This window comes from Silurus meridionalis, chromosome 5 (assembly GCF_014805685.1).
Source record: "Silurus meridionalis isolate SWU-2019-XX chromosome 5, ASM1480568v1, whole genome shotgun sequence".
Classification (NCBI taxonomy): domain Eukaryota; kingdom Metazoa; phylum Chordata; class Actinopteri; order Siluriformes; family Siluridae; genus Silurus; species Silurus meridionalis.
In genome coordinates this window covers 15,267,446-15,509,337 of record NC_060888.1, presented here as the reverse complement: position 1 = coordinate 15,509,337, position 241,892 = coordinate 15,267,446, and the positions used below count along the sequence as shown (strand labels likewise).

The window sequence follows — 241,892 nt, the reverse complement described above, 5'->3', positions numbered from 1 at the left end:
CCATTTGATTTTTAATCATAAATATAATAATATATTATGTCATTCATGCAATGGTATGCAAAATCATGATCCTACTAAACAGCTACATCAATTAGGGTTCAATATTCGGCAATCATATATTTATTTATCAATCATTGGACACTTATTTGAAAGCTGGCAGCCTGCACATTTCTTACCTTCACCACCTTCTACCATATGAATCAATTTTCTGTTCCAATCTCAATACAGTATACTGAAAAATCAAAATACCGAATAGGCACCAATGAGAGGCTGCATTTTTATGATGTCATCATGGAGACTTCTTCCAAAGTATTTTACAATATTTAAAAACTGCAAAAAGTATTTTGATACAAAATAAAAACCTATTTTCATCAACCCTATCAAACACAAATGACAAAATCCTTTTTTATATTTGAAATACATGTATCATAATTACTGCCAATCCCTGAACAAAATATCATAACCACTGAACTACTGCAGCTGCTTTTAAAGGATGTTTTTGAGAAACTAGTATTGAAAATAACATTGGGGAGGTCAGTGGAAGCATTCGGTTTAAAAGGCTTAGATAATAATCTTAAACTAAAACCTCTTAATTCTCTGAAAAAAGCTAAACAAATCTAGAAGTGGTCAAGCAGGTAAAGAGCATGTGGAAATGTTATACATTAATTGTACTTCACCACAGCACAGACAGGCTTTGTGTACAACCAATTGAACTAGCCCTACGGCTTATATTGTATACAGATGGTTGACATATTAAAAGGAAAAGAAATTAGGTGTTGAGCCACAAGCTGCCAGGAGAAATCCAATGCACTTTGTATAAATTATATATGTCTCTGGATCTGCAATGGAGGCATGCTTTCAAAATACATTTTTTGGTGCTCACCTTTGTTGTTTTGATAATTGTGATAAGAAACACCAAAGTGTTTTAGAATTGTTTCTTAATATTAAGACCTGGTAAGTGTGACAGCCATAGCATATGATTTCCATTTACATCATATTCATATACATCAAACTATTCAGTCAGACTGTGGATGGGAGAATTAATCAGATGGCCTTTAATGATTTACAAATCCCCAAATGTAGAAAATGAAAGACATTTAACTTTTTCACTCTTACAATTGGAAAACATTGAAACATTAAAATCCCAGAACACTTTACAATTTAACCTTCTTATTTAAATTTCTTGTGTGTTTGTGTTAAATGACAAAATAGTCAGGGCATAGACAGTGTGATGCATCCACCATTAAGTCTAATTATTCATATTACTAGTCTATATGCCATAAATACCCATTATATATATACCCATATATATATATATATATATATATATATATATATATATATATATATATAAAAATAAAAGGGTATTATCTCTTCTCAAGGGTCAATACAATAGAAATAAACTTACTATATATGTTATAGTCAATGTGCAGCTATAGATTTACTGTCCTCTGGAAATAACTCAACATACAGCTGTTATTGTCAAAATAACTGTCAACAAAAGTGAGTACGTTGTAAGTGAACATGTCAAAACTGTGGCAAAAGTGTTAGTATTTTGTGTGAGCACCACTGTTATCTAGCACTGCCTTAATCCTCCTGGGCCTGGAATTCACCAAAGCTGCACAGGTTGTTGCTGGGATCCTTTTCCACTCCTCCATAATGACATCACAGAGCTGCTGATGTTACACACATGCCACTTCTCCACCTTCCAATTGAGGATGCCCCACAGGTGCTCAATAGGGTTTAGGTCGGGAGACATACTTAGCGACTTCATCACCTTCAGCAAGTCAGTGGTCAAAATTTTGGCCTCAAAATTGTAACTGCTCTAATACTAATAATATAATTATATAATATAACTAATAATAATAATGTATGGTCCTGTCAAACAAAAACATGAATAGGACATGTGGCTTTGCCTGTGTATATAAAAGTATTTTGCCCAGCACTTTCTAGCAACATAAGTTTTTTTTCCCCCAGTTACCACAAAGTTGGAGGTATACAATTGTGTTGGATGTCTTTGGAAGTGGTAGCATTAAATCTTTGCTTCATTTTAACCAGGAGACCCAAACCTGTTCTAGCATGACAATGAACCTGTACATAACACAAGCTCCATGAAGATATGCTTTACATTGTTTGGAGTCAAAGATCTTGAGTAGCCTGCTACAGAGTTCTGACCCTAACTCTATTGAAAACCTTGTGATGAAACTGAACACTGACTGCACCCCAGGCCTCCGCACCCTACATCACTACCTGGCTTTACTAATACCACTGTAGCTAAATAAACAAATCTCCACCACACTTCAAAATCTAGTGGAATATTTTCCCTGAAGAGTGGAGGTTATTATAATCGTAAATGGAGACTAAATGTGGAATTTATGTTTAAAAAGCACTCAAACTTTAGCGTCATATAATGTCCATATAATGTATTTCAAAAAGGAGGGAAGCCATTGAAGAAAATCCATTTCATAAATTCGAAACCTGCAATAACCTTTAATCTGTTTTGTTAATTCCAAAAACTGATTGTGATTATATTAATAATTACAAAAGTTAATTGAGATCACTAATTTGAGGGATTGTGCCAACAACAATCTTGGACAGACACATGACCAACCCCTAAACACACACTGCCTAGTTGTATTGAATATTCTGAGTTTGTGCCTCTTCAAGGACTCACAGAAACAAGGCAAGGAAAGGATTTCATTTTGACACCCTGCTCCCAAGTGGATTAAAAACCGTGCCAACAAAATGACTCCGAGAACACAACAGAGCTGTTTTCCCCTTTTCATCGCCTACCTATACACAATGAAAATCAAAAGTCTACACACCCTGTATAAAATAGCAGGTTTCTGTTTCATCAAACTAAAATAAATCATGTCAGAACGTTTCCCACCCTAATATAAAACAACTGTATACAAATTAAATGAAAATCATTGGGAATATTTTAGAAAGAGGAAAATGTGATCAAATATAAACCTCCTGATCAATATCTTTCTCTAAGTGACATAGTATGCAGCTCTGTAGGCTCTCTGGACAGCATGGTTTCAGCGTTTAGATAAATCAAACAAACAAACAAAAAAAAAAAAGAAAGAAAAGGAAATTCTACAGAAACAGCTGATCTTTATTTGGGGGTTAATAAATAAAAAATTGCATTCATGACATTTGTTAAATTTTCATTTTGCTGATTGTTGTGATAACGTTTTATCTATTTTGGATTAATCACATAAATCTAATATATATATATATATATATATATATATATATATATATATATATATATATATATATATATATATATTTTTTTTTTTACACACACAATTTTTTGTAAAGAGCTGTCCTGATACAGTGGAAGTAAATACATCTCTTCAGTTAAAAATTCATCAATAAAATCTCAGATTTTATTGTTAAAGAAAAAAGAATCAGATGCACTGTAACATAAAATAAAATGGAAAAAAAAAAAAAAAAAAATCACCATTCCCATTCACCCAAAGAAATAAAAAAAAAAAAAATAAAAGGGGGTGTGTGTACCATTTCCCACAGCGTGTTCACAGTATTATAATTATTAGACATCTTTATTTGTCTTTTCCTAGACCAGGCATCAATTTAATTATACTAACCTTAGTATTATTTGCATACCAAAATCTACTGTTGTAGTCCGTCAGTCATAAATAATATATCTTAACACAAGTAAAATTAATGGTCCATAGTAGTTACCTCCTTTGAAAGAGACAGGGTTAGAAAGGAAGGGAGGGAAGGAAGAAGGGGGGGGGGGGGACACTCATTTAAACATGGCAGCACAGCAGGTCATGTGGCAATGGAAAGGTATGGGAGATGGGATTAGGGCCCCTTGTGAAACAGAAAGATGGCTTCTCCCTGTTTTCTGCGTGCCTCCTGACTACAGTGTATCTTTAAGACATTAAAACAAACGTATCAGCTGAGGGGAAAAATGAAAATAAAAATGAAATAACGAGTTGGCACAGTCCTTAGACTTCAAAGTAGTAACCACGTTGAGATGCAGATTTGTACAGCATACTACATGTGCACAGAAAAGAAAAAAAAAAAAAAAAAAGACGGAAAAACGGTTTATACGCCCATTTCAACCGAGGAGCTTACTGATGCAGAGAAAGAAAAAGACGGCAAACCAGGCAAGGGGAAGCCCTTTGTGATGCTAGTCTCAGTGAAAGTTCTCGAGCTTGCGTAACCTCAGAGGATTGGACTGCAATGCCTGAGGAGTTGGGGTAGGAGCTTCGGGCTCAGGTGAGCTGAAGAGCACCCTGCCTCGGTGGTTAAACAGGTAGAAAGACGGGTGGTTTCTCAACGTGTTGAACGTTCTGAATAGAGAGAAAGAGGACGGGGTTTATGCTGAACACCACATTTCAGATGCTGTCTTACAAGGTAGTGATAAAAAAACCCAAAACAAATAAAACTGAAAAATAATAGTGCACTTTACTTACTTGTGTTTAAGCTCTGAAGATGCGTCCATGTCTTTAAACTCGCCCGAGATGTGGACTATTCCACAACATGTAACCACAAACGCTAACAATGTCTGTAATACTATCTGTAAGCACAAAACATATATATTATTAAACATGAAATTTAATATTTTTACCAATTTTATACTTGTCCCGTTTTTATCCTATGGATTCTAATGCAAACTCCAAAACATGGAGCAAAAACTTACATCTATTGGAAGGGTTTCATTCTCTTTTTCTGTCAGACGCATGTAGGATCGATCTGGAAAAACATTGCAAGCAAATTTACATGATTGTAATACTTATGATTTAAATTACATTTCTATCCAACAAGAATATATTACAAAAACTACAAATAATAATCGATAATGAAATTTTGTCGTCAACGAATGCCGTTATCGATTAGTTGGGCTGCTCAAGTTACAGGTTTGCGTTACGGTAAGATAACAGCTGCCCGCGAAAATGGTGGACAGTACAGGCTCAACCGGCAGCAGGGAAAAAAAGTGTGCGTCTCAACTCATCTAAGGCATGGGACCATTTTATATTAAAATGGCAATGGAAAGAAAACACACTGGCGTCACAGATGAAAGTGAAACATCAACGGTGAGCTAAAACTGTATAATTCTCAGTATATAAAAATGATATAGAAGAATGAAGTGTTATTGTGTAAAATGTTTGTTTGGTAAATTCGGGACAGTCGCACTGGATCTGTTCTGTCGTGACTCGTACTTTTAAACAGTTATAATAAGCAATACATCCAATTGTTTAATTTGATTAATTGTAAATAATAATAAGAACAACAATTAATACAGTAATCCCCTGATAAACTGTGATAAATGGACGCCACCCCAAAAATGCTATTTTATGTATACAGTGCTGTATTAACATTTTACTTCATTTTATAATTAATAATTATATTACTATTTATTAATTTCATTATTTAAACATAAAACTCCATAAAAACAATTCCCTATAAGTTTGTTGGCTCATCGTGCTGTCCGCTAGAGACCGGGAAAGTCAACCAAACAAATTAGTTATGTTAACCTTAGTAAACCTTTCTGCCACGCTATAAAGCAAAACCAGAGGCTTTTGGCTGATGTACTTTATACTATTTTTATTGTGTCCTTTATTCGCCAACATAATCTGTGTAAAATCTAATCAGAGACCGATGCAGTGCTTCAGAACTGTATTGACCTGATATTTAGTACTGCTAGTGGCAGTTGTTGTCAAATCTACGATCTAAATGCTGACTGCAGCATCAGGAACAGTCAGGAACTGTACCTACATAAACACCTGTGAATCTTAGACATCGCACTTGTATTACATTACTGCATAAAACAGGTTATTTGATCACTTTTTTCCAGAAATTGCAAGTTTTACTAGACAGCTTTCTGCAGAAAAGATTCACGTGCAAGTCGTTCTCAGGCACACAAAAGATACACTGCCTTTTCAAAAACCTTAAAGCTGTTTATTCATGAAGTAAAGCTATTGGGTTTTTGATTAAATTTTTTTTTTATTACACGTTCTTTTATTCTTTGGTGTTGTAGCTTAGTCCAGCATGTATAGCAATGTACGAGAAATTGGTTTTTATACAGTTTTCACTGCACAACAGCACAGACGAGAACATTTCTTAGTTCACACGGTCATATGATGAGTGTTATGGGGTGTAAATATTTGTGTGTGATTCATTCTCAGGCTTTTTAAAAACCTAAAAGCTCTGAGAAGCCCAAGTGGATTCACAAATCCCCAGTGGTTTACACAGCAAATGCTTTGATGTATTTTATTTTGCACGCTTGTGAAAAACCCATTATCACTAGTTATAGCCATTATTGCTTTCCCATTATTAGTGTACATGCAGTATACTTGGCTGTTATGACAAGATAGATAGATAGATAGATAGATAGATAGATAGATAGATAGATAGATAGATAGATAGATAGATAGATAGAATAGAATAGAATAGAATAGAATAGAATAGAATAGAATTTAGTGCTATGCCAGCTACTGAGACCTGAGATCTTCATGGTAAGAACAGTTTATAAGAACAAAAATACCATAAAATCACAAAGAAATAAATATAGCACAAGACAATTTTACAATATTAATAGAAATGTCTGTTTTATAAAATGAGGGGCTTTTGTGCTTATAACAATTATGAGTTCAATATCTTAAATCTGTACCCTGCTGGTTAATGAATATTTTTGGAAAGATGGCTGCCTCGGTGTGGCGCTCTGCAGTTGCTTTACTGTTTTTGTTATTTTGTCCAGTCTTTTGTCTTTTATATATAGTCTTTTTTTTTTTTTTACCAGGGACGAACTGCTGAACATTTGTCAGAACACACCACACCATCTTTTACCGACTATTTGGACATTTTGCTGGACATTGTAGTTAGCCGAGCAGTTTCGCACTTCAAGCGTTTTAAAGACACAAACGAGGAAAGCGAGCTGGTGCATTGGTCAGGCTTTAAAACCACGCTGCCTAGTATCTATCTGGCGAAGCTCCATTTTGGAGACAACTTACAAAATTCTAACAGCCCTGTACACCAACATCTGCACCTCTACAGACCCTCTGTCAAGCTCCTGAAGTTTGCAGACGACACTACAGTCATCATTAACGATGGTGATGAGTCTGCATTCAGAAGCGAAGTTCAGCAGCAGGCTGTCTGGTGCGGTCATAACAACCTGAAGCGCAATACGCTCAAAACAGTGGAGATGATATTGGATTTCAGGAGAAACCCCCCTGCACTCCCCCAGTCACCATCATAAACAGCACTGTGGCAGTAGTGGAGTCATTCGGGTTTCCTGTGCACCATCTCTCAGAGCCTGAAGTGGGACAATCAAATCGACCCAACAGACGATTGGTGAAGGAAGATCAACCTGCCACAGGAGCTGCTCAAACAGTTTTACTCAGCCATCATCCTGTCTGTCCTTGCACTTTAAAAACCATCTGGTTTGGCTCAGCTACACAATCAGATATCAGAAAACTACAGAGGACTACAGCTAAAAGGATTATTGGTGCTTCCCTGCCCCTCTACAGGAACTGTACACACCCAGAGAGAGAGAAAAAGGGCTCAGAAAACCACCCCGGATCCCTCACATCCAAGCCATATGTTTGTTTTTTTCTTACTTTTGCCATCTGGCCGACGCTACAGAGCACCAAGCACCAAGACTGCCAGGCACAGGAGAAGTTTCTTCCCTCCGGCAATCTACCTCATGAACACTTAAATGCTCTCCCCGCTGTGCAATAAAATTTAAACATATGTGAAATACCACTTTTACCAATCTAACGCTGTACTTTTTGTTCAATAATTGCTCTTTTACTTCAATTTTACTTTAGAAAATGTACAACTGGAAGTTTTTTATCACCAAAACAAATTCCTTGTAAGTGCAAACATACTTGGCACTAAAGCTCTTTCTGATTCTGAAACAGTTTAGTGCATGTGTGTCAAACTCAAGGCCCGCGGGCTAAATGTGGCCGGCCACGTTATTTTTTTAGCTGAAAAGGTCTGATTATCTTATAATATATAAGTCAAGCGGGCGCATTGACCATAAACTGCATTTCCCATAATGCATGCCGATCATGTTACACGTGAAGTGACGGCATCCCACCACTAGATTGCAGTGTTTCCACATCAGTGCCATTTTCCAAATTAAGAAATACAATGATCCCAAAATGTCCAGGAAGAGAAAAATTGATGCAGATGAGAGGTTGTTTCAAGAAAGATGGGAAGGCGAATATATGTTTGTGCTTCAAGGAGAAAAACCGGTATGTAAAGTGTACAATCTACGTCGGCATTTTACCACCAAACACGGAGCTAAAAGAACGCCAAAGTAAGCCTTCAAGAAAAACAAAAAATGGTGAAAGAATTAAAAGGAAAATTGCGTTTGTTTATGCAGACAAACGTTCACTGTAATCAAACCATCCCTCATTAGTTAGCTGTATCCCCTTGCAAACAATTTTGAACAAAGTTAATGTCATAACTTGTTATTTATCCTTATTCACTTGGATAGTTTGATCGTTGATTGATGGAGCAATGTGGGGTTCATAAGCTGTTGAGCGGATTTGTTAGAACAGAGCAACAAGCAAACATTTAACATTTATGCAAATATATATGTAATATTTGTAAGTTGAATAATACAAATCCAGAGTTATTTAACATTAAGGAGTAGTTGCATTGATTTTACATTATATTTAGCTACATTTATATTGCCTCAAAGTTACATCTGGCCCTTTGAGGGAAACCATAATGCTGATGTGGCCCTCGGTGAAAAAGAGTTTGACACCCCTTTAGTGGATCCCTGCATTAGTGGATCCCTGCATTAGTGGATCCCTGCTTTAGTGGATCCCTGCTTTAGTGGATCCCTGCTTTAGTGGATCCCTGCTTTAGTGGATCCCTGCTTTAGTGGATCCCTGCTTTAGTGGATCTCCGGGTGCAACAAGGAGCATCCGATGCTTTATAGACATATCAGACGGATTAGTATCGGCTGCGGTGTTGATTTAAGCTGGATTTAAGCTTTAACACTGTAAAATGATCCGGCTCACAAACTGCTTAAGTTTGACACGAGGAGCTGCAACTTACAACCTGAGACCAATCATTTACAGACATTTCACTAACATGATCCAGATCCATTAGTCAGCAAGCCTGGAACATCCTGCCAAGTACTTGTTTTTAATATTAGTTTTTTATTATTATTATTACAATTACAACTTGTAACAATTGTAACAATTAATATTACTATTACACGGGTCCTGGTACACCTTTTATATAGTTATTTAGAATCCCAGGTGTATATCCGCAATCACGTTTTGCCTCGTTAATGCACCTTAATGTTCATTTCACAGAATCCCACCTGACTACACGATTGTGAAACTAGCCTTAATATTATTTTTACACCAGGTTGCTTGTACTTTGTTTGTATATCTGTGAACTAGCAGCTGTAACATTTTCGCTTTTGGATGAATATATTAATCTTTATGAATCTATTGATCTATTAGCAGCTCGATGGCCACTGAACCGAAGCGGCTGAACGCCGTTAATCTGCTTCATTTCCATTGAGCGCAGCCGCTAGCTGTCATGCTAACTCTCCGACTAGCTTGATCGGGCCATTCTCTAGCATGTGCTTGAAGGAAAAAAAAAAGATCTATCGTGTTAAATTTCGTTTAGTTTCTCTAGAGAACTCGTTTTTTACTCACGCTGCGCCGCGGAAAAAGCTGCATGAGCCAAGGCGAAGAGTCCTAAACCAACAACACCTTTCCAAAAGGACGAAGCCATTTTCCATGTAAGCGCAGAGAACCGCTTTCCGTCGGCTACGGCAAGTACGCAGCGTGAAGCCGGCTTCAAAAACTACTTCCGGTCACCACTTCTGGTTTGTATCCGGTATGAAACAACAAGGGGGGCAATAAAATAGATTCGCAGCGCTTCGTAGAGGGGAGGAACTGCGAGTCAGTGCGGGATAGATTTAATACAGGAAAATATATAAAGTTAGATGTTTGGTTTCACACATTTCTGCTTTTCCCGTTCTGTGACGCCACTTAAAAGGGGGCGGAGTCAGTGCAGGAATCAGGAACAATCTGTATATTATATAGTGAGCAGTCATCCAACCTGTAAGGTTTTAACCTGAAAGCGATGCCAACATGCGCTCTCCGCGGAAACACTTCGCTACTAAAGGAGCGTGGGGGAAACTGCCCTTGTGCTTTTTGGCGATTCTGTCAGTTTGTATGTGTCTCTGCCGAGCAGAATACAGTTCGATGGAAAACATCGTGACTGAGAAAAAGGCTGAAGAAAGCCATCGACAGGACAGTGCCGACCTGCTAATTTTCATCCTACTCCTCACCCTCACCATCCTCACAATATGGCTCTTCAAACACCGCAGATTCAGGTTTTTACACGAGACTGGCCTGGCGATGATCTATGGTGAGAGCAAGCAACATGTCTATCTGATCGCCTTCTGCAACCTTCAGATTCGAGCTCAGATCAAACAGCTTGGCTAAACACTGAGCCCAAATGCTGCTCTGTCAATTATTGTGCTGCAGACGAACCCAGGTTATGTGTTTATGTAGGCTTTATAATGACAGCTGGTAATAAACTGGTTATCATGTAACGAAAGGGCTCGATCTGATCCAGTACACTGCAGGCCACATATGTAAAACGCTAGTTGGCTAGTTTGTTTTTCTGCCAAACAATTAGCTTTGTAAATTTTTGTTTCCGTTCTTGACATTGCAAACCAAAGCAGGATTAGTTAAAAATCTTCTGCCCTTTTACTGTAACTGGAGCTTTCTAGCTGTGGGAAAACATTTATGAGAACCAGGAGCTAAGTCTCTTGTCCACATAAGACATACAGTTTACATGCTGCTTATGATTGTGTGCAGGTTTAATACTGGAATACAAAATAGCATCATGTTTATAAATGACCATTAATAATTTTAACAGTGAATACCTAAAGTACAGAATACTAATTAAAAATCATTTAAAAAGCAGTTTAAAGCTGCTCATAAATCTGAATCCGTGATCTGTTCAGGACAGCGGACAGTGCCGGGTTCTGAAACATCATACCCTGTCCGATCAAATCTGTCACCTCTTTCGTAATACATCATTGTTCTCTCACTTGTTTTGTGTCACTAGGATTGCTGGTTGGGGTTGTGCTGCGTTACGGGATCCACGTGCCCCGTGACATCAACAATGTCACGATGAGTTGCCATGTCAATGCCAGTCCACCCACGTTGCTGGTTAACGTAAGTGGCAAGTTCTACGAGTACACACTGAAGGGCCAGATCAGCGCCAACGAGGTCAAAGATGTCCAGGACAACGAGATGCTTAGGAAGGTAAATCGTGGGCAGGTTGTAGCCTTCTCATGACATAATATTTCCAGTGCAGATTTGTTCCTTGAAATTATTTCCAGTTTCATAACATTGTATAGTGTTAGATGTTTGCTTTTTTCAGGTGCTTTCATAGCTATGGAACTGTCACTAAAAAGCTGGTACACTTTTAGAGAAAAATTTCAGACAGAGTTCACTGCATGACTAGGGTCTCCCAGTATTTCTTAATAGCAAAAGCATTTTACCGTAGACTACATATGATCACTGTCTGAAAATGAGCATCAATGATCATCCTTCATTCATTCATTCATTCAGATTTTGTACATTGTACATGTGAACCCTGCAATATTTTAGTATTAAGAAAGTGCTGCATAATAGTAGAAAGGAGTGAACAAGAAACATTTATCACAAAGAGAATTATTTTGGATTCATCAGATCATTTGACACTTTTAATAGGAATTTAAAAGAATAATACAACTGTAAGCTTTTCTTGTAAATTAGAATATCATATGACTCAACTGCGGGTTAGAAACAAAAGCCACTGTTTATATTTCCACTTGTGCACTTACTGTTCCCAATGCTTTAGGTAATTGATCTGGTTCTATGGTTCTATGTTTAGGTGACTGCACATTATTATGTTTGTCCTGGTAAAGATCCATAGTTGCACAGAGGCATTGTCTCTTCATTGTATCAAATAATTTTTTTTTATTTTTAATTACTCGTTTTATATTTTAGAATTGTGAATTTGTTACAGAGCACATGCCAGAAAATGCGCATTATTTTAACTCTGCTGCAGATGTAAACATACGTATAACACGCACAATTTTGAGGTAATGTGTTTATAATAGCATAATCATATTACAGGTTTATCACTGCATCATAACTCTTTCTGTTACAGGTGACCTTTGACCCAGAGGTGTTTTTTAACATTCTGCTGCCTCCAATCATATTTCATGCGGGATACAGCTTAAAGCGGGTATGATATCTTTTTTAATATTGCATAGAAAAAAATGTGGATATAAGAATTAGCATTTTTTAATACTTCAATATAAATGTCAGTTATTTAAACCCAGGCTAAATAGGTCCTTGACAATGTGTCATGAATTATTATTATTATTATTATTATTATTATTATTATTATTATTATTATTATTGCCTGTGTTTCAGAGACATTTTTTCAGGAACATGGGCTCCATTTTGGCCTATGCCTTTGTTGGAACTGTGGTGTCCTGCTTCATCATTGGGTCAGTGTGCTTCATGAATTTTTCAGTATCTTTTCTGCAGTGGCTCTTTTTGGTGTCTGAAGTCATGAACACGGGTTAAAACTAATGGTACTGCCTTTCCAGCTCACTGATGTATGGCTGTGTGACGCTTATGAAGTATACTGGCCAGCTGGCAGGAGACTTCTTCTTCACTGACTGCCTGTTCTTTGGTGCCATCGTTTCAGCCACAGATCCAGGTGTGTCTTTAAAGATTTCCACTGCCAAATTGGAATTTGGTTCATGAGGCTTGGAGGTGTTCCCTAAAAATAAATCTATAATAGTAGGAGTGGTATAATCGTAGATATAATATCTGTACATGCATTAGTATAGATGATGCAAAAACAACATTTCTATTTTGCATGTGATCTTTGTGCTGGTCCGGGACATAATGAAACTATAATGTGAGATCTTTTATCTATTTATATTGTGAGTTTTTCATACAAGGTAATGTCTGATTGATGTAAAACATGCTTAGGTATGATGTGCTATAGCTATAAATCTCAATATAAAGACTAAAGTTTGTATTTTGTATTCTGTAAACTTTGCATTCTAGTGACCGTCCTGGCCATTTTCAACGATTTACAGGTGGATGTCGACCTCTATGCTCTGTTGTTTGGAGAGAGCGTGTTAAATGATGCTGTTGCTGTGGTGCTTTCCTCGTAAGTCCCATTTCCTACCAAAATTCATATATATATTATATAGTAGTCAAAATTTGATTATGGTGTGGGAGGAATTGTGCAGTCATGATTTTAGTCCACTTCAAGAAACTGTTCTGACTGTTCACCTTTTTGTTGTAATGAATGTATTTCCATTGTAATGCTTGTGGATCTCACAGTGATGATGCCACCATTCACAGTTTACTAAGCATAAAATTGCGGTAAATCGTATGCCATGGCCATATCATGTAATCATATCATTTCATATAAATCATATGCTATATCAGTCCGGTTGAAAATTGCTATGGAATTCTTGGCAGACATTGTTGACTATCATCATTAAAAACTCCAGTTGAAAGAGAATATAATTTTTGGTAGACGATCTTTCATCCCTATAGTACAATTACAGGGACATGTGTAATACCATATGAACATTTAAACTCCTCTATTGTCTTCTGATGGCCCAGAATGTTAGTAAGACATTTTTTGTCCTGTTTCTATTTAAATTGTGCACGTTTTAAATGCATATCCAAATTGTGTCAGGTTTGTAATAACACAATTTTAGTTGTTTTGTTGTTTGATCTCAAAAGTAAATGATATTAGTTATAATGTAAATGGTAAGCATCTATACAAGTAACTAAATTAAAAGGGATTTAATAGCTGACCAGTGTAGGCTGATAAATGATATATGTTTGCCAAAACCACTTGCTGTATAAACTCAATGTGGGCTAAACAAAAGATTAGATCTTATTTGCATTACACAATAAATAGTCAGCAGAAACACTGTCAAAGAAACCAGAATGAGGTATGAAGCAAAACAATGTCTCTATGCTCTTATTTAATGCTAGCACACACAGTTGTATTTATTATTTTTATGCACTTTTAGGTAAATTAATAAAAATGTCTAGACAGGCAGCAATAAAGAAAATGACCTGAATTATAAAACTCAGCCTAAATTAGATTAGTTTTTCTTGTGGTCTGTGTGAGCATTGGAGTGGAGAAGCAACCTATTGATTTTCCACCTTGTATAAGTGTGTAACCCAACAGTCTGCTGGAGTATGTCAAGTAAAACGGTTGGGATTTATAGACGTAGGATTTGACCTACAGATAACACTGGGAACCAGCCCAAGCACACCATTTAATATTTAAAGGTGGTCACGTTAAAATGATGTAATTGAAAGACAAACATCATGGAGAGACTGGAACACATATTCGGTATCAGTAGTGGATTGTCCACAGGGATATGGAGCCGGTATTAAAGTGTTTTATATATATATATATTAAGCCAATTAACAAAGTATAATTTTTTATTAAGTCATTAATAACAACTTTATAAATCATTAATTGAAATAATTTAATCTAAGGATTTATTAATGACCAAAGATTTTAAATTTGTTCACCTATGTAGTTGTGAATTCAGCAGCTAGCGAAATGTAGCTAATATAATTATTATTACACAGAGCAGTTACCAGGGTTGTCAAATGTGAATAGACTGGAACAAGGTGCAAAGCTCAAGTTAATCATATTACAAATGCTCATCTAGCTTGGTTTCATATTAGGCAATTTTTTAAAATAAGTTTGTGTAATTTCCACTCAGGCTGTTATATCTACATCTCTGTTATATCTACAATCTAAAAGCAATAGATCCTACTTTAGACTTGCTAAATAATATGTAACTCTCAGCATACACTTCTGCTTGCAGTTCTACAATGCTGAGCATGTTCCATTTTATTGTACTGTAGTTTATCACTAACCAAAAGCTCAACATGGTGTGGAATGTTCCTAACTCTTGTGTTTTTTTTTTTCCTGCTGGACTCGTGTCCTCAACTCAGAATTTTCCTTTATTACCGCCGACACAGTGGGGTGGGCCAGCACTGCTCTGGAGGTGTGGCTCAGTGCATAGAGGGCGGTAACCACGAGCAAAGATCACCCCAAAATGGGTGTGATACACAAGTAGCTTTGATTCTGCAGTTAGTTTATTTTCTTGCGTGTGCATTGCCTGGTGTAATCCAGAGTATGCAGAGCGAATGACCCACAGTCCAACCTCACATTAGATCCCATTTTACACAACGTGGTATAATTTCATTTTTCATTCCATATATTCATACCTATTATTCACAAACTTATACTGAAGTAATGTTTTGAGTTTTATTATTATAACGTTGCTGTCATGTGACATGTGACACGCGAGTCTGTGATCAGGAGTGGTGTAGGCACTTTTGCATGACTAATTAGTGGGATATTGAGGCTGGAGTGTGGGGATTTGCTGGCTGGATGAAAGGTTTGTTGTATTAGGGTTTGACCCCCAGCTGCTATCATCTAGAAAAGTGTAGCGATCCCTTTAACCTTTAAGTTGCTTAGAGCTTTCTGCCTCTGAACTACAGGGAAACAATTATACTGTATTTCCACTTAGGAAACAAAAGTAGGCTGAAGTAAAAAGTAGGCAAAGATAGACAATATGTCTTGTTTTTGTATTTTTATATATATATTGTAATAAATAAATAAAAAGTAATGAACAACCAGTCACACATGAAGAGCCACTGTAGAAGTTTGTTTACTGTGTGATTTCTATAACATCAACAGAAGATTGATTTGGCTGGTAGGTGTTGAGCTAGTCGTTTTGCATCCCTGAAAACAAATATCCTGGTTTATGGTAATAGTTAGTATGGTCCAGTATATTGGGTAGTTAAGGCATGGTGTGCTGTGCCTCCTCCTCTTCATTTTCTCTGATCTTTGTGCTTTCCATAGAGACAACACAACATTACCATTGTTTGTGTTGTGTTCGGTTTACTTTTTCTGTGTACTTGAATATTCCTTTTCTTTTTTATGGCTTCAGAGAACAGTCAGAGTGTTAGGATTTGTGTTCTAATCTTCATTTGTCTCTCTGTTTAGGTCTATTGTTGCATATCAGCCCCAGGGAGACAACAGTCATACATTTGAAGCAATGGCCATGCTAAAGTCGTTTGGTGTCTTTCTGGGTGTCTTCAGTGGTTCCTTTGCTCTTGGAGTGGCTACTGGTATAATGACTGCCTTGATATCCTTCAGATTTTAAACAATTTGTGTAAAGATATTATGCTAAGGCGTACATGTATACTTATTGCTCGATATAATAGCATGCATGATTTTGCAATTGCAGGCAAATTTTGTGGCTTGCTGGAAGTTCCCATGAAAGTGTCCATGATTCAGTTTAGCCAGATAATGTAACGCAACCTAACAGGCATCAGATAGCAGTTTCTAGGTAGCTGGCTTTGTTATCCAGCTTGCTCTTTGTTTTCAATATGGTGTCCAACAAGAATAGATACAGGTCATTATCATATTATGAACATTGTCAGCTATGTTAAATAGTTATTATAGGTTTTTTATTTGTATATCTCAGGACTCACTGCCTAAATAGAATGTGTATTGTATAAAGCCAAGTAAGGCTCCTTAACTCTTTCTCACGTTACCAAATTTACCAAGTTGCGGGATTTTCCACTGCTAGAAACGGCCCTCTTCTTCCTCATGTCCTGGAGCACATTCCTGTTGGCTGAGGCATGTGGCTTTACAGGTGACTTGCTTTAATTCCAACAGTAATTCTGCTTGTCTTAGTATTTAAAATGTGGTTGAATTGTAATGTGGTTTATTGTTTGTTGTATGCGTAGGTGTGGTAGCGGTTCTTTTCTGTGGAATTACCCAGGCTCATTACACCTATAACAACCTCTCCCCAGAGTCACAGGACCGGACCAAGCAAGTAAGACCCATCATTAACTTAAATGTCCAGACATGCAAATGCCATTGAGTAGCATTTATTGGGCAACATGTTAACAGTGAACAGTCAGTTGACATTTGAAGTTGATGTGTTGGGAAAAGGAAGAATGGTCAAGTGGAAGGATCTGACAAGGGCCTGACTGTGATGTTAAGACCACTAGGTAAGAATCTCTAAAGTATCAGGTTTTGTGGAGTGTTCTGGTATGCAGTGGATAATGGCTACCAAAAGTGGTCAAAGGAAGAAAAACTGGTTAAGGGTCAAAGGTCCCCGAGGCCCACTGATGCGCGTAGGAAGCAAAGGTTAACTAATCTAGTCTAATTTCACAGAAGGTGTTTCACAGAAAATGCAGGTGTTTGTGGATTTATGGATGATGTGTGTATTTAAAATGAGCTGCCTTCTTATTAAAAATTTGCTGCATTTCCTAAACTCCAATTTTTTAAATTGTCTTTTTATTGTCTTTTTTTATCATTATTAAATGTAAACAATATTTTGCTTTGGTTTCTTATTTTTAGTTATTTGAGCTGCTAAATTTCCTGGCTGAGAACTTCATCTTTTCCTACATGGGCCTGACCCTGTTCACCTTCCAGAACCATGTCTTCAACCCAATTTTCATCGTGGGAGCATTTGTATCCTGTAATGCTACCGAGATAAAGAAAAATATGACTTTAATCTTCTAGTTAGTGATTTATTGAATTCATGTAAGTATGTGGGTAGTGCATGTTTGTGTGCGCATGAAGATGCTGATCAAGGCCTGATTTAATTCATCATCAAATCAGGTTTTCTGAAATCACACAAAATTGTCTTCAAAAGAATGAGATTGTCAGTGCTCAAGTTTAAATCTGAGGTTGACTTCATTTTGGATCATTCAACTGGGGAAGTGGCTAGTAACCAACTACTGAGTGTATTGTTTGTTCTGTTTTCTGTGTGTGTGTGTGTGTGTGTGTGTGTGTGTGTGTGTGTGTGTGTGTGTGTGTGTGTGTGACTTCTCTTATTGAAACATGGGAAATAACCTTTGCTTAGGGTTTTTTGGTTCCTTAATGACTTTAATGTTTCAGTTGGCCATTTTCTTGGGCCGTGCAGCTAATATTTACCCGCTCTCCTTCCTGCTCAACTTGGGCCGCAGGAACAAAATAGGTTCCAACTTACAGCACATGATGATGTTTGCAGGTTTGTTGATTGAGTGAAATTGTACTTAAGTAAAAATGAAATTGAATTAATGTTTTTAAATAAGCCTTTTGTAATCGAATAACTGTGAAGCCCATCTGTTGCTTTGGGACAGTGCATCAGGTTGTTCAATTATTAAGGGGGTAAAACAATATCGAATGCTTTCTCAATAAGGTTTTTACTTTTTTTTCTTGCTCAGGTCTCAGAGGGGCCATGACTTTTGCCCTTTCTATCAGAGACACAGCCACATACGCACAACAGATGATGTTCTCCACCACACTGCTGGTGGTTTTCCTCACTGTTTGGGTATGCGGAGGAGGCACCACTCAGATGTTGTCTTTCCAGCGCATCCGGTCAGTCCTGCATATTTACACACCTGCCTTTTTTGTGTACAACCCGAATTCCGGAAAAGTTGGGATGCTATATAAAATGTAAATAAAAACAGAATGCTATAGTTTGCAAACCATCAAATTGGCCGTCAAATTTAAATTACCTTATTTTGTCTTTAAAATGTTTTCTATGTTTTACTGTGAATACATTAAGGGTTTATGAGTTTTGTCAAATCTTTGCATTTCTTTTTTATTTCCATTTTACACAGTGTCCTAACTTTTTTGGAATTGTATCTAGTCCACATATTCAGAGACATTTTTAATTATGTTTTCAGCTCTGCTTATTTATTGGTTTTGTGGTCACTGATACGGTAGATGTAATGCAATGCCTATACTCCTTTTCAGAACCAAACAACCCCTAACCAATACCGCTTTATAAGTTATATCTAAAAATGTATAATGGCAGCAAGAGAATCTGGATGTTTGGGTCATTGACTATAATGTTATAAAGTTCCTACTGTAGGAGTAATATGAACTGTTTGTTCATTTTGATTTTTGTTGTAACAGTGTTGGAGTGGACTCGGACCAGGACAATTCGGTAAATGCTTTTGTTTTTACTTATCCTGAAGACTTGTATGGGATTTAATGCACTATAATGTATATTAACCCTATCTCTGTAGATTGGCCCCCTTGACGGATTGGAGAGGAGGAGCACCAAACAGGAGAGTGCTTGGTTGTTTAGAATTTGGTACAACTTTGACCACAAGTATCCTTTGTGCCATGACTCTAAAGCGGATGGTATTGAAGAATAATAATAATAAAAAAATCAGATTTTATATCTAGAACTATGTTTGCTTTTATGCAATATATTCTGTTATTGTAGTGTTTATTATAATACAAAGGCTTAAATCTGTTTGTCTTATGATATTTTTTTTTATGACCTAAACTCTGATATTCTTTAGTGTCATTAATCTGCCGTTATTGTTTTTATGCACACTATTCCTTGACCACCTCTCCCACAGCTATCTTAAACCCATTCTGACTCACAGCGGGCCTCCACTCACAGCCACCCTGCCATCCTGCTGTGGTCCACTGGCCCGATGCCTCACCAGCCCACAGGCGTGTGAGGTCAGCCTCATACACAACTGATTATTTTTAATGACCTCCCTCTGAAAGAAAAGCGTTAGCTTTTTTTTGTGGCATTTTCATTAACATTTTTGTGGTAGTTAATTTCATTTTTAATTCTAGAGTTTTAACAAGAGAATGTATAATACAAGTAAAAGAGACAACGCTAAAATTTATTATTTCGTCTGTAATCCCAGCATCACTGGGAGGTAATGAAAATAAAGCATAGATTGTGGGTAAAAACATCAGGAACATAGATGTCAACATTGATGTTTAGGACATTTAGACACATATTTAGAGTGGCAAGTTGATACAGTAAGCAGCTTGGACGCCTCACAGCTCCAGGGTCCCTGGTTCAATTCTGAGCTCTGTGTCTTTTTGTGTAAAGCTGCTGTGTAGAGTCTCTGGTTTCTTTCACCCTTCACAAAAATATACCAGTAGGTTCCCTTGGTTTGACTGTGTGTGTGTGTGTGTGGGTGTGTCTGCCCAGTGCTTTGCAATGGCCTGGCTTCCCATCTACACACACTTCAGACTTCTATTATGTCATAAAAAATTTGAAATGATTTGTGAATATTACCTTTTAAGGAGAATTGTTTTGAACGGTGAGAAGTTGGTCTTCCATCTACACACACTCCCTGAGCCATCTCTAGAAACATTAAAACATCTTATTGATTGGTGAATATTACCTTCAAAGGAACAATTTATTGTACCGTACTTTTGCTATTTACTCTAAAGTCGTGCCGTCAATTTGAATGACTGCACTTCACGTTTTGTTTGGAGTTAAGTATGTAGCCATGAAAGCACTTGTCAGATCCAAAATAACTGCACTCTTACATACTTCACTGATTGCTTCATCTTCTCCATGCAGAACGAGGGCCAGCTGAAGGACGATGATTCAGACCTTATCCTGAACGACGGGGACATCAGCCTGACTTATGGGGACATCGCGGTTAGCACTGATGCGACAGGCGCACACATGATCAGCATTCCGGCCGGTGCAGCGGGCGTCTACTCTGATGAGGCTCTGGACCGAGAGTTGACCTTTGGCGACCACGAGCTGGTGATTCGAGGCACGCGCCTTGTGCTACCCATGGATGATTCAGAGCCGCCTCTACGCCACCGGGAGATTTGAGCTGCATGTAAATTAAATCTTGAAGGAAGTCAAAGGCTTTCCTGCCCCTCTTTCCATCACCAACACAGTCTGGAGCGATCTCTCTCTCTCTCTCTCTCTCTCTCTCTCTCTCTCTCTCTCTCTCTATCACTACCACTATCTTCTTTCTGAAGTAGCTGGTTTGATGTCTCTACCTCATTCGTCGTTTTGTTTTTGCTTCTCTAAACACGACTTGTGAAACCATGTCAGTTCTTGCCATCCATTTTTTTTGCCATTTTTGTCCGCACAGCTTGACTGTTAAACATTATGGCATCTTCAGGCAGTGTGACATTGTCTGTCTCAGAGGGTTAGAGTGAGAAGCGATAGAGCAGTGCTTTCTTGTCTGCATAATAAGGTGTGAAATAGCTGTCCATGCAAATTCTTGCTTCCTGTTGGTGTGTGAGACATAGTTCAAAAAGTGTATTCAGGCTTGGGCAGTGGAAAAAAAATGCTCTTAGACTTTCAAACCGCCTTCTTTATCTGAACATCAGATCAGAGGCATGGTACCCTGATGGCTCAGTGTTTGTTATGTGGTTGCAATCAAGTGCCTGTCGAATGTAATTTTGACCTATTCTTGGAGCAAAACAACACTGCCATCCACTAGAGGGAGGCCTTGTATCTTAATACTGAACTTTGTGCTGTCAGCTTCAATTTGGCAACATGAGGGACTTGCTGTAGTTTTGACTGGCTGCTGAGGGATGTCTGTACAATCAGAAGGCCCAGAGCTCACCTACTGACCTTAGACTGTGACTCCGGCGGTCTTACTTCAAAGAACAGAAACATGTATATGGTGTAAAGTGTTCTTTCAGTGGGATTCATGGTACAAAATCTGAGGCTATGTCTTTCTGATTTGTTTGCATTTCACAGTCACAAAAGATCAATATTAATTTTACCTGCTCTACTACTGAAATGTCATGTTTAACAGTGAATGACAAATGATGTGTCATCTGTATTACTAATATCAACCAAATAATAGATAAAAAAAAAGAGGATTTTTACCAGTGCTAGTGCAGACCTGTTAAGGTCTAAAGAAGAACATTTCACAGCATTGTGTTAGATTTTTTTTGTAGGCCTTTTGATGTACTAACCTTTGCATGAGGTGTGCTATGTGGAGATGCATCTTTGTGGGTTTTTTTGCGCCATTTTGCATTTTTATAGCGAATTGAAACATCGTCGTCCAGGTTGGCGTGTTATGTCACTGCAGCACAAATTATTTATGTTTTTTTTTTCCTAAGTTTAGAGAGAGTATGGATGAAGGAGAATTTTAAGCATGATATTAAAGGGCTGAATGAACAGGTATTAATACTGTTTTAATATAGTTCTTTTGGTGGGGAAAAAAGTCTAGAGGAAATCGACCATTTCCTGTTTGAGTGAAATGTTAGGGTGTGGTGCAGCGATGAGATGAACAACGGCACTGATGGTGTGTGAGCGCAACTGCGTGTTTGTTGCAGTTGTACTAAATTGTATGTATGTATGAGATGGATAAAAAAATGTCTTGATTTTTAATACACTGTCTATTAAAAAGGATATGAATTCAGTTTAAAAAGGTGTGAACAACCCATTAAGAGATTTTTGTGTTGCATTTATGTATCTTAAGAGTGTGTGTGTGTGTGTGTGTGTGTGTGTGTGTGTGTGTGTGAATGCTCAAAAAAACAAGCTGACTTTCTAGAAGGGTGGTGGTTGCCTTTAATGGAATGCACTCATAATGCAATGGGTCTTCTGAATGAAACAGTAAAATAAGACACTGTATGTGTTAGAATGTTGCTGTAGATCTAGGCCCTTGATGAAAAAAGCAAGAGAGGAGATGATGCAGAGAATGAGTGATGGGCGTCTAAAAGAAGAGTGAACAAGCTTTCAGTATAGCGTTATCTCCTGCTGTGCAGGATATTTTCCCAGAGGGCAATGTAGCATTCCTGTAGGCCTGCCTCTAGATAACATGGCCCACAGAAACAGAGTGTTTATATTTGCATGGTTACCAAATGAAGGAATTCAGTATGCTTGCAGTCTTCGCACTTTGTTTAGCTTTTTATGTCTTGAAGTATCAAATTATTTTATTGTCTGATGGTAAATGATTTTTAGGTTAAAATGGCATAAAGATGAACAGACCTGCTGTTAGACTGAGATCAGCTTTGCTCATTTGTCACGTGAAGAGAGGATTTTAGCAGATACGCTTTTCTCCGTATGTTACCTTAATATCTAAGAGTAGCAGTCTAGCAATGTCATAAATATATCATACATTTATGAGCAAGAATAATTGCAAACTTGCAGCCAGTGTCTTTACTTGAACCAGTGTACTCTTTTGATTGGCCATTCGCCTGTGAGGTTTAAAAAAAAACCCAATTGAGCTCAAAATGTTATTACTTAAAATGAGCAAGATTTGTTTTGTATGTTGTTCCTGAAATGTGTTGTAACTTCCCTAAAGACTTAATTGATGAATAAAAGCCACCTAGTTACTGTTGTCATTTCTGTTGATGGAAAATATTTCTTTAAGTAAAGTGTATTTCCTCTCCATGTCTGTTACATATTTTTGATCTTGAGTTTCTTGAGCAATGAGGGATCAGGTTCTGCTTATTACAGAGTGGTAAGTCTGTGTTTAGCTCTACTGTTCTTCTGCTGCTTGTCCAGGATAACGTATAATCAGCTTCGTTGTCCATGGCCACTCAAACACTTTTATATGAGTGATCGCTTGTCCTAATTGTTTGACCTATAACAGAAAGAAGCAGATCAACTTGCAGATTTGCCTATGTTGTGTTTTTACTGATGCTAGTCACATCATGTGCAGTCTCTGTTATTACATGTCGCAGGTACTGACTGTTTACATATGTGTAAATACGATCATCTGTTCATGTGCGTGCAATGATCAATAAATAGAAGCCTGTGATTTCAACTAAGTCTGCTTCCTTTTATTGGCTTTGGTCTGACCCGAATAGTTAATTGTGACTAGCAGAAAACGCTGCCTGGATGATTCATGCATGATCTCAACAGACTCCTTTAAGCCAATCTGATCTAAACTAAAAGCTGTTCTGTGAATGTTCTGGCAATATTCATCAAACCTCCCTACTTGAAATCATTTAGGACAAAATCACAAGCCTCAAGTGCATACTTGCACCCAATAATGAGAGACTCATATTTTTCAGTGTGATTTGGCGCTTTTCCTGAAGGGGATGTATTGGAAACTTTTTGTCATGAGCAGTGTTCTAGCATGCACTTAATGTTCACTGATGTGTATGTGTAGACTCCTTTGTGTCTGAAAAGGAGATTCACTCCACAGCTGGAGAATAGAGCTCTCCAAAACAAGAGAAGCTGACTCAACCCAGCTGGGTATAACTAGTCCTCAGCAAGAGATCAGGTAATGGGCTCCTTATATGGTCCGAAATATCCACAGGAATGTGTCTTGTTATAGACGGTGTACATGAGTTTGATTTCCTGAAACATACAGTACAGACCAAAAGTTTGGACACACCTTCTCATTCAAAGAGATTTCTTTATTTTCATGACTATGAAAATTGTAGAGTCACACTGAAGGCATCAAGGGCTATTTGACCAAGAAGGAGAGTGATGGGGTGCTGCGCCAGATGACCTGGCCTCCACGGTCATCGGACCTGAACCCAATCGAGATGGCTTAGGGGTGAGCTGGACCGCAGAGTGAAGGCAAAAGGGCCAACAAGTGCCAAGCATCTCTCGGGGAATTCCTTCAAGACTGTTGGAAGACCATTTCAGGTGACTACCTCTTGAAGCTCATCAAGAGAATGCCAAGAGTGTGCAAATCAGTAATCAAAGCAAAAGGTGGCTACTTTTAACCTAGAATATGACATTTTTCAGTTGTTTCACACTTTTTTGTTATGTATATAATTCCATATATAATTCCACATGTGTTAATTCATAGTTTTGATGCCTTCAGTGTGAATCTACAATTTTCATAGTCATGAAAATAAAGAAAACTCTTTGAATGAGAAGGTGTGTCCAAACTTTTGGTCTGTACTGTATATATATATATATATATATATATATATATATATATATATATATATATATATATATATATATATTTATATATATATATAAAAAAAAAACATTCTGGGAAGTGTTAGTGTATTCATTTCAGGATTTTGGTTAAAAAAAAAAAATCATTATTCAAATAAAAATATTCAAGAATGACATTATCTGAACATTAATTTTAGATGTTTTTTTTAAGAGCAAGTACAATGGTTTGGTGAAGCAGTTACTGTAGTCCTTGTATCAGCTGTAACATAGATATCGTTTTGTTTGTTATGTAGATTTTTTTTTATATCCTTGTCTTTGACCCTTTATTTTGTCAAATTATAATTCTCATTTTAAAATACTGCAATATTAAATGAAACTCGTTTCTTGAAGGTTAAAGAACGCTAGTACTCAAAAAATCCATCTGATTTGTCACTATTTATCAGTGTAGAGTTTAGCATACTGTATATGTTTCTTCACTTGTCTCAACTATTAGGGTGGTAACAGTGTTTATAGAAAATCTTGGCTGTGTCACAAATAAGAAAATTACTTCAGCCAAGCTTGTCTGATTGGAGTGTGCCTGCCTATGAAGTCAGTAAGTAAGAAAGACAGTATAATATCCAACATAGAAATGAGAGCCAACATAATTTCCAAACTGATTTTGGGCTTCTGGAGAGGGATTTGACTCAATGCTACCCAAAGTGAGCTACAATAACTCCTGGTCAAATCCAGTAATGTTTATATCAGTCCACATGTTTGCAAAGTACTTGAATGAGTCAGAGTTTCTACAAACACTTTTAGTTACCCTACAATAGATATAAAAAATCTACACTCTCTAGTTAAAATGACGGGTCTTTGTAAATAAAACAAAAAAGATGAATCATGCTGGAATTCATTATATACTCAATGTGAAATGACAGCGTATAAAAATTGAGAAACAATCTGAATCCTTTTATGGGAAAAATAAAAAAAAAGTACAATAATTTAGTAGCATAAATGTGCACAAACATACACTATATGACAAAAGTATCGGGACACCTGCTTTTTCAAGCCATATGTGGTTCTTCCCCAAATTGTTACCACAAAGCTGGAGGCACACATTTGTATAAGATGTCTTTGGATGTGGGATAATAAAATGTTATGCTCACTTGAAGGGGTCTCCATGAAGATATGGTTTGGAGAGGAAAATCTTGTGTGGCCTGCTATAGAGCTCTGATCTCAACCCTACTAAAGATATTTGGGATAAACTGGAATGCTGACTGCACCCCAGGCCTCCTCATCCTACATCAGTACCTGACTTTTCTAACTGCCTTGTGGCTAATGAACACAAATGTCCACAAGCACACTACATATCTATTGGAATTTGGCAATGGTATCTTGATTTGACAGTCTTTTTAAAAAAAAACCCAAAACAAAACAAAAAGTAAATATACAGCTCTAATCTTTAATTCATTTAATTCAAACATAATACAACTAGATCAGACAAATTCTTGCTTTTATGAATTCATTGGACATCTGTATTTGCATGTGGATTTAAATTTGTCAAACCATGTACAGATATGTGTAAAACTCTCACAAAACAGTCCTTAGAAAAACACAATTTGGATTATTTTCCATCTCCCAGTAATCCTGGACCTGGCATTAAGGACAACATGGACTCAGATTCTGAAGCACAATACAATCCATATTCCAAAAAAGTTGGGAGAAATTTAAATAAATACAAAATGCAATAATTTGCTAATCTTATTAAACCCATATTCTATTAACAATAGAACATAAAAACATAAAATTTAAACTGAGAAAATGAACTATTCTGAGAAAAAACAATTAATTTCTAATTTGATGGCTGCAACGTCTCAAACAAGTTGGGACAGAGGCAACAGAAGGCTAGAAAAGTAAGTGTTACTAAAAGAAACAGCTGGAGGAACATTTTGTAAATAATTAAGTTAATTGGTAACAGGTCAGTAACAGTAAAAAAAGAGAGCGGCAGAGGCTCACCATTCCGTGTATACATATTGTAAAACAATTACTGAATAATGTTCCTCAACATCAACATTCCTTTCCCAAAACTCCAGCAACTGGTCTCCTTAATTCCCAGATATATACAGACTGTTGTTAAAAGAAGATGGGATGCTATACAGTGGTAAACATGGCCCTGTTCCAACTTTTTAGTTTTTCCTTAAAAATGTAAATTTTTTCAGTTTAAACATTTTATATATTTTGTATATTCTATTGTGAATAAAATATGGGCCATTGAGATTTGCAAATCATAGCATTCTGTTTGGAACTTTTTGGAATTGTGGTTGTAAGTAGGAGTACATCATAAGACACACACACACACACACACACACACACACATTTTCACAATCACAGGGTCAAGTTACATCTACCTACTGCAATGTTTTTGGAAGGTGTTTGAAAATATTTAAAATACAATTTTTACATTTCCAAATATTTGGAAGAACATATCTAATAAACATGTAATAAAAATGTTTTTCTTCTCTTTTCTATTCATTGCATTGCTTCTTGAAAAGGTTTTTTCTTTTTTCCAAAGAGTCTGGCGTGTTTCATTAAACCTCAGCACCTGTGACATGTTATCTATGTAGTTTCCTATTTCAAAACAGAATTGCAAGAATCTCTACAAACAAATGTGATGTGGCTGCATTTGAATTAATATTAAAAATGTATTTAGTTGTGTAAATGTTTGTTAAATTAGAATATGTTTATTAATCTTAAGAGACAGAAGGGTGCATAAAGGGTGTAACCTTGTAGAAAAATCCCATTGAAAGTGAGGCATTTGTTACAGACTGCTCTAATGTCAATAGATTATCTCATTTCGCAACTGAAGAACTATGAGGATGGATTTGGACTGCAATATAAACAGTTTATTACAATGGCTTAGGACTGATGTTTGCATGAACAGTTTTGCATTATGAGGATCCATTACTGAACTTCACACCTCAACAGTGATTGAAATACAATATACAATCTAATAAATGGACATTATGGATGCCACTGACTTGCTCATTAGGGATAAACTTATAAATGTAAATGTTAGAGCCTCTTTATCTATGCAAAGCTGCTTTGAGAGAGAAAACGTCGGTTGTTAAAGGTTCTCTACAAATAAAATAGAATAGAATTGAATTAATTGCTGCAGTCTCCTAACACATTTTCCCGTTAACGCTTTGCTGAAAAACTACTTAAAGCATTTCTGCTTTAAATGACCGGAGCTATGCGGCTTTTCTCCCCTGCTGAGGTAGAGGTTGTAAATTCCTGGTTGAAGTCGGTGTTAGTGTGAACATAGCGCTTGGATCTCATCCCGGATTTTGTTTTTTTTTTTCCCTCACCGCGCACGAGCCTTTTAAGCGCTGCGCGAGACCCAAACCGTTAGAGCGCGCGCAGGCTGAACATCAGCAGCAACCTTGAGAGAAAACCGCTGTCTCATTTACATACAGGCTTACATTTGGGTAAGTTTTAAATATTAAAATTATATTATTTCTTTTTTTTATTCAGTGACCGACTGTTACATCCTAAGTGTCTAAAGGAGCGATACAGAAGGTCTTTTCTCCCTGCTGCTATTATACTTTACACTCAGAGCTGCTCCCAGTGATCCAGTCACCAAAATACACACAGTTATTACTGTTTAACTGCAATAATAACAATAACAACGTTTTTTAAGCAACACATGTGCAATAACAATCATTTCAAACCGTGCAATATTACCTGTGTGCAATAGGTCTGATAGCTTAAATAGTTACTCTGATCTCTTTTTTCTTCTTTTGTATTTATACTTTGTGTTGTGTATATACTATATACTGTATTATGTCTCTATTACTTTATATATTTGCACATTTCTTTTTCTTTGGCTGCTGTAACTGATACATTTCCCCACTGTGGGACGAATAAAGGTATATCTTATCTTATCTTATCTTATTATATATTATATCTTCATGTAATCTTATTATATCTTATTATATCTTCATGTAATAGTGGTTTAAGGCCTTAACCCGAAATCTTCATTCACCACAAACCAAATAGGAATGTAGCTATGAATCCGGAAATTTTGTTCTGTACCCTAACCCAAAAATATTGTTTAAGACTTCAACAGTTCATTGAAATGCAGATAAGAACAGAGAGGTAAAAAAAAACAAAAAACAAAAAAAACCCCTATATGTGTGTGTGTGTGTGTGTGTGTGTGTAAGAAAGCGCTCTCTACTGTCAATAAAATTCCCTCAGAGACGGTAATATTATCAATGCTAATGTCTCACACTGAGGTTTTTTCTCACATATTTCAAAAATTCATAAATACTTTTTTTCCTTTTACAGTGATATAAACTAATTTGGTATAAAAAAAACCCGAACCATTACTAACCCAATTTTAAAAGTTTACTTTAAATAAATACCTGTTTTTAATAGCACGAGGATTGTCTCCACTCAGTTCAAGAATAACCTGATGATTAAATGTTTTACTAAATAAAATAAAATCAAATTAAACAAAAGTAAAGTAACAAAAGAGTTATTTTGGACTTGATATGACTTTTTTATTGTGAGGTCTTTGTTTTTCCAGGTAGAAAGATATGTATAATTTATGTTTATAATTTAATCCCAAATGCATCAGTGAATACAGTAATTTTATATTACATATTCATTTCATAATATTCATGTTTTTTTTAGATTAAACCTGACTCACACTGATTTACGGGCAAGACCTGCCCCAGGTATTTAGACCTCATTAAGACTCATACAAATGTACTTCAGCTCAGCAAAATCCATGAGCTTATTCCTCTCCAGCAATCTCACACACCTGGAAGTTGGGCCAATAAAGTGACATCATGTCGCTTGGCGCAACCATTAGCTCCTTCTACTCTTTTCCTCCCAGTGGGAATTCTTTTTTTTTTTCATGTCAGTCTTTTTTAGTCATTTTATACTTCCTCAGAATCTCTGATCTTTTTGCTTTGTGCCTGCAGAGCACATAACATTAGAGCAACATCATCCTGGCAAAAGATAGTATGAGGTTAAGTGGTTCATCCATAAAAGGTTTGTACAGAGAGCACTGTTTGTACTCCTGGCTTAAGGATTCGAGAAACTTTTTGGAACACAATTTGTGCAATTAGTCACCAAAGCAGCTTCCAGCAGCTGGAATGCTTCATTCCCCAGTCTTGTTTCTCTGCCCTCCACTAGGGGGAACCTGTGAGACTATAACGTTAGCGTCTTCCCTTAGCGCTGGAGGTCCTAATTAGGTAATGTGGAGCCGCGGAGACATGTACTGAAGCATTCTGTCCACTGGGGGGCACACTTGTGTCCCTTAACCTCTGAATTTCTTATCCATTATTAATTTTTATCTCCAGCTGTCTGGATGTGAGCCATATGAATGTCCAATAGCGATAATACTAAACAGTTCTGTTTAATATTAAATAACTATTAGCTTATGTAGCTTATATGTAGCTTTATGTTGTTTTATGTAGCATTAGGGTTCTGGAGGAACGTTGTTTTATTTTACTGTGTACTGCGTCAGCTATATATGGTTGAAATGACAATAAAGGCTTCTTGACTTGACTTGACTTGAACTGCATTGTGTACATTCAGCTCACCACAAAGGAATGAGGGAGGATGAAACAAATTCTAAGGACCTAAGCAAAGCTGAAAAAGATACATAGATATAAACTAAATATACTCACAAATAAATAGAGAGGAAAACGTACCTAAGTGTTGTATGGGTTTCTATTTTACAAACGTGAAACTTTTAAGCAGGTGATCTGGATAGGGCTTTTTACATTTTGTAAAAATATTAAGTATTTATTATGTGTTAGAGTAAAATAATAGAAAAAAAGTATGCATATGAATCATTTTCTCAGGAAAATCAAAAGCCCATCACACCACCAGCAGGATTCACTTTGTTGACCTGCAACTGGTTTTGGATTTGTTTCTCAGAAAATGGGTGATATTACAGAATTGGACTCAGAACTGAGTTGAAAAAATAATGCTGTGCTCACCTGTGTGTTGATTTCTTGGAAATATCTTTTAGAAATGTATTCCTGAGAAAATGTATGTAATGTTGCTAATTAAGAGCTGACTATTCCAAGAAAGCATACATGTTGCGTGTGTACTTGGTAGTGGGAATTTATAGGGATTATTTGTTCATAACATGAAGTAGATGTGAATGGTAAACTGGAAAGCTAGAGCTCCCTAGTGAGAGCTAAGGCTTAGTGCAGGCACGTTTAAAATGCTGCTTACCCAGACTGGCCCAAGTTTCCTGTCTCTCTGTGTGCTCTCACTTCACATTCTTACAGTATACAGTACAGAAGTGTACAGTATGAATCTACATATAAATATGAGCCATCATTAGCCACAAGTAGAATCGTTGTTTTTAGAGATGGATCAGGATAATTTAGGCATACAGGACAAACCTGAGCTCAATTTGGAGTCTGGTTGTACTAACAACCTGTGTCTAGACGTCAACAAGCATGTCATCAGATGGTTTAAACTAGTTGGGGACTGGGGAGGGGCTTGTAAAAAGCATTTGCTATTACTGAGCTCATGAATGTTGTACAGTTGGTCTCATAAATTGTTTAAATCACTTCTAAACCAGATCTGTGTCGCATTTGTGCACATTTTTAAAAGTAACATTTGCTTTAGTTCCTGTATTGGGTGACTGTGCTGTTGTGACACTGTGGCCGGGGCTCTATAGCGGATGTAGTGTTAGACTTACCCTTAATCCTTAGTTCCATATGCCCCAGAAATGATATGTAAATAAGTGTACAATTGTGCCTGTAATGGGATGACAACCCAACAGTTTTCTGGGATAGACCCCTAAGATTCCTTATGACTCTACATAAGCAAAGAGATATAGATGATGTCTCTTTTTTGTCTCTTTGTGAGCTTGGAGAGCTCCGCTGTTCATTTTAGATTTTCAGATAAAAACTTGCCCCTAATAGTAAAGAAAAATATCTTGCAGTTTTTGTTAGAACTTCCCTTTGGAAAGGAGCTTTGTGGTGTTGGGTCTTGTTTAAATCCTAGGTATATTTTTGTGCATATGAACAGCTTCCTGAAACAGTACTCTCCGCTCCACTGGATGTTTCTCAGTTCCTTAAGATCTCACACACCTAAACTGTGAGATTACCCCCCTCCCGATGATCCTATCTGATACTTGTCTCACATATGTTGACCTTCATAATCGGCGTTTATGAACGGGCTGCAGACGGTCCACCCGGATCAAGAGCAGTGCCTGTTTCTGTGTGGAGGGGGTAAGATAACAGATGAGTGAGGCGTTGTTTATGGGTTGTGCCAGTGGGAGTACGCAGAGCTATTTCAGGCCTTCAGAAGGGATGGTCTCAGCAGAGGACAGGTGGGATGGCAGAGAAAGCTTTCCATCTCTATTGTATAATATAATCACAGCTGCATTTCCAACAAATGACTCATTCTGGCCAATGTCAACATTCCAACTTTTCAGAAATGTTATTTATGGCGACTATTTAAAAACACATACATTAACCATGTCACTATATGTCATATAATCAAATGTCTGAGCAGTTATTGGTTTGAAAAGTAAAGACATCTTATTGAAATGGAAACAAATTAACAAACAAATGTAAAAAATGTGTTACACGTGTGGAAAATCCACAAACGCATCATACAAAAATAAAAAATAAATAAGTAAATGTTATTTATATATATATATATATATATATATATATATATATATATATATATATATATATATATATATATATATATATATATAATAGGCCACTTTAATAGGTTTAATCCAAAACTCAGTCATTTAAAATCATGTTGCACTATTATTAATGTTAATTTGAATCTATTAAGAGTTTTAATATACATATGAAGGATAGTTAAGAAATGAAGAAATCTTTTGTCTCCAACAGAAACAGCATTTAAGAAAGAGCACCAAATTAGTTACACTCCAACATGTCTGAACCTTCAACCCACTGAAACATACTCATGTTTCTTCTCTTTAATACCAAAACAATTTTTGTAGAAAAAGTGCAGGAATGTCTACTAAAATTCAATGTTGACATACATTGTCATTATAAATTGTTGCACTGAAAGTCAGCAAAAAAAAATTTTATATATATATATATATATATATATATATATATATATATATATATATATATATATATATATATATAAAGTAAATGCGAATAGTTATGCTCAGGTTTAAGTTAAGTGATGGAAGCCGTTATAGTCACAATACTATAAATAAACAGGCAACTAAAGGTAACATCACTAATCATGAAAGGATGAGACATGATCTAACAATCTGATACATACATTATAAAAGGCTAATGGCCAGTAAGGTACAACAAATCCACTTGATCCAAACACAGACACAAATACGTGAAACCTGATGTTTGATAAATTATAAACACAAATGCATTATGTAAACACAGTAAGAAAGCTGTATATATACAGTTCCCTTCTGAACCTTAAGCCTTTCGCAAACAGATGATCCACTAATCCATTTAAGTACACAAATACCAAGCATGCAAATGTTAAGAGATGCTTCTTGGTATCTAAATCCCTGTTGCTTAAAATCTCTCTCTGTATTAATGAAAGGAATTCATTCTCTACCTGCCTTATCTCCTTTGGCATACCCTAACATGGTTAGAACATGTAGTGGTTTAAATATGATAAAGCATGGGGCAGCTTTGGCCAGAGTGTGTTTTGGGGGTGGTTTGAAGTTGGGGTTATGCAAACACAGAGTGTGGTATTGGTGCTAACTGGGTGTGGGTGTGGTTTTTACAGGGTATATATAACGGTGAGGGTACTTTTTATTTATTCTCTACATTGACTTCATTGTTCCAAGATCTTCTTTCTTCCACCAGAGAACAACCATGACGTTCTACAGGCACTCAGGTAATAAAAAAAAAAAGTGGGATATGGATTTTTTGGATTGGTGCTTGTTCTTTCCACACCTAAATTCTGGGATGAATCGCCCTGTGTGCTATAACCTGCTGGATGATCAATTTATCAGTATTATGGTTGTGCTGTAGGATTTGGAAAATGTGTTCCACTGATGAGTTTTTTTTTTTTTAATCGTATGCTTTACATACAAATCTCATGTAACACTAATTTAATGTTTATTCAGGTGTGGAGGATAATTTTGGCAAAGGCTTTTGTGTGACCTTCGGTTTATTGTTAGGTCATAAATATTTACACAACTGTGGTTTCAACTGTATAACTGAATTGTTCTTTATGAAAGCAAACTAAGAAAATCATTCATGACTGAATCTTATGTGCTATGGATTATTGTCATAAACTTTACAGCAGGAGATTTCTAGTCTCTGCTTTAGATACAGTAGGGTTTTTTTAATTTGTCTATCATTGCTGCCTATTCCTCAGTGACTCAGTTGAATCAAATGTAGACCTTTACAGATGAGCCATGTTTTTCCCACTGGGACAAAACTGGTATTTTATTAAACCCTTTGGCAGAACACACCAATAGTGCTCAGGTCACATGGAGGAGGATCAGATTCCAACTCTACAGTACAATACATTATTTCTTGTTATGTCTGGCGAGTGAAGAACCATTCCAAGGAATCTACAATGCTTTAAAGTTTAGTTACAACATATTTACAAGTAATATTCAAGCTCAAAGATGGAACTAAACCCATACATTATATGTACAGAAGCAGAGATAGCCACATATCTGTTCTGTGAATGGACACCAATGTTTTTGAACCCTCGTGAAAATATTACAGTAAAAAATATGAAGGTTTAACTATTGGATTTAATATAATTATGAACCTTTTCAAGTATCAATGTTAATGAAAATAAAGTATTTCCTGTGTTGATAAAGCCCTGATTATGTTGAACTGATTTCTTCAGTACTTGTAATACGTATATTATATATATCACCATCAGTTATGTTAACTCATTGAACTGGAGGAAAGAAAACACTAAGACTGCTGCCAGGACCATTCTACTGGGACAAAGTAATCTGTCCTTTAAAAAGCACTCCCTTGTCAATAGCCAGGATATTTAGCTCCGTCACTATTAAGTGAATGTGTAAAAGCTAGTTGGAACTTATAATTGTGGCCAGTTGGATAGCTGTCCTTTCATACATATCCCTCAGATGTTTGGTATGTGGTTGCTGGGCTGTGCATGATCACAGCCAACAGTGAGGGAGAACGGATTAGCCTGAGACCATTCATCATCCCATTCTCATCTTTCATACATGGCTTTAATGGAACATCTGAGTCACCACCACGGATATACAGCTGCAATGTCATTGTATTTTCTTTCATAGGTTAAAATAAAGCTTCTGACCTTTGGTGCTGTTATCACCACTAAACTAATCAATCTTAAAAAAACAACAACAAACAACTACTCCTGCATTGTTAGACTTTATAAATACTATAAATACTGTATATCGTCTAACCCTGGTTAGATCTGCTTGTGTATATTCTTTATCTGCACTATACTGCCAAGTGTTCACATTCACAAGGCTCATAAAGACAGAATACTGTCTGATCAAAATGTAACTTTCTCCCGTCACTACAGGCCCAAGAAGCTATCTCAGCTCCATCATGACTGAGCGCTTCAACTGCTTCTACTGCAGAGACGACCTGCATGGCAAGAAGTACATCCAAAAGGACGAGAAGCACGTGTGCGTGCGCTGCTTTGACAAGCTGTGCGCCAACACCTGTGCAGAATGCCGTCGACCCATAGGAGCTGATTCTAAGGTGGATTTCTTGTTTTGTACCAGAGAGAGATATACCCTGAGAAAATATCATGTTCATCACCAATTCCCTTATTACAATATACTACAGTTTAATACATAATGAAGTATGCTGTAAGTGTAAATATTATACAGCGTGTTTAGCGTAAGGAGCCGACGTCTATATAAGGAGGCATTCTCATTCTTTTTATCCCTTCCTTTTTAAGGAGCTGACCCACAAGAACCGCCACTGGCATGAGGACTGCTTCCGTTGTGCCAAGTGCTACAAGCCGCTGGCCAACGAGCCTTTTGCAGCTAAAGATGATGGCAAGATCATGTGCGGGAAGTGTGGCGCTCGCGAGGACTCGCCCCGTTGCCAGGGCTGCTTCAAAGTCATCATGCCTGGTGTGTGATTCCACTCATTCAAACCGGTGTCTGTTATTACACATTATACAGCACTTCACCACTGTTTCTCTTCAGGGTCTCAAAACGTGGAGTACAAACATAAAGTGTGGCACGAGGAGTGCTTCATCTGCTTCGAGTGCAAGCAGCCGATCCGTTCTCAGAGTTTCCTGACCAAGGGGGACGAATTTTACTGCGGCACATGCCACGAGAAGAAGTTCGCCAAGAACTGTGCCCGCTGCAAGGAGGTGACTGCTGCGAGTGCAGTCTAACACAGATTCCCTCTAGTGCAGAGAATATTCTGTAGAACCGAAGAGACGAAATAGCCATTATGCTATATTTTATGATCCTAGGTCAGATTTCTGTTTTAATGTCCGATTTCAGTATTAAAAATATGCTTTTGTGTCAAATATTTTCCAGCCCATCACCTCTGGTGGAATCAATTATCAGGATAAACCGTGGCACTCTGAATGCTTTGTGTGCCACACCTGCAAGAAGCCACTGGGTGGCGCTCGCTTCACTGCTCACGAGGATGACTTCTACTGTGTGGACTGCTACAAGACCTCTGTGGCCAAGAAGTGCTCTGGATGCCAAAATCCTATCACCGGTAAATATGACATGTAGTGACATAATTAAATGTATTGTCAGTTTTCAAAAAGCACGCATGTTGATGTGCACAGCGGACACTCACAGAGCAACATCATTTAATAAATCATTGACGACTAATAGGTTGAAAAAATTGATCATCTCCTGTTTGACACCCGCAGGATTTGGCAGAGGGACTAATGTGGTGAACTACGAGAACCACACTTGGCATGAGTACTGCTTTAACTGTAAGAAGTGCTCTCTGTCCCTGGCCCACAAGCGCTTCGTCATGCAGGAAGAGAACATCTACTGCCCCGACTGTGCCAAAAAGCTGTGAGACTGAAGTTGCTCTTTTCAGATTACATTTAAAGAAAGATTGACACATTATACCGGTGGTAATCGATTCATTATCAGTGTTTTTTTGCTCTTTAAATGGTGAAACAATAAGCAAACAAACTAATCAAACAAAGAAAAAGTACTGACTTGCAAATGTTTTAGTGATGAGATACAAGTAGCAATAGTGAGTGGTGTGTAATTACTGCAGACACATTTATAGTCACAATAAATACGCATTTAAACGTTTATATTGTTATCATAACTTCACAGCTAAACATGAGTCTCTGGTGAGCGTTAATGCTAAGCAATTATTTCATGTTAATATTTCATTTTCACGATGTTAATTCAGGCTTTACTGGAAGATTTCTCGTCATCGAACTTTAAAGGAAAATGTATTTTGTCTGTTTTAGCGCAACACCTGAGTATTGTGAGTTTTTTTGGATTTATGACGTGTGTGACACACATTTAACATGAATCTTTTGGCATGCAACAATGTTAGTATATACTTTATTCATGGCATTTCGGGTGAAGTGACATTGAATCTGAACAATAAATTTCAAGCTTCGTCTAAAGCCTTCATTTATGCATCATGAAAGCACAAGTATATTACAGTAGGTATGGGCAACTTTACATCAAAAACTGACTTCTTTTATCTAACAAAACTTTTATTTAAACAGTTTGATATATTTTCCAGTACAGTTTGGGAAATTTCACAAGTAGAATTAGAACTTTTCTATTTCAAGATACAGAAAATTGCATACTATTTAGGGCACTGGTCAAGTAAAATGATTGTCATGGCCAGCGAAAGCACATCATGAAACATTGAGTTATTAATATATGAAAATAAATATGTCTCACTCTATTCCTAAGGCACCGTTCTATCTTTCAGCCATGGTGAGCACTCCAAGCTAGAGAACAGCTCCAAAACACTCAAAAGGTTTACAGGGTCCTGGGACAAAAACAAACAACAACAAAAAAAAGCAGCAGCAACAGTACTGGTGTGACCCTGTCCAAGTGACCATGGTAGCATCCTGCAAAAGCAGCACACGTGAAAAATACACATAATGACTGCATGCGTTTGAAAACAGCCACCGCAAGACTACAAGTGCTTTGGGTGTTTAGCATCTTTTTTGTACACCACGTGGTAGGGAGCGACTGCTGAAAGGCTCAAATGAAAGAAGTGTTCTGCAGCACATCTCTCCCTTATTGGTACAGGCTTATGGGTTTGTTTTCATGCCTGAGTGTTTGCCGAGTGTCACCACTGGAATTACGGACAGTGTTCGGGTCCTCAATCTAAAGTTGTAAACTATGGAGTCTTTTAGAAAAATGCCAATGAATTTTCAAGCTGTGGCAACAACAACAACAACAAAAAAAAAAACGACACCTTTCATTTAAGTGATCCATGTCTATATTGGAAAGAGTGTTATGAGAGGAATGATGCTAGTTAGTTTATTAGTGAATGACTACGATTTTAAATAGTCAAATGCCCAATGCTCATTGGCCTTAGTTACTGCGGTGTAAACTAGTGTATTAAAAAAAGCCCAAGCAGTCCTGAAATAGACTATGAACCCATAACCATCAACGCGACACTTAAAGCACTTGAGCTTCAAGCTTGCAACGACTGACAACAGTGCGAGTAAACAGACAGAAACTCAAACGATATGAATTCTTTTAGCTAGCAGTCCTCCGAACCTTTCTTCTGTATCCACCACCCCTGATTCCAGCATTTTTGACTTCTAAACAAAGTCCACGTGTTTCGTTTCTATGCATTTACATCAAGACGATCATTATCAAATCAAGAGTAGAGGAATGATCAATCGTTTTTATTTTCTACAACATGACTTGCACACAACCTCCTGCAACGTTCAAAATTCCTCCTCCATTCATTCCCCAGAAAACAACGAACAAAACCAGGCTTTTTGATGTTCCAGATCAGATGCTGTTATGTAGCAGCAGTACAGATGTGCGCCAGAGAGAAACCAACCAAATTACACTTCCCTTCCACATCCTACATCCCCCAAGTCATAGAATAACAGTCGAATACTGATCCATGTTCATAATACTTACACAAGTACGAATATCGTTTTAAATATTATCTTAATATGTGAGATCGATTTTACAAAACATAAAACTGGCTGAGCCACTGGATTAATGATTTAAAAAGAGTGAGAGCAAGAGAAATAAAAATGGTGGTCTCCAAAACCTGACAGAGCTCCGACCCTGAGGGAACGTGGGGTTTAACAGAACACTAGCAATTATTCAAGCGTTGAAAACAGAACAGAGAATCCCCTCTGTCTAACATCCTACAGGGAACAACATGCACCTAAACAGAGTTTACAGTAATATTCGTATGTGCTGCAACGGCATGTTCGCATGTAATGTAGAAATTCACGCTAACGTTCCATCGTTTTAGTATACTCTTAAATTAGACTCTATGTGAATGCCTAACTGTGTTTACATTTACGTAATATGTAGAAGAAAATGTAAGCTTAAGGCAATAGCCACAGCCACAAACCTGAAATTTACAAGGTTAAAACTTCATTCAAGTTACATATGTTTTTTTTTTCTTTTTGCTTAAGAACCTTCATCTTTTAAAGACTAAAGCAATTTGAAAAGATTTCAGCTGTCTGACATTTAGCACTTTTACCAGTTCCTATTTTCGTCAACTTAATGTATGAAATATCTTGACCAAGATTTGCTAGAGGACAATAAGCAGCTTAATGGCCAGAGAGATCACATTAGTTTGGGAAGAAGCAGAAAATGCAGGTAAGGCGCCCCATGCATCAGTGTAACTTTAAAGAATCCGTGCTAAGGCTCGTGCTCCCTCTCTATCACTCATATATACATATATATATAAAGAGAGAGTGAGAGAGAGAGAGAGAGAGAGAGAGAGAGAAAGAGAGAGAGAGGAGTATCTTGGTATTTCGGATTCATGAGGATCTTGAAAAGCTTTCAAATAGTTGAGCACTACTCAGTTCACGAACATTTTAAACCAGTGTGAGACCGCTGGAGGTTTTTCCTCCTCCGACCTCAACAGCGTTAATTCACATTAATTGCTCTTTTCTGCTTCAATCCACTGACTAACTGGGATCACATGTAACACCTAATCAAAATAAAATGGAATACAAATGTGAAAAAAAGAAAGATAATACAGAAAGCAACAAGTCATAAAAGAAGTCAGAAGAATAAATTACTCAAGATTTAACATAAAAAAAAAGATCAATACATAAATATTGGTGAGAGGAAAAAACAAAACAAAGATAACTGACTAGATGCCATCAATGAAAAAGAAAGACAGGAAAACAGAAAATAAAGCATAATGGAAGATTATGTTTCCCTGAAGCATTTTTCTTTTGAAGAAAACAAAACAAAACAAAACAAAACAAAAAAAGTATATTCAACTTTTCTTGATGGAGGTGCAGACGTCGAGGTCCTGTGTGATTCACTTTCTCTGGCTGTTCAGGTGAAACTCGACGAGGCAAACATCATGCAGTGCAATTAGCAACCATCCATGGGTGAAGATGTCAAATCAAATCTCTGAGGAAAGATGTGTAAAAATACAAAAAAAAAAAAAAAGAAACAAACAAACAAAAAAAAAAAAACAGAGAAAAGGGAGAAACAGGACCAGGAGGAAAAGAAAGAGCAATTCAGTTTAATGTAAATATCTTTAACTGGAAGGTAAGAAATAACTTATTGGAAATATCCTCAAAGTTATACAGTGGGAGAAATAATTATTTAACCCCCTGCTGAATTTGTACATTTACCCACTTACAAAGAAATGAATAAATTGGGTTTGTGGGAGTCAGAATTCTTGCTAATTTGGTACGGGATCGAATACTCATTTCATTTGACCAAATACAAATAAATGTATAACCTTTATTTAATTATTTTTTAAATATTTTGTCTCTGTATTCTGTTAAAATAAATCTATTATAAAAATTCTAAACCAGAAGTGTCCAATACGTCGATCGCGATCTACCGGTAGATCACATGACAAAAAAAAAAAAAAAAAATCTATATTTATTTTTAAACTATAATTTATTTATAGTAGGTAGATCGCTTTGACTTGGTCATTTTATAAGTAGCTCGCATGCTGAAAAAGTGTGTGCACCCCTGTTCTAGACTTGTCTTCCTTTCTTTGTAAGGGGGTAAACTCACAAAATCAGCAGGGGATCAAATAATTCTTTTCCCCACTGTAACGAGGCACATAAGATACAGGAACTCTATTAAACATTAAAGTTCCTCACCGGACAGGGCTTCAATGGGCTGAGCAGGGTGGAGGGAGTTCACAGGGGCCGACTTGTCATCAAAAGCCACTCTGGGTCCTTCAGGTGCCACACCACACTCTATTAGACCCTGATTACAGGTTTCGGGCTCCATGAGTGGCCGGCCTTTAGTGTGAACCCCGAGATCAATGAACTCTTCAAAGCTCCAGGACCCTGCTTTCCCATTCATTCCCATGTTACAGTCCTGATTCACAAATTCAGAGCCCTCCACCAGATGTGTCTTTGTATAAGAGTTACTAGAGGGAACAGAAATGATTTTTTTACTGATAAATTAAGTGACTGAGTTCAGCTATTTTAAACAGAAAAGGGTTTAAAAGCTTGCTATAAAATGAGTTCAGAGTTCACCATTAGTTATATCATCCTAAAAGCTACATTTGATTAAACAAACAATCAGGAGAGATTCAGCTCAGCCAGATATTGTCTGGAAAATTCTGGTGAAATCATGTTTTTGAGAATCTTAAAGAGGAAGTTGGGCACAGCGTGCTGCTGCAGTCAGAACATATTATTCCTAAACTATAAAATAAAATTAAAAAAGTGTGTGACAATGTATATACAGTGGTATGAAAAGGTGTCCTGAGTTTTTAATTTTTTTGCATGTTTCACACTTCAGATCATCAAACGGATTTTTTGGTAAACAGCAGAATTCATGGTTCCATTTATCACAGCAGGTCTTCCAGGTCCCGAAGCAGCAAAACAGCCCCAGACCATCACACTACCACCACCATATTTTACTGTTGGTATGGTGATCTTTTTCTGAAATGGGGTGTTACTTTTATGCCAGACGTAATGGGACACACACCTTTCAAAAAGTTCAACTTTTGTCTCGTCGGTCCACAGAGTATTTTCCCAAAAGTTTTGGGGATAATCAAGATGTTTTCTGGCAAAACTGAGACGAGCCTTTATGTTCTTTTTGCTCAGCAGCGGTTTTCGTCTTGGAACTCTGCCATGCAGACCATTTTTGCCCAGTCTCTTTCTTATGGTATAAAATGAACACTGATCTTAACAAAGGCAAGTGAGGCCTGCAGTTCTTTGGATGTTGTTGTGGGGTCTTTTGTGACCTCTTGAATGAGTCGTCGCTGTGCTCTTGGGGTCATTTTGGTCGGCCGGCCAATCCTGGGAAGGGTCTCCACTGTTCCATGTTTTTGCTATTTGTAAATGATTGCTCTCACTGTGGTTTGCTGGAGTCCCAAAGCTTTAAAAATACTTTATAACCCTTTCCAGACTGATAGATCTCAATTACTTTCTTTCTCATTTGTTTCTAAATTTCTTTGGATCTCGATATGATATCTAGCTTTTGAGGATCTTCTGGTCTACGTCACTTTGTCAGGCAGGTCCTATTTGAGAGATTTCTTGATAGCGAACTGGTGTGGCAGTAATCAGGCCTGGGTGTGGTTAGAGAAATTGAACTCTGGTCTGATAAACCTAAATTTTAACAGGGGGACAGACACTTTTTCCACACAGGGCCATGTAGTTTTGGATTTTGTTTTTACCTCGATAATAAAAACCTTCATTTAAAAACTGCATGTTGTGTTCACTTTTACTAATATTTAAATTAGTATGATGATCTGAAACATTAAAGTGTGACATGCAAAATCAGGAAGGGGCAAACACATTCACACCACTATATATAACTAATTACAGATATGTATGATGAGTGTAAATGCATGGTATTACAAAGACAGTTGAAAGGAACAGATATAAACAGGGTCTAAGATTCAAGGTAATCTACAAATTGTAAAATAATGAGAATGTATTTCTCTCAGGTGAGGGACAGACACTTTATGTACCTGATGGCTGTGGGCTGTGCTGCACTGAGGCCATTGTTGTTTTCTTTGTCGTCCACTTTGGCCTGTTCATTCATATTGTCAAGAGTCTCGTCTGACTTAAGCTGAGCTTCTTCTGAAGACATGGCTCGCTCCTGAATGTCTGATTGGTTGACGAACTCTGTCTCTTGCTCTGACGCCACAAATTGGTCCTCTGTAATCACAAAGATGTGTGAATACTACAAAGCAGACAAAACTTATGTAAATCATCCTAAAGTGCAGATTAGAGGGAAGAAAAGCGTACCCGTGGTTTCACAGTTTAGCTCGTCATTAACCTCGTCACCATTCTCATCTGGAATGCCTTCCTCATCGTTACCCTGCAGAAATGGAGACCCACAAGCCAAACATGTCAAAAGCTACAGCTATATTGTGACATAATCCGAACGCAATACCAGACGATTAGCAGACCAGTAATAGACAATTTTGCAGAATTTGCAATTCCTTTTTTTCAATATTGCCCAGAATATCCTTCCATATACAACAGCCCTAAATCTAAGCAATACATTAATTAAAAAAAAAAAAAAAAAAAAAAACCATAAGGAGACTTGCCTTGAAATCATTTTGGTCCATTTTTCTGGTTCTTTTCATAATTTCCTCGATTCTCTATAAAAGCAAACAGATACATCAACACATTTAAAAAAAAAAAACAAAATCTATTTATGTAACAAATGTAAAAAAACCCAACACAAAACAAAAATCTTTATGAACAATGGAAAAAAAATCTGTCAAAGTGGGGAAGTATAGTTCAACGGTTATTGATCGGAAAGTCAGGGAATTTATGCCCCAGTAGCGCCTAGCTGCCACTGTTGGGCCCTTGAACAAGGCCCTTGAACCTCTGTGCTCCAGGGGTGCTGTTTCATGGATTACTCTGCACTCTGATAGCTTCCTAATATGCTGGGATATGCGAAGAAAGATTTTCACTCCATTGAAATGTACATGTGACAAATAAATGCATCTGCATCTAAATATTTAGGCCTTTCAATGACGCTAAATAATTTATGCCTCCATTTGTATTCGGTAATGTGTTCAGACAGGGACTTCATGGTCTGCTCTGGTTTATCTGTATATTGTGTGTGCACTTTCTTAAGCTGGACAAAAACATAAAATGACAGGTACCACATGGTATGACTTTGACACACATTGCCATCATTTCCCTGTGAACTTTTTCAAGATTCTTTTGCATTAGTGCTTGTGTATAGAGTTTAGCACCAGACTGATAACCAATTTCTGATAGTTTCTTAATTCTAAAATACTCACTGGTGAACTACTGTTGCAGCTTCAGTTAACAATCCTGGCATCCTCAGCAAAATCACATTTAGTGGCATACCAGACTTTTAAATGTGAGGTCTGCCACATGCCAGGGTAGCTAGCATGCTCAGCGTCAGGCCAATAAACTGTGATCTACTTTAGTGGATGTATTTCATTTGGTCAAAAATGCAATGTATTGCTTGATGAAGAACAGACAAGCCAGCTGTACAAAACTGCTCTTTCTACTCATTAGGGAATTAAATCCAACCAATCCAATCCAATCCAATCTCTCTCTCTCTCTCTCTCTCTCTCTCTCTCTCTCTCTCTCTCTCTCTCTCTCTGGGGAACACTCAAGGCATCAGCGAGGATTAAAAAAAAAAAAAAAAAAGTAGGACCTGTAGTTTAAATATTTGTTCTTGGAAGGCAAACTGTTTAATTAGGGTCATTTTGTACCATACTGGCATTTCTGCACAGTCAGTGCAAGGAAAGCCTGCACCATCCGCTCTTCTGAAATGATCACTGCACCAGTCCTGAACCAGGGACTTTTTCATCAAACATATATAAATAGCAAGGTGTTGTGTGACTGCTTTGTGTTGGCTCACAAAAAAGTTTCACATTCAAAGTTCACCTTGGTCTGATTCTAGTTTCTTTTAATATCACTTACATTTTTCCCATCAGGAAACTGGATTTTATATTGGAGCGGATCTTAACTGAAGAACAACTGGCTATGAGGAAAATCAGCAGATAGAGGGGCTGCTGTTTAGATCTTCTTAGACTTTGCATTTTAAATATGGCAGCCATTGTAAATTTCTGTACAAAACAGTTTTGCAAACAATTTCTGAATCATGTTTAAAATGATGCACACTAGCATATAAGGGAAGCGCAAAACTCGTGTCTGATTCGGCATTTTTTTTTCCTCAAATGATCATTTCAGTTTTTACTAAATAACATGCCATTAGTGAATGAGGAGAAACTCCACGTTAAAGACAAAAATGATATTGGGAAATGCAGACATCAATCGCTTTTGCATTTCTGTGATCTCTGCACATGCAGAAGGCTTTTACATTGCTTCAAAATACATTTCACTTCTAGCTCGATCATTAGCTGTTATGTTCATCTTCATCAGGCAATAACACTGCTGACCACTTCACACTAGGCAGTTGGACAGAGAGAGCGTTTACAAGTTCACCTTCTTCCTCTCCATGCGCTCCTGCTGGTTCTGCTGCATGATGCGCTCTCTCTCCTGTCGCTGCTTCTCTGCTTCTTCCAGAGCCTTTGCTTCTGCCTCCTCTCGCTGCAATTTTTGCAACACAAAAATCAATAAAAAAATCACACAACGGTTACATCCATCAGTCTCGGTTATGTGTGTGATGCTTATACTGTTTCTTGCCTCTTTCTGTAACTCAGTTCGTTTCTGCTGTTCTTCCAGCTCCAGTCTCTCTCTTTCCTCTTCTGCCTTCTGAGCCTGCTCCTCCTCTTCCCTCTTTCTCTCCTCTGCCCGAACCTTCTCCTCCTCCAAACGTCTCACTCTCTCCTCCTCAGCCAGACGTTCTTCCTCTTCTTTTCTTACCCTGAAATGGCAGAACACTGTTTAAATCTGATCTTACTGTTACAGGAAATGAAAAACAGGACATGTTCTAAAATTTGCAGCAAGGTCACTTCATATAAATGTGTCTGTAATTACACATCACACAAACTTAATTTAACTAACATTTCAATCCACACTATCTCCTAGAATTCACACTCTCAGTAAAACACAACCTTATCCACTTTCTTCAAAGAAACATTTAGATAATCATTTGTACAAGAAGCCAATTTTTATAAACAGAATATTCAGACTTATTTGTTTATAAATGTAATCATTATTTTCAGTTAGAATGACAAAATTGCAAAACATTTTTGATAATAATATTAATAATAAAAAGTTATTATGTATAAATATAACTAAATTACTGTTTGGGTTTATTTTTTGCTGCTCTCTTGTTGTTATAACCAAGACAGTCTGCATTGGAAATTAAAACCATAGAACATTTTTACTCTTATGCAATACATAATTGTCTTATTTGTCCATATTTGTAACTACTGAAACAAAAGAAAACAATCCTGCACAAAAGTTCAAAAAGAATTACAGCATATGAACAAAAGTATTGGGACGCCTGACTTTTCCAGCCATATGTGGTTCTTTCCAAATCTGCGACCAGAAAGTCGGAGGCACACAAATGTTTAGAACGTTTTTGGAGGTGGTAAAAAAGTCCCCTCATGTGAACTAGGAGACCCAAACCTCTAAAAAGCAGTCTCCTCATCCACACTACGTGTGTGCTCACCTCTCCTCTTCCTCTCTCTGTAGTCTGAGCTGTTCCTCTCTCTCTTTCTGTTCACGAGCCAGACGCCTGTTCTCTGCCAGGATCTTAGCAGCTTCAGCAGCAGAGTTAGTGCCGGCCGTAGTTTTCAGACTAGGATCTAAAAAGAAAAAAAAAAAAAGGGTCACAGTCAATCAGTGCCTTTAACAAACAAATATGCACAGATGTTTGTCCAGTAACAGATAATGCTTTATAACACACTATAAAACTGGCATGATATGTATATGACAGCCTGAAATTAAACAGGAGCTTCCAGGCATGCAGACTAATGGCTCCAGAAGAGGGCGCAGTAAGTCAGTACAACTGTGTGTTGACTACAGTAATGCACTTATGGGTAATTGTACCAAATACGTGCAAAACATAAAATACATAGGGAAAAGGGTGAAATATCTACTGGACTATACATTTACTTTATTGGACCCTACCATCTTTGGGCTTGGTGCTGGAAACTGGGCTTGAAGTGCTCATATCTTGAGGCTGTGTTGTTAGAGCAGTCATTGGAGATGTGTCTTTGGGTTTGGACTCTCTCTTTCTCAGAATAGGAGGACCTGTTGGGGTGAGGGCAGGTTTCTGGATAGGTGGTGGTTTGGAAGTAGGCTGAGGTGATGGAGGCCTCTGCTTCACTCCACTGGGTGAGGGCGGCCGATTACGAGGACTGTGCCTGGAAGAGATGCACACAGTTGAAAACCCTCAAAAAAATGGAAATGAGAGTAAGATGAGTGAGGAAATGTGATGTAGATCTCTTACTTGGCTGCTCCAGGTGATGGCGTTCTCGTGGGTCCACCAATAGGGCCTGGGGAGGGAGAACGATGGCGACTGGGAACTGTGGAAGGTGAAGGAGGACGTTTTGCAGCCGGTGAAGTCTTGTCCTTTTCAGCTTTCTGCACGCACATACAAACAGTACGTACAAACACGTAAGCACATAGAAAGAGATAAATGTTTTTCAGCTTTTGTCACTGATTTCAGAAGGTTGACGGTTTCTACGAGTGATCCAATTTTTATTATTTGCAATGTGTTCTTTACGTACGTTTTCTTCATTCTTCACTACCTTCATTACATATTCTTTACTTTAGTAGATTTTAATGCTGTTAATGTAAAGCACATTGAGACGTGTTAAGATAGAAAGTTCATAATCCCAAAGTAAATCCAATAACTACATGAACAAAACATTGCTAACTTTACATTTTATACTAAAATAGTGTAGTATAATATAATATATGTATAATAACAGCAACAACGATTGATCATATTCAACAACTCAGTCTGTTACCGCAACAAACAGCTGACAATGTCAAGGTGAATGCACCAGGCCTCTGAAAGTCCATCTATTTATATTACACAAGTCATAGTTGCCAAAATCAGAGCAGGGTTCCTCAAATGGCAGTAGGACAAAGGCAGAGGGTGTCTGGATAAGTAAAATGTCAATTTCTAACCAAACTAATTTTTAACCTAATAAAATACTTATTTTAAATTGTGGCTATGTGTTATTTAGAATATATAATGAAGAGGAAAGTACTGCGTGTATCAGTGCGAGTGGTTTGGCAGACCGAATGAATGAATATATTAAGTTTTAAAGAGCATTGCACAATTCCAATTTCAGAGTCTGATGCATACAATGTCTAATGACTCACTTTTCTGGTAATTTGTTGAAGAATAAAACAGTTCAGCGCTAACCATTATGGCTAGTTTTTAATATTTTTAATTTAATATATTTAGTAACAAGGCTAAAATCCTCTAAACATTATAGGTTGAAATGTCCAAAAGATAAAATGTCAGCAATGATTTTATTACCATGGTTCATGCAGTAAAAAAAAAAATATACTAGATTTGGAAGGAGAATTTAAACCAGGGCCTGAGGTGACAAACCCTACTTTGCATCTGAATAATGATCCTTGCTTTGTGCATTGATGGCATTCTAGCTCAGAAAATGGCCAGGCCACAGAACATCTCACTGTCATTTGCAGCAACTGCTATTGCTTATTTTGGTGAATGGTTTAACCAAAAATTTATTATTCAACATTTTTTTAAACACACTTTGTTTTTGATCACCTACTACAGTTTTAATCTCCCCGTAAACGGCTAACAAACAAGCATAGTGGCGCTCAAACAGTATCTGATTCTGTTTGCTCTACCTGACAGAGAATACTTTTTAATCAGATCTAGTTTGAGATAAAGGACTGATACTGGACAAGTCTGCTTTGCAAAACAAATCAAAAGGATGTATGCTTCTAAACCAGATACACCAACGTAAGCGTATTATTTCATTGTACTGTTATTACAGGCAGAGAAAGATAGAGAAGAGATTAATAATCTGACATATTTGATGCCCTCATTATATTATTCTTGTTTAACACATGAGGTGATGGGGGCTGAGGAATTAATCTTCCCTTACAGCCACAAAGTGAAGGTTTTTAAGCATCTTTAAAACCTATTAGGCGTATTACCTACGAAGTAAATAATGATTTTGAATAAGCTCACCTGAGCAATGTTTGAAATGGAGTCGGAAGAGGCAGAGGTAGAGCTGAGGCTGGTTTTTTGGCGGTCGGTGCTGCGACTCCGCAGGGGGCCACGAGGGGAGGGCTGCAGTGGTGTGGATGACACTGATCGAGGACACAGGTGAGACTCTGATAAAGGACATGGTCAGTGGAGTATGAACGGGTGGAGCCGGGAAAGGGACCAGAAGCAGGCCAGTGGATGAAGCACAAGCAGGAGGAGTAAAGAAGAAAGAGAGAAGAGGATGGGGATGATAAGAGCACAAAACAGTTTGCTATGTGTTAGATCTATACTGACTGATGGAAAGTTCGCCACTAATTCAGGAGCAAGCAATGATTGGCTTGGGTGGGCGAGGCTGGTGGGAGACTTTTGAAAGACTGAGACAGACACTGACACACACCCGCACAATTAGATTTTTATATATGCTTATACACAGACACACAGGTAACAAGACAAAGAGAAATGGTTGGGGATAGGTGCACTCGCATCCCAACACAATCACCAGTGAAAAGCAGTTCTTAAGCAGAATACACACTGGACACTTGATGCACCAAAGCAAGACCTTCAGCCTTGAACAATGAACAGCCCTCATATAGCCGAGCAAAAACACACACACACCCAAGCAGACACACAAGTAACAAAATAAAAATAATAATTCTGTCTGACTCAGTATTATTGTGAAACTGTCTAAAGATCTAAAGATATTTCTGCAGAGAACCGACGTTTATTTGGAACTTAAGACACTTTCACGTACAATAAAGCATTGTTCTATTTTCTTCTGGGTGCATTCACATACGATGCAATGACCTAAGAATGAAATAGTACCAGTACCAGGAACCTTTTCATACAAAATTGGAGCGAATGCAATTACTCATACTAAACACATATACATGTAAAAAGTATATGTACACATTTACTCTATATAGAAAATATAAACTTATGTACATACTGACACATGAATGCATTTATTTATGCATGTATGTACACGTCAGTCACACACACTACAGCATATATTTTTTTTAGAGGAATGATTTGCTTTTAAATTTTCCAACACTAGTCACTAACCAGCTGGATTTGCTCCAACAGGGGTGAACTGAGTACAGGTTAATCCTCATTTGGATAATCAACCGGGGTTATAAAGAAAGAAAACACTTGACGATAATTGAGCCATAAGCTGCTGCTGATTCATATTGTGCTTGTCTACTTCAAGGGACAGCGTCACAGTCTTCAAATTCTACTTAGATTATATAAATCACCGGGGTGAGAAGAATAGACACTATTTCAGTCCCTATCAACCTAAACAATTATTAAAAAATGAAGATTAGCAACAGTAAACCATACATTTGAGGCTTGTTCAAGGCTCAGTTGAATGGTGAAAATTAAAATGCTTTTCATAAAATGCAGCAATATTTGGGCAAATAAACAAAAGTGAAAAATCAGATTTTTTTTTACAGCAGCCATTTATACAACCACTTAATTATTTATTCAGCATTCTGAGCTCAGATCATTCCATGTGATTTCTACAGTCTCGGCAAAGGTTTAATTAGCTTTATTTGACATAATTACTGTCTCAATTGAAAGAAAGTATTTATGAGCACACGTTCACACTAACATGCTTCCTGGTTTTGTATCTGTTTACTAAAGTGAAATCTGAAACCAAACCCAATGGTAGACAAACCAAAAGCATACATTTTTTCTGATTCAGACAGGTGTGCTCTTATAACACAAATCATTTTGTGCTGATCTCACAATTTTCTTGACTGTTCACCGACTCTCATAGACATGATAAGCTTAAGTGGAAGTATTCAAGCATGCTTGATCACTGCACGTTGTCATGCGCCACAGAACACCAGAGCATAAATCATCACCAACACTACAGTCATCAGTCTCTACATAAATAGGTCCGCTTCACTCTTTCTAGATATACTCTAGGTTACCTGTCTCATCCGCTCCATTTGCTGAAAGGGCTGCTGCACTCTTGCTCCTAGCTAGAGAGGCCTGGGTGGGGGTGAGGAGACGACTGAGGACACTGCTGTCCAAGGGACTGGCCAACGGGCGATGGGCTGCACACGCAGCATGGCAACACCAAAAATATAATAATAAAATAAAAAAAAAAAACAGAAAACAAGAGAGATAGAAATGTTGAAGGATAAACACATAGTGGTGTTGGAAAGGTGAGGACAAAAGGATAGGGAAAAATAAAAATGCTTAGATTACAAAATAATAAGACACCAACATGACACCAATAAATATTGCTCTTAAGTCACCAGGTGGTGATGACTGAAGTCAGTCATGCTACTGCAGTGATATTAGTGGAATATTAGCTATGAATGATAAAAGGGAAGGTAAAACAAAAGTGCATGTGGATCCAGCATTCAGGGTAGAAATCAAATGAAAGGGAGCAAGAGCTCATTAAGAGACAGACATAAGGCAAATGTGTTCATGTTTAGGATTTCAGCCTTCTTTGGCACAGTGTTAAGGGAGGTACAGTTCTGTCTGGCTGAAGTGTTTTGAATTGTACTCTGGTTTTACTAAAAGGATGCAGGTTATCAGTGAGCAACTGATAATTTGGCTGTAGGATACAGACTTTTTAATAGGATTGCACTGATACACAGTCTCTCTGTCTATCTCACTCACACTCACACACGGACACAAAGTATATTCTGGAAGAGAAAACAATGATCGTTCACACAAAAAACATTGTTAGTAAACAAAGCTGCCATTCTCGGTCCGGAGCTTAGGGAAAGGACGTTTCAAAAGTTGACCTCAGCATGCACAGCACATAACAGCAGCATACATAAGCCTTGTATATGAATAGCATTGTTGACAAAAACTGCAGAAAGAGAATAGCAATGGCTTTTGCTGGTACCAGAAGAAGACAAGAGAGTGTGAAGTCTGGCTTCAAATGTCCACCAAGAAATAATCTTTAAACACTTTAACTTACTCAGAGAATTAAAAACCATGTTAAGATGGACATAAAGAATAAAACCTCGTGCTGCAATGCTGCAATTTATAATATGGTTAGTAAAACATCATGCTACAAATGTCACATGAGCACGGCAGGCAGCTCAATACAGCATTTGCACTTTGTTATTAAAGGGATGCACAAAGAAGCACATAAAACTCTCATGATTAGACAAAGCACCTGATTCAACCTGTGTGGGTTTCTCTGGTTTACCAGTGGGAGGAGCTCTATTCCCCACACGGGAAAGGGAGGAGCTCCGTTTCTTCAGGACAGGGCCTAAAGACAATCATCACCGACAAAGTTAAATCCTAGTATGTAAAACAGCTTTCAAGCATTTGACTCTCATTTCTTTTCGATTTTTTTCCCAAAGGATGCATGCAGCGATATTAAAGTAAGGGTTAAAAAAAAAAAAAGTTTTTCATTACTATAAAAAAGGTTTGAATAAGACTAATAAAATACCAGCTGTTTTATTTACATGTAAAAAATTTCTTTTGATATGTATAACCATGAGGTAGCCGGATGGCCATAGCAGAATTTAAAACGAGTAGACAAGCACATCTTACATATCAAATAAAATCTCAGGTTCTGTTGTCCACTAGTTAATTATGAATAAAACATTAAAAACATTTAAATTAGCTTGTCCTGGGTGCTCAGGCTTTTGCATCATCCTTCCATATTTCACAACTTGTGACAGTGCTGTTTAAATCACCATGGATTATTATGTGGTTGTTTATTTATTAACCGATTCATTTTTTTTTTTAATACACATTTTATGCAGATCTTTAGACAATCCTTCTGACTCTTATTTATCTTTTGCAAAACTGCCTCTAGAAAGGGAAGAGGGGGAAAATCTGCACCTGTCTGTTCCACCTGAGGCTGCTTATGTGCTTCTTTAGAAACCCGAGGGACAGTGCTAGGCAACCGGTTCAAAGAAGAACTCCTCCGCTTTGCACCTACAAGACAAAGAGATCTCACAACCTCATTCAGAGATTAAGAAGAGATTACTTTATGATGTCAACGCTTTGAAGGTTCCAAGAGCCCATATTTGGTTATTCCCTACAGAGTGTACATTTAAATATATAAAAAAAAAAAGAAAAGGGGAAAATGTTGCTGGAGCAGTAGATTTTAAACAAATCTGTAAGCTTCTTCCTAATAAATAAAATATAAGCACAAAAATACATTTTATATTGTACATGATTTCACTTATCATATAACCTGGTAGTCATGCTTTATGATTTCAGGAAACACATTCTATAACCCATCCCAGGGTAAAAAGGGTGTAGTCTTCTTAAGGGAAGAAAAAAATCAAGATGAATCCAAACAAATAGTGCTAGCGGTGAAATCAGGTGAGTCAATACTGAATGATCCCTCATTCCGATCCCATAAAGGAAAGCTGCAGAGAAGAACAGCACTACCATAGGTATTGTTAGTGCAGCCTTTCTGTCGTGGTGAAACTAAAAATAGTTATTCAAATCCCATGACAACTCTATTTACACACAAAAACAACCCTAAAAGGTAAGACCATCAAGCAAGAAATCAAATAAAAACACATACATGCCTTTCCCTGGTGATTATTACACATAGATTTGTTAATTACATTAACAAAGATCACATCAATAGACGAATTTTGATTTTGAGACATGCAAGAATGACACTTCCTGCATGAAGGGAGAGAGGAGGTAAAAAACGTGTGTATGTGTGTGTGTGTGTTGGGGGTGTGGGAGTTATATAAGCAAGGGAAAACTTACTTTTGTCAGGAGAATTAAGGAGGGCTGCAGATGAGGAAAGGCGCTTGCTGATAGCAGGGTCTGCAGACTGTTTGAGGTTTGTAGTAGAGGAGGAACGCTTGTCTACTGGGTCAACAAACAGAGAGACCACGGCAACAAATTAGGGGAATTAAGACAACACAGGATCTTATAGGTGTGACAAGTCTAAATTAAGGAGGATCCTAAAAAAAAAAAGGTGGGGGAAAAAACTAAAGCAACTTTAATTCTTATACTAATGGAAACAAACACAGGGTTTTAGAATACTTGAAATGTATGAATTCCAAATGACCATAGGATAAACACATTTCAGAGAATTTCCCAAGATCACTAACGCTCTCATAGCCGGAAGAACATCACCTAATAAAGTCAGAAAGTTGCAGAAAGATGCATTATGTTCATAGCATGAAAGTTACAAGCCAAACAAAGGCATTCCAGTCTAGCAGGCAATTAGCAGTGAATGAGTCCCAATCTAAGAGCAAAGACACATTCTTAAACCCTGAACTATACATGGCTATTTTTTTTTTAAGTGCATACACAAAACATTGTGACATTGTGGGTGTCCCATTTCAGTGAATAAGTCAGGAAAAAAAGAGTGAGAGAGATAAAAGGAAGCACCACATGTAAACTTCCTTGTTGTGAAAACAAAAGCAGGTCAGTGATGAATGCATGAGTGAGAAGGAGTGAGAGAACAGAGCCGGTTCGTGCTGAGCTGTGCCACTAGGGGCAAGCAAGCAAGCATTGACCACCTTGGGTTGTGTGGCTTCTGGGAGGCTTGGAGATCGGAGAGGCTGGGGAGATTACTATAGTGACTGGGGAAGAGGTGGGACCACTGTCACTCTCACCTGTGGGAGGGGCATGGATAAACACATCGCTAAGGGTGATTCATACACTCTCTCCACAGGAATGGAGAGTAGGAAAAACACAGCTGAGATCATTAGGGAGTTACCTGTTCTCTAACAAACTTACATAAGCTAATGTAAACCAACAGAAAAATAACGTTTAAAAAACAAAAGAATAAACACACACACACACGCCGCTGCCGCAGGTGGTTCTAGTGTTATATATGCAAAATTTAACCAACAATGACTTGCAAGTATTTCATTGCCTGCACCAGCAATTTCACTGTTTGAAGAGCTTGTCATACTCAGACTAATATTCCAAAGCAAAGCTGTTGACACCATACAACAAATATTTGCACCTGCAAAATATTATTTTATTTATTTATTTTTCATTTTATGTATGTGATTCTGCCCAGAATATATGCTCTAGTGCTAGAAATCATCATTTTTGGGAAACAAATAAAGGAGGAAATTTCTATTTCAGTTCTCATACCATTTCTGTTGTCTGAATCTGTCAGGCCACTCCAGGACCATCTCTTCTGCCTCTGCTCCACTTTCTGACTGCGCTCTATTGTGCGCCGCATCACTGCCTCATAGTGCTCCTATACAGAAAAATATTACACAGTACAAGCATATACTATCAAGGAAAGAACAAAGCTTTCTTTCAACCTTTTTTTTAACTCACAATTCTTACTATTATATGTGATATAACAATTAGCATGAAAGAAAAAGTTTACCTTCTCTTCCTCCAGCTTTTGTTTCCTCTTCTCCTCTACAGCAGCTCTTCTTTGCTCCTCTTTCCTGCGCTGCTCCTCCAGCTTTCTTTGTCTCTCCTCCATCTGTCTCTCGACCTGAAGCTTGGCTTTATGCTCCCGCTCTAGAATCTGAGACCCGCGCACTGCTGTGTTGATCGCACAGATCATTTTTGCTTGTTAGCACAGTGTATGTTTCTGCACATTCTAACAAAACAAACAAAACACCCATGGCTTACCTTGCTGCTTCTCTTGCTCATCTCTCCTTTCTTTGGCTACTCGAAGCTTATCATCAACTCTAAGAACTGCTCCATCAATCACTATAGGGAATGCAAACATACTTCATGGCCCGGATGTCATGCAGTACACTTTACTCTAATTAACATTGCTCTTCTTTAGAAAGACACTCGGCTAACAGCAATGATGTCAGACCGTTAATCCAAATCACATGCTCGCACATGTGACTGATATTTTAGATTGAATTAAAAGCTCAAGCAACCTCATGCAGCATTTACACACCAGGCATAAGGCCTGTCAGCAAAGTGCAATAATAGCGTTACTCTTAATAAATGCATTTATTGCAACACCTCATGGTTTAAACTCAGAACCAGACAGTAATATCACTATAAAAATAGTATTTACAGTCAACTACCGATAATTTACGGTTCGTAACTCGCGGCTCTGAAAATTTGCGGGTTCTCATTTGGAACCTAACGAACAGCAAGTTGCGGATTATCTTTACATTTGTACGGAAATACGCAGCGGGACCGGATGTTCAGGAACGTTAGGAATAACATATTAAACTATGTATTTGGTCAAATACTTTTCACTATTTGGTGTATAAAGTGATGTAGGGGCAGCGGGGTTCAACCAAAATTCGCGGATTTTCAGAACGTAACACCCCCCACAAAACCTTATGGTCCATTTAAGATCAAATCCACTGCTTAAACACAGGCTTCAACAGAATTATAAAACATAGGGGGAAAAACTAAATTGTAAAGCATGGGGGACATTTTACCTTTTGTAATAAGCAGTTTACATGGTCAATATATGAGATTGTGTGATTAATATCATTGAGTTGCTTTCTTCGTTTTACACATTTAGAAATTCTAATCAATCAATCTATAATATGGTGTACATGGGTTGGAGTGGAAGATCATGAGTGGCATGCTGTATCTGAACACATTTGAATGAAGTAGAATGCTGACTGCACACCAGGCCAAAATCTAGACGAATATCTTGCAAATGGAGACCAAATGTGTAATGTGGGGGAAAAAGCACATACAAATCTTACTGCTGTTTTACTTACCATATGTAAATAGCTGTGATGAGAGAAACAATACCACATGGGGACATTATCATTTTAGCAAATACCTGGTTTAGCATGGCTCTTGGTAGCGCTGGCTGTAATTGGTGCCGTGTTGTTCCCGGCAAGGCTCCGTCGCTCTTCAGCCTGCGCTTGGGCAACTGCAGCTGCATGGGACACAAGAGACAAAAGTAACAAAAACAATAAAGAACAGCTCCCCGATATAAAAAAAATAAAATCATAAGAATATAAGCAAAGTTTGTCTAATGCATAACTGCTTTCATGCAACACAACAAGAGGAATTCTGTTGTTGTGGAATTAACCACAAAAAGCAAATGATATAACAACTGTAGTCAGATTACAAATTGTGAAGCATTGAAGAAAAAAAAAAACTATTAACAGTACGTAGGTGTGTACACAATACATGTACGGAACATGAATAGAAAATTAACTATTTTCTTGTTTAAATATGTAGCCTCGGTCATGGAACAATGCAGTGAATCTTTGAGAGGAAAAAGAGGAAAGAAGGGCGTGATCAAAGTTCTTTTTAACCTGAATGTGTGTCAGTAAGAAAGGTACGCTATGTAGAGTGAAACAAGTCATTTGAATAGTTTAAAAAAAGAAAACATGGAACCTGGAATATAATAAATGTTTATAATGAAATATTCTTGATCTTGTTGATAGCAGTCCAACTTTGCTGTCATCAAGAGATCTTTTCCTGCTCACCATTTTTTAACCAACATTCAATATCATTGTAATGATCCAAATACAATCTAGATACACTACATACACAAACATTTGTGGACACCTTTCCATAAGATTCTTATGTGCTTTATAACTCTCCCATTTTACATTTAGTGCCCAGTCGCTGTTATATAATAACCTCCACTCTTCCGGGAAGATGTTCCACTAGATGGAATGGTATGGAAATTTGTACTCAACCACACGGTTGTTAGTAAAGTAAAGGCACTAAAGATCCTCCACCCCAAACCATATAAACAATATCTTCATGGAGCTCACCTTCTAAAAAGAGCACAGTCATGATGGAGTAGGTTTTTGTCTCCTAGCACAAGAGAAGAGTAAATGTAATGCTACCACATCCAAAGACATCCTATGCAATTGTGGTAACAGTTGGTAAAGAACCACAATTGACTGTTGCTATCGAGTCTTTTAGTAATCGAGTATACTAACGATATTTCCAACAATTAATCAAGAAATCGGATAAGAAGTACTTTTTCTTGATCCAAAACTTTGGAAACTTTGTCATTTTCTTTGGCCTGAATCCTATAGAAGCCTGTTTTCGCCACACACACACAAAAAGGTTTGCCTAAATGCGACTTGTTCCTCTCAAATTTCCGAGTTTATTTTCTCATAATTCTGACTTTGTTTTTTCGCAAACATCCAACATTTCTGGTGTGTCCACCGGTAACCGTGTTGTCAGCCTGAAGTTTGAAGCTGTTGGTGTATGAATGAGGCTCCTCTGCTTCATCTGACTTGTTCAGTCTCCTTCAGAGCTAATTGTTAGTTCTCTCCAGGGATCAGAGGCTTAGTTTAATAACATGCAATTCTACAGATTGAAGCCGATTTCATTTTCAAGTGTAAAGCGTACAGAGGAGTGACGCTGCCTGAAAAATCAAAAAAGCATTGATTGCGAGGATTTTTTTTTTTCCATTCTGCAGCGTGTTTTTCTATCCATATAGGTCAAATCCTTTGGATGATTTTTTTGGATTTAAATTACTCGAGGAACTGTTTCAGCCCTGTATACGACTAATAAATTCTAGTCTCAGTACTTTTGTCCGTATAATGCATCTGACCCTGCTGCACTGTGCTAGGGGTTAAAGGAAGGTATTGTTTTCTCAGCTTTGTGATTCGTGATGAAACTACGAATAAACTGAAGAAAGAATGTCTGATACTGATTTATAATGTTCAGTACACAGGCTCTAAATCCTGGAAACTCAAACAGTGCACATATTAAGCTAAAAAAAAAAAAGTAGGGTTTAAGAGGTTCTAACAACGTGGTTTTAGAGCACAATATTGACACATGAAGTTAGCATTATTATTTGATTGTTTTTGACCTGTAAACAAAACCCACACATCTTAAATGTCAATTTGTAGAATTAATGGGGAAAAATGTACCAATTAATTTCCACTAAAAAAAATAAATAAACTGAAGCTTCATAATTTCATAGCACACTAATCATTAGACACCATCTGGTTTTGGGGCGGTTCTCACTTATATTGCTGAGTAGCAAACTGAGCATTAATTTCCAACACAGCAAAAAAATGTAAAAAGGGAAATGGCCAGACCGGAAGTTTGTTTAACAAAAAACCCCAAAACGAACAAAGCGAGGCGATCAGCAATGAACAAAAGCACCTATAGCGGAAGGAGCCGGTAGAAGACACAGTAGAGGAAAACAACACAGTGTAATTTATTACACCAAACTATCAATTCACAAGCAATACCTGTGAAACTTCTACATTAGAAACACAATTTTGTTAAGTGAGCATTTGGGCAGAAAATGATGCGCTACTGACAGATTTAAATCGATGTACTAGAGTATGATGTACATTTAATCCGAAAAAGTTGAAAAAGTTTATTTGTTTAACAGACTAAATGTATACTTTATAGCAAGACTGAAAGAGTGCAACAAAGAGTTGGAAAAGACCTCAGATGACACAGATGGCTATAATAATAAAACTGCAAAAGATACAATCTCTACAATCTTTTTAACAATGCACACAGACGCACATGCACACAGACATATGCACAAACCTTGAGTTCTCCAAAAACTTGATCCCTGTGTCAGATCTGATCCTGAATCGAGTGTATGCAAAATTCACACAACGATTTCAGTTTCAATTTCAACTTCAGCGTATCTGTGTAAATAAACTCACGTCTGGACAGAGCGTGTGCAAAATCGGGCTATTTATATAATAATAATAATAATAATAATAATAATAATAATAATAATAATAATGAGTATTTATATAAATCACATCATTAATAATTAAAGTATGGATATAGAGAAGTATAAGTAATAATAAAAATCTACAGTAAATTTAATAACATTAATGATCCCTTTTTTCAAACACAGGGATGCTTGCACTAAAAATAATAGATAATAGAATTTGGTCTTACAGTATTTTATCTAAATCTATTCCAGCAAAAATCATTCTTTCCTTAACTGTTTATTTGCTTATATTATGCCACTGGTCAAATTTTGAACGCTAACAACCTAAACCATCTTTTTATCTTCTGAGGTGAACTTTAGAAAAAGGAAATGCCACAAGCCTGCCTTATACCGAAGACTGCCCAAAATGATGTCCCTTAGATGTATGCCATTTCTTTCTTTCTTTCTTTTTTTTTTATGGTTAGCAAGTAGCCTGCAAGCTACCTGTGTGTCCAAACTGAGGTAAAAGGAGCTATTTCAAGAGCACTTCAGAGCCACAAAGAAGCCGAATCTGCTCAGTATGCAAAAGGACATTGAGTCACCTTCTGCCACTGTGAACTACACAACATGCAGCATGCAAATACACAGCTGCCAAACAATGAACACTAGCTAAGCGATTGAGGCCATCTTACTGAGGCAAATCTCCGGAGCAGAAACAACACAAAGCATCAAACTAAGGAGAAAAACTAATTTCAGTCAAGCAAGTGCTATGTATACAGACACCATATGTCTGTCCTTTCTATTACAGTAAATTTAAGACTACACCTCTGAAGAAATTAGGCATTTGTGCATCAGTATTTCGGGTGCAGAAAATCCACACCACCATCTATTCTCACTGATTGGCAGCATAACAAAAGGTGTACATTAGAATAGGGCTAAAACAATTCCTCAAGTAATTTGAATATATATTATATACACACAAAAAAATTGAGGCAAATGCTACCTTTAGTCCATTTAACTACACACAGAGCACTGTGTTTCCCCACAGACCAGTATTACTGATGCACCACCAGCTAAACTAGGGACCGCTCTGGGTTCTCATTTATTTACGTGGCATACGCACAAAACTGAGCTAATAACATGCGTACGCCATTTTTACACAAAGGTTGTGTAAATAGTGGCGCACGTTTTTAGTCTCGTTTTGGGAGCATGCCACGTTTATAAAGGAGACCCCAGGACAGGTAAACACAGAAGACGCTGCAGAATGAAGAACGTAGGAACGGAGAGAAAACAGCGAGGGGCGAGGGGAAGATTCAGGCCAAAGAACACAACAGTAAGTTTCCAAAGTTTGGGATCATTTCAAACCAAAACAAAGAGAACACTGTACAGTGCATTTAACTTTTTTAAAGTAGTCTGAAAATTATGTTTATATTTTTATTTATGATATTTTATTTATATTTCTGTATTTGCATTTTAATGTAATATGGCAACTGAATGCACTAAAAGGGTTTAGTTTTCACAGATTACAATTTCAGCAACAAATTACTTTTCATTTTAAGAGACCAGTCTCATTTTCATGTTTATTTAACATTGCTCTTTAATGAAGAAAAAATACTTCCAATAACTCAATTCATTGATGGACTAATCCGGAAAAAAACTTGATTACTAAAATAATCAATAGCTGCAGTCCTAAATTAGAATGTCACAAATTTAAATATATTATATATGTTATAACTGCAAGGTACATAATACCTATATATAAAATTAAAAAATACATAACTAAACAAATAAATAGAAAAGGTGTGCAACTTGCATTAATAATAATATTCTTTTAAGTTCAAGCCCAGCTAAACTACACAGTATTCAAGTAAATCTAAAACCAAACACAAAACAAGTGCAACTTGGTGAAGCTGCCTTTAATATCTGGATCTTCATGAAGGCTCCCGTAAGGTTCTGTCCTGCTCCCGCTAATATGTTATTATCTCCTGCCCACAATGTTTTAAGTTTTGTCCCGCTCCCACCTGCAGGTAAAATGTATTAGTAGGTTTATTTTCAATGCCCTGACTTCTTCTTCCTACTACTGTTTTTTTTTTTACTTGCTTCCCTTTTGAATATAAATAAAAAAGAAACAGAACAAACAACCATGTTTCATTTTATTTGAGTAAAGGATGAACACGGAACTTTTCAGAACATAGAACATCGACTGAAACGATATATTATTTAAAAAAAAAAAAAAAAAAACAGGCCACGGTTTTGTTGTGGTGTTTCTTTCTTTAATAATGGAGTAATATCTATAGCACTCAGCGATTCTCCTCTCTCTTGCCCTTCAGACATTGTGCCTTGGTGTGTTCTAGTAGTTACCGAGCATGAACCACGAGTTCGCTTTCGACCTTGTGCCTGTAACTTGCTTTATTTTATTCTTTTTTTAAAGACCATTTTGCACGAGTACAGTGAATAATTAATTTTCCCACAACCCGCACACACACACACACACGAGTATTTTATCACCTGCACCCGCATTCACCCATCAAATCTTTCCCGCACCCCACTCGTTTGCGCCGGGTCCCGCAGGAGTGCAGGTCTCTACTCTCAATGTCTATCCTATCCACCTTCTCCGCCACCCTTAGTAACAAATACAGCTGTGCCCTCACCAGCGCAACAGTGAAAAGAGACACCTCTCTAACAGGGTAGCACCCTGCCTCGTTCTGAACGTTGTTTAGGCGACATATTGCGGTATAATAAAAATTCATATCATGAGAGAAATAAACACCGATATTCGGTATGAACCGGTATACCGCCAGCACTAACTCAAGATCTTCCACTTAAACCCATGTAAACCATATTGTTATGGGGCCTGGGCACAGGGGCACTTTCATTCTGGAACAGGTTTGGGTCTCCTAGTTCTAGTGAAGGGAAAATGTAATGCTACCGCATCCCAGACATCCTGTACAATTGTGTGCACCTCCAAATTTGTGGTAACAATGTGGAGAAGAATCACATGTGGCCGGAAAAGTCATGTGTCCCAATACCTCTGTGCATATAGTGTAGCTCCCTGGAGCTCTAGATGCTTTTGAATTCTGCTTAAATACACATTGCTGTATTCACAAGCTACTATGTTAAAGTATAAGCCTGTGAATCACAACATGTTTAGGAGAAGCTTGTCTTTTTTTAATCTGCTGTATCTTTGATTAGAGAAAAGCTGTTATTGAGAGTTAGGGTTTACTTCATTTTTTAAATGTTTATTACACCAGTATGTACAGTATCTCACTCTATAATATAAAGTCAGTCGCATTGTTTAATACACAGATGTATCAAAATAAGGGCCTCATATAGGAACGCTCAAGTATATAAAATCACACTTGCACACGCAGAACTTTTCTCAAACGAGAATCTCTTTGCTCATGAGTCAGTCATTTTATATGGAATGCAAATTGTGTGATGCAAATAAAAAAACCTAAACATTTGCTTTCACGTATGGTAAACAGGTGGCAGTTAATACTATTACTGCTGCTGGCCGTATCAGTACGTCTGCTCCCACTGAAAATAAATGATTTGCGTTTTAATTAATCACTGCATCTTCACATGCATCAAGAGTGAGTCATAGACAGATGTGGCAAAAAGAATCTGTTAATTTTCCAAAATAAAACATTGTTCAGAATCAGATAATAAATAAAATGGAAATAATGTAAGTTATGTATTCTTTCTGTGCGGCCCGGTACCAATTGACCCACGGACTGATGTCGAACTGCTCTAAGGTACAGCTGACATTCATTTGATTAAAGTAACAAGCCATGTTACTATACTACTTAATTGTATTTACCAGCAAACTAAATTCATTTAGTCAGAGAAAACTTTATGAACAGTCATGGAAAAACACTACAGCCCTCTGTATTCCTCCACACTGGGAGGAACACCAGGCAGTGAAAGTCAGCTCACAGCTAGTCAATGGGCTCCAGTTACGGAAAGCGGACGGCCTGAGTACGAGCTAGGGCAGCAGGAAGTGCTTTATTGCTGATGTCAATAATGCAGGCCTTCACAACGGGCATTACTGCGATTTCCCATCTCGCCTTCTCTCGGTTTCATTCACTCATATTCATGATCTCACTGCAGGTAACAAGAGAGACATGACAGCATTAAACCGAGTCTTATTCTCAAGTACCGGCATTATGGCTATCAGTTAGGAATCCTTTTTGAATGCAAAACAATGTTCACAGTGCCTTTAGTACAGTAAAATAAACATAATACAAATATTCAAATATTAGAATCATAATATAAATGTGTACAATACAACTACATTTTCACACTGATGGTATTAATGCTGGACCTTTTACTAACAAAACACATTAGTTCCCAGTGTGGTTATTTATAAACTGAATTTAAGTTGAAATGCTTTCAAGTTACCAGCTAAACAGGCTGATGTTATTTGTCACATACACATTCATACAGAGTACGCCATGCAGTGAAACGCTTTATGACTGTCCAACATTTAAACATGAAAAATAGATATAGAATATAAGCACAAAAAATCAAGTCAATAAATAAAAAAGTGTAAAGTATAAGAAAAAAAAGATATATACACATGAATTGTAAGATACTGTAATATAAAATAATAAAAAAGAAAGAATTATATATATTTAATATTTGATATATATATTAAATATTCAAAGATTCAGCTGTTACGCTTCAGGGATCTCTGTGAACCACCAGACCCTACTCTGAGAACCAGAAATATAAACTACATAGACTACACCATATTATCCAGTATCTACAATGTTAAGGTGCATCATTTATTATAGTTGTAAACTTTATCAATGTTTAAAAAAACAGCAGTACAAATAAGATCTGTATTTCCCTGAATGATCAACAAACCCTTTAATCAGGACTCGTTGTCTTTTTAAAAGCATCAAAGATTTAAAATTTGTTTGAAATTTAAATCGTTTGCAAATGTAGGCTGCAGAGAAAACACACATTATATATAATATTTCACTCAGACATTTAAACCCAGATAATTTAAACCCAGATAGCCTATATGTGAAATTTTGCAAGAGCTTATAGGTTTTAAACAGAAAAGCACTGCCATTACCGATAAATATTGCATCATCTGACATCATATATCACATGCCTCTGGTACAATCCAATAAAACCCCAGCAGAAAAAGCAGGACATCAGCATTATGTTGGAATCTTCCTGTATCTGTGTGTAAAAGTGCATCACCTTCACTACCCTAAAAGCTATTCACTCTGATAACGGTACCTAACCTAGGAAATGGAGTACCGTTTCAGTATTGAGTGTGAAAAAAAAGAAGAGCCTACAGTACTGTATTTTCACTAAACAATTTATGTATACAGATAGTATGGTTTTAGGTTGTGTTACAAAACATTCTATAAACAAGGTGCGATAAACCTTAATCCAAAGGATAAATGCTCATATAAATAGTGCAGTCATATAGCCATCACTGAGTTTTGGTTTTTGCCCAACAGCCTCTGACTATACGAAGAGGTACAGGTAACATTTCCTCCAAAGCAGGCCATACACTCCATTCATGTCTGTGGTATTTTAGTTTAGAAGCCATTCTGGGGCAGTCTCTCTAGTCCTCAAATTCACCTTTCTGGTTCTGAGTAAATGCTTACAGGCAGATATATCATTCAATCTCTACAAGGTCAGATGATCTCTTGCATCATCTGCTTAGGTTACCCCCTCTCCACTTTTAGCTTCTCATTTTCTGGGATGGCAAAAGGTGCCTGCAGTGAGATGTTGTATTCAGTTTGGCAAGACAAAAGTAGGCCTCTTTGCCAATGCCAAATGAACCCACTGCCAACTCTGGTTCTCAATGATGCAGTGGGCTAGCACTCTGGGTCAGGACATACTAGCTCACAATTGGCCTTACTGTTTACTTTAGGCATTTCTTCCTGCACTGCTCATTATTCCCACATTGCTCAGAATTCAGCATTCAGGCCACAGAGTCTTATTTGTGGCCTGTGAGACATGGTTGCCCCCGAGACTCTAATCAGTGTACTGTGCACCTGCGCAAAACCAGACTACAAAATGGTGTCTTAATCCCATAATAAAGCAAAAGATTACATCAATTTCCAAGTCATTTACTGACTTTCTACCATTTGTTTCTTCTCTAATGTTTATATTTCTGCTGCAATTTAAAAGGCTTGGTACAGTTATTAAAAGATTCATTTAGACAGCGAGTACATCATAATCCTCAAGAGCAATTTCACAACCAAGCCTTTTCCTATACAAACAAGTCTCTTTATTCAAGCCGCACAAGGTTTGATGACTTAATTGCTACACTGTGATGATCTGTTTAGTATTCAGCAATGTTTAATATTTTCCTTGAGATTTGATCGGGATTGGCAAAAAACTTGCGCATACTGGTGCAGGTTTCGCAGATTTTGAAAAGATGTTTACATAACCTAATTCTGAATGACCGTGTGACAATAGTGTCATGCTCAAAACACAAATTGGTATTGAACATCCACCACAACATGGTGCTGTGTGTTTATGCCGTTTAATGCTATCGTGATCTTTATGGCCAAAGAAGGGATATTTAGATATTCATAACGGTGCAGTTTGGGGTGTTACACAGTGACGTTCAGTTCTGACTAGTCAGTGCTACTCAAAGCTTTCAATGAACCCATGTCTGAAGTATTCTGTAACTTGTGTATGCGTTCGTTCACTTTCAGTGACCGCTTTATGGACATGCCAGGACCAAGAACACTCGGCATGAGACGAGAACACATTCTTAATGATACGGAAGTCCAGCACAGGGGTGCAGGACTCCCACAAACACACACATCCAAACAATTGAACATAACCACTCCAGCATGTTTTAAAAGATGGAAAGTAATCTACATAAATACAGAGTAACCTGATCTCAGAATTAGATCCCAGGATCCCATCCACCTCAACCACGGTTACAGTTATAAGAGCGCTTCCTATAAATAATGAGACGCATTTATTTTCAGACAGTAAATCATTTATTGTATCGTGCATCACGATATTATTCTGATAAAGTTATCGATCATCATTATCATTGGTACCGTGATAACCCTACTCTCGACAGAGGCGATCAATCGTGTTAAAAAGGTTAGATTACAGATTCAATAAACAATCGAACAATTACAAAACCAGTCAAAGGGAATTTAATACCACGAGTCTCTAATAGTAAATAAGCTCGCCGGTGGAGTATGCAGAATAGCTCTAGATAAGCTAGGCTAGTTAGCAAACTTACCCACAGTTATAAACCAACATTACAGCAAATACCATGAACAGGTTAAATATATTTACGAAGGGGAAATGCACCTGGATTATATTTCTCTGTGGTTATTCAGCACGTTGTCGAGTTGTTTTTTTGACCCTGGAGCTAATTTGGCTAGTCAGCTAAAACAGTCACAAGATGACAGGAGCATCCTTAGCTACGTGTCCCAGAGAGGCGCCAGACAAGCAAACTAGAGATATAGATAAAGACAGAGGGAGATCTTTGTCAACTAAAGCAACCGAACACAGTTCACTTATAACACTAATAATATTTTGTAACCCTTTTTTTTTTATCCATATATAGATATATACGTACACAAATAAGCAAACATAAGAAACTATACAAATATGGACCAAACTACTTAGCGGAACAGTTAGCTGCTACATCCATAATGTGTTGGGAAAAAACTAGACAGTTACGCAAAATAATAGCACCTTTTGAAACTCTGCTAAATTCGCTTTTTTATATAAAATTAACGATAGTTGAACAATTACCGGTTATCATGCTCACACTTCAATCTCAAAACCCGCTAAACCGCAGCCTGTCTGTATAAAAGTGACCGACTTTCAGCTCGAACTGCTTCACAACAATTTAACCTTTTGTTACAGAAGTCTGTTTTTTTTTTTTTTTTACATCTGCAATGAGCGAACTGTCCAAAAACTGAGGTAAAGGATGAATTCTTACCCATTTGCGCTCGCAATCCTTTCAGAGACGTTGCGCCTTCCGCCATTTTTACCGAAGTTTTTCCTTCTCTATTTTTTTTTCTCCTCCTGCTACATTCATTAGCTTGCAGCGCGCGCTTTGCCGGGCACGCGCACATGACGACAACAGAGCGCTACAGCGCCATCTATAACATAACAATAAAACATTACAATAGTGTCTTCCTCAGTCAAATTAGTTCATTACGAAAGAAAAGAAAAAACATGGCTTATTTGGTCTACTTCATAATATTAGGAAATATTTGTAAATGTAACCATAACACTAACCCTAAATTCAGTCTTGTGCAGCGGGATAAAAAAAAATACAAGGTTCCATGTATTCTGTAGAGTTCACATGACAGAATATGGAATTTGAGTGGAGCTGCGTAGTGGTGGACCACTCCTGTAAAGAAAACACTGTGCTCTTGGCAGTCCATCTTTACATTTGTTGAACACTATGTCTCCTTTCTATTATCTCCCGAGACTTAGCGTGCATGTCTGCTCATTCATTTTTCAGTTTGGTCTCAGTTACCCTGAATAATCTAGGGCAGAAGTGTCCAATCTTCTTCCTATAAAAGGGCTCTGACTGAGGGCCGTGGGCCAAAAGTAAATGTTGCATGGAAGTAGATGTTTTTACCACTATACAATGAAAAAGCTGATGCATTTGTTCATGTATGTTAAATAAAAAGTCACTTACTTATATTCTTTACCTTTAATTTACATTTGTTTTACATAAAACAAATACAAATAAAGGTTTGTGTCAAAAGGTTTGTGTCTTTCTTTTTCCCCTTTCCTTGTATATGGCATGGGTGTAGCTTGTAGTTTGGGCATTTCTAATCAAGGGACAACCCTGTTACTTAACACTGAAGCATTTGTTATTGGAAGTGGTGGTGTCAGGTGGATGGTCATGTCATATGTTAGCTGAAATATTATGAGAAATTAGCCTAAAGTTTCATTCATTGTTAAGATTTGATATTGCCCCTTTAGCTTGTTTGATAAATATCACATGTAACAGGTAAAGTGTACAAGTGCCAGGTTCACTCATGGTAGGTGCAGACTTATATAGATGTCTACTGCTTTTGACTTACAAAGACTTACATATCGTCTCCTGCATTTGTAACTCTGGAGCAGTAGTTAAGTGATATAAGTAATTTTAGGCACAGTTTATTCCAAACCAAATATACACCAAAGAGTAAAACAAAATAATATAGACTTCCTTATTATTGTAGTTCAGTGTGTAGATTATTTCTTTCCACTCCCATTGTGAACCATTAAAACCATGAAAATAAAAGAAAGTACAATCATAGTACTAAACAACCAATATCAGATACCATGGAGTTTTCTCCTTTACCTCTGGCTGGGTATGGCCTTATATTAAAGTAGCATTGCCTAAAAATACAGTTAAGATCCTTAGAAATTATGTAGTGGTACCAAAACATGTGATTCCATGTGTGCTTTGTGCACAGCAAAGTAAAATGTATTAAATCATGTACAGTAAGCATGCAAGCATTGTGTTTCTTCATGGAAAGCGGCAATAACAATATTAAAAGAAACAGAAGTAAACTGGATTTGAAAACTGAGAGAACTGGTTCTGTCATTACAGACTAAAGTAATAGTAATCTCAATGCTGTTCAGACTGGAATGTTAATTGCTATAATTATTCGTCTTCAACCCAAGTTCAGCCCCTAGAGCTGCTAGGACACAAACCAACCCAATGCCCAACCCACAGTCAAACTGAATACATTCTAATTTATCATCAGTTTGCTGAAAGTACACAGATAAATATAGTGATGCAACATCTGGTCCAGAGTGTGGAATAGACACAAACTAAATACCACATAAATAACTGCTAAAATGTTTTTAAAGTAATGGCAATGGGAAGACCAGCCACATCTGGAGAACTAAAAAACAAAAATGATTTTGTAAGTCCGGAAGACATGTAACAATTTAATTAAAAAGATTACTTTTGTGGCCAATTTTGCACTAATCATTCAACCTTTGACACGTTCCAGTTCTAGCTTAAGCAAAAAGTTCAAAGAAAACAAAACAAAAAAATATAAAGACACTTTTTGCACGACACCTGATTTGGTCTTTAGCTAAGATTTTCTATCAGAGTGTACTCATCAATGTGACAAACGATACAAATTTGGCTGAAAATATGATAGATAGCCTAATGTTAGGCAGCTTCATATAGTTCTTGGTTACTACAGTAGTTTGCAAAACTCATGAGATTTGTAAATAATAGTATTAGACACTTTGAAATAATCAATTATACTTTTAATTTAAAAACAGGGATTAATAACAAAACAGCAGTAATAAATGTGTAATTAAATAAACGATAGGTTTAAACAAAAAATGTATATTCATTTAACCCGTTCCGGTGTTATAGCATGTTTGGTTTTTTCAAGCTATGCCATATAATCTATGCAATTTCATTTTCTTGCTCACTCTGCAACAAAAAATGAGAGTGTGAAATAAATGGCATACGTGGAATAATATTTTGACATATTTTAATCACAGTAGTGTAGGACTTTGATAGACTGTGATACATGACATATTGTTCTTCTAATTTCTACTACCCAAGCATTAAAAATATTGATTCATGACATTACTTGTTAGTCTGCTTGATTTTGAATTATTGAGAACTAAATTCATGTCCTTCAGTACAAACGGAAAAATACAGTGACTCAAAGAACAGATTATAAATATAACTTTTATAATAGTGATTTTTTATTTCTCTTTACTACACCAAAATAAATAAATAAATAAATTAAAAATCTCACCCCTTATCTATGCCTCACAGAGCTCGAGGGGTTCTTGGACCGGACATTGAGAACCATGGTTACAAACTACCAATTTCAATTTACAACCAAACAGAGAGACAGCCTTATATGAAGGTCTATCTATGTACGCTTGACTGATTCAAGGCTGTAAGGAAAAAACTTTAATTAGATTTGTTTGTGTAGAACCCCAGCACATTAGCTCTAAGCACCAACCAGGTAAACACAGGCTGTGAAAATGTTTGCGGAACATCAACGTTGCATTTTAGATTCACAAATTCTGCGACCTTTCTATTTTACCACCATGTCATTTTACCTCCTTTTAGATAATTACATCTATGTCTTTACCTAGTGAGCCATAAGCATTTAAATCCAAATGGAATAAACATGCAAAGCATCCATTTTTAAGAATACAAAGTGCCTTTTCAGGAGTACACAGTCTGTTTTCCAGTTTTCTTTTGCTTATCTTTTACTATAACCTTTGGCAAGGTGTGCCTTGTCTTATACATGAGTTGTCAATGGCACCACGCAATGTTCCTAGAATGACTTGCTAAGTGGAAGCGTTCAATGTGTAAACATTTGCATTTCATAGCCACCTTTTATCGTTTAAAAAAACACATGGCTTAGGTTGGAGTCATGTCTACTGTAACTTGACATTAAATTTGTAGCCGTAGTTTATACAGCTTTTTTTATGATAACTCATATCAATTTGTTGATACGCATTATTAAGTTCATTGCTTGTTCTGTGTTTAATGATTAACTGTTGAAGAGAGTGGGAGTGGCTGTAAAGGAACAGCACAGTAACTTACAGTGCTTTCACGTTAGACATGAAAACGCATGGCCTGAGTTAAGTGTTCAAGGGTCGCTACTTTGCACGGGATGGTTTATTATTACACTTGGACATTTTTCATGTTATGCAGAGATGTCATAACCCTGTAAGTAATAATATTCTTCTTAATATTAGGTATAAACTAATACATTAATAAGAGCATGTGAAATAACGAAAATGTCACTGCCATATCTATTTGGTCAGAATGTTTAGGAAGAAATATCCTGTTTCATAAGATCACAACCATGGGTGAAAGTAGGAAATGGCTGGCTTTTATGGTTTGTGTATGGACATTTGGGAGCTATTACTTATGCTCAGGTAAAGTTGATCAGTAACAAATAATGTATAATGTTTGTCAAAATATTTTGAAAGTAATATATTAAATACATTTTTGCCCGGATTTTGTATTGGGCCACTTGCATGTGCATGTAAGAAATAATTAATAACAGCAATTAATTATAAAACGAAAGTAAATGTTTAATTGTAATGATACATATTGATATATACAACTTTATTGTCATTGCATAGTACAGGTACACAGCAACGTTTTTCTTTACATAAGTAATTTCTTAAATCCCATGCAAATCCTAATCCATATTGTTTTGATATTTCAGTTTTTGCCAATCCCAGCCTATGGGGAAAGAAGGTGGACTTTGTTGGTGTGGGTTCATGTCACTGGGAGCTGAATAAAACGTTCTCTATGCCGCCTTTAAAGGAACTAAGCGTGTGTGTTGACCTCATGCGATGGATTCCCAGCGCATCCTGGACTGCTTTTGTGTACAATAAGCCAGGAGGACACAAAATCGAACTTGGTTTGGCTGGAACAGGGGGCAATTTAAAAGCCTGGCTTTTTGGAGAGGAATGGATGATTGCACATTTCTTGCCCCTTCTAAGCTGGCACACAGTTTGCCTGACATGGTCAAATCACAATAGAACATTCCAGATGATTATTAATGGCACAGTTTATTTAAATGTGCAAGTAAACGAATCAATGCCCAGTAGCCTGGCTCCGAGTGGCACTCTGACTTTGGGGGCGTCTCACAGAATTATTGGTGGAGTTATGGTTTTTGAAACGGGCACAAATTACATTGGGGAAATGACCCTGTTCCGTATGTGGGGATTGGTTCTGACATCACAACAGCTTACTGATTTGAAGTGTATTAGTGGAAACGTTGTAACCTGGAGCATGAATAACTGGGAATATCACAGTTGCCCACCAGAAACCGACCACAAGCTGAAGTGTGGTGAGACAAACCTACAGATATTAAATGTTGATTATAAATGAATGATTTTTATATAAATAAATGATTTTAAATTAGTTGACACAATACATGACAAGGACTTTAGAACTAGGGCTTTATGAATCTGTCAAAAAAAAAAATTGTATAATTCTGTCAGATTTAGAAGGATCATAAAACTCCAATAGTGCAGTGAATACAAATTTACTGATAGTAACGTTTGCACCAACACTGCTTGTGAAAATCTGTGGTATAATTATGAAGTTATAAATCTTGTTATTTCAGAGTGTCCAAAGTATATGATAAATATGAAAGTATTCCTTACACAAAAGATCAATTACAATTTAAATGGCAGTATGATCAAGGAAATCACAGAACAGTGGGTAAGCAATAAAACAGATCAACATTATTTTAATCAAATAGCAGCGTAATAAACCATGCAATTTATTAAATGGGATGTCATTAAACCTTTTTCTTTTTTTTCCTTTCCAGCTGCAGAGCATTTTCCCTCAGAATGTTTCTCTGAATTATGTGTTGATATCACATCTACGGTAATTTTTCGCATAATGTCTTATGTATAAGGTCAAGTGTATTATTGTCATTTGATTCTAATTATGTTTTAACAATAATTTATTTGTCTATACTTTGTTTTGAATCATTCTTATTCTTAATGATATTAGTTTTATTTAATTGTCATGCCTCAGTTGACAAAGCTATAATGAAAGCATTTAATAACGATATGTACCTGGAATACTTTCTGTTTAAAATCAGCCAAACACAGGGCAAAGAGACACGACTCAGTGAAAAAAACAATACTGAAATCCAGGTAAGGGAAAACGAATGGACAGATAATGACATACTATTACAAAGATTAGAAAATGTTGAGCATATACTGTGCTAATAAACATTTTGCACCTTTGCAGGAGGGTAATATTGTGTTATATAAAACAGAATGGTAAAGTGAATACATTTATTACTATACTGTACATACACACAGCTGAATCAATAAATTATCTATCATACTTAATATATGTTTTTTTCATCACACATTGAAAGGTTCAGCAGCCTGGTATATGTGACAGTAAATCCTGCAGGTGCTGTAGATGAGACTCAGGCTCTGCTGTGGAAACTGTTAGCACCCACCTACATCCACAGTGATCACATCATCCTACAGACTGATCTGGCTTCTATGTACATCCATCCTCGAGGTATGTTTGTGAATGAGTTTGTATCAATCAGTATTGTTTCTATGCACAAAAAAAGCATTGTTTTTAATCATAGATGTCTTGCTCATCCTATTCCAGTAACAAACTCTGAAGGCTCCATGAACTCTACAGAATCAGGTTAGAGTAATGTAACTACTTTTAATACCAATTGGAATACCATTTTGTTGCAAACAAAAGTGCTGAACAAATGGTGTTGTGTGCAATACGATTCAAAATGATCATTTAGCTGACCCTGCAAGATCAAGTTAACATAGAGCTCAGCAATGGAATATACCCAATCTAATCATCATGATCTTACTATTTGAAGGTCTCTCTAGGGTTAACTCTTTAAAGTTAAACAAGCAACTATCGAGTATAATATTAAAATAAACAGTTGGCACTGGGAAGTAAAAAAAGTCATCTCTTGTTGGTGAAAATAAAATCTTGGGTGATTTTGATTGAAACTGAAAGTGACACCATAAAGTTTACATTTAAACAAACACCAATATAGATGCAGTATGTGTTTTTTTTATTTTTTATATATATATAATTGATAGTCTTTTATCATGATTGACTGACTCATGTTTCAAGTCGCTGAATATTACTCCACAGTATTTTTGGTTTGTTAATTATAACTTATGCGGCAAATCATGTTTGTCAGTTATGTTTAACTCCTACACCTCATAAAAAGGAAACTACTCTTTATTATTGTTATTATTATTATTATTATTATTATTATTATTATTATAATTATTATTTATTTTATTTATTTATTTATTTTGTATTAATTTTAAATTTATTTTTTTATTTCTGTATCTCCTCTAGGTTTTATAGACACTTTTTATAGAGTTCATATGAACCTTACAATGAATGGTGTTGTGTGGGACCCAGCTGAAACCATTCTACTCTGGGTAAACTTCACACACACACACACACACACACACACACACACACACACAAAACAAAACAAACAAACAAACAAACAAACAAACAAACAAACAAAAACAAACAAATGGATACCTCTAAAAATATTTGTTTGTCCTTAGCTCCAGCAAACATTAGGAGGAAGCCACAAAATGAAAACTTTCAATTTCAAGCTAACCAGTATTCCTAAGTAAGTGTATAGATTGTATTTTCAGTGTATTTTGCTGCCTGAATCATTTTACCTGATTATAATTACTGTACTGATGCTGTAAACCACCTCTTATGTCAGTGTATGTGTGTTTCCTTTCCTTCCTTTCTTCTTGCAAACAGAAAAAATGGAATGAGTAAATATTTGCCATACTTCAGGTACTGCATTTAGATATCAATGAACTAATGAACTTCATCATTGTGCAGATCACTTTGTGCAGCTGTCATTGAATTAAACCATTTATTTGTGTCACATGTATATAGGTATAGTTGCACCTTCCAGGTCCAGGCCTCTTCTTCAGTGAATGTCACTGAAAATGGATTAATTATTTTTGACCTCTTAACAAAAGGATTTGCCAATAGTTCTCTCACAATTAATGTCCCAACTGATGAGATCAGCATTTTACACATAGGTATGCCATACACACTACCAACAAACACTGTACATGCTACAAAATACTGTATATATAGTGTATCTAGTGTACAGGTATACATGGGTCATACATGGCCTTGCTTTACTTGGCAAGATGGCCCATTTGGTGTTCTGCATTTTTAGTATATAGTTGATGCAGTAGATAAGACTTTATTGTAAAAAATCATCTAAATTATTTTAACATGAAAGAAAAACTTCAGTAATAAATAAGCAAACAAACCAACATAAATAATACAAATATAATACAAATAAAAAGATTTAAAAAGTAAACATACAGACATACACAGACGGACAAGCTTTTAATAAACATGGTCTCGGATCTTCTTCTTCTTCTTCTTCTTCTTATTTTTATTATTATTATGATTATGATTATGATTATTATGATATTATTATTATTATTATTATTATTATTATTATTATTATTATTGTTATTATTATTATTATTATAATTATTTAATAGATGCCATAATAACCTTCTGAACATAGTTTAGATCAACTGTAGTATCTCTTGATCATGTTGTTTCCCTTTTGAATCAGAGGAGAGGAGACCGAAAGCAAGGCACCCACACACACACACACACACACACACACACACACACACACACACACACCACACATACATATATATGTGTTAAATGTTATCTTCTGTTTATTGCCTTTCTCTCTTTTCTTCCTTTCTTTCAGAGCCTGGGTTCTGTCCAGAGGAAACCACTTTAACAGTTTATGGCCATTACATATGGTCCTCCACTCCAGCGCAGGACATCTGTGAGATGAAGTGTGAGAAGGGACATGATGTTGCTGTTAGACTTTGGTATGAAGTTTACAACTTTACTATGTTTGTGTCACACCACCGTTTATCATCTGTTTTTCTACTACAAGATAATAACATAAAAATTAAAAGATTAATTATATTTAATGTTTGGCTTTGTGCGTCACAGGGCACACACAATCACTACGTAAAGTACACAATTTTTTGCTTGTTGGATATATATATTTTTTTACAAGCTTATGACAAGCAATTTACCTTAAAGCTAAAATTATCTTTTAAGATACTGCATGCAAATTCAAACATATCTCACATATTAATCCTTGGACAGTTGATGATAACAATGAAAAATGTAATAACTAAGGCACAACTCATTTATTTTATGGAGCCCGTGTTCAGTATATAATGACGACAATGTTAGCTTTGGGTTTGTTTGCTTCTGGGCTGTCTTGAATCCTGGGGAAAAATATGTTCTGAGAAAAAAAAAAAAAAGTCCCTAGTTGACCCTGTGTTTTTTTTATAAATGACAAGACCGTGTAAAGTATTTTAAAAGAATGTACATTTTTAAATAAACATTTTTGGCCCACAGTAAACTAGATGACAGTACAAATGCAGCAAAATGGGATTCACCAGACTTGTCCAAATGTGAGAAAGTTCTGACTGACATTAATGACTTAGAAAATGTCACAGTTACAGAAAGTAAGTGCTTTATATATTTCTATATCTATTCAAATTATTAATTATATTTACTTTTTTTGGATACTGTTGTTGCCTTTGGCATAATAATTCCACAAATAAATCAATAAATTATTATCTAGTTTTATATTTACAATTCACAGAGCTACAGTCTCACAATTCATTAGGAACATGTCAATAAATTAAACACATGCTTTCTGAGAGAAAAGTTTTTTTGTTTTGTTTTTTGCTAGGAAATAGATTAAAAGTTTTTCCTCCTGTCATCTTGAGCCTATAAATCTGGCTCGAATGATCTGCTTCTGTATTTTCTATCTACCAGACAATTCAGCTGAAATTGTTGCTATGATTGAGAATTTGCTGCAGAACCAGACAGATTTGAGTACATCTGAGATGAACACTGTGTTGCAAAAACTGTCTGATGTCACACATGTTGGTACCATGAACACTCAGCTGGCCAACAACATTATAAGCGTGGTGTCAGATCTCTTTGTTTGCACACCTTTTCTTGCTGAAGCCACAAATGAGTAAGTAAAGCAACTCTTAGTGTTGCATGTAAACTTGTTTAATGAGACATTTAAATTAAGTAAAATATTTGAAATATCTGCATTTTTACTGTCATTAACCATCATTTACTGCACCAGTTTGATTTGGATTGTGTCACAGTTCCAGCAAGTGAACAAAACCTATGCACTGTTTCTTAATTCTTTCAATGCTACATTTTTAGTTTTCTGTCTTCCTTTTTTTCCTCTGTGGTTTAGAATTCTCTCAATTACTGACCAAGTTGGAAACAGGGTGGATTTCTCTGGAGACTATCATAACACCACAGTTCCATCACTGGCACTGCAGCTAATCAATCAAGATCCATTGCTTTTTCAAGGACTCACATTTGGAGTGTCCTCTTTTCAGACAGGACATTCTCCTGAGGTAAGACTTACAAATCACCATTTAAACCATTGCTGAAACACTGACACAAAACAAGTGGGTTTATTCTAAGAAGATGGAAGCATGATTAGAGAAGGTATACAGTAACTGAACTGAGCAACAGCAACAGAACAGCTATTGTCTCCTCTCTCTTGCAGATATTTCTTACCCAGTCCTTTGTTGAGCAGTCTGACAGTGGCACTGTGGCATCAATATCTGTACCTGTTGCCCTGGAGACGTTCTTCCCCCAGAGTATCAGAAGTCGTGTTCAGTTTCATTTTTATGGCAGTGAAAATCTATTTCAGGTAACAGCCACCTCCACAATTTACACATACCAATATCAAATTCCCCCTTGTTGTCTTATCTAGGTTGATTGTATGTTTTTGAAATACACTATATTTTATTCTTTAAAAAATATAATAAACTACAATGGTTCTTGATGTCATAGAAATGATACTAAATATCTCTAGGTAAGTAAAGAACTAAGGATTTGCTGAAACAAACCTTAAATGTCGATTACAAAAAGAGTAAAGTTTGAAATTTCAGAGGAGAGCACACATTCCTTGCTAGGAAAGTAGACGTGCTTTAACACTTTTTAATAGCATTTGCATTTAACAAGTCTAGGTGCACTATATTGCCAAAAGTATTGGGTCACCTGGTCATAAGTATGGTATGTGATTTTTGAGCATTGCATTCCACATTTAGTCTGAGTTTGCTCTTATAATTTCCTTTCTTCTTCTGGAAAGCTGTTCCACTAGATGGTTTGCTTATGGATATTTGTGTTCATCAGCCACAAGCATATTACAAAAGGCAGGTACTGGTGTAGATGAGGTGAGGAGGCCTGGGGTTCAGTCAGCGTTCCAACTGATCCCAAAGGTGTTCAGTAGGATTGTGATTAGAGCTCTATAGCAGGCCACTCAAGATCTTCCTCTCCAAAGCATGTAAACCAGATCTACAAGGAGCTCACTTTGTGTACAGGGCCATTGGGTTTCTAAGTTCAAGTGAATGCAAAATTTTATTATAGCGTAGTTCCAATACTTTTGTCAATATAGTTTATGTGTGTGTGCTGTTTTTCCACAAACTCAGTTTCCATACAAGGAGTTGTTTTCCTTAGAGACTGAAATGGGTGTTGAAGCATCTTTTGAATTTATAAAGAAAGATAAAGCAAGGTGGAAAATAATACGTTTCAACAATTGTCATTTCACTTGTCACTGGGACATTTTTCGAAAACATATAAGGTATATAGTAGCCCTTAAAATTTTACTTTGTCCCTTAAATGGTTAAAGCTGGGTTTACTTACATACTGTAGATAAAAGATACACACCCAAAAGTACAATGTGCCCCTGTGACAAAAGTATATGGATTTAATCTTGATTATCCCATGTGTAGGACCATAATAGTAGCCTGGTGATGAATTCCTATGTGATTTCTGCTAGTGTAACTAACACTAGTGTGACTGCCTTGAGGGACCCAATTGTAATCACTCTCCTTCATCTACAGCCCAAAGAGGTCTGTAACAGCATACAGCTGCTAAGTACAAGTGTAATAAATATGGTGGTAAATTTTGTGATATTTAATCTTAGTCAGAAATGTACTCTTTCCTTTCTTGTAGGACCATGAAACAGTTCAATGTGTCTACTGGAACTTAGAAATGAACTGTAAGTCAGTAGGTCAATAAGTCAATAAGTAATCTATCTATCTATCTATCTATCTATCTATCTATCTATCTATCTATCTATCTATCTATCTATCTATCTATCTATCTATCTATCTATCTATCTATCTGTTTTTCTCGTGATGCATCTGTTTGTGTGACAGATGGAAAAGGAGGTTGGGATGATAGTGGATGCCAGGTTAAATATAGCAATGCCACTCATACATCATGCCACTGTTTTCACCTCACACACTTTGGAGTGCTGTTGGTAAGTTCACATTGTGTATATTTGAATATATGCAAAATGTATAGAATAACATTTCTTAACACTTATTTTATACTATACCTTTCTTTCAGGATATATCCAAAACCCCCATAAACCCCAAAGATGACATGATTCTCACAATCATTACGTACCTGGGCTGTGGCTTGTCTTCGATCTTTCTAGGCATCACTTTGCTGACTTATATGGCCTTCGAGTGAGTTACATAACATTAATGGCTTCTTAGCATCCTGTGAAAGACTGGCAGTGTCATAATTTCTGAACCTGCATTTTTTACTTGTTCAACAGGAAGCTGCGGCGAGATTACCCATCAAAGATCCTTATCAACCTTTCAGGGGCCTTGCTTGGGCTCAACATGCTTTTTCTCGTTAATTCCTGGCTTGCTTCATTTAACAACTATAATCTTTGTATTGCTTTGGCTGCCATTCTTCACTACTTCTTTCTGGCCACATTTACTTGGATGGGATTAGAGGCGATCAACATGTACCTGGCATTTGTGAAAGTCTTTAATGTCTATGTCCCATCCTACATCCTTAAATTTTGTGCTCTTGGATGGGGTGAGACATTTTTGTTTAAAATATATATATAGTTTTCTGATCAATTGAATCAAAGAAAAGCAAAGTTGTGAAAGTTTTTGTGGAAGTGAAAGATTTTAGATATACAGTAATCCCCCTCTTTACCGCGGTTTCTGATCTCGCGCCCCCGGTTGATCGCGGAATTGCATTTCCCACATAACTAATTTGTTTAGGTGATTTTCCCGGTCTCTTGTGGATAGCACGATAGACCAAAAAAATTATAGGGAATTGTTTTGATAAAGTTTTAGGTTCAAATTATGAAATGTATTAATAAAAATATAATTATTAATTATAAAATGAAGTAAAATGTTAATACAGTGCAGTTTTGGAACATAACCAACGTAATAAACGGGGATTACTGTATAACAAAATAGGTAGCAGTGTTTAAAAACACACCCAAGTGTTTTGGGTTGTTATTTCTTAAAAATCTCTGATTCAAATCATTATTAATCCTCAGTAATAAATATAATATTAAAAACAGGATCACCTTGCATGATGCTATTCTACATTTCCCTGGGCCCATTAGTGTTGGTGTGATGGTAAAGCTGTTTGACAGCCACAGAGCAGGCAATAGAGATGAGAAACAGGGCACTGTAATTTAAGATGAATAAACTGTTCACCAAATGATGCTATCAGGGTGCTGCTAATTTTCAAACCATTCTTTGCAGGTTTACCTTTGATAATTGTCAGTGTGGTGCTTGCAGTGGATAAAGACTGCTATGGTAGCACACATTCTCTAACACCGGTTGAAGATTTCTCATCTTTGTAAGTGTTTTAAGCTCTATACTGTACAATCCAGATTCAGATCAACCTGTATAAAAGTTCTTTATACAGGTTGATCTGAATCTGGATTCCTTCCTGTTGTGTTTCACAGCTGCTGGTTACAGAATGACATAGCATTCTATCTGACAGTGGTGTCATTTGTGGTGCTGATCCTGATCTGCAACATTTGCGTGTTCATTGTGGTACTGGTGCAGATACGAGGCATGCAGCTCAGTGCAGCTGCAGGCCACTGCAGTAGAATGCTGCATGAAATGCGGGTGGTTGTCAGTCTCACTTTTCTTCTGGGTTTCACATGGATGCTGGCTTTCTTTACCTGGGGCCCAATGCGAGTCATTTTTCTTTATCTCTTCTCAATCCTCAATACTCTTCAAGGTAAGAAAGTAGCTGGAGTGACATAAAAAGGAATAAACTATAGTAAATAATAGAAAATTTATTTAGAAAACTCCTCCTGTGAATGTAGGACTTTTTTAGTTTGTGTTAATGTCAAGTTTCTAAAGGTTCTGTCTTTGTATGATTTCTGACATATTTACTGCTTTGCACCCAGACTCTAAACTCATAAGCAAACTGTGCTGCAAACTTGTTAAATCATGAGACTTGACATGTATTGCTCAGTATTATAGCAGAGACAACAATAAAATACCATCATGTGCGCATCAGTCGTACCTTATCAAAAATCTACTAAACTATCTGTCATCTTTGTGTATGCTTCAGGCTTTTTTATATTTCTGTTCCACTGCCTCATGAAAGAAAATGTGCGTAAGCAATGGAGAATTCACCTCTGCTGTGGAAGATTTAAACTCAGTGGCCACTCAGGTTGGTATTTAAGCTGAAGAACTTGTGTTCACATTCAGTGTCATGTTGCATGACAATTTAACTAAAAAACTTTTTACATTTTATCCTCAGATTGGAGTGGTTCAGGGACACTGGGTGGGAAAGCTAAGGGTGTAAAATTGGCTCACACTCAATCTGAAACCACAAGTGAACGCAAAATTTCCAGCAGCAGCCAGAAAGATGAAAACTAGAGACAAGAGACAGCATCATTTACTGCTCCGTGTCTTGGATGCTGCACGATGCAATTTGATCCAATATGTTTCTATTTCTATAATATATGTAATCCTGTTATTAAAACTGTTAATGCAATTTCTTTACCCTCACTTTTATAATGCAGTTTTTTTGCATCAACCTGTGAAATGCTTGCAATGTAATTATTCAATTAGAGTTTTTCTCAGTTGCTTTGGAGCATTTCTCGAATCATCCTTAATATTTGCAAACCAGTAAATGCATTCTTAAAACAATTTGTACAAAGAGCACAACACATTGGATTTCTTGCAAAAGCCGGTACTTTTCTCGAAATCTCTCAAAAGTATTTTTGTCAATGAACTTGTCATTCCCATCAGAATAAAAAGCCCCTTTGATATTTTTCACAAAAATCATCAAAATGTTTAGTCATGTTGGCAGTATGACGGTGCACAGTTTCAGGACTTCCTGCTGTATGGTATATATGAATTTCAGCAGCACAAATTCATTTATTTGAATGCATAATTGATTTCTATTTATTGCAGGATTCACACTTTACATTTTACACTTCACACTGTAGTGTTCGTTCATTTCTTAGTTGTTCATCCATTTTCAGAAATTGTAATTCTTTTGTTCACGAGATTCACCTTTGACCTGTTTTAGAGAACTAGTTGATTATTGGTTGATCTGATGCCATACACTCGCCTTCATTAGTGACAATCTAGATTTATCTGCCCAACTTATTAATTCAAGAAACATTTACACAAAATATATCAATTTTAGATGACAGATGATGACAACTGGTTTAACCATTTTGCATTCAATGACTAATACAATGAACTGATGCCGAGATGTTTCGGGGGTTCAGACTATTCAGGTGAAACCAGTATAATATATTATGATCAACATGACATAAACAACTGATACAACAGCAGACAATTGTACACAATAAATTAAATAGATGTACTAAAGCATTCACAATTACAAGACACAATAAATGTTGTTATGATGAGCTAAAATGACTAAATGATGTGGAGGTTGAACAAGGAGTTTCGAGAATTTCATTTCTGACCTGAGAAACGCTCCAGAGCACCTGAGAAAAACTGTAATTATTTCTTAAGTAGAGAAGAGTAGACAAAATGCACATAGCTAGATAAATTTGTGCGTACTCTACACCGCTTACTACAAGTCATGGGCCAGTAGACACGTGCCGCTTAAATAAAATGCATGCTCAAATACATAGCTAAACAATTACTCTGTAACTGGCACTATTAATGAGTATAAACCGAAAACACACATTCAGAGAGCAATACTAGTTTTTTATTCTCAGTGCTGTAGACACAGGGCTAAATTTTATAACTTTTTTAACAATTTCAAACTATTTATAGTTTTTGCAACGTATTTTAGTTTTTGTATTTATAATGCAGGATGCTGATGCTTCAGTGAAGAGGGTCCTTATCAATGCACAAATTGTTTATGCCTGGCAGCAAGCATTTAAAGACCAACTAATAACAGCACATTAAACGTATTTCAACATGCAGGCTATAGGAATACTGCTAACTATTCACCATGTAACATCTCAAATGTCACACTATACAGCAAAGAAAAAAGCAAACAGTAGACATGGTCAAAGAGTTTCTCTAAAAATAAAGAAGTGAGTATCAGAAAGACAGATAGACAAACAACTGACTGAATACTCTTTTTTTTCTAAAACATTTGGTACAAGCACCAGGAAAAGTCTTCAGGAGGCACTAGGCTGTAAATTACTTTATGGTGTAAATGTTTGAGATAAGTCTTCAAGCGCCCCCTTCTGGTATGTCTCTATAAATGCATTAGTAAAATTACTGCATCAGATGGAGGGAGATACAAGATAAAATGAAGGCCCTGTTGGTTTCTTCGACAGTCATCGTGGCAGCTAGAACCACACAAATGGTTCAGTGTTAAAAAACTCTTGCAGCTTTAATAGAACCACAGTCTTTTCCTATCTGTGCGTGATTTAAAAAAAAACATGGTGGAATCTAAGCAACTTAAACGCTTTCTTGAAATAACTGACGTTTTGTGTGCTACGCATATCGGTTGTGAATAAACACTATCGATCTGTGACAATAGACCCGAAACGTACATAACTCCACATTCCATTAATGACTTTAATTATCAGCACATTCTCTGACTCTCATTGACAATCATTGTATAAATGTTCCAGCAACATTCAGCAAATCAATTTATAATATATAGATCTGCACCAGAAAGAAACAACTGACTCAGTATTGTATGTCATGTTTTAGGAATCAGTTGACAAAATGCTCATCTAAAACATCATACCAACACTAAAAAGCAGTTAAATGGGTGTTTTGATATCCCCTTATATTCACAGAAGATCTTCTTGCTCAGAGTGTGACATTTTTTTTGTGGAAATTCAGTGGTCCATCTGGTAATAAGTATGTAATTCTGTTTCAGATACCTACCCTTATTTACTCTATATTTAACAACATTATGCCAACATTAAGACATTAAGATTTTGTAGAGGTCCTAATCCCATTCAAATATCCGAATATTCACTTAAATAATTTATTGAGTAAAAAAATATTCAGGGTATTTAGTAAAACAGAACACATTAGGTTCAGATTTTTATTTATATTATTTATAGGCCATCCTTTTTTTTTTTTTTTAAGTTAATGAGATTTGGCTAGAATTCATTCAATGTGTTCTAATTTGTTCAAATGACCTGGAAAGTACACTGACAAATATCAGACCTTGTGTTGTGATTTTCACACCCTGGACAAAAATTTTCAGAACGTGTAAAAAAAAAAAAAAAAAAAATATGCAGTTGAATAGGAATGTTTAGAATTAGCACAGCATCACAACTCCATAAGATCTACTCTTGATTCCATTTTACTTGTGGGGGGAAAAATCTGGAAAAGTAAAATGATTAATAAGACAAGTTCATTTGTAGTTGTGCTAAAGTCATTGCTTTTCTAAGAAGTGCGTTTTTTTTTTCACTTCTGCGTCAGTGTGGTTTGACCAGTTCAGGCACATTCTGCTTATTCTGGAGGAACTGCAGGAAGAACACACCTGAACCGGGCATCATTAAATAAAGACACTAACACAGGTAGAACCCCTTGTCTAATAGCTAAAGAAAAAAATACAGTTTCTTCACCAAAGGAAAGGATTCTTTGTCATTCCAGTTATTTACCAGATGTCTAGATGAAAACCAGCTGTAGACTTTGAGGACGCTCATTGTTTATTTATTAGTTTGGACATACTTGACATCTACTTCAGGTAAGTAAGAAAGCATTACAGAAAAACACAGGAGTTTCAATCTTTCCACATCTTACTGAAATATTATTTAAAGTATTTTTAGTAGTAAGTTATTAAATGTTAAAAGCAGGGACAGTTCATAAAAGCAGACTGTTTGCAGATTTTTTATTTGTATTTTTTTTTTATCAAAGATGCATTCAAAAGTGAAAAAAAAAACCCCAATCAAGTAAACTCTTTTTAAACGCTTCAAAGAGGTAAATTTCCAGTAGAAAATGTGGTGTATTTGACTATTCAATAAGTTTTTATTTTTGTAATCCCCCATGTGTGCTCATGCTACGGGAAAAACAGCATTTTATTTTTAAGACATGCCAAATATTTCCTTCTTGAGATTTTATTTCCACACAAAGTTTCATTTTTATTGCTGAGTTAAAAGTGGGAATAAATAATAAAAAAAATTTTGTTGTGTTGATGGATATCAAAGAATAAATGTCAGATCTTTAAGATAAATGTTAAATTATTTAAAATATTTCAGCTTCTTTAACTATTATGACCGAAAAAGGCATGCTTTCTTTCACAGTTGCAAACAGAACATTATTTTAAACCAGCAAACAAAATATTACTGTTTTATCCAAAGGACTTTGAAAACATTGAATGTTTTTAATCATATAATTCACTTTTAACATAACGTACTTTGACGAAATGTGTAGATTAACACACACTGTATTCTCCATAATCTCAGTAATGGAGCACCAACCAGGGAGTCCAGTGGCTGGGAAGGCAGAGGAACGATCAGGAAGTCTACTCCTTACCTACTTCCAGGGAGATATTAATAGCATGGTAGATGCACATTTTTCACGTGCCTTAGAAAACATCACCAAACCAAAGGGAGACATCACTAAAAACAAGAAACCTCGCAAATCGTTCAAACCCGGTAACATATTTCTTTATGTTAAAATATCTTAATACCTTGTAATCAATGACAATAAGGCAATACATATCGACATGTAAAGAGTGAAGTATTTCTATTTGGATGTGTTGTAGAGCAGCCAAATACAAGTAACTGGGACATGCAATCGCATCTGTGCTTTGAAAACACAGATTCTTCAGGACGGGTTGAGTTTGGCAGACACGAAGGGCTGCAGACAAACCCGCGTCTGCCACTTAACACTCCTGTGGAGAGCTCCAGTGTTTGGCTCGGTGGTCCACGGCAGGCCACGAGTCTGGTGTTGCCTCCCATGGTGTATCCCTCTGCTGCGTCTGCTGAGGGCTTGGCAGTGGCAGACCATCAGTACAATTCTCTATTAAGTCTGCTGCACAGTGAGCGGCCAGACCTGGGCTCCGTCATGGTATCCTCCTCCAAACAGGAGCTCATGCAAGGCTGGGCCCGGCATCCGGGATATGGAGAGCAGATGACTCCAGATCACAGCCTTGACTCTGGTACTTGAATTTTTGCACTAGCATGCACATTATGACACTTTTGGGGTATCTTAGTTATAAAGAAACTCAGGTTTACCTCCAGCTTCCATGTGATAATAGGTTGATCTACATAGTGTTCCAAAAGGCTCTATACATAGTGATATGGAACTTATTAGACATCCTGTACATGATTGACATTTCTTTATACACACACCCATCCTTCCCATAAATGATGAACATCATCATCTAGTGTTATGCACATCATTTATTCCAAATGCATTCCTATTAAAGATATTTTTGCTGTATCTTATTTAGATTCTACCATGGTCTAATTTTGTCAAAGACGTTATTAAAGTCTTTGGGGAAAAAAAAGAATTTAAAAAAGACAATAATTAGATTGACTGAAATCCTGTTTATTTGTTCAGTATGTTCAACAATTGATATTGTTACAAAACAGTTTCACAGAAATCTGACCTGACTTGCTTATAAGGAAGCCAGTTGGGACAGTGGCAAGAATTACTAATGCCAGAGAGGACCACATGTAGATATTATAAAACAAAATTAAAATTAAACCATACAATAATGTTAAACTTCAATGCCAGGTTTTGTTTTGAACAAATGGTTTGTATTAAGCATTAAAGTGCCAGCTTCTTGACAATAATTCATCTTGTATCTTTTGCAGGTGTACCAATGATGGAGAAGAAGGACTTATATTGGTATTAGACAAGTCTTTTTGCAGTTTTTTGACGTCTTCATACAAACCAAAACCTGATTCTCAAGAACAAGGAAGTCTTATCTCTGTTTTACTTGTTTTAAGAGTTCAGAGACTTGAAATGCTTCACCCAGAAGCCATTGCACCTGACTACATGCAGACAAACCAGTTCAAGAACAAGCTCATCACGTAGTCCAGCAAAGTGAGTTTGATTTGAAAAGAAATTCCCTTAAGCAATTTGGGGGTTGGTGGTTCCTCTGCTTGTAGTCAAAGCATTTCAAGTGACATACAGAAAATTTGCCATGCCAAGCCATACCTAGATATTTATTATGTTAGCCTTTTTTTAATATATATTTGTTCTTGGAACACAATTAAATTAAATCTACTGTATGTGTTAATAAACAAATAAACATGTCTAGAATGAAAAACATAAAAATGGACATTTTTTAATTAAGAATAACCATATGAGAAAATAAAATCTGCAATAAAAAACACAAAAATTTCAACACCTTTCTATTCACATTCTAGAAATATGTTTATAACTGCCATCTTTAAATTAAATAGAGTAAGCAATCTGAACATGGTGAAAATGAAAGAGATAAAAGAAAACAAACTGAGTTGCATTCTGAACCGAGACAACCTGAGATATTCATCTGACACCTCGCTTGTGTGGGCTGCCTGAACTGATTTTTTTGTTTCTTTGTAATCCTAGTTGAAAACAGACTGTAAAAAGTATATATAAATATGTATAGAGTATAAGTATATGGCTTCTGTTAACATTAAAGATAACAAATGTGAACAATGTTTGCTGATGTCTTTGTTCGTGATCCGCTGTAAATATTGCAAATAAACACAACAATGTGTACCCTGAATAATAGAGACTATTTGTTTTATCCCTGTATGTTAATATGATACATGAACACCAAATGGTGGTAAGTGCAAAGTACTGCTACTGTAATAATAATTTACATGGGTTAAAGAAGTGATCAAGTTAATACTAAGAATGTATGTCATCTGGTGAAAAAACTACTTGAGTAATTACATTTTACAAATGCATTTTTTTATAGGTAGCTACACAGAAAATATTCTATATCTAAGGAATCACTTTTGAACAGTTATGTTAAGCCAAAACAACCTCAATTATCAACAGTTCCCCAATCATCAACAGTATCCTTAATGATCAACAGTTTATATATAAACTGGTAATATTAGGTAAACTTAGCTAGCCTGCTAACATAACAAAATGCTTCTGGGTATTCAGCAGCTTTATTCGCTTTGAATAATTAACTTTGGGATGAACTGGAATGCCAACTGCACCTCAGGCTTCGTCATCATTATGACGCCAGAATGAATGCCATTACTAAAGCAAGAAACCCAACTAACACTTCAACAAGTCTCCTTTAACTGCAGCCACAGCTGTGCCATGGACATAAATCATCTCTAGCAGATGCATTGGTATTAACCTCATAAAATGTTTTCCATGTGCATTTTTTCCATGCATTATGGGTTTCCTTGCGATATGAAATCAAACACAAAATGTAAATGGTTCATGTTGTTCAATTGCTCAGAGCTGTTTTAGCTGACCTTTCCTCATGATGTCCAGCTTTTTTTGAAATGTCTGTCTTGCAAATGTCCTTGTAAAGTATATCTACAACCAAATTCATTTCTTCTCCTTTCTCAACAATTGTGAAATGAAAGAAATGGAAATGCTAAAGTTATCGGACATCTTCTAGATGGCCTCAGAGTCAGCAACTCAAAATCTTATTGGTTAAAGCAACTGCTTCATTCTAATGTATGATTGGAGAGAAACAACAAATGCAGACACTCCTTGCAGAAGCGCACCTGAGAGCTACGAAATGAAAAAAATTGATTGTGAGAGTAATTTAATACATATTCCTGGGGAAAAATATTAAAACAACTCAGAGAAGGTCTTGCTTGCCCTGACGGCCCACCACTAGTTTTACATAACATTTTTAATACCAAGCCATCAATATCAAAACCATCCCTTTTGCTTCATGTATAGAGCTTTTGAGAGCAACTGTATAGAGCAACTGTATTGGCTGATGTGAGTGGTTGGGGAACACAAAATACATGCATACATTGTATATGTACTTTTTACTGTGAGTTTTTTTTGTATACATGCACAAAATAGACACAACATTATTAATGCTGTATTGCACCGTAAGCTCTCATTTGAGTTGTCTTTCTGTAAGGTCACAGAAAACTGGAGCTATGTACTGTATGTTCAGCAAAACTTCTGTAGATCACAAAATGATTCACATACAAGTCACTTATGAGGGATCTGAGTCTATGTATGAAATCAGTATCATCATGGCACTGCTATTTGCCATGTCCTCAAATAAGTCCGAATAACATGTGACGAGATTACATGTAGTTCAGTATAGTACATGGCTGGAGATTGAGGTGTACTGTTACACAGTTTCTGAATAAAGAAAAAACAACAACTCTGAAAACTTGGGTGGAAATTCAGGGTGATTTCTGCTATGTGCTAGATGGCCAGGCCATGACTAAAATCTCTTGAGGTAAAGCCTTTCAAAGAAACTACTTAGTGAAAGGTGGTGTGCATTAGTAACCAGAAAAAATGGTGGAAACATTTTTGATACTTACATTTTGAAACGAATCATACACTCATTTTTGAAGTTTTAATTTTGTTTCTCTTGATTAGCCTATATGACATTCAACTTTTCAAAATATGAGAATAAAAACTGAGCTTCACTTCATCATTATGGTGTATTCAGCTAAAACTGGATCTAAAAATACAATAATAATAAACTTTCTTTCGGCTTCTCCCGTTAAGGCTTGTGCAACCCTAACGGCTGGGGTTGGTTCCCTGACCGGGGTTCGAACCCGGGCGGCAGCGGTGAGAGCGCCGCATCCTAACCCCTAGACCACCAGGGAACCCTCTAAAAATACAATAATAATAATTAAAAAAGTAAATAAAATTAGCAAAAAATTACAGCGACAGTGTTCTTTCAATTGAAGGAACACAAATTTTTGCTTTAAAGAAAGCAAAAAATAATCTGACTAGAACTACTTTATTTTTCTAATTAGTATTCTCTATAAAAATGCAAATATATTGTTTGACATCCAAAAGGAATATTTTAAATAATTGTAAGAAAAGGTAATTGATAAGAAACCTCCTCTATATTTCTCATTTGCTCTCAGTCTCCTAGAAAAATGTGTAAATGTATATTTAAATGTAATATATATATAATATATATTAAATATGTATATACAATACTTATGCAATGGAAAAATAGAGCTATAACAAACATTTTATTCATGCTAAATTAAAATTTCAAAGATCACACAAACAGACATCATGAGAGCCTCTAACAAACCGCAGCACCAAAATTTCATCAAGTATCATTCGTGTTATAAAATTGGCACCACATGGTGTGGTCAGATGAGACTAAGAAGGAAGAGCATAACCACTGAGGGTACTGCAAATATGGAGGTGAATCATTTGGTAACTCAAATAATAGCTCAGAAAATAAGATGTTTTTTTTGTATTGAATACAATAATGGTATTTGAGCAGTAGACGTGTTCAAGGTAAGTTTCAATCTCAGTGTCTTTCTGTCATGTAAAAACAAAACAAACACAAATAAAGTTCAGAAGGTTCAGACTTAGCCATAAATAGAGATTTCTGTGTAATGATGGGTCACACATACTTTCAATTCAACATAGAAATGAAAACTGAACTGACCATATCAGTCTTTTTGAAAGTGATGAGTGACATGTGCTGTAATTTATCAGTAGTAAGTGGAGATAGATGTGACGGGTGGTGATGTGGTTAAAGTGCAACAACAACAACAACTTTTTTTTATGAAGGCAATAAAAATAAAATAAAGGGTTTTTTTTTTCTTTTTTTCTATTCCATAATGACATGAACGATGGTCTTCTGGAACCTTCTGCTACACATTCAATAGTAAATGTATTAAGGTTTGGTCATTAAACAAAAGGTAAAATTTCTGAAAATGACCAGCATTACCATATCTCACTCGGAGTAATGCACACACTACTGAGAAACCTGTTAAAACCCGGTGGTCTGAAGCCAACATATACAAACCTAAGGATCTAAACGTTATACCAAACTGAAAGTTGAAATTTTCCCGATGAAATGTGCAAACAAAAATGTAGAACAAAAAACCCAAAGAATAATAGAGACAGAAATCAAGTAAAGAATTTAATGAATGTAGGAAGTTTAAAAACTGTTCATTGAATGCATTTTGTGTCACCATAATGATGTTTCGGTCGATTACTGATTCAGTGATAGTGGAAATATTTTTTTTCAAGCAGCATATAGGACATTTTATAAAGCTATGCTCCTTTTTAAAGATATCATTTCATATTGCAAATCCATAGAACCACAATAGTAGGTCATGTGTTTTGTGTGTGGCCTGGTTTTCTGTCGTTCACACACTTTTAGTCGTCATTACAGTACATTTTCAGCAATAAAAAATATTTTTATTGTATTCTACCTAGTCCAACCTCCAGTATACTATTTAATTTTTTTAGGTTAAATCTAAAGTAGAACTACAATTACAATAAGAAATGTAAAAAACATACATTAAGTTACAAAAAACCTTAACAGAAATGGCTCTAATGAGTGAAAAAAACTAAACAAAACAAACAAACTACCCCCCCACCACCACCACCAACTTAAAGTCTGATCTAGAAAAAAAGAGGCTGTCTGAAAATACTCACATGCTCAAACAGAGATGTTGCCTATCTGAGGAGTTCAGTGCTTCCAGGAAGTTGCATTCAAGTTAAGTTTTGTGCTGGTGGAGGCCATTCTTCAGACCTGTATGGGTGGATCTGGTGTTCACGTCGCGTGAATCCTGCTGCCTGCAAACATGTCCACTATGATAAACACTTTTCACAGCAGCTACAATCCTTCACCAGGTCCTCCACCGATACCTCCACGGTCAAGCCACAGAGGAGGACCAGTGGTGCCATCAAACACACCATTAGTCAAGTTTTTGTCGGTGCTGCTTCTTCTGCTAATAATACAGACATTTGGAGGATTTGTCTACCTGTTTCATCGGATTAACACGGTAGGCACTTGTTGATTATAAATGAATTTCACAAAGGAAGATGTTTCTTAATATGAATTAAATTTGAAGCATACTGTCTTGAATATTAGTTTTTGTTTAAATACAATGTTTTATTTCCTTCCCAATGTAAAACATCGTGCTATTGTGTAAAGAGAAAAGCCAATTATGATTATACCTCAATATAAGATATAATTTTAATTCATATTAAATTCATATTCATGAATATAACAGAATGGGAAAATGTATATATATATATATATATATATATATATATATATATATATATATATATATATATATATATATATATATATATGCTGTGATTAAAATTTGATTCTAAATTTGATCAATCACTTATGATCATGATTGGCTTTCCACTGACACAGTGCCAAAGAAAAAAAACTGTTATTGAATTTAGTTTTTTTTTTTTTGTTTCATGTGAAACATGTTGTTACACCAAAAAAAAGTTTTTGTTTGAGGAAGCAAGCAAATGTGCTCAACATTAAAGGAACAAAACCCGTAACAATGATCTAATCATTAAGCCTTTTGCTATGCATTGTCTCAAACTAAAGTCACTAGTGCATTAAAGAATACATCCATGAGAAAATAGTATAATAAGTCCCAGAATCTGATCTGGCTATGAATAAAAGGAATTCTTTGACATTAAATAGCATTTTGGAATGTGATAGAATTTTACTGTAAGTGTGCAAATGGTGGCTGTGTAACAAATGAAGGTAAGGTTGATAGTTTACAGTTTTTGCTCAGTCAGTTTTGAATTTCATTTAACCCCCTACATTTACCTCTGCATGCTGAATAAAACAGAAAACTGTCAATTCAAAATACAAATATGAGTCCAGTTTCTTTTTTTACATTCTACATGGGTTTTTTTATTTGCAAAAAAAAATTGTTTGTGAGCAATGTGGGTTTTTCTTTTGAGAGAATACTGAATGCAACACCATGTTCACAAGAAGCTTTTCCTGTGTTAATGGCAGCTGCAGGACAGACGCAATGAGAATGAGATAAGCACACTAAGACAACTACAGCAGTGTGCTGAAAACAACTTAGAATCTGAGGAGGTACAGTTCTGCAGTAAGCTCGTTGAAAACTTCAAGACTGTTCTTAAAAAGGTATGCAAGATTTTTCTGTATGGACCTTCTGTTACCACGTTGCTAAGATTGATAAAACTGCTTGTTTTGCTACACAGTAATGAAACACGTGTAGATCTCAATAAGCTCAAAAACTTGTTTTATTTCATTTCTCTAGGTCTCTCAGGCTGAAGGAAGAGGTTGGTAGATTTATTTTTTTCTTTAAAATGCAGTAATATATAAGCATCTTGTTTGAGAGATTGAGCTGATCATTGCCTTGTTCCCTTCTTATAGTGGCTTTCTTGACTGGATCTGGAGCTCAAGCAAGGATGGTGTTAAACGGTAAACATATACTTCATATTTTAGATCCTTTCCAATAATTAATTAAAAAAGTTAGCAATTTTAGTTAGTAACACATCCTGTTTTGGCTTTCTCCTTAGATAAGATCAATTCCAATACACTGGTGTGGGACACAACCCACTCTGTGGTGGATAAAATCAGCCTCAGCACATCAGGAGTCCTGACCATTTACTACTCTGGATATTACTTGATCCAATCTCAAGTCACATTTTCCAGTGCCGATGAAAAAGCAGTGCTCAAGCAATCCTTATTAACTCAAAGGCCAAACGAAAAGGGCCCAACTGAACTGCTCCAGTCATACTGCAGCTTGCCTCGGAAGACTATCATACCCGATATGTGTACTGCCTCGCAGGCAGGGGTTTTCAAACTTGAGAAGGATCAGAGACTGTATATTACTGTAAATAACCGGAGCTTGGTGCACCATGACTCTACCACTTTTGGATTGTTCAGGCTACAATACTGAGTGCAGACTAACTAAGAACTGAGATGATCTACCAGCAAAAAGCAAATATGGATATGATCTAAAACTCAATCAATTTTTCAGGGTATACCTGTGGAACCAAACACTGATACATATATGAAATTGGACTATTTGAAAAAGGAAGCTGGAACTTCCACAGTGTATCCTTTCTTTAACTGACACCACAGTACAAGCCCAAAGGAACCTCTGACTCACCACTGACTGCTGGATTTCTTGGGAGAATGTGTGAAATTCAGTAACCCTTGTCAGTAACCCTTTTCTATATATATATATATATATATATATATATATATATATATATATATATATATATATATATATATATATATATATAATTAGTCAACAATTCTACACATGTGGCTTTCTTTTCTATTCTAATACTATGCTAACTTTAATATTTATTAATGCTCACTCTTATCAGCAGTCATTCCTATATTTATTTAGCCTGAGTAGGAGACTCTTTCTTCAACACCTTCTGTCATTTTAGATCTTGATGATTTAGCTCTGCCCAGAATAGAAAGTGACACTACATTTAAAATTATCCTGGTCTCATAGAAACAGCACTGATGATTATGGTTTTTCAATCATTGGTCTTTTATATACCAAAACAATAAAAAGAAAAATCAGCTAGCATGTATTTCTAATACCAGTTGTGTCACAATAAATCTCCAAGGAAAATATACCACAGGTGGCAAGAAGAGTTTTGTTTTCAATGTAAGTTCATTCATTTAAGATTTATGTATTTATATATTTGTATTAAAATACATTTTTTTAAATCAAATGCATCACTATTTTTATTTTGGTTCTCAGGTATTTTATATCACTGGAAATATGAAAATAGATGATATATGAAATAGAAAACATTTCATATTTTTGTCTGAACACTTCCTAAAAATTATGGAATCATGTATACTTCCATTATGTCTAACAAACAAATTATTAAAAAATAACAAAACAAAAAAAACCCTAATCATCTGTGTAACCACACAGATTTGTGCTCCCCACCTCCCCCTACACTTTCCAACATGATGCATGTAGTGTCATTAGCAAAGAGCATGAGTACTGATCTGACCTTCTAATTTAAAGAATCTTTTCTCCTCTGACCTTCTCTTTTAAAGCTGCTTGTTTCAATGTTGTTGATTTTTTTATTACATTTCACATAAGAAATCATTAAAATTAGTGTATAATCCATTAATATGCAGTAAGTGACTGGATATTTTGGAGATCTATATTTAGAACTCTAATACCACCGACTGCCAAACACCCACCGAAATTTTATAATTATGCAAGTTTCCTATCTGCACCACATAGATACCACAAAGAAACAACTAATGCTGAGTATTTTACTACACTTCATTCCCCACCATGGAAAGAGTGAGTGACAATGCACACCCCGCTCTGGGACGCGTTTCTCTATTCTGTTACAGGAAGCGCTCGATCAGCCACACTCATTCCATTCTCTCACACGTACTCTGCTCATTTTTACCTTTTCCTTTCAGTCAAAAAAAATAATCTTCATGAACAGAGTTAACAGCTAAACACCTATATGTAAAGTGACGGTATGGTAATGAAGTGGAATGAACTTTCCAATTCATTTCCAAGGATCGTTTTTAAAAGCCTACATATTTAACAAAAGGACAAAAAAAATGTGATTGATGTTTTTTGAATTCATGTTTTTATTAAAACAGTTCCTTTAAAAATGAAGGCAAATGGGGAAAAAAAGAACAGAAGCACAAAATAAAAGAAAGACAGAATATATATTTAACAATTATTATTATTAGTATAGAATATTTGCATAGAAATCCACATGGGCTGCAGACTTGGGCACTTTAAAAAAACAAGAAAAATAACTAACTAGATAAAAATAATTAAATAAAAAAGAAAATCTCCTGCAAGTGCTAAAGATATCAGGCAGTTCGATCCAATTCCAGCCACAATCATGATAGTGACAGCATACAATAAACATTTATATCATGTGGTAATAGAGTACCGTGAAAATGGAAACAGACAAAACACCACTCACAAATCAGTCCTTCAGATTATGGAACAGCACATCAATAATGGATAATATGCACATAGGAAAAGAACAACTAGACTGTTATTTCACTTGCACACAGGATGCCATGAAAGAGACTTCTGCTGGAACTAAACAAACTGTGTATAATCAAGATGAATAATATTGATAGCAACTATGGAAATTTTAAATAATACTTACAGCTAGGCAAAACACACATACACACACATAATGACAAGCACAGCTTAGACAAATTACTGAGTATTATCAGTAACTCTTAAAAAAAAAAAAAAAATCTGATCACAGCACTGTAGAAATAAGATCATTTAGTTTATATGAGTAAATCCTGTGAACCAGTTCAGAGAAACACACCTCAGTGCAAATTGAGGCTCCTCAATGCATAACAGTTAACAGTAAACCAGTCTTAATTCTTATTGCCTTGAATACTAATTGGTTTAGTTTTTAGGTTTTTTTTTTTTAATCACCTCACTTTCTGCTTTATGGCTTTTTTTTTTTTTACATTGAAATCACCACTCATTCATTTTAAATACAGCCCTATATGTAATCTATATATAATAATATTGCCCACAGTGCTTAGTTTTATCGCAAACAGTTTCATTTTCAAGGTTGTGGCATAAACGAGTGACAAATTAAAGGGGGGGGGAAAAGTGCAACAAAAAACCTATGGTGGTTCGGTCATTGTGTCTCATTAAAGGAAAGTGTCACCGCAAACTAATTCTGATCACACGATCACTTGTCATATGAGACATTTCTACTCTGATAGGAAAGCTCTGTTGGCTCTAAGGTGCCTTCAAGTACAAAAGTTCACAAAACGGTTTGATGAGGATAAAAATGATGGAAAATCATATGCCATACATATGCTTCTAGATATTAATTTAACTGAACACCTAATGAGTGATCCAACACCATCATCATAAAAAAAAAAAAAATCCAAAAAAACAGTACTATCATTTGGAACAATGGTGTTTATCATTAGGTACAGTTCCAGAAACCTTTGAAAACTGTATCATAGGGCACTAAAGCTGTTCTGAACCAGTACCTTTATTGATATACTGCTGCTTTTTCCTTTACATTGCTGTTCATTCCTTTAAATTGCCACCCACTTGTTCTGCTTTATAAGCATTGTGTGTTGCAATTCCATTATTTACATGCCTGATTACTTTACAAGAAAGTCCAGGCAATGCAGCAGAGCATTATACAAGACAGTGACAAAATCATTGGGATCCCTGACACCTCACACGTGGTTCTTCCCCAAACTCTTACCACAAAGTAAGAGCACACAATAATTTGGATGTTTTAGAAACAAGAGCATAAAATTTCTCTTCACATGAACTAGAAGACCCAAACTTGTTCGACTAGGCCTGTGCCACCTCCATGAAGATATGCTTTACATAGGTTGGAGTGGAAGATCTTGAATGGCCTGCTATACAGCTCTAACCCTACCGAACACACATTTGGGATGAACTGAAACGGCAAGTGCAATCCAGGCCTTATGACATTAACACATGACTTTACTAACACCACTGAAGCTGAATGAGCACAAATCTCCACACCAACACTATAAAATCTTCCCAGAGGAGTAGAGGCTATAACAAGAGCAAATTGGGGACTACATGTGGAATAGTGTGTTTAAAAATGACACAGATCTTATGGTCAAGTGTCCACAAACATTTGTCCATATAATATATGCATCCAACAGAGTACCGGTTTAGCATTTGACATGTTACAAAAAATGATTACTAAAAGAGATTACACAGATATAAATTATTCTTTTTACGCACATACACGTAAATTTGTTTGTTTGTTTACAAATTTTTAATTTATGGTGCTCTAAAAGAAAATACTTCTGCAGTGCAACAGCCTTTCATAAAAAGGGAATAATACATGTAATACAGCTGTAGCAGCTTTAAATGTACTGCTAATTTCTCCAAATCCAGCATGGCCTCATGACTTTGATGTGGCAAGAAATCAGGAAAAGTTTAATAAAAAAAGCTAGATGTATTAAGTATTGAAGTTAGGGCCAAAGCAGTGAGATCAACAGTACTACTTTTCTGAAAACCTAAATCATATGAAGTACAATAAAATACCTACAAACTGTGTGTAAGACCAGATTGTAAATTGAGGTGTGTAAGGTTATCAGAGGAGTGCTTAAAAAGACCTAAGTACCATGTTCTCAATTAAGGACTAATGCATGCATTCATTCATTCATATATATATATATATATATATATATATATATATATATATATATATATATATATAAAATTCAACAACCTCAGAATATGGAAGTAATAATCCATTTTTGTATTGTTTTTAAATATGAAAGTTTACATGGCTATTTGTTTATTTTTTTTTGCCTATACTAGCTATTATATACTGTTTGTAAGTATATATGATATACACTGTATATGATGTACACTGTATAATTTACACTGTAAATTATACCTTAATATATAATAATGGTGATCTTTTTTGTATTTCTATGATCAGCTGCATCTTTTGCTATGAACAGCTTTGAACAAAACTAGAAGTAGTAATAATAATAATAATAATAATAAAAAACATGATTAGCTTGTGTAAATAAAAGGCATAGAAATACTGTACAGTATCTTGTAGATTGTACCACACATGGTTTAAGGGAATATTTTTGATGGTTGGTAAGAAAACACCAGCTAGATTATAATAATAAAAAATATAAGAAAATAAAAATAAACAACCAAAAAGTCTAATTATTTCAAGATGACAATTGTAACATCTCATGTCATATCATGTGCAACACATTCTATATTTCATGCTCCTTATATGAAGCATAAAAGCTTCCTCTGTCAATCAGATGAACATAGAAAAATAGGATTGAAGTCACACAAAGATGTTCGTTAATGAAACAATTTGCCAATGTACCATGAGTGTATGGCATGAGGGGACCTTTGAGCTCATTTTCATGCTTATAGAATGGTGACTTCTTTAGCAGCACACGCACACACACACACACGCACACACACACACACACACACACACACACACACACGTTTTCTGGATAAAAGATTGAATCTTATTTTCCACACATTTCCCTGCCAAATCTGAACACTGAATCGTTTCCTTTTTCCAACTGTATAGACATAATGGCTTCTGCATTATGTAAGTATTGTAACATATTTAACATTATACTGCAACAGTTATATAATTCTACAGTTTTTGGATAGGTACATAAAGTCTGCTATAATGAGTCATATGGACAAAATCACAGGTGCAGACTTTCACAACTAATGTTGTGGTTCTGCTACATGAGTGTTGAACATTTTTTTTGCCTTTTGTTTTTTGTTCACAGGAAAAAAACACACTGCATGAATCTCTTCTGAAACCCATTACAGACATCAGTCAAGCACAAATGATCTCACAGCAAGATATCCACAAAAAAGTAAAAAAAGAAAAAAAAAGTTTACAAGGCAGGAAGGCTTTTCTCAATGCAACATTTGGTGTGAACCCAAATCTAGCAACTCATCTACACACTCATATGCACACACTCACTCATGCAGAAGAGGAGAACATTTCGAATGTTACTCAGTGGCCTCCGTCTTCCCACGTGTAATCGTTCTTCTGTTTAGCCAACTTCCTGACCAAACGCTCAAGCTCTTTGCGGGATTTCTGCTCCTCTTCCAGACACTGCTTCATCCACCTGTTCTCCTGAATTTAAAATATACACCTCATCAGAACTCACACAAGCCACAGATAGTGACAATCAATATACAATAGATGAGCAGCAATAAACTGTTACCTTCTTTAACTCATGGACTTCATCTTTTAATGCGTAAACAGCATCAACAAGGCTTCTGGAGTGGAAAGAATAAAAAGTAAATACACTGCCCTTGGAGCCTTGAACCCCTATACTGCTTCTTGATGGCATTATATCTCACCAACATATACTGCTTTGATGATAAAAAAAAAAAAAAAACAACAACATAGATTCATACATAGCCAAATATTTAGCATTTTTTTGATAGCATCTCGCCATTACATCCTTAACTATTACATGCTCTTTAATAAATATAAATAAAAATATATTACATATAAGTAATGCTTGCTAAAAATCAGTGACAGGTTCACAGTACAGAATAAGCGATATAATCCATAGCTAGGTGTGCGTTACACCATTTGAATATGTTGTTCTGAGGCAAGTTTCTTGTAACACACACCTAGCTGTGGATTGTCCCTTATGTATTTACCTTTAATAGAACAGAGCACCCTGCTTTATTCTTAACCGATGTACTTTACATAAAAAATGATCAAAAGGGCAAACAGAACAATAAAGGTTACATCTATTTGACGATTTCAGCAAAATGTCTTTATTCTGTAGTTTAACGTACTTCTCTTCACTGATTGTTTGGCCATTGCTCTTCATCTCTTCGACAATGATCTTCTCCTCCTCTGGGAGCAGGACTTGCGGTACACCATCCTTACGCACAGCTACGATGGCATTAGCACAGTGCGTCACAATGGTAGAATCTGTATCGTTAGCATCACATTCTTGCATCACATTCTAGCTTCACTGCTTGTAAGTACCTGTTGTAGTCTGGTGCAGGCTGGCTCCTGTACAATAGGCTTCAATCACCTTTAGAATTTGAGCATCTTCTTCCAAAGCTGCAGTACCTGTTAATATCAGCACCACAACCCACATCTGAGACTTGCAATGGAAAGCAATGGAAAGTGAAGGCCTAAATAAAGCCACAAGTAGTGACTCTTTTTTCACCTCTATTAATGTTTCTTAATTAACGAAAGCGTTTTTCAACCCACGTAACCTACTTTTTCGGAGCAAATATTCATCATCTGAAGGTTTTCTTTCTGTCTTTCTCTTGTTCAGGAACTTCTTGATGGGTTTAGGGCTTTTGCTGGAATCCTGGAGAGACAAGGTGGCCGTGAAAAAGCAAAAGGTTTAAGCAAACCTTCAAAAGAACAAATTAGCAGCATATGATTTACAAGAATTGTTGTATAGAAAGTTAAACAAGTTGTAAGACTTGAGCATTGATTTTGGTTTACTACTGTTTCTGACAATTTGTATAATATAATAAGTACAATTTCTAAATTGTAAAATAAATAAATTAGTACTTATCAGAGTACTTATCAACAATTTGACACTCTTTGTTTAATATTAAATAAAACTAATACACATTTCTGGCTTCATTAAAACTACATAAACATATAGAAACTTGTATTGCAATGCAAACGTTAGTAGATGAGCGCATGTCTATGTGTTAATTTTAAATTAGTACTATGTAAAAAGTAGTCATGTAATAAACAGAAAACATATAACCAGCTTCACATTATTTACTACACAAAACTGTTGCCACTGGGGGTGGTCCACTGAGCTAACTGTCAGAACTAGTAAATTATAGTTAGAGTGACTAGCTTAGTATTAAAAATAGCTATAAAAGCTTCATTTATTCCTATTTATAGCAGCATGAGACAGTTGACTGTATCTTTTGAGAGAAAAGACTAATTGTGGCACAATGCTATGATTGTTATATCAGGTTAAAACATGTTCCATCTTCAATTGACCAATCAGAATTACATATTATACTTTATTTTATACATCAAGTTCACAAAAGCTTGTTGAAAAGTGTTGATTTGTTATTAATTAATGGTAGCATTGTTTAAAAAATATTATTTTTTAAAAGTTTTATAAAGTACTATTTAAAAAATATGCTCACACTTAAATATGACTGTATGGACGAAAAGAAATTGGACACTTCAATAGATTGGATCATCAATGCTGAAAGCAAGCAGTAGTATGCTGATGTCTTTATGTCTCAAAATAAGTCTTTGTATGCTGCAGTATTACATTTGAACTAGAACTAAGTTCCCAAACCTGTTCTAGTATTTAAAAAAAGCCACCTAGTACAAAGTCAAGTTCATAAAGATTGTTAGAATGTTGGAGTGTAGAAACATGGGTGGCCTCAATCCCACTAAACACCTCTAGAATGAACTGAAATGCCAGGTGCATTTCAGGCCTCTTTACATTTTAATTTATGGCTTTTGGGAGACGCTCTTATACAGAGCGACTTACAACTGAGCAGGTTAGGGCCTTGAGGGTCTTGCTCAAGGGCCCAGCAGAGGCCGCTTGGTGGTGGTGGGATTTGAACTTGTGACCGTCAGATCCAAAGTCCAATGCCTTAACCACGGGTACCTCCATTACTTAATACCAATGCCTGTGTTTTAAGCTTAATGACCATAAATTCAACAGCCATGACTCCAAATTCAATGGAAAACCTTTCCAGTAGAAGGCCTATTAAAAAAGTGGGACTAAATCTAGAATGGGATGTTCACGCATATGTAAGTGATGAATTAGGTGTCCACATTAATTTTCATAATAGGGCATACGTAATAAAAAAATGTGACTGCCCAAAAAAGTAGCCAACAATTTTTTAAGGCAGTGCTACACATAAAACCAGCAGAATGAATCTTTTTTGAACTGCTCAAACATACATAGAGGGATGTGCCATCCACCATTTCTGCATTCATTAGCTCACGGACATCCGTGATTGGTTAGTTGCGCTGTAGCTATAAACGTGTCCCATCCTGAGAGCAATTTTGAATTCCCTCAGGAAACCTTAGGTAAAATGCTTGTCTCTTTCACCATTTGGGAGCACAGGACTAGGTTTTTAAAACATTACAAGTGACAAACAATATGCAGGCCACTCTATAAGCAGGGATAGTTAGTTTTTTTGCCTCTCAAGAGAAACTGGTTGTCAGCGATGTTTCCATCAATAAATTGTCAGCGATGTTTTCTTAAAAAATAAAAGTCAGAGATAAATGCCAAAAACAATTGCTTTAATTTGCCAATACATTTAATGTAATAAATGCCAATGTAATATATGTGAATTATTTGATCTAAAAACTTTGAGAGATTTTCTAAAAGTGTCTTACACTTGATATCTGGATGGATGCATGGCTTGTACCAGTCTTTGCTCACAGTGAAAAATTACATACATTTTAAAGCACTCAGCAGCGCCTTACCCAATTCAATATTACCTTATTAAATATGAGGAGTGGCAAAAACATAATAAACTAAAGCAAGACATGTTTCATAAACAAACTGCAGGATATGCATTTCTGTGTGCTTTCACTTTCCGGGAGTCACATCACTTAAATGATTACCCTTTTTGATTAATCATCTCTTACCCTTTTAACTCATTTGTTTGGAACGAAACTAAAACTATCCGTGGAGAAAACACAATTTGTTTTAGTTTGTGGTTGGAAGCAAGAACATGGCCTTTTAAAGAATGCTTAAAGAAATAAAGCAGTCTACAACACAGGACACTGATCAGTGAAAGGATGCGGGAGGACACACGACGAACGAGCAAACAGGAAGTGAGTGGTTTATAGGAACGAGAGAGAGAGACAAAGAGATATAGAAATAAAAAGAGAAGAACAGAAGAGAGAATAAAAGATAAAAAACAATGAAGCATGGCTCAATTGTGCTGCAACACCAGAGCTAGCCAGGCATAAAAGACACACAAATTGACTGGTCTACTCTTACCTTCATGATATAAGACATCCTCTAAAGAAGCAGGAAATGAAGAGAGACAGGGTATGAGAAAATGCATGAGAAAAAAAATGGAAGAGTCCAAAGGAACAAGATGAAGAGTACAGTGAGGAGTGAACATTTTATTGGGCCCTCAAGCTCACTATGTCTTACTCTAAATCAGAAAGTCAGGCCAGACTTCACAATCTGACAAGTACTGCACCAGGTCAAAACTACAGCTTCAACAACTTTGACAAACATCTTCAACAAATAACAAAGACATTTTCAGAAATTTAAACAGCTCAGCTTTTTTGTTTTTGGTGCAGCAGACCACACATGAAACTTGTGGTAAAAACTATGGTAGGGGTATGGTAGTGGTTGTTTGTCATCAGTCTCCACAATACATTGATATTACAGTAAATTGCTCTTCACACTAAAATCTGTATTTGCTTTGTCAGGGGGCTCTACATGCTTCTTCTCAGGACCACTCAGGTGAGTCACAGATGTACATTACGCTCCCACACAACCACTATTCTTCTGACTCACTGTTTCCCAAACACTAACAAACTTGGGTATAAAGAAGTCTCTCACCTCTTTGTAGCCAAGAGCAGCAGATGGTTTAAGTGGGGGAGCAGGTCTCAGGCAGCTCAGAGACCACGGCTTGGTGATCTTAGGTGGTTCCAGAGGGCACCGGGTGCCTGGAGATGTACCAAAACCCTGACTGTGGCTCGCATGAGACGCTGTGCCTACGATGCTCATGGGCTTATTGTCTACATTCTGTCAGACAGAATCAGCACGAGTGAACACGGTTAACATTCATCTAACAGAACAGAACAGCTCCTGTGTTTCCATTCTCAACAAAAAAAGGATTATTATAAAAGTTTGTGCATGTTTATTAGTGTTGACAATGTTGCTACTGTACACTAGAGAAATTCAGATTCAGGCACATTATGTGCCTGAAGGTTCTTACCTTTATTATAGTTCCTACTGGACTTCCACCTTTGCTAAAAGCATGTAGGTGCTCTAACCATTCCTGCAGCTCCTGGGAACTACTGCAGAAAACTGTCATGCGCTCAATCACACCTCCTGCAAAACAACCGCAGCATAATCCATTACCACAAACTCAAAGCATCTTTTCATAGTGAAACACACAGAGCTGTTTTAACACACTCATAATTACCCCAAACTGTTGTATATCCCAATACAAAATAAATCTTTTTTTTAATGGGCTAAAACTAACCTGAAATCTCAAATGCATAATGTCCGTTCTCCGCATCGTCCGAATGTTTGGTCACTGTGGTTCCTGTAAGCTGCAGTCGTCCCTGAAAAAACGAACAGTGGATTTTAAATAAACAACCTGATTCCAGTTCACAGGAGTTGTGTTTAGTTCTATCTAATAAAAGAGCGCACATTAACAGTTCACGATGGAGTAATTAAAAGTACCTGGTATATAAAGCCACTCATTCGTGGGCTGGCAGACAACATAATAAGTACATTAGGAAACAGCATGAAGTAGCGCTCCTCTTTGTCCTGAAAAAATCAAACACATGTACACTCAAATAAATAAAAAATCAATTTATAAATAAAAACATTTAACATTAATACACGTATACATAAACATTTCAATGAGAAATCCCAATGCAAAAAAGTGCAAAAAAGTGCCGCTTTAATTTTACAGACGCTGACAAATATGCATTGATACACACAAACACAAACATAAGTTCTGTATCTAGACATCATATCTCACATTTATTACATTTCCAAATTTCCCGATACTCTGTCCTCTAGTAAACCAAGACCTATTTCAGCTAAACAAAAAGAAAAGAGAGAGGTACTAAATATTTGATCATTCATCATAGAACATGCATCTTCCTCCACTTTTATGATTAACGGCTGCAATGGCAATCTTGGCCTCCTGCACAGCTTAAGTTTCCATGCCTCGCATAGTGTGTTGTTTCTTTTAATGCTAATGAAATTGCATTCTCAAAATGATACATGTTTCATGCAAGTTATTTTTTTCTTTTTTCCAATAAGCGTAGGAGGCAAATAGATGTGCAGCTAGGGTCATGCGTTTCAAATATATAAGCCTTTATTGCATGCTGCAGTTAAGGTGTTTTCTTGAGTTTATCAGATAGGTGGTCTAAAGTGCCTATAAAACACATAGAACTTCACTGTGGATGAACCTCACCTACAGAATAGTCTATTTATGCAATGCCTGGTTCCTTATTTGCTTTTCACTGAAATGAGAAATGCTGAAGTGGCGTTCACCAAAATACCAAGCAAATCTATTCACCATCAGTAGCAACACTATTTTTAGACAGGTAATTTCTTAATGTTTAGCGCTTAATATGTCTATTTCTCCAGAAATGGCATCCTTAAGCACTTGCAGAATAAAAATTATAAAAATAAATGCAGCTTACAATTGATAACTGATTGGATATATAAAATACAAATTGCTGTACAAAACCAAAGTTGTAAATACATTTCTTGATAGGAGTAAGCTTTTTGCTTTTTGCATTAGGGTTGCACAAGCTAGTGCAGTGCCTCACTCCAGTCATCAGGGTGACCTTCTGTGGCAGATATTTCAGTTTAACAATTTTCTGATATTATTGTGTAAAAATGGAACCCAGCCATTAGGGTTGCACAAACCAGTGCACTGTTAGTGCCGGTCCCAAGCACCGGATAAATGGGGAGGGTTACGTTAAGAAGAGCATCCAGCATTAAACATGTGCCAAATCAAATATGCGGATCACGAACGAGAAATTCATACCGAATCGGCCGAGGACCAGGTTACCAATGACCGGCACAGGTATTGTTAGCCAACAGAGTACCGGTGGAAATTGGGCTACTGTTGGCCGAAGGAGGAGAAGAAGAGGAAGTAGACGTCTACAGAGACAGCAGGGAAAGGAGACCTCCTGCAAAACAACCGCAGCATAATCCATTACCACAAACTCAAAGCATCTTTTCATAGTGAAACACACAGAGCTGTTTTAACACACTCATAATTACCCCAAACTGTTGTATATCCCAATACAAAATAAATCTTTTTTTTAATGGGCTAAAACTAACCTGAAATCTCAAATGCATAATGTCCGTTCTCCGCATCGTCCGAATGTTTGGTCACTGTGGTTCCTGTAAGCTGCAGTCGTCCCTGAAAAAACGAACAGTGGATTTTAAATAAACAACCTGATTCCAGTTCACAGGAGTTGTGTTTAGTTCTATCTAATAAAAGAGCGCACATTAACAGTTCACGATGGAGTAATTAAAAGTACCTGGTATATAAAGCCACTCATTCGTGGGCTGGCAGACAACATAATAAGTACATTAGGAAACAGCATGAAGTAGCGCTCCTCTTTGTCCTGAAAAAATCAAACACATGTACACTCAAATAAATAAAAAATCAATTTATAAATAAAAACATTTAACATTAATACACGATACATAAACATTTCAATGAGAAATCCCAATGCAAAAAGTGCAAAAAAGTGCCGCTTTAATTTTACAGACGCTGACAAATATGCATTGATACACACAAACACAAACATAAGTTCTGTATCTAGACATCATATCTCACATTTATTACATTTCCAAATTTCCCGATACTCTGTCCTCTAGTAAACCAAGACCTATTTCAGCTAAACAAAAAGAAAAGAGAGGTACTAAATATTTGATCATTCATCATAGAACATGCATCTTCCTCCACTTTTATGATTAACGGCTGCAATGGCAATCTTGGCCTCCTGCACAGCTTAAGTTTCCATGCCTCGCATAGTGTGTTGTTTCTTTTAATGCTAATGAAATTGCATTCTCAAAATGATACATGTTTCATGCAAGTTATTTTTTTCTTTTTTCCAATAAGCGTAGGAGGCAAATAGATGTGCAGCTAGGGTCATGCGTTTCAAATATATAAGCCTTTATTGCATGCTGCAGTTAAGGTGTTTTCTTGAGTTTATCAGATAGGTGGTCTAAAGTGCCTATAAAACACATAGAACTTCACTGTGGATGAACCTCACCTACAGAATAGTCTATTTATGCAATGCCTGGTTCCTTATTTGCTTTTCACTGAAATGAGAAATGCTGAAGTGGCGTTCACCAAAATACCAAGCAAATCTATTCACCATCAGTAGCAACACTATTTTTAGACAGGTAATTTCTTAATGTTTAGCGCTTAATATGTCTATTTCTCCAGAAATGGCATCCTTAAGCACTTGCAGAATAAAAATTATAAAAATAAATGCAGCTTACAATTGATAACTGATTGGATATATAAAATACAAATTGCTGTACAAAACCAAAGTTGTAAATACATTTCTTGATAGGAGTAAGCTTTTTGCTTTTTGCATTAGGGTTGCACAAGCTAGTGCAGTGCCTCACTCCAGTCATCAGGGTGACCTTCTGTGGCAGATATTTCAGTTTAACAATTTTCTGATATTATTGTGTAAAAATGGAACCCAGCCATTAGGGTTGCACAAACCAGTGCACTGTTAGTGCCGGTCCCAAGCACCGGATAAATGGGGAGGGTTACGTTAAGAAGAGCATCCAGCATTAAACATGTGCCAAATCAAATATGCGGATCACGAACGAGAAATTCATACCGAATCGGCCGAGGACCAGGTTACCAATGACCGGCACAGGTATTGTTAGCCAACAGAGTACCGGTGGAAATTGGGCTACTGTTGGCCGAAGGAGGAGAAGAAGAGGAAGTAGACGTCTACAGAGACAGCAGGGAAAGGAGAAGTGTAGAAGAGTGGAGGTTCGGGTTGGTACTATGACTGGTAAAGTGAGAGAGGTAGCTGATATGATGGAGAGGAAAGGTAGATATGTTGTGTGTTCAGGAGACCAATTGGAAAGAGAGTAAGGCCAGGAACATTGGAGGTGGGTTTAAACTGTTCTTTCATGGTGTGGATGGAAAGAGCAATGGTGTAGGGGTGATCCTGAAGAAAGAGTACAGTAAGAGTGTAGTGGAGGTGAAGAGAGTTTCTGATAGGGTGATGAACATGAAGCTGGAAGGGGTGATGATAAACGTAATTAGTGCCTATTCTCTACAAGTGGGCTGTGAGATGAAGGAGAAAAAAAATTCTGGAGTGAGTTAGATAAAGTGGTAGAAGGTGTACCGAAGAAAGAAAGATTAGTAATTGGAGCAAAGTTTAAAGGGCATGTTGGTGAAAGGAACAGAGGTGATGAGGAGGTGTTGAGGAGGTGATGAGTAGGTATGGCCCTAAGGAGAGGAATGTGAAAGGGCAGATGGTGGTAAATTTTTTTCTTAAAGTATGGAAATGGCAGTGGTAAATACATATTTTAAGAAGAAGGAGGAGCATGGGGTGACATAAGAGTGGAGGAAGGTGCAGGAGATGCAACCTGAAGGAGATTGGAGACTGTAAGGTGTTGGCAGGGGACAGTGTAGCTAGGCAGCATAGGATAGTGGTCTGTAGGATGGCGTTGAAGACAAAGAAGTAAGAGTAAGAGATTGAGGCTTGAAAAAGGATAAGGAGACTGGAAACTGAAGCAGGAAGACTGTAGAGTGAAATTCAGGGAAGAGGTCAGACAGGACCTCAGTGGTAGTGAAGAGGTGCTGGATGTTTGGGGAACTACTGCTAAAGTGATAAGGGAGACAGCTAGAAAGGTACTTGTTGTGAAATCTGGAAAAAGAAAGGAAGACAACTCTGAGCCCTTTTCTGTTAGCAGTGGTGATGGACAGGTTGAACGGACGAGGTCAGACAGGAGTCTCCATAGACTATGATGTTTGCGGATCATATTGCTATTTGTGGTGAGAGTAGGGAGCAGGTTGAGAAGAACCTGGAGAGGTGGAGGTATGTGCTGAAGAGAAGGGGAATAAAAGTCAGTAGGAGTAAGACAGAGTACATGTGTGTGAACGAGGGGGAGGGCAGTGGAGTGGCAGAGATGGAGGTGTCAGAGTTGAAGATGCTAAGATTTTATTTGGGAGTCATGAGGATGAACATTATTAGAAAGAAGTTTATTAGAGAGAAAGCACATGAAGTACATTTTGGGGACAGAGTGAGGAAGGCTAGATTGAGATGGTTTGGACAGAATGTATATTGGTTGAATAATGCTAAGGATGGAGCCACCAGGAAGGAGGACAAGAGGAAGACCAAGGAGAAAGTTTAGGGATGTGGTGAGGGAAGACATGCAGGTAGTTGGTTTGACTGATGCAGATTTAGAGGACAGGGTATTATGGAAACAGTTAATTCGCGGTGGCGAACCCTAATGGGAGCAGCCGGAAGAAGAAGTAGAGGGGTAGTTTAATTGTGGTCCATTACCTTAGCCAAAATAAGAATGCTCTATATTTAAATGTTTTTTTTTTTAACAATTTACAATATGGCAAGAGATAGAACAGAAGAAAAATCTAAATGAATGGCTTTTAATTGTTACACTTGCAGACTTTGTACAATTGCCCAAAGTCAGGGATTTTGAAGAATCTCAGGTGTATGCGGGCGCTAATGATAATCAATTTCGTATACAGTGTAAACACAGTAATTAACTGAAACAGAAACAGAAACAGCTGTTTAGGAGACTTAAAACTGGGTGAGAAACAGCCAACCTCTGCCTTCTAAGATGAGGTTGTAGTAGACAGTTTAATTTCACAGGTCATACTCCTTGGCAAGAGTGAACACAGCAACTAGACAATTAGACTTCTACTGCATCAGCAAGGTCTCTCCATGGCAAAGATTTTAAATCACATTGAGCTTTCAAGATATGCTGTTCAAGCATTTTGGAAAGCACAGCACTCTTACTTCCCTTCAACATCGGAAGATGTGCAGCAGTGCCATCAGCAAAGAACTGGTGTAAGCCAGAGGGACCAAGATCCATCTACTGTCTGGAGAAATCTGGCCATAAAGTAGTCTTTATCAAAGAATTGTTGCCAAAAAGCCATACCTCTGGCATGAAAACAAGGCTAAGAGAAACTGTAGTTCATATAATGGTTAGAATTTGAAATATTCGGCTGTGGCAGGAGGCAAGTTGTTTGCTGCAGGGCTGGAGACCCATACAATTATGAGTGTCTGCAGAACATTAAACCATGGTGAAGGTTCCTTGAATGTTTGGGGCTTTGCGTTTGGGTGCTTTACTGGTGACCCTGATGTAGGGGACACTTTACCAGCATGGCTACCACAGCATTTGCAGCAACATGCTATACCACTGGTTTGCAAGGCCAATTTATATTTGAGTTTGCTATATGCTGGGCGTTTTTGTTTAAGATCAAAATATAATCAGAATTCCATATTAAATTTCCTGATCATTTACATCTGGATGTGTTGAACAACTTAGAATATAGCACCCTTGGTGGCAAACACAATGTTGAGATGAGCAACAGACTAACCATATTTATCCGTATTTATGATCTCTGCATGCAAAAATTGCATCATCTACCCACAAACATCACTGAATATGCATTTTTTGTTATACTTTTCCTGACTTATGCTGCAGCTCTTTTAGTTTCGGAGGTTTCTCCGTTATAGTCTCCTGTCATGAAGTAAAATGCTGCCCAATGAATGTCTGATGGTTGACTTGTCCACTGTAAAACCTTATAGTTTTTCATGCAATGCAGTTCTTGTTGCATTGCCAGTGGGTTTGGATTATTGTCTTGCTACATGTTTAGGCTCCTCACAAATAAAGTGGATCCATTGTACTGTAATGTGGCAGACTGTCAATACTGTAAATGGATTTTTTTCAATTTTAACAAAAAATGTAGCCTACACTGGCAAAATCAAGGCCTCAAGCAGACAATCATGGCTAATTAACTGATTAAACAGCTGATCTAACAGTCCACACCAGTGCAACAACTATAAGTAACATGTGCTATGAGTAGGTCCAAACAAAAGGTGTTCTAGATGTAAATATCAGGAAATAAAAGGTGAATTTCTGAGCTATTATCTCTTATAAACCTCTTAATCTCCAATCAAATGTCTTTAGTGTATAGCATAAACAGTACTGGGCTTGCTTTTAATTTTAAAAAGAGATCATGGTTTTTGTATGTTTTATAATGGTTTTGTATGGTTTTTAGTTTACAATTTGAAAAAAACATATACTCTAAGAATAATAGAATAATAATAGATATAAAGTTTTCAGTATGGGAATTTGTTGATACAGTAGTTTCACATTTTAATGTGGCATCACAACAATGTGCAAACTAACAAATGTAATGTCTCTGTGAAACCACAAGTGAGAAAAATAAACATGTGGCTTTGTGACTTTTTGTCACCTTGACACCTCCTAGAGCTTTCAGCAGACCTAAGCAGCTTTCAAAAGCATATAAAACTATTCTTAATCAGTAGCAGAAAAAAGGTTTTATTAAGGCATTTTGGATGGGTAGATGGACAAATGAACAGATGAGACACAAAGAGCTCACCAAGCATTTATGGGATCAGGAAAAGTGCATAAAAGAGTTTGTGAAACCCATAAGCAACAAGTGGACAAAATGGCTCATCACAGTGACATTACCAAGGTCGGAATATCCCTTCAATACTGAGAAAACCTGATCATGGAGGCTGTCAAGTCTTCCTAAATTTAAGCAAACTCCAAAAGTAGAATGTTTTGGTCATAATCACCAAAAGAGCATCATACCCACAATGAAACATTGTGGTGTAAAAATCATGCCATGAGGCTGCTTCTCTTCAGCTGAGACAGGTGTTCTTGTCAAGATAGACTGAATCATGAATACAGGGTATCCCAAAACATACGAGAAATTAACACTTTTCTATCAAATGCCATCCAAATATTTAAACGTTTATTAGTATTATATGTATTTTTCATAGAGCCTTTGATGAAAAAGAACATGCTAAAATTATTCATCAAATGATGAGGAAGAAAAAAAATTGAAATGTGTGAATTCTTGAAAACATAATGGCTTTTTGAGAACGACAACAACATGCAAAAACCAATGTAACCACATGAACGAGGAAAATGAGCATATGCCTTTGAACTTTTTGACACCTAGACAACTCCCGGGAGCCCCTAGGCTGACCCACCCTTCCTTATTCCTCACCTCACTAGAGCTGCTCTGCACGTGCACCTGGGACATGTAGGACACCTGCCCGAGAGACCTGATGCTGTCTCCGTCCCAGCCACGCACCGGCTCAGACAATATCTGTACCTCCAGGTCCTTTCGCTTGCGCAGTTCCTGGCACTGTGTCTGAGGGGAAACAGAGCCACTTAGTATACAACATGCTTTTTAAATGAATTGAGTGCCTACAAATAAAATATTTCATTTATCAAACATGCGTTTTAAGCATCTAACTGAAATGACAGTAAGCAGTAAAAAAAAACAATAATTCAGTAACAGAAAAAATGAAAGTCATGACAGCCATGACGTAACATTTACGTCATCTGAGCAGAATCTCTGATCAGGTTCTGGTATGGAACAAAGCCAAAGTGCCACTGTGTGCCATTTGTGCGTGATGTTTGAATGGTGAAAAAAAAAGGGGACATAGTTCTTTTACATATCAGATAAAGCATTTCACATGTAGTTATTTTCTGTTCATAGCTGTTGGCTTCTGTTCATAGCATGTGGGGGTAGACCAGGTCTTAAAACAGCGCATAAAACAGCAGACAAGACTACTGAGAAAAGCAGGGAAATTCCCTGAAGAGGCAGGAAAATGTAACGAAGAAAGCAAGGTGTTCCACAGAACACTCAGCGCAAAGCCATTCTTACAAAAATCAGACAATACTGGGGTTAACCCCAATGAGGATTCTCTGCCAAGCAGTAGGAATGACTCAGAGTCTTCTTTTCTATTTTTAAATCTTATGGGAAAAGGAAAAAAATGCTTAGACCCAGTTTGTGAACACCTACTTCTGGAACACAACGCCCACTCCATTCAAGTTGTTTGTGATAATCAACATTGTCTCAGACCTGCCATTAGTGAATTGCGCTTGCTAACATCCTACATAATGTAATAATAAATTCTTCATACTCTAGTGGACGTATAAATAGCAGGCCAGTGGAATAAATTAAGAATAAGTTTCACTTTGGTCTTCTTTCTCACATGGCTCTTGTAATGTAAAATCCTCCGAATACGCCCCCCAACAATTATTAATACACAATGCTACAAATTATTTTAGACGCATTTTGACATATTTATCGAACAGAGCATAATAAGTGAAAAGCTACATACCACAAGGTTTTTAAAAGCGATGTTTGCTTTCAGAATGTCACTGTAGTCTGGATGCGTTTCCTAAAAGTAGAAAGGAAAAAATAAAGAGAGTGTTTAGGGAAAACACATCTAAAAGAGGACCCATTCACTGGTCTATTGTCCACTATGTGTGGTTTTTTTTTGTACCTCTACATGTCTTTCTAGCTCTTGCAGAAGGGTGGGATATTTATCCAGCCTCATGAAGGGCTTGCTCAAGCTGGTGGTAAGGGTCAGGATGCCTGGAGAACTGGCTCCCTGACTCTCCATGAACTTATCTAGCTCGTCACTGGCAAAAACAGAAAATAAACAAATTCATTTTATACATTCATAAAAATGATATCTTTTTATATATCTCTGATTAATTCCTGGCTTTCCCATTAAATTCATTGTTCAACATTCTATGTTAACAGATCTCATGAAATCAATTGGGACAAAGTTCCCCATCCTTCATCAAGCCCCTTTCACATGTAAAGCAAACACTAACTAAATAATCGTTGCCATCACAGACACCATGCTGGTAGGAAATAACAGAACTGACTACACAATGCCCCTAGATGGAGCTCTAATTGACCTGGAAATGACATAAATAATTATTTTTTTTCGGATATGAGTAGTGGGGTCAAACAAATGCATCTGCAAACAGCCCACAAGACTTGTATCGAAAGGAGTAAAAAACTTTTGAACTGAGCAATAAAAAAAGTCAAATAAAAACATATCTATCCGAAGAGAAAAGAATAAAAACTTGTAAACGTCTACAAAAAATATATAGAAACAGAAATAATGTATCGAGCCAAAGATTTTACCATAATAACCGGTGACAATAACAAAAAAAAGGAGTAAAAATGTATACACTATTCAATTGATACAATACTCAAATATATGTTTTGCAGTATTTTTTGCAATATACTGAACTATTTATATGTCATATTCTACTATGAATATATACACCTGTGCATGGCACAATAGTAACTGGGACATATTCTGTTTCTTGAAATACCAACCAGGCTGTGTCGGTGTGTCTGAGGAACTACAGATTTGATTCAATGAAATTTCCTGTGAAACATGTCTATTTTGAGCAGCGGCTTATGGCAAACGGTCTACACATGACATTTACAGAAACCTCACAAAATCAGAAGTGTTGACACTCTAACACAAAGCAACTGTTTTGGTTAAGGTGAAAGACTGCATTTAGAGTAAAGCAGTCAAAGTTAGATGATTCATCACAACACAATGCTTTCACTAAGTACGTGCTCTGGAAAACGCTGCAAGAATGCTGCAGCTTGAGATGCTATTTGAGCATACGCTCAATTTCTCCATCAGCAGAACCACATCTAAAGATATCCTGTTGGGTTAGGGCCAACTTCCTGTGCTGCCTTGACAGTTTGCTGCGTTGATGAGTTTAGACTTACATGCAGGAAGTGTGTTACCCTTGCCAGAAGTGTTAATTTCACATTTATATGCTATGCAAGAACACCTTGAAAGAAAAACTGGGTGAAAGCATCATAATTAACAGCGGTAAACTCTGACAAATACAAAGAACAATGGCACCTCCTAGTGGCAAACTGCTGCTATTTTACTCAAACCAACTTAAATAAAATGTAATTAATTTATCTATTAAACAACTACACTAATATGATGTACAACACTACAGTGACGGTGCTGCTGGTGTGTTTTGATTAGGTAAATACATTTGTGTGTGTATGTGTGTGTGTGTGTATATATATATATATATATATATATATATATATATATATATATATATATATATATATATATATATATGTATACATATATATATATATATATATGTATACATATATATGTATACATATATATATATATATATATATATATATATATATATATATATATGTATATATGTATGTATATATAAACACTAAGCCTAGTTTTTATATATTTCTTTGGTTGCACTGTTGTAGTGCACAACACTGAAAAGCAAATAATCTAAATTGTGATTAAAAATGGTCTAACACACGTAGCTATGAATTATCAATCTTATATTTATGCCCATGGTGTTTTGCTCTGCTGTCTCTAAGTCCTTATGCCGTCCTGCTATAGATAATGCCGTTTGTCTGACTAATCAAGAGACAAGAACCCAAGAACAAGAGGTGAAGCCTATAAGCAACACCTGGAAGGCCTTGTGAAAGCCCTTTTGGCTTCCAAGCTGTGACACTTGTTAGAAATGAACACATGGTTATTTTCAAGCACTGACAATTTAAAGCTTTCAGTAAAGTTTGCAGAGCAAAACTAACTGAATGGATACAGTGATCTCGATTAGATCTCGAAATCTGTCTGCTTTAAAACAGCAGAGAGACTGATTGCGTAAATTATTTGCATCTGTGCGGCATCTCTGGTAATAATAAAGCTGTGGGGATTATTAGCTATATTTCTAACTTAAACGTTGTCTCCTTCAATTCATCAAAATAATTTTGTCTGTTTTACTCTGCACCTAACCATGACTGTATGTTACAATGGTTACACTTGGCACAACAATAACTTGGTTACCATGAGTTATCATGGTATAATACTTAATATAGAATATTAGCATATCGGTATACGTCGCATCTGTTTTGTAGGGTATCCACATCTAAACAGAAAAGTTTTACTGGTTTTGCATTCAGTGTTTAGCAATTATTGCAAATAAATTATTTATCATGTGTTTTCAGAACAGAAAACACCATAATTGGTTTAAGTCAGATGACCAGTAAATTTTTTTTCTTAAAATTTTTTAAAAACGGTATTAAAAAACTGAAACAAACATAACCCCGACGCCAAAATTACTCTTTGCCAGGGCTAACCTGTGGTCAGTGAGTACAGCCACTGCCGAAGGGTGGCTGGAGCAGTAGGAAAGGTACAGCATTCGGATCTGGCACATCAAGTTCATGTAGTAGCCTCCGAGGCGCTGCTGGCCTTCAGGCATCCTGAGAGAGACACACAATGGGGAAAAGGATAAATAGATTTTAGTTACTGTACACAGCTTTTTTTTAAATACTTGTGCTTATAGTTGGCAGTATTCCTCACAATTTCCAAATTGAAGTTTTTTTATTTGCCATCCCTAACCCCCACTTCTTCAGGATCTCTTGGCACTCTGGAATTGAAGCTGTGCCAGAACTGGTGTGTCTAAGGGTGTTTTCACACCTAGTTCGTTTAAGCCCTCCAAATGCTCTCGGAGCGGTTCAGTGTGTATATGTGAACAAACCAAGTGATCTCAGACCCCTTAAAAGGACCCAGAAGCGAACCGTACTCAGACCACCTCCGGAGGTGGTCTGAGTACGGTTCGTTTGTGGGTCCGTTTGTGGTTCGATTTGTTTGTGACATGTGAAAGCAATGTGGTCCCGGTCCGCTTTGCATTTCGTTTCGCCAAATGTCCCTGGAGGCTTGCCATACCTGCAGCCGTGTTCCGTCACTGCTGAAACACAAAACTTTTTGACATGGCAGGTCGCAGAGTCGTGTGGTCTTATGAAGAGAGCTGTGCACTTATTAATATTTGTAAAGAGGATGGCATTAAACGCCAACTATTCACAATACATAAAAACATAAAAGTATTTCTTCTGTTTTCTCAAAAACTGAAGGAAAGGGGCTACAACAGAACAGCACCACAATGTCACGTACAAGTGAAAAAACTACGACAGAAGTACATAAACACACGTGATAAAATTTTACACAATTCTGGGTTCTGAGTTCTTATGAGGTTGAGGTGTGAACACGAAAGGGTCTGAGATCACTTCAATACTGAAGAGGACCAAAAAGAGAACTGGGTTCTCTTTTGAGTCTTTTTTATTGTGAACACGAAAGGGACTGAGTTCACATTTGCTTAGATCACTTTCTGGTTCACTTTAAGTGAACTGGGTTTGGTTCTTTTTAAAACGAACTAGGTGTGAAAACACCCTAACACTGAGCCTTTAAATTGCTAAAGAGCTGGCTCACTGTATGCAAAATGTGTTCCGTTTCGGCATCAAATACTGATATACAGAGGAGCCAGATCTTTTTTTCTGGTCATTAGGACTTTAAGATATTATACTTTAATAAGTGCCATTAAACTTCTAAAAACAGACACAAAAGACAAGCAAACTGCATGGCAGATACTGATAAATGATAGTAAACTGCTTTAACTTTAAATTTAGACAATGTTTGAAAAGTTGATCAAACATTAGAAATCATCCTGCTACTGACTCCACTGTAGAGATTCCATAGACTGTGCAATCCCTATTTATACATACTGTGATCTACAGAATCTCAAAAGTGAGTACACCCCTCACATTTCAGCAACCATTTTAGTATATATCTTCAAGGGACACTACTATAGAAACGCAACTTTAATATATTAGAGTAGTTAATGTGCAGCTTGTTTAGCGGTATAAATTTACTGTCCTCTGAAAATAACTCAACATACAGCCATTATTGTCTAAATAACTGTCAACAGAAATGAGTACACAATGAGTGATATCAACTGAATGTCGATAATACATGCAAAGCCACACGTCCTATTCATCATGTTCATGTTTTTGTCTGCTTGACAGGATCATACAAATTTGTGCATCTTGAATTAGAGCAGTTAAAATTTGGTGCTTTGAGTACAAGTCGCTCATACTGGATGTTCAACATAGCACCTCATGGCAAAGACTCTCTGAGGATTTGAGAATTAGAATTGTTGCTCTCCACAAGATGGCCTAAACTATAAAAAGATCGGTAACACCCTCAAACTGAGTTACAGTACAGTGGCCAGGGTCATACAGAGGTTTTTCAAGACGGGTTCCACTCAGAATAGGTCTCGCCAGGGTCAATTAGGGAAGTTTCTACCAAACACAGTGATTGATCTGGTTAGTGATATTGAACAGCTATTATTTTGAACACAACTGTATGTATGTATGTATATATATATATATATATATATATATATATATATATATATATATATATATATATATATATATATATATATATATATATATATATATATATATATATATATATATATATATATATATATATATATATATATATATATATATATATATATATATATATATCTCCCGTCCAAAAAAGGTCACCACCTGGATTTAACTAAGCATATATAAAAGAGCCTCCCATTGGATAATTAAAAAACAACAGTAGAACTCACGGCTATGTTTAATACTGATAGTAAGTGCATTTCCACACGCACAATGCAAAGAGAACTTAAGGTATTGAGACTAAACAGCTGTGTAGCCTTAACAAAACCACTTATCAGTGAGTCTAATCAGGAAAAAAGGATAAAATTTGCTAGGGAGCATAAAGATTGGACTCTGGAGCAATCGGAGGAAGGTCATGTGGTCTGATGAGTCCAGATTTACCCTGTTCCAGAGTAATAATAGCACAACAGGGTAAGAAGAGAAGCGGATGAATTGACGCAAAATGTACCTTAAATTAATACTTTACAAGTTTAAGTACTCTAATCAACATGGGCATGGACAAATATGGATGCTTTATGCAATTGTATGTTTATTATTAGTGAAACCAAACTCAACATAGAACATGAGGACAAAATAGGACTTTTAAATTTAAAATTTTAATTATAAGTAATTATGGAGTTTTAAATTACGTAAATCATCAGGACACCAATTGGAACTTTTGCTGTTTCCACACTGACGGTTTTAAATGCTGGATGTGTGCATCATTGTGGATTTTAGTGATTGATTTGGCGCATCAGTAAAACAAATATACAGATGCTCCCCACTTTTACAAAAATTCACTTTATGAACTTTCGCAGATACGAACAAACCTGTCCTCAAAGTTAAATTTGTTCGAAGTTGAAAAAATTCAAAGCGGAGGAGAGCCACTGCTAGCTAGTCGAATGAATTTTTTAAGGAAAGTTTTTATAAAATAATTTTTATTCTTTTTATATTACTTAATACAAAATATTGTATACAGTATCTTAATTGTTTAGATTTGTTTTAGTAAGTTTTATTGTTTATTTGATAGTATTTTTAGCTCTTAAATCACAAGAAGATATGCATAGTCAATAACAAAAAACAGTAACAAATTACGAACAATTTCATTGTCTATCGGTCATTCAGAACGTAACTGGTAAGGTGGGGAACGTCTGTATAGTGATTAAAAATTATTTTTCTGTGGAGTTTTTTTTTTATATCTGTGTGAAGAAAAGACGTTGTGAATAAATGTGTGTTGCGATGAAGGTTTTAATTTTGTCTCGCATATTTATTTATTTATTTATTTAGATTTATTTAGACTTCTGGCAGCTCCCAAACTGCAAAGAATTAAACACATTGAATTGAATTGTCCATTATTGCTGGATTACATTAAATACAGATACTATTTTGATATAAATTAACGAAATAGCTTAGGTTAAATAACACAATTATGATAATTGACAGTAAATACATATGCAGAATAGGATTAATGTTTAGGTTGAAACTCACTTGCTACAGTCCTCCAATGTCGCACAGAGTCCCTGTTGGAAAGTAAGTATTTCCTCCAAGTTCCCACACAAACTGCTGCTCTCTGCACTTGAAACCCTGTACAGTGTGAACATATTGATTTTACACATGAGGTTTTACTGACAAAATGATTAAACAATACACAGGTCACATATGGATATATAGCACTGATTGGAATTCTATCACAGCACGGCTGATTTCTTAAACCTGATAAAACAGAATCTGTTGATACCTTTTCTATCACAGCACAGACAGCAATTCCACTATTATTTTTTAATGCTTTCATAGTGACATCCTGCAGAGGGACCTCTATAGTAGAAACATAAATGGTTTGTTTTCCACTGATATGCTACACTGATTTTGTAAGGAAACTCATTTAGCATAAAAGATGTCTCAGTACTTTAGAACAGTCAGAATTAAAGCTGTAGTGTTCTGATCTAAGACCATCCATTTTTAATGAGAGGTAACAACTTATATCAAGCTACAGCGGTTCCTCACAACTAGATGCGGGCATGTCCAGCAACATGAGCAAGTTAAGAATAGTTTATCTTTATGCAAATATAAAGCAACTTGGTGAAGTGTCTACAAATGCGTACAAAGACAGTAAAAACCCACATGGACAATCTCCCGTTTCTTTGTCAAAAGCTGAATGCAACTTGCTCCACCCACTGATGAACATTATGACAACCAAAATAGGAATTTCTGCCCTCAACTTCATAGTACAAAGACTATATATAATAATATTAAAACTGCTGCACATGTAAACACAGCTTCATGAATTTATGCCACTTTCTGCCCATGTCTTCTCTATTCTTTCTTTTCTCATGTTTCTCTGTGCCTTTTTTACTATTTGAGTCTCGAGTATACATTTCACTGTTTTTCATAATAGAAACATATTTCCATAGGAATGTCCAAAGTAAAAATCTAATATTTTAAATTCATGTTTAGCTTTTCTGCTGCACTTTCATGTATACAACAAATTGACAAACGTTTGTGGACACCATACAATTTAAGTTTGTGACCATAAAATTTGTATGAGCTTTTTGAACATCCCATTCTACATTTAGTCCCCATTTGCTGTTAAAATAACATCAATTCTTCCAGAAAGTTCTAAGATGTTCCACTAGATTTAATATTTAGGTGTTCTTTAATAAAATATAACAAAATCAGGTAATGATTTAGGGTGAGGAGGCCTGGGGTGCCATCAGAGTTCCAATTCATCCTAAAGGTGTTCAACAGGGTTGAGGTCAGAACTCTATAGCAGGCCACGGTCTTCCACTCTAACCCATGTAAACCATCTTCATAGAGCTGACATTGTGCACATGGGCACTCAAGCTGGAACAGATTTGGTATCCTAGTTCAGGTAAAGAGAAACATTTTATGCTACCGCTTCCAAAGACATCTTGTACAAATGTGTGCCTCAAATTTTGTGGTAAAGGTTTGGGGAAGAACCACATAGTCAGGTATCCCAATACTTCGGTCTATAGAGTGCCTGTTCCATTTCACTTAACTTAATTAACACATTTAACCAAAGATAAGGCACAGTTAAGTGCATAAATAAATAAAATGCATTACATGTGTTCATAATCACTTTGTTACATAAATAGCTTCTACTGTTAAATTAAGTCTGCTCTTTTAGTAGGAAACTTTAAATCAACTTGTTGCTAGGATACCCCATCATGTTGGATAATCTATATCAGTTCTGTTACATATATTACTTGAAAAAAATCTTACTAAATTGTACACTATTTAGGTAGCAATTCATAATTAGTAAAAACTAATAAAAAAAATTTACATGCTCAGTGCCCAAGAAATTATTTTATACAGCATAAGAACCCTAACCCAAATAAACAGGTCCAGGTACATTTTAAATAAATAATAAAAAAGATTTAGATATTACATTGTGTAACTATTTGCTTACTTGTCACTGGCCTGTAGAGGTCTCAGGTAGCAGGTGAGAACTGTCTGCAGCTCTTTTACAAACTCACGCTCATGCTCCAGGATGTCTTGCACCACCTAAGACACAACCAATACAATGTCATGAGCATGTGGTCTTTTCCCAGAAGTCTCTGACTCCAACCTTACATCCGGAAACACTCAGACTTGCACATTCAGCCGAGGGAACTCACCACACTGTAGTAGTTTTTGGTCAGTTGTGGAACATCAAACCCCTTTACAGCTTTAGGGGAGATTGGTTTCTCTGGGGGGAAAAAAATCAATAAATCAATAAATAACACATATATACAGTATACACATTCTCCATCAGTGTTTTTTCTTTATTTTTTTATTATTTTCAACAAGAACATTAATACTAAAGACATCCAAACTATAAAAGAACGTGTATGGAATTATGCAGTAAACAAAAAAGTGTTAACGACCCAGAATATGTTTTATATTTGAGACTGTCCAAAAGTAGCTAAACTTAGTTTTGATAACAGAAACATTTAGCTAAGTAAAGAAGAAATGATGGTCAGCTAATCATAAGAACTTTGAATATTTCCCTAAGTGTGGTATCCAAAATCATCAAACGCTATAATGAACATGATGAGGACTGTCACAGGTAGGGAAAACCAAGAGCTACCTCTGCTGCAGAAGATATGTTTATTTGAAATACCAGCCTTAGATAATGATTTGCATAATGCTTCCCAGAGTTCAAGTGATACACATCTTTTGCCATCCACTGTTTAGTGGAGACTGCATGAGTCAGGCCTTCATGGTCAAATCGCAGCAAAGGAACCATTACTTTGGAAGAACAACAAGCAGAATAAAGCTGTACCCAAAAAACACACGGAATTTGCATTGGATTATCATTTGGTCTGATGAGTCTAAATTTGAGATTTTTGGTTCTAATTGCCATGTCTTTGTTAGAGAGTTGGTTAAAAAACGTGTTTTTTCCACAGAGAAACATGGAGAAGGCGGTGTGGGGTTGCTTTGCTGCTGACAATGTTGGTGATTTAGTTAAAACTTCTGGTTTGATTCTGGATTGTTTAACATTTTTTTGCTTACTACCCAATTCTATGTGTTCTTTTATAATTTGGATGTGTTTAGTATTTACATACAATGTTAAAAATGATAAAAAATATCGAAAAGGGGGGAGTGTCCAGACTTTTAACTGATACCGTTTTTTTATTTAACAATATCGATAATATAGCAGTATATATTAATATATATTATATTCTAATATCAATAATATACATGTTTGCATCATGTCTCTATTAGGACTCTTTACCATAATAGAATACAATAAATAGAATTAATAATACAGTATTGTGTGACAGCACTAACAAATTTTATGAGGCCATTTATATCAGAATATAAATTTGAAAAAAAAGAAAATAACTTGTTGCATGCCCCTTGTTGCACAATGCTTGCACTGTGCAACATGAAGTGCTAAATACAAAGATGCATTACCAAAAGTGACACTGTTACCAGAGTGTTGTTATTCACTGTTTCTTGAAAAAAAGAAAAAAAAATGCTTAGGCAATGAGTCTGACTGAGATCCTATCTACACTCAAAGGACACCAAAAATAAGCTGCATGCTGCAAAAAATACATGAACACAGTTGAACTTATCTACCAGTATACCATACCCACATCTACGTAAAATTGTTAAGCATATTTCTAGATGAATTTATTACTCATTTTAAGCTTGAAATTCGATTGAAATTATCTCTTGTCAGATAACTTTGCAGGTATTAATAAAAAGAGAAAAAACTAGATAACTATTTAAACCTTGAAAATACTAAGTATCTACAAAATATACATAATGGTCTTATATTTGTTATATACTGATCTCACAAAAAAAAGACCAGATACCTTTTTCTTTATTTGAGATGACCTTTTTTTATTTTTTATCTTTATATTTACACTCTCATCCTCAAAGATCAGATTTAAACTAAGATAAAATGCAGACTTTGGTTTTTTGCTTGACACATCATCTATTTTTTTTTCTAGAAACAATTAGTTAAGTGAAGAAGAAATGAAGGTCAGCCAATCAAAAAACTTTTAATATTTCCCTAAGTGTGGTAAAGCCTGAGTATATACTATACAGACAAAAGTATTGGAATACACAACATTTCCATTAATATGTGGTTCTTCCCCAAATTGTTACCACAAAGTTGGGGCACACAATTGTATAGCATGTCTTTGGATGAATTAGATTTTCATTTTTCCTTCACTTGCACTAGAAGACTTAAATCAAAGTTGCACAAAGTTCCAAAATTCCATGATGATATAGTTTACTTGGGTTGGAATGGAAGATAATGGAAGTTTTTACATTCACCTCACACAGTACTGTATATGTAAGTATACAGTAGGTTTACTAGTCGGCGCTATACTTGGTTTTTGTCTTTTGTCTTGTCTTGTCTGTCTGCACTCTGTCTGTCTGTACTGTTCTTTTGTTTGCACTGTTTGCACCAGGCTGCACTCGATGCACTTTATGTTGTTTTGTTGTTTTTGTGTAGCACCAGGGTTCCGGAGGAACGTTGTTTCGTTTTTTACTGTGTACTGTGTACCACTGTGTATAGTAAAAATGACAATAAAAGCCACTTGACTTGACTTGACTTGACTTGAAGATCTCGAGTGGCTTGCTATAGAGCGCTACCTTTTTAATCCCCTTTGGGATAAATTGAAACAATGACTGCACCCCAGATCTACTCACCCTATATCAGAACCTGACTTTCTTAAAATCAATGTGGTTGAACAAACACAAATATCCACAACCACACTACAAAATTTAGTGGAACTTCTTTATAGAAGAGTGGAGATTATTATAACAGCAAATGGGGTCAAAAAGTACAGTACATAAAAATGTAATGTTCAGGTGTCCACAAACTTATGTGCATGTTGTGAACAAACTATCAAGAAACCAAAATCGGCCTGGTGTAATTTCTTAAGAGCTGGTATCAGACAAATTGCATTACCATGACCTCAATTTGATAGACTGACCATGATGTATTGTGGATAGAAGTTTTGAATGACAGTGATAACAGGATGACTTACCACTTGGTTTGACCTCTCGGACGTAGTTGCTGGGAAACCAGCCGGTCTTTCCATTGAGCGCCCCCTCCCACCATCCGCCCTCTTCCTGCCGGGTTACATGGATTAGCTCGCCCTTGTTGAATGACAGCTCGTCCTCGTTGTTCTGCTTAAAGTTGAAGCGCGCCTTTACCACCAGCTGACCACCTGCCCCATTTTCTGACATTTCCTGCACAGCACACAAATTGTATCTTTAGACATATAGGCCATTATTGAGATTTTTTATGAGCCAGACTCTTTTACACTGGTCTGAGGTCTTACCACTGCTTTTGATTGTCTCCGCAAGGATTTGGACTTTGAATTGAAGGATGACGAAATTGACAGACTAGGAGCAGAGGAGCTGGACTGTGGACATGGCCTCTCAGTACCACGATCTAGCAAGATGGAGAGGGCAATAAGGGGAAAAGAGAAAGAGTTTTATTTGTTAGAATAAATGCCTATAGAATATTGCTATTAAATTATTTCTGTTTTGATCAACATGATTAGCATTTTATGAGCACAGTTCATCAGATAATATAAAAATCCAATAGCGTTTAATTTTTGTGCAAGTACAGTTGACTTAGCTTTCTATGGTTAAACAGCATGTTCTTCATAAGCTAACATCTGAGCAGCACAGTGATTTGTTGTTGTCATTTCCAGTTACACTTCAGGTTTGTTCAATCCCCCATATACTCAGACAATCACCTTTTATTAGCTGTATTCATACCACTCTTTCCACAATTCTCTCGCTTCCCTTTCTCAGGTTGTCCATAACCTTTAGGATCAACAAGACTGAAAGATCTGAAAGACTATAATCAAACATTTACAGACAGGTGCCTAAAAAAACCCCCTGCACATCAGAAGTCACAGCCCTACTTTCATGCTTTTGTGCCCTGAACTGCATGCTGATAATGAATAACGCAGTGCTCTGCCTGTTACATTTGTTGTATCTGTGTTCTGAAGCTGTAGATGGCAAGAGCATTCTGTTTCATATTTTGAACAGAACGCTGCTCTGCAGGGGCCATCATGCCTCCTGATTACTTCTCCCTTTCACATAGTGCTGCCCTCCACCTGCTCTGGTTACACAATCTGAGTGCAAATACGCTTGTGAACATCTCAACACAGCAAAAAAAAAAAAATGTATATGGTTGTAAACCTGATTAAGGAAACATGTTTATTAAGTTTTCTGTTCACTGTAGAGAATTCCAGGGGACAAAACGGAGTGCCAGTTCTCTCTTTCTCTCTCTCTCTCTCTCTCTCACACACACACACACACACACACACTAATTGACTCTTCTTCCTTCTGTTGACTTTAATTTGGGGTGAAAAAAGCTACTCTAATTAAGTTAAATATTTATAACCTATTAATTAATTCCTATTAGTACTTTTAATTAGACTATTGCACTGAGCACTTTTCTGTGCAAAGAAGAACTCATGAGCCAGACAGAGAGAGATAAAGAGTGAAAGAAAGAGAAAGACTTGTGTAACACATTCTGTCCCGCTCAGCAGGCTGTGAGCAAAAAGAGCACAGAATCCATGTGCTTATGCAGATGCAGTCAGTTGCTCAAATAGACTGCTCAATAAACAACTGTCTGTTGGCCAGAGCAGAACTGGGCAGCTGCTGTAATTTGAATGTGAGGCCCATTCACACTTGCAGGGGGCAATCCATTTTTTTTTGGCAACCAGGGAGCTCCTTAACCATGCTTACAAGGATGTGCAGATCCTTTTACTATCTTTACTGAATAAAGCTTAACATTTTATATATTTGTTTTAAAAACAAACTATTAGGCTCATTATATAAACATGTACAATTATATTTTGATGCCTGATTAGCGTTACTGAGCTTTTAATTCCTAAACTGTGCAAACACAGCACACACAACTATTAGAAATTACATTTTAATCTAATCTATTGATTTAATAAGTAATTGAGTTTGAATTCAACACGTTACATCATAACGTAAATGATAAATATAACAGCTGTGATAATGGTGGGTTTTGATTCTCATCACTCTAGCCTCAGAGATTAGTGTCACATGACTGTTTATACAGTTCACCCAGACTTAAAAAAAACAACAAAAAAAACGGTATACGCTGAGGGAAAGTTCTAACATAGTAGGGATCCAAAATCAAAGCACACGATTTTGGAGAACAGTGTTATGTTTATTTGTGCAGGATGGAGAAAGTCTCTATGAAATTAATCTGTATTACTCTTCATACTGTATATACGTACACTGTAAATAATGACAGATGAAAGTGAAATGCTGAGTGCTGTACACATGAAAAATGTAATGCAGTTATTGTTCTTCAACTGGTGGGAAAAAACACAATCACTATCACATACCCCATCTATGCTTCATGGGAATCCCCAGATACCATTCGGAAACTATAGAGTAACACAATGTACTACCCATATGAAGAAGCACATATGCCTGTTCCTTCCACACCAATGACTTACTACATTCTTGCCCAGTGCATATTACTGTTTTAATGCTAACAATAAATATAAATTTTTTCCACTAATTTTAAAAAGCAATGCAAATTTAGAGAATAAAAATTGCTCAATGAGAAGTCATTGTAATCTACACTATATGGCCATCACACTCACATGTGGTTCTTACCCAAATTCCTGACACAAACTCTGAAGCATTAAGATTTCCGCTTTACTGGAACTAAGTAGCCTTATTTTATTTCTGCATGACAATACCTCTATGCACAAACTAAGACATTGTTAGCCAAGGTTTGTATGCAGGAATTAAGTGGCCTGCAACAAGACCTGACCCCAGCACCTTTGGGATGAACTGGAGCACTGACTGGGCTTCTTGTTCATCGGTTCCGGACCTTAATAATGCTCTTGTGGCTGAAGAAGCTTGTATCAAGCCACACACACTTTAAAATCTAGTCAAAAGCCTTTCTAAAAGAATGGTGGCTGTTATAACATACTATATACAATGGGACTTGTGAGAAGGCACAAAGGGAAAAGGTATTGTACAAGATTTAGACTGTCCTCTGCATTTTATTGTTATCTATAGAAAATGTTGTATTGGCTTAATTCCTATGACAGGTGCAGTATGAGAGGTATAGAGAAAAGTTCTTTAGCATTTTTTTATGATAAGGTCCAAGATTTCAGCCTTTATGTTACTTAACAGTCTTAACTACACCTTAGCAGCACACCATACCGAAGGATCAAGTGTATTTTCACTTTATCCTTATCCTTCTTTAGATGATTTGTCAGGGCTTAAGCAACATGATATCATTGGATTATTTGTGAATTCCACAACCTGCCAGAAAACAGTACAGCTCAAATGTGAAGTTGCATGCAAAAAACTGAAATCCAAAATAACCAAGACCAGACATTTAAGCAAATCTACACAGTACAAATGAAACATCATATGGAGAGTTCGGGAAGAGCAGAGTCAAAGGTCGAATCTAAATGGAGCTGGAATGCTGTGGGGGACTTTGGGAAGGATGGATGTGCAAGAAAGCCCTCTAACATTATAGTGTCAAAGCAGGGCAAGGCTAAAAATTCCAGTCACATGCATGCAAATGCACTCAAGCTATGAATTTCCACTTTCAGATCTTTAATGAATAAAGTCTGAAATACATTTTAAAATATATATGAAGCACTTAATCTGTACTTTTAGGAGATCTAAGCATTTTTTATTTGTGAGCTCTAAGCATTTTTACTCGATTTCCACAAAACCTGCACAGAAATAATCACACAGGAAAAAAGGATCAGATTCAATCGCTCACATGATGCACAGGGAAGAAGGACGCTATCGACTGTTTTACATACATGAGACTTGTAGCCTAAAACCCTTCATTATCAAACTAGTTCTACTAGACTCCATAGTTCACACACCCTCTAGAACCACCCTAACCACTGACCAATCTACCCCATACACACATGAATTACAATTACCAAACATATCATATAAATGTAATTTGCTTCAAAGGGAATTACACGAATTGTATGTTTAAAAAAATGATGAGACAGCTGGCCCAATGGAATTCTTTTGAGTAATGGATGCGAACTGCAGGAAAGGTATTAATAGTAACGCAACCAGAGGTTTAGTGCGTTAACATAGTGGTATGTAGCATAACCAAAAACCCGAGCTCAATCTGTAATAGCAATAAGTTGTAATTTAAGGTTCAACCTAAATATTAACATATGTTGCAGCATACTGTAAAGAAACAGAGCTGATGGTATTAAAGCGAAGATCCACTAATAACACTACTGTAGCATTTGTGAAAGAGCTACTCTTCTTGCTTTATGAGAGACCATTAGTGTTTAATTTTCTGAGTGAAACAATAAGCACGAGCTTCATCTAATGCCAAAATTAGTGCAGTGTCACTCAACTTGGACAAACACCCATTTCACACAAATAACTAAAATACATCACTGAATAGTGTTGGATTTGGCGCAATTACCTTGAGTGGCGATGTTTATTGCTGACAACGTAGACAGAATCTTGCTAAAATTCTCACCGGTATATAAGCTCTCTGGTTCAAAACCCTAGAAAGAAACAAAAGATAAAGTGAGACCTACAAAATATTACAGGAATCAGTACAAAAGCTTCAGTCAGAAAAGCACACATATATAAAGTTCTACAGGGTTGTAAATATAACACCAGCTCGAAGAATATAGATGCCTGCAAATCATTCTCTCATTTTGTTGTTTAGTCTCCAGACCGCTGTATCTGTTTTCTTCTAACAGGTTAGGTTTCACATTTTAAATTAAACATCCTAAATAGAGACTTTATATAGTACACTGAAGTGCATCAGTCTTCTGATCTGCAAAAAATAAACCCTTTAGCAGTTTTGCACAAGACAAGATGAAGAATTAAACGACATGTGCTCAGAGAATCAGCTTATTGTTTGCAAGTTACTTTGGTTATGACAGAGATAGAGCACTATGAAGACTTCACATAGAACATTTCACACTTCACCCACATCTACTTAGCATTTCCTCTAACTAAATGTCCAGTACCATTAGTTTTCAACAATCAATCAAATTTCAAACCAGTGTAAAATTCTCTGTGCCTTTACTCACTATAGATCCTAATGAGACTAAGAAAAGTGAATCATTTTAAATATTTTGAATGTTTAGCACACAGTTAAACCAACATCAAATATCTAAAGAAGTTGAAAATAAATGCATGACTTCCATGGCCAAATTACATTTCTCGGTTCCTTCCCTCCGGCTAGGAAGATGACTGTTCTGGCCCTTTCTACATTTTAGAGATGCTATCTTTAGGCCCACTTACTGCCAGTCCTTTGTTTTGTTTTTTTATGTTTTTTGTTTTGTTTTATGTGTTCCGGGATGTGTACCTCTCATTTTATCCATTCATCAGCAGCTTGCGATTTAGCACTCGCTATCAAACGCTAGACTACAAAAAGGTGGATTCTTGGAATTTACTAGTAAATTGTATTGCTTATCTCCACCCTTTCATTCCAGTAAGTTAATCATTATAAACGAATTTATCACACTTATAGAGTGTGTGTTATGTTCTTCTAAGTAACTACATTTAAAGAAAAAAAACCCCAAAACTTAATTTCCAATGCGATGCAATTTTAGTATTTAATTTTAAATTATGAACAATGCATTTAAATGCAAGCACAAGAATGCGAACAAAGCACATGGTAGCAAATGAAACCCTGACTTGAAAGAAACAACAAAAGCAAAGTACACAGTAGCTTTAAAGAAAAGTGACCAGATGTGAGACTTTTAACTTATTGATTTACTTCATGCTACCATCTGGATGAGCTGACAATATTGGTATAACAAAATAAGCAGTGGTTAAGTATGAAATGGAATCAGATTTTGGCAAAAATATTGCATATATAATAAGACTATATATAGGATGATTACTTTCTAGACTTGAATATGGAGGTCAAGAATGGCAATGGTTTATTTGTATGCCTCGGTGGAAAACGTGCCAAAACCCTGATCTAAAACAGTCCAAATGCAAATTAATAATTCAGGATGTACCAAAATAAATACTTTTGTTTTTGCACAATTTTATATTATTAACAAAACACACTGTAATTTAATCTAACAGTGCTGATGCTTTATACTTCTCACATATTACATTATTCTTTCTTCACATATCCCAGCTTAGTAGGAAGCTGGGGTCAATGCGCAAAGTCAGCCATGATACAGCACACCAGAGGGTTAAGGGCCTTGTTTAAGAGCCCAACAGTAAAAGCTTGGCAGTGCTGTGGCTTGAACTACCAACCTTTCAATCAATAAACCAGAGCCTTAACTGCTGAGCTACCACTTTCCACACACATCTCTTATCAAAGGCATTCTTACAGGCATTCTGGGGAAAAATGATAAATACTATGATGCATATGATGTACATTTTGGTAGATATTTTGCTTGTGTTTTCATTTCTCCTATGTAGATACTGTACTTTTTGAAAAACCCAGAATTTGTACTAAACAGATTTTTATGCTGAAATTTTGCAACACATTTAGTTTATTATTAATACTGAAACAAAATGTCTTTAGCCTTTCAGTTTCATGTACACTAATAATTAGGTGTACCAGCCGGATTAGGCAAACATGCACAACACAGTAATAACCTAAACACTTAATATGAATATCAAATTGAAAGAAACTAAATGTACATGATGTTTAACAAATAAGACAGCTTTTGAACTACTTTTACTTTGCTTCCGCTTTAAAATGCTTCCCCAAAAAAGCAGAAGCGAAAGTTGGGTAAGTGACTTCTTTGTCCAGTCACATGGTTCACATCTTCTGTGAGCAGCAGGTGATAAGCCTTTTTGCATCAAGTCTCATATGTTGCATTTATAAGATGAGGTCTACCTGCATTACAGCGTCACAATTCTATGACTGTGTTCAATTTTGGAAGCACTTTAAGAAACAGGCAGATGATACTAATGAGTGCAGGGACATGAGAAATATTGTGTGTGAAGAGAACTTGCAAATATAAATGTTTTCATTACTGGCAGAGCGCTATTACGATACAGCGCCTTAAAATCCTTACGTGTCACTGCTAGTCCAACCTCACCTTCCAGGTGACAGTGCTGCCTGGACATGTTACACATGAACCCAGTGAGAAAACTGCAAGCCTCAAAAATAACACAAGCATGTAGCAATATTAAACAAATGAGGTGTTTCGCCACAATTCCTGCTCATTTTGTTCATGTTTTAATATGTAAAATCCAGAGCTGGCTGCATTTTAGACTCAATCTTGCAAATTGCTTCTTGCAAAGTTCTTATATTTCCAAAATATGTTCCATGAGTAGGAAAAAAGTTTTGTATAATAAACCATACACTCATTTTGTAAGCAAAAAGACCTGCAGATGATAAAGATGTACATAAATAGGCTGTGAGCAGTTAAACTTTAAAAAAAGAAAAAAATATCAGTGATAAAGCTATAAGAACGCAGTACATTTCGATCATTTGCAATGCTAAAGTATTTCTCTTTATCTGTTTACTGGTACCTCCAACTGCAAATATGCATGATTGAGGTTGAAGATGGTTGAAGGTTTACCATCTAGACAGTTCAACAAAAAATTTTTACCAAAAATATTATAAGAAATGTTTATATACACCGAGAAATAAATCCTGCAGAGCAATGGCAATGATATCCAAAAACAATTTTTTTTTTATATTATCTCAAATGATTTAATGATGACGTATTTTTTTAGTATAGACTTGTATGTATATATATGCAGAGGAGATTAGGAAATGATCAGTTCTGATTGTATTTCTGCAGGAATATGATGTTGGAATAAAGTGCAATGACAGCTTACCTCAACCTTCAGAGTCACGCATCCTTTCAGAAACTCCCGAATGTTGCTAAGGCAGTCGGTTTCACATTTAGGATCAGGACAATACTGTAAAAAAAAATATATATATATATATAAATTAAAAAAAAAAAAAAAAATAGTAATACTAACTATAGTAGGGGGGATATACAGGGCGGTATCGTGCTATCCTTCAAGCTGAGAAAGAGCACAAGCCGATCGCACGTATTACTCCGGATTGTTGTTTAACACCGCAAAAGACGGGTCACAGCACTGTTTTTATGTCCCCCCCTGTGTTTTAAGGTGCAAAAGTATTTCGCTATTCTTGTCAGCGTAAACTCTTTACTCTTGCCCTAAAAACTCACAGCCCTGTTTCTTCGTCGTACCAGAGGAGGAGAAAAAGAGCTTAGTGGAGGAAGTGACGATTTGCTCAGGCTCTCTGGCGACAAGTATGGACACATGAACGAGGGACTACAGCGTAAAAACAACTACACCGGAATAGCTGTTATCCTCTATTAGATATTGCACTGCTTTCAGTTTGTGTTCAGCAACGTAAAAAAAAACCCTGACGCCTTCTACTACATCAGGCCTTTATGGCATGTAGTGTGCAGTGGTGGACTATTTACACATTCAACACACTAACTAGTGCTGAAAACCCCCCCAAACTAAAAACCTTCGTTAAACAAAGCTTGTGTGAAATGAGTTGTTCTTGCAGCATTATTGAATGTGAAGCTATGCAATCACGGAGTCATTGTAATGCATAATAAATGATATATATATATATATATATATATATATATATATATATATATATATATATATAAAGCCTGTAAGTTGACAAAGTGGGACAGTTGCCGCTAGAAAGGACACGCTTTGTTACAGTGTAACACGATACAGACGGCAGGAGAAGACGAGGACGTTAGAGAATGCGGAACATTGTCCCCATGCAGGAAGTCAGAGTTTACATCGCAATTATACTGGGCGGTTTTTTTCTTTTTCACTTTTCTTATCTAGAATACAAACACTGCGTGCATTTCACCCCCATATAATATGCGCATGTTGTACTTTATCCGGGCGGTTGAACTGTTTGATGTGTAGCATCACAGTCCCGTTACATTCTTAATCAGTTTGTTTATGCGTACAGCTAAAAGTAATCGCAAGGGTAGTAAACACATTAGTCATCCTTCAGCTTCCGGAATCGCGTTACCTTTAGAATAGATCCCGGCACCAGTCGCTCCATGAGCTTGCACAAGACAACGCCATCTCGAAGTGACGTTTTGAGAAATCCCTCCGGGTCCGCGATGTTCTTTTTAGGGGAATTAAGCACTCCTAGCGAGATAAGCCAGGTTACAGTCTGCTCCTCCGGGTTCATGGCTGATCGGGCCGCGCTGCTGCAGCACACAGGCCGCTGCGCACTGCTGCTGCTGCCCACATCCGCAACAACTCTGCTTTGCGGAACCCTGACTGCTCAGCAAGAGGATATTGAACATCCCGCCACCCTCATTTACCCAAAGAACTGCATGCACATCGAGTGCAACTCCTTATCATGCTTAAAGTTTGAGAAAATAGTTTGTCTTTCCTTCATGTTATATATAGACTGTATTTTGTTTTGGCTTAATGTAATCAAATATTGCCCTTCAATGAACAAACAGACACATTTAAAAGTAGTGCAAACTTTTATTTAAAAAGGTAAGCAACCCCCAACACACATCCCATCAAAAGTGCCTCTGTAGACGTGGACTCTGTTCCATCACAAGAACTCACTTAAGCGGGGCCGCATCCGATCTGGATCTGAAAACCAGAAACAAGAAATGAGAAACTGGAAACCGTTCGTAATGTACGAATGTGTCTGTAGATGTACCTGCAAACTGCTAGACATTTTGCATATTCTGCTACAACCAAGCACAGATCAGCACTGAAGAACTTCATGCTCTAGTCCTGTTGATCAAGCTCTTTTGTTATGGTCATCCTGCAACAAGAAAAATTTTGATTAATATACTGCTCAAGTCATAAATATATCTCTATTAAAATGTACATAATTTATTGCATCAGGATCCAAACTGACTGGCTTCCAGTTATTTTCCAGGCTGAATATTAGAAGTGGCTTTTCCAGGCTTCTTCTTTGTTAGAATGGGCATGCTTGTGAGCGGTTTTGGCTTTTGTTAAATACTAAGGCAACATCTAAAATAGGGTTCCACTGACAATGGTTTGGATATGATTTGAAATTAGATGGACTAATACTACATTGAAGAAATAGTCCAGAGGTGGGAGGCTTCATCTTAATATCCTTAAAATGCCATGTGTCACTTGCAATGTTGTGGTGGAGAGTTGGAAATCCATGTGTCATTCATTCCTGAGTCTATGGGCCTTTAAATTCAAATGATCCACTGATTTTTTTTTTTCTCTTTTTTTTTTCTTTTTTAAACAAAAATACTCCTTTGGTTGCAGGCAGGTTTTTGTCTTGTTTGTTTTTTTTTTTTTTTTTTGTTTGTTTTGGATCAAGCATGGAATAATTGTACGGGGTTAGATTGCAGGTTATCATCTGTAAGGCCAGAAGGGATAAAGATGGTGTGTTAACTAACCTGAAGTTGAGATCACTCATACCACTGAGTCAAGTTCACTTAGACCAGAGACAAAAGGGTTTGCTTTGCTTACCAGCTGATGTCAGGTTTAATCTGGTGTTGGATTGTTTCCTGCATATTGCTTGTCTTTGGTTTGGTCGTTGCAAGCCGTCAATGTTTAGGCTTTGTGAAGAGGAATCCATTTGCACTGAGGAAAACTTATACTGATAAAGAGTTTGGCAAAGTCATGGTCTCGTTCTTAATAGACTGAACATTGTCAACAAGATTCTCCACATAATTTGATATGGATTAATCTTAAGCTTTCCCTCACCATGAATGAGGCGAAGAACCGAGTTTTCATCATTTACGTGGGTCCTCTTCGAACATGAGTGGGGCATGAACGTTTTTATAAAAACTTTTATTGATAAATGAAAACAATACTCGGGCATTGCACGGTTTTAACATCACTAGGGCACAAAACTAAACACTCATCACTTAAATTGGCAACAGTACTATTTACTGTGAGATGGGCGGGGGGGAGAAACAAATCGTTACACTCACATGGATGTGTACAAATTGAAACCAAAGCTTAATTAATGTTCATCTAGAAGTTAAAAATGTAGCCTCTCCGCTGTCTCACAATATGACCTAACCCTTATCCAGCACAGAGTCCATTTCAGTACCGACTTCGGTTAATTCCTCTATCTGCTCGATTAGCTCCACGACCCCGAGGTGCGCCTCGGCTTGAGCTGCTGTATTGGCGAGGAGGGTAGCCTCTCTCGAGGTCTTGCCTGGCCGGGCGCTCGGCACGGCTAGCAGAGTACGACTCACTCCGACCGCTGGCGTAACTGTCGCGACTGCCATAGCCATCCCTGGAACTGCTGCCATAGTCGTCATAGCGACTGCCTCCACCACTCCCACCGTAGGATGGAGGGGGGCCCCTTGAGGGTGGGGCACTGCGTGAGTTACCTGCAGGGTCAACGGGTCATGTAATTGGCAAAATTCACAGACATTTTTTGAGCAAGTTGTCAAGTGCCCACAGTCCTAAATATATTCCTCATGGCCGGTATGAATGATTTACAGATCAGGACCATTAGCACTCAAGTATTCCATGATTTAATTGCGAATGAATCTGGAGCTCTGGATTTATGAACTAAACCAAGTTAGCATTTTGGTTCAACTGGTTTCCTTAAGGAATACGGTCAAAAGGATAGATTGTAGCTTGACCACTTTGCTTCTCGTTTGATTTAGATTGGGCTCTTGGAATGTCTCAAAGGAGGAGGAAAAATCTTATGAGGGATTTCTTGTTGAGTGTGATTCTGAAATTGTACAACTTGAATCGAAAGGACTTTGATGGTACCATCGACTATTCGGATTGACATGAGGCCGTCTTGTCCCAGGTGCACACAGCGCTGTTTGGGTACATCCTTAAGCTCTTTTACGGAACACTAAAGTTTGGTATCTTACCGTAACCATCATAGGTTTCCCTGTAGGAGCCTCCACTTGTTCTCTCCATATAGCCTCTAGGTTCACGACTTCCCCCATAACTGTCACGATCACTGTAGGCAGAAAAGGGGTCACTCAGAGTTGTACAACTTTTTGTCTTACAAAAAGAAAGAGGTGGAAAAACCATATTATACCTATAGTTTCGAGACACTGGTATGTAATCATCTCTGGAACTGGACTGGGACGGATAGTCACGATAAGAATAATCACGTGGTGGAGGGCCATAGTCCCGGCTGTCCCTTGAGCTCATGTAGTCTCGACTAGAATAGCTATACAAGCATGGATTGTGAGACACACCAAGATACAGGCCAAGTCACTCAGTTGTAGTTAATTTGTGTGACTTGCCTGTCTTTGACACTGTAGTGATCATCACGTGGTGATGGATAGTCATCCCTCCTTGACATAACTGAATCTCGACGAGGAGGAGGGGGACCATAAGGATCTCGATCCCTAGACATTGGGGCTGCAAAACAAAATAAATTAAAAATTAATAGTGAAATACAGAACTGACAAAAAGCAAAATAGAACAAAACCAACTAAACAAAAGCAATAAATGAAACGGAAATTGCTTACGTCTGCCCATTGGCCCAGATGGTGCTGGTCTCTTTGGTGGTGGCCCTCCATTGCGCATTGGTGGTCCTCTTTTTTGGGGGGGCCCTCTGGACGACATACCTTTAAAAAATGGTTCTACAATCCCTACGTTATCACAATACTTTGCAGACCAACAGACATACAATATACACACATTCAGGCTCAGTACTTCTTAGAGTAAGTGAAAAAATCAGCTCCAATGGATCAAATCATATAAAAATCATCACAGCCCACATGTAATTAAAATAAATAAGGGGAAATCTGAAACCATTTGATTCATACCTCTGCTTGGTGGTCCCCGCATTCCCCCAGGACCCCCTCTAGATCCACGTGGCCCTCGAGGGGAACCCCTTCGTGGATGCATCGACAAAGGACCTCGACGGCCAGCTGACTCAAACTGGGGTTTTGTGGCCTGTTCTACTTTGATGGGTTTGCCATCCAGGGCCTTGGAAAACAAAGGGCTCACGGTAAATATTTATACGCTAAAACTACAATCTCTAGATCAAATAAAAGACGCAATGTATGCAAGTATGCTCAGTACTTCTCAGAGGACATTCGTGATAAAATCAGTTCAGACTGATCATTGCCACAAAGCATCATCACAGCATACGACCATAATTTATCTGGCTCTTACCTTTCCATTCATTTCCCTCACCGCATCCTTCGCATCACCGGGATTCTCATAAGTCACAAACGCGAATCCTCTGGACTTGTTTGTCTCGCGGTCCTTCATCAACAGAACTGTTCGGTGCAAAGTGCAAAAAGTGTTAAGAGCAAACCATTTCAATTGCAAAACGACAGCAACTGCGATACTGCGAGCTCAGAACTTCTCAGAGGTAATTCAATGTTTTTTCACTCCGTGGATCAATTTGAAAATTGTTCATCACAGCTCACAAGGTGCGAATTTGCTTCCCAAGTACAAAATTATATTCAATAGCCGGCTGTGTCATAGACTAAAACGTACCGGGGTTTGTTTCAGGCTGCATCATTTGGTTTGAATTTCAATTATTACCTTCAGATATCCGGCCGAATTTGCTGAAATAGCTTTCAAGAGCTTTCTCTGTAGTCTCAGTATTCAATCCACCGATGAAGAGCTTTCCAGGTCTGTCTGCCTCTGCCATAGTCAACTCTAAAAGCATATATACATAAAAAATTTAAAAATAATGAAACAAAAATAAAATAATGGTAGATTTTGCATATAATAAATTGAAATGATATATAAACATGTATAAAGTCTATGGGAGTAGTTCTGAGTCATAGTACTTGTGTGTGTCTATAGTAGGAACATTATTAGGTACAATGGTAGAAACCGACCACAGATTTCAAGGGTCCTATTTCAAGAACTTTGTGGTTCTGAACAGTGAGTCCTAAAACATGGCTTGTTTTTCAGAGACAGTGAACACGGTGTTTTATTCTTAACAGAATCGCATAGAAACAGAAAAAAAAGAGTTTAGTACTTATGTTAATGAGCTCCGTCTGTACCTGTACAATTTGGCGTGTTAGCGAACGTGTTAGCTTTGGGCTATACGACATCGCTTTCACAATAAGCAACGTTCCCTAAACATTTAAGAAAATATTGGCGACAAAACAACACTGCACACTGAATTACGAGGCAATGGAACCTAAAAGTCGCCCCAAAAAAACCCAAATCAAATTAGCAAGCAAATAGCACCTAGTTTCAGCCGGCTGTTTGGTTAACGTGACTCACAAAATGGCGGATGCTGCTGGCTGTGTGAACCCTTTTACACGCCATGCTCTTTACGGCTCCCACTGTTCAGTTTTCTACACCAATTAGAACCACCGTGGCCAATGTGCTGATGGTTTTAAGTCGTGTTCGTCTACTAAACGACCTGTTAAACAACACAACGGCTGTGCCCTGGATTTGCTCTTTAGTGTAGTCTACTAGCATGCTGGTTAGAAAAGCATGGAGCGGACTAGCGAGGAGACTGGGAATCTGCTGCATGTTCAACAGTACTATTTTCAAACAACTTTACTATATTACAGCGCTTATTCGTTAAAAAAAACCATGCTAGAATCAATATAACCAGAGATGTTCACGCGCATATACAAAACACTCACCTGAACACGTCGACCACGCTGAACAGGAGAATCAGAACAGGACCTCACGCTCTCTAATCATTCAGACGGCCCACCCGGGGTCACGAGAGAAGTTGACGTCGTGAAAAGTTGCCACACTAAGCCTCAACTCGCATGCGCACGCGTTGACGCATGCGCAAAACTCGACGAACAGTCTCGCACGTAAAAGTTGATATCTGCGGTACACCCTGGTATGGAAACCGGTAAACTGAAGGAAAAAATAAATAAACGTGGACATGCAGAAATAAATAAATATACAGAACAGCTCATTAGAAAAAAATCTAAAAATTCATTAAAAGTACACACACACGCACACACATATACGTATATATATACATATACGTATATATATATACATATATATACATATCTCGACCATGCTGAACATAAAACCACTCAACGTAATAAAGATGATTAAGATTATATATATATATATATATATATATATATATATATATATATATATATATATATATATATATATGTGTGTGTGTGTGTGTGTGTGATATTATATTATATTTTATATTTATACCATCTGATCGCTGATTTACTCAAAATATTTTAGAATATACCTCTTTTCTCCTCACTTATGTCAGTTATCCCACATAGTTCTTAATTACAAAAAAATAGTTGGCCACAACAGCAATGATGCAACAACTGTGCACATACAACTCCTTAAAAAGTGCAAGGCAGACACCAGCTGTATGCTCACTGCATTCTGTATGCTAACGACATGGTGTCTGAACTGGATAGCAACTGTGCTGAACACAGTGTGCTCAGCTGGCAGACTTTGACCCTGCATACTTCAAAGATAGGTCTAGCCCAAGAACTACAGCCTAAACATCTTGCTAGGCACAAACACCCTTGTCCTGCGACATCTAATAAACACAGCAAAGGAGCCAAGAAAGCCTTCTGAGCCAGAAATCAGTGGCATGCGTTCTGGCTCACATGATTAATAACAAGCAGATTGAGTGCGCTGATGCCAGTGTTGTGTTGCTAGTGGTCTCACCAGACGAAGTGCTACACCACATATGTGCTGCCTAGGGGCTTAATACAGATACACTGATGATGCCCTAGTGAGGATTGCATTGCACATGGCACACACTTGCAAATAATTAATTAGATAGATAGATAGATAGATAGATAGATAGATAGATAGATAGATAGATAGATAGATAGATAGATAGATAGATCTTTATTGTCATTGCATTGTACAGGTACACAGAAATGAAATGCATTTTATCATCTACCAGAGGTGCAAATAGTAGCAATTGTGCAAATTGACCAGTGCAGATAAATATGCATGTATGTACAGCATGTAAATATATATACATGTACATTTAATGTAAATAAATATTAGACAGGATGTACTGTAAGTTATATAAAGATACACATAAATAAAACAGTAGTGCAGATGTTTACAGAATGAGTGGTATAAAAAATTACAATATGTAATATGTACATTGTATGTATAATTGTACAGAAGTTATATAAATATTAATCAAGGTAATTAACAATCGCAAGATACTGTGAGCACCAAAAGTCAAAAAGAACACAGGGAAAAAAAGAACACATTGATTCCTGCTTGAATATTTTATACAGTATTTCCTGCTGGTAATCTAAATCGGATTTGCTTTTAAATGCAAATTAAGGGTAAGCATTGAGTAACGGCCCAAATGGTAATCATGGTCACATACTCCTTTGTTTGGTATTGTTATAGGTGTTGCCCCCCAAATGGTCAGGTGTTAGTACCGTTTAAATATCGAGTCGAGTCAAGTCAAACAACATTTATTGTCATTTCAACCATATATATAGTTGATGCAGTACACAGTGAAATGAGCCAATGTTACTCCAGAACCTGGAGCTACATAAAACAACATAAAACAACATAAAGCTACATAACAGATAAACACAGAGCTAAGGACTAAAGTAAGTTATCCTCGCCACATAAAGTGCATCGTGTGCGACCTGGTGCAAACAGTGCAAGACAAGACAGTGCAAAAGACAACACAAGACAGTGTAGGACAAATGGTAATCATGGTCACGTACACCTTTGGTCAGTGCTGGTCCTTGTTGTCCCGTTGCTGCTCTCATATTAAGATTGATAGAAGGTTGTTCCCCTGAATTTCTAAACATACTACCTCTATGATATTTAAACTATTTTGTGGAAGCGCTCATTCTGATATATCTCTTGGAGTGGAATTTAAGTGTGTCACATGTGTCGCTCCACCTAAAGTGTTTGGTTGAAGCACATAGACCCAGAATAAATAGATGATGTCATTTTTGGGTGCAGCAACAATTAATATATTTCATCACTGAAATGTAGCATCAGAAGGATGAAAATAAGATGTCTTTATACTGGCATAGGTTAGCCTATATTTTCAGGTAAATGATTTTGTTAAATGATGTAAAATGATATCTATGTACTTTGAATCAATATTTCATATGTTTTCTGTATATACAATAGAAAATATACAGTATAACACACTTATAATGTGCAAACTTTAGCTTATAACTATTAGGTTTAGATAATGGAAAAATTGGTTTTATAATTTCCTATCTATATTCTTTTAAAAATATGGTTAATATGCATCTAAAAATGTTTTTTATGATTTAAATGCTAAAAATGGTTTATAACTGTTATAGCATAGACAATTAATTACAAAAACTTATCTAAGATACATTCCACAAGATGAAATGTAACTATTCTGTTATTCTGTTGTTGTTTTCCTTCTTCTTCTGGCTTGAACTGCCTGGTAAAAAGTTGTGAAATTTGGCACACTGACTGTGAAGGGTCTAAAGAACATTTTGATCAAATTTGGGCCAAGTGCTTCTAACACTCTCATTATTGAAGTTTGAACCATGTGTCCAGAATTTACAAGCCAGACATCCCGTTAGATTATATTTTATTTTATTTACTATATACTATGTTTTGCTACACATCCTACAAAACAATTTTAAATACTCTAAATAGGTATAATATAATAGGTCTAATGAATGTGATTGTGCAGACACACATGAACAGGACCATGGCCTGAGGCTAGGCAGAATGTGATAGCGCCACCTACTGGTCAAAAGCTACATGAACAATCTAAAACAAAAATTTTCTCAGTTGCTTTGGAGCATTTTTCAGCTCAAAACAACTTGTTCAACCTCCACATCATTTAGTCACTTTCACACATCATAAAATTCTCGTTTGTGAATTTATTTACTTGATTGTGTACAATTGTCTGCTGTTTCCTACATTATCAGTTGAGGTTATGCTGTTCAAAATATCCTATGTCTTAGTCTTGTTCTAACTTCTGAGAACAATAAGATGATCGACTAAATTTTGACCACAAGGCTGAACACTTTCCAGTCGCACTTCTGTGCACTGCTTTGCAAACTGCCGTCAGAAATGTAACTATCATTCGTGTATATAAGGATAGGGGTGTGGGCGGCACACCGGTGATGTGGAGGGAGAACATAAAAACAGGTCAAAGGTGAATCTCGTGAACCTTCAATTGGTGACAAACACAGACTTACAATTTCTAAAAATGGATAAACAACCAAGAAACAAAAGAACACTAGTACAGTTCAGTAAAAATGTGAATCCTGTCCATTCTCATGCAATCAATATAAATCAAATAAGCAATGAAATAAATAGATTTGCACTGCTGAAATGTATATATTTACCATACAGAAAAAATTGATCTTTGCGCATTTTCAGTCATTGTAATCCACACCGTAGTTAGTTAGGACTTGTTACTCTGATGGCAATGAGATGTTCGTTGACACAAGTACTTACTTTTGAGAGATGAACTCAAAAGGATTTTGAGAAAAGTACAGGCTTTTACAAGAAATCCAAAGTGTTGTGCTGTTTGTACAAATTTAGAAATGCACTTGCTCGTTTGCAAATATTATGAATGATTCGAGAAACGCTCCAAAGCAACCAAGAAAAAATGTAATCAATCTAAAAGACGTTTATGACCATATACACGACGCTGGGTAATACGTCTACAACAACATTGAGTCCAACAGCTAATCAAATAGTTGTGGGCGGGATCACACGCAGTTCTCCATCCTGCAGTCTGTGGCCCCGCCTTAAACTCGGGGGCGCGCGAGGGGGACGGTGTTCAGTGGTGCTTCAGATCTCAACACAAGCCGTCATCAACAAGCCCCGCCCTATTGTTTACGATATGTAAATTGCGCTTTTAGGCCACGCCCAATATACCCCTGATTGGCAGGAAGGAATAACCGCCGTCCCTCCTTCGTCATAGTCGGTGTACGGAGTTCAGTTGAAGCTGTAGCATACGGAGAAGGACCTTCAAAATACTTCCCCCTCGAGCTTTATTTCTGTCAAAGTTGCTAAGGAACGAAGTCAGAAAGAAGTCTCAATAAAATGAAGCCCCTGGACTTATGCGTTATACTTGTGTGCAGTTTCTTTGCTGTTAGCACCGTCTCTGGATTCTACCTTCCGGGTTTAGCTCCGGTTAATTTCTGCGACGAGGACAAGCAAACCAGTGACTGCCAGGTAACGTTGTCAATCCCACCCCCACCTAAATATTCGTCTTGGAGACAGTTTGCAGACACAGCGCTGTATATATCAAAAGTATTCTACATTGTTAGCATTCACAGCCGCATTCTGCTGTAAGTGTAGCTCAGAAGCTAACCGGTTAGTTCACGCAAGTCACGCTACATTAGATTGCAAAAGACAACGTTCTATAATATTGTGGTTGATTAGAACCCATAGCTGAATTGGGACAGTTTACAAAACAGATCATTCTGCACCTGGGGCAGTTTGACAGCTAGAGCTAGTCAAGTCATTCATGGTAGATCACTTGATGTGAACAGCTTTCTCGATGCAACATGACATGAGGTTTCTGTTATTTCAATAGACTGAGATCCAGTTGTTTGTAAACCGGTTGGACTCTGTTGAGTCCGTCCTGCCCTACGAGTATGACGTGTGAGTGAGCCCAAGCCTTTTACTACTACCCTAAAGGTGATTCCTGCCTATAAGGATCTATTTATATAACTGACTTTTTTTGATTTCAGGTTTGACTTTTGCAAAGATGAACGTGAGAAGAGGCCTTCAGAAAACCTGGGCCAGGTGCTGTTCGGGGAGAGAATCGAGACCTCACCTTACAAGGTAGATCGATGTTTCAGTCCAAGACCAGTTGTAACCTGAAGTCCTGCACACTGAAAGATGATGCTTGTTTACACTCCTTCACTGTTTCAAGAAATTACACTTAACTCTAGGCAATGAATGCATTTGAGAAACACTTGCTACTTCAAGATTCATTTGTTGAATTGCGTTATGGTTTTGCTTCTGTTTTGCTGATTGTTAATATATAGAAAATGATTTCAGCATATATCTTTTTAGCTTTGTTCTAACCAAAAATGCTTATTAGAGATTCAGGAAGTATCCTATGTCTGAACCGTATTTTGGGCTCATGAGCTCAGTCATCCAACACAATAAGGAAGGAAAAAAAACCTGTTTAAATAAGAAAAAAATACAACTCAACAATGACCCTGCATATTTTAGCTTATCATTGTATATTTATTTATTTGTAACAATTTTAGCTCGTTTTACATAGTGGGTGCCAATAATTCTGTAATTTTACACATCTTGTTTCACACATTCTGTTTCAGTTCAAATTCAGGAAAGATGAGTCTTGTCATAACGTGTGCAAAAAAGTGTATGATCCATCGAAACAGGACGATAAAGCTAATTTGGACTTTCTTAAAAGAGGCATGGAGCTAAATTACCAGCATCACTGGTGAGTGGGTCTGAATTCATTCTGTTGATTAACATTTATTTAGTTGCTAAGAAACAGGTAGAGGCAGTTTTACAGATTCACCCTGTTTTCTGTTTCCAGTTGAATGGTCAATAGTTCATTTTGCCATAGTAAAAAAAGTTGTATGTTGTTTGCAGGATTGTTGACAACATGCCTGTAACATGGTGCTATGACGTAGAGGACGGACAAAAGTACTGTAATCCCGGTTTTCCAATCGGCTGCTTAGTAACCTTTGATGGACGTTCTAAAGATGCTTGCGTCATCAGTGTGAGTAAGCTGTTTGCCTGACATCTCCTGGAGTCTGTGATATTAAACCTGTTTATCTGGCAAGACAATGGCTTACAATGCTAAAAGGTTTTAAATGATATAATGTAGTCTGAGTTTTGTGCATGCATTTTGTCTGTGTTTTTACTAGTGTCTATTTTTTGCTTTAAGTCGGAGTTCAACAAGAAAAATACTTTCTACCTCTTCAACCATGTGGATATCACCATAACCTACCACAGCGGGGAAAATGAGAGCTGGAGAGGTGCTCGGCTGGTTGGTGCGAGACTAGAGCCGAAAAGGTTAGTCATTTTGACCACAATATAAACTAATGAAATACTTCTCTTATCAGCAGTGTTCTCAAGATTCTTATGTCTTTTTCAATTCATATATCAATTCTCTCTCCAAAATGAGACAAATTGCCTGAAATGATAATGACCCAAAAAAGTGATTAAAAAGTATCTGCTTTCAAGAGCATGGCATTCCCTTTTGTTCATTTTACTGTCTTTTCGAATCAGGTAATATAATGAAACTTAACTGAGTGAAATCATACCCGATTGCTCACTTTTATTTCAGCATTAAACACCCTGAGGGCAACAGCCAGTTGTGTGAAGGACCACCCATGGACATACCAAAAGAGTTTACTGGTAATCTAGAAGTGACCTACTCTTATTCAGTCAAGTTTGAAGTGAGTTCATCGATGTATTTTTGAAAATTTCTAAAACTTTCATGTATTCAGCGAGTCTGACTTTTAGGTATTGACTTTTTTTTTTTTAATTGCAGAAGACAGATCAGATCAAATGGGCTTCAAGGTGGGATTACATTTTGGTCTCCATGCCTCATACAAACATCCAGTGGTTTAGGTAGGAACTCTTTTTTCCTCAAACCTTTCAAAGGAACAATGTTTTCAGGTGTCCTCATGCATAGTAATAACCTTTTTCCTCTGCATTCTGTGAAGCATCATGAACTCCCTGGTCATTGTGCTCTTCCTCTCGGGCATGGTGGCCATGATCATGCTGAGAACTCTACACAAGGACATCGCTAGGTATAACCAGGTGGACCAGGTACAGTACTTCTTACCTTATTTCATTTTAGCTTTGATAACATCAACTTTATAAAGTTGTATTCTCACCATCTATTGAAATTGAAAGTGCAAAAACAAGCTTATTTGACTTATTTGACTGATGCTGGTGTGTTTTGGGGGTTCAGACTATTCAGCTGAAACCAGTATAATATATTTTGATCAACATGACATAAATGATAGGAAACAGCAGACACTTGTACACAATCACCTAAACAAATGTATTAAAGCATTCACAATTTTATCAAAGCAACAAGAAATGTTCTTATGATGAGCACAGATGACTAAATGATGTGGAGTTTGAACAAGGAGCTTTTAAAATTTCATTTCTGATCTGAGAAACGCTCCAGAGCACCTGAGAAAAACTGTAATAAATGTACTTGCAATGTTTGCATTTTGCATGTTTTCAGTAATCTTTAGAGTCATAATGGTTTCACTGCATCCAACTATGTACCTTTTTTCTGGAAACATATTTACTTTACATATTTAATTCTTTGCCTTGCCTGTATTAGAGTTGTCTGATCAACCCTTGTATTGCCAGATATTGAAATCTCATTTGTAACATTTGCAGGCAGACTTGGTTAAGATCCATCTACAATCAGGCATTGCATATGTAAGAGTATTCCCAGGCCCTGTTTGCATATCTTTTTAGGGTGATTTTGTGATTTGTTGTTTTGGTGACTGCTGAATGTGTCATTTCTGGGCGGTTTCTTTATGTGCTAAAACATGGTGGATTGGTCATAACGCACTCTCAGTAATCATGGGGAAACATGAAAAATAAATGCGTGCACATTTCTGCAAATGTCTGCTGACGGAAATTTACCGCATTCTGATTACATTTATTCTCTGTACCATGTTTTATCATATCCTAAATGTATCATCAAACTGATAAACTCTCAGTAACCAGTGTCTGATAAATGTTGTTTTATTGGGGGATGAGAAATGGGTGAGCTGTAAGTAAGAATGTACTGATTGAACTTGCCTTTTCCTTTTTCTGCTTCTATTTAAAATGCGGCAAAGTGTTGTCATTGTTACCCGATGTGTTTTTGTGATCTGCGCAACAGGAGGACGCCCAGGAGGAGTCGGGGTGGAAGCAGGTACACGGGGACGTGTTCAGACCACCGAAGAGTGGCATGCTGCTGTCTGTCTTTCTAGGGCAGGGCACACAGATTTTCATCATGACCTTCATCACGCTCTGTAAGTAGAACCCGAAACTTACATGTAAAATTAAAACCTGAAACTGAAATGTGTTGTGAAGTTTCTGTTATACTCTTTTATAGCAAGGCCAATACTTTGAGTCTATGAGACAAGATCTTTGTGGATTTTTTTTAGCCTGTTTACAGTATTACTGTATACTTTTTTCCCCCTCCCAGTTCTAGCATGCCTCGGATTTTTGTCTCCTGCAAACAGAGGAGCCCTTATGACCTGTGCAGTGGTGCTGTGGGTCCTGCTGGGCACGCCTGCTGGCTATGTATCAGCCAGGCTGTACAAGTGTAAGGATATCTCCTATTGAACTTTCAGTGTATTTCTGTTTATGCTAATAAAGAAAAATATAACAGGGCATTTACCATTAATTTTCCCTCCATGAGAGGAAACTGTCATTATTACGGCATTGTCTATTATTTATATTTCTGTAAACGATAAGCTTTTCCGAAATCAAACATGTTTAAGTTTAACATATATATTAAATATTTGGCTTTCGCTTACTTAATTCAATTGATTGCCTTACTGTTAATTTAAGTTTTGTTCAAGTGAAGAATTTGGTTATACATTAGATTTTTTTTTGTATTTAGATATTTCATATTGGATTCCAGTAAACATCTTGATTTTTTTTTTGGAAAATGGTTTCAGTTTGAATTCAAATCTAATACTGTTTGCATACTTTTGCCTGGTGTGATTATTTGCTTAATCCCAATCTTAATCCTGTATAATATGTAATAAATAATATTGATTATAATATTGAAATATGTACAGTGTGTTTACAGTATGTGTCTGGTGATTGGCTGTGTATATATATATATATATCTATATATATCTATATATATATATATATATATATATATATATATATATATATATATATATATATATATATATGAGCAATGTTTGTTTGTTCTTCTTTAGGTTTTGGTGGAGAAAAATGGAAAACAAATGTTTTATTGACAGCACTTTTGTGTCCTGGGTATGTTTGTCTTGTGTTTTGAGGTAAAAGTAGTTTGTAGCGAGGTTGGCTTGTAAAATGATTCACATTATAACACTCTGTCATTCACAGCATTGTTTTTGCGGATTTCTTCCTGATGAATCTGATTCTGTGGGTGGAGGGTTCGTCTGCTGCCATCCCATTCGGCACATTGATAGCTATCCTGGCACTGTGGTTTGGCATTTCTGTTCCTCTTACCTTCGTAGGCGCGTACATTGGCTTCAAAAAAGCGGTGAGTTACTGCTCTTGGTTTAGTGCAAATTTTATGATTGATTCTTGGATTGCCTTTTTTCCCATTGTTGTTTTATCTTGGGTTGTAGACTATTTAGAGATTTGTCAGATGTATTAGTGAATCGTTGTAGAGAATACACCAGTGACAATGTTTTTTTTTAAAAGCCATTGTATTTTGTGGAATAGCAGCTAAGCTTTGACAGTAGTGCATGAATGCAAAAAAGGGACCAGCACCCAGTTCTACCAGTTCCACCATTCTAGGTCATGATGTAGAATCTGCCCTAAACTAGACATTCCAGGTAGAATTTCAATAGCCACACAGACAAAGCATACTGTAACCAGTTATGCAGAAAATGTGTTTGCCATCACCAACCAAACTGTAACAAGATTTGATACAACACAGAGTTTTTTTCCCGACAATAAATAAATGCACAAAATCCAAATGGTAGCAAACATCCTTCAATATCTTGATGGCTGCAAATGTAAAATGTGTATTTTAAATAGCCTGAACTTTAGTGTTGTGGTTCTCAAAATCTAGACCTGTCAACATCTAGTGTACAGTTTTATTTGATCTTTGATCTCTCATCCTACAAAGACTCAAATCGTTTTTTCAACATTACCAGAGACAACATCACTCTAACGAACCTATGTTGAACAAGCCTACACCTTACATATGCCATATGTGCTTATTTGTACAAGATTATAATACCGAAGTAGGCTAAATATAGTAGGCAATTCAAGAGAAATGTCTTATTAAATCTAACTAGCTTACTATTGTTAGTCTCAGTACTTGCCAGCCTTGTGTGTTTATGATTTTGGTCTTGGTCTTGCCCTGCTGTCATATTTATCTTTACTCAGATTCCATTGACTATAGTCCAGATTTTGACAGGGCTTTGTCTAATGTGCTCTTGAATCCAATACTGTATTATCCCACAATATTAAACACCGAACAATATAATCAGTATCAATAAAATCAATTGTAATCTCCCAAATAATGCATTCAGCATTTTTCATTGGCCATATGTTCATACATTCCCTTAAAAGCAGTAACTTTCCTAGAAGTATTAACTGAATGCTTTCTTTTGCACGTTTAGAGCTGCAACCCAGTGACAATGTAAAATGTAATACTTAATAAGGAAGATTAGAGGGAAAAGAGCTTGTCTAGAACTGAGACAGCTGGTCATATTGGGATGGTAGAACCAAGGCTCTGAGACAGTGTGCTCATGCTTTTAGACCAGATGCTCTAAACTGAGTTTCAAAGCCAGACATTGTGCAAATAATCATTGGTTGCAAATGGGTAGTGATGTGAGTCATTGTCTGACAGCTTGGTGATGATATGGGCTCTGTATATTTGCATTGTATTAACTGGTTCTGTTGTTGCAGCCAATGCAGGCTCAGTTGCTGCATGTCTTCTATATAATAATAATATCAAGCTTGGACAAACCAGAAATTGATTAATCAGCCAAGCAGGCAGGGGAAATCAGTGTGCATGTTCAGTCCTGGTGGGCCAATTTAATTAAACTCAAGTGCGAGAAACTACTTTCATGCATGTAATGTTTATTTTTAAAATTGTCACTACAGAATGTGTTTACTCATGCCATAGTATTTGATCATTTTCTCTCCCTGCATATATTTACACTCTAAGTCTCTGGATCTACAGTCTAGTCTGGTCGAAAAATGTAGATACCTAATATGTAAAAGAAGTACCTGTTTAGAATTAGAAGTTATTTTAGATATTGTAACCTGTTAGAGGGAAAATAATTTTTGATTACCACCTGAAATATTTATTCGCTTTTTAGTCTTATTTGAAATGATGTACATTAAAAATGCATAAAACACACCACAAGCACAAAATCATCCACAGAATAGGTTTACGTATCTCCCACACCCAGGCTGCACCCCTATTTTATGTCCTTTCATACATAAGTGCTAAACTCCATTATTCTCTGTTACCATACTGCTTTTTATAGAGCCCAAGCAGCAAATCAGTTACACACATGATGCTTTACCTGGAAAAATGCTTTTATTCTGAACACACTGTGTGAAAGAATAGGAAGTCTGTTATACCCATAGATGTTCAGGTAACTGACTGCTTCAAGATGTTATAGTTTGTGAAGGTGCAATCATCATCTTATCGCTTATTGTCTCAGACTTGACTGCGTAGACACATAATAACGCACATATAAGTAAACAAGCAGGGGATAATATTGAGTGAATAGCATGACTAGAACATAAAACCAGGGCATTTGAGATGCTTAAATTTAGCAATAGACAGATGAGGTCTCTCATAACTGTTCAGTTTAACGGACCATTCAAATTTGTTTCACCGACGATACAAACATGACATTTAATGACATTTCTATGTAGATTCTCTGGTTATCTATTGCTTTAATTGCTTAATAATTGAAGAAAAACTCAACGTTTCTTCATCTTCGTTTTTTTTTTTTTTTCACTGTGCCTTCATAACTTGAAAATGAAAAGTTGAAAGCGGGAAATGAATATTCTGTGTCTATCATATGAGTTTTTCTATATGATCATTTTCATCAACTAATGAAATGATATATTGGTTGTCACTGATGCCTGGGGAAATAGAAACATTCTTCTCCTTTTTTCATTTCGATTTCAAGCTTGTTTGCTCTTAGCGGATCTTTTAAAAGTTTCAGTGAATCCTGGCAGCCCAAGAATCTCAGAAATAAACCAGAATATTAAAAATGACATTAGTTCTTTTTCAAATGTATTTATTCAAATCTATTGCCTGTGTGTATTTGCCTGTGCTGGTGGCTTATGCTGTTTTTTAATTGTTTGTGGCGTTTTTTTCTTTTCTTTTTTTTCCCCCTTCAAAATACAGGTGATAGAATTGCCAGTGAGAACAAACCAGATCCCACGGCAAATCCCAGAGCAGTCCTTTTTTACCAAACCCATTCCAGGCATTATCATGGGTGGCATCCTGCCTTTCGGCTGCATTTTCATCCAGCTCTTCTTTATACTTAACAGCATCTGGTACCCTGATATTTGAATATTATGAATTATTATTATCATCATTATTATTATTATTAATAGTAGTAGTAATAATATTATTACTATTCAATTTATAAGACTAATACATTCCCCTGTTATAGTAGGATAAAAAAGTTTTAACAGTTTTGTGACATTTCTTTATTTGCAGGTCTCACCAGATGTATTATATGTTTGGGTTCTTGTTCTTGGTGTTTATTATTCTCCTCATCACATGTTCAGAAGCCACCATTCTGCTCTGCTACTTTCATCTGTGTGCTGAGGTGAGGCTGTAGACTGGGAAGTCAAGTTTTTTTTAATTGATTTGCATTCAGGAATGTATTTATTAGTGATAACCAAAAGTGAAATCCAGTGTGAATGAATGTCCAAAAAATTCCTCACAGACCTACATAGTGATAAGTGTTTAGTTTTTTACATTTAGGATGGATTTTAAAGTTATAGTGTACTGAGGGCTTACATTAAACAATATATTGTTATATCTAACAATATGGGTCAGATTTCACAGGTTTTCATAACAATTTCATGCAAGGCAATCCCCGGCAAATTAGACTTGTGCTCAAAAACCACACATAACTGCTGAAGTGTTGTATAGCCTGTAGTGGTAGTGTAGTAAAGTGAGTTTTGGGTGTTTGTGTGTTGTTTTTTTGCCCACACACTTTTCTATTTTTTCCTATACAGGATTATCACTGGTGGTGGCGTTCCTTCCTCACTAGTGGATTCACCGCCGTTTATCTCTTCATCTACGCTATACATTATTTCTTTTCCAAACTGCAAATCCAAGGAGCTGCCAGTATTATTCTTTACTTTGGCTACACCCTGATCATGGTTCTTATATTCTTCCTTTTCACAGGTAAGTGGCAGGCCGTATCTGAACAGTTGACATTTTCAAGAAAAAGCATCGCTGATGAAAACAGCGTAATGCATTTTTTAAGTGCGTTGTGCCCTTGCAACGTGTCATCGCCTTAACGGTATGAAAACCGAACCGTTCAATAATCAGAAGCATCGATCAAAAAGGTCAGGCTTTACACAGACACTGGTTTTATAGTGATACTGTGGGGAAGTCAGAGTGATGAAAAGGCAGAGTGTAATCCGTTTGCTCTGTTTGCACATCCTGTGATGAGGAATAAAAGTCAATAGGCTGCACAGTACTCTATATTCGTAACCATTTTAGAATGGGCAGGATTTGTATCCTGTTGCCACTCCTTTGAAGAAGTACCCCTTAAGTATAACTGCTGTGTGCTAACTCTGGTTTATATTTGCTTTTTGCCTTGGGCAAACCTTTTTTATTTCCACACACCTTTTGATGTGCTTGTGTTATCTCTGATTTAAAGGAAAACTGCAAAGTTGTGTGCAGATGCATATTTAAACGGTGTCAAGGAAATACTAGTATTTGCCTTGTAATTTGCATGAAGCTAAGATAACAAAGTAAAGTTTTTACAGTCAGTGGGGTCTGTTACCATGGTAACACAGCTGCACAGGTTATGGCACAGGCTTTTCTTGTTGCTCTTCATGTCACATTAGCCCTTAATAGAGGTGTTTAGGGTTGGTAGTATATGAAGAAACATAAACAAAAATACAATATGCCCCCTTTTTACTGTTATAGTAGCCCACTTATTGTTTTAATCATATCCGCCACAATTTTTCTCAGTTGGATAAGGCTAAAGGAAATCAGCTCTGATCCAAAAGCATATACAGAAGTGGCACAATGATCCATGATCTTATTTTGCTGATTCTTCCTGAAATGACAGTGTTCTGTTTTGCACTGAGTTGGTCTGGAGTCTCACGCCCTCTTTTCCGTTACTGAATATCTTCAGCCACTCAAATGCTCAATCCTACCTTCTTGGTTTCTTGGTAATGGTCTTCCATAATTCTGTTTGTGTAGAAAAAAAAGAGTCCTAGTAGATTTACAGTCATTAACGAATCGATTGGCCATTACATAGCACAGTCCTTGCGATCACATACGATTGCAGGATCGTTATTACGGTCTTACATTTGGCACCACTGTCTACATAATAAATGTCTGGCTGCCAGTTTATAGGTTGCCATGGATCTAAAAGATTTTTTCAGAATCCCTGAGTCAGGCTTTTATGACATTTATATCATGTTTAGGATTTTAAAACAAGGATCCAAACAGAAACAGAACATGTTTGTTTACAACCTTTGACACACACTTGTATTTTCAAGGTAGAGGTGGTCAGAAGTTGACATGGTAACAGCACAATCTAGCTGTTCCTGGTTGAAAACACCCACACATGCCAATACGTGGGATGCATTAAATCTGTAAACTTCTAATAGCTGTGGTATATGATTTCCACCTTCTTTCTCTGCATGTGCAATGTTGCTTCACGAGGCCTGGAAAGTTCATATGCCGAACTGGATTTCAAATACAGGCAGATTTAGAAATGTTACATCTAGTGATCAAGCAGATTGTTAATAAAAGGCAATCACTCATATAATCTCAGCATAGCACTTCGATTTATTAAAACCCATAAATAACACAGAAAAAGTGCTTCATAATTAAATCAGTGTATGGGCTAACTCCATCTCTTTATATAAGCTGCTGTCTTAGCATTTTCTTTTTATAAACGTAAATGTTTTTTATTAAATTCATGGTGCAATTGAACCAAATAAGCTAATCTTGTATATAAACAAATCTTGTATTATTCACACATTTTACTATATAGATATTTTTAAATGCCACAAGTGTCTAAATGCTTTGAATAATATATATCCGGCTTTTCTCATTTGTCTGTTTGTCTTTCCACAGGTACCATTGGCTTTTTTGCCTGTTTCTGGTTTGTAAACAAAATCTACAGTGTAGTGAAAGTGGATTAAGCTGGGAAATCTCAGCACTGGACTCTCTGGACAATGTGTGGAAATCTCTTCAGTGTTCAACTTTGATTGGCAGACTGTTATGCGAGAGATGTCCTTCTTTGCTTATTAACTAGTTTTACCATCATAATTCTCTTTCTCTTCTGTGTAATTTGGTATATTAGTTTGCACAATTAACATGTTTGAAAATGATGAATGTTATGGACACGCTGGCTAGAGAGAACTGAGCAGGCTCAAATATTTGCACGTGAAAGGGTTAACTTGTCACTGAACACTGTGGGAAATGTACAAGAGTGATCAAAAGAATCAGATACATATCTGTGACCTGAAACACACTGATATCGGACTAGAAAAGTCATTCCGACTTCTATGTTAAAATTCTTCTATATTATCTTTTTTATATTGTTCTCCAGATATTCTCATTTCTTTTTTACCTTGGTTACTCTCTTTTTTTCTTCCTTTTTTTCCCCCTTTTTTATTATTAATAACTCATTCTACTGTGTTTTATAATTTGATTGTTAAAACATGAAATTCAGTGTCATTTTACTTCTGTTTTATAAAAATATTCTTAGCCAAATGATGATAAGGTTTGTAAATAAAAAAATAAGGATAAACAAGATTGTTTATCACTAATAATTGGATCAACCTATTTCATATTTATGAATAACCCACACTGACTTACAAGTAAAACAATGAAAGTAACTGATTTAATAAATGACAGAGAGGCATGAGAGCAATAAGCAATGACGACTACGGTAAAGCTTTGTTTCAAGAAATTTTAATTGCTCACAGCTGCTACTGAGCTTCAGAAAATCATGTGAGCTATACCGAAAGATCGTGAAACAAAAATAAAGCACAATATAAATCATTACAATATTCATCTACATCGTTTAAAACAATTTATTTCTTAATATAAGTACAAGTATTTTTTAATGCCTTGCATTATAAGGATCTTATTTGTTTACTCGTTTACTGTTTGATACTAAAGAGGAAGGAATGTTGGTTGGATAGAGTCATCAAGTGACTGGCGTGTGTGTGTGTGCGTGTGTGTGCGTTTTAACATTTATGTAAAAATGGCAGGCTATAACCATGTTGAAAACACGAATGTCGAAGGTTCATCCAATAATCCTTTCATTTAGAAGTACATTAGTATGGGTTTAGATTTATGATGCTGTTTATCTTATGTGCATTGTTTAAAAAAAAAGAATAAATAATGAATACATTTTGATTCAATTCAATTGATATAAATAAATTAAATAAAATATACAGTGCAAGATGTCCCCAAGACCAGGGACTGCGTAACTGATTTCCAAGTTATGTGAGAGGTACAAACAGTAACTTGTTTCATCTCTTTTCCCAAAACATGCACCTTTATAAGTGTCATTGTTTGGCCCACATTTGCTGGGACTGTAAGCTTAACAGTCTGGATTATAATGCATATAAAAAAATAGCAGACACACTATTGACTATATTGTGAAAAACAGGTAATGTGTGTCCTAAGGCTATGCCACTTTAATAAAAGAGTCAGACAATTAATAAACTAATATAAACTGAGGTTTTTTTGTCTATAAAGAGGAAATGTTTCCAGTGTTTATATTCACTAGCCAGTAGTGAAAGTCTCGTCAGCCTTTTGATCTCCCTGGTTCATCGCTTAACATGAATGAATATTGCTCTGGCCTTTACTTGCTAAGTAGGGCAGCACAAAACAAAATTCATTAAGCATTAGTGTGATATTGGTTTCAGCCAAATACAAATAAATACTGCACCATGGATCATGCTGTGAGCATTTTAAACAGGGCCAGAAGTATGTGTGCGTATTATGTCAAAGTAACACGATAATTTAGTCCAGTACAGTATATCAGTGTAAGGCAATCTGATCTTAACATATTTTGATGATGATGTGCAACTGAATACAGACGCAAAAGAGTTTTCCTCATGCTGTGGTACACTCCAGAACATTAAGTGCCGATGAGGATTGGTTCCCATTTGAACATTTGTTGAGCATACTCCATTATGTTTTTCTTAAAGGCAGTGAGATACTACACAGCCCTTTTAAAGACTGCTTTAGAGCCAGCAAAGGTCATTTCAGTGGTCAGGAACTAAGCCAATGTGCACACTGTACTAAAACTTGCACACTGGAGGCTTTCATGAGGAACACCAGCAACCGCCACATGAAATCAGGGTTTCAGGTAAAGTGTAATTGTGGGTTAATTTTCCAGCATTGCATACGTTTAAAATTTGAATAAACGTCTTGTGGAAATTTTCTCTTGCTCACCTGTAATTCTGATGTTCTAAAACCCATCTGCTTTTGTTATCGTTCTGAAACTTGTTCCTTTTTTTCCCACATTCTCATGTCATGCAGCTGGGGCACCACAGCAAGATTTACATCTCAATGTTTAAACATCAACGTTCCTCCTTTTCTTTAAAAATGTTTGGACCCAGAATACGTGTTTTGGTTGAATTTACAAATATTGCACATTGCATCACAAAATAACGTAAATCCCAACTATATCAAAAAATAGTAAAAAATATACTACATTTAACATACCTAGAACGTCATAATATTTCAATTTCAACAGGCCATCAAATACACAACCTTTTTCCATTGAGAACATTGGCATAGCATTTCTGCAATGTGCAACCACCACTTACACAGGTGTTAACAAAAATATCAGAGGTACAGGAGCTTTCTGTCTTCTCACTTTTAAGAAACTGACAAATAGTAACTACTAACCACTATAGCAGCCAATAAACACTATTGTCTAATTTATTTTTTGTCCCCCAGGGCATTCTGACAGTCTAGTCATATACAGAGGTAAAACTGATGAAACCTCCTGGTCATTCAGACATCTTTAAGACATAAACTTATCTAGACTAATTAATACTGAGCCTGTCATGCAAACGAATGTCTTCATTTGTCTCAAACATATTACATGATACTACAATAGTTTCACTTGATGCTATTCAGAGTAAGCTCCTTCTCAGAGCTCAGGCTCACAGACGTCGTCTCTTTGTGGCTCTCCCTTGATCTCCGGGTTATTGGTGAGGATGATGATGTCCCTTCCTCCCAAGTCTGGAGCGAACATATGCGGGTCATGTGGCTGGGGATATGCATCTGTGCTGACCTCCCATCTGTTACTGTGAAGCAGCTGTCCACAGCCGAACCTCGCACTGGATGGGCCTGTCCACATCGTGGCCCACAGAGCAGCGCCAAGAACTCCTTGCGCACGCTACGGTGCATGTAGCCATAGATGTAAGGGTGCAGGCAGCACTGCAGGAAAAAGAGGACAAGTGCCAGTGAGGCTAGCCATGGTGGCACAACAGTGCGGGAACTTATGGAAATGGTGCTCAAAACACTGTACGGTCCCATGCTAAACACATAGGAGGCCATGATGACAAAAACCACCCTTGCTGCCTTGCAGTGGTAGTGGAAGCGTCGATGCCTGTTCCTGGCAGGATTTGTGGCTGTGAACGAGCCACCTTCATGTTGGAACTGCTGCTGTTGCTGCTCGTGGGGACTGGACACTAAGTCTGGAGGGTGGTTCGTTTGAATAGGGTGCACCAAAGCATTCTGCCGCCGGGCTGCCCTAAACACCATCCAGTAGCAGCCAAGCATGATGGCCACAGGCAACCAGAAGGAAAGAGTGGCCACCATTGCTGAGTATGAGTGACTGGAGGACCACACCATGGTGCAGGCATTATGGTGTCGGTCGAAATCAATAGCTCCCCAGCCATAGAGAGGTGGGGTGCTCTGCAGCAAGCTTAACAGCCAAGTAAGAGCGATCAGGTTAGTGCCCAGGTGAGGTGTCATGCGTGTAGGATATGACAGCGGGTGGATAATGGCCAGGTAGCGGTCCACTGATACGACGATAATAGTGTTAACTCCAGTGAAAGCAAAAAGGTGCATGAGCACCACCAGGGCTTGACACAGACGGGTGTCCAGTGGCCAAACCTCAGGTACAGTGGCAGCAATAACAAATGGCATTACAAGCACCGTTTGTAGAAGATCAGCCAGCAGTAAATTGAGCACGAAGCGGTTGGCCACATGCAGTAGCTGTGGCTTTCTTTGGAACACCAGCAGAACCACCACATTGCCAAACAGAGACATGCACACAATAGCTGATATTGCCACCATCTTCACAGCGCTGCTTGTCAACGAGGCTGGCTGGAGGGCACCAGGGTCCCAAGGCAATGCACTCAAGTTATAATTCATAATAGGATCTTGCATTGTGGGCATAGTGATGCTGATTAAGTGGGTGACTATACATGTGGCGGCCTCGAACACCCCAGCAACATTCTCCGACAATCTGCCTAGGAGTTTAAATACAGTGGAAGTGCATCGAGGGTCTACATTCAACAGAGTCCATCATTTTGTTCAGCTATTTCCACAACAAAAATTCAATATGGTGTACCAGGTCCGACTTACATTCTTGGATCAAATGTAGCAGAAGCACAACATAACAGCTCCTTGTCTTGTTATACTTAAATCTCCTTAATATTTCTTCGGCATATCTTCCATCACGCACGGCTGCCTGAGCTGTGATCTTTAATCCGTTTTCTCCTTTGCAACGGTGGCAAAACAGCTGGAATTTACAGCTGTCAAAATTCCATTGTTAAACCAATCTCGGATTTTCTGCACACAAAGAATCTGTCGCTCTCTCTCTCGTCGCTGTCCGATAATGATAAAAAACGACGATTTTATTTAGGGTTTTTTTACCTTGCGACAGTCACCATTATAAGAGCTGTGTCTTCAGTGTCTTTAGTAGCATCATATCCAAGGCTGTGGCGTGGTGTTAGTCGTGTGTCCTCCATTGAGAGTGTGCCCATTGACGGCGCTGTGCAGGATTCGCGACGCTGCGCTCCCATTTCACTGATAATCAATGGCCGCGTTGTGCTTTTTTAATGCAACGCACGTCTCCGATCATCGCCGACAGCCTTGCCTTTCCTTTTCTTCTCTCTCTTCCTTTCTATCTCTCTTCTTCACACTCACACTCTTTCCTTCTCAAATCGCTTTTCTGCTCTACTCTATTCTATTTCACATCGCTATTATAAAACCCTATATGAACAACATGCCCCTGCCCTACATGCAGCATAGCTGCTTTTCGATTTAAAGCATAAATAACCTCAGATAAAAAAACAACTGTTATTAGATACAATAATACCCATTGAAAAACAATGAACTATTGGAAACTATATACAGTATATAGTATATATATTATGAATAACTATAACTATAACTACAACTATACACACACACACACACACACACACACACACACACACACACACACACACACACACATATATATATATATATATATATATATATATATATATATATATATATATATATATATATATATATATATACAGTACAGACCAAAGTTTGGACACACCTGCTCATTTAAAGAGTTTTCTTTATTTTCATGACTATGACAATTGTAGATTCACACTGAAGGCATCAAAACTATGAATTAACACATGTGGAATTATATGGAATTATATACATAACAAAAAGTGAACTGAAAATATGTCATATTGTAGGTTCTTCAAAGTAGGCATCAAGAGAATGCGAAGAGTGTGCAAAGCAGTAATCTAAGCAAAGGTGGCTACTTTGAAGAACCTACAATATGACATATTTTCAGTTGTTTCACACTTTTTGTTATGTATATAATTCCACATGTGTTAATTCATAGTTTTGATGCCTTCAGTGAATCTACAATCTTCATAGTCATGAAAATAAAGAAAACTCTTTGAATGAGAAGTTGTGTCCAAACTTTTGGTCTGTACTGTATATATATATATATATATATATATATATATATATATATATATATATATAGTTATAGTTATAGTTATTTATAATATATATATTATAAATAACTATAACTATAACTATATATATATATATATATATATATATATATATATATATATATATATATATATATATATATATATAAAAGCATTTCACTGCATGTCGTTCTCTGTATGTATGTGTATGTGATAAATAACATTTGATTTGATTTGATTTGATTTTGTTTTGATAAATAAAACTATCAACTGTGCTTTTGGAGATACGTTTACATATATATATATATATATATATATATATATATATATATATATATATATATATATATATATATATATATATATAAAACAAGCACAGTTGATAGTTGCAAGCATAAAATTCTTTAAATTATATGAGGAGGAACTTTGAAGTGCAACAAGACTCAAAAAGGAACACACCCTCATCTGGCTGACTTTATATTGAAGTGTGATTGTAAATAATTCCGATTAATAACGGTTTATAACTTTTTCTTCTTCTTCTTCTTTCGGCTGCTCCCATTAGGGGTCGCCACAGCGGATCATCCATTTCCATACCACCCTGTCCTCTACATCTGCCTCTTTCACACCAACTACCTGCATGTTTTCCCTCACCACATCCATGAACCTCCTCCTTGGCCTTCCTCTTTTCCGGTATGAAATTCTTAATCGTGAACCGCATATTCGATTTAGCACATGTTTTACGCTGGATGCCCTTCCTAACGCAACCCTCCCCATTTACCTGTTTAAACCTTTTATAACTGTATGGTCAAATATTGCAGTTGTGTAACCAGGAAATTCACTGTAGTTTTAAGATAAAGTCTGTTTTGTTAAAGGTATAAACTGTTCACTGATGGAAACTGTAGGTTAAGTAAGAAAGTTATCATAGCGGTTGTAGGCCATGATTGCACAACTGTTCGTATCAACTGTAGTCCAATGCCATCTTTGTGGTTTCTATGTGGTGCTATCCATACTGATTTCATGTATTTCTAAGCTGTCCATGTAAGGTCATCCTCACAGCAGCAGTAAGTGGTTTCCAATATGACTTATTGGAAGCATTACAGTAATACAAGCCTGAACAGGTCATAGGTCTGTATTCACAAAATGTATTTAGTTCTTCTTTATTTAATGGTGTATATTTACTGTACTGTATAATAATAGATCTGGAACATATTTTAGAAATGCACACTGAATAGGTTGCCACTTCACCATAAATACATATGAAAAACAAAGGGGCAATTTAAAGTAGTCAAACTACCGACCATTTTTTTGTGAACTGATGTGGAAACTCAGGCAGAACAAGTAAATAGAGCCCAGGATCGAACTAGAGACCTTGATGCTCTGAGATGGCAATGCTACAAGCTGTATTACCGCCAGGAGAAATTACTTACTACAGTAATCTGCATGCTTTAACAAAGCTCATACTGCAATTCCATTCACAGTCACAAAAAGGTGATTTAATAACATTTATCTGATATATTCAAGATTAGTTTAGATTTTAAATATACAATGTATAAATGTGAATATTTAACTTGCTGATGACCTGGGATTGTTCACTTAATTAATTATTAAATCTACTTGTTGCCTGTAGTTGTTAAATATACAAATCAAAGTATAATTATTTTTATTTTAAACATTGTAACATCTAAAAAAGACAAAATAACAATTTAAGCTAACTCGTTGGCTAGACACAAACTTAGCCAGAACTGTTTAAAAATGTAAAATGCTTGCTAAATTAAACTCTCACAGTAAAAAGGACTAAAAAGAACACATCAACAATGGCTAACCTTGACTGAACCAAAGGTAAATATATAGTTAGTGATTGTTTACTCATGTCTATATAATAAACCATTCAAAACCTGTTTAACTGTTGTTTTTGCTCTGCCAGTTACTAATGTTTCACTATTGTGGCAGGCAGCTGTCATCTGGTGGTTTACTGGGCAGGGTAAATATCAGTTTTTATAGAATTTGAATTACCTTCCATCTTCTCCATGCTGAAAAAAATGGTCATTTCTTGTGCAATTCTTTTCTTTTAGTGTTTAAGGTTCTTTCATTCTTAGTTTTGATCTTAGCTGTAACCATTATAGCTGCAAACATTTATAAATTAAAGCTATAGTATTGAATTATTTTCTCAGATGTTCTTCTTTGCTAGTATAAATAGTGCTTACAGGTATTTTAGACATTTTTCTTGCAACCATTTCTTTATTCAAGTCCTTTGTGTGTTTTTATCACCTTCTCATCTACAGAATAGGATTTTAAAAGATCAATAAGCAAAATAAATGTTCCTTTAATAATTCATTTATTTTAATGCCATTCAGGCAGACGCCCTTTTCCAGAGCAAATAACAACTGAGCAGTTGAGGGTAAAGGGTCTTGCTCAAGGACCCAGCAGCAACACCTTGGTGGTGCTGAGATTTAAACTTGTGAGCTTCCAATCCAGAGTCCAATGCCCTAACCACTAAACTACCACTGTAATAATGCCAACTGTAATATTTCCTCTATCAGAAATATGCAATGAAGCAGCATCCACAGAAATGAGGTTCAATACTGTAACATTAATTAAATCTGATACCCAGTTGAACACTTAAAAAGAGAAAACTGATCTCTCTCTCTCTCTCTCTCTCTCTCTCTCTCGCTCTCTCTTTTTTTGGTGACGGCTAATATGCATTTAATAGAAAATGATCTAATCAGGAATTCTTCTTGGTGGCATGCAACTAAGAGAACCTGTTTTTGTTTATAATGTTGACAGAAAGTCTGAAAAATCTAATTGTGAAATGTAATATTGCTCTCGGACACACTAAGCATGTTAGCTAGCTAGCTCTAATATAAAAAATATTCAGACAATCATGATGTCATGCTATGAACTCGTGTGCTTTTAAGTCAAGCAAAATACAGATTTCAACCCTAACCGTGGTTGCACGTGTAACTTGATAAAATGATAAGGAATGATTAGAAACTAAACAACCATACTTTAAAACAAAAATAATGACTTTTTTTCCCCCCATTGTTTGACATTTGCCTTTTTGGTCAAAGTGGAAAAAGTCACCCTGCTTGGAGTCAGTGTCTTTAGACATAGTGACCTTAAAGCCAGAGCATGCACAGTAAAGGCCAGTTGGAAAGTGGGTCTAACTATCATCACATATTGATGCCACTATACATGCACAATACATGTGGATTATTGGTATGTGCAGGTTTATGAGGCTCAACTATTATTTCCAGCCCAACACAAACATTTCAGTCGACTCATCAGTCTTTCCTTTTTATTTATCATTAAGAAACAGAAATGAATTTATTCAAAGAATTGATTGTGGTTCAATAATTTGATTGGATAATCAACTTTTCAAGAATTTTCTGATATTTTGTCTTCATTTTCACTAAACTGGGAATATGCAGGGTTAAAAAATACTGCAGATAACCACTAGAGGGCCTAAGAGACGTTTTTTGCTTTTGACTTGCTGTTACGACGTTAATTCAAATAGAATTTTAAGTTGTTGTGCAAATACGCCACTAGACGGCAGTTGTTGCGGCCCTTCTAAAGTGCTGGGAGCTTTTTGGTCAATAATAAAAAATAAGTGAACAAAACCAGTCAACAAACAATTACCTCCCTGCGTCTTTATCATACGCACCTATCGATGTATATTTTGTGAGTATTTCGTTTCAATTTAATTCAGTTTAATTTAGTTCAATTCAGTTCAATCCAGTTTCTTTGTATAAGACGTATAACAATGGACACTGTCCAAAAGCAGCTTTAAAGAGTTTATAGAATATACATTTATAAGTTAGTGCCTATAGGTTTAGTGCCTAGAAGTTTAACCCTTTTAAGTGAATCCCTAATGAGCAAGCCAGTGGCAATGGTGATAAGTAAAAACACACAGAATTGGTTTGAGGAAGAAACCTTGAGAGAAACCAGACTCTAAAGAAAACCCATCCTCATCTGGGCACAGAATATTCATTCATTGTTGATGTTGGTGTGCTATTCTGTGATATACATTTTAAGTAGTAAATATTTAAGTGACTTAAATACAAAACTGTTCATTTAAAGTGCAGTCCTAAGCCATTGGTGTAGACTATTTATATTAACTACAATCCAAATCCATCCTCGTAGTTCTTGATCTGCTTAAGCATGATTTAAGCAAGTTTAACATGAGCATGTTAAACTTGGCAGAGAGAGCGAGAGAGAGAGAGAGAGAGAGAGAGAGAGAGAGAGAGAGAGTGTGTGTTTGTGTGTGTGTGAGAGGAGAGAGAGAGAGAGAGAGAGAGAGAGAGAGAGAGAGAGAGAAATAAGGATCATTAAGTATCCTTATTGATATATAATAGTTAAAGACACTGGGTGAAAGTAGGGACTCAACACCACTTATGGCACCATAACTAAAAGAGAGAGCCCAAAGGCAACACAAACATGAGGGATCTCTGAGATATGAGACAGCTGCCACACTATTGTCCACAATCCTGAGTAAACGCACGAGTGTGGAGGGGACAACAGCATCCAAACATTCCAATTCACCAAAACACTATATCCATGATCCCTCCAGATCTGCTCCTTCACCTAAGAAAAACCTACTGACAAAAGACTTGACTAAATAAAAGCTTTCAACCTTGACTTCAACAACTGAGTATCAATATTAAGGTTAATAAAAAAAGACTTTTAAATAGCTTATGTGACATGAACAAACATATTTCCCAATAGCTACATTAAAGATATATAACTGGGGCTCTAGATACTTATTAACCCATGTACTATTGTCTGCAGGGGTTTAAGCTTTAGACAAACCTGAAAGAAGATACTATTATTCATGTGTTACTAGAATATTTTTGGAATGATTATTGCATGTTTCTTTGCAGTGGAGCTATTCTGTTTATTAACTGTGTCCTCGCTAAAACGACTGCACAGTTTTGTGCTAATGAGTCTCCCAAATGATTTCTGATCATGCCTCATACAGTGGGCATAGCACTGTCAGTAGAGGGAGTGCAGGCGCCTCATTAAGTTAAGAATAAATTAATTCAAAAGAAAATTGTTTGTTGATTGTAACAGTATGCTTGTAATACTCGATGCTTCAATGTCTGGTTTAAGCTTAAGTGAGTGAAACCCTTATGTTGGTTTTTAGAATAGAGTTATAGAAGCTAAAATTGATTATTAAATCATATTAACCCAACCAACTATATATCCTGTATATTTATTAAAATACATAGATTTTATATTGCAGCTGGATTTTGTCTAGGCCCAGTTTCATCTCCAAGAATAAACCCATTTCATTCATACTTGATTTACCCAGACAGTGACAGCATAAAGAAGCATCATGGCAGTGAACTGTGAATGGAGGGGTCTCCTTAGACAATTTCAAAAAGGCTTATTTGAACTGTTGATGAATTCTTCCAAGTTATTCTTGAGCCTAAACAACAATTATATGACTATACTATAGTATATACACAATTTACACTTTAATGTGGGGTGCTTTGCTTTCACAAAGGTATATTACAAATAGCAATGTTAGAGTTTGTAAAATTGTTGTTAGAGTTTGTAAAATGAGGGAATTGAAGCATTATTTGCAATGAGAATTATGACAGAAGTTCTGTGGCCTGGTCTGTAAGGTGCAGGTGTAATATATTGATACCAGTGAAAGCACCTAGGAGCAGAGCAGTGTCAGCCCCTCTATCACTTTTCAGCTCACAGAGATGATCACTGGGGTTCAAAGTAAGACTTGTCATATTTGTCGTGCAGAATTTAAAATCTACCAAGTTCAGACTATTGACTAGACATCAGGGATAAGCTTCAACAACATCAACAAGCAAACACAGATTCAGACATTTTAGTGGCAGTAAAATCACAAGATGCCCAGAAGAGCAAAAGCTGATTAATTAAAAAAGAATTGAATGTAGAAAGGAGATCGAAATGTACGAGATTTGAAGAGAACACAGTCTCAGTTGGGTGTTTAGAATAGCACAGGGCTCTTTTGGAACATATTGTGGAGTGCTGAGCAACCAAATTAATTTCCTTTTTTTTATGCAGTGAAGACATTCGGGTTTTAAATGAATATGAGGAAATAGATCAGATTCTAGCTCTAACCCTGTTTTGATTTTGAACAGCAACACTTTTTTTTGTCATTTTGCCCCTATACACCACCACAATGGATTAAAAAAATAAATAAAATTTAAATGGGAAAACAAAGAAGCATTAACTGTTTAGAAATTATATTTAACATGGTCGCTATCTTTATCTTTATATATTTTATATTTTACATAGTTTATTGGTTTTATTTATCTCCCTTCTTTTTTCTTTGTTTTATTTCTTCCCCCCACCCTATTCCCTCATGCCCGTCAGTCGTATAAAGCATTTCACTGCATGTCATACTCTGTATGTATGTGTATGTGACAATTAAAATTTTATATGAAAAATTTGATTTGAAGTGATTATATCAAGGCATTCACTGAGGCAGATGATTTGTGATAGTAGGGTATCTGCAAGAATGAAAGGAAAAGTTTATAGGACTGTGGTGAGACCTGCGATGTTGTATGGATTAGAGACAGTGGCATTGAGTAAAAGACAGGAGGTGGAGCTGGAGGTAGCAGAGCTGAAGATGTTGAGGTTTTCATTAGGAGTGAGGAGGATGGACAAGATCAGAAATTAGTTTATTAGAGGGAGAGCCCATGTAGGACGTTTTGGTGACAAGGTGAGGGAGGCGAGATTAAGATGGTTTGGACATGTGCAGAGGAGGGACATGAGTTATATTTGTAGGAGAATGCTGAGGATAAAGCCACCAGGAAGGAGAAAAAGAGGAAGGCCAAGGATGAGGTATATGGATGTGGTGAGGGAAGACATGCAGGTAGTTGGTGTGAAAGAGGCAGATGTAGAGGACAGGGTGGTATGGAGACGGATGATCCGCTGTGGCGACGCCTAATGGGAGCAGCCGAAAGAATAAGAAGCAGATTCACTGAGGCAGATGAACATAGAGACATGATATCAGGGGGAAAAAGTAATTAGAGCTAGTCTACAAAATAAAAATTGTAAAAAGCTCCAAATCCAACAACAACAACAACAACAACAACAAAAACTTCTGAAAGGTATATAGTAACAGCGGGTTGAAACGTTTGGTGGCTGATCTTCAACCACTTTTGCAGGATTCCCAGGCATTTCCAAATCAACTGTACAGTTTAATGGAATCATGGATCAGCCCTTGGTGAATAGGAAATTGAGAGATTTATACAACAACTGAAAATGACATACTGGCAGATACTTCAGAGTTTTGTTGCTGTTTCCAAGTTAATTGTTTCCAAACTGTGATTGAAGTATCAAAATGATATGCCTTGTTTAGGTTAGTGATGTTAAAATCTCCCAGATTCATAAGAAGAAGAATCTGGGTTTTTCACAGCCCCTCAGACTAGAGTAAAAACATCCAGTACTGAGTCACCCAGCGTGTTGGGCATTATTTCACACCTAATTGTAATGACTTTGCGCTCCCAACACACCTCCTAAAAGGCTTGATAATTAGCTGATAAGATGGATCCGATATGCTGGGAAAACTGTGAAGCATTGGGTCCTGGAGCAGAGAATATAAAATTGAGAATATAATGATCTGCACATGTAAATGTTATATATTACTGCCGAAGATTGAACGCAGGTAAACAGTGTGGGGATGGAGTAATGACACACACACACACACACACACACACACACACACACACACACACACACACACACACACACACACTGAAGTCTGTGTGTGAATCTCAATGTACTCTCAAATAAAAGCATACCTTTTACTCTGTGAAGCTTGAGGGTGGCACCTAGTGGCTGTTATGGAAGATGTCGACAAAAATGCCATTAATGTCCGATCAAAAGCGCCCTGGTTGAACTGAGTGTTTTGCCTCCAAGGACCACTTATTGGGATCCATCATCCATCACACATCTCTAAGTGATCTAAAACTTTTAGAGTCAAAGCCAGGCCTTGCCAGGAGGTGAAATGTAGCCCTTTGTCGGATCTCTGAATAACATATTCCATTTAATCGACAACAAAATGACTTTCATCCCACAAGTAAGCTTTTGCGCACTACTTTAATATGTTAACTTTGTGCAATTTTCTAACTAAAACTAACAGATATTTTGTTTGAAGGTGTTAATGAATAAAGCACAAGCAGATGTGTATCTCTTCCCAAACCCCCGTCCCAATACACCTACACACACACACACACACACACACACACACACACACACACACACACACACACACACACACAGTGGACAACACTTAGTACTGCCTATTGTGGTTCTAAGCCTGGAAATCATTCAAGCAAATAAAATAAATGCAGTATATATTGAATGTACCCAGTAAGTAGTATTTACATGGCCAAAAGTATATGGACACTTAACCACAACACCCATAGCGTGCTCATTCTTTTTATTTTGTAACAGCCCTCACTCAAAGATTTACCACTAGATTTTGACATGTAAAGGTGGAAATCTGTGCATAATCTTCTACAGAAATATTAACAGGCACAGTTATCTTGGATAGCCTTAGGAGTGCAAATGCAATAAACAATTTGTTCTCAAGTCTCCATCACTGAGCAGCTTTATTTTGATATAGCAGTCTTCAGGTTAAAACTATAAAGAATTCAGTATTCGCAGTCAGTAAAACCTGCTGTCAGCTAGATAAGGATGATTCCAACCTTGAGTCTTTCTCTCCTTGTTTCTTCCTGAAGTTGCCTCAGGGAGTTTTTGCCTATAGATGCTCTTTAGGCATACATTTAAAATGTGAATAAATATACCATGAATTTATATATTTATTAAAATCAACCATTGTCTTTATGCTTGGTCTACTTTGATCCAGTGAAGGAAATCCTTCACTACTACCCATGCAGATGGGTAAACACACAGATAGAGTGTGTACTAGAAGCAAACAGAATAGAAACATTTAAAGGCTTCCTTTCCACACAATGATGCTTGTTTTCATTGCTGAAACAGTTTAAAAGTAATTACTTGTGATTTCCAAGGAGCCTCCTATTCACAATAGTAGACTGCCACCACAACAGGCCAAAGTGCTCAATTGATGACTGTCCTCTATGGGCCAAAGAATGACATTAAAAGTATTTGTACAAGGCTCTTTCAGGAGATTAACTTGCTATGAGGGCTACCTGCCATGAATCATATTCATGGAGCCAGCACAAAAGATTTTCCAGTTGAGGCCACAGCTGTGTGAAAACCACAGCTGAATAGGGTAATGGTCACAAAAGACAAACCTCAAGTGTAGAAAAAAGTCTTCTTAGATGTTAGTTTCCCATTCATGTGATGATTCTCTCTGTTTTCTATTGAGGATCTGTCGAGCAGCCACCAAAGCACCCAGCCTAATTAACTTCAGAGGCAGTGTTGAGGCATGGCCTGTTAAGTAAAAGCAGCAGAAAGGACCAAAGTAGTTAATAAAATCTTTTGCCAAGCTTCCTTGTAGCAGCACGCATTACAGAAGTCGAACATGAAATAAACTGAACATAGACTCGGAGTGCTAAAAACAAACTATGCTGTGAGCTTATTTAATTATTTTTTTCATTTGAGTCAATTTACCAGATCGGCATAACACAGCATGTATACTGAGAACTCAAAAAATATTATTTTAACATTAGTGCACTCATGTATTGCTACACGTTACATTTACTGGTATGTCTGTGTATCTCTATATTGTATATCTTTATTCTCTTTTTTTTAAAGAAAATCATTTTATACATGTACTCAATTTTGGAAAGACAAGGAAAACACAGCAATTTGTAAGTGCTGGATAGGACTGTGATGTGTTTGGATAATTGTAGCCTAGCTGAGTGTAATGCAGATATCTAAATATCAAAGAAGTGATCAGCAGGATTACAACAGGCTTGCCTCCACCTCTCTCTCACACATTAAAAAAAAACTTGCATGTCTTTGTGCTGGGATGCAGAACACCATCAAAACTCCATCTGCCATGTTCATCTTTGCCTCCTGCAGGCCGTGTGTGACCGCCCTGACCACAAAAAAAATAGTGCCAACTACACACACACACAAACACACACACACACACACACACACACACACACACACACACACACACACACACACTAACTAAATCTTGAACCATAGCCAGTTTCTAAACATGGGTTATGGATACATGAGAGAATGTAGAAAAGAATACACATATATAACAGAGGGATCACCAAAAAAATTATGGAAAGAAAAACAACACAAAATGGATTGTGAAAGAACTAAAAGGGATGCTGATGTACATGCAAAATTGCCAATGCCATTATCTCAGGGTTATAACTGAGAAAAGCAATTGAATGGTCCTCTTTCATACACGGGACATGCTGTGCCATATAGAGAGAACCAGAGGGAGGCCCTGGGCGCTTTGCTTGTGCTTACAGAGTGGAAAGGCTCTGACAGGTGTGTCATTATGAGTGTGAGGGTGTGTGTGAAGTAAGAGTGTTCCAGGGGAGTTCTGTGACTGCCGGTAATGTGTTTATCAGCCATGAGTCTTTTAAAAAGAGACCATTTGAACAGTTGCCGCTCTGTCTGTGTATTTCCGTCACTGCCTTCATAACCTTGCTGAAGAGAAAAAGCCTCTGGCTCACAGTTGGCTGAACCTTCCTTAATGAGCGTGAGAGCCAGCACCAGTCTCCATTCTGCTACTCAGGCATATCAGAGAAGCAACACTGCAAGAAAATGAGAGCAGAATGGTGCTTATGATATTAGAAAACCAAAGTTATTTTCTGCCGCTGTGTATTAAGTAAACAGCGAACTGATCTCCATCTAGGTAGGACTCTACTGCACCAGTTAATAGGCCTTTTCTCCACCTGGGTAAGGACATTTCCAGTATTTTGTTGACCTGTATTTAATATGATGCTTGTCAACTCATGGTGATTTCTTTTGCTTGTGGTTTTGTATATATCCATTTTTGAGGACTTATGACCATGAAACCACTTTGTGGTCTGTTGAAACCATATTAAGAAAGGACCATTCTCAGCAATGAATTTAATATTTCTTCACCCACAGAAAACAAAAGTCGATTGTGTTTAAATAGCTGGAACAGAGGATAGCTTGTGTTGCTGTCTGTTGCTTTAATTCATCTATCCCTGTGTTAGTGTGTGTTTACTCTGGGTTTTCCTGTTTCCTCCAAACTCCTCAAAATATGGAATTCCTTGAATTTTCTGGACTTTTTTTTAAGCATTTATTGACGATAAATGAATGAAAGATGTAGATCATATGCGGTCCTAATTAAACTTCAATTTCTAACTACTCTTCTGACTGCATTAAGAATGACTTCTAACTACAGCCACTAGATGTCAGTGTTCACCCGGCTACAGAGCCCATAGTCCCTTGGGGCGCTTTAGCACACACATGGTGTGGCCGCTTCCCTAGGAAGCTACCATGACATTTACTTCACTTAATGACACAAGCTAATTAATCATTAGTGATCCCAGAGGTATTCCTGTTAGAGGGCCTTTGTCGTGCCTGCTACCAGCAGGAGGCCTAAGCCTCAACATGTTATGTATGCATATGTTCATCAGCTTTATTCTTGTGCTAAAAATGTCTTAATGTTCGCCTGTTTATGCATTTCAATTTGACTTTAGTTCAAGATCTCAGTTTCAATGAAAAGTATGCCAAGTTAGCACAGTAATATTCCCGTAACCTTGCAATGAAAGACTACAGAGGACCTGTGGATCAAAAGTGTGATTGTTTTTGAACGTATGAATAGCAGCAATTACATGATCATAGGCATATCACGGATTGAAATTTAATTGCTTCATTTCGAAATGATAATGCCTCTAACTAAACTTCAGTGTCACTGGCAGCACAGCACTGCCGTGGGTCTTATTTAATACTCTCACGCTGGGTATGATTTTTTCTTTCTAGCCTTTGTCCAAAAAGATACAGTACAGCTTTGCATGCAACAGACTGGTTTGTTTTGTGTGAGTTCATTTTGCACATGTCTGGTGTGAAGTGTGAACATATTAAAGAGCTTGTATGCATTACCATAAATGCAGGGCAACTCAGTTGTGTCTAACTGTCTCTCATGTGGTGGAATCTTGTACAACTTGAGTAGAAATGTGGTTGTGTGTTTGACTTGCTTCAGAGAGGAAAAGGTCAGTAACCCAATGAGGTTTTGAGCTATATTATGAGCTATACGATCTGACTGATTTCTAGCCTTCCACATGGAACTAGAGAGAGCCATTAGGGACCCCTACTAGACACACAGTAGGGGGTTCATTTTCTGGGCATACTGTAAGTTTTGCCTGCCCTACAGATCTCCCTGGCTGTTGGAAGATCATGTCCATTTCCCCCAAGAGATGAGAACATGTTTCCATGATGCATATTCGGCAAAAGTAGCTGAAACACTCATCAATAAATAATTTTTTAGCTACATTAGCAAACCCCTCCTACTGATTTGGGCATGCCATGGCCAGCTGTTCCTACCTAAAGAAGTCTTCCTAAATGAGAAATAATAAATCACATTTTCTAATCTACATGTCAGACCCCAGATTGTGCAGATGAAATATGAAATCATCTCTCTAGTTTATTTTCTTGCTTACTGCACTGTCCGCAATTTTACTGAATTTGAGAATGTTTGTGGCTTGTTTTTTTTCCTTCCTATCGCTTGACCTGCTGAGTCTTGAATGTGATGTTGGCTCCATTTGCTGCAGGAGGATGAATTATTCTATTTCATGGGCTTCTTTGTAATTGAAATACAAAGGAGATTCCGGGCCTGTCCCACCCTGCCAAAAAACATTTAAAATTGCTTGAATGTATGTGGTATCTTTCATATCCACTTTAATCATTTCACTAGATAGAGTAAGTTATCCTTCTATAACCTTGCAAGGCACATGCTACCAAATCGCTTCAGCTACTGAGGGGTAACCTCTAAAAATATGTTAAAAAATGTAGTCTGGAATGGTTCCTCTCGCAAAAATTTAATCACTCAACAAAAAAAACATGAATTTAACATAATTCTACCATTTCTAATAAAATAACTACTACCAATAACACTTTGTGCCAAAAGATCTTAATCACAACCATTCACATCCAGTTACTGATTAATGCACCACATTTGCCAAGGAATAACATGGTCAACTCATGGCTCACTTTACTGTTAACAGTACCACCAGTGCTGTAAGAGAGAGGTCTGGAGTTAGAGGTCTAATTGGAGCGTAGTTCAAGAGTTTCCTGCTTAGCATCCGAGTGTGAACATACTCCTCACTGTTGATCAGAACTGGTGCCAGCTGCCTAAGATGCCCTCGGTGTCTCTAGGCCCACCCGTGGTGAGCCGGATGGAGCTGTTCCAAGACTTTCCAATGTGGGAGAGCATGGAACTTTGGCTGCCAACAGCACAGGAACACCTAGATCCCCAGAGAACTCCATCTGTGAACATTTGGAGCTCCCTCGGTCTTATCACCCATTTGTTGGTCACCTCCAATTAAATGCTAGTCGGTCACACAAAGGTGCAGGGCTTGCTGAGTACCTGCCACGTTTGAAACTGTTGGTGCCCAGAAACATATTCAGACTTCCACAGCACATGTGCTTATATCACAGCAGGGGCTCACTATGGGAAACATCAAGATGAATAAAGCTTATTTCTAATAGCGTTGCCTATACATTTCCTTGCTGAGCAAAGAGGCAGCTTATCAATGCCAAATCTACATTATTGCTATTAATAGTTTAGTTAGAACTTAGATGAGTAAACAGAATGGATGAACATGCAAATAGTTGAAGAATATTGATATGCTTGATATTCAGTGGAATGCAACCATTCCCCTTGAATTCTAGTGTAGTTCTCCATTCATCTGCAATATCAAGGTCAATGTGTGAAATTGCCTTTTGGAGTCAGCAAGTGGGAGGATTTGTAATGGTGTCCCAGAAGACAGCTTATTTACACCCCTGATTATGGATAATCAAATAACAAGCAAACTTTTTTTATTTCTTTGGCACTGAAGCCATTTAGTGATGGCCTCTTTCATGGCATCATAGGGCGGGGTCAACACATTGCATGTGATTCACTATCTTTGCAAACCCTGCAATTACATCTGACATGACTCTCCATGGAGTAATGCTTCATAAGCCTTTGTATAGCTGAGCTGTAGAGCACCTGGGCCCTGTGCACAGCGCCTTTTTTTTATACTTCCTTTCTCCCCTACTTACAATCCCCCACCCCCCTTCTCCATTTAGACAGAAGACCAAATGCAATGTGTCATCTTCTACCCCGTACAAATACCCTATGCGTTGGTCACACCTTGGCTGGCACAAAAGAAGAAAAGCAAGGCTAGCACACATAGAATGCTGTTGCCAGACCCGATAAAGATGCTTCAAAAACCCAAGCGGCAAAACGGCACCTTTGTTTTTTCTTTCCACTTTTTTTGTGAGTGAGAGAATAAAAAAGAGATAATCAGGTCTGCATGATTTTGCATCAGTGTAAGTTTGATTTTATGCTGGAAAGCACCACAACATTAGAATATGTGTATGACGTACATGAGACTGCTGGTGAAAATGCTTCTATTTTTTCCATTATTTTTTTATTTAATACAAATTTCTTCACAATTGATATTACTGACAACAACTTGAATTAAAAAGGAAAATCTGTGAGTTTCTTAGTATTGAGTGTGGACAAACTTGTGAACTTTTGTGTGGCTTGAATGAACTCCATAAGATTGTGCTTTATGATCCATTAAAGCTCAAGTCCATTGATGTCTTCTGAAAACATGTTTCAATACAAAATACTGCCTTTCTCTACAAAGCAATTAACACAAAGGATTTTCAATATTAAATATTCCAGATATGAATTATATTTCTTATTATTTAATTATTTTCTTAAAACTTTTATTTATTGAAAGTTTCAAATACATTTAAGTAAGTTTAAATAAATGGCCAGATTTTTTGTGGACTTAAACATTAGCCCCCACTGCTATGTACAGAATAATATTAGTAATTTTATATTACAGTTAATTGTAGAAAAGATACAATGTACACATTCATTCATGTTTGAATGGAAATAGTGTAAAATTGTGTGAGATCACATGCATGGAGATATCTTTTGTGGAAAAAGTGCCTTTTAGTAGCACCCTTTTTTTTTTTATTTTTTTTTTTTTTACCAATAGTACTTATAGCCTATGCGCTGCAAGTATATTAAAAATGTAGTGTTAAATTTTCTCCCTGCACACAGTTGTGATGAAAAACCACATGAATGTTACTGCAGTTTAATATATTAGTATTACCTCCTACGAGACAGATTTTATTCATTTTTTTAGTTTGACTTAAACCCACAAAATGTAGATGGATTAAAAATTGAGTGGCTTTTTGCCCATTCTCTCTCTCTTTCTCTCTCTCTCTGCCTCTCTCTCTCTCCTGCTGAAACAGATGGCGATTTATGCTGAGCACAATCACGACTATTCAGTATGGGGCTGGCAGGCACTCCCCACAGGAGCAGGGCCCAATCAGAGCCCTAATGAACACATTGGGAGCTGTCAGATCCAAATGAGCCCCAGTAGGAGCCAGCCCACAGGTACTCCCTGCCCAGTGGTAGTGCTGCCTGCACACACACAATGACTTTTCCATAACCCTGTAATTCAATCATTTTTGTACCTATCCTTCAGCATTCCATCAGTGGAAAGTGTAGTAACAAGCCTATGTTACTCGTAAGTGTGGATTGACAGGTGGTGCAGGTTTGTACAGTATATGTTACAAAATCTGTCAGTGTGCTTAATGTAAGCATGGCTTTAATTGGCATTGACTGTGGTGTAATTGTCATCTGTCTGGTGTTGAGGGTATAAATCTCACAATTGTTCATAAAGGCAGGACTTGCTCAGCATTTTCTTATCTAAACTAAGAAATGCGACTCAACTTGCACATTACACATTTTTTTTGCACTGTCTGCAACTGGTTTTGGGCTTGCAATAGATGTAAGATTTTAACAGTATGTTAAATTTAACATTCATTCCTGTATATGTACCCATTGCAACATCCAACACTCTTGATTATACATCTTTGTACTGTCTTCACAGTGAGGTATTTAGACAGTAAGTACACAAATCTCCAGAATGCAGCCAGCTTCTTCCATCTGTCAGTCTGTCTGTGGGTGTTTGTGTCTCATGCTCATTCAACCGCCAAAACCATTGCATTGATGAAGCAGACCCCAACATATATTTTATCAGTTCTGCATATAGCATCCTTCTCAAAAAGTTTCAACAGTTTCCCCTTTAAACCTCAACTTTCAGTCAATCAGCCTCTTGTTTTTGTCCATCTGATACTTGACAGGAGCATGGCCCCTTATGCCGCCCTAATCTGCACCTCAAGAGCTGGTGGCCAAAGTCCACAGCCTTCTGCTACATGTCAAAAACCCACCCGGGTCCAGTGGCCCTGAGGAAGTGCAAATATCCTTTAATGGCATGGATGCAGATGGATGCACCCATGACAATAGCCCCCGTGCTGGTGCTTTTTTGTCAGCAGCCAGTAGAAAAGGCCATCACAATTACTCAGCAGAATTATGCATGCAGGCAGGAGCCATTCTTATGCTAAGGGACTCTCATAATGAATGTGAACCATTCCAGGGAAGTTGTGGGCCACTTTTTTTCCCCTAATGTTCTCTTAAAGGACAGACTGAAAGTAGCATAAGGACTTTTCTGAGACAATGGGTGAAAGGCATAATAAGATAAATGGGGCATCTTTCAGGCCCTATCACCCTGTGCCTGCCCATTACATTAACATAGGTTGTATATCTCTCAAAAACAGATCTTTGCTTGATGAAGTGTGCTCGGTATTTTGATTCCTGCAAGTCTTGGCCGAAGATTGACAACATGTCAAATATGAGCTGAATGGGTCATGCAGGCTGGCGACTGCCTATATGGGGGATCTTAAAGTGCTTGCTAGCTTCCCTGTTTGGCCTTTGAACCAAGGGAAATGCCAAGGTTTCATCATGACCAAAGGTTATAAAATGAAAATCACACCTGAGTGTTTGTATGGAGATTTGTTCTTTTTAAAATGCAGTATGAATGGGTTCCTCCTGAATTCAAAGTGAAGTTAAGGACTAGAATGTTCAGTGATGATCAGTCCAATCTTCACAGCACTCAGTGACTAGTGGACACAGTTAGACATGTGTTTGCACAGTAATCTAAAACCAGGAAGCCTTTGAAATCTAATGAAAGCCTCTTGAGGAACAGGTTGGTGGTTCTGAGTCTTTAGGACACTCAAAGCCTTCTGTTCGGACACCCTGGGGCAAGCTTCAGACACGGTTTCTCTGTCATTCTGAAGCTGGCGACTTAGCGCAGGACTTAGCTCTGATCTACCCATTGCAGACATTGGACAACATCCCTGACCTTAGGGTTAAGCAATGAATTACAACACCCAGACCTTGTTTTACATGCTATGTCTTTGAAAGTAAATACATTGGGATATACAATCTTTGTAATTTCAGGTTTATTCTGAAAGTAAATTTCACAGCTCCTGATGTTTATGTCTTAGAGTATAAAACTGTTACCAATGCATTTTGGGATCTTTACATTCTGCTTTGTCTGTGATTATTTGCTTAATACAACTGGATCCAATAAGCAGATTCCAAACAGATTTTAAACAGAACGTCATGGATAATGAATACATGTATAAATGATTAGATAACCTGTTTTGATTTTGATTTGAGATCCAGGTGTGGCAAACAAAGCAGGAAGCAAAGATGCCCAAAGTGCATCTGTAGCACATTTATACAAGCTCTCAGCATGTATAAGTTAACGAGATGACTCTTACTATCGTGGCCACACACATAATTAGGATGCTGTTGTATTTGCCATAAAAATGGAGAAGCGAGGATGTTGTGGAGGCAATTTTGACTTTGAACAGTGGAAAATCCAATCTGTCAAAACCTCAATGGGTTATTTTGTTATAATTCCAAAGTTTATGGATTTTTCCTGTGTGGCAAAACTCAGTATAAAAGGTTTAAGTAGTCCTTGTCTGCGCAGTGGAATAAAGGTTGCAGTGTTTGCACAATGTACAGTCTTTCATGGGAGGTCTCGCCTCAGGTTATAATTCAGCTAAACTACCTTATTAACCCACTGTAATTTAGGACCTTTTTGTCTTATGGATTACTATAGTATTAATCGGTATTCATTTTTCTCTCAAATGATAGCTGACACACACAGATCTTATTTAATAAATAAACTGGATTTCTATGCAGATAAATCTTTTAAGAAGACCAATATATACTTCCAGGCTTGCTTCCTACATAAGTCTAAAACCACATGAAAAAAAACAAAAGGTAGAATACCGTACTCCCAATGCTCTGAGACACCTCAACTTCTTTGTTTCAAATCAATTCTTTTGAGATGGATATTTGCGTACGCACTATGTTACCAGTCACAAATCTATTTTCTGTAGACTGGGCAGTAATTTCCATACTGATCTCTAAGAGATCAAATCAACTGTGGCCTACTGCAGTTCTGTAGGTATCTGTGAAGATTGGAGAGATTTTAGTGGTGGTCTGTTAGTCTCTCAAGATGTCCCCTCATCTTTTGCTATCTAAGCAATTAAAAAGTTCCAATGCGTTGTATGTTCTCCTGGCTACAACTTATCTAATCGTCTTATCATGCTTGATGTGTGAACTGATTCCAGTCTTCTTGACTCTCTCCCATCCTCCAGCTGTCTGCTAACTCGAATAGTCTTTTTTTCCTTCATAACCCGAGTGCATAAAACTACTATTAATTACATCCAATCATTCTTTTATTTGCTGTAAAGGTGGCTTAAAGAGTTATAACCAAAGAGTACAAACCTTCCTATTAGGTCAAAAGGTTGCTTTTCCTACCAAATGTTCATGCCACTGCAGACTGTAATCTGTAGACGAGGCAGTGAATTGATTCTAGCTAGACTCCTGACCTCCTCCCCCATAGTCTCTTTGTCTCCACTGAGCCTTGCTATCCCAGCATGATTATTTCTTATCATGTATTTATTTGTTTAATCCACCCCTCCCCCAGCAACACTAGCATCCTCGTCTTCTTGTATTAGGCGTGACTGTCTGGCAGAAGGACACCCTCTTTTATTCAGGATATGGCCAAACAACAACCACCATAGCTCATAATTTAGCATTGTTACAAAACTGGTTGCTTCTCATCCTGGTACTTCCATCCAGAAGAAAATACTTTTAGCTCCTTCCTTGTCTTCAACATTGGTAGCCCAGCTGTGCAAGCACTATAAATAATGGATACATTAGTATGCATGAATCTCTCTATTTTTTAGGGAATGCATGTTGGCAGGGGGTTGTACTGTGGGGTTTAGATGCCTTAATTCATTATTAATCCTCTTGCCAGGGAGAGAGGGGTCTATAGTATTCAGTTGTACCCCAATATACACATCCTATCCTTTCACAGAGGAGCACAAGACAGCAGTTTTTTATGTGTTTCTGCTGTAGTGTCTCTAAAAAAGTACATAAAACCAAAAACATTTACCTACAATTGGATTATGTTCAGGTAGCAACATTTTCTAGGCTACTGGATGATGGTTACATCAAAATAGACAAATGTTTGTTGACATGTGACCCATATGTTCCCAAAATGTTGCCACAAAGTTAGAAACATAATTATTTGTAACGGTGTTATGTTTATTCTTATTGACATGATGCCACTTATTGTCTATGTTTTTGTTTTCTGCTGTACTATGTGTGGAAAGCTCATGATTTATTTATTTATTTTTTAAATACTCATACCAGCCCATTAGCTACCAGAAGGATTAAATTCACAGAGATTAGGTTTTTAAATAGATTTGATGTTTATATGTAAATATTTACTGATACTTTTGACCTGTATTTATATGATGATGTATGAACAAACCGGGCTAACAGTGTTCCTAATAAAAGAGCTCATGAGTGCAGATGATTTTTTTTAATTAAACAGAAACACAAAGTCTTCTGAAGAACTATGACACACTTCCTACGATGCTTAAACTATACATTTCTCCTGAAGTACACCATACAAATGTTTTTTCAAATACAAAGGGTTACATTTATTTAACAACACATCTAATGCAGTATGTGTGTTTTCTTTGTGGTCATGCTCCAATATTGTATAGACATATAGCAATTACTCTGCGTTAAAGGTAATTGTTAAGAATTTTCACCTTTACTGCCGGAGATGACTTTTCTGTCCCTTCTTGGTATCATTTAATTGAAGTCAAAGAGAAATGGAGACAGAACCCTTAAACCAAGTTGAAGGGTCTGGCATTTACTGGAAGGGGAACACATTTGGTATTATATCTTATTTGGAAAAAAGTAAATTAGCAGTAAATTAATACCAGACTTTATAACATATCCTATGACATTTGGCCATGAACCAGCTTTAGTTATTATATTATGATCGTTTTTGTCTTTATTTAAAATCCAGCATCATTTAGGGCTATCATTTTATTAACTATTTTCCTATTATGTTTCTGACATTAGTACCCACTGAATTAAACATTACAGAACAAGTATGTTGTACTTTTATAGTGGATACAGTGCTCCAGGCACACTAACATATTCTGTCTAGAAGTGTTGGTGTAGATATTTCTGATTCTCTTGGTTATTTATGCCATTATAAATCTTTGACAAGGTTAATGCTGATCCCAATTTTTTTGGTTTAGTAATGTATAATATATGTGCTACTGTGCCCCCAGCGTAACAGGATGATGTGAGACTACTTGGGTCCACTATGAGGAAGGGCTTGTGTGTTTGAACCTCCTCCCCACCACTAGGTTGCACTGCATGCCACCAGGCCCCAGATTCACTCAGAGCAATCACAGTGCTCCACTGAAAGGCACACTGCCCTCCCCCCAAATCTAAAATCCACAGACAGAAAGAATTACTTAATTCCAGATAGACATACACATCTATGTGCACACTTACTGGATAACAGCCTGTTTTTGTCACATAAAATGAACATGCATAATCGCATTTTCGAGTAACACCATGATACTCATAAATATAACTGACCCAGATAGCAATGTCAAATATAAGGCACACATCCCAGTGTGATGCACGACTTCATTCCTGCATGTATTTTTGTCTCCTTTTTTAATCCCTTTTTTCTGACTCTCTGAACATATTTTGGTTGCTTTGGGAAAGAGCACCATGCTGGAGACACAGACTCCAAAGTAAAACAACTTGAAAAGCTGAGCTGTATATCTATCATGCTAGCAAAATTCTTTCAGCTGTTTTGCCTCATGCAACATGTTCTAGGCCCTATTCCTTCCTGAATTGTGTGACTGTTCAGTGTCTTATCACATTTCATCTACAACATAAAATACATTACTTCCCCCAACATTATCTGTTACAAAAAAACGTATTGAAAACGAGGATTATTTTTTTTCATAAACCTGTTTCATATAAAACGTATAATATGAAATGTTTGATTGGGCACATTTAATTTGATGATAGAAAAGCATACAAGTGCGTTAGACAAGAATAGATTAGAATTGCTTTATTCTCATTGTACAAGTACAATGAAATTAGTTTAAGATACACCATACATTTCTATTTCTAAAGCCTGCTAAGGGATGTGAAATATTTCATCCATAATCATCCTTCCAGAAAAAAAAAGAAAGGCAACATTCTATCTAGTGTGTATTAGGTCTCATAAAGTGTCAGATGCGTTTGTGTCACACTACAAAGCTGGGTTGTTTTCACTGACTCCAAGAGGGCCTGTGGTATTTGCTGGGAACTGTGGGTCTCTGGCACGGGCACTGGGGGCGGCTGTTGGCACCACACTGTGCAGCTGAACTCTGCTCAACCTCTGGAGCACCACAATTCAGGCAGGAAATTGAAATATTTTGCCACAATGGCAGACCAGCGGCCATTTATCATTGCTGGCTGGCTCATGGTGATCCATCCCTTAGGTTCAAAGGTAAAAGAGTCAAAGAGAGAGAAAGAGACAGAAAAGAGTAAGGAAATTCCGTACCTTGTAGGGGTCCTATGTGTAACTAACTCTGACATCTACCACCCACTCTGTCCATTGAAAAAGTCAAAAGTGCAACAGGCATAGAATGAAATACACCTAGCTTTACTTACACATTACTAAAGGATCCCAATTCTCCACTGACAAAGGCTCACTGATCAGAAATACAGAAATGTACATTAAATGTGTGTATTTTTTAATGCTGTACCATTATATAGCCCCATTTACACCTAATGGGCAGTAAACTGAAAAACAAAACTGAGAGCAAATACAAAAGCAAAACAAACAAATAAGCAAAAATAAAACTGAGTAAAGTTTACACATCAGTAATTGTTTACAGTGTGCATCAGCTGTAGCAAAAAATTAAATAAAAATGGTTTATGTGGTGCAACAACCTAAAAATTTCTTTTAAAATTTTTCAAATCAAAAACATGGATGCTTCCAATTTGATTAAGCACTGGTACATCTCTGCTTCTTTCTATTATGTTGTCTATGAAAAATACAATTTCCACTTTGGAAATGTTTTTTTGGTCTATACGTTATATCTAGTATACGTTATGTGTTTCTATGACTTGTAATTTGTGCAAACCATTGTTGCTAACGTCTGAACACATTTTTACCGGAGTTCATTTTTGATTATTTTCTTTATACTGTTAGCAGCATTGTATGCTGAAAGATCTATCTGCCTGCATAGAATAACAACAACAAAAAAATGGATGTATGTTATTTCCTTATTTTTCAAGTTTCAAGTATTGTATTTTGAGTGGCAATTCCATACAATTTTCTATACAATTTTCTTTAGTAGTGGCATAGATGAGTAAGTGTGCAGTGAATGACAGATGTCCCTGTAGTTTTGAAAATGCATTAAAGCATTTAGGGGCACACTCACTGTTCACATGAATCACTGGAAGTGCATTGATTGAAGACAGGTGAACTTAATTAACGAGACGCGTTTGCCATAAGTGTAAAATAAAGTACAATTAAGTACAATAAATATGTATAAGAATATATATAAATATTGTTGCGTTTTTATTTGACCACCAAAAATATATTTTAAAATACTGCCTGCATTTGCAGGTTTGGTTTTAGTGGTTCTTTCAGATTTGGTACGCTGGTGTGCTTTTGGGTTTGTCCAGATGTGCAGATGTTTATTATTATTATTATTCATTTTTTGTTTTGTTTTAATAATTTGTTTTGCGACTTCGCTCTATCATCTATACATTTGGAAAAACCATAACAATGAAAGACAATATCAGTGTTGTTATACTGTCATATAATGCGTTATACAGTTATTATAACGGTTGTTATTACATGACTGACTCTCAAAAAATACTTGCGGTGATACTTTCATCTTTATCTCTATAAAAATTTGATGGTCAGATGAGACGAGATGGTGAGTGTGATGTATTGATTTAAAAGTTAAAAGTTCACAGATACAGCCGATTGAAGCAGGATGATGCATATCACTTTAATTTCTTTCCCCACAAAGTCGTCTTCTCATCGCTGCTTCTCATCTGACCTTGTAAACCCCGTGCGTTAAGGTGTGTTTTTTTTATTCTATTGGAATTATTACGCGCTCATTAAGGGACTTTGTAGCTATGGTGAGGATATCAAGCGCGTTACGTAATGTCATACAGGAAATGACATCAATGGGTCAAATGTAAAAAAAAAAAAAGAAAAAAGAAAAAAAAAGCATAATAACTCATAACGGACAAATGGGAGATGTCCTAAACCTGAGTGTACAGCGGATGGTGGATACAGGATGTTGAGGAGAAGATGGATGCTGAGAGGACAAGACGCGCAAACAATCAACCATGTAGGAGTTACGACCTGGCTGTGTGTGTGTGTGTGTGTGTGTGTGTTTGATTCTTTTGCATGACTTTTCCATCCACATGAAGTGCTGCGTCGCTCACTTCTCGTTTCCCCTCTGATGCCGGTTGATGTCACCTAGCAAATGCAAAAAAATGACGTATCCACTATTACTCGTTTGGCGGAAATCAGAACGATCTGGATGAGAGAAACGCGCGCGCGAGATTCAGTCTATGCCCGGTGTCAGCATTGCAGGTGCGCCGGAGCAGAAACCATCGGGAGACTGAAGCGCGGCGACTGCGTCGTATTTTTATATTTATTTATTTTTTATAATGTGCGCAGGGTAGTGTGCATCGGTGTCATGTTTTTCCTTCCCTGTGCGGCTTTTCTCGAGTCTAACGTCGCTCGATAACGTGAGAAATTTACCTGCGGCGACTTGCGCAGCGGGACGCCTCTGAGCGCATCCCAGCCCCGAGCTCCAGCGAGACACAGGCGCGAGCCAATCGCAGAGAGCGCGCGCGTCTTTTTTATTTCTGAGCGCGCTGCGTCACGTGGTGCCTGATGCGTAGATTCAGAGTTTACTCATCTATCAACCTGCGTGTAGATCCAAGATCGGCTCTGAACACTGCACAGGGGACATACTGCAATGCCACGAACTTAGAAGCACGTTTTCTAAATAAAACAACATTGTTTGAATCGGAATTCAAATTAAGCTAGTTTATGCAAAATCCTAGGGCAACATGTTAAATCACCATGCTGTTTGCAAATACACTTTTGTAAGCTTGGAAATTAGGCTTACTTGATATTCTGAGTCAAGTCAAGTCAAGTTTATTTCCATAGCGCTTTTCACAATGGACATTGTCTCAAAGCAGCTTTCCATAATTTAAAAGTTAAGGACTGCAGTTATCTAGAAGTTCTAACTTTAAGGCTTGTGCAGTATGCACTGTCCTGCACGAGAATCTAAATCTCATGTGCTGTCTGCTTGTGGAGAGTAATAACTCTATTCCTAGAGCTTGTGAGTGTACAGGACTCGTTGATCTGTCATCATGTCACAGTGTAAGAGAGTGTGTGTGTGTGTGTGTGTGTGTGTGTGTGTGTGTAGAGTAGCCAAACCAGAGCAGGCACACACAGGAGCCGTGATGTTGTGTTGCACACAGTGTAATGCAGCCAGACCTCAGGAGCCAGCAGTAATTAGCTGGGTGGGGGCATTCAGCCTGGCCATATATTCAGCATGCTGAAAGGGTGTGGGCAGGGGGTCTATTGACGGGTGACAGGTGCAGCGGCGGAAGGAGTCAATCGAAACTAGAGCTGCAGCACAGCGCAGGGCTGTGTCTGGTCCCCTGGGTCACCTCTGGGGCCCGATTGTGGGTCAAAATAGAACGCAAGTTCAAGATCCACTTCCACTTTAATCGTTGCTCACAGTTCCTAATGCCTAAAGAATAAGAATAAGTGTGTTTGCTTTTGTTGTTTTGATATATATACATTTTTTTATTTCACCTTTTTGTTGAGATGGAAACAACACAAACATACTTAAGTATAGTTAACCGATTCATTCACTTTTCCGAAATAGACTCCTAAAATTTTATTTCATCCAGTTTTAGCAGCTACTGTTTGGGAAAACACATATTATTGTGATGATATATTTTTTCTCTGTGAGGGCATTTCTGCTTTAACCAACTAATCCAGGTTACAACCATTACAAATCCTGCTGTCTTGGTGAGTAATAGCCAGACAGGAGTCATGCTCTGAAACCTTGCTTTTATTTAGCATTCCTCTAGGTTTATGGCCAGGTGTTAAAAATTATCCTGGATATTTATTGGAAAGTTCAGAAGAAAAAAACATTTTTTTTTGCTTACATCTCAATTAGACACACACAACCCAAACACATTTGGAGTACACACATAAGCACACACAAAGTAACAGCTCACGGATGAGGCTATTATCCACAAGGACATAAAATGGCAACCTGTCTCACTCTAATAATTAGCTTAGTATCAGTATGAGCAATAAATGGAAGGCAGGAGATTATTACTAAACTCTAATGATCTCGGCTAAGCCAGACAAGTGGTGTGTTTGCAAAAGTAAAGGTACAAAGCTGTGGCTTTAGAGCCCCAATTTAGGTCCTGGTTGCAAGCTTCTGGTCCAGAGGTGTCAAGTGAGTGGCTGGAGAATATAAAATCCCTGATAAAGCACATAGCCCTAACTGGTGTGAAGCTCATGTAATGAGCAAAGTGATGGGTTTCTTTGCATGTGTGTGTGTGTGTGTGTGTGTGTGTGTGTGTGTGTGTGTGTGGTTGTGTGAAAGAGAGAGAGAGAGAGAGAGAGAGAGAGAGAGAGAGAGAGAGAGAGAGAGAGAGAGAGAGGTTTACGGAAAGTCTGGCCTTGATTGAGATAGCTTCACTGTGACTGCTGTCCACCCTAATCCCAGATTATCAAGTAAAAAGACTCACAATACTTAATAAGGTGAAATCAGTAGTCAGGTTAGGCAGAAGAGCAAAACGGAGCTTAGCAAAAAGCCTGCAGGCCACAAGGACTTTTCCACATAATCGCAAAAACATCAAATCTTTTCTTATTACATTGTATGTAGCTTCACTAATGATCACAGTTTCAGGGGCTAATAAGTCAGCAATTCATCTGCCCTGGAAAAGCATTCCAGGTTTTGTGAAGGCCATTATTTCTGGTTCTTAATCACCACCTCCACTTTTATAACCCCTGAAGCCTCAGTGTGTGGCTTGCAGAATCCACATGTGTTCATAGGCTGGGAAATGCCTTTAAACCTAATGGTCTTTACCAAATGCTTAAGGCATTCTCCTGCTAAACGAACTGTGTTGTGCCTGTACAGTAGTTTATGAGCGATTACATATGATTAAATAGATCATGGCGGAGAATGGGGAGCTTGTTTCCCTGCATGGTGTTGGTTTTGGAGAAAAAGGGTCAAGACCCAGGAGACAGATATCTCTTAATTGGTTACGCATGCACCTTTTCTCTTTAATTTTAAGGCATGTCATACCTGAGAGAGTTTGGTATCATTGCACATAAAGCTGTAACGCTGTATTTGACCAAAGGTTATGCTTTTAGAACAACTTTCATGAGCTCTCAATGCACCTTTTCTCAACAGTGGATGAATCGCAGGCATTTATCATCAATCAACTACCACCAAGGATTTCTCCATCAGAGACCACTGTGAGTTCGGTTTAGTTGATGAAGGAGAGTAATTAAGTCATGGTGGTGTTTTTGTCTTAAGATGAACCATAAAGTCAATTTTATTCGCCTTGAGAGTTTTCATAGGAGTCTGGCTGGAGGTGTGAAGTGCTGTGCTGTTTACATTTGGCCTAACAGCTGCACACTTGGGAAAGCTTGGAAAAAAAAAAAAGAACGTCACCACCCTGTGTCGTTGTGACTGGCGTCACACCATCACTTGATGCCATAATTCATGTGTGTCATCTGTGCATGGTGTGTTTAAATGTCAGTGCGTGTGTGTATGTAGGGTGGGGGTGGGTCTTTTTCTCCTCCTGTTTACCCACTGCCTGAAGGCCCCCTGCAGAGAGCAACAGCAATTATCACCTTGGAGGAATGTGGGACCCTCGTGTTAAATTCCCTTTGACCCCCATGGAGGAGGAGGTCAGGAGGTGCAGCTCCCCCTGGGGGACAGCATGCAGTTAGGGGTGGAGGGGTGTGCCATGGATGGGTGCCTTTGGGGATGTTTTTCTTCTTCTTCTTTTTTTTTTTTCAGAGAAACTTTAAATCTGGCACAGGTTTTGAGCATGGTGCACTTGCAACACAAATAGATGACTTGTCACTTTAATTTCATTCTTACACACCATAAATGCATGCCTCCCACCTTAATTAAAAGTGGAGAACGTTATCGCACGCACCAGAATAGTCACACAGACATTTTTACTTATTAACTTTTTGCTGCATATAACAGTTTGTAAAATTTTAAGTTCATTGAGTGCCAAAAATGTGTTTCTCATTGTAAGTACTTACTATTTTATGTTGTTTTTGTCAAGCTGGCTTTAGTGAAAATTTTAAACATCATCAGTGCATAGGCTAATTTAAACAACTTTGGGTCAATAGACCTTTTTTTATTTCCAAATGTCTTTTTTGTGATCATAACCAAGTGTATTTAGAGAGAACCTTGACATTCTTGCATTTTACAGAGAGATGGCTGATCTTCCAATTGCTTTAAAAGCTAGATTCATTGGTGTATCAGAACACATATCAAACATTTAGTGCTTTGTTTTAGAATTCTATTAAAACATATGGCTGTTTTTACCTGATGAAAACTATGAATACTGTCTCAAGATCTCAATATTACCCCAATATTGCAAACGATCTTATTCATCCAGTAAATAATAAAAGCAAAGAAAGGATTTTTCAAGCTTCTATTGCTTCCCTTGGCAGCTGAAAGTGGCATGGGATTTGGCTTTAATAGACTTTATATTCTGAGGCACTTATGAATGATCGTCAGAAAGGGAGTAGCTATCTTATAAGGTTACTGAGGCTGATCATATGCTATTACAGTCAGACTCTGAAAACTGACTTTTATGTTTTCTCTCTACAGAGGCTCACTGAACCTGCCCACACAAGACATATATCAAGTCTGATTGAGCACTTGGAGAGGTAAGACGCCATATCGATCCATTCTATTGAGGGAAAGCGTTTGCCATTTTGATGGATTTGAGTTGTTTTTGTTAAAATGTTTTCCTTCTATAAAGGAAACTATTGAAAACCTACTGTCATGTGTTGTAATTTGTGCTATAATTGTACTACCTTAGTGAATTTGGCACTCTGCACATGTAAAGGTTATGGCTTGTGTTTAAACTTTTGTTGGTATCTGCGACTCTCTGGTTTATGATTCAGGCTCTGTCTTCAGAAGCATTCAGTTGTGCATTAAATAAGGCTAAAGTGCTAAAATGGACCCTAACTGTGACAATGCAGAGTATTCCGGTAGTTACATCAGATCATTCTGCCATTTTCAATTAGTAACCCAATTAGTCAGGGTGAGACCAACTTCCTGAGGACATAAGGGGTCTTTAACAAATGATTTCTCCAATAACATCAGGTCTTTACCACACTGTTAATTCTGAAATAAGCTTTAAGTTTGAGCCTCTATGTATTTTGCGTTTATGATCTTGTTTTTGATCTACTTTCAGGCTCTATTCATGCCTACACAAATGAAATTTATAGGTGCCTTGTGATCTCAATAAATAATTCTTGGTACGCCTTTAGCATTGAAAAGAACACATCAGTCTGGTTGAAACAGAGACAAAACAAATGACAGATAAAAACTGCTTTTTGTACACTTGCAACCATTAAAAAAAAACATAGGAAAATATAAGAGAATTGAAAGGGGATATTCATACATACTTATTGACTCAACTGGCACAAGACATGTTATTTATATTACACTGAATGAAAACATTTAATTAGCACAGCAATTATACAGCAGTTGTATATGCAACCTTGCATTTACACATTCACATTTTTTTGTGAATAGGCTGGCTTCTTTGATTCAAGATGAAAATAAAGTAAAGCTTGTGTCAGGTTGGATGGATATAGTTATGATAAAATGGTCATATAAGTTGCTAATGTAACCTTTTTAGTATTCATGCAAGCATCACTTCTCAAGTGCTCCTCACTTCATGTACAAAATAACATGTGGAACAGACAGCAGAATTATGTAATGGAAGAATTTGCATGAGCTGCACTGTAGGAAAGTTATGGTTGTTGTTAGGACAAGAGTGTTGGAAATAACGTTCACAGCATTTCTTACTAATTAATCAAAAGTAATTGTTCTTATTTATTAGAACACCTTCAAATTTGGTCTTCACCAGGACACACACATACACACATAAAGACACACAGCACACTGTGGTGCTCCACATGCTTACAGGCTCTGCACTAGTTTCATACAGCCTGCAGGGAAAACAGCACCAAAATGAGAGAAAAGGAGAAAAGCAAGTGGGAGAGAGAGAGAGAGAGAGAGAGAGAGAGAGAGAGAGAGCGAGAGAGTTGAAGTTTTCCCTTGCAGTTTTCTGGCCTATACAGAATGCATCTGCTTGAATGCTCTAGCACCACACAGCCTCAGTCTTTGTTTTTGTCTTAAAGGAAACCGTCTGCAAATTTGGACTCGATGAAGCGCATCCGTATATGTTGTAAAACGTGCAAGCTACGCAGGCCTCTTTCATCTTTGTACAGCTACTCCCTAAATTCATACTATTGTGTGGAGATTCATGAGCTATCTAAAATGACTGAAAATGGTTGGTTAATATTTTGAAGTGGATTTTGATTCATCAAGAACAAAATTTATATTTTGGTTAGTAGCAATAGTAAGCAATTCAAATTTTTAAGCTTTATCACAAACATTTGTCATTAAAAAAAATAGTGAGGACATTTTACACAAACAGATGCTTCTTTGCATTATATTGATTATTATGATTTTTAATTGTCATTTGTTTTGTGAACAAAACAAATGTGCACCACTTTAACTCAAGTAACAAAGTATTTGCCAGTTTCAGTGTTAAACCAGACCAGACAAAGCCTGATTTTTAGACTTCGTCTCAGTGCACTGAGCCTGCCAGACAGAGGGACATCAGCCTTAGAGATGCAACAGAGATCAAGTCAATTAAGACGAAGCAAACAAACAAATGCTCAGGAAGAAAGACACAAAAAGTCTGAGTAGTGAGGAGGGTACTGAGAGTGCTTTGGCCCCTATCTAAATCAGTTAGGGGCCTAGGCTTTGTGGACTCCCTGTCTCTAGGGGCTGGTTGGGTAATTATTGACGATGTTGCACGTGTGGGAGTAGGTGAATGTAGCCCTTGCATGGGTGTCCAGCACACAGTGTTTGCATTCTTGTTGCTCCCCGTCAATGGGCGGCCTTGGACCACGGGGAACACCCTTAACACAGAGTCCAACCCCCTTATAATCAGAGCGCATCCTGTCTCCACTCCTCCCCTCACTCCCTGTCTTCCTCATCTTCTCCCCGAGGAGAATGGGAGCAGTCTGAGAAGGCGGTAAAGACCCATCTTTGACATGTTTGATGGGGGCCCTGCTGGACAAAGCCCTCTTTGCTGCTCGACCATGTGGAAAATGGTGGTGGTGGAAAAGGGGGGACAATTAGCGGGATCTGCTAATCATGCAGGCAGACCTCGTTCAACTGACATGAAATTTTTGTTTAATCTAACATGTCGATAGGCAATATGACAATGGACTTGAAATAGAAAAACAAAGCCTAAGGCCATGGTCATGTTATTATTATTATTATTATTATTAATATTATTATTATTATTATTATTATTATTATAGAGAGACAACTGTTATGAGCTTGCGTCTTTGTAGTTAGTCAGAGTAAGAGCAGATGTGAAAGAATTAAGCGCTCTTATGGACAGAATACCTCTGGGCAAATCTCTTATTTGATTTGATGTTTTCTTGTGTTTTTTGTTTATTGGGGTTTAAAGCAAAATGATTTCATTATTGTAATGGAAAGTAAAAGGTGAAAAGCATGTGGCACAATAAATACTATACGTGCTACATAAAAAAGAGGAGAGAAATACGTTTTTTTAACCCGTAGCAGTAATTTACGAATAAAAAGACACCAGTACCCTTCTTTGTTGAACAGTAATGTGAAGGCTTCATTCAGTAAATGCAAAGAATAATTATATACACTTCTTCTATCTGCAGATCAAAAGCATGAAAGACCTTGAAAAACATGATCAAAGATTTACACACATCATACCTCATCACACCTCTTATCACACATTTAAATTTTTTTTTTTCTTTTTTCTGCATTATGTCTGAAAGAAACTCTATAGCTTAGTCACGAACAACTGACTGCACACATGAGTACAGAGAACACTGTCCATGGATTTATGTACTCAGTGTGCAGTGGTCATGGGCTGACATGATTTTAGTCTGTCAGTCTGCAATATTTGGAAGAGCTGCTACTAGACCCATAGAGCCTTAAGATCAGCTGTAGCTCTCACAGAATACAGGATTATAGTTAGATAAAAGGTAGGCCTAAGCACACTAATGTGTATAGGTGTCTGTGTAAATAAATATATTTTTTGTGGGTTTTAATGTGTTTCAGAGAACACTAGGAAGAATATTCTGTAACTTGATTCTTGTCAGACCTATGTGTAAATTTTCAGGGACTTTGAAGTAAAAATGATGGTATTTCATTTGGCTTTTTAGGAAAAATGTTGGATTTTCAAATGATATATCCAACCCCTGCTTTTAAATAGTAAGGTAGGTCCTGTGTGGTTAAGGATGACATGGCTTGGGCATAAGCATCTCAAGTTAAAACGTGTGGGTATGTGTAAGGCATCATAATGGTTAATTGGGCAATATCGGAAAAAAAATGCCAGAGTCATGATTTCCCCATACAACCATTCAACATTCAATTTGCTTTGCTCAGACAGGAGATTAAATATTGATGCCAATTTATGGAGGGGTTTCTGTTTTTTATCAGTGCCACTGTTCTGTTTGATGCAGGAGCAGAAATCTGCCTTACACAAATCCCTATCAATCCTCATCATTTGAAATACTACCACAGGGGATGTTCATGCATTAGCTGAAGCATCTAGTGGGAGCCGAGCCAAGACCAGATTGTTGAGAACAAGCACAAGAGGAAGGAGTTTGCTGTGGTGTAAGACCCTGACACCCCACAACACCACCACAACACACACACACACACACACACACACACACACACACACACACACACACACACACACACACACACACACACACACTTCCTAAAGAATTGCCCTCTGCTTACCCCAGTAGAGGGTCTGCTCCTGCTCCGCCACTCTGCCCTGAAAACTGACTGCTTGAACGAGTGCACCAAAATAGGTGCCTTGCCAGTCTCCATGACAGGCTGCGCATAATCAGCGTCAGCGGTGTGTAATTATGGCTGTCAGGCTCATCCACTGTAATTGATGCGAGTGTGAGCGGACTTGGCGGCCAGGGCGGCCCCGCCAGCACACATGGCAGCACCACTGGCACCACACTGAAAAAGCTGGTGAAGAAAAAAACATTACCTGTCTGGTGTCTCAGTATAAGTGCGTTGTTAAGCTCTGCCACATGACTGTTCGACACTGGTAGACTCTACTACACATAGCAGTGTCCCCTTCATGTACATCAGATTTTTCTTCGCTTTTTCACTTGGCTCTGGATTCTCAGGATTAGTATGATGTTGCCTGAGCAAATTTTGCAAATAGCAAAGCGGGTGGTGGGCATGATGAAAAATTATGTCAAAGCTATAGCTGCTTAGGTGTCTCCGTGGTAAGGTGGTCTGCCTGTGGGGTGCATTTAGCTTATCACTACTGGCTTTTTAATGCGCTCCAATTCCTGGCTTCCTGGAGAACATGCAGTGCAGCCTCGGAAAGAAATAATTACTTAACTTCAGGGGTGCTATTTAACTTGACGTTTTTATGCTAGTGCATACAAGAGGGAGAGGGGCAAATGAAGGGGCAAACGCTTGGCATTTAAGAGCTTTCCCAGAGGCTTCGAACAAATGGCTAGGGTATCTACTGTGTGCTGTGATCTCAGGTGTTTTCCCTATCCTTAACTGCTCAACCACCGATTCGACAAAAAGTCACAATAATCTGTGTTTCAGTGGCGCTTATGAATGAAATGATACCACTGCAAGAATATACAGTGCACTGATGTTAGATGAATTTGGAAGATCTTATGAATAAACTCTGCAACGATCATGCTCAAGTGTGTGCTCTTGAAATCATAGTAGCAAAATTCCTGTATTTGCCTGTTTAGCTGTCAGCCATTTTAGCAGCTCCTGCTGAAACTGGTCATTTGCTGCGACATCAGGGCTCCCATTTGCTAACATGTTTCACATTTACATTTTTGTAGTAGGACCAAAAAATTGCGTTGGGGACAATACTTCATCTGTCGAAAATGCAGAGTGCCATTGGCGTGTTATGCAGCCTTTGAGATTTTGTAAGAATATACCACTATTAAAAAAAAGACTTTGCCAATAAACACAGCAGCATATCTTTATTCTGTGTACACTATATTTACTATATAGTGCCTACTATATAGGCATGCTACCTGTTGTTCTCCTAACATAAAAGCCTCTATAAATAAGAATGGCGCTGCTGATTATGGTGTTTTTATTGTATTGTGCTGAATTGCACCTAATCACATAGATTACACTCTATCCCCACTGACTTGTGCAGTGGTGGCTGTTGGTTTATTTGCTGCATAGATCTCCCAGAGTAGCATATCCTAATAACAACCATAGGAAAGGGTGGTAACCCTTGAGGTAACTGATTGGGGAAGAGTAGGTAAGATTGATGGCTGAGCCTCTTCACCCCATCAGTCCCCTCTCACCCCCATATGCTCAGCCTGCCAGAAACAGACTGTGGAGAATCTCATTAGACATTAAAATTAACAGCAATTTTCCCCACATTTCCCCCCACATCGAGCTACCACAGGGGTTTATTTAGTATGATATTGTTTTTTTTTTCCTTAAAATTATAGTTGTTTCTATTTTTGATTTAATTATTCATTAAAATGCAATGATTATTGTTTGCGCAAAAGTCAATAACTTAGGTCTATCGCAATGTAATTCCTTTCTGTTGACATATTTTATTGTATTAAACATACATTTACATAATTCTCCATTTCAAATAACATTGTAATAGAAAAAAAGTCTAATTTGTTCTTTATAACCATGTTATGTCTCCTGACACTTTACTTGGCAGGAAGTAAAGGTTGTCAATTGGATTAGTGTTAATTAAATGTATATGTGCACACACAGGTAGAATTAACAACGTGAGGTGTCATTTTGTACGTGTCTGAGTGCCATCGCCATTAGCACGCAGTCTGTCACTTATGTTCTGGGGCCAGAGCCGTGCTAGCAGGGCTGCACCAACACAAGGTGAAGTGTGAAACTTTTGAGAGCGCAAAGCTAATCATTGTGCAATTATATCAACCAAAAGGGAGCCATTAGCTAAGTGCTAACTGCTGATGGTGGATGCTTTTGCGCTGGGTGAGGATGGGATGGCTGAGGCTGTTGACAGTGCTTGAATAGGTCTCTGAGGCCCTGTGATTTGGATGATCAGCTTCACTGTTTCACTAGCATTCATTAGCAGCATCATTTAATGTACTGAAATGACATAATCATAGCCAGATTTTATTAAACATGTCACAACAGCCTTTGAAAAATCGCCCTGGCTTGTTTTGCAGAAGTGGTGCACTTAGTGAACAGATGTCTTGTATATTCTGTGTACTGTGGAATAAAGCACATTCAAATTACAAAATGTAATCTGGGCATGATGCATTTGAGACAACGGATGTAAAAATATTTGTTTAAAGATATATAGAACGTGCTATAATTATAAATGTGTGTGTGAGCGCGTGTGTGTGTTGGGGGGTGTCTGGTGGTGTGGGTTTATGTTTTGATTTCTTGGTGTGTACCAAATGTCTCCTTAAAGATAGCAATTTCTGACAGTCTTAACTTTGTATGAACATTTGGTGGGACCCTGCAAGGGCAAAAGCTATTATAAAAAAACTACAGCTTTTATTTAAAATAGTACAACAGACAAAAGTCTACCTGCTGGATACTGAAGTAAAGGTTAAGTGCAATTCAGCGAGAAAATGACCGCAGGTATTCAACATTTAGGAAAGACTTTATTTTGACACATATATTTCAGATAATGTTTTTTAAATGAGGAATTTGTTTTCCCTTTTTCTTCTTTATTTTCTTAACCTTGCTTCCAGGCATTGACTGAATAAGAAGTCAGTTTAACAATGCACTTGGAGCAGCACCCAGTATGGGTAAATAAAACTGTTGAATTTGTAGCTTGATAGGTTGGGGATGCTGCATTTGCTTCAATCTTCAATCGCTTCAATCAAACCTGGATTGTTTTTTTGTTTTTTTTTGGTTGACATATTGAGTGACCCGACTGATTCTGAAATAATGCGCCATAGTTGGGAAGGTCAGAGCTTGGTAATCATGTAACATCATGTTCTGTGACCTAGAGCAGACATGGAGAGGATTGTTTTATTATGATTGCACCTTATTAAACACTATTTCATGCATTTATATGTATTGAATATGGCATACTTTCATCAGAACTAAGTTCTTAGGGTAGGGTTCTAGGACAACATGTTCCTACAAGAATTTCTGTGCTGATTTGCATGTGTATTTGGGATTATAAAATTGTTGAAAACCAAACTATCTGGTTTTATCCTACTGGCAGAGATATGCAGATTTAATTGTTAATTCAGATACTATTGCTCAGTAGAACTTTTACATTTGTAAAAACACTTTAAAGATGTGTTTCCTTTGTCAAACCTTTCCAAACTGCTTGGTGTTATTTTTTGAATAAATTAGAACAAGAACCAACCATCTAGAGTGGTTATTAGATGCATGAATATATTTAATTCAGCATTGAACTTTTTTTATATAATGCAGGTTATTTGTTTTCCCCATCTGTTTATGCTTGACAAAGACATTTTACCCCATATGTGTGCAACCTCATATTTATGGCTCAGGAAACAAGACATGTGCTAATCAAAGGTAACAACCAGAATTCCTAAAGCAATTTTAAAAGGCAGTTTTTATATGATTATTGTGAATGTTTCAGATTTCCTGCCAATAGTTAACGCAATGCTCTGATTGAGATAGGGTTCTATAATAAACTATTCTGCAGAAGGGGATTGTGTGAAATGACAAGAGCTCACAGAATGTACTGGTTATTAAATCCTTTTGTTTTTCCTGTTCATCACTTGTAAAAATGGCAGCTTTTTGTTGATTGCCAACCCAGAATATCATTTTTTATTCAAGAAAGTCATTCATGCCATGCTGCCTGGGGCATGATGACACCCAATCAGATAATTATATTTCAACCCCTTCTTGACAAAAAGTTTTTATATATTTTTATTTGACAGCCATTGTAAGACCAGTAGATCATTTTAAGTTGAATTTCTTTTGTACAGTAGAATATCTGCTATAGTATAAGATAGTAGTAGGTGTAATTAATATATATATATATATATATATATATATATATATATATATATATATATATATATATATATATATATATAGTCAGTACAGACAATGAGCAGCGACATTTAGCATCTATAAAGCAAGCTGTTGAAAAGTTTGCAACGCTTCATATTGACTTCATATATTGACAAATATGACAATTGACAATTATATTTTCCTCCCAGGTACTACCTAGAAAAACACAAAAGGCTTGATTGTAGTTTTGTAGTAATAGATAGATTGTGGGTTTTTCATGGGATGTTCCAGTTTCTGGTTAACCTTAATTTTCTGGATGCATCGATTTAAAAACAAAACGTCATATTTTAAAATGAGTTGTAACTCTCTAATCATCTCCATTTTGTTTTTATTTCAAAAACCTGGTGAAATGCTAAACACGTAAACCATGCTCTTTAAATTTGCTTAAGATTACAAACGTATTCCATGTGTTTTTTTTTCAATGTGAATAAAATTACACTCAGGTGATTTATTATTTTATGATCTCCATCCTGATTGGCTGCTCTGCGCTGCTTATCAGGGCATGGGCCTTGAAGCGCAGAAACTAGTTTGGATGTCTCTGTGAAGGGGCTCCCCTTAATCTGGTTTATTTACATTGCTACCTCCAAACCATTTGTCGACACACCAATAGCCCATTCCTCCTTCTCCTTCTAGGGATTTAAACTAAAGGTGCAAGAGCCCACAGACAGTAAAAAAAAAAAGCCATCTGGCCAAAGGGAGGGTAGGATGGGGGTGAGAGCGAAGGGAGTCGTGCTGGGCAATCAAAATGACAGACAGCGGTGAAAAGTGTTTTGTGGGCTCCCACATATATGTGAAGTAGCCTAACTTGTGAGTCTTTGCAGCTCCCTCCGGTCACCAGGTAAACATGCAATCTATGTTTGCAGTGGGTGTCCTGAATGTATATTCAACCCAACTGTTGTAAGAGCTTAAGGGTAAGAGTATTTAATTTAGCCTGGGTACTATAATTTGACAAAAAAAGAGACTTTCAAGAAGTGACCGAATAAAAACCAACAAGGGGCTCTGTTATAAGTATTTAGTAATATTCAGTATTTTCACTTCTTAAAAACTAACATTTCATCAAAGTCTACTCTCTTTGTAAATTTTATAATCCCTTATTTTTATGCATCCATTTTATCCCCCATCCCCCCATGCTGGCCCCTTTTCCCCCTTAAACAAAAATATGTGGAGGCTTCATTTTTCACCCTACCCAAGCGGCTCTGTTGTCAGTGAGGAGCCCTTAGGAAGTCTTTATTTCTGCCAGGCAGGGCCTCTCGCGTTCCTCCAGCCTCTCAGGCCGTTCTCATGGCTGTCCCCCCACCTGCTGGGACGCTGATCCAGGGCCTGAGCTGCGCTTCAGCGGGAGACAATTACTACCCCACTCTGCCTTTGATCATCTGACCACATGGAAGCACAACAGCTGACCACATGTTTCATCCGACAAGGAGCGCAAGGCAGGGAAAAGAGAAAAAGAGGAGAAAGAGGAAAAGAAGATGGGCAAAAGAAATCTCTCGCTTTATATTTTCAGTCATTCTGTTGTGTGTGTACCATAAGAAACAAATCTGTTCCAGGAACAGTTTGTCTGCTATCATTTTCTGTGCATTGTAATCAGTTATTTCAATTGCCATGTTTGTCTTTGTAGCTGAGGACAAGGATTTTTACAGGCTTGGGTTAACCTCACATAAAATGTCCTTTGTGAATTTGCTTGTTGTGTGTGCTAAGGCTGTTTTGCCAAGCACAAGAAAGTAATTTGAGGCTAGACTAGTAAAAGTGTGTGCTAATTCTTCTGTCGTTGTCAGCCAAATTGTCTGAAGGCCTTATGGGCCTTTGTTCAAATCCCTGTGTTCTTGCCCAGAGATAAAACTGTAGCCCATCTTCCAGTGAAGCTCAGACCTACACCTCAGGTCACAGTTTGTTGGTTACTCAAACAGTAGTAAATGTAGTGGAAACATGAAATTTATTACATATTTTAGAGTAATAATGATAACAACAACAATAATAATAATAATAATAATAATAATAATAATAGTAATGTTTTTAAAATATTTTGAATAGTCTTTTTTTTACTCAGATTTAGTGAAGTCTTACAAGTGAGGGGAATATTTTACAAAATGGAAATTCAAAGTAGGACATGCTGTAATATTTTGTATCTAAATATGCACACTTTTTGAAAAGCTTTGTCATATATACATTTAATTTCTCATTATGTCCTGTTTCAGAGTAAATAATTTTTTTAGCTAAATATATTCATATTATACATACAGCTAATACTATACTATGTTTTGCATAATTACATAACAGCATCTTCAGACTAATGTACTCTATCATTTATGTACAATTGTTAAAAAAAATACACAATTGTTATTAAAGTAATATTGATAAAAAAATGATGTTACATTACTTAAAATGATAAATGTCACCACTTTTGCTTTAGGTCATCTGATTTATGCTAGTAAGTATTTATTTGCTTTTGTATGGACCAGCCTTATTTATTTATTTATGAATTAATTAATTTATGAATCAGTGACAGGGAAAATGTTTTACTAACTTTGTTTTCAGGTATGTTAAGAAAACATATTGTATCAAATGTCCACATCATTTCAGCTGTTTTGCAAATGTTACCACTTTCTGGATGCATACATCTCCATATCAATTAAATAAATCAGGGTGATGTGTGTACAAGTGCAGGTGTGCAGACTTCATGTATGCTTCCAACTGTGAGTCCAGTGAGACAGGCTAAGTGGTAGTGTGTTCGGGGTGAGGCAGCGGGGCCTGGGGGAGCTGTTTGTTTTGGCCTGTTTGCTGGGGATGGCCTCCTCGAGTGTACCTATTGTGCAGAAGATCACTTTACCACATTAAGGGCGAATGAAAAGAAGCTCTTCACCAGCACTTGGGCCCTGCCTGGAAGAACAGGCGATGTTTTGACTGGCTGCCACCTTCTATTCTGACCGCTCTGCCGCTCTCTAGACAGCGTCTGCTTTAAAAAGAGCCCAGGAGGACACACAGACAAGACCTTTACACATCCTGCATCCAAAGCAGCAACATGTGCAGATTGATATACAACAGTAAATAAGCAGTTTATATGTTTTTAATACCTATTTGTGTCTCATCATTGCATGCATGCATGCATGTGCTTGTGTGTGTGTGTTTGTGTGTGTGTGTGTGTGTGTGTGTGTGTGTGTGTGTGTGTGTGTGTATGAGTTTGTGTGTGTGCGTGTTTATTCACATTTTAATTTATGTTTTTTCCCCAAAGATAGATGTAATATTAATCAATATTAATTATGACTATAGAATGAATGATAATTATATCTTAGCCTTTATAAAATGTATTTGCAGTTTGCAACTAAATTATAATTGTTATTCTGCTTTGTAATTAAGTGAAAAACACTAATATGTGTTTATTGAATTATTTGCCCATTTAATATCTATTTTAAACAATATTACATTGTCTTACTTCAATTTATACACAGTATGTGAAATGTTATATTTAAACAATGTTAGTCTCTAAACGAACGAACAAACAAACAAACAAACAAACAAACAAACAAACAAACAAACAAACAAAAGTAATCTGTCTATAATTGTTGTATCTTACATTATATTATGGGTTGGGACTTTGTGTATCCAAACCAACTCAACAAACCTAATGAATGATTTCAAGAGCTGACTTTTTTGCTTTGCACAGCACAATGCTTTTCTCTCTACAAATAAAGTCAGTGATTTCTCTCCTCATGTGAGTTTTTTCTGGTTACTGGCCCTTTGTGTATTTTACCCAGTTCATAATCATTTTATCCGGCAGTTAAAAATAATTAACAAGTCATGCTCTTTTGTCATTTGCCATTATGAGGCTTCCATCCAGCAATGAAAGGCTTTTCATAAGCACACTCACATAACAGTGTCAAAATCAATTGTAAAGTGAAGTAATTCAGAGGTTTACAAGACTCCATAAAATCCCAACATGCCCCAGTAATGAGAAGCATGAGTACCTCTCGGCCCCTGTGCGAGGAGACGACCAAATGCAAGACATGCTGGACAGGGTGAAGTGCTTTAAAAGTAAACTCTTTGATGATGTACATTGTAAAGTTGTGTACACACACCTACACACACACACACATACACACACACACACACACACACACACACACACACACACACACACACACATATATATATATATATATATATATATATATATATATATATATATATATATATATATATATATATATATATAGTGTGTGTGTGTGAGCGTTAGAGAGTACATCGAAACTTCTTTCTACTTTCCTTATAAAGTGATAACCATAAGCCTTGATGCCAGGGGTCAGTCAGTGCTCATAACTCTTCCCCTTCACGTTAGACTCATGCTAGGCTGTACAATCATAAAGTGAGAAATGTCACAGTTTTCACAAAACTTTTTTGACTCATTTTTCAGAGCTCACACAATGTGTTCAATATGTGCCTGAAAACTCCTGCCTATAGAGTACATGGGGTCTGGAAAAAACCAACAGTATTGTCACAGTAAGCCTTGCAGTGGTAATGCTGTGTCTTCAACAAATTCACACTTGCTGGAGATCTCATAACTCCACATGTGGTCTGTGTGGACATTAAACATAACTCTTTTTTTTTCTTTGCGTTATACACAGGCTGCGTACACAATCAGGAAAACAGTAAGCCAAGGGGAAAATAGTTAACAGTCAACCACATTGTGTGGTTTATTAATTTGTTCATGGTTTATGACTTTGACAATCGTTTGATGGCTAATGTCTGTTCCAGATCAGAATAATCTAGTGCTAGATGCTAGGTTTTTCAACAAAGTTTTGAAAGTGACAAATGCTTTCACTAATCGCTGTCTAATTTCGTTCACTTTGCATGTGCTAAATGCTTCACTAAATCAGATCCTGAGTGTTAAAGTATGCAGGCAGCTCCATGCTGGGTCCCAAGAGTAGCTCCAGATGCGTACACTAGCGATTAGCACGTGTGATAGAATTAAGGAAGCTGTGACAGTTCTGAAAAAAAAAACAGAAAAACATTTAACCTGATCTCATACAAAATTAATATCAATTGGGAAATATTTTAGTCCAGTTTATATTAAGTAAAAGCTTTGGACAACAACATAGTAGCATGATAGTATGGACTAAATGCTTGAAACAGTTACTTTATACTTTCTAGTGTAGACATGTGGAGGCAGACTTCCAGTAAGCCTTAAAGAAGTGCAGTAAAAAGAGCATTTGATTTATTCCATATACTTTAAATGCCAGGACTTTTAACACTTACAACCAAGTATAACATAAGCCTGCAATCCATTTGAAAGAACTCTGAGGAAAAAAGAACATCTACAATTATTAATAGGGGCCATAAATGTTTATTTTAAGTTTTTGTTTTAAGGTGAGCTTTCATACTCTCCCTGTCCATTATCTGTCATATCAATGGGCCAGAAGAACTATATTACACTATATTACAGTAATAGAAAGTTTTACTGATGATACACATTTGCCATTAGTTTGCATCACAGTAGGTCTAAGTGTAGAATATTTATATGGATTATGCAAATCAGTAGAGAAAAGAAGACGTCCTTTAATTTCTATTATTCTATAAAAAATATATTTATACCAGGACAACAGGAAAAGCACTATTAATGCATACCTCACTAGTCTATGATTTTATGATTTCTTATCAATATCACCAGCTTTGTAGAGAATCTGGGGTAGAATTCTCTGATGTACATATTTTGATACTTAATGCACCTGGCTACTTTACCAGAACCTTTCTTGTTGTCTTGGGGTTCAGGTGAACATTTTATACCAAAGCTTGTTCATTTCTGTGAGTCCTGTAAGCTTGTGGCCCCAAATTTTTGTATTTGCATACACTTGTGTGTACAGATCTTCATAGTACCTTCAGGTGTTTGGTAGTTGCTCCGCAAGAGGACTGGATTTGTAGCAGTTCATTGTATTTTTCTAAAGTCTTGACTGAGTTGAAGGAGCAAAACAAAACAAAATATTTGGCACTTTTGTGGAACATCACGCACTGTGAAATGTCACAATGGTGAAAATTCAATTTCTTGTTTATGAAAATGTTGCATGAAAGCAATAGTACATTATCAATCATGCTGTTGTACTGAATATCAGCACGGCTGCAATTACTTTCGGCCTCATGCCTATCACAGCCATGCTGATATTTACTACAACAGCAACCCTTGCTTGTGCGGTATTGCTTAATTATTGCAGTATCATATAGTTCCATTTTGTGCAGTTTCAGTCAGGTTGGGTTAAAATAAAGAATATAAGTTCATCTCTTAATTTATCACTTGCGATAAATTATTTTATTTAATGTGCATATAATTATACTAATGTGCTTTTTTTTATATTCCAGTAGGTTTTAATAGGATTTGTACTAAAAACAATTAAGTCAGCTTATTCATTTTTTTTAGAATATGAAGGGGGACATTTATTTTATAAATCACCTTTTGATATTTGTCAAAACAGTGGCATATATGCGAGTCATATATGCCAGAAAAAGAACCCCACAGAGTGTCATTCAAATGGCTTTTTAAAATGTACTTGTTTATTTCTCTGAACTATCAATTGGTGAATGCAAAACTTGTGCACCTTGTGGGGTTGTAAGGGCACGGAGGGATGTCACCAGCTAATCACAGTAATTTTCCATCCACTGTTACAGTGAGGGCACAACAAAGGGCCATGACATTAAAATAAATAAATAATTGATTAAATAAGCGACTACACAAGAGTTTCTTTTGTTCTGTCAATCCACCATCATTCAGAAATCATATGAGTGGCCAGATGGAAAAAAGAGAGACAAAATTAAAAGCATAGATGGTGAGATGCTTTTTACTCAACTGTCTTTGATTACTTTTAATTAGAGTGCAATTTTCTGTAGAGCAGGAGTGTATGCAATATGGGAGATGACAGGTCTGGCTGTCTGTAAGAAAAATGCAACAAATGGAGAGATGGACCATTAGTATGACTGAGATTGGCCTAATAAGACAACTATGTAAGGAAAACATTAATGTTCAGGCTCTTTCAGCTTAACCATATTGTCTATATAACCCATTAACTTGTTAGTTCCCAATGTGCGTCAAAATTTGAATGCTGACAGCAAAACTTTGTTTGTATGTTTTCCACTTATTTGGAAGCAAAACCTTTGAAGTAAGCAGGGTCATAAAATATAAAGTATATATATATATATATATATATATATATATATATATATATATATATATATATATATATATATAAGGTATATAGGGGAAAATGTTATTTAGATTTTGTCTAATGGTGTGAAATGATATTTAGCTTTGACTTGGTGAAGGCTACAGCAAATGTATAAAATTGAGGGCTACAGGTTTTTTTTTTGGGTGCAATTGTGGTGCTGCTTTCACTAATGTATTGATGAACACCAGGTAAAAAAAGTACTCTATATAAAAATACTCTATAATAATTTGTACATTCAAATGCTTAAATGGATAAAAAATAAAAGATTTAATTAAAAAAAAAAAAAAAAAAAATATATATATATATATATATATATATATATATATATATATATATATATAATTTAGATTAAACATTTCAAGCTCAAAACAAAGCTATGTAGACAATATTAATAACAAATATGCTAATTAATAGGCACCTATTATTTATTTAAGCTTCTTTATATAATAGCTTTATTAAATTCTTTATTTAGTTAGCTTATTAATAGTAAAATTATCATGTGGTGCTTATATTGATAAAAGCACCACACCAGCACTTATATTAATGGCCTGTAAGGAAAATTTACAAAATATATTATATTCACTGAAATATACTGGAAAACAAAGTGATTGTTCACAAAGCATCGTTTTTCCTTTATACAGATTTCACACTAAATGACTAAGATTGGGTAAGCATGTGGAATTAGAAGTGGATTAATGATTGAAAACAAGATCAAACCTTCTTAATGTGCATATGCTGCCTTTCCATCTGCATGTTTTATGCTTAGACTGTAGTTCATCTGCTTAAATTATTCCCCATCATTAATCAAAACAGAACAGAATTTACTGTGTATTATTTGCTGATTAACACTTGTTCAGGCTTAAGAGGAAAAGCTGTTGAGACTGTTATCTCTTTATATACAGCTATGGTGCTCTACTACTTCCTCTAGCCTTGAAAGAGCCATTACTCTGTTTGAGAAAGGGTTGTATTTTTTGATTGGTGTTCACAAAAGCATTTGTGACATAAGCAACCTTCAGCCAGTATTGATCTGCTGCCCCCTCACCTTCCTTTTGGAATTAAATGCGTGTGTGTGTGTGCTGGGGATACCGGGTGATGGGATGGGGTTCTGCGAAAAAACAGGGCGGCTTGAAGTTATTAATTTAAATTGTTCTTTCTCTTCTCTTGCTGACACGTCAGGGTGCTTGTACGTGGCGGGGGGCCCAAATTACAAACCTCACATATCTCCTCTTCCCACCATTTGATTTCCACTTTCTTTCTTTAACTGTGGGCCCTTTGCTTTTAATAAGCATCAGTCCATTTATGTGGGATCTTACTGAAAGAAAAGGGGCAAATGGGGAAGGCATGAATAGGAATTTGAAACAAGAACACGAAATGAAACAATGAATTAAAAGGAAAACTGAGCCCAGAATAAATCTATATATTTTTTTCTTTTAATTTAACCATTACAAAAATGTTCTGTGAATGTAGCAGGAACATTAGCCCCCTTCTGAGCTATTATGCTGGCTGTCTGGTGGTTGCAATTTCACACTTCACTGACTCCGACAGCCAGTCTACTTGAATCTGCCTGCTCTAGATTTCACCTTATTTAGGTAATGTATCAAAATCACTTTTAGGAAACAAGCTAAATTAAACAACATCCTCCACACATATGCTATTTATTTTTTTTGTAGGGATGTCTTCAGATGTATAATATTCATAATCATAGGCTAGAGTCATTTCTACATGCTAATTTTTGACTACACTGGGAACCGGGAGATCAAAACTTAGTTTGCAAATTTGTCGCCCATATTAGACAATTATGAAAGCAGAATGTGCTGTTTGGTTAACATCATGTAAATTGAACATACTTGCTTTTTTTATTACCCGCAAGTCTGATGATTTTATTTACAGGTTGCGGCAGGGCCTTGCACATAATCTTTGTCCTGATCTCATAATATCACTTTAACTTGTAGAGCAGTTTGTTGAGCACTTGTTCCTTTAACCTATTTCTAGTGTTTAAATGAGATGCTATTAAAGCTGAGGCAGATTGCCAAGGTGATTAATTAATTTATGAGGTTAGTATTTTGTAACAGGAATTAAATTATAAGGGGGTGATGGTTTCATGTTGTTGAATGTGCAGTTAAAATATATTTGGTGTGTGTGTGTGTGTGTGTGTGTGTGTGTGTGTGTGTGTGTGTGTGTGCGTGCGTGTGTGTGTGTTTGTGTGTGTGTGAGCGTGTGTGTGATTGTGTTTTTTCTAAAGAAGCCTCTTTGCAGCATATCATTATCTATCCTAGATGAATGCAAACAGAGACTAAGAGGCTATAGTGTGGGATTTAGGGTTCCTTCGCTTCTGAGGGTTTCTTCAATTTCAAGGGTTTCGTCAAAGACATGATTGTATGTTTTTGTGAGTTCCGTTCATGGCTGCACTTGTAATAGCTGATGCAGTAGCTGATACTGATACTATGCAAGTACTTTTACTACAGATACTACTACTACTACTTCTACTACTACTACTACTTCTACTACTACTACTTCTACTACTACTACTATTACTACTACTACTACTACTACTACTACTACTTCTACTACTACTACTATTACTACTACTACTACTACTACTACTACTATTACTACTACTACTGCTACAGATACTTCTACTACTACTACTACTACTACTACTACTACTACTACTACTACTACTACTATCACTACTACTGCTGGTGATAATTATAAGCTAAACACAAATTAGTTATATGTGCATTTATTAATAATAAATCCTCATATGTTACTGTTTTTTGTTTTTTTTTTGCTTTACCAACTTGTGTTGTGCTGATGCCCTTTTAACAGGCTGTTAGTTTGACAATCATTCTTGACCCTGACCTACATAAGGATATGTTTTTGCTGAAGACTATAAAGCATGTTTTTTTAAATCAGATCCAAGGATGCCTGCCAAATGCAGGACATTTAAGTGTACTATTGCTTCAATATTGTTGTTGTTATTATTATTATTATTATTATTATTATTATTTTATTTTTTTAGTAGTAGTAGTAGTAGTAGTAGTAAAAGTAGTAAAAATGTATGTCCAGTAATAATTTCTTTTGCATGTTCATCCAAATGTTTACAAACAGCCACACAGTATATTCCTGAAATACAGAAATCAAATAATGTAAAATTTGTATGTATTTCTGAAATATTATATTACAATACTGCCTCTTAGTACAACACAGATCTTCTTATTTAAGGCATGCCTGTATTGGACACAAAATGGTTCTGAACCTCAAGATATACAATCTGTAAGTAGCGTCAAACCCATCTTTTCTTACTTGCAAGCTGGGAAAAAACAAAGTGAATGACCTTTCAAATTTTTTTTCTGGAATGTCCATAGAAAGAAAAATATGAAACAGAGGAAAAGCAATTACTGTGGAGATTGGCTCCACAACACTGAAAGGCTATCAGCATGTGGGTTAGGACTGACTCAGAAACACCTATGGACCTTGTATTATCCTGGCATGAGGTCGCTTTGCCAATAGTCTGACAATTTCCACTAGGCATCTTGCTTACCCTCCCCTGTGATGGTCAGTCTACCTGTGCCTTCTTCTATCTTATCTCCTCCCCTACCATAGTCTTCTTTTTTTGAGGGCATGTTGAGCTTTTGTCCATTCAAACAAAGGATTAAATGTGAATAGTGTGAATAGGTAGAGAATAAGGACTATACTTTAAGTTCATGAACTGCAGCATGAACCTTAACACTTAAGTAAAGAGATGTTGAACGTCTGGTTTCATTTATATGAAAATTGCAAGCTGTCAAGTAAATTTAATTACGTATATTTAAATTAAATATATTTTACATGAAATTGAGTTTTTTGTATTAAATTCATTTACATTTTTCTTTGTTTCTTTGTCTTAAAAAACATAATGCGTTACAAGAAACAATATCTCAAACAGATTTCTCACCATCGTTAGCAGCAGACAGTCAAATGTAGCTGCCTGATAGATATTTAACTATTTTGAGAGAACACACCATCAAATTCATGATTGTTCATATCATTCATTTTGACTCCATTCCTATTTATTTTTGATCATTTACTTAATAGACATGTGTGTGACAGACACCTGTTACTAAATCTAAAGCAAAAACTTTAGCCTAAAAAAAAAAAAAATAAAAAATGAATTTTATATAAATAAATAAACAAATAAACAAACAAACAAAAATCCTATAATAATTTCTATTGATATGTTTGCAAATGCAAATTGTACCTCCAAGTCCAAACAGACAAACCAAAGAAATTGGCATAAGGTTGAATTTATAAAATATTGTAAAAATGAAATAGAAATATGAATTATTAAATACGATGTGATATATAATGTGATAAATGTGATACACCATTTGAATATTTTTTGTTGGCTGTCAAGTCAAGTCTGTCATAATAAGTAACTATGCATGTTAAATACTTTTTCTCATACCACTTGGCTACTCATAAAGTCTACTGTAAGTCTCGTAATGAAGTTATGAATAACTGACATGCAAATTCACATGAGTCTGTTAATGTGGAGTGTTTTTGATAGATTAAACACATAAACCTTAAGTTAAAACATAGTTTAGCTTTCTGTGCTAGTCTTGGCTAAATATTGTAGCTGGCTTTAAATAATCTACCACTTAAAAATGCAATTGGAGAAGGGATGCATATTTAGATTAATTTTTCTTAATGCGTTTAATGGACAATTTCAGTGTGCGTGAGTAAACAGGGTGATTGGATATTTGTGGTCCAGCAATGATTGATATTTGAATAGTGCAGTAGGCCCTCAAAAATGCTGATGCCTTTCTGAGAGGCTACATACACAACTCCCTCTACAAGCCACTTGCTTTTTCAAATCTATCTATCTATCTATCTATCTATCTATCTATCTATCTATCTATCTATCTATCTATCTATCTATCTATCTATCTATCTATCTATCTATCTATCTATCTATCTATCTATCTATCTATCTATCTAATTATCCGTCTGTCTGTCCGTCTGTCCGTCCGTCTGTGTTTGTCTTTCTGTAATAATAATAATAATAATAATAATAATAATAATAATAATAATAATAATAAAAGGTCAATACAAATAAATGGTCCCAGTTGCATGAATTCTTAAAAAATACTTGCCTTAAATAATCACATATTATTTTAATTATACCATGTTGTAGCTTAATTCATTACAAACACAGAATATGTAAGCTTATGTTTTGTAGATTCTGTGGTCTATAGTTCATGCAAAATACTTAACATAACACTTTATATTAATAATGTATAAATATTTAAATGGTCTAGACACGTAGCTGTGTGAAACCTATGAGGCATTCTGTGGGTCTTTGGTTGTATGACAAGGGCCTGGTTTATGCATTTTCAGAAGTACTAGAAGTAGTAACCTTGGGTTTGTAGTTATTTGCAGGTTGTCATCATCAAACAATGGGTCCAGGTGGTAAACAGGAAGTATTAGTAAGTGATTCTGTGCAATGTTCAGCCATACACTTTGGATTCTTTAAAGAAGATATCAGTGGCACATAATTTGTGGAAAATGATGTATGTTTGCAGTTTATCAGTAGTTACTTACTTGTAAAAGTCACAAGTACTGCTTGACTCCATGAATGTGCACTCTTAGAGATATGTCATCGGCTTCAATAGAGGCTCCGTGGCAGAAAAAGCTATACTAATGCTAGATTTATATCTGTGCTCACAACTAAGTTATAAATATCCAATTGACTAGGACCACCATTTTTCATGCTTTTATAATAATCCACTTTTATTATATAAAAATAGGAGAAAAAACACTTCGTAAGAAACTGTTCAAATAAGTTGAATTTGAACTTTCCCACCAGTAAACATGTAGGTTATTGGTTTAAAATATATACTGTTCACAGTAAAATAATAAAGGTTTATCATTGTTAATTTGCTACTTAACAATTCCTTACTGGACTACTTGGATTTAAAACGACTCTAAACCCTTGTTATTAGTGACATAATGATGCTTTTCTCACATTTACAAATCTATGTCATAGAAATAATTAATCAGCCTTAAATAGATAAAGAATTGTGATGCATAGCTGCAATAAGTAATTATTATACAATCCTTGTGAGCTAAGGTCTTCATGTAGCCATGTAGCCATGTAGCAGGTAGGTGTAGCATAAACAGATGGTCTCCAAAGTTATTTTAGGCACAAGACAAATGGTTGCATATTTCTGTGCAATAAACACTTTTTATAGGCTCCATTGCTTTTCCCATTCCACCTGATGGCTAGTTTTCAATGAATTTTCATAGAGACTGCCGTTGTGATTGTTCTATCCTGGTTATTCAGCTTAGCAAAGCACATTCACTCACTTCAAATATAATTAGGCTTTTACAGCTGAATAATGTTAATATATTACATACATTGGTTTTAATGCAAAGTCTAAGAAATTCATCATTCCAGTGCTGTCCTTTCCTAATTCTAAAAAGTGTATTTTATATTTGATACTGGAGGTATGCTTCTATCTATCTATCTATCTATCTATCTATCTATCTATCTATCTATCTATCTATCTATCTATCTATCTATCTATCTATCTATCTACACAAACACACACATAGACAGACAGACAGATAGATAGATAGATAGATAGATAGATAGATAGATAGATAGATAGATAGATAGATAGATAGATAGATAGATAGATAGATAGATCGATAGATCGATAGATAGATGGTACAAGCATTCATGATGAGTTATGAATATACATAGTAATGGAAAATTAATATAGCTTTTTGTTTTTTTAAACCTTTCCATCGTCCTAGGATGAATATGTCAAAACAGTCACTCTGTTGGACACACGTGCTTTATTGCAGAGAGCACTACGTTCACCCAGGAGACCCATTAACATCCACACCCGGTGAATAGATTTGTCAAGAAAGAAAGAACCTGCAGATGTTTAAATGTGAAAGCTGACTGCCATTGGACTTGGCGTTCATAACCTTTCATTTTCTAGACGGCGAAGCAGCTGATGGGTCATCACATTACAATTAGGATATGGACTGTGGAGTGTCTTTATATCTAAAAGAACCTTCAAAAAGAAACAACCATCAAAGCTGAACAACATCTTAGGCGAAAGCATGGCTGCCTGAAAGAGGCCTTTGGGTGTAATAAGCAAATAACTTGGAACATAGAACTATGTTTTCTATGTGAACACAATGAATACATGTTTTAACGTTTATAGACATATTAAAAAAGTAGACTTGTGTAATCCTTTTTTTTTAAAGGATAAAGGACGAACCATACAAGAAATCTCTAAAAGGGCTCTAAAAAACCTTTAAAAGCGTCTTTAGAACCAGCAGCGCATACTGGCTTTAGATTATTGATTGATTGATTTGTTTGTTTGTTTGTTTATTTGTTTATGTATTCATTTATTTTATTTATTTGTTTGTTTCTGCTGATCGATGTTGTCATTCAGTCTAAATATTTTATTTTTTTTATCATTTCATCAACTAAAACCAAAAGAAATGCAAATAATCTTTGATTTCAGAGACACTGATGCAACCTTTAGACTAAATAATTATTATGTTTCGTATTTACCATTAAAATGGGCTCTCGTCACCTGCAAAATTCAATGAGGACCTTTGCCTATTCAATATTTTTCTTCTCGGTGAACAGGCATCAATAATAGATAAAGCTAAATAAAGCAAGTCAAGCCTTTCAACTCTCATGACCCATTGGAGGGTTCCAGACTATATTTCCTTAACAATATACCATTCTTATTGAATTTGCTTTGCTTCCTGAATAATTAATAACATTAAAAATGTAACATTATTAACAAGATAAGACATTAAGGGGTTTAAGATCTGACATTACTTGAAAGTTTACATGGGTCAACTGGCTTTTTATTTATGTGCATAAACTTCACCCAAGAATAGAAATGTGTTATGGACTTCATTTGTATATGATTATGTCTTACAAATAGAACAGCTTATATGCAAACAAATGCAGTATTCAGTTTAAGCCCCATATGACTTGATCCTTGAGCACTTTGACTGGTTTGTTTGTTGGCTAGTTTTTTTTTTCTTTAAATTAATGACTTTCAGATTATACTCGGTTGCTTTGGATACATTAAAGAAATGAACTCATACACTGCAGTTACAGTGAAGCAAACCCAGTGTTCCCCTGTCTATATGAAACGCCCTCGCCTCAAAATCACATGACACCACTGTATAATTTAACGGAGTGCGCGCACGCGTGTGTCACAGGGGGTTAAGGAGAGTTAGAGCAGTCGAGGAAACTGGGTTAGTGGATCGCATGAAATGCTTATAGAAATGAAGAGCAGAGCATGTTCGACCAGGTCATTCAGATAGCTTGTACTGACTAAGATCGCAAAAAGACTTTCGTGACAAACGCGCTTGCGTCGGTTTATCCTCTTACATAACTCTACGCTTCCTTAGACAGCAACTATGCAAGAATGAATGAGGTTTTCAGGGAAGCAGAAAGCTGTTGCTCGGGAGCTATTCTTTTTTTCTTCTTCTTCTTTTTTTTTTAGAGAAAAAGAAACCCACATATCTATAGAAAATCTTCGGTGAAACACCAACCCTTTGATTTAGTCACAAACGTTTTTCTATAAGGAGTTTGAATCATTTCTAGGTAATAAATTCGATCTTTTTAAAACGGTTTATTTCTGTAGGCCTACTATATACAGTTCTTTAAAATGCATTGCTCTACATGACCTCTGTCTAGCAACTGCTTCGCCAGTACAAAACTCCAACCACGTGATTACCAAAGCTTTCTAATCCTTTTGAGTAGCCACAGAAAGCCGGGTTTCATGGTTTTCTTTTTGTGGCATGGGGCGAAATCTATAGGGCTTTTCATCTTGCCGTTTGTTCATATTTTGTGTAGTTTTCACCACCATACGCAGAGCCTACACACGGGTCTGGTTTCTAACATAAGATCCGACAAAAGAGTCTGTTGGTCAAGTTCAGTCAGCACTTGAAACTCAGTGGCGTCGACGGCGCCATGTTATGACGTCATGTGTGCAAAGTGTGCGACTTCTCTCTCTCTTTTCTTTTTTTAAAATCGGGGAGAAAATCGAATTGGGGGAAAGAATAACAGTTTGCTCATGCAGAGAAAGCGAGAGAAGAGAGAGAGAGAGAGAGAGAGAGAGAGAGAATATAGCTGTAAACAATGCTTAATGATGATTCATATTAGTACATGTGTGTGGTTGCATAAAGACAGTACAAAAATAGTATTACTGTGCATTTGTTTAATAGTTATTCTATTGAATCACATTGGAATAATGAATTATTAATTTTTCAGTGTTTTGCAAAATATCATTCAATCAGACAAGGCCATATTTAGAAATAGCTTGATGGTGCTCAATATTTCAGCATGCTAATGGATGCTAATTACTAATAATTTGTTATTATTCCCGCTTGGTTTCGTGCATTAATGCTAAAAACACTGCTCAAGGTCTACGCTGCCAGAAGGTTACGGCCTTAAATGAAACTTATGTTCCCACAGAACCTATTTAAAGGTCTGGGCATGATCTCCACACTTCTCTGTTACCGTCACGTTAAAGGGAAACTAAAAACCGGCGCTCTGTGTGTAGACAGTAAAAACTTGTTCCACCCCTTTAAGAAGCGAGATGCTAAGATGGCGTCTTACTCACTGCCAAGTTCAAGTACTGCAAGCACACTCACACAACACACGGAGCAGCTCCTAGAGTAAGATGTTTAAATCTGTTACTATCCGATCAGCAACAAAATTATAGAAGAGATGAATTCAGGCATTGGTCACATTTTGAAACGTTTCTTTAATCGTATTCAAAACTTCACATTTTTCCCCCTCTGATTTATAGTTTGTCAAACAAACAAAACCACAAGCAACAGGGCTGCTGGAATATTACATGTTTCTCATGGTTTGCTAAATGACTGATCGGCTCTCTGAAATCGCATTGCTTGTCCCCTATAGTGGTACAGTGACAGTTTATTACTGATACATTTGCACTTCAGGAATAATGTCTTCAGGTGTTACAACGTCACATTCAAGATTTGCTGAGTTCACGGCTGATACAGAAAGGGTAACTGAAATAGGCTTTTCTTTCTTGTTTTTTTTTTAAGATATAGAAAATAGTTTATAAAACATATTTATTACATTATTTAAATAAAAGTATTCCATAATACATCACTGTACTTGCGAGGTTTCTGCATGAATACAGTTCGTTTTCAAAAGTACTGCTGGTGGTCTGAAGTCGAAAGCACAATAAATCTGTGAATGCATAAGATTTAATTCCTAAAAACAAACACAATGCAATGCTGTAATTCTTGGTATCACTATAACAAAATGTCCCCCTTAAAAACACGTTTTTTTTTGTTTTGTATTTTTTACTTTTCAAAATGTTGTTCCACACATAATTCAACTGGAAATGTCATTCACGTAAAAACGAGCAAATGTGTACTGGTTCATATGTAACACGACAGCACTCATAACGAACACTCTTATATTCACAGAAGTACTAGCCTACAATTTAAAGCAATGCAAACTGACAGACAGAAAAAAAAAAGTTTTATTTGCGATTACTTAATCTGTTGTGACAGTTCTGGCTGGAAACATAAAACATACAGTACTGTAACCATCAAAAGTGGAATACTACAGTATATGGACTCATATGGCTGGGTTTCGCACTGGGAATCTTCTGTTTTAACACTAAATATGTTACTGTTTTTTTTTAATCTACATGCTGTTTTAGAAAACAGCTGAGAATCTTATCGAAAGGTGAAGAGTAAATCACTGGGAAAATTTGCCTCTTCAATTTGTCCCTTATATTTCCTTATGGTAATGTAATATTTTCCCTATCACGAGTTTAAAAAAGACACAAATGTAATTATCGCTTTATATCCATTTATCAGTCACATAAGATTTTTTTTTTGCCTGTTTGCTCGCTCTATCAGTCCTTTTAGAGCACAAAGTACTTGGAATAGTCTATACAATACTATAAACTTTAGGAAAAAAAAGTTAATTCAATATATTCATAATTATTATTTGTTGATCCAGATAAGACACGTTTATTGGTTAAAAAAAAAAAAAGGAAAAAAAAAAAGTTACAATCGCGTCAAGGAAGCTTTTAGAGTCTATGACCTTGTTGCAATGTTAAGCTGGTCCATTTCTGACTCAACACTGTACAATCTGGTTAGAAAACATTTCCATAAATATCATTTAAACCTCGGCTCTTTTTTTTCTGCCGATAATTAAATTACAAATCGATAAATATGGCATTATGGATATGTATTTACATCGTTATCAACAAAAAAAAGGCAATATCATAGTTCAAAGGTAACAATCGTACTACCACATTTCTCCATTTCAAAACAGACGTGGACAAACAGATTCGACTCCATCAAACAAGGAAATACATTCACGATTAGGCTATATACTTCTTTTCTTTTCTTTCTTTTTTTAATCTTGTTGCTGCTCTTGTTCAAGTTCAAGACGAAGACTTTGGCACATTTCGTAAGACTGTCTGGAGTTTTAAACAATCAAAGAGCGACGCGATCATCGCCGATATAAAAACACCATGAAATATGATTTCAGTTTTGTTTATTTTTAAAATAAACTTTTGATAAAATACATAAAATTAAAAATAAAATAATTATCTGTAATCTGAAAACTAAACCCAAAACATTTTTTAATTATTCATAGAAATTGTAATTATTTATTGTTTTTTTTTTTTTCCTTCGATCTCGGAATAAAAGTCAGATTTTGGATCCTGAGAACGGACGAGGCCTGCTGTGGCGAACTCTCAGTTCTTCGTGTTGTTCCACTGTCATTTTGTTCACCGTGGTGTGAATAGTGTTGTTTTTGTTTTTAAAGGTTGCCTGAACCTTTTGGTCCACATTAAGAGTCTAGTCGGATCTTCAAACGTACCATTCGTTGAAGTTGGGCGCTAATGCGTCGCTGTGTGCTGGTGCGCTTTGCACGCTTGTTTCAGGCGTTTTGGTTGGATCTTCTGAGTTCGTTGAAACCAGCACTGGCGGCGTGGAGGACTCGTACCCAGAGCTGGCTGCTGGAGACGACTCCGAACCTTGTGACTCGTGGACCTTTGAGAACAACATTGATTTATTGCTTTTTTTTTTTCAATGTGGTATAAATGCATACGTGCCTGCAAAGTGTGCATGTACCATTTAGATTGAATATGTCTGGGTATAGCATAATAGTACAATTATTACAAATATATTAGCAATATAAAAAAAGGAATAAACAGTCAGTGCATGAATAATATTTTTTCAGCTTGGACTAGTAATATATGTGCTGGTAATATTGTTACATAAAAAAAACAGTTACCTTCATGTGTTTCCTGAGTGAGCTTGGGTGCGTGTAGGACTTGTCGCATACTTTGCAGATGTAGGGCTTGTCAGAAGTGTGCACGTGCATGTGCTTTTTTCTGTCGCTGCTGTTCGCGAAGCGCCTGTCGCAGCCCTCGAACTCACACTTAAACGGCTTCTCGCCTACAACACAGAGTCAACAATAGGATTTCAAAAGTGTAGGCCATGCATTAAAAGGAGGCTGTTTAATGTTGCACGAAGGCTAGTGAATTACTTCGTGCAATAAGCAATCAGTGTGAACAGCACACTGGCTATCGCTTTCACACCCAAAGGTATTATGAAGTGTTGGTACATGGAAATCCGATTTGTTGTTTTTTTTTATTCAGCAAAATTAAAATTGTTTCATAGGCTTATAAAAACTGATTTAAAAATCGCATAAAACTCACATTAATGTTGCTGCTGTAAAATTAAGTTTTTCATAGCTAAACAGGGACCCGGTGTAATCTAATTGCCAACTGTGGCCATTTCCAACAGCTTGCTTTACATTGCGTGTGATTCTCAGAAGTAACGGGTCATTGATTCTGACACATCTTCATCCAGAGGCCATCAGACTAAATGTAATTTGTCTACTTCGCACTTTTTTTTCTTTTCTTTTCGTGGACTGACCAAACAGACATTCTGTTGACAACTTTCAGTCACAAACGTCAAGAGTGGCTATGCAAATAACAAAGAAAGGATCATTTACTAATATACAAATATCCTGCCAACATAAGATCTATGCCTGTTTCCTGCGAATGGTACTGTTATTATTTCATATTTATGCAGAGTAAATCAGTACATGTCCTGCATAATAATAGAATATAGTATATATAAATAAACAGTTGCTTAGACCAAATAATGCATTCCATCAATTCATTTCGCTTTTATATATACTGTTAAATATATATATATATATATATATATATATATATATATATATATATATATATATATATATATTTAACAGTTACTCAGACAAAACAGTGCCTTCCATTAATTAATTTCGCTTCTCCGGAAGAAAATAATGCGGCCTTGTAAGCTGAAGTGTTGTGCCAAGAAATAATAGAAAGGGGAGGGACCCTTAAAACTTTCACTTAATGTACTCCCATTGCATCCCTCAAAATGTAGCTCTACAGTATAAAGAAGAATGGAAACCTACCAGTATGAGTCCTCTTGTGAATTTTTAAATTTTCTGATCTTGCAAAAATTTTCCCGCAACCAGGAAAGGGACAGGGGAACGGTTTCTCCCCGGTGTGCACTCTGATGTGGTTCACTAGTTTGTATTTGGCCTTAAACGATTTCCCTTCTCTTGGACAGTCTTCCCAGTAGCAAACGTGGTTGCTTTGCTCGGGCCCGCCGACGTGCTCCATGGACACATGCGTGACCATCTCGTGCATGGTGCTGAAAGTTCTGTCACAAGTTTTTTTGGGCCTGTTTATTTGGTTCTCATCAATCCACTTGCAAGACAACTCTTGTTTTATGGGCTGTCGCATGTAGCGGAAGAAAGCGCCTGGCCCGTGGTGCGTGGGTACGTTCATTCCCATGTTCATGTTTATGGGGTGATTATAATTGTGAAGCGGTGCGGCGCCGTACGGATCCGCGCGCGGACTCGGCACAGGGCGATACGGATCCGGGCGCCCGAAAAGGTCCCCGCGCAAACCAATGTGCATTTGTCCGTTCACAACGTGTCCTCCAGGAGAAGGATGGCTCACGCTTTGCTCGTGAAGTCCTGGGAACAGAAGGTGGCCCGGGTTGTCCGAGATTCCCGGGGGTGCGTGGAGACTCCCGGCTGAAGCTGCGAAGATCCCGTGCTGCGCGCTGCTGGCCGTCGAGTCCCCCCGGTTTCGGAACAAGAAATCTCGCGTGGAGTTAAATGCGCCTCCTCCATAAGAACCGACCTGCCCTCCGTGATGGTGGTGCCCGAGCGCAGCTGCGTATCCGGTAGCTTGCGGGGTAAAAGCCGATGTCTGGCTCGGGGCGATATCGTGTGTAACGGAGCTGATTTTAAATGCAGTTGAATGGGACGAGTCCGTGAAAGGATTGAGCCCGAGTCCGGGCTCTCGATTCCCGAGTTCATGGTGTCTCGGCGTTCCGAAGCCTCCAACTCCGAGCGATGGAAATTGGGGACCACTATCGAGCAGCATAGTGAAGGGACTCGACCAAGAAAATGAAACGAAGAAAAAGAGAAATGGAGATTTGAAACCCCAGATTTAACAGCAGAAAGTTAAATCACGCATGCGGTAAAATAAAATAAAAAATCGAAATAAAAGAAAAGCGCCCAAACTAACATAGAACATCTAATAAAGTGAACAGTTCACGCTAAAAATAATGAAAATCTTTGCAGGTAATAGTCCCAGGCTCGGACGAGCAGGGGGTGAGAAACTCCTGTTAGTGGGATCCGTGAGAAAGAGGATCAAACTTCCCCCCTTTGCAGATGAATGATGTCCTTGGACTGATAAAGTCAATCACTCACTCCTTACACATAAATGAGTTCGGGAGGCAGGTCTACGGTATCCAATGAGAATGCGACTCCCTCTTGGTCACGTGGCAGCCACGGACGAAGTTCATTGGTCAGAAGGCGGTTGATTAGCACCGTTTGGTATTGAAAATAGCTGTTGGTTTCAGCGGTTACACGTGATTGGTCAGTTTTGCTGTTGTTTGCAGGTAAATCAGAGAGGCATTATTTCAGTTCATTTTCCTTGTTTATTTACAAACATGATATAAACAAACAGGGTTTGGGGGATTTTTTTAGTATGTTAAAAACTTTTAATACAACTACAAACTTAACACTTAATAAAAGATTTTAATGTTCACAATAAACTTTGTGGTGGCTACATAGAATTTACAGGTTCAGCTTTAACTTGCTTATAGCTAAAGAGCTAAACAGTTACACACTTAATATTCACAAACATATAGTCAAGCTGCACTGACAACAAATTTAGTTTTTACCAGTTTAGTAAAACCCAGCTACTATGCATTTAATTATATATATATATATATATATATATATATATATATATATATATATATATATATATATTTATTTTTTTATTTTTTCTTTCTTTCTTTGAAATTTAGTAGAATTAGTTGCATTTGATCAGTTTTTTATTCTATCTATCTATCTATCTATCTATCTATCTATCTATCTATCTATCTATCTATCTATCTATCTATCTATCTATCTATCTATCTATCTATCTAATTACTTTTAATTACGTTCTGGCAGTGGTCCGAATTTTGCCTTTCTTGAAGGCGCTTGGGAAAGGGGCGATTTAAGCAGCACAGGCCGCAGGACGCAGGGGGGGGGGAGACAGAAAGAAAGATGGCAGTAATTGTAATATGTACGGAGATTTTTTTTTTGCTCTGCCAGAAAACCGTGCTATTCAGCGAGTTTCACAGGGTTGCTGCTGACACGCTGCAGGACACAAAATCTGATCAAGTTCAGAGACGCGTTGAGTGCTTCAAGCAGCGCTTTATAACGCCAAGCCTTTTCAGATTCTCTCTCTCTTCCCCCCCTTCAGTCTGTCTCCTAAAGCAGCTCACATTTTTGTATTTTAGTGATCTTTAAAAAGAAAAAAATCTTCAAATCAGTCTCTCATTTCGCTGTAGTTCTTCGTCTATTCGCACGCAACACACTGTTTTCAGGAAAGAACAGAGTAACCCAATTTGATTTGAAGGTGAGTGTTTTTGAAAATATCGCAAAAGCTGTGAAAGTTATGTGTAGTTAATATGTAGAGATTTGTGTTCAGCCCCCTAAGAACTACATTACACATGTATTTTTTAATAAAAGTAAGTGTGATATTGTGTACCGTGGAATGTTTAGTGAAAATAAGATTAGAATCAGGATTATTTTATCCGCCAAATACATGCAGTTGTATTAAAAGCTTTCTTGGAAAAACACTTTCTCTCGAAAGAAACACAGCATAGTTATTATTTTAATTTACAAATATTACAAATGTACTCGGAAATTGTTGTCTCATATATGCAATTCAAATAAAATAATTCTTAAAATACGTTATGTATTATTAGTGTTATTTTATTATTGTTATTATTTATATAGGCACATATAGTCTTAAGTAAGTACGTCCTGTGTACGTCAATTTATCCAACATCCTTCTTGCGTTCAGTTGAATCTCTCCTAAACCACTCCTCCTCCTCCTCCTTCTCTCTCTCTCTCTCTCTCTCTCTCTCTCTCTCTCTCTCTCTCACACACACACACACACACACACACACACACACACACACACAGAGAGAGAGAGAGAGAGAGAGAGAGAGAGAGAGAGAGAGAGAGAGAGAGAACAGGCACAGATTTATAGTGACAGACACTAACTTTCTTTCTGGTTACTGGTTCTTCTACTTGCCCATACTGTCATATTTTCTTACCCCATTTCTGTCACACGTTTATTTCGACTTTGTTTCTCGTGTACCCTCATAAAAAGAAAATTACCTGCTTTATTTAATGGATTTCGCGATTATGATAAAACTCAGTTACAGTTAACAAGTTTCTAATATTGTTAATGTGAGAAAAATCGTTAAAAATCTACTTTCTCTATGCAGTATAGAGATATAGAATATAAATATATTATTCAAACACAAGAACAAACACTAGAACAAAAACAACAACATAATAATAATAAGAATAATAAATGCAACGATATGAAGAATGCGGTCTCTCTTTTTTAATTATTATTATTATTGTTATTATTATTATTATTATTATTATTATTATTATTATTATTATAACTAGTAGTAGTAGTAGTAGTAGTAGTAGCAGTAGTAGTAAGATATAGGAACGTACTCTAGCATTATTGCATCATTATATTTATCATTATTATTGCTCTCTCTACTAAAATGTTGTATATATGAATATAATGTCATTGGTTTCCTCATTCCCCACATCATATTTATTATGGGCATGCGCATAAGACCATAGCTCAATAGCCAATGCATGTAGCTGTATGTATTACTCTATTGCAAATCCACCAGTAAAACCAGTCAAACTTTTCAATATTATTAACTTTCTTTAACAAATTATTAACTATCTTTGAATATTAACTAGCGGCTCAGCGTTATTTACTTTTCGCATGCAATCCTAGTGGACTGTTTATCAAATATTTAAACTGATATATTCAATATTCAATATTTTCTCCCCGTCTTGATTTCTTTTTTAGCTTACACGTCAGTCTCTGCTAAATATAAACTTCTAATAATAATACAGTTTTAGTTAGTAATATGACTAATATACGTAGTTAGTCTAAAACGTCATATACCATGTATTATATTAAATTTAGTATATTTTTTTTTTTACTAAATTGTGGTGGCCTAGAATACTAGCTAGCATTATCCACAAAAACAAAAGCATTATTTTTTTAAGCCCATGACATTGAACTACAGTATTCAATGTTTATGCACGATTCTGAACTACAAGAGCCTGCAATCATCCACGAGGAAATGATGTCATTTAGCCTGGTAGTTAATAAAACAAATATTAATTTGAACATGTTGACAAAAATAATAACAACAGCCTACACACGAACGCTAACACTGCATCAAAACTGAAAGGTAAAATATGAATGATTTAATAAATAGAGGTATTATCCTTATGAATCTAAACGTTTTACAGTGTGAGAGATTTTTTTTTCTTTTTTGAATACTAAAAATAATGCCTATGACTTGGTTAGAAACCGTTATAAGACGCAATTCATTTTCAATATCCTAATATAGTTGGGAATAACCTGTTGGTAGGGTGTGGTGTTCTGCAGAATAGCCAGTGCTTTAACTGAATTTGTTACATACAAAATAAATTACAGGGTTCAAAAGGTGAGAACACACGTGCCCCATTAGTCTGAACAGTTATGACACTCCTGGATGCCACCGTTTTGCAGCTCGGGTGCAAATATGAATATAATCGTTCTTATTCTTTTGCGCCATCATTTTTATGTTGTCTACAGGTGGAATTTCTGATTTTAGGAAAGAATAGAGTGCTTTAATATTCTCGTGAAGGTTGGCTCAGGTCGCCAGTTGCAGATGATTTAATTCAGAGCAACACGTGGGCCATCAGTCATTTGCTATCTGCAAAAAGAAGCTGAATAAATATTTTCGTTGGAAACGACAGATGATTTTTTTTTCCAGACATCTTTTCACTCAAATACACTGTTTAAACCTAATATGTGCTGTAATCATATAGTACATTATACATCTTCTAAATACGGGTATATGTTGTCTTGTTTATAAAGGCGGAACAGGTGAAACTAACACACACACACTCACACAACGCGCAAGCCAGTCCGCGCTAACGCATCCGCACGCGCACTAACGCTTCTAATATATAAAGTTGTAATATTTACACAAATATATACAGAAAGAGAAGTTTAAGGAACTTTCTGATCATGATAAGTGAATCGATCCAAATTAATCCAAACGCATAGATATTATTTAAATTGTCTTATTAAATTACCACTCATCCATTAATTCATGTAAAAATATTTAAATAATATGCATAGGAGGAATAGAATACCACACCCCCAAAACTATTGTATCTGGTGGGACGACGTTGTCAGGTTAATGTTTAGGTGTACAAGCAAAAAAAGAGCAATAAGGACTACATTCAGTGTGGAAAAACTCAAGCAAAGAACATGCACCATAAAACAGAAGCATCAGACAATTAAATCACTTTGGATAAGTAGCCAGTGTATAAGGGGATACGTTTTGTTATAACCTTTCTTTAAACCTATTATACCGTTTTACAGATAGAATAATTTCAATCTGAATGTATAAATCAGAGACATAAAGTACATCTTGATCTCGAGTGACGCTTTATAAACATATCCAGCTGTAATACAGTTGCAGGAATTCTAGACAAAATACTGTATAAAGTAAAAAAAAAAAAAGTGAAATAAGTGACCAGACCTACATGGGTTTGTTTATACGGCACATTTAATTGTAAAGCTTGTTCGCTCAACCATTGTTGAAAAAGGCCGTTACAATGCGAAATAGCATCTACTTTCTACTTACTAAGCTTTCTAATTTCCAATTCTTGCAAGTGAATTTGTGGAGTAATTACTTAAACTATATCACTCGACAGCCTGAAATAGCCCTACATGACTAGAGACAACATGCAGCCCTATTAGATTACCACCAATAATTGTATTTGTAGCCTATCTAAGATTAAAAAAAACAAGTAGAGTGGTGTCTGGTGGTTGATGATAGAAGTGAGGGATTTATGAATAGACATACACTTTGTAGTATTTTTTTTTCTTCCATTTAAATAGCTCAAAACACTGTTATTCCAAGCTCAAGCTCTTCGACGGACTGTTGGTCTAAAATGACATTGAGTGAAAAAAGCACACACACACACACACACACACACACACACACACACACACACACACACACACACACACACACACACACACACACAGGGTTTCGGTGCGCGCTCAGATGACTAAATGTTATTTCTGGCATGATCAATGTGACGGAGGCGTTTCAGGAGCCTTATTTATCAAAAACCTTTAGTGTATAATGTTTTACTCCAAACCATCACCCGCTGAGATGAAGAATCAGGTCATATAGGCCTATGCGAGATGATTTTTATTTGCGAATTATTATTATTTTTTTGTGACATGAAAACAGTCTCCTTTAAAGATAATTCCTAATTAATTAGTTTGATGTTTTGTCTATATTTACCGATGGGAGACGGCAAAGTCTCGTCGGTGTCACCGTTTTTGTGACGTCACGGGCGCGTTGTGATTTGAAAAATATCCAAGGCAATATGTCCAAACCCTCAGATTTCCGCTCTCAGTAGTAAAAAAAACCACCTGGAAATAAAATGTGTCATTATATTGTCGCTTGCTTTGAAACTATGCCAAGGGTGGTTTACTTCAGGCATTATCACGCTCACTTCTTTGACGAGGTCTAATTTTTGCGCAGAACTTTTCAAAAAGATTTACATTCATATCCACACCACATTTTTTTGCGCAGAATTTTTTGGAATAAATCCACACACAGTGTGGTGGGCGTACAGGCTATCAGAGACTATTAAATGTAAAATAATAATAATTTATTAAAAAAAAAAAAAACACCGACCATTTTAATTTCGCTCATTCTGTATTGTAGAATATGCTTATTATGATCCAAAGTCTTAACACAAGCCCGACTGAATAGGCTTAAGCATGTAGTTGAATGTCTCAGTTCCATCCTGAGATGTTTTTGTGAGTTGTAATCTGACGCTCTGAAGCCGAAAGAGCCAACAATATTGTCAGAGCAAAAGCGGCATATATCAAAGCATTTTTTACTGCAAGATTGAAAACGGAGTCGTGCGGTGAAACGCCTGCGTGTCCCTTTTAAAACAAACCCAGTCGCTGTCAATCATCGGGCATTCCGACCAATCCCTGAACGCCCTTTTTTCAAAACCAGGTTTGCCCGCTGTGCTTTTATATTGCAGCCCGGCCTGGTTCGGAGCATTTTTACTACCACGGTTATTGCCACAAATCAAGAGAGTGAAGTGAACGGGATGGGACGCGCACCAACTTTCACGAACTTGCGTCCGCTTCACGGGACCGCGGGGTTGACAGCCAAGACCGGCACGTGCAGATGATACATGGCGGTGCAATGGGAACACAATTAGTCGGTAAATCTTGATCGGGTGCACACTTACATCAACAACAGCAACAGCAACAACATCATCATCAACAACAACAACAACAACAAAATCATGACAACCCTTTCAAGGTTTAGTGGCTGCCCTCTGTCTTGCGTAAACCCTGGAGAAAGCAATACTGAACCCAGTGTGGTGCTGCCACCTTTGGCAGGAGAGCACATGGGGCACCCCACTGGCAATTCCTTAAAACTCTGCCCCTCGCATAATTTGCTAGACTACCCTGAGACCAGGGCCAGCGCATATGTGGACCACTCGTTGCCTCACTTTCCAGACACGGGATACACCAGCCATCGCCTAGACGCCAGCCCTAGAGGCATTATCATTGGGACAAACCTGTCAGGACCAGGCATGCCACCAGTCACAGACCAACTGGCACCAAGACCTAACCAACATGGGGCTATTGGAAGGTACCGTGACCTCCATGGCTACAGGGATGGCCGGAGCCATGCTTTTTTCACCACGTATCCAGAGCAGGCCCACAGTTCTGTTGATGCCAACCGAGACCTGAATGGCCAGGTGATGTTGGGTCTTCCAGGAGATCTCCTCTCAAGAACACATCCATACGGACAAACCCACAGCGGCCCTCGGGCCAACAGCCAGCAGCTGGTTACACAGTTTCTGGGGCTCTATAAGCCCTTTAACATGGCCATGCAGCGAGGAGGGAGCGATGCATTCCTCAGGTGCTCCAAACAGACTTTAACGCACGAGTTGGTGTGCAAGTGGAGCGACGGCCAAGACGGCGTTGGCAAGCTGCCATGTTCCAGGACTTTTGGAACTATGTATGAACTTGTCACTCATGTGACGATCGAGCATGTCGGTGGACCTGAGCATTCTGACTATGTGTGCCACTGGGAGAATTGCCCCAGGGACAGAAAGCCATTTAAAGCAAAATACAAGCTGGTCAACCACGTCAGAGTGCACACAGGAGAAAAGCCCTTTCCCTGTCCCTTTCACGGATGTGAAAAAGTTTTCGCTAGGTCCGAAAACCTCAAGATTCACAAGAGAACTCACACAGGTTGGTGAAATAATAATAATAATAATGATAATAATAATAATAATAATAATAATAATAATAATAATAACAGCAACAACAATATTTTCTTGTATGCATTAGTATATACACACGTATATATATATATATATATATATATATATATATATATATATATATATATATAGTATATTTTTTACAGTAAAAAAAGATTAAAAAAATTATTATTTTTGCTAAGTGTCCTAGATTTAAATACAAGTCATTTGAAGAGATTAAATATTTAATTAATCTATTAATAATTTATAAATACACCTTATATCGAATAATTTATTCCTTTTATATGAACCTAGCATAGGTTTAAAATGGCCGCGAAACACTTTATTCAGTGTGATTAATATCATGTTAGTCCATTATTTTCCACTAAACGAAATCACTTAATACTTGTCCCCAAGTTGCGTGTCCTTATATATTTTTTTTATTGTAAATGGACGTTGGTTAAATATTTGTTGTTATGCAGTACTAGGCTGATATCATGTCTATTAATCCGAACAATTGGTATTGTAGTAAAACAATTCCAACTGAAAAAAACCAAACCAAAAATCTAAAGCAGTTGTTTGGGTGCCTCTCATAATAGCAGTGAAATAAATAAATAAATGGAGCCTGGGACACCGGAGAGGTGTGACGTAGCACTGACGCAGTGGCCAGCTGAAGCCCCAGTAGGACTGCACGCGCGCTCGCAGCATGCTTCAAACTCAGCAATCCAGTGGGCCTCACCTAGAACTGACGTCACAAAATTCATTTAACGGTGCGTTTCATTTGCGCAGTCATGTCCTACTTAGTAATAGCATTAATTATATAATGTACGCATAAACATTGTTTTTGTTTCAGTTTGGAGGTTTTTTATGAATATAATGATCTGAAGATTTGTGAATGAGTGTCACTTTTTTTTGCTTTAGAGTACAGGGTCAGCCTATTAGTGATTATAATAATAATAATAATAATAATAATAATAATAATAATAATAATAATAATTATTATTATTATTTAAAAAACAGCTTAGATACCGATTAAAATAACTTGAATAAACATTTGTTATTCTAACGACCTTAGAAAGACGAGCTAACACGCAAATGCATGTTTTTTTTTTTTTGTGTGTGTGTGTGTGTTATATTGACTTTTTTCTAATTTAACAGATCTGTGGCACACCCAAAACGTTCACGACCCGACTTTCAGATAACATATCGAAAGAAAAATACTTCATTTTCAATTCATTTTTAATATTGTGGTTCCTGTAAAGTTTGAATAAATCATTAAAAGACCATCTTATTGATGGATACACTTGAAGTGTATTTTTTTTACTAGTCAATTCAATTCATTTCATTTCTATTTGTATAGCGAGTTAAACAATGGATTTTGTTTTAAAGCAGCTTTCCACAGATCATGTGGAAAGAAACCCTATGTTTACTAAGAACCCAGGCGAGATTCTCGTTCAGCCCGATGGAAAGCTCGTGACGCAGAGTAGCGCATTGACCTCAACCGTAACTCGAGGTGCATTTTTTCCCTCCTTTAGGCGAGAAACCTTTCAAATGTGAGTTCGAGGGCTGCAACCGGCGGTTTGCGAACAGCAGCGACCGTAAGAAGCATTCTCACGTCCACTCGAGCGACAAGCCGTACATGTGCAAGGTCAGAGGCTGTGAGAAATGTTACACGCACCCGAGCTCCCTGCGCAAACACATGAAGCTCCATTGCAAGACTGACGCGGCCAAACCGGGAGAGGACAGTCAGCCTGATTCTCCCGAAGTGCCGGGAGAGCAAGTCCCATCATCCCCTGCGGCGGTGACGCGACCCTTGCCGCCTGCCCCTTCTCAGGACTCCCCCGAGACTCTGAGGTCACGCTTTCATCACACTTTTGACAGCAGTTTGGACTATACGACGCACAGGCCACAGTCCATTTTGGATCCTCTGTTGCTGCACAGGGGCGGGTACAGAGGTGAAACGGCGCAGTACGCGTGTAGCCAAGCAAGTCCCACTTTTGCCCCTAGCCACAGGAATTTTGCAACAAACTCACCTTTCCAAAAAAGCATTGTAAACGGCTGGTACACGTGTCACAGCGGCGCCCAGCATTTCTCATCTAAGCCGTGCAACAATGATTTATGATTGTTTCACAATAGCAGCATGGAGTGCTATTCAACTGGCCACAGGGCAGGTTGTGTAATTTAGACTTTTGAATTTATCTCGATGTCTCGATGTTCTATTTATGATTTGGCTAAACAGTTCATGGCTGAGAGCTGATCTAATTGTGCTGGTGATATTCTTTCCTTGAAAATATATTCTAGGCCTAACATTGTGCTGGTGAGAGTCCGTAACTGAAAATACACTTACGACCAACGTTCTACAAGAAATTGGTAATCAGTGTATGTTTCTGTATATACAATGATAAAAAAATATATAATACATAATATGAAACTGGATCAACCGACTCAAAACTGCAACAAGAACATTTTACTTGTAATTGTAATTACAAGTAACTTGTAATTCACAAATTGATATTGTTTTTTGGTTCATCTTTGGTAATACCTTGCTTGCTTGTAGAGCCCATCAGTGTAAATTCATGCACATTTAGAAGGAAATGAAATATTATTGTTTTGTTGTCATTAACCCTGAGTGGCTAAGTTTTAGCTTTCTTCTTAAGACCATATTCATCCTGTGTTCCGTTCAAAGAAGAGAAGCTGTGTACTAGCACAAGGCCTTTGCTTCCCTTCCCTTTGTATATTCCATTAATAAATTTAAACCCCACTGTATATCGCCTACTGTACAGTTAATTGTGCATTCAGTATTCAGCATTAAAGTGTCTTTATTCCCTTTGATCGAAAGGAGTGTGGTTAAATTCACTCATTCGTAAAGAAAATGTGCTGGTTTTGAACTCGAGTCACTCTTCAGATATAATGTATGTTATCTCCCAAAAAGGGGAATTCAAATTGCACGAAAACCAGGTATTTCTGACAGTAGAAATCAGTTCACCTTTTTGATCAGAACAAGTTGCAAACACTGAAGTTATTCTAAACGATTCTAAAAGGTTTAATTAAGTTGTTTCTAAATGTCTTTGCCATTTTCTGATTGCAGAGATGCTGCAGTTAAAAGAGTATGTCAGTTCGCTTTAGTACCTTCCTATTAGACATCGTAGCCTACTTTTTCCATAATAATCTGCTGTTTAAAGATCATCTTTAATTATCTGTCCTAACTGGAATAGTAAGGGAAATCCTGCCTCACTGATTCACATATACCTTTGTATTCACTGGAAAGGAAATGGCATTGCCCAGGAAAAGTGTAACTACCACACCTTGTGTGATTTAAGACATTATCCAAGCTTTAATATGGCTAATCGTCTGTAAATTGTCTATGAATGTGCTTTGTTAAATAGGTACTAGGCTGGTGATTAGAGTTTAATGTAAACTAGTTTAATGAACTATGCTCAACTTATTAAGTAATTAACCAAATGTTGCAACTAATTTGTTCTTGTACAAATTTGAGTCACACATCTACGGTTAATGTATTAACTTATAGGAACAGTGTCTTTATTCTAACTTTCTGTAAAGATCATAAATTGATCTAGAAATATCTGGCACATGGTTTGAACCACTGTTGTGGAAGCTTTTCACTATTACTACACTGGAGAGGGTAAGTAGCTGTTAAGTTGCTGCTTGCCTGGTTTTTAATACATTGGTGAGTAGGCTGTTTCAGTCTAGGATTATCATTGCTGCCTGCGCTAGTATTCCTAAAAGTTAATTGCAATCATTATTTTAATACATCGAATGTTGTGTGCTTAGACAGACACAGATATTTAATTTCTGAACATTTTTTCTGAAATGACAAAGTTTTCTCCTGAATTTAATTTATGCTTTCAATGACCACTAATGACCACATTCATTTGTATGGAATTCCTGAATAACAGTGATTGGCTGGATTTTTAAATTTTGGATATGTAACAAGAAGTATGAATGCTAATGTAGGCCTTACTCTTTGCCAACTCTGACTTGTGTATGTCTTATATATTATAAAAATGGTCATAAATTGTAGCTCATGTTATAAATTATTTAAAGCCCTTTTAAATTGACAGAATTTTAAAATTGTGTTTTGTGAACTATCCTTTAATAAGACCTATAAATAATCTTTGACCTAAATATTTATCTATATATAAATATATATGGAACACCTTTCCAATTTCCATTAATTGAACATTTTGTAATTTTTATCCATGTGGTTAATTCAGCCTTACATTGTGAGCCTTCTGATCTCTGTAAATTTACTCAGCAGTAATATTCAGGCTATATCACAAGCCTTACCTAGATTTTGCTAACTTACGACTTATCAAAAATATAACTGATTTCTGGAACATCAATTCTAATGTAAGCATAAAAATGCATTGTGGACACACTATGAAATTCCTTAAAGATGTCCTTTGCAAAAGCCGCAGCTGATTCGCTTACCCAGCTCATTTACATTAATGCGTGAGGCGGACCCTAAGCATCAAGTTAAGAAAAGGCATACAAGGGTGTTCAGTGGTTTAAACCATCTGTTTTCAGTTCTGTCAGTCAGATATAATAGGCATTTCTCTCCATTATCATTTGAGTTGCTTTACTGAAGACCAGGAGATTTCTCAAGAGACATTCAGTGCACTTAGTATATATATTGCAGAGTTTGCATTTGTTCAGCTTTTCTTTCCTATATATATAATAGCTGTGATATTGATTAAACAATGTTAAATAAACACCTACAGGATCAGACACCCAGCAAGTAAAATGCACACACTTTTAGCCACTGAAAACCACAAGTGCTGGTAAAGTGATTGGTAAGGAAAAGCTTATTTCAGATGCTGTAATATTATGTGGTTATGCATCATTTTTTTATGGGAACTGAAAATTGTTGGAGTGCTTTGTGTATGTGAATTAGTGCACCCAGTATAGATATTATAATGTAATAATGGGTATAAAAATATGAAAAACTTTTGGACCTTAAATCTTTGTTATAAAAAGAAATCAACCCTTTTCACAAAGTCAACATGCTAATCTTTTTGCAACGTTAATGTTATGTATAAATCAGTATGGAATATCAGTAAAATTACTAATATCATATGACTCTTATTATATTCTGTGGTAAAAGCATTTTTACTTCAGTGTGTTACTTGTCTTCATACATTGTGTATTTGCGCCCTGAATATTTCTGCAGATATTAGTATTGCTACATGTAAAAATGCACTGGATAAATATTACCCTTGAGTAGAAAAACATACTATAGATCTGACTTGCTGGTGCTGTAGAGCTGTGTACACTGTCAGAGTGCACCCTCCGAATGAGATTTTATCCTATCTCCCTAAAAAAAAAACCAAATGTCCGTTTTATCTATTACAAAGCATTTGCCTTGTATACATATATACTGGACTAAAATTTGTATCTGCATCCACTGCACTAGCAAAATATTCAATTGTGAATTTTCTAAATTGTATTGCAGATATTCATGTACGTTTGTGACTATATGACTATTGCGACCCATTCTTTCCCTTTTACTCTACACAACATTGAGCATCTTCCATGTTGTTGTGGAAGGGTTTAGTGTCACCATGACAGTGATATATCATTACTGACAGATAGAGTTCAAGTGCAAGTAGCTTTTGAGATCTCCACGCCCTTTGCTTTTTGAATGCCTCAAAAAAGCACTCATCTAAAAGAAGCAGTGTGAGGTTGCATCAGCCTGGGAAGGGAGTGGTAGCTATATAGGCTGATGGGGTGCTATTTTAATTGGATTCCAGCTTCTCTCCAAGTCAAGCTACTGGTGGTGGTGATCACTGGCTAGAGCTTTATTTCATCCATGACTGCCCAACCTTCTTTCCGGTGGATCTCTCACTTCTCTCATCTTTGTGCCGCTCTGCACTCCTGGCTACTCGCGTCACTCCCATCCTTGCATCTATCACACTGTCCACTTAATATGCATGTTCATTTAGTGTAGCCCTGTGTCAGGTTGACGTTCTAAGCCACAGCCTTCATGATTTCTGAAGCTCCAGTCTTAAAAGCTTGCCTTCTTCTTTTCCAGAATCAATTTATCACAATATTACAAGTGCATACACACAATAAAATGCATGTGCACTTGTGCGCACACACACACCCACCCACACGTAGTCTAACACTTTTACAAACACATCATCCAAACGTGAGACCTTTCCAATGCCTTATATAGTTGCATCTGAGCCTAGCCATCCCATATTACTGCCCAACCACACCATTAGTGTAGTTTTCATTTATCTATTTCCAAACGGGCTATGTGCCGCTTTGAAATCTCGCATCCGTCTGATGCTAACTGTGTGTAAAGAGAATGATGCTAGTGATGCTGGCAAATTGATTTTAGAGGTGAGATTGTAATGAGCCCATCAAAGAGATGAAATGTAGAACAGTAGTGAGAACTGCAACTCGATTAAAGTGTTGTCTCATTGAATGCCATGTAATCAGTGTGAGGTAATTTATCTTGCATATGTCTCTGGTCTCATCAGAAAAAAAAACAAAAACAACAACCGATAACTAAAACATTAAAAACAAAACAAATCCGCAATGTAAGTATACATTTATATAAATTACTACACGTTTTAAAAGTGATTGAGAAATGTCTGTAAAGATATGATATCTATTATACAGACAAAATGACAAATGAGTTTTTCCTAGCATGCTTTAGCACAGGGTTGATGACATTTTCTTTCATCTTCACCAATAGGGTCAGTTTTTTTGTGTTTGTCATGGTGCCAGTACCCTGCGTAGCTCAGCCAGTAGCAGATTATTAAACAGAAATCTATTCATTTGACGAATGTTCAGTTCTGATTGTCAAACCATGCAATGTTTTTTTTTTCTTTTGTATTTTTGCCCTTTGCTTTTCTATTCATTTATACTGTTTTAATGCATTTTGTTTTGCTATGTACTCTGGTGAAAACCTTTCCTATTGTTATTGATGCCTTACATGAGAAAGGTATATGACAGGTTCTGATCATGCTTCTTCGGATCTGTAGGTGAAATGTTAAAAGGACTATTTTCAAGCAGTCGGCGTGCACTCCTACTTTGCTTTTCAAGCGTGTGATCTTCTGGCAGGATGCAGCAACAGGTTTGGTATGAAATCTCAGCAAAGTCCACATTAGACACAGGAATACAAAGAGCAATGTAAATCCTTTTCCTGATCGTGTGTGAAGAGGAGGTTAACTTGGATGCACCCTGTTTGAAAGGATTGGTAACTTTGAGTACACCATGCTTTCAGATGGGTGACCACTGCCATAAATCCTTTTCTCTGATCTTCCCTCCAGATTGTTTTCATTAGAGAACAGTTCAGTGTCCTCTATGCCTTGGCAAGTGCATGCTGGCAGGCCTTGTGTGTGCTGGAGGCCAGCTGAACATGCTAAAACGGAGGCTGCGCTGGAGCAGAGTAATCTGTATGTATAGTATTTATGGTCATTTGCAATTTCCTAAATAATTAATCAATCATTTAATAAAATATCATTTGGAATTTCTTTAATGGTGCAGAATGCTTGCAGAAGACATGTTTTTAATCATGGAGTCCAAAGCATAGCAACCTTTTAATTAAACAGAGGGTCAAGAAATCCTCAGATGCCTATTTTTTTTTTTTTTCGTCTCCTAGACACTGTCACTGAGATTGTGTTTTTAAATCCGGGATTGCATTGATCATGAGCCACGCTATTTCAAAGTACTGTGCAATTATGGGTGTTTAATTTTTATTTGTAGCAACATGTATCCCAAGGGGGTTGTGTAATCAAACCTGGGAAACTCAATATCTAAAGGAAGGATTGCATCTAATCACTTCCTTTATTAATGCCCATCCATCCTCTAAGTGTGTTTGTCAACACTTTCGGATTTGATTTTTGCAATGACTGACATCATAAAAGTTTACCCAGCCATGTATTTCTTTTCGATGCCCGTGACTGTACAAGTGTTCGGATGTCTTGCTTGCAGCGTTTCTGAACAGTGAACACTGCTGCAGTGTGTCTAGCTGTTAACCTTTTAACATTAGATTTACACCTGGGGCCAGGAACTACTCTGATATGTACTCTTGTGGATGTGGTAGGAGTGAAGTGACAAGCAGATTTTTTCTCTAGGCCCTTTCTATTACAGGCTGAGTAAGTTTCTATATGACATGTGGTTTAAAAAGTGTGCCATTAATCGTTGGGAAAAATTGGATTTAGTTTAGTGCTGACCTTTCACTCTGGGCAGAAGTAAAATAGATATACCAAAGCATCTTGTACTCACACCAGTGTTGCAGTTCATTTACTAAATAGACAGTTTGTCTTAAAATGTCTTAAAAAAAGACTCATACATCCAATCTTCTGTAATGTTGTCCATTAATTTAATGGAGACCTGGATATCAGCTTTCAATCTATACTCAAATTTCAACTAGTGCAGGAATATAAGCTCTTAGACAGAAGGATTGATTATTAGACTTTTCCTTCACCTCTCATATAATCAACCAGCGAATATAATACATGCTCAATGAAATCCTGCCATTGAAAATATGTAAAGATTATTTAGAATACAAATAAGATAGATTTAATAAACCAGATTTATGTGTTCACCTGACACAAGTTATTCTTCACAAAGGCCATTTCTTAGACAACAGAGTAAGAAACAGTCATTTTTTTAAAGATACAACAAAAACTATGTGCATTAAACTACAGAATGTATGTTTTGGATTTGGTCTAGTATTAGCGGTCAGTAAGGCTGCCGCATTTAGTGGCTCCATAGTAGATTTATCCCATTTGTTGTGTAATAGCCTACTTCTGATTTGCATTTGTTGAGAATATGCTGCATAGTATCGTCACTATTACATAAGAGAAATGGTTATGTAATTGCACCTTAGACTGATTTGAGGTTCAGACAAAGAAATAAAAGAATATTATGTCTCATGAAAATGGTATGCCTGGCTGCACAAATCCCCTTTGGCCTGACAGTTATATGGACACTGTAGATCCTCATTCCAATTGGTGGAATGATTTCATATGGGAGGAGTCCAGATGAAATAAAGGAGGGTTTAGTTAATTATGCATTTTCATAAACAGATGGTTGGGAATTGCAGTCTTTTATGAAGACCAAATGCCCCCTTTTGATAAAGATACAAAAAAAATATCTTACTCGATATAATCTGTTTATCTGATTGATTTTTTTTTTATTTTTTGGAAGATAGCGTTATAATCAGTTTAATAAAAAATATTACTTATTGTTTTTCCCTAGTACCTTTAATAATGCCTTTGAGTGTAACAAATATGGGTTGGGTATAAATAGGCCTACTCCAGCATGGATATATTTTCTTTCAAACAGTGGTAATTAATCTTCTATTTCATTATTTTCCCCAAATAAGTTATTTAACTGCATTCTTTAGATCTTTATTAAGCACTGTATATTTTACTGTGTTTTCTTTTCCGTTCTGTTTGTTTTTTGTTCCTCTCATGAATTGTTTTATTTTTAGAATTCCCAATGACCTATATATCAGGATTGCACTGTAGCTTTGAACTATGTCTTAGTTTCTGCCTGTGTGTATTATAACTGGATTCTATATTAATAGTTTCAATTGAGATGTACGTTTTCTTCCAACAGTCACCAAAGCTGGCTGTGTATTCCTCAAATGTAAACATCACACCGTATTTGATATTGAATGAAACTACTACTTCAAGGTTATTTCATAATCACTATGGCAATGTGCAGTCACGTGTCTAACATTACCTTTTTAAGGTCTCTTACATGCATCAATATATCATTGATTCTGCTTCTTGTGATTTCGCATCCACTGTGCTTCTCTTTGAATCCCCCTCCTTTTTTTTTTCTTTTACACCTCATTTAGTCTGCCACTCAAGAGGGGACCTTGCAAGATTGATTTGAATCTATAAACTAAGAAGCATAAAACATTTAGGGTTTTTTGTTTGTAATTAATAGGCAAGAGCACGTTGATTGATCAAAAATGTACTTTTTACTTCATTTATTTGCACTGTTAGGAAAAAAAGAAAAACACAAGATATGTACACTGTGCCTAAAGTGAGATTTACTCACACATAGAATGCATATCAAGGCTATTATGTAGCCTAACTGACACATATTTATATATATATATATATATATATATATATATATATATATATATATATATATATATATATATATATATATATATGAGTGTATAAGATAGTGGTCTACTACACCTGCTGGTGATGAAGTAATTCAGAGACTTTATATCTTTTAGTCTCTGAATATTTATACTTTGGCAGGAAAACCCCTCTGCACACAACTGTTCCAATCAATGCAAAATTGTGCCAGATGTCCCATATTTCCGTATGTTTATATTCATGACCCTCTGTCCAATAAAATGAGCAACAAATTATAGTTAATTGACAGGAGTATCTTGTTATTTATGTCTTTGGTTGTAAAGTGCATTTAAGGAGTTGTGGTTGAACTGCCAAACCTGGTTCTGTGCAGAGGTACTGAAAAAGAGTGTATTAAATATGGGTCAATGGAAAATGAATAGTGTCACTGTGTGTGACTGTAAGTAAGGTGTAACAGTTTAGGACAACACTGAATGAGGTGACTGAGGACACTATCCTATAATCAACCATGAGCTCACTCTAGTGATTACTTACTCTAGTGCTCTAATCTCAGCCTTTCATTTTGCAGACTTGGTTTGTTTTTGTTGTTGTTGCACATCTCTGAAAACTCTTATTTGATTTAAGTCAGATGGATTTGACTTAACACATGTAGGCTTGTATTTACATACTTTGCCAGCCCAGCAAACATTTGATTTTGTTTTAGTTTATCCATGTGTTTATGATCTGCTAGGCCATTGTGGCAACTCCTCTGTTAATTTAATACAATTGTATTGCGAACAAAAAAATAAACAGACCGACCAAACAGACAATTCTTCTTTTTACGTTCTGAAAACTGTGTCTTGACACAAAAGGGGGGACGTTTTTCCTGCGCTGGAAAGTAAATTCTTTTGAAGTGGAACTAATCATCTGAGGGATGGTTCTCGTTGTCCTAACAACGCAGTTGAAATGGAAGGGGGGGCTCTCTTTTTGTTCAATCTATGTTTTCTTTCTTTCATTCAAAACCGAAGATGATAGTAGTTTCACGCCCTGTCCACCCACATTGTCGGCCGAAGCCTTTGCTTTCTTTGTCGGTGAGTCTTTACGCGGAGACGCCGTGCACACGGCGGGCGGCTCTTGGACGCGTGACGTCAGCCTCGAGCTTCGGCCTCCATAGTTTACGCCTCTTTATAACGTTAAACACAGGAGCGAATCTCACACCACATCCTCCACACCAAACTAATGAAGGCGGCAACATCGGTTAAATGTGACGCCTTTTAGACCAGTAGACAGAGGGTGAATCAGTTTTTTTATATATATATAAAGCACTTCTTTGTCTCCTGTGCACCAGTGGGCAAAGTGTTGCTATTCATGCCTATTTGTTCACTCACACATGCAACTTCAGTAAAAATATTTATCCCCTAGTCTTCCACACTGTTCTTAGGTGGATTTTGCATTTTTTTAACTTTGCAAGCAGCGAAGCATTCACTTAGGTATTTGTGTTTAATGTTCAAATGCTGTGAATTTGAGCACTGGTCACAAGGTCATTGCAAGGTTTTTTTTTCATTTTTTCTACATGGAGCAATAAAGTGTTCCTAGTTTGTCCAATTAAAAGATCAACAATGTCTTAAAGTAAGTCTGGCAGATATCCCTAATAGGCTATATACCTTATTTCTAAGGTACAGATGCCTTTTTAAACTGTTTTAGTGTAGCTGCCTGTAGAACAAGTATCTCTGGCCTCTGGGACCTTTCAGTCAAGAATCTTATCTCTTAATTACCATTACTAAATCTTTTCTGTCTCCAACTACCTTTTTTGCCTCGCGATGTTATAAACACTTGAACCTTCACGGAACGCAGAAGAAGTGAAGCATTTTATTGTCACCACGGGGTTGCCTGTAGAGTTCACAAAGCAGTCAAATGTGGGGAAAGTAAACTATTGTGGCTCCAGTCAAAAAGAGCATGGAAGTTTTATTGTAGCACAACCAGGCCTAACCACGTTAGAGGGAGATTTGCAGCCTAGGTTAAGCAAAGTGTAGAATAATTTAAAGTTTTTTTATTTTTTTCGAGCTATTTAAAATGTCCATCTCTTTGTATGTCTTGATTTCTGTTCTTTTGTCTACCTACCTTTGTACCAGTCGGTTGTGTGAATGCCCTGCCTGTGAAACATCTTTCTATCCCCTCTCTGAGCTGCACCCATGCCAGTGATTGTATTAGGTTGATGCCACTTTAGTAAAAGTGTAGGCAGGTGATGTCACACTCAGGAGGATCCCATCCGTGGCAGTGTGTGTACAGCAACTGGGACAAAAATCACAGTGAAAAGAGACTATAGACATGGAATAAACAAATGGAGGTGTTTACTGAGGATTGCACACTGTGTATGGGACAAAGTAAAACAAAGTAAAAATAAAAGATTGAAGATCACTCATATTTATCATGTCCATAAATCAAGATTTCATATAAGACCTGCTGCTGTCTTTATAGCAAATCTGAAAAGTTCTCCATTATTGCAGCATTGATGTGGACAGTCCCGAAATCCCTTGGCTTGAGTATTTTTGTCCACCCATTATGTGCCAGCTGGCTCTCTCTCTCTGCTGATTCAATAGGCAGAAGCTGTACAATCGTGACAATAATCTTAATCATCCCAGACATCAAAATAAATTTTTGATTTGACATTTTTTTGCATTTCAGCTCATTAACTTTATAAAATTCAATAGGAATTGATACATTTTTATTATAAAAGGGTTTGGCCAGCACTGTTGATGATTGTCAAGCTGTAAGTCAAGCCACTATTTTTGCATTCACACTTAGTGTTCAGGAAAAGGCCTATGACCTGTACCAGAGGCTAGTAAATCACATTCCGTTCCATCCAATTTAACCACCGATGTTGTGGCCTTACATCTCCAGGGACCTCGTTTTGATCCTGAGTTCAGGGTACTGTCTGGATCTTTACTTGTTTTTATCGATTTCCTTTGGGTACTTCAGTTTCCTGCAAGTTCTCAAAAACATGGTAATAGGTGGATTAGCTACTCTAATGTGTTTCAAAACTTCAATTTAGAAAATCAGGGGTCTCCACCAAGTTCAGCTAGTGATGTTAAATCAATATGATTCTTACAACATGAACAATAAAAAGGTAGCACTTATCATTTTAAATGAGTTATGCTGTATACACTACTAGTGTTAAATCTATAGCTTAAATTATATTGTCTTCTGTAAACAGGATTTAAACATAATGCTAAAGATTAGCAACTTTATGTTGTTGCTAGCATAAGACAAACCTTTTCAAATTTACTGAAATTCTACTGAATTTTTACTGAATATAGAGGTAAGTTGAATGAAACAGTGCCTAGTGTTGTAAAATGTGTGTGCATGATTCTATACATTTGCCTGTTGTTCCTTCCTGAGCGTAACATGAAAAACCTCTTGACAAATTTGCAAATAAACAAAATTAAAAAAAAATCCAAATAGAAACATTTTAGGAACATTTTAAAAGAAAGAAATGTACAATAACCTGCTTATAGCACCTTTTGCTTGTGAAACAGCACTTGTTAATGATAGTCTTCACGATGTTCCATGGTACTGTCAGTGTTTCGGATATTGTTTGCACCCCTTCTTCTTATTGTCTGTACACCTCTTCTTATAGCTTTCTCACTGCTGAGTTTAGAAAGTTAGCTTTACTCAAATGAAGAATGGAGCTGGAGTGAGTTACCCTCCATTTCTCTGCAAAATGGGGTGTTTACTGACCAGTTCAGCTCAGCCCCACAGTTTCCTGAGTAGCAGATTTGTGGATAAGCAAACGCTAATGCGATTGTGTGCATCTTCCTAATTATAACCTGCCCAGTGTTGAGCCTGCTAAGTTAGCCACACAAATAATGCATAACACTGGGGCTGTAATGGGGTATCCTTCCACTGGTTATAATTCTCATCAGGTTAGGGTCATCTCTCTGCAACAAAGCTAAAACATCCCACTGTTTAGATGAGCAGCAGGTCCAACCACGATGGTCAGAGACTTGTACTGCATACTGAACATATAGCTCTTTCATAGCTAGTCAACTACATTAGCCAGTATGCAAAGAACACAACACTGGGGCTGGGTAATCTCTCAGTTTCTTTTCTGGGTCTTTTTCTTTTTCTTGCCAATTTCTGTGTCATCTTACACATCCCTCACACACTGCTGAATATCAGTGGGCTTGTGGCTAGCATTTTCATGTATTGAGTATCCTGTGTGTTTTATCTAGTGACAATGTGGTAAAAAAAGTTCTTGTGTCCACAAAAACATCATCCTGGTTTTGAGACATTGCCATGACCATTTGGAAATGACACATGGTAGTATAGTGACTGTCTTTACTAGAAATGAAAACTACCCGAACTGGGTATGGTGTAATGTATACACCTAGGAGAGTAATGTGTACCAACCACAAATCACCTATGTGTTGACAGGGGATTGTTGTTATAGTTCTTCCTGCTGAAGCCAGACAGTCTGTGGCGGCAGGGTGCACTGGCCTATGACTGTATCAGCAATTGGCCTATAGTATCTCTTCAAATTCCAGATTCTGTACTTAGGTAAGTAGGAAAGGTTTGCTATTGAACATTTAATATCCAAGTTAACCACCACTGGTTCACTGTCACTCAGAACCCACTGCCTATCTTTAAACGAGCAGTCATGATCATACCCAGGGCTTATTACAAGCACCTCATGCTCAGTAGATTTTTGTGTTACAGTAATAATGGCAATGTAGATCCTAGTGCCACCCACACTCATGAGTATAATTGTAGCTTGGAGTCA

At 36.8% G+C, this 241,892-nt stretch overlaps 13 protein-coding genes and 3 non-coding genes across 43 annotated transcripts; 7 read left to right on the top strand and 9 right to left on the bottom strand.

Annotated features, from left to right (window-relative positions):
• Positions 1–3,373: 3,373 nt before the first annotated feature.
• Positions 3,374–9,857, bottom strand: mmgt1 (membrane magnesium transporter 1). Its single transcript, XM_046849323.1, has 4 exons — positions 9,663–9,857; positions 4,679–4,731; positions 4,452–4,555; positions 3,374–4,328 (listed from the first exon to the last, which is right to left on the bottom strand). Exons 1-4 carry the CDS (start codon positions 9,739–9,741, stop codon positions 4,172–4,174), a joined length of 393 nt encoding a protein of 130 aa, XP_046705279.1. The 5' UTR covers positions 9,742–9,857; the 3' UTR covers positions 3,374–4,171.
• Positions 9,858–9,937: 80 nt separating this feature from the next.
• Positions 9,938–23,606, top strand: slc9a6a (solute carrier family 9 member A6a). The gene is made up of 16 exons (XM_046849322.1): positions 9,938–10,383; positions 11,092–11,291; positions 12,184–12,261; positions 12,453–12,529; positions 12,632–12,744; positions 13,101–13,206; positions 16,096–16,237; positions 16,645–16,750; positions 16,845–16,933; positions 17,464–17,577; positions 18,007–18,118; positions 18,315–18,468; positions 19,012–19,042; positions 19,125–19,210; positions 19,467–19,572; positions 20,438–23,606. The coding sequence occupies exons 1-16, from the start codon at positions 10,104–10,106 to the stop codon at positions 20,699–20,701; spliced, it is 2,058 nt and encodes a 685-aa protein (XP_046705278.1). The 5' UTR covers positions 9,938–10,103; the 3' UTR covers positions 20,702–23,606.
• Positions 23,607–28,018: 4,412 nt separating this feature from the next.
• fhl1a (four and a half LIM domains 1a) lies at positions 28,019–37,279 on the top strand. Of its 2 annotated transcripts, none has more exons than XM_046849077.1 (6): positions 28,019–28,167; positions 35,228–35,409; positions 35,612–35,789; positions 35,865–36,034; positions 36,207–36,393; positions 36,554–37,279. In XM_046849077.1, exons 2-6 carry the CDS (start codon positions 35,254–35,256, stop codon positions 36,706–36,708), a joined length of 846 nt encoding a protein of 281 aa, XP_046705033.1. In that variant the 5' UTR covers positions 28,019–28,167; positions 35,228–35,253; the 3' UTR covers positions 36,709–37,279. The 2 variants fall into 2 exon arrangements, with proteins under 2 accessions (XP_046705033.1, XP_046705032.1); XM_046849076.1 differs by lacking the exon at positions 28,019–28,167 and adding an exon at positions 33,441–33,580.
• Positions 37,201–67,523, bottom strand: map7d3 (MAP7 domain containing 3). Of its 22 annotated transcripts, none has more exons than XM_046849053.1 (20): positions 67,388–67,523; positions 56,614–56,712; positions 55,479–55,559; positions 55,225–55,388; positions 54,981–55,089; positions 54,395–54,490; positions 53,631–53,735; positions 52,740–52,835; positions 52,063–52,158; positions 50,855–50,980; positions 48,903–49,048; positions 47,172–47,305; positions 46,850–47,085; positions 46,389–46,524; positions 45,254–45,635; positions 43,366–43,419; positions 43,061–43,133; positions 42,781–42,970; positions 40,955–41,229; positions 37,201–40,244 (listed from the first exon to the last, which is right to left on the bottom strand). In XM_046849053.1, exons 1-20 carry the CDS (start codon positions 67,521–67,523, stop codon positions 40,237–40,239), a joined length of 2,742 nt encoding a protein of 913 aa, XP_046705009.1. In that variant the 3' UTR covers positions 37,201–40,236. The 22 variants fall into 22 exon arrangements, with proteins under 22 accessions (XP_046705009.1, XP_046705021.1, XP_046705011.1 ...); XM_046849055.1 differs by lacking the exon at positions 37,201–40,244 and having other exon boundaries at positions 40,941–41,229; positions 45,254–45,358; positions 45,455–45,635; XM_046849065.1 differs by lacking the exon at positions 40,955–41,229.
• A 3,492-nt stretch (positions 67,524–71,015) lies between these two features.
• Positions 71,016–82,360, top strand: adgrg4a (adhesion G protein-coupled receptor G4a). 3 transcript variants are annotated; one of them, XR_006925796.1, is made up of 27 exons: positions 71,016–71,116; positions 71,215–71,328; positions 71,625–72,254; positions 72,534–72,631; positions 72,741–72,799; positions 73,020–73,074; positions 73,172–73,203; positions 73,305–73,456; positions 73,553–73,591; positions 74,279–74,364; positions 74,500–74,567; positions 74,708–74,743; positions 74,849–74,997; positions 75,702–75,828; positions 76,373–76,482; positions 76,799–77,003; positions 77,238–77,403; positions 77,559–77,705; positions 78,790–78,909; positions 79,013–79,058; positions 79,219–79,322; positions 79,412–79,533; positions 79,626–79,894; positions 80,581–80,677; positions 80,890–81,067; positions 81,407–81,508; positions 81,599–81,735. XR_006925796.1 is itself a non-coding variant. In XM_046849018.1 (27 exons), the coding sequence occupies exons 2-27, from the start codon at positions 71,256–71,258 to the stop codon at positions 81,715–81,717; spliced, it is 3,492 nt and encodes a 1,163-aa protein (XP_046704974.1). In that variant the 5' UTR covers positions 71,016–71,116; positions 71,215–71,255; the 3' UTR covers positions 81,718–82,360. The 3 variants fall into 3 exon arrangements, 2 of the variants coding, with proteins under 2 accessions (XP_046704974.1, XP_046704975.1); XM_046849018.1 differs by having other exon boundaries at positions 80,787–81,067; positions 81,599–82,360; XM_046849019.1 differs by having other exon boundaries at positions 71,055–71,116; positions 71,224–71,328; positions 80,787–81,067; positions 81,599–82,360.
• Positions 82,361–84,775: 2,415 nt separating this feature from the next.
• On the top strand, positions 84,776–87,979 carry vgll1 (vestigial like family member 1). Of its 2 annotated transcripts, none has more exons than XM_046849875.1 (4): positions 84,776–84,991; positions 85,710–85,901; positions 86,069–86,407; positions 87,069–87,979. In XM_046849875.1, exons 2-4 carry the CDS (start codon positions 85,712–85,714, stop codon positions 87,107–87,109), a joined length of 570 nt encoding a protein of 189 aa, XP_046705831.1. In that variant the 5' UTR covers positions 84,776–84,991; positions 85,710–85,711; the 3' UTR covers positions 87,110–87,979. The 2 variants fall into 2 exon arrangements, with proteins under 2 accessions (XP_046705831.1, XP_046705830.1); XM_046849874.1 differs by having other exon boundaries at positions 84,779–84,991; positions 86,012–86,407; positions 87,069–87,978.
• A 3,865-nt stretch (positions 87,980–91,844) lies between these two features.
• cd40lg (CD40 ligand) lies at positions 91,845–94,350 on the top strand. Its single transcript, XM_046849715.1, has 5 exons — positions 91,845–92,177; positions 93,170–93,304; positions 93,441–93,462; positions 93,557–93,604; positions 93,703–94,350. Exons 1-5 carry the CDS (start codon positions 91,977–91,979, stop codon positions 94,083–94,085), a joined length of 789 nt encoding a protein of 262 aa, XP_046705671.1. The 5' UTR covers positions 91,845–91,976; the 3' UTR covers positions 94,086–94,350.
• A 2,247-nt stretch (positions 94,351–96,597) lies between these two features.
• On the bottom strand, positions 96,598–134,556 carry arhgef6 (Rac/Cdc42 guanine nucleotide exchange factor (GEF) 6). Its single transcript, XM_046849716.1, has 22 exons — positions 134,260–134,556; positions 133,059–133,142; positions 129,706–129,790; positions 125,558–125,670; positions 125,261–125,465; positions 122,390–122,460; positions 122,182–122,276; positions 120,243–120,338; positions 116,622–116,744; positions 113,950–114,088; positions 113,785–113,844; positions 112,659–112,805; positions 106,930–107,016; positions 106,727–106,808; positions 104,628–104,743; positions 104,249–104,434; positions 103,673–103,693; positions 100,939–101,032; positions 100,699–100,785; positions 100,503–100,602; positions 99,914–99,968; positions 96,598–99,822 (listed from the first exon to the last, which is right to left on the bottom strand). The coding sequence occupies exons 1-22, from the start codon at positions 134,422–134,424 to the stop codon at positions 99,700–99,702; spliced, it is 2,334 nt and encodes a 777-aa protein (XP_046705672.1). The 5' UTR covers positions 134,425–134,556; the 3' UTR covers positions 96,598–99,699.
• A 153-nt stretch (positions 134,557–134,709) lies between these two features.
• Positions 134,710–139,947, bottom strand: rbmx (RNA binding motif protein X-linked). Of its 2 annotated transcripts, none has more exons than XM_046849713.1 (10): positions 139,790–139,947; positions 138,723–138,839; positions 138,345–138,451; positions 137,993–138,155; positions 137,693–137,806; positions 137,465–137,582; positions 137,254–137,388; positions 137,081–137,172; positions 134,914–136,582; positions 134,710–134,843 (listed from the first exon to the last, which is right to left on the bottom strand). In XM_046849713.1, the coding sequence occupies exons 2-9, from the start codon at positions 138,829–138,831 to the stop codon at positions 136,290–136,292; spliced, it is 1,131 nt and encodes a 376-aa protein (XP_046705669.1). In that variant the 5' UTR covers positions 138,832–138,839; positions 139,790–139,947; the 3' UTR covers positions 134,710–134,843; positions 134,914–136,289. The 2 variants fall into 2 exon arrangements, with proteins under 2 accessions (XP_046705669.1, XP_046705670.1); XM_046849714.1 differs by having other exon boundaries at positions 134,914–135,021.
• LOC124386671 lies at positions 137,869–137,940 on the bottom strand. The gene has a single exon (XR_006925992.1). It is a non-coding gene; the product is annotated as a small nucleolar RNA SNORD61 (small nucleolar RNA).
• On the bottom strand, positions 138,241–138,316 carry LOC124386673. The gene has a single exon (XR_006925994.1). It is a non-coding gene; the product is annotated as a small nucleolar RNA SNORD61 (small nucleolar RNA).
• On the bottom strand, positions 138,527–138,600 carry LOC124386672. The gene has a single exon (XR_006925993.1). It is a non-coding gene; the product is annotated as a small nucleolar RNA SNORD61 (small nucleolar RNA).
• A 4,093-nt stretch (positions 139,948–144,040) lies between the features above and the next one.
• LOC124386084 (transmembrane 9 superfamily member 2) lies at positions 144,041–156,432 on the top strand. 2 transcript variants are annotated; one of them, XM_046849709.1, is made up of 18 exons: positions 144,041–144,320; positions 144,685–144,752; positions 144,842–144,935; positions 145,439–145,566; positions 145,722–145,851; positions 146,020–146,147; positions 146,422–146,533; positions 146,629–146,708; positions 146,804–146,909; positions 147,498–147,539; positions 147,991–148,123; positions 148,300–148,419; positions 149,051–149,108; positions 149,199–149,358; positions 152,206–152,357; positions 152,524–152,635; positions 153,051–153,222; positions 155,140–156,432. In XM_046849709.1, exons 1-18 carry the CDS (start codon positions 144,189–144,191, stop codon positions 155,205–155,207), a joined length of 1,995 nt encoding a protein of 664 aa, XP_046705665.1. In that variant the 5' UTR covers positions 144,041–144,188; the 3' UTR covers positions 155,208–156,432. The 2 variants fall into 2 exon arrangements, with proteins under 2 accessions (XP_046705665.1, XP_046705666.1); XM_046849710.1 differs by lacking the exon at positions 147,498–147,539 and having other exon boundaries at positions 144,042–144,320.
• gpr101 (G protein-coupled receptor 101) lies at positions 155,657–160,191 on the bottom strand. The gene has a single exon (XM_046849711.1). It carries the CDS (start codon positions 159,439–159,441, stop codon positions 158,155–158,157), a length of 1,287 nt encoding a protein of 428 aa, XP_046705667.1. The 5' UTR covers positions 159,442–160,191; the 3' UTR covers positions 155,657–158,154.
• A 55,339-nt stretch (positions 160,192–215,530) lies between these two features.
• On the bottom strand, positions 215,531–219,803 carry zic3 (zic family member 3 heterotaxy 1 (odd-paired homolog, Drosophila)). The gene is made up of 3 exons (XM_046849610.1): positions 218,508–219,803; positions 217,329–217,492; positions 215,531–217,084 (listed from the first exon to the last, which is right to left on the bottom strand). The coding sequence occupies exons 1-3, from the start codon at positions 219,490–219,492 to the stop codon at positions 216,902–216,904; spliced, it is 1,332 nt and encodes a 443-aa protein (XP_046705566.1). The 5' UTR covers positions 219,493–219,803; the 3' UTR covers positions 215,531–216,901.
• Positions 219,804–225,481: 5,678 nt separating this feature from the next.
• On the top strand, positions 225,482–230,153 carry zic6 (zic family member 6). The gene is made up of 2 exons (XM_046849609.1): positions 225,482–227,022; positions 228,569–230,153. Exons 1-2 carry the CDS (start codon positions 226,062–226,064, stop codon positions 229,153–229,155), a joined length of 1,548 nt encoding a protein of 515 aa, XP_046705565.1. The 5' UTR covers positions 225,482–226,061; the 3' UTR covers positions 229,156–230,153.
• Positions 230,154–241,892: the final 11,739 nt, after the last annotated feature.

Coding starts and splice junctions, on each gene's coding strand:
- mmgt1 (XM_046849323.1), bottom strand. CDS start 9,741: ATGGCTTCGTCCTTTTGGAAAGGTGTTGTTGGTTTAGGACTCTTCGCC. Junction 4,556..4,678: donor ATGAAACCCTTCCAATAGAT/GTAAGTTTTTGC, acceptor TTGTGCTTACAG/ATAGTATTACAGACATTGTT. Junction 4,329..4,451: donor TCTTCAGAGCTTAAACACAA/GTAAGTAAAGTG, acceptor CTCTCTATTCAG/AACGTTCAACACGTTGAGAA.
- slc9a6a (XM_046849322.1), top strand. CDS start 10,104: ATGCGCTCTCCGCGGAAACACTTCGCTACTAAAGGAGCGTGGGGGAAA. Junction 17,578..18,006: donor TTTTCATCGTGGGAGCATTT/GTATCCTGTAAT, acceptor TTAATGTTTCAG/TTGGCCATTTTCTTGGGCCG. Junction 18,119..18,314: donor GCACATGATGATGTTTGCAG/GTTTGTTGATTG, acceptor TTTCTTGCTCAG/GTCTCAGAGGGGCCATGACT.
- fhl1a (XM_046849076.1), top strand. CDS start 33,559: ATGACGTTCTACAGGCACTCAG. Junction 33,581..35,227: donor GACGTTCTACAGGCACTCAG/GTAATAAAAAAA, acceptor CCGTCACTACAG/GCCCAAGAAGCTATCTCAGC. Junction 35,790..35,864: donor CTTCAAAGTCATCATGCCTG/GTGTGTGATTCC, acceptor GTTTCTCTTCAG/GGTCTCAAAACGTGGAGTAC.
- map7d3 (XM_046849051.1), bottom strand. CDS start 67,523: ATGTGCGCGTGCCCGGCAAAGCGCGCGCTGCAAGCTAATGAATGTAGC. Junction 54,491..54,980: donor AGATTCAGACAACAGAAATG/GTATGAGAACTG, acceptor CCCCTCCCACAG/GTGAGAGTGACAGTGGTCCC. Junction 43,420..45,253: donor AGCGCATGGAGAGGAAGAAG/GTGAACTTGTAA, acceptor TTGCTTTTATAG/AGAATCGAGGAAATTATGAA.
- adgrg4a (XM_046849018.1), top strand. CDS start 71,256: ATGGGTGAAAGTAGGAAATGGCTGGCTTTTATGGTTTGTGTATGGACA. Junction 71,329..71,624: donor GAGCTATTACTTATGCTCAG/GTAAAGTTGATC, acceptor TTGATATTTCAG/TTTTTGCCAATCCCAGCCTA. Junction 79,323..79,411: donor CACACTTTGGAGTGCTGTTG/GTAAGTTCACAT, acceptor CCTTTCTTTCAG/GATATATCCAAAACCCCCAT.
- vgll1 (XM_046849874.1), top strand. CDS start 85,712: ATGGAGCACCAACCAGGGAGTCCAGTGGCTGGGAAGGCAGAGGAACGA. Junction 85,902..86,011: donor TCGCAAATCGTTCAAACCCG/GTAACATATTTC, acceptor GATGTGTTGTAG/AGCAGCCAAATACAAGTAAC. Junction 86,408..87,068: donor AGATCACAGCCTTGACTCTG/GTACTTGAATTT, acceptor TATCTTTTGCAG/GTGTACCAATGATGGAGAAG.
- cd40lg (XM_046849715.1), top strand. CDS start 91,977: ATGTCCACTATGATAAACACTTTTCACAGCAGCTACAATCCTTCACCA. Junction 93,305..93,440: donor TCAAGACTGTTCTTAAAAAG/GTATGCAAGATT, acceptor TCATTTCTCTAG/GTCTCTCAGGCTGAAGGAAG. Junction 93,605..93,702: donor AGCAAGGATGGTGTTAAACG/GTAAACATATAC, acceptor CTTTCTCCTTAG/ATAAGATCAATTCCAATACA.
- arhgef6 (XM_046849716.1), bottom strand. CDS start 134,424: ATGAACCCGGAGGAGCAGACTGTAACCTGGCTTATCTCGCTAGGAGTG. Junction 100,603..100,698: donor CCTGCACCAGACTACAACAG/GTACTTACAAGC, acceptor ATGCCATCGTAG/CTGTGCGTAAGGATGGTGTA. Junction 99,823..99,913: donor AAGTCCATGAGTTAAAGAAG/GTAACAGTTTAT, acceptor TTTTAAATTCAG/GAGAACAGGTGGATGAAGCA.
- rbmx (XM_046849713.1), bottom strand. CDS start 138,831: ATGGCAGAGGCAGACAGACCTGGAAAGCTCTTCATCGGTGGATTGAAT. Junction 138,452..138,722: donor ATTCGGCCGGATATCTGAAG/GTAATAATTGAA, acceptor TGCACCGAACAG/TTCTGTTGATGAAGGACCGC. Junction 138,156..138,344: donor TGAGGGAAATGAATGGAAAG/GTAAGAGCCAGA, acceptor TTGTTTTCCAAG/GCCCTGGATGGCAAACCCAT.
- LOC124386084 (XM_046849709.1), top strand. CDS start 144,189: ATGAAGCCCCTGGACTTATGCGTTATACTTGTGTGCAGTTTCTTTGCT. Junction 148,420..149,050: donor ATCAGCCAGGCTGTACAAGT/GTAAGGATATCT, acceptor GTTCTTCTTTAG/GTTTTGGTGGAGAAAAATGG. Junction 149,359..152,205: donor ACATTGGCTTCAAAAAAGCG/GTGAGTTACTGC, acceptor TTCAAAATACAG/GTGATAGAATTGCCAGTGAG.
- gpr101 (XM_046849711.1), bottom strand. CDS start 159,441: ATGCCCACAATGCAAGATCCTATTATGAATTATAACTTGAGTGCATTG.
- zic3 (XM_046849610.1), bottom strand. CDS start 219,492: ATGCTGCTCGATAGTGGTCCCCAATTTCCATCGCTCGGAGTTGGAGGC. Junction 217,493..218,507: donor TCACAAGAGGACTCATACTG/GTAGGTTTCCAT, acceptor TCTGTGTTGTAG/GCGAGAAGCCGTTTAAGTGT. Junction 217,085..217,328: donor CACTCAGGAAACACATGAAG/GTAACTGTTTTT, acceptor TTGTTCTCAAAG/GTCCACGAGTCACAAGGTTC.
- zic6 (XM_046849609.1), top strand. CDS start 226,062: ATGACAACCCTTTCAAGGTTTAGTGGCTGCCCTCTGTCTTGCGTAAAC. Junction 227,023..228,568: donor TCACAAGAGAACTCACACAG/GTTGGTGAAATA, acceptor TCCCTCCTTTAG/GCGAGAAACCTTTCAAATGT.